This window comes from Falco biarmicus, chromosome 3, assembly GCF_023638135.1.
Source record: "Falco biarmicus isolate bFalBia1 chromosome 3, bFalBia1.pri, whole genome shotgun sequence".
NCBI lineage: Eukaryota > Metazoa > Chordata > Aves > Falconiformes > Falconidae > Falco > Falco biarmicus.
In genome coordinates this window covers 1351781-1640138 of record NC_079290.1, presented here as the reverse complement: position 1 = coordinate 1640138, position 288358 = coordinate 1351781, and the positions used below count along the sequence as shown (strand labels likewise).

General features: G+C 44.0%; 1 protein-coding gene and 1 long non-coding RNA gene across 3 annotated transcripts; one reads left to right on the top strand and one right to left on the bottom strand.

Moving 5' to 3' along the window:
• Positions 1–105567: 105567 nt before the first annotated feature.
• Positions 105568–173365, bottom strand: LOC130145591 (uncharacterized). 2 transcript variants are annotated; one of them, XR_008820615.1, is made up of 5 exons: positions 171915–173365; positions 158865–159419; positions 112748–122038; positions 108762–108818; positions 105568–107464 (listed from the first exon to the last, which is right to left on the bottom strand). It is a non-coding gene; the product is annotated as an uncharacterized LOC130145591 (long non-coding RNA). The 2 variants fall into 2 exon arrangements; XR_008820616.1 differs by lacking the exon at positions 105568–107464 and adding an exon at positions 108180–108275.
• Positions 171693–252302, top strand: ST3GAL1 (ST3 beta-galactoside alpha-2,3-sialyltransferase 1). The gene is made up of 7 exons (XM_056330573.1): positions 171693–171870; positions 225901–226730; positions 235739–235935; positions 239088–239267; positions 245435–245480; positions 248007–248126; positions 249917–252302. The coding sequence occupies exons 2-7, from the start codon at positions 226419–226421 to the stop codon at positions 250088–250090; spliced, it is 1029 nt and encodes a 342-aa protein (XP_056186548.1). The 5' UTR covers positions 171693–171870; positions 225901–226418; the 3' UTR covers positions 250091–252302.
• The last annotated feature ends 36056 nt before the right edge of the window (positions 252303–288358 follow it).

Below are 288358 nucleotides of genomic sequence, written 5' to 3'. Positions count from 1 at the left end.
AAAGGTCTATATCAGTGCAAGGGAAAATTTCCCCTATATTCTTGTATGTACATAAATTTCTTTGTTTTGTCCTCTTACATTCATTTTCAGAAAGACGTGGAAATAATTAATAGGCAATTGCATTACCTAGGAAAGATATTCTACTGTTGGATACATTTATGGAAATGAGGGACAATTAATTTATCATCAGCTTTACGCTAGCAATAAAAAATATTTATTTGTCTGGAAAGATTTGCATAAACTTTGATAGCTGATTAATAATAAGAGCTGTTTGCATAAGCTTTGATATCTGATTAATAAGTTGTTAATACAAAAAAAGAGAGCAAATGTTCTGATTAGTTTTTACCACTGCAAACCTACCAGAGTTCTGCTGTTATGAATGTATGCATACTGGAATTATGCCAGAAAAAGAGATACCAGAGTGTGGCCCAAAAGATGACTTTAGGAAAGGAAAGGTCACTGTCAACTCTAATTTTATGCCCAGTGTGATGAATTACTGGCACGAACAACAACCATTTAACCTTCTAGCTTTCATTGCAAGGCACAAACATTAATGGATTTCTCTTAACCCCTGTGTGAGGAAGGTCAGCATTATCCCAGTTTTAAAGATGAGGAATTATGCAGAGAAAAGCAAATGCAAGGATTTTTATGCCTCTGAACCTTACTCTGGCTGCTAAATTAGAGTGAATTTGGTTCCCATGCCTCAGACCTGTGTTATATGGTTGTGATCTACAACTTACCCCCCTTTGCAGGAGGTCACAGAGAACTGGGGCATGGGCTCTATGGAGATCACAGAATCATAGGACAGTTTGGGTTGGAAGGGACCTTAAAAACCATCTAGTTCCCACCCCCCTGCCATGGGCAGGGACACCTCCCACCAGACCAGGTTGCTCCCAGCCCCGTCCAACCTGGCCTTGAGCACTGCCAGGGATGGGGCACCCACAGCTGCTCTGGGCAACTAAGCTGGAGATGCTGGCTCCATTGTGTTGTGAAGTTGAAGCTAATTTCCTACAGGGGTGAGGATACTGAGAGGCCTTAATCCTTCCTCAGCTTCCTCATTGCTGCCATCCCAGCTGGGTGCCATCCCATTTGTTTGTGGGAACTGCTGTCTCTGTCCTGCAGCCTGTGCTCACTTGTCCCTCTGAATCAGCAGCACTGTTGCGTGGGTCGGAGAGCAGCAACAGGTCTGAGTCACAGAAACCTGGGGAAGGATGGATGGCCTTGTACACGAGATCCGTGTTCGGTTCTGCTTATCCAAATGTTGGGCAAGTTGCTTAATTATCTTTGATCACCTGTGTAAAATGAAGTAGTAAATCTTTCTATTGCCCTTGGTCTTGTACGCATAATTAGGAGTTTCTCTGACAACAGGGCTTTATCTAACACTTCTCAACAACATCTTAATAATAGTAGAGCTTTGAGACTGCTTTTCATTCCAGTTTTCCATTCAGCCCGTAAGAAATGTACATAGACATGAGATATTTAAATCCTGGTTTGCAGTCTGAAGGCACCCCTTTGCCTTTGGATGCTGGAGTGCTTTAAGCTCTGCCTTTGTTTGGGGATCAGCTCACCTGCAATAGAGCAGCCACATCACATTTCTTTAGGTATAGAAACTGCATAAGAAGGAAGTAGAAAAGCAGCCTGGAAGAAAAGATCTTGTGTGCACTAGACAATTTCTTACCTCTAAAAGTTTTATAGTTATGAAATCAACACTCTTAAGTCTATGAAAGACTGACCATGTGTCATCACGGAAGTTTTCTTGTATCTTGATTATTCTTATTTGAGGGTTACCATTATATGGTGGAGAACCTCTGTCTCTGTCCTGAAGACTGTGACAAGACAATTACTGTATTGATATCATCAACAAAGGCAGACCATCCAGGTTGCATGAAGGAAAATGCAGCTTTGATGTTTCCTAGACAGAAAAGGCCTTTCCAGATTAACAGGATCTCACAAAATCCCCATTACAGATCTAGACAACTGGCTCTGGCATTCACAGTCTTGCAGTCAGTAAAGATCACCTTTGAGCTCTTCTGGATTGAAAATCTACTTGTCTTTGGTGAAGGATTTGGGCATTTCTGCCTTCCTTCTTTCTTACCCGTAGTCCGTGTGAGCATGAAGGTTACAAATCCTGTTTTGGTGACTGGCTCACTGTTCTGCAGCTGAGTGAGCCCACCCCCAAAGCGGGACCTTTAGTCCTACTCCTGGTACCAGGGTCTGGACATCGACTTGAACATTTTATCACACATTACCTTTATTTACTTAAGTTAACTCGGAGGAAGGTGATCCTGAACTAGTTTATCAGGAAAATTTCCTTTGTAGGAGGATGTCAGTGCCAACTCCTAGTGTAGGTCACCCTCTGGATAGCTCCATGGATAGCCAGGATCTCTCACAGAGGTAGGAACTCACTCAGCTATGCCCATAATCCAAGACCTTCCAGACTCGGTTTCCTTGCAACTGCAACTGCACTTCCCACCCCCAAGCAGAGCAGCCAGCACAGAAATAATCATGCTTCAGTGTCAGTGAATTTGAACATAGTTACCTAGCTCAGGCAGAACGTCTCTTAAAAAGGCCAGAAGAATTGAGCCAGAGAAATAAAGACCAGTCAGGCTAGCTTGAATTTCTACAAAAAATATTGAAACAGATAATCAAGCTACTGGCAAGTACTTGGAATTTAAAGCAATGCTGTGACTATACAGAAAAGGTTTGCATTTAGAGTAGTATTTTAAATAAACTGCAGTCACACACAGGTCAGCGTTAGCACTAAATATCTCTGGAGACTGCTTTGCCATCCAAAACTAAACCCAGACTAAAGCCCCAAATTCTCAGAGCAATTACCTTCATTTTAGCTTTTTCCAAGTATAAAACTCCTAACACATTGAATTCATTCTAGAAATACTTAGATGAAACATGTAAAGCTCAGAGGAAAACAGCTCTTTCAAATACTGAAGTAGAAATCAAGTGGAAGTTGCCAACTCGTTTCAAGAGAGCAAATATCTACTTAATGAATCCCAACAACAGAGCTGTACCTCTTGCTCCCACCCGTAACACATATGGTTTTGTTGTTTATGAGATCGTACAGTATGTAGAATTACTGGTAGTACACAGTTTAAGCTTCAGTGTCTGAATGCACATTTCAGTGTAACCCAGGACCTGCTTATCATCTGCTCCTGCCATTTTATCAGTGTTGAAACACATTTGTTTGAAGACTTCAGAATGTGCGTGGAAGTGGGCTAGTAAAAACGTCAGTCTGACTTCACCCAAATAAGGCAACACATGGCGTTTCGTCTAGGAAGAAAATACTGTATTGTTTCTGGTAAGAAAGTTTTTAGGTTTAAAGTTACTTACGTGGCTTGGCAGAAAGACCCATCTGACAGGTAATGCTGTGATGAAGGTCTGACATGTCCTAAATCCTGCTGTCTGCTGCATCAGCGAAATGGGGGAATGTGTATTAAACCACAGCTTTGCAATTTATGTGATGACAAAGAAAGCCAATGATTCATTGTCCTATGATTGTCTATCAGAATTAAGAGTATTGAAAGCCTTGGAAATGAAAAGAATGTCTCCAGACTTGTCAGAAGGCAAGGGCAGCTCCCTGAATACTCAAAGACATTTATACAACAGTAAATAAACAGGACCAGGTCTCAGGTTCAAGAACTAATCCATGATTATTTGTGCTTTTTACTTGCTAACATGCTCTCTAGGCTATATTTGCTCTGGGTCAACCAACAATGACTGGAATGGTATGAAAAACAGTATGTACCACGGACCATTCCCAGCAGGCAGACTGGTTACAGCCACCCTGTTTTTGTGGGGAAGGTTATTCATAGCAGAAGGTTCTAGCTTGTTTTATTTAGTAGTACAAGTGCCTCAACAGCCAAGAGATTGGGTAAAACCTGGGACTGCCTTGCAAACACTTTTCAGCATCACAGCGCATCTCTATATAGCGGGGAAAGTGTGGTTTTTTGCCATATTATTTTATCTGTCTCCCATTTCATAATGAAGATGCTTTCAGGATGGCTTGAATCAGTAATTTAGATTACTTCATTCATTTGCAACAGCTAAGGTTTCATAACGAAAAATAATTACATGAGTTCAATTCCTTTGTTAGTTGATTCATCTGAGCCTAGTTCTGCAGATAACAGGGAAAGATACTGACCCTTTGTACCAGTTCTTTCTTCGTTTCACAGTTCACCGATTTTCATAAATATCAGAAAGAACAAAAATATTAAGGAGTGCTCAGTAATTTCTGAAGTATCCATGCTGAAAATCCATAGGTGATTATTACCATCAGCAACGTCTCCTATAGAAGCTGACACGGATAGTCTTTAAAATGCCTTGATGGAAGAAACCTTTTCAACAGAAGCCTGAAACTCACTGATACTTATTCAGACATATTTGTCAGTGGAAAATGTCTGGTTTTTTCCAATCTATCGCTGTACTGTTTTATTACCCTGAAAATATGAACATTATTAACTAAGATCATGCCTGTTCCATAAATGAAAATAAAGTCTATCTTACAGTGAGACTGAATGTAAATAATATTGAAAGACCAAGTACACAACAATAAGAGGTAGAGGAGGTGGAGCCAGACCCTTTCGTAGAGGTGCTAAGGGAAAGATGAGGCAGTGGTTGCAGTTTGCCCCTAGAGAAATTCTGAGTTGACATGAGGAAAAAAAAAATTCCAAATGAGCATGGTTGAACACCGGAATGTTACCCTGAGAAACACTGGTTACAGCATATGTCTCCTTGGAGATATTTAAAACTTGACTGGGGAAGGTCCAGTGAAACCTAATGTACTTTTGGAGTTAGCACCAGTCTGCATAGAGTAGTAGGTCAGATGAGCTCCCAAAATTCTCTCCAACAAAATTTTTTCAATGATTTTCGATCCAGATATCCAACAATGCATTCATTTCAAGCTGTGATTAGAACAAACTATATAAAAAGTCAGTGTGGCAATTCTCCATAAAGGAAACCAGTACATATTACAGCAGTCTGAGAGCTCTACTTGTATCGCTGATGTGCTAGGGACTGTCCAGGTGTACCAAAGGATAGCCTGTGCTCCAAACAGCTTGTAAGGTTTTGCTCATTCTGTTTTGCTAATATAGTCACTTAAACACTGATTTTTAGTTGGATGTGGGGACATACCATGTAAATGTCTTCATCTCGGTGAGTAACTATAGACTTTACTTACAGTGTGGGCAGAGCTGATGGCTGGAGCTAAAAAAGTTGAATGGGGACTGATCTCATTCTGTGGTGGAAACATTATTCCCAGGTGAATCACATTCTAAACTTCACTAGCTGCAGTGACTAGAGTGCTGCTGACTATACTGGGAGGGTTCATGTGGACAAATACATTCTAAACACATAATGTTGAGATGTATCTTGTCCAAAGCACTTGATAAAGGAGTTTAACATCACTGTGACCAACTTGTACCCTACAAGTAGGGAACACGGAGCTCAAGATGGTGGTGCGGCTCTCTCAGATCACACGCAAACCATGTGAGAGCAGAACTCGGGACTTTCAACATTCAGTCACACCCTCCCATAGATTGCACAGCTGAGTAATACCAGAACTACAAGAGAAACAAGCCAAGTTGTTTAGTCTGGAGAGGAGGATGTTCAGGGGGGACGTTATTGCTTTCCCCACCTACCTGAAAAGAGGTTGCAGGCAGGTGGGGTCTGACTCTTCTCCCGCATAACAAGGGATAGGACAAGAGGAAACAGCCTCAGGTTGCACCAGGGGAGGTTTAGGTTGGATATTAGGAAAAATTTCTTTGCTGAAGGGGTGGTCATGAATTGGAACAAGCTGCCCAGAGAGGTATTTAAAAACCACATAGATGTGATGCCTAGAGACACGATTTAGTGGTGGACTTGGCAGTTAACAGTTGGGCTTGATGATTTAAAGGTCTTTTACAACCTAAATAATTCTATGATATATTACTTGCCAGAGTAACTTAGAGACACTACCATTTCTTTTTTAAAATGAGTTATATAAACCCAAAAATTTCTGTTTAGTGTTAAAATTGTATTTTAGTATTACAATTGTAGAAGTAAGGAAAAAACTCAGTAAAACTCAAAGTGCAAGAAAAACCCATTCCTGAGATCTTTGATACCCAGCATCTCTACTTACTCTATTGAAAAGTCCATTTTAAAATTTTATGCTAATGAGGTTCATACTGGCCATCGCAACATTTGTGTGCAATGTATATGTCAAAACACCATGGACTAGAATAGGCTGGAAATACACAGAATAGCCCACTGCCACACTGCCAGCTTTGACAAAAAACATCTTTCAAGTCATAGCTGCTTCTAGATTCAACAACATTGACCTGAGCGTTACCCAAACCCTGGCCTGTCAGGCCCAGCTATAATGAGGTTAGCATCCACTTTGTTCCCAAGCTCCTCAGTAAATGATGTTAAAAACGGATGGCTTGTTCTGCTTTCCTTTGCTGCTCTGTAGGTGTCAAAGTCTTTGATCAGCTCCACTGGCATGAGTAGGATTTACTTGTATCATAAAACTAATGAGCTTTTATTTACACGGAGGCAACACAGCAGCAATACTAAAAAATTCATAGTTTCAACATATGTTAACTCAGTATTGAGATTGCAAGGCTTCTTGGAGAGCAGATCTAACCCTCAGGACCCAAGCTTCCACAACCTGCTTAAATCAAACTCTAACTTTGGCAAAAAGCTTCCTTTTTGGTCTACTCTGCAGAGGAGAGTAGTTATTTTTTCATCTGAATAACACAAGCTGGGTTTGGGTCTTAAATCAATGCAAATTCCTTGGCAGGTTGTATCTGGGTCTACATTTCTCATCAAAACTTCTGTCTAGAAATACAAGGAAGGAAAATGAAAGCTACATGAATCCAGGCAAAACCAAATGAAACTGGAAGGAAACTACTGCCTATTAAGCTTCAGGTCCATCTGATCATCACTGCAAGCACTTTTTTCTGCTTGTCTCTGTGGTGGGCTAATTTTGGCTGGATGCCAGATGCCCACCAAGCCGCTTTATCACTCCCCCTCCTGAACTGGTCAGGGGAGAGAAAATATAATGAAAGGCTCATGGGTCAAGATAAGGACAAGGAAATCACTCAGCAATTACAATCATGGGCAAAACAGATTCCACTTGGGGAAACTGGAGACCTGAGAGACCATCTTTCTCTGGGGACAGAAGAAACATTAAACATTTGTTCTACAGATTGGTACCTAAGACCACAGAAGGTTATTTTACTTCCTTCAGGTTATTAACAACACAAATCACTTCTCTCTATCATGGGTTCCTTTGCATGTAGAGGCATTAATTGACTTGAGATCTGCCTACAGACCAGAGCAAGAGTTACGATAGTGACAAGTTGAAGAGGTAAGTAAGAGAAATATGAGCACCAGAGTATATCAAATCCTTGTGTCCCGCAGAGCATGAAGCACTGACTTTGTTATGAAAAGAAACTCTTACAACCCTGGGTAGTGTTATGAGACTCCAAGGTGGCAGAGCCTGAATATCCAGGTCTTAAAGATGTCCACCAAAACCGGGGTTAAGTGTGTATTTATTTGCTTTGTTGAATAATTCTGTAAGGCAGTGATGCTGTTATTAATGATCAAGGAAATGATGTATCTAGGGATATAATCACAGAACTCTAAATCCTGCTTGGGTATATAACAGAGGTAATGGAGAGATAATTCACAAAGATTAGAAACAGATGAAAATGAAGCTTAGAACTGATTGGAGAATGTTGTCTCCCCCTCATGTCTGCTAATCCCTCTACCTAAAACAATTAAAATTTTCACTTTTTAAATTTTGTTTATATATATCCCCAAAATCTTTAGGATTTGGATGCTTGCCCAAAAGTGAATATTCTACAAAACCCAGATGTTTTCCGTGCACGTTAATCATTAATATTTAGTTTTATTTTTTTTTCAATGTTGGTAAAATAGTCAAAAGCATGAAATGCTCTATTTTTCTGTAAGCGAAGAGTAATACTTGGAATGGCAAAACAAATGCAAAGGTCAGTCGGCAACTAAGGGTATATTACTTGAATTGACGTGCCTGTTCTGCTCTTTGCTGAAAGAAAGCTGTACAGGGTTCCATTGCACTGTCCAAACTTTCCCAAACTACCAAAACAGAGGTAAACAAGAGTATTAGCTTGATGATTTTTGTCCATAAACTGCAGCACAGGTACTGAAGTTCCCATTGAACAAAACAAAACAAAACAACAACAACAAAAAAATCAGTGAGAACTACAAATGGATGGGAAAGCCCATTTAGAAGGAATTAGGAGCTCAATTTTGTGTGTGATCCTGGAGGGAATGAATAATGAGGAACATGACTAGCAATAAGTATGTGATTGTAGTGAGGAAAGAGGAATTATACACAGTGAGGCAAGAAAGGCATACATAGGATCAATGGGAATCCATTAGAAAAGTTTATGCTGGTTTCAAGGGAATCTTCCTGACAGCCAGACCTATTAATCTATTATGGAGCTCCCAAATAAAGCTCTGGTTCTCAAGTCTTTCCCAACTCTGATAGATGTTTCCTGGGAATGCTCTTCTCTTGTATGGGAGTGAAGGACACCTTAAATTTCTTTTCCCTGGTTAGTTGCTGCACAGTGGCCAAAATTGTCGTGATATTTAAGCCTAAGTCATGAGGGCAGCATTTTACACCCCTTTTATCATTCCAGAAGGGCTACTTAACCAGAAATTATTTCAACTCAAGATCTCATAACCAACTTCAGATGTAAAATAGGTGCTTTCTGTATTATATGGGACAGTTACATTTAGCTTGAGTTAAGACTGTACTCTTGTTGGGGAACTCTAATTTAAAAAGAATCACAATTTAAAAGAGAGAAAGAGGGAAAAAAAATCTTTGCAGTGCTTTGATTTCACTTGCTGTCTGCCCCATGACAGTAACAAATTAAGCAGTTAAAACCCTACAGCTAATGTATTTAAATCAACTGAAATGGCAAAGAATAATCTCATAGGCTTCAGCTCAGCCCTGCAAGAGTCCCGTTGTCTCACAAGAGGTCCCAGCCCACGCTCAGCTTGAAGGTTGCCTTCGGTGCTCCTCCTGCCCCAGAACTGTCTCGGGCAGCTCTGTTCCTTTTGTGACCAAATGCCTAATGGTTCTTTTCCCTATACGTGAAATGAGGATAATTTATCATTATCTCACTAAAGGCTTTCAAAGACTTTATGCCCAATATTGGCTTTGACTGAAAGCTTATGAGTTCGTAAGATTCGTATTGGCACAATCATGTATCTTCCCTCTTAAAGTCAAATATTTTCCCATAAATATTTTGAAGCCTGTCAAGTCTAACTAGATTTTAGAAATTAAACTAAAGGGTGAAGCATTTAGAAAATGTCTATTTTAACAATTTTGATTGCCATATTTTAATTCTGACATTTTAAAGTTTCTGAAATGAAACTTGTTAAATTTTGCTCTATACTTTTGGTTTAAGATTAAAAAGGAATATTGAATAGCTTGCAAAGAAGTGTTCCATAATTAGGGGTGCGGGAGGCTCAGGCAGTAAAACCGAAAAACCAACAACTGAACTTCTATTTCAGGTAAAAAGACACATAGGAATCATTGGAGATCCCAGCTTCTTCCCAGCTCTTGGGTTTAAGACATGATATTTTCACAGAAAGGCTTCAGTATGTAAACTCTAGGAAAGACACAAAAGAGGCTATGTCTGAGACTCGTCCGTTTGACATATTTGCCTGCTCCAGTTTACTTTGTGTTAATTACTGTCAGAGGATGTCACACTGATTTTCGCAGGTGCAAGTAGTTACCCGTTTTGTACAAAATCCCAAAGTATCATTATTGCTTTTCCAACTTTTCAGATAATGGCTTTTACCTTGGTAGAAGCAGAAGCTAGATATGAATAATCAAGCATTGCTTGCCTTTCCCAACTCCAACCCACTGCCACGCAACCTTGCTCACAGTGCTTGGATTTGCTTGGTTTTCTGGGACTAGGGAAGGTAGAAAGTAAATGAAGAAGGATTACATATTGGTAGTGATCAAATCACTAGTGCACCTTGAGAAGTACAGCCCATGAGTCTGGAGAATTCTGGGAGAAATCTGGCCAAAAGTTCTTCAGAAATAAGCAGAGGGAGGAAAAAGTGCTTCAAAGTCCAGAACCTAGCCTGCTGGACCACACAGCTCTTCCTCAACCTCGTTCCCTTCCCACCATGCACCATCCTGAAACGGTTTTGAGCAAAGAGTGCATAAAATAAACTGGGTTCTTTTTAGGGGCACCTATGGAGACAGAGGAGCTACCACTGCCTTATTCTCCTGTGTTGGTACTACATGCTGACCATGACCAACTGCAGCACAGGACTTCATAAACCCTTAAACAAGTTGCAACTGTCTGCACCTCTCCAGTCCTGAGATCGGAACCTGTTGTGGACAGGAACCACCTAATCCTTGTCCACCCTTGTTTTTGGCAAGAACAGAGAAATCCCCAGGGAACAGTAACAGTTAGATAACACCATGGGCTACACAAGCCACCATCACATCTCCACCTCTTACAGAGGGCATTGCTGCAGAAGGGACGGTAAGTGGATCTGAGACATGTCTGCCCCTAACATATTGGAAGATTGAGATGAGTTGGCAGAGATACAGGGTGTCTTTTAGTCAGAACATGCAGTGCATTTTCTTTCTTGTCAGCAAAATCTCATTATCTTCACCCAAGAAAAACTCCCAATGAACTGCTTAAGGAAGGACTGCATGAAAAGTTAGTTAAGGATTGCACAATAAGTCCCTGAATAATGTTCTGCACAAAGAGAAAATGGAGATTACTCTTTTCCCCTGGTGAGCAGAGGAGGAAGACTTCTTAGCTAGGTGAGGATTTTCTAGTTTTTTCATTTAAAGAAATAGCTTAAGTTAAAGATGGGGTTATTGCACTGCCAATTACATTAAATTTAGAAGGGGTCTGTAAATTGCTTTTGTGGTGTTTTCAGACCAGTCGGTGGCTGTGTTGGCTGACTAAGTTGTTAGTGAATGATCTGGCACACTGTTAATCACCATGCACTTGCATTGCCAGCTTTGGCAAGATATTTTGCTTCCTTAAGGAATTTCCCATTCTGCAAACCAGAGTTTAATACCAACCAAACACCATCCATCAAGACTAAAGTCTGCCTTACACAGCATGAATTACATTATTACATTCATTTCCAGTGATAAGTCTCCTGCATGTCTTGGCTGTTTTTACCATACACTCGGTTTAGGAAAGCAAAGCCAATTCTTCAGAATGAGTTTTCAATTTATATGCTCAAATAGTTTAGATTCCATTCCAGCAATACATAACCCATTGGTACCATGCTCTGTATCTTGCTTGGGCTGCTTGGATGTTAAGACAATAACCACTTGTGTATTGTCATCAGTACTTAGCAGACTGAGGACAATTTTAGAATTAAAATTACTCTCCAGAGGTTTTGCATTTGGTGAAGTTGAGGATGGCATCAAGACAAACCCTGGAGCAACAGAAAATAAAATACTGTACACTTTTTCTTAGTATGTTCTAGAGAAAATGAAAGCTTTTGTAGTCTTTTCAGTCTGACCCGAGTCAATGCAGCACACTGCTTATTAGAAATGCCAACTGTAGTGCAGTTACTACCATCACCTAAGGTCTCATTAGAGCCTAACTCAGAATTTGAAGGAACAGCTGAATTTATGTGCAACCCAAATATATTTTAGCGATGATGACTCCTGATACAAAATTGAATGACAGGCTTCCAGCACTACAGCGTGCAGCACAGCGGCAATGTAAAAATATTTCAAACACAATAGTGCCCTGCAGAGCGGGGACTGAAGAGGTCTGTAACATGCACACATTCACGACCCGGAGTCATGGGTCTACTAAAAGTATCATCTTTCAGAGATCTGAAAATGAGATTTTTTGCCACTTGCAGTCATTTCAAAGTTGTCAACAGACAAGTTATTGATCCTTGTACTGAGAAAAAACTCAATACAAGTTGCTCTGATACTTAAATTCATATTGATGTATCAATTCTATGCACCGTTCATACTCACTTTTTGTCATAATATACCTATACAGCTGGTAAAATAGAGTTTAGGGATAGCTCCTTGAGACAAAGGAAACCTGGACGTTCTTTCAAATGCAAAACGCAGTGTTCTGAAATGGATTTAATTTAAATTGGAATGAAAATAAAGGCAAGCAAAAAAGTCAGATTTCCTATGCGGCAAAGAAAAAAAGTACATGCCGACAATTTCTTCTGGAATCCAGTACTCTAGTTAACAGTGAACTATGTGTTCAATTTCAAACTAACAGTCTGAACGTTTTCAGTACAAGTCAGATATCCTTCTGGGTTTTTTGTTTCAAACCCAAAAATCACCCCCACCACCCCCGCATTATCACACTCATTGTTACGGTCATTCAATCTGGATGTATTTCAGAACACAGAAATGGCAAAGCCATTCCCTCTTTGGGTTGTAAAAGGTGGAAGCAGCAAACAATTCTTCCTTCTCCTTGGAGATCTTTGGTTTTGATGCCAACATTTTACAGTGACGGCAGGACACAGCTCTGGACCTCCCTATGACACCCCCAGCTCTTAGACCCTTCTGTTGAAAGCCTGTTACTCAGGGAGCAGCGGAGGTAGATGTAGTGGAGTAGTGGATATAGGCCCCTTTTTAGTGGAACCCCCTACTAGTGGGGTAGTAGTGGAAGCAGATGGTTAGTCCTCTTTCCTGGTAATTTTTGGAGAGTACCTCTATATGCATGTGCAAGGTTTTTTTAAAATCTGTCTTCAGAGATAAATATATGGCCTTTGGTACTCAGATCAGAATTTGAGACCTTTCAGGGATGCCAGGCAAATGTTTAAGCTTTTAAATTGTTATTAAATAGTGATGTATCATAGGGTACAGTGAAAGAAGAACAGTGTTGAAGAAATAGATCTGGGTATCCAGATACTACTGTTTTGCTTCTGCCAGAGACCTCACACATGAACTTTACCCAACATTACTCTTCCTGTCCCTCTGAAAATCTGACAAAGATCTGGGGAGACTTCATCAGGAGATACTTGTACAATTCAAGATAGCTGTAGAAATTTCTGACGGGTCAGTTTCATACTGGGAACAGTTTGATTTGAAAGCCCCACTGTATACTTTGGCATTGTGTTGACTTTTCGTGTTGCCCATTTTTCTGCCAGCTGGCTGATCGGGAACTCCAGTGTCCTCTCACCTGCCATTCCAGCAGTGAGCTGCCAAGCTCCCCAGAACACCCTACAGATCAAGGCCAAGAAGTCAGGAATGGAGGGAGAGGAGCACTATCTTCCAGTTGCCCATAAATGGGGTGATTACAGAAGTTCCATGCTGCAGACAATTCTCTAATTTTTCCTGCCCATTCTGAAGCAATTTAATGCCTTTCAAACCAGCTAATACAGAGAGAACACACAAACAAACAAAAATCAAACACCAAAACCAGACCTGTTGAAGGGCATGCATGTTGGCTAATAAAAGCTACTCCCTCTCCTACTAAACTTTTCTCATTCACATTCATAAACCTTCCCAACTGGAGACTCACCACTCCTATTTCCATGTTCTGACAAGTGGAAACACAGCTAAATAAGAATGTACAGTAGTGCACGGTACAAAATCAGGTTCATAAGCAGCACCCATCATCAGCATGGGTTTGATTTTTCTGGAGGGAAAAAAAAAGTCTTCTTCTTCCTCCTCTAAAAATAAATGGTTTCCTAATGCTAACAAAGAATCTTGCAAACCGACAACTCCAGCAACACAGAAGTGTCACCAGGTGACTGAGAACTCAGCTCAATAATCTGCAAAAGCAGTAATTTTTTATATGCACCAACTATTGCTATTGTGAGCTGAAGTTTCAAGCTGAAATGGAATTTCTTTTGTGATGTAGCCACAAATTTCATTTTCAAAAAACAGCTAAGATAACTACACAGGGCCTTGCTAGTATACTACATCACAGTGATAATTATTAGCTATTACTTGGAGATAGTTTTAGTGGAAAATAAATTAAATCAAGTATACACCAAATTTCTTCAAGGAATGTATATTCAAGTGTCTTTTTACCACCATTAAACTTGACTCCTCTGTTTGTTCATCTTCAACCTTGTCTTTTAATGAAGACTATAAAACAGAAATATAATTGAGCCGATGGCAGGAGGAAAACTGCCCTTTAACAATTTTAATAGCTTCTAAGCAAAACCATATAGTGATAACCAGCCACCTGGACACCCCAGGGCTTAATGTATAGCTGTGGTAATGGTATTCCATCAGCAGCACATTGTGACACACTCCTGAATCCCATGATAACTGCTGCATAGACATGAGCTTTTAAAGCTCCAGCTTAGCAGAGTGCTTAAAAAATTCCTTATTCTTAAGCACTATATTTAATAAAACTGCTTAGATGCTTAAAATTGCACAGATAATTCCCATACTAAGTCATGAACTTATGTACTGTAGTTAAACGTGGCTCTGAGCCCTAGGCCTTCAGGAAACATGCTCAGAACACAAGATGGGTTGTTTCTTTTCATCCATCTGTATACCAGGCGACTCCTGAAACCAGAGTGCCCAGGCTGTCCTTAGGAAAGTCACCTTCTGGTGGACTGAGCTTAGCTTCATCCAGCAAAACCAGGCATGAAGGCTTGACCTGTCCCTGGGCTGCTGAATGCCCTTGGAGTGTGGTTACTCTTTCTGGCTCATATAGAAAACACAAATGAGGTGGTGGAGGTTAGGACTGGCTGTGGTTGAAAGCAAGCTTGAGCTTCCTATGACCAGTATTTCCTCACTCTTTAATTGACCTAATATTTGAAGTGCCCTACCAGCACTCACATTTGAAAAAGTTAACCTGCATTTCTTTGGTATATTTAGACAACATAAAGCATCCAGACCTTGTTTCTAATGAGTGCAATCACAGGAAAGTTCAGAATGGCAGGGATATCTAGAGGCCATCTGTTCTAGTCCCCTGCTCAAAACAGGTCCGGTTACATGGGATGCTCAGGGCTCCATCTATCTGTGCCTTGCTTGTCTCCAAGGCTGAAGATACTACAGCCTCTCCAGATCTCCGCTTCAATATTTGACCAGCCTTACGATGAAAAACTTTTTCCTTATATCTAATCAAAGTTTTCCATATACCAACTTGTATCTTTTGCCTCTTGACTTATTTCCACGAACCTTCAAGAAAAGTCTTGATTTCTCTTTTCTATAAACCCTATCAAGTAATGGAGGACAGAAGTTCCTCTACACATCCTTAGGTTTCATGCCAACCTAAATAAGTTAATTACCATCTTCTTGTACATCATATGCTCTGGCTCCTCAGCTAGACTTTTTAGAGTTTGTTGATATATGTATGTATAAACTGGAAGTCTAAAACCAAACATAGTTTTCCAGAAGTGTCCCAGAAACCAAATAATCACTTCCCTGGACATCTTTGTTCTTGCTAAAACAGCCCAGCATGTTATTTGCCCTCCATTGTCACAGCACTTCCAAAACCAGCCGGCTGCAACAAGACTTTTACCATCACACCCCTGGTTAACTTCAGTAAGCAGTTTCCACACCTTGCCCCAGCACAGGTTTCTAAGGCTCATCTACTGTTGGTGGTGTTTCCTTCAGCCTCTTCAGGCCAGTCCCTCTGCTTCTTGCCTCTGCTGCATCCTTCTCCTGGTCTCTCCTACCTGTGGGGCACTCTCGCACTCTCACACTCTCACACTCTCACACTCTCACACTCTCACACTCTCACACTCTCACACTCTCACACTCTCACACTCTCACACTCTCACACTCTCTCCTCCCTCTGCTTCCTCCAGGTCTCTCTTCAACAGCTGCTCCTCTTCCATCCCCCTTAGAGCTATTTAACTACTTAGCAGGAGCCAGCCACAGCTGCACCTTATCCACATCAGCCAACCCACCGCCCCTGAAGCCAGCCCACAGCTGGATATTACCAATGTTAATTAACCCGGCTTCATTTCTCTACAATTTCCCTACACCCCATGACCCAAGGACACATTATTCACTTCTGTTCAACTTATCATCTGCTAGGACATCAAGGTCCTTTTCTGTTGCTTAGGCATTTGTCCCTTAGCCTGTACTTGTTCACAGGGTTATTCTATCCCCTGTGCAGGACCTTGTATTTGACTTTGTTACATTTCTTGGGTTCCTGTCAGCCATTTCTTCAGCTTGTCAAGATCCACATGAGTGACAGCCCTACCCTCCACCATGTCAAACATTCTCCTTAGTTTGGTTTCATCTACACACATGTGAAGGGTATATTCTGTCCTGTCATCCAGCTCACTGATGAAAATGCTAATTGTTATTGGTTCCAGCACTGACCCCTGATCATATGCCAGTGCTAAAGTTCTCAATTGGGAGAATATCTGGAATGTTTAAAAATGTGTATTACAGTGAAAATGTTAAAATAGAGTAGACCAGGCCAGACTAGACTAGATTACAATACAATAGAATATTTCAGTTGGAAGGGACCTACGATGATCATCTAGTCCAACTGTCTGACCACTTCAGGGCTGACCAAAACACAAAGCATGTTATTAAGGGCTTTGTCCAAATGCCTTTTCAACACTGACAGGCTTGTTAGTTCTCCTTTGAGAGAACAGAGATATGTAACTGTTAGCACCAGGCAATTTACATTATTTTATTCTGTACTGGCAAATCCAGCCTTAAAAAGACTCTAAATACCATATTCCTGCTCTAAAACTCTGCTCCTTGTTATTTCAACATCAGATTTACTTATTTAAATTAGAAAGATACATTTTTTCTAGTTAGTCAAGCATAGCCACTACAGCTAAAACTGAAGCTGTGTTTGAGCCTTGTTTGTATCGCGCCATCAAAAAATTTACAAAGCCTAAAAAACTTGAGTTTGAACTCTCCCTAGGCCTGAAGACTAAGCTCTTTTCCAGCCATGAGGAAGTCAGTTATGGCTGTCAAAGTCTGAGAGAAAGAGAATCTGGATGAGTTGACAAGATGGTTTGCTCATAAACAGCATGTGGCCTGACCTCTAGAAGCCCTGATTTCATTTCCCACTATTCCAGAGGAAAATTTGAAGAATATGTCATCAAGCATAAAATAATTGATTATACTGAAGGGCACTTCACTGACATAGTGTTGTGTTCATGTAGCTACACAGATTTTAAAGACCTAGACCTTTATGGGCCACGGGCCTTACTGGATGCACCACAGGTTTGTGCTCTCTGTTCCTTTGTACAGCAGCATCTCTGCCCTACAGCGGGTGGATGTAGTGAGGCTTTGTTCAGTGGAGCTTGAAGGGTTCTCACGTACTACATCCTGGGAGCTGTGTGCCTATCGAAGACAAATACATCAACTCATCTGCTGTACTAAGATACATGCCCAGACGTGTAACTTCACATGGTTAAAAGCAGAGTTGTAATTGCCATCATACCTAAATTCAGCAGCAGAGGCTTATGCTGGAGAAACCTGAATTAGCAGTCTAGAACCCCACTGGTGTCGAAGGGAGCTAGTCTATATAGCTGGTGGAGCTCAGGCTGCTAGTCATGAGATTGGATGTATCCAAAGATAAACTGAATGCCTGGATAAAGCCTGGAAAAATGCAAGGATAAAATAAATAAATAAACAACTCTGTTCACTGGGCCTTCTCCATTGCTGAAGAGAAGACCACGACAGCACGCTTGGGTGCTACCATCAATCCATAAGCAGCCAGACCACCTCCAGCCCCAGAAGCTAGCCCAGAGTGGCTATGAACACTCCCTCTATACTCATTCAAGAGACACAGGCACCTCTACAGGACAGTGCAGCTCAGCTGCTCTAAGTGCCCGTGTTACATATGCCTGTATATCATCCCCTCCCTGCGCTGACTATACTCTTATCTTTTCGGATGTTTAGTTACAAGAGATGAATCCTGCCCAGACTTTGCCAGTGTGATAAATGGGCAAAGACAGTCCTGCTTCTCTGTCAGGTCTTTGCCACAGTAACAGAGGGGATTTATTTCTGGAAACAGGTGCCTAGCGTTAATTTTCACATATATGTCTGCATTTCTGAGGTGCTAATAACTTGCTGGCATCGTAACTTAGCAAAGCTTGGCACATGAAGATGTCTCACTCTGTTTATTCAGGGCTCTTTACCTGTAATGATATTCTGTGCTGATTATTTAAAAGGTGCTGGTTAATAAACAGAGCCACGTTTATGCTTAAGAGACTGAAGAAGAAGCTTTCTCTTTCACAATGTTAAGCATAATTTGCCCAATTTTACCTCCTTGATAAGGAAGCCCATCAATTTCAGCTAGAAAAGACCTAAGAGTGAAATCTATTTTGTGCTAGAGATAACAGCATTACAAACAACTATAGTGTTTCAGGATTCTCCATTCCCTGTTGTTTTTGCACTCCTTTGCAATCCTTACGATATCTGCAAGGGTTGCTCTGATATTTTATTTATTTATTTATTTTTGGTAACTAGGCATTATACAAACATCGTCTGTTAAGTAGAGAGAAACTGCACACAGGAACAGTTGGCCATTTCTTACTATCTGCATGAGCTAGGTGAAAATACACATAAGCAGACTCCCTCACAATGTGTCAGGCACCGGGTTTTGTTTGAGTGTAATTGCTCCCCTGATTGCCATGCACACAGCCTCGGCAGCAATTGCAGGTTTGCAAAACCATCATCTTCTCCTGCCGTTCACAGAAGTTAAATAAGGATGTGAAACTACCTCTGTCGCTCCAGTTCCCAGACCTTTTTCTGTCCCTCTAGCCAACAATAATCCAACCTTACCTTGATCTCAGGTGAGTGATACTTTATTATCCCTCTTAAAAGCAAGACGACTCAATTGGTTAATTTTTATTGTCTATTACACCTTGCCTTTCAGTTCTGCCACCATTTTATTCAGAAAATGAACATAGATTTAATATATTTCTAGAAAGATAAAGATGGAATGTAAATTATTTAACATTGATCTGTGATGCAGCAAATATGCATATTTTAAAGATCTTGTCACAAGTTACATTTCCAGTTAGTTTGGTCAAATTTACCTAAGCTCAATTCCACAAATTTATTTTACCTTCAAAATTAATTTAATACATTGCTAAGTATCTATCCTGGACTACTCATATCTTTTCTACCCATTAAGCTGCCAACAGAAAAGTAATTGCAAACCCCAAACAACGCTTTATATCTCCCATCTCACCCTACTTTTACTCTGAGTCAGCAAAAAGAATTTGAAAATAAATCAAAGGCTTCCCACTTCCTTGTGGCAAGACACATCACATTACATTAGAGCCATCTTTCAAACTCTCCTACTAACTGGGACAAGAACATTAAAATAAACCCAATTCAAAATTCCAGTCTTGGCAAGGCAATAAAAGGGCATACCTTGGTATTTTAACTTTATATTTTGTCATGGCTTTCAAATGCACTTTAGTGGATAACTTATTTGTGACAAAAAACCAGTTTCTTAGGTATGGAAAAATGTTTCCACATCATATTAAATTATCTGGACAACAATTAGTAGTTTGACCTTTGTAAAATACCATCACTGCAGAACTGAAACAATACCTCCTCAACTGCTGCCATTTTTTGATGCTCCACCATTTTTTGTTGCTCCACAATTCCTGCGCTGTCATGGCTGAGTGAACATATAACAGAACACCAGGGAGGGAGAAAAAAGCTTTAGACCTTGTCTCCAAATTATGTGATGAAGAGATGCTCTGCTAATACACAGCCCTCCTCTTTATCTTCCCCCTGAAATGGGGAGTTGCAATCTAATGTCATACTTGCTTTTTCTTTCCTCCAAGGCAGGGGTATCAAAATCTCATTGACAGAAGTCACCTGTATGAACTGACATGAAAAAGCAATGAAAATGTCATATATTTTTGCATTGAAATGTGTCCACAATTTTTGCCCAGCTCTGATACGAAACCAGTACTCGAATGTACGTTGCTTTGCATCCTAACTACAAAGCTGCAACCTGCACAAGTCTGATAACAGCTCATAGCTAATGCTGAAACGTTTTTCCAGGTTGCAAGCAATTCCCTTAAAGAAGGAAATTGAAGAGCAGCCATTAGCACCAATAACATTGCCTTCCATCCAGTCCATGGCTTGGCACACACTGGGGCTGCTTGAAGAGGGATCCCACGTTTCTGTGTGGAAAGTAAGACTGATTGTGTGAAATCAACAGCATTCCACTGGGATACAAGTCAAACCCTTTGCAACAGCAGTAATCAGCCACGTTGATTGTTTTTCTCTTAAACCAAAGTTCACCCTCTTTTATTCATTCCCTTTACTCTTACAGAAAAAGGCTTTAAGCTCACGAGAGCCAAGGCCTTCCCTACTGGAACACTCTTTCTTGTCCAAATAGTAAGCTGTCAGACTGAGCCTCTATGAGCTTTCCTCCCACTTCTGTCTCTCCAGAGACTTGCTAAGACTTTCTTTGCAGCTGAAATTAAACTAGCTACCCTGTAATTTTATATGTATCTTGTCACCAGCAGTCTAAGTAATGAAGACACCTGCTGGTTGCTCACCACCCAGGTATCAGAGAGATCTCTCCTGGCATCGATTTTAATTAGCTCGTTGCAATGCCTTTTGCCTTCTCATCCTCCTTTCATCAGGAAACCTTCACCCATATTCCTTTCAGAATCACACTTTTCAGATCTGGAATTGTGCTGAGCTGCAGCTGACTCAAAATTGGACCTCTTGTGTTCAGAAACTCCACTACTGAAGGCAGAGCAATAGAGCAATTGCCCTCTCTAATGCCCTACTTATTTTCATGGAGTATAAGTGGTTCACATACTTTGTGAATCATCTAAACTCTGTAGAATCTACATTAAAAATATCTGACCTCATTAAACATGAAATATTTCAGCCTCTGACACTGAACAGTCAAAATGCATTACTGGATGAGCAGAAGCGTGAACTGCAGCTATCCATCAAAACCATTTTCATCATGCACCGTGTATTTATAACAGCCTTTTTCCTAACAGTAGACAAGATGTGGTGCATTTGATCACATGTAGGCCAGTTCCATTCTTTCTGGAAGGAAAGAACATTAGTGGGAAAAGAAACTTTAAGAATATACAAAAAAGCTATTATCACCATGAGCCGACAGGTACAGCAAAAGGAACACGTGCACCGCAGTGAGAGAGTACCTGCAAGAGGGTACGTGATGTGCAGCACCACCACCAGTAGCCAAATGCCTGTGAAGCCTTCATGGCTTGTTAACAACAGGGATTTGAACTGTGTGGGGCTGTGCTTTAGAAAGGATTGGGAAGAGGGAAGACCCATCTGCTGCCTCTTACTTTGCTGCTCAAGGCTCATATTCTGAGGCACTAGACAGAGCAGGGACGCCTGTACTGCCAATCAAAAAAGGGGACAAGGAAAGATTTCAAGCACTGAGCCCTGGCTACCCACACTTAACATAATGGTTTGGGACTATTACAGCTAGCTCTGCTATGATAAATCTTTTTTTTTTTTTTTTTTTTTTTTCCAAAGGATGCTATTTCTAGCTTGCAGCAGCCTGTGCTGTTTAGCAATTGCTCACCTCCAGGATTAGGCTCATACCCTCTTCAGAGACCTGCCCTGAATGTGCTCCCCCAAAGGTCTCTTGGCCCTGCTTGGAACAAGCAAGGAATACGTCCTGAAAGAGCAGCTCCAGGAAGGCTCTCTGGAGGTGGTTATTTCTTGGCTTTAATTGAATAACACAGGCTGTCAAATAAAAAATACGTTATCAAGAAGAATAAGGTAGTTAAAATCTATTCCAGAGGCTGAGGACTGGGGATGCAAAAAACATGAACAGGGAAAATTTGAACACTTCACTGTGTATCTGCAAGCAACGGGTGCCGAAGCAAGGAAAGAAAAGCACTTAGAAGCTGCTTTATGTAGCTGCTCTGGGCATTTAATAGTTTCCAGTTACCTCAGTTAGAGATGGAGAAATATGAACATGCATTACATTTTTGAGGAGTACAGCACTCCCTATAAAAATGAGATTTATGAGTACAGTGTTTTCTGCAGAGTGGGAAAAGGGGAGGGAGCAGAGCAGGCTCTGTGAGTGATCCCACGCTGAGGAGCCAGTCCCGGTGTTTCTGTTGGCTAACTGAGAGGAGAGCAGGTCTTTCTCTGGCTCTGGTGCAAAATCTTCAGGCCACAGCTGCACATTACGGGGATCTCTTGGCCACACTGGTAATAAGATTTATTTCCTGTCAGCAGAAACAATTGCATTGGCTCAGTGGCTGGGGCAAAACCTGTGGTAAGTTCAGCTGGAGACAGGGATGTGGGGAGCTCCTTACCTGGCTTGTGGCTGTAGTTCCACCCTGAGAAAGGGAGAGAGCTGGAGAGACGGGCTGCATCAGTCCCTGGGGGAGCTGATGAAAAGCATTTCGGATTTGCCGCATGAAGGAACTCGCTCATTCCCATCTTCCATTTCTGAAGCTGTAATAGAGATGGGAATTGGAGCCTGTTTTCCTCCAGCCTCGTGCCAGTGACCTGCTTAGAAGAGGAACAGCTTTGTCACTGAGGGGACGAGCAGAGAAGCCTGCTTCAACTGCAGCCAGTGAAGTAGAAAAGTCAGCCTCCCCTCAACCTTCAGCCTTGTAGAATTTGATGCATACTCTTTTCCAATTTTTTTTTTTCCCAGAGGGTCTAAAAAGCAAAAATAAGTACTTAAACTAAAAAGGAGAAACCAGAATAAAATAACAAACAGAAATCACTATTTTTGTCTCTTAAAAGTAAAACAAAAAACCCTCTCTGTTTAGGAAAAACCCTAGAAGAGAAAACGTTTTGCAAATTATACCAGTGAAGGATTTTTGCTAGGAAGCTGTTTCAGTGAAAGATGGGCTTCAGCAATTCTCTCAGAGAACTGAGAGGTGGATTGAGACCTCCCAGAACAAATGCAATTGATTGAATGGGTAGAAGCACATGAAACAAAGCTGTTAAGCAGAAATGCCATCCATTTGCTTACAGAAATTCAGACATGTCCAGGTATGATGGTCTGGCAGCTGTCAATTTAGAACTGAGGTCACCTTTTTCCAGATACTCACCTCCTCCACCCTTGCACTGGAGATGGATGTCTCCTCATGGGGTATGACTGTACCTGTAGCCACTCCATTGCCCATTTCTGTCAGAAATCATCAGGGTTAACAAAAATCTGAACAAACCCAATCCAAACCAAACAAGATACATTAGTTTTAGATGTTTGCTAAGCTTCTTCCTTTTGGCAGGATTGTCCGAGGAAAGGTGAGGTGTTCATTCACACCTGTGATGAGGTTGCGACTTATATGGTGGGTCAAGAAGGAGCAGCAGAAGGTGGCAACACTTCAGCTTGACCAACCTCCAGTAGCAAGTGGTCCTTCTTCAAGGTGGTGCTGAGCCTAAGGGGAAGTTTCTTTTTTTTTTTTTTTTTTTAACCTGGATATTAATATAACATGTAGCAGACAGCTTGCTCCCTCCTTTGGTCTGTGCTAGAAACAATTCACCCCCCTGTGCTCAATCTGATCCTTTCAGCAGACTTACACATTAACCCACCTCCCTCCCCTAAGGACAGTTTAATCCTATAAAGCATCATGGTATATCACCACAACAATAACTCCATCCTCCTTGTCACCTGTGAGCAAGTGAATCTTTACCCATCCTTTACCACCCAGTTATCTCCAACTCCTCTAAGGCCTTTTAATTTGGGAAAAGAACTTCTAGGACAGCAGTAACAATTCAACTCTTACTCTAGGCCATTAAACCCTCTTAATAGCTATGCTGCTTTTTGAGGAGTATCGTGTTATCTACCTTGATCGAATAGCTAGGAGGCCAAGCCATGCATTAGGTGCTGTACAGAGATAGAAGCAAATTCCACTCTGCATCAGCTAACCCAGTGTAAAACAAGAGGTATTGGATGGATGCAGATGGACCACAGGGGATGCAGAAATAACAAGATGGTACTGGTCAGCACGACAGTGAGTGGCAGGCCTCTAGTAACCAAAATACCAGATTCATTGGAAGAAGAGAGTGTATTTCTGCCCTTCAATCTGTCAGCCATACAAGTCATTCATCATATTCCAGATCATGATCTTAACTTACAAGACTTATTAATTCCAAGCTGCAATGTGCTGTTCCATATTAGTAACTGCTCCCAGAATTTCTTACCTTACTAATTAAGCCCTGAGATTCTTAAATTCTGTAAGCCATGCACTGCGTTTATATTACAGGACATAGGATTTTAATTGAGCAGCCAGTTCATTATTGCTCATGCTCAGACTGTGGGATAATGAGTTATTACTGCTTGTCTCAGGTGATTTCTGAGCTAGGAGGCAGCAGGAAGAGAGCTGTCGTGCATAGCTGATGGCATTGCCTCACCATGGCAGCATTTAGGAGATGTTGTCATAAGGAGAATCCCAAGCCTTTAGGATAGAAAGCAAAAGGAAAATCCAAGGAGAGAGCACAAGCAGCCTGAAGTTATTATTTTGTCTTAGTAGTAGAAATAATTAAGTTCACACTTTTGTTGGCAGAGCACTAGACAATAGATCAGTCATCATTTCTCCCAAGCAATTGTATTTTACCCATGAAACAGAAGAAACATCATCATCTCATGGACAAAAATCAGATACATCTTTTCAGTTTTGGATGTACTTGCTGAGCTGTTACATTCTTCTATTTTCCTCTACAGCCTAGAAACGGGCAAATCCCATTGACCAACAACTGATTCTACCCCTTCTGGTGTTTTTTTGTGCTTCAGAAATTCAGTCTGAGGTCATAGGACAGATACCCCTAAGACATATCTTGTTCTTAAGTATGTTTGCAATTCAGTCCTTTTCTGTAATCGTTGCTAGGAAATGCTAATTCCAATCCCCCATGAACTGTTTTGTGACTTACGTGAATATGAGTCATTAGACAAAAACGTATGTAGGTATTGACCATTATAGTATCAGAACGCCTTGTGGATACTTCTCACACTTTATTCTGCTTCTCAGAAGGTTTTGAAGTGTTATACCTTATTTTAAAGGGAGACAGGGATAGGGGTTGGGATGGGACTCTGTGTTATAGGCTACACAACATTAGGAAATGAGCTCTTACTTCCTTGTCTCCTGGAGCAGGGCCTTCCTCTCTAAAGTATTATTTTCTCAACTTTGAACCCCTTATTCAGGTTTAAAAGACAACCAACTGCAGCTCTCCCCCCCATCACATTCCATATCTTTTAATACAATGTTATATATCGATAGTAACAAAGATAACGATGCAGTATCTGTGTGTGTTCTGACTGACATTACTTGAAGGAGGGCTGGAGGATGGGAGAAAAACAATTTCGTTGCTCTAGACTATAGTAGGATTTTCAGTGCCCTGCCACAGTCCCTTCACGCTGTCTTTCACAAAACCCACCGGAGACAGTGCAACGTCATCTATGAAAACGTATCTGAGACCATCCCTCTCTACCTTAAAATGTTGATTCTTCTAGGGTGTCCTTTCCTGAAGTCAGCTACCCCAAGGCTGGTCCCTTCACCCCAAGGCTGGTCCCTTCACCCCGAGGCTGGTCCCTTCACCCGCTCATAGTCCGTATCCACACTGCCAGGATTTAACTTTAGCCAGTGTTCACTGAGCCTCATGCGGGGGTGTTTAGGTTATAAGGGTGTTTTGTGGCTTTTCAGTTCAAAGGGCCCAAAGTAACATGAGAGTCGTGGCACTGAGGGTCAGAAGTGCTGTATTGTCCCAGAGCAAGGCTGAGAGGATATGAGAGGCCTCAGGGCATGATGAAACACAAGTGCAGAGGGAGGAAAACTGTGCACACTTGTCAAGAGTAGTCATCCTGGGAGTGAACTACCCCATACCTGCCTTTCTCCTCAGGCAAAGCTAGTCGGTTCTCTGCAGAGGACAGTCTATAAGCCAGCTAGGAAAGTCCATAAAACAGCTAACACATTGTCATGGTCAAGAAACTGAGGCATGAGAAAAAACATATAACTAACACATTTGGCACTACTGATGTCCTTAGATCCTTAGATGCTTTGCTCCACTCGAGCTGTACGAAAATAAATTCCACCACAAAGCTAAGACATGGTACCCTGGGGATTAACGCAGAACAAAGCCACGGGTTTACTCATGCCTGATCTTGATATAATAAGCTTGAATTGTGGTCTGTAATCCTGGCTTCTAAACTAGTTCCCACTTTAAAAACCAAGGCAAAATATATTCACTTTTAAACAATATTTTAACCTCTGTTGCTAAGGAGAGCATTGCTTTTCATGTAGTAAGAAGTAGCATTAAATACACTTGTGAAACTCTAAAAGAAGAGTCTGTGAGGAGCTTCTGTATTTATTTTGAAATAGTTTGTGTTCAGTAGGTCATAGGGCTGATAGCCCTGCCTGACCTATCTTCTATTTGATTAAATAAGACAGCACCTTCCACTGAAGGTAATAGAACACATCTAGCCCTTCTTTTTTAGCTAAATCATAATCTCTTGTGAGGTGTGAAGCCCTCCAATATTGCCACCACACAGTGACAGTTTGGGAATAAAGCTATTATAAGATTTCAACAACTCCAGTACTTGTTGAGAGACCCTTCTCAGAGCTACAAGTAGTATCTCTAAGAGATTCTTAATTACTCTCAGATCTTGGATCAACAAAAAGTGTCCAGTGTGCACGAGGTAAAACTGACCTAAGAAAATTAGTATAAAAGCTGAACTTCCATTTAACCTAGCGACTATAATTTATCACTTCTAGCAAAATTAGACCTACTATACCCAAACAAACAAAGGCTGTAGATTATAGTCTAAAATAAACAGCTAATTTTATAAAATAGCACAGGCTGTAAACAGTGGGCAAAGTAGATGGACAGTGGAAAATAAGACAGAGAGTAAGGAAATGATCATAAAAATGTCGATATCCCAGATATAGGCACTGCTCAAAGCCAATCAGCAGCAGTAATCATGGCTGACAGAAAATAATTACTCTGGAATCACTGAAATAGAGAGGGGTGATTGACTGCTGTTATGGGCTTTGTCCCTGATTGCTCTGCCTACTACTAGCAAGGAAACAATTATTAAAAAATAACCATTTCTACAAGTGATAGACAATTGGCAACACTAAAACCCCTCACCAAATTCCCATATCCTCAATCCTTTCAAAATTCTGACAAAACAGATGTTATCTACAGCATTACCCAAAAAGCCAGCAATTTCTGCCTATTTCAAACAAATACGTGTTATACAATTTACTGAAATTAATCTGCATGTGCAGATTAAATTGGGGCTGTAGATCTGTGAGTATGACTTTTTCCTCAGTAAGAAAAAAAAAAAAAAAAAGAAATCATGTCAGGAAGATAGACCCACTGTAAGAAAAGAACTAGTGATAGCTGCATAAAGGGCCCTGCAGGGTTATCACGTTTACCAAATTTAAAAGGCTGGCACTCACAAAAATGCGAAATCCCCTTTTATGAAAACCCAATCTAGATATGTCTATGGAGTTCGAAAACAGAAGATAGCATTTGTTAAGCCTGATTTCTTACTTCTTTGGAAAACATCCTGAGGCTTCCTGGGCTGGTGTTTGAAATGGCAGCTTTCAAAATACTAAACATTTATAACATAGCAACAAACAAGGAATTTGACATCAACTAACCACACAGCTCCCTGAATTTTGGTCTGCCATTTCACTCACTTTTTATAAAATCAGCACAGTAGACCATTTTCCTGCTTTTCTAGGGTAAGTTAATTTCCTTTACCAAAGGCTCCTTGTTCTCTGCTACCACACACAAAGACGTACAAACTGGTGACTCTCCTTGCTCCCCTGTTCTGGGAATACCTTTCTTTGCCTCCGTTCTCTGCCTGCCAGCAGTGCTGTGTGTTTCCTTCATTCTTTCCATACTGGAGGCTCTGTGGAGAATGATCTATCCCATTAAAGTGTCTTTAAGCAGGCTGAATGTAATTACCTGAACTGGAATGTATCCAGGACTCTGGATTTAACAGCCATTAAAAATCTTGTTAAACATTTGTCATACCTTCTTAAATTGCCACACGCAGTGACAGCTTGGCACCTGAAAGATGGTAGTGCAGAACAGCACGGCCTTTACACTGCTGTATTTGCTCCTCGCAGTGAAGAAGTAAATGTCCCAGTCATGGGGACAATGTGATGGATGGTCCATCGAGAGGCTTTGCAATTCTCATATACTTTGCACCCAAACAACTAAAGAATGGCTAAATTAAGCCTTGGCAAGCCTTTAAGTTTGGTAACTAGTTGTTAATTTCAGCACAGGAAGACCAGGAATGTGACTTGTCAAAAGTCATAGAGCACATTTAAAGCAGAGCAGGGAATGGAAATGTCCTGAAGAGAAATGTCTCCTGCACAGGGATCTCTCATCACCAGGGTTCCCATGCCCAAGGCTCTACAAACACTTTAAACACAGAAATAAGCTGGTAAGGGGTCCCATGGCCCGGACATACACTACGGTGTGAATGCAAAATTTGTGCTTGCATGACACCACTCCTGAATCAATTAATTATGGTAAAGACACTCACAGCAAGGAAAACTCATTGTCAAAATCTCCTACTTCTCACACCCTCTTCTCACCTCCTGCCATATTTGGGGGTTCTTTTTGAAAAATCTCTGGTATTTCCAGGGTGCTTTTCATGAGTGAGGAATGCAGAATGGCTGCTCACGGATAAATGGCCCATGTATGGCCGGGCATTGCGGGCCGATTGCTACGGCGTGAGCTCTGACTCCTTGATAGATTGTGGCAGTGGAGAGAGTTCAAGCTGACCTTTCAATGCAGTGTTGTGTGGGGATATCTGAAGAAGAGGAACTGTTGGGGAAAAAGCTGTTCGTTGTGGAAATGTTGATATACGACTGGTTTTGTTTGCAAATTAACTTGCAGATGACCCCACCATCTCTTCCTGCACAGCTGGTGCAACACATGCTGCAAAGGGAATCGACCTGCTATTCTTAGAGTGTAAGCTATTCAATTAAAGTACTTACAAATGGTTTCATGACTGTAGCTTATTACCAGCAGACAGTTTCTGCTTTATAGACTCATTTTTAATATGCATTTATATTAAAATGAGGTGTTGTAGCATGATCCAGTTTTCATTACAAGTTCAGATCTTAAAAAGAAGTGGATAATAAATTCCATGTTAAACCTCATAGCTACTTATGCCATGCACCAAGTGCTAATGGGGAAAACAATGCACTGTGACAAATAAAAGAAAGTGACTTCATTCTAAGAAAGCAACTTATCTCTAGACTTGCATTCTTTATGTTCTGAGCCTATGATAAGCATTAGTGAACGTAGCACTCATACTGATTCTTCAAATACTTGATGCCAGTGGTATTTGCTTGCACAGCTGTATTTGTTAATCCACTGAAGTCCTGTGTAATGGAATTCTTGATTACTCTTAGCCACAAGAAGCTTCTCATGTGACCTTCTTCAAGACTGGCTGCCTTTACCATCTGGCTGAAAGAAATTAGGTTGAGAGTCATACTCCCTTCCTAGTTAGTCTGTTACAAACTTAACCTTGAAAAAGCCCATCTTTCCTCCAGGAATGAAAGAAACACAAACCGAGCTTTGTCGCTTAAAGCATGTTGGACCCTTGATTTACTTCTGAGCCTATTAGAGGTCAAGTGCATGTGCTCATCCTGGTCCATATTCTCTAAAAGGAGCTTTTGTAAGAAAGGTACAACAATCTTTACCTTCTCAAAAAAAACCAACCAAAACCAAACACCTAAAAAACACCAAAACCGAACTTGACAGCTTTTCAAACAAAAACAATCAATCAAACAAGCAAACCCAAATCCCTTCACCTGAAGAATGGAGTATGGCATAGAGGTGAAAGAGAAAGATCTGTTTTAGGAAAGTACTAGGAAGACGTGTCCAGCTTAGATAAACAGAAGAATGAGATCTGCAACATGTGGAAGAAGTATGAAGAGACCACCCTAGGATGATATAAAGCAGCCTCAAATACCATCTTCTCTCTATATAAGCTATAAGGAAAGCTTTAAAAGTCAGTATTTTCTGTACTTTTTTCATTCACTTCATCATCCCAAACTAGTTTAAGCTAATTGTACTCCCCTTATAGTCAGTTGAAAGGCAGGATCATTTATCCCAAGCTAAAAGAGGAAAGTAAAATATATCACCTTCTGTAAATCAGTCTCCGTTACCTACTGAGGGACCCCTGACAAGTATGTCAGATAGAGCGTCTGCACTGTAGACCACCAAAGTGAGCCAAAACCTGCTCCACCTTAATTAACAGAATGGCCTGATAGCTAGTGGGTACCTTTCAAAAAAGGTGCTATTACCAAGGGACCAACCTCAACCTGATGCTCTGGGAGAGCAAGAACTAATGTAGAGACTGGACTGTCCAAGACCTGGGTTCAACTAGTTGGTTCTCAGTGATCCCACAGAAAAGCTCCACATTAACCATGACGTGTAGTTAGATATATGAAATGCAGTTATTTATAGTCTATCACAGTCTTTTTGCATCAGAGAGAATTAGCCTGGTGAACTCTTAAGCCATGACGGGTGCAATTTCTGGTTTCACCTTGTTTCAGTTCCATCAGAGTCTGTATTAAACATATTTTGATAAACTACCTGATTACAGTGGGAACAGATGAACACAAACTATTTCTGGATATCTTGCATACCCCTATAGGATTGTTTGCAAAAGTCGTGGATAATTTTAAAATCAGATGTCCATCTCTACTTCCTCACCCCACCCCTGCATTTAGTCACAATAAAAATGATTGGGTTCAAACCTGATGAAGTGTTGCACTTCACCTCTGTAAAACTTTTGCTCCAAATTCATTACTGTTGTAAGAAAGGTGTATATATAAGCAAAATTGGTGAGGATGGTAGTGAAAGCAAAGCCTGGAGGCATGACATTTCCTACCATGAAGCCTCCAACCACCTACAGTTTCAATAATAATTTTGTTCATGCAGTGATTGAATCAAGATATCCCTTTAACTTAATCATCTAAGCCCAAGATAAATTAGTGCAGATAGAATTAGAATAATAGATACAGTAGAAACAAACAAACAAACAAAAAAACCCCCAAATTAAAAGAACTGAAATATTCTAGTTTAATGCTGCCACCTAGTAATGCCCAGAGCTCATCCCAAATGGGCTCAAGTGATACAATGGAGTGGGAAACATGACATGATGGACTGCAGACCTAGGGTCAGTCTGGCATCTGGTTTAATACAGATAGCTGTATTTAAGGCCATCTTGGTATATCCACGCTGCACAGGTGAAGGGGTTTCACTCGGACTCAAAAAGTGAAAAAGAATTATGGCAATGGGTTTGGTTTAGTATTGTATGTATTGACATATATGTGTGTGACAGGGGAAAACCAAAAGAGGATGACTGAGAGGAACAGTGAAACTGCTGTTAGAGACGTCCTTGTAGGACTACAGCAAGAAAAAAAATGAGATAGAAATTTTAGTTAAAGGGCTCACTAGCAAGTGGTATGTGAGTGTTAAGACAGCTATGGTGGGATTGGTCTGAAGTTAGGGAGAGGGCTTTGGTGTGAGACCTTTGTAAATAATTAAGAGTTCATTAGCACTAATTTCCATTATCAGTTGTTCTTCCAGTAGGATATAACTTACTGTCCTCTACATTTTGACTAATTTCCTGTCTTGAAAAAGATAACTGTTCACCAGCTCTGTAAACCAATTGAGATCAGGTGGGTACCAAGACAGGAGAAAACAACACTTGTGATGCTTTTCTATTCACTGTAAATCAGCAAGATAGTTTCTTCTTATCTGGCCTGTTTCTGTCTCCTCAAAAACGTAGACTTACTTTGATTTTCTTTTCCATTGTGCTCATTGATCAATTTTCTCCACTGCCCATTTCATACATTAATCACCTTGAGAGCTGGAACATTGTTCTCCTTTAGACCCCCAACAGCTCCAATGCCTTTCTTTCCCATTCCCCTGTACTAACTAATCCCAGGTTTACTTTCACCTGACTGCTAAGATGCAGCTGATATGTTTCAGACCAAATCTCTTGCAAGCTCTGCAAGGCCCCCTCATAACATTTTTTTTTTTTTTTCCTAAAGATGTTACATACCTTTTTGCTTTGGTAAGCAAGTCAGAGAAGGATTTACTTCTTTGGCTTGCCTTGCATTTCTCTATCATCTAGGAAACATAATTTCCCTTTTTGTTCTTTTTCACAGCTGTAGTGAATTTATTGGTGGTCAGCACCTCGGGACAAGCTCTGCCACAGAGTAGATCACCTCAGTGTTGATGGCCACTGTTGTTGTTATGACACAATCAACTAACTGAGATCCCTGATGTGCCTTCACATCAATAAGAACAGGATCCAGACTGTTCCTGTGACTGGCTCATGCGATGTCTCACTTATTTCAAAGCTGGTGCAAGCTGTCAGCTGGAGGAACTTTCTCTGTCTACACTATCAGTAGGTCCTTGTACGCCTAGTCTTGGAAGACCCATCTCAGCCAACCTGAGTCAGCTGAAGGGTAAAATACCCATACGGAATCTATCACAGCTCTGTACTTAACACAGGGCATGCACAGACTGGCTTTGAAATGCATTGCTTGCCTTTGCAGATTTGTGGGTGCTGGTGTAAAATGTTAAACAAGATTAGCTGGCATATATTGAATTTCCTAAAGAAACCCAGACAGCTTTCTCTTATGTGATGTTTCTCCTAACTGGAGTAATCACTGGCATTGGGCTCGAGCAGGCAAGCACTGAGTTGGGATGGGCTGCTCAGACCTGTGTGTTTTTATAACCCACCTCTGTATTTTTGAGACTAATTCCACCCCAGTCAGGATGGTGGAAGAATGTCCTTCTGTCCTCACCTTCACTGCAAGTTCTCCTGCTGCAGATGTGGGTGAGCCTCCTGTTGCTTTCCAGGAATTCTTATCCAAGAGTCTGTTCTTTTAAATACTCAGATACAAATTGCTCCAAGCTGTTGATTTATAAAAGTGTCTGCCTTTAGTACCTCATCTTTTTTCTCCTCCACAACTACTGCTGGAACAGAAGTAAACACTAGTTAAAAACATCAATTGATTTTCATGTCAAGGTGTAAGTCTCTTGGCAGCAGTAGTCTGAGAGAGAAAAGAAATAACAAGATTCATACATTTGTGCTACGTGAAAAACCACAAACTGTTTCTCTCCATAAAATGATGGCTTGAATTTGTTAATGTATTTTCTGCCAAAAAAATAAATGTATGGTTAATAAGGTGTGAGTCTTACACCCCTGGCTACCAGACTGGGTGAAGATGCTGCATGCTCAAATATATTGCTGTGTGTCAAAGTATTATCTTAAAAGATCTAGCAGAAATGGGTGCTCTGTAGTGCTACAAGCACAACAAAAATATAGTAAAAAAACATGGGTCATAGGAGTGTAACAAGAGAAGGGTTAGAAAGAGATAAAACATACAGAAACATGAAGTGTCTTGCTTCGTGTGAACCTGGGATCCTACATCTCTCCATGTCCCTTGGAAGACCCTACTTACCAGAGAACACAGCCCTCTGCAACAGCAGTCAAGTATAAAGGTCTCATTCTAAACTTCTGAGCCTGTCATTTCCTCCCCAAAACTCCCAAGCTGAAAGCATTTCTAATGATATAAAGTTCCTAACAGAGAGCTCTGTTCCAGACTGTCTGCCTGATGAGCCATTGCAAAGCCCTTTGTCTGCTGTTCGTAAGAAGTCTGAAACCTTCATTTCTGTTCACACCAATTAGCACTTGTTTCCTGGAGTCACAGAGCTGAGACCAAGTCCCAAGTGAATAATGACAGCCCGTGTCATGAAAGCAGGCACTGAGCATGTCAGCTGAGCCTCAGACAGTCTGAAGAAGAAACACACCTCAGCAGCGAAGTGTGTTAGTTTGGGGTTCATCTTTTTTACACTCTGCTCTTACATATGGCATGTGTCTTCACAAATGAGTCAAGCTGATGGAGTTCCTGGGTGCTGACATACATTACTTCTAAGCCTACTTGAAAGAAATTAAGGGCCCTTCACTTCCAGCATGGTTGTCACATTCGGCTCACGCTACACACTGAAGCACAAGGAGAACCCAACCTTGGGAGATTTGTACCCCAGGCCTTGTACTGGTCTGTGTTTTAGCATCCTTACAGCCCATTTCAATTTTACCTGTGCCAGATGCAGACCAGTGCTATCTGAGACAGTTCTGGGAGTTGTCTTTGGGACTCCACAGGACAGAAGCAAGCAGTGGCTGCTTTGGAGAGGGCTTGAATTCTGTCTTTGTTGGCGTCCTCTGTCTTATTAAGCAGCTCCATGTGGAGAACAAGGCTAGGTGTTCTTGTTTTGCTGTGCCCTCCAACAATGCAAACTTTCTTCACCATAAGCCTGGTGGATCCAAAGAGTCATCGCAGAATCTAGGATGGGAATTAGTCTCTATTGCCACCATATGAACTTCAGGCTGAGCTGAAGAAATTTCCATTGGCTTCAGTTGCTCTTGCACTGCTGAAGCCATGGCTGTGTTCAAGTGTCGATGCCTTTGCTTCTGACTACAGTGTTTTGACTGTGGTTCCTACTTACATTTGCTGCCCATGGCTGTATTATTTTAAATTGGAGTGAGTCCATCATTCCCCACCACTCTTGCTGCGGCTTTTTAAAGAAGAAGCAGAGGCAGGAAGAAGGCTCACATGCTGTTGAGCCGAACTCAGCTGAACTGGCCTGAAATCAATTTGCTTGCAACACAGTTTGACATTTCCACAAAACAGTGGCAAATAACTATCATTTCTTTTTTATTGTGCTAAGAATGGGAATACAGAGACCAGAAAATGGCATCTTCATTGCACCTGGAGAGCTGGGACAGTGGGAAGGAGGGAATTCATAAGTTGATTTTGATTTCACATTTAAATGCCACTTTTTTTCCCACTAGGGTTGCTGAATGTCTTTAATTAAAGAACTGTGTTTTTAATTTACATCTTGGCTTTCTGAAAAATAACTAGTTTGACAAGTGAAAGAAGCATGGTCTAGTCACGGGTCTCAGCAGGCTGTGTGTCAGTAACTATCTCCAGGATAACATTTTTGTTTCTGTAAGATAGACCTCTTCTTTTGTTACACAACTTTCTTCTTAGTTATACATAATGACTGCAGTTTTATGTAATGACAACACTTATACATAATGACTGCATGGGCCATGAGAGCTTAACTTCTACTGTATTGGTCTTTTAGCTTTCAATTGTGTAATATTTAAGGAAAGAGAAGACAATATATGCACCAGCAAAGACCTAGCATTAAGGTATGACTTTACTCTTAAATAAAAAATATAGTGTGAATCTGTTGGAAGAATGGGAATGAAATTGTCTCCAAATTACTTTACAACGCCAGACTTCAAGCAGTGGGAGACGCTTGCCAAGCACATAAGTTGTCCTTGCTGTGTGAGAGACGCTAGATCCTGGGTACAGAGTGGAGACCCCCAGCTCCAGGGGTTGCCCAGCTTGCATCCACTTGCGTGAGTCAGCTCTCTTAGGAAAAACACCTTTAGCTTTATAGTTGAAGCAGAGTGGACAGCTTAGAAAAACAAGTGTTGTGCTAAAAGCTGTAAGGGTGAAATTCTTGCCTGTCAGGAAAGCTGATGGTCCAGACACATGCAGGTCAGGAAGTCTCTTCTGCCCAGGAGCTGCTGACACGTGCTCCTAGACTGAATGGACATTCATTTTTATGTGAATGTCTTTTTTTTTTCATGAACAAAATTTCTTTTTTGTTCATGAAAAAAATTTTCATGAACAAAAATGTTCAATTTTAGAGGTCAGTGGATGACATTCCTCTCCTTAGATGGGGTTAACAGCTCTTCAAGGGCCAAGGGGACATAAAGGAAGTAGTTAGGTAGCTCACTGCTTCTGCAGTACTGTGTCTGTGGTCCTTTTTATGTGTGTTGCCCATAGATTTTTATTTTATTGGAATGATTTTGCAGTTCCCCAGAAAGTTCAGAGAAGACAGTGCACATTCAGGGAAGCAGGAGAGGATGAGAAAATGGATGGCACTACTAGCATCAAGGAAAGTGGATCCCAGCTTTTGAAGTTCCGAAAAGCCCTGCAAGAGGTGGGAAGGGTTGTCTATCAAGCCCTTAAAAATTACAGGAAAATATAGTGTGTTGCCAAGGATAGACCAATTTCTCAAGTATGTTCTTTCTGGAGGTGTATACAGCCATTGGTTAATGAGAGAAGACACAACATGCTACCTGTCTGGCCTCATTAGAGGGGCGTGTCTGGCTTAGATCCCAACAAAAGCTATTATGACCATCTGTGAGGAATGTGTCTTACAGCTCTGAAGAGCAGATAACTCTGAAAATGTGATAGCTCAGTTCCATGGTTTCTCACCCTTCGGGCAGCTGAGGCCCTGGAGCAGGAAGATAAGCTTATAAACCAGGGTCCCAGAAGCATGAGGAAATGTGGGGAAGGAAAATGTGCCTTTTATTCTACATGGTGTTCCCCTCAGAAACACTTCCTTATTTCTTGAGTACAGCTAAGTCTGTTCTGCTTATTTTGATCTGCTTTGACCAGTACTTCCACTGAGACATACAGTCTGAGCAGCTTTCTGGAGAGGCCTTACCCACCCCAGCAACAAGCTGGATGAACAAATGCTTGGCTGATTTTTTCCTCAGTCCCACTGTGAGGACATACTGCATTTATTTAATAAGAAGATGTACTTTTTCTCCCTCCGTTTTGCCTTCCGATTTACCAGCACGGCCATTTCCTGACCCTGGCACCAAATGGTAATCTCTCCTTTGGAATGCAGTGCACCTGGTGTTCGAAGGTCCAGGACGTGGGTCAGGATTCCCCCAAGGACCGTCTGACTCCATCAGGCAGGTCTGTGCTCTCTCTGTGGGTACAGCTGCTTTGGATCAGGGCTGGTGAAGATCCTGCTGGTACAGAACAGTGTGAAGAAAGCTCCTCACAACTTCTTTTGAGCCTTCACGGTGTTATCTAAAGACCTTCAGGAACTCCACTAAGGTGACGTAAATTGAGTTAATTATGCATATTAATCACGCTTATTAATGTACTGACTAATGAGGGTATACAATCCTCCTTTTTACCAAGCATTAGCCAAAACACACAAGAGCTTGCTGACTAAATAGACGGAGTATGTGGGAGGGAGGGCACAAAAGTTTGGGGTACTGAAAAGATCTACCTGCAAAAATTGTTTATTTGTTGGCACAGATTTCCACCACTCTTCATTCACATCTGATTCCTACCAGCAAAATCCAGACTTCTGTTGTCGAAACAAAACTGCCTCTGAGGACAGAGAAGTCCTTTGCCATTAGCTTATCACCTGTGCGCCAGTGTGCGTGTTGCACGATTCGTACCGCAATTACTGTACCGTTTCAGTGCTCCTCTTCCCGTGGCTAGGGCTATTCCAAGCAGGCACACAGAGATCTCTCCCGTACAGGCACTGACGGGAAGCCAGACTCTCCTTCCCGGCTGCCCGCTGCCCACTATCCTTAAAACTGACAACAAGGTTTGAAATTCCTCATTCTACTGTGCTCCTTTGCAAAAAAAGGCAGCAGCCTACAAGAAATACAGTGAAAATTCTCCCTAGATCAGCAGTGTAAACTCATTCTCTGACCAGTTCCTTCTGAAACCAACTTCAGTGTAGTTCTGGAACTAATTGACTCCAGATCCCTTGTGAGTCCAGATCACATTTGGGTCCCTGTGCTCTACATCCAACATTATTTCAACAAGTTTTGCTTTTTTTAGACAACCCCATGTGTTCTTATACCACACCTTAGGGCTCACGACACCTGTCATGACTTTTTCATCACAAAAATAGTATCCTGATGGGCTTCAGAACAGAAGTTTGAACTCCAGAAGTCTTCAAATTGAGTCTCAGTAATGCCAGAGGGTCAGAGGAGCACCATACAGGGCTCAAAGGCGAGGCAGGGCCAACTGTTGTGTGGTGCCACCATAGCCAAACCACCTCAGCACTCCTAGCCCTGGCCAGTGCGGACTATTAAGCACCATTTGGGGCCAAGCTTTGGGACCAAGGATAAGACTAGGAGAGACTAAGAGATATGAAACTCGGATATAGTCACAACCTTTGAAGAGAGGCCCATTAAACTGAATGGAGGTTTTTCAGCGACTGAGACCTCTTCAATATTTAGAAGAACCAGATGAAGAGCAAAACAATGAAGAAAGGGACTTCATTAAGGAGAAGCTTAGGTACATATGTTAATGCTTGACATTTTCCTTTATGAGGTTTAGAGCCTTTATGTTTGTCCTTATCACCATTTTCTAAGGCAAGTGTTTGCATATGGTTAAAGCATAGAGAAAAAACCCAAGCCAAACAAAACAAAAAACTACCCAAGAAGTTTCCAACAACCTTTCAGAAGGAATTTTAATTTGAAAATATTTCCTGCTTAAACGAGAAAAAACAGGAATTAATCTAGGAGCCATCTTCTTTTGGCAGCAGGCTAAATCATTGGCTCCCAGAATGCTAATATCCTCAAAAAAAATTATATATATATATATATATATAAAAATAAATATATAAAAAGGAAGAGTTCATTGCTACAGCTAAAAAGAATATAAGGAAGTGGATACTTAAGTATGAAAATTAAGGGAACAGGAAATGTTAAATAACCTTTGTGAGTAATCTACTGACTGGCTGATTTTGCAGTGAAAAGTTGGAAACCAGGAGTGTAGCGAGCACATGGCGACGTGCAGGCAACAGAGGTTTGTTTCTCAATCGTGCCCTTCCATGTGGTGGACAGGAGACCCATTGGGACTGACAATTTTGTGCTTTGGTTGAGATTCACCATATGGAGGGAAAGGCTCTTTCCCCTTTACTAATATCAGCTAGTAGGATATGAACTCCTGTACCATATGAATCAATCCTCATTTCCATCACATTCAGACAGGAAATATGTCTGCCACTGAGTGAGAACAATGGGAAAAAGCAAGTGCTGTAGGATGAAAAAGGAGGAGGCTGGAGGAGGGAAGGAGAAATGGTGCTTTGCTTTGGCCTGTGAAGTCCCAGGGACATTCCTGTTAGGTCTGCCAGAATCTTTTGTTGCTCCATCGATGAACGTCCTTTGCTCCTCTGAGAGGGTCTGGTTAGCATTAGCTACAGTACACTTCTGGATGCCTTCCCAGATATTTCTATGAAGACAAGGCTTTTTTCTGTCTTGCACTTCCCTTCTGCTCTGATAAACCTTTCCATGCCACTCCAGGATTAACTCTGCTGGCTCACTGCTGTGAACAGTCAGATGACATACAGGCTGGGGTGATCCCAGACTTTTTTGGGAGTATGCTTTGTTTGTTGCCCTCAGCAGTGATGCAGAAGCAACACCACCTGGTTCAAGTGTAGCAATATTTGCGCTATTCTGGCTGTCAAACCCCAGGTTACCAAGTATTTCGCTCTCATTATGCAGTATGTGGTATGCAGAGCTATTACCTCTTGATCTCTGTCAGCTTATACAGCACCAGTGCTCCACCATATCTTCATTACGCCATTCTGCCACCAATCCACCCGCTTTTTGAGTAGTGCTGTAGTCCCCCTGGTTCAGGTTCATAACTGGCATGCAAAACCACATCGGCAGAAACTTTTCCTCTGCATCAAAGATGAGACTAATTTCACTGGTAAGGTTACAAAATAGTTAAGTGACAGTAGACTATGATAAATTGGAAATGGCAGAAGGTGGAATGGGGAATTTTTCTTCCCAGGTCTTTCTTTCTCAATGGACTGTGCTGTCCAGTGGGCACTATCAACATCCCAGGAAAAGGCATCTTTCCAGGTGTCTCAGAGACCCTGGACATCTTTTGACTCCTCTCTCCCAGCTCTTCCAGGTGCAGTTACCCACACAATGGTTTCAGGAGGGTCCCACCTCCTCTACAGTCAGACTGTCTCTACCTTGCCCACCCACAAAGCTCCATTTGATACAGAATTGACCATTGGATTAACGTCAGTTGCGGCAGACAGCCCAGCACATCTCAGGAAGCTCCTGAGGCCTGAACCAAAAGGTTATAATCCCCCACTCCTCACTACCTGCGCTAAGCAGTACTTAGTCCCTTGTACCGTGCATCACACCATCTTCTTGCCGATACCGTTTTCTACTGTGTGCCTGTCAAGAGCTTTCCAACTGATCAGTTACTACGTAGGGACATTAAGTGTGGTGGAAAATTCAGATAGTTATCAGGAACATGTGTTTGGTTCATGCTATGTAATCCAAAAGACTATGTTGAAATATTTCCTGTTCTCCTCTTTGTATTGCAACAGGAGTTACGTACAGCTCTTATTTAGTCCTTTGATGGCACAGAGAAACCCTGCTGGCTAGTCTAGTATTTACCTGCATTTCTGTCATTGCAGGATGCCTATCTTCTTCTCTTCCATGATAATTTGTTCAGATACAGAAAATTCCTTGCTTTGGTTTCCTGCAAAAGCCCCTGCTGGTCACCTGCTTCACACCCACCAGCATGCTGAAGGATCCTCCTTCCTGCCTCTGACCTCACGCCACTTGTTTCACTGTGTGCCACTGTTTCCATCATGGAGCCTGCTATGAGTGTACATTGCCGATACATCTGAGCTTGGATACCCCACACTGTACTGGATTTATCAGCACTTGTTTCAAGCCTATACCTCTTGGGCAGTCCCAGAATCAGCAGACCATGAGATGCCAACATTTGTGCATCAACCTAACAAATCGTTATATCCAAACTTCATGTGATACAGAGCCAACAGTGGTCTATCACACTAGGTTATGTGGATTTTATTCTTGCTAACTGACACTTATACTTGACTAATGGTGGGGGATTCTGATCAGAATTGAGAAACTGACTTGAAGTCTACAGGGAAGGAGACAGAGCATCCTCCCAGTCGCTTGCAGCACCCTAGCAGAAGCTGCCCCGTAGATTCACTGTGCAGTGGTTAATCATGTGAGTAACTGTGAGCAGGAGCGGGGATCTGACCTGACCACATTTTTTTTCTGGTTGATTCCAGTGTAAGAGTCTGGCTGTGCAAAATTCAGTATAGAATTAAGACTAATAACCCACCTCCATTGACTCCTGATGATGTTATGATTTTGTACTGAACTTCCTTTTTTCTTTCTCCTATTCCCTGTTCCATGTATGCCACCTTCTTACTCTTCAGCTGAATGTATATGCAAAAGAAAGAAGTCCTGACACAGACCTGAAAAGACCAGCCGTGACCATGCCAAGCAATCCACAGACACAAATTTAGATTTGGAGAGTTTTCTACATCCAGTTGGAAAAGAAAACTTTGGGTCTCTGTTGGGACGATGCGGAGGACTTTACTGCTTGGAATGCAAATTGGCACACAAAACACAGAGACCTGGTTCCTATGTTTTGTTTAGCTTCAGTTGTCTGAAACCTTTGCTTTACCAGTTTGGTCTTCACCCATCACAGGATATTCCTACAATGGGAAAGAGCATGTCTGAGGCCTTTTCCATCTGCGAGAAGGCTCTGAAGTAACTGGTTACAGCAGTTGCACTTTAACTGTATAAAACAGCTAACTTTTATGACATTTACAATAATGTGAGTTTATTCATCTCCATGTTTCAGGCTGCCTAGACTATGATTTTATTTCCTAAAGGATTCTGTTAAATAACTTGCGAAACATTTCCCAGAGGCAACAGAGAAAGGAATAAAATAGCAACAGCTAGCCTTCAAATAGCCCAGCAAACCGCCAATAGTACAGCATCTGGTCTACAGACGATAATCAGCAATGACACGGAAAACTTTTATGTGTAGCCACCTTTTTATTTAAGTTATAGCTGAGTTTCTACAGTTTACCTCAACTTATACAATGATTTAATCATTCTTTTGATCTCTGGGAACTCTGGTAAAAGTTTCTTACATTTAATTTCTAGTTCTAACTTTTGAATTTTTAAATCAATAATGCTTTGTTCAATGAGAAACTTCTAAATGCAGGCATAACTGTAAACTTGGGAATAGCCTAATTGACTTCAAAGGAACTAAAAGGTGCTTAAGCACCTTGCTGAATTAATAACTAATTGCATTTTAACTTCAGGAATAAACTTAGTTTCATTTGCAAGTTCAGTATAATTTATTCAAACTTCCAATTATAGATGGAATGTTCAGAGCTGTATGAATAAACACAGTGGCATATCTGAAACTCCAAATTAAAGCTTGCATGAGGAAAAGAAAACTAGCTTCAGATATACAGGAAGAAGCTAGTCTAATACAATTTCAAAAGCTCATCTACAAAATTGATGTTCCTGCCTTTATTCTTGCAAGCTGAAAGATTATAAGGATTGACAGTATAAAATTACAAAGACAGGAGGAATGAATGAACTACTGGAAAGGAATGAAGGGTCTATTCAAAAGACAGATCCTTTTGCTTTTCCTGCTGACAAGGTTTCTGTTACTTCTCATATACAGAAAATGCTGTAAAAAAATTTCTTATGCAATATTATGTACAGAAGAAACAACAAAAAAGTTTTGATGGTACTTGAACAGGTTTAAACAAGTCTTGCAGTGTGCTATGAACAGAAAATACATTTGTTAACTGAGGGAGAGAACAAGACTTTTTTTCTTTACCAGACCCAGATAAAATGTAACCGGTTTGCTGGACTGGTTAGATGATATCCTCTCCTCCCTCCTTGCTCCCAAGGACAATGGAAACTTTCTTCCAGTGCAAAAGTTTTTTGCCTGATATCTTTGTGAAATGTTTGTTATCTTGAAAATACATTGGAAAAGGAAAGTTTAATAGAAAAATTTAAAGTACGATGTTGTAATAGGATTGTGCTGTTAATTCAGACATGTGAATGCTTAAGGAATTGACCTGGAATTGTCTCTTTAAATAAGCATTTGCTGAACCACGTCTTTTGTTTGCAAAAGAAATCCTCATCACAAATCATCCTTGCGTACTTATTTTGCAAAAGAAGCATTAAAACATGGAAGATAATTCAGCTAATTTCAACTGGTGCATGATCACAGGGCAGTAAGGGCTGGGCTAATTCAATCATTTTAATGAGTTTATATCCAAGATCAGTATGGTTTATAAGAAAGCGTAAAGCTGAGTTTCTAACCACTAAAATCCAACACATTATTTATCGTTGTTGCAAATATACCACATCCTTCCTGTGCTGTTGCAGTCACCTGCTGTCTGAATGCAGTTATCTAAATCATGTGTTATTATGATATATGGTGCACTAAACTGGAAGAAGATTTTCCACATAAATCAAAATAGCTGGAGGTTTGCAAGTTAGCCTAATTTACATCAGGGTCCTGACCTGCAAGAAATAAAATGATAAAACCGTCTCTTCAGCTTTTTCAATTATTTCAAATGTTGCCGTAAGCAACTGGAGAAAATTACTTTTCCATTACTGAAGACAAAGCATGCGGGCTGCTGAGTGGGGGTGGCAGGAGGCATTTGGAGAAGGGGCAAAAGTCATTTACAGCATCACTGTGTCCTATCTTGGTATCCTGCAAAGGGCAGATAAGAAAGGCCTATGGGGCATCTCCTGTCTCTGAGGGATCTCCTTGCGAAGTCTCTTCTCTTGTGCAGTAACTAACTCACCTTCTGCAGAAAACATCATTACAGATGTTACTTTTCTGCAGAATAGGAACCCAGCATTTTTTTTTTTGTCAGATAAGATAGGTTGCTGCCAGCTGAATAAAAGGAAGGTCTGTTATCGGGTTGCATTGACAGAGCTGACGTTCTGTGTGCTGTAGCAACTTCTCTTTCCTGCTCAGGGGCCGGTGCATTACAGTATGAGACTTAACAAACAAGTGATCTAGTTATAGTATTTATAGGGCTGCCAATAATTCAGGTTTCTAATGCAGGAACTTGAATCACTGATTTCTAAGGAAGGAAAATCCCTAAGGTGCTGTGGACGGGACACTGAGGCTCAGAGAATGAATCAGCCTGCATGTCTGCAGCACTGCCTTCAGCTCTCTGAGTCACACTGAAGCATCTACATGTTAGGAGGCACGGAGCATGCTGGGCTGCGGGAAAGTTTCATGTTTTAACATGCCCTGCCATGTCTTGCATTCCTGCTGTCCTGGCTGGACCTGGCTGGAGGGCTCCATGGCTCCTGTCTGCCCTGTTTCCTTCTTGGTACAAGCAGGACATGAATTTAAACAAATCCCGGGTTCACCCCAAGATGGAGCAACAGGGCTGCAGGGACATGTCCCAGAATGACTAAACTGGGTTCCTGGGCGGGAAGCAGATAGTGATGGAAGTCTGAATCAGCAGCAAGTGCTTAACACATAGCAATCCGGGAGCCCAGATATTGCCTGAGGACCTGGGCCTGACTGGTGGGCACACAGGAAAAGTCTCAGGAAAGCAAGGACTGGCAGACCAGCCTTCTGAATTGGACACCAGCACCCGTCCTGAGCAAACACCCTTTTCCCTTTCCAACAGGGCTCCCAGCTCTCCCATGTAATTCCTGTGAGATCCCAGCGGACCTGGGCAAATGGCGAAAGAGCTACATTAAGGATGAAACCCCATGCATGATAATAAAGGATTTGCAAAAAGTGGCATGGGGATAAACCCAGGCAGTGTTACCCGAGTCCTTCTGTCTGAGGATGTACTTTTGCAAGGCTTCTTAGGAGCTCTGGGCTTGAACGCTACCCTGTTTCCCCTAATCATCTTTAATCTCTTAAATATTAGCCTGCACTACCCAGACTGGGTCCTTCCTGAGCCCCTAGAAATGGTATGTCAAACGGCTACATTTCAGGCTTGTTGCATGAACAGCATTGGTGATTTTTCTATCATAAAATGAGCTGTTAAAACCTGATACTGAGGCCTGAACATAGAAGTTACAGGCTGCTTTGAGGTATTGGGGACTTTGGCCTCTCTTAAAAGCTCCAGAGAGAACCGAATAAGCACCAGACATCTTCAGTACACTGAAGAATAGAAAGATGCTCAGCAATGAGACCAAATGTCAAATAACCCACGCAACTCCACAACTCATCAATTTGGGAGCCCACTGGAAAACAGTATCTCCTTGGGGGAGTTAATTTAAAAAAAAAAAAAAAACCAACCAACAAAACAAAACAATTTTGCTTTTTTGTTTTTATCCACAACTAGCTTTCATTAAATATCTAAAAAATAGGTTTGGGACAAGTTTTATTTTCTGAAAATGTCTTTCCATGAATCAACAGAGATATTTAGAGGGGAACAAAAGTGTTCTGCAAACATCCTTTGGAAACAAAGCTGTGCAGTGTGTTTTATCTGTTTCTTTTAAAAGAATGGAATGAAAAGTGTGGACAGATTTTTAACCCAGTTCAGGACTGTGACACCCTGATGAAGCAGTATTCAATAGCGTGTTACGGATAAGTGGAAGAATTCGGTTTCTGAGGCTTCTTATTCTTAACACTAAATTCCATTTCACAAGGCATATGCACATGCATCTCTAAAGTATTACCCGAAAAATCCTCTTAACACTTAAAACAGCTTTCATCTCTGCTTTCTGCAAGGGCTAATCCATACCTACAGAAACAAGGGACCTTTTGTTCAGCTCCAGTCTAGCACATTTTTTATTAAATTTTTCCTCTGTAGAAGCATAACAGAGTAAGGGATAATGTGGACCCAGAGAAGCAAATACAAAGGCAGGCTTAACCTGAATGTGTGAATCTCAATTCTAAGGAGGAATGGATTGGCACGAGGATATTTTCCACCTGTAGTTGATATAGATCTTTATATGATAATTTGTTTGTGGCTCTTAATTACTTTCTTTGGCTGGCCCTAGAACAACAATGACAGAATAAATTGAATCCAGAGTAATAGTGCTAAGTCACATCTGTATTAGTAAATTGAATATTTCCAGGACCGGTCTCTGGTACCAAGGTGAGCTAGCATTGATTAGCGCCACCCTGGGCTCTTGGTCTCCTCACACCTTTAGAGCAAGGTGTCTGCACTCACAGCATCTCCTGGGAGCAGTTTCCAGCCCCACTAACCACCACCTGCACCACAATTTGTGTCAATGTCACTTAACACCTGTGCCTGAGAAAGGTGCTGAGAACAAAGTCCTCTTTGTGCGTGCATGACACAGGCTTATTGTGCAAAGTGGGGCACATCGCTTGTGGACTGCTTCTTTCCTTCCCACTGCTGTTTCTTGGTGGAATGTGTCTTTGAATGATTCCTTGCAGGAATCATGGCTCCTGTACTGTTAGGGATAAAGACAGTCACGTAAGCTTGAGGAAAGAGTGTGGGGGCCATTGGTATTCAGATTGAAATACTTCAAGGCCATATGCCCACCAAGGATTTTTGGTGCATGTTTCCTCTTCATTTCAATGCCCTTCCAGGCAAAAGGGGATTTTCAACAGCTCATTTAACAGTATGTATAATCACTGGTGAGTTGCACACTGCCCCATCTGTGCCAGCCCAGAGAGCATAAGGGCTGGGATAGCCCCGAGCTACAGAGCCCAGCTCACAGTACCACCTCATTCATCTCATTCCTAAGCTTCTGGTTCATACACCTGTCCTGCCAGCCAACTCAGTGGCTTGCACACATGTGCCTACTAAAACCAGAATAAACTGGTCACCTCAAGCTCATTATAACATTGCTTCATATATTTGGCTTTTTCTTATTATGGCTGATTTCTGGTTTAGATCCAGAATTTGCTTGGTGTGGGGTCAGCGGTCAATGTTGACAGACCAGATAGCATCTTCCCCAGAAGAGGTATGTGTGGAAGTTGGTGACTGCTGCTCTTTTATTCAGCTTCAAAAACTTCATGGAATACTTCATCCACCTCATTCCTGGGTGTCCTTTTCCTTCTCTGAAATAACAGCTTGAATGTTACCTGCTTGGGCATTGCTCTTCATTCCTTTTATACATGCTACCTCGCATAGTGATGTCTTGAGTCCAATCATGTTTCTTGCTGCAGCTGCAAGATAAATAATACTTATATTTTACTCTTTCAAGCTTTATCTTTTGATATTTGTGACAGACTTTATATTCAGCCCTGGTTTTAACATGTCAACATTTTAAAATTAATAAAACTTTGGCGATGGAATGGCTTTGTGTGTATCCTGTGTGTCACAGTCACCCAGATAAAAATAAATAATTTGTATTAAAACTTAACTGTGACTTAAATATGTCTGGGACAAAGGCTGCCTCAGGAGTAAAGTATGTATTCATTCCATACAGTGACAGCAGGAGAGAGAAGGTGCTAGTTATTTTACCAGAAACAAGTCAAATAATGCTCTAAGACTCTGCCCCCTTCCACAGGGGCACTGGTCATTCTTTCCATTCAAGCCATTCCCTGATGGCTTTGACCTTCTGAAGTGTCTCCTTTTACAGCTCTTTTTCCCTTTTGCCTGCTGGAGAAATATTGGAGTAAAGTCTGACCTCAGTGGTTCATCAAAAGGCCACAAAATGATTAGGTCTCTTTATGAAGAACTGAAGATGAGGACACTGACTCATGTCTCTGTCCCAGTCAGTTGGTTGTGGTTCTTCTCCTGCTTGCTCTGTGGCTAAGTTCAGCGGCAAACTTTGGTCCAGCACTTACTCACATGCATGTCTCCAAAATCCCACATGCATGTGAGTGTGCTCACGTACATATACACAATTATTCCCCTGCTTGCTGGTTCACTGTTCCCTTCTTCAGGCTAATGTTGCTGCAAAAGTAAAAATTGCAAACTAGAGCATCAGAAAACTTTCCTATTGTTTAGACCCTGGCAAATGGTGGATGAGCTCATATTGCAGTTGCAAAGGTGAGGGGCAAGGTAAGGCTTGCTAAACTTGTTGAATGCAGTTTCAACAGCCACTCTTACCTCCTTTGTTGTAAGATGAATGAATTAAGAAGAAGGAAAGCCAGGCCGTTAGTCTCCTCTTTCTTACAGAGTTATTTTCCAAATTTCTGACTGTTTAAACCATCTTTAGTTTTAGTGCTATATACATTATATTTGTCCAAATATGAAAAGAGGAATGAGCTGAATTATCAGAAATACAGTGGAGTGCTAACACAGAGAATATAGGAATGGAGGACACAGATTAAAAAAACCACACAACTTCAGCAAAGGCTGATACCCATGCCAGACTGCAGCCCACTTCAAGGTTCTGCCCAAGTTAATATTGCAGAAATTACAGTGCCCCGAGGCCTTAAGCAATAAGCACATCCTGGCTTCAAAAGGAGACTTGAAACACTCCAAAAAGAGAGTGGTTCACTTAAAAAATGTGGTTTGAAAAACCTAATTCTCCATACGTTAGGGACAACACTTGGAAGGCCCTAAGCTTTTGGCCAGCCATCTAATAAGCTACAGGTCTGGAGGAAGGGGGAGGGTAAAGTGTGGGTGCAGCACCATAGAGGGTGGCTGGTTATGTCTGGGAATTTACAGCCCTTGCATTTTGGATGTCTTTCCCTTCAACCACCGTAGTATAATGTGATTCATCACTGGGAAGCTGCGTGACAGTTCAGTGATAGAAATTTTGAAAAGGGAGATCTGAAAAGCTTCATTAAAGAAATGACAGGGATGGGGGGTAGGGAGGTTCCTAAGAAAACTTTGCAAGAGATTTTGCTTTCTAATGTAAGTCTCTATTAAATTAAATGAGCATGAACTTTGCACAGAAATGAGGCATTATGTCCCATGAGATTTCATCTACCTGTCATTACAGTCAATGAAAAACTTCCATTAATCAAAAAAGAGAAATATTTTCACCTAATCACTGAAGGAACTGAGAACCCATCATCCTTTTCAAGTTTGGCTTAATTCATATGCTTTTCTTTTCATCAGTCTTTCCATTACCTGTATGCCTCATCGATGCAAGGGAAACTGTTTCTGTAGAAGCACTGGCAAAAATTAAAGGTTTCCAGCTTGCTGGAAATATTAGGTTTCAAGATTAAATTTCAACGCAATTCTCACTATTGTGTTTTTCCCATTCTCTGCATAACTAACTCAGGCACTGAGGATCTACTTTGCAGAAATGCCCAGTATGTCTGGTCGTACTTTAAGTCAATAGCAAGCTGTGCTTCAAGCACGGGAGTTATATGACTGGTGGTGTTCAGAAAAGCAAGGATGCAGTACTTCATAAGGGATGTCCAGAATGAATGTATATGCCAGATTTTAATCTGAGTTCTCTACCTTTGAATAGAGGTGTTGAGAAAACAGATACTTTTTTGTTTGTATGTGTGGGTGTGTGGGTGAGCAAGTGTAGTGGTGAATGCCACAGAAGAGCAAAAAGTATATTTGGACATATGATCACTAACCAAAAATGTGGGGGGAAGAATTTTTTGTTAATTCATTCAATGCTTTACAAAGACACTGAAGACCTTTGCTCCAAATTACAAATAGTATGGTAATTTGTCATTGAGGACTGTGTTCACATGTGTACAAATGAGGAGGATGAATGAAAAGTGAAGAGGAAAATTAAACCTGAACAGTCCCTAAATTGAGTGCTGTACTTGCAGTCTTAATGTTTATTTAGTGTGCATTTTGGCATGTAGAAGTTCTTGAGTGCTAAACCAATGGCATCAAAATGTAGCTTTGTATCTAGACTACAAGGCATTTGTCAGTATTTCCCTCCCTCCCAAAACTTAATAGAAAAGGTGAGTCACACGAAATTGCATAAGAAAAGCTGTATAGAAAATATATTGCTCATGTAAAATTTCATTTTCTCCGATATTGGGCAAGTCACTGAGTTCTGCATCTATCTTTGTGTTGGTCTGTATTGAGCTGTGTATATGTGTCATGAACAACATGCTGGCACTGCTCAGGAAACCTCCAGAAGGCAAAAGCTGTTACAAAATGAATTAAAACATTTTAGACAGTGTAGGAACAGACCGCCATCTCAAATACTGCTATAACATGCAAAATTACAGTACTGTTTGTATGGCAGCTTGAACAATGAAGCCTCAGTCTTGCAATCATAATAGAAAGGATGAATGGTTCGTTTCCAACAGGAAAGCTTTGCAATTGCACTCACTTTCTGAGGAAAAGGTGGGGGAGCAGACAGACATGTTCCTACAAGGCACTCATAAGCCTCACAATCCACAATCCATTGCTGAAGGTGCTTGGACTCTCCCAGAACCAGGCCTGGGTTCACAGCTCCCCCAAGGGAAATTGCATCACTCCTTGGCTGTCTCTTTTGTATCTACAGGCTTTTCAATGTGAATATTGTAAAGTTTGGTGCTTTTTTCCCCCCTCCTTTTCTGAGGCTATTCCAAACCTGTTCTGTGCAGTTATTCTGTGCTATTCTGAATCAGAAATACTCAGCTCAGCAGTTGGGAGCATGTTTGGCACTTGTATAGAATTATGTCATGTATTCCTTTCAAGTAAAACCACAGGAATGTAGGCGTGAAGATGATAGCAGAAAAAAAGCTGACCAGGAGCTGTTATTAGGCTATAACTTGCCAGGCTGCCGTAGAAGAAACACATCACATTGACTCTTTGGGGGTATCACCTTTCAACCTCCCACCCTCTCCTGAAGCACTTGTACTAATAGACATTAGCTTGTGGAGATGAGTGAAACAGCTAACGTCCCCCTGTGCCTTGCCCGAGCTTCCCAACGCACTCCAAAGTCAAGGTCTGTAGCTATTGGCAAAAATATTTTAAATTTCCTTCCTGCACTAGGTTTTAAAATGGAATTTAAATTTGAGGAGATGTAAAGGCACCTACTGCTAAAGGGTATGATGAATACAGAGATTTTTCTGTGACTGATAATGGTCTTTTTCTAGCTCTCACACTCTTGTCTTCGGAGGATGAGGAATTTGCAGCTGAAGCCCTAGCCAGCATATATTTGGGATGACCAATGGAGTAAAAGCTGGTTCAGAACTACTTTGCACTAGTGAAATGTGGGCAGGAAGGTCCTTTGAAAGGCTGCAAGGAGTGACTTCGCTCAAGGAAAGCCAAACAACATATTTTTTTAAGTTATTTACTTCATTAATACTAATGCTATGGTAATGTATTAGAAAGATCTCAAAACAAGAAGATGCTTATGTCTTTGAGTCCTCTCTCCTATTCCAGCAGGAATTTCCAGGTGAAGGTCCAGGCAGGAAACCAAACTGGAAGACCTTAGTTTTGTCTCCAAAATTATAGGTTGTCAAAAATTGGTCTTTAAATATTTCCAGTTAGACTAGCTTGCAGTCATACTTATAGCACCGTGGAGTAACAGCTATCCTCGTAAGAGCATATGCATAGTCATTCCTCCGAAGGGTCAGCCTAATCCCATACCTACTGACACCTGTGGCAAACAGTGCAAAAACAGATGCCCAGGGAAAAAAGAAAACAGAGCAAGCATGTATAAGTTCTCCCAAATGCTCTCCCAGCCTTTGACTATTTCAGGGAGTCTAAGCCTGATGTGCTTTGTCTACTCATAGTCTTGAAAGGATCTCATCCTTGTCCTGCCTCCCCTTAAACCTATCTAAACTCTTTGAATTTGCACAGTACTTTAACTATGAATTGCACAGGTCTATCACCCATTGTCAATAAAATGTACCTGCTTGTTTTGAACAGCTCTAAATGTCATTTAATGATCCTTAATTCTTCAAATGGAAATCTATATGAACTTGCCTTATCAACAAGGTGCATTTTCATCAGATTCCCAACTGTCACCATAAGCTGAAACTACTTATTAGCGCCGTAATGTGACTGTGTCCTGATGTCATGCTCTGTCAGTCTATGTTATGAGCCATTTTCCTCACTGTGCTGATTTATCACACTTACCTTAGAGCAGGAGAAGGAGGAGAGAAATCGTGTCCTCTTGTCACAGGATCACGTGTTTCACTGAGTAATGTGTGTGGAGGACAGGGAGAATTGATCTCCCCCTCTTTTTTCACTGTTCTGTTTAAAAGCAGCCTACTTTAGTCAGTAGGGGAAATCTGAGAGTTTCTTACCATGAAAGTGACTCCAAAGCAGTCTGGGTTGTGGTTGAACAGCCTCCCACACACTAATAAGCAGCAAATCAAAGCCAACAAGCAAAACTTTTCCCTAAAAATGTAGTATCACAACAAAGAAGCTATGATGCTTCCAGACACAGGGCTGTGGAGCTGGACCAGACCAGAGGTGCCCTTAGCCCAGCATATGGAGAGTCTAACGTTACTGGGAGAAAACTAGCAGATAGGTGTGAGATTATCTGTTCTCCTCCACTAGTTGCAGTTTTGATTCCAATCTCCGTTTGTTAAAGAGTTAACTCCATCCCTGCCACATGCACTGTGATATCCCATTGGAAAACATTATTTGCCTGAACTGCTCTGCCTTTCAATGTCCTGGGTATCTGTAAAAGTCTAATTCCCTTTTACTCCTTGCTGAGTTACCACTCCGGGAACCTACTTCTGCCACTCTGAATAAAAAACTACAAGTTTTTGGGGTTTGGTATGTGTTTGCTTTGTTCAATGTTCCCCTGCTCTTGTGCTTTACAACAGGCAAACCCCAGAAGCTATTCATTTACTTTGTCCAGGCCTTCTGCTGGCTTCGATTCCCACCCAGCACACTACGCATGCATCAACAGGAGCATCCCCAGCTGTGTGGCTGCCTCAGCTCCCTCACTGCCCTGCCCTGCCCCGCCCAAGCACAAGAAAACCAGAAAGCAGCGGACCACTAGGAAGGGAAATGCGAAGAAATCTCTTTTCCTTGCTCTGAAATGCTCCATGCCATTGGGTGGGGGAGCTGAAAAGAAGAGAGACCTTTCTGCTTGCCACCTTCCTCCTGAGTGCCACCTCAGCCACCAGGAGACAGACCAGCAATGTGGCCGTTAGGCAGCTGGAGCGACTTGACAGGCTGGAGAGGAGCAGTTCCAAATCTGACTGCTTCTGAAGGTGCAACGTGTTGAAGGAAATGAAGCAGGGTGGGAAGGAGATGAAAGGCCATCCCAGGCTCTCCAAGCTGTCTGACAGCACCATGCCCCTCCCATCAGCGGGGCTGGCTGCAGTCTCCATCACTGTTTGGCTTTATTGCAGGAGAAATGGCGGCTTCCAGCTCACCTGGAAGCATGTGTTTGGTGTGGGCATGCCCAGAAGCACTCTTACACTGGCAACCTACAGAAGGTCCAATCAGACCCCTAAGAGCTGCAATCTTCAGTGGCTGTGTTTGTACACGGTCCTGCAGCGAGCCTGTGCCCAGGCAGCGGGGCTGGGGGCGGCCTCTGCGGGGGTCCCAGCCGGCCCCAGCGCCCCCCCGCAGGGCACAGCTGAGCCCCTCAGCCAAGCCGGGGGCGCCGGGGAGGGGGGCAACAGGTTTCCGCAAGGGCCACAGGCGGCCCAGGCAGAGGAGGAGGCAGCCGAGGGGGGAGCAGCAGCAGAGGCAGCCCCAGGCCGCAGCAGGAGGAGGGCAGGAGGTGCCGCAGGCCCGGAGCAGGGCTCCCCTGCAGCCCTGGCGAGCCCCCGCCGGGGCAGAGCCCCAGCCTGCAGCCCGGGGAGGGCCCCAGGCCGCAGCTGGGGGCTCTTTCCTGCAGGAGCTGCGGCCCTGGAGAGCCCCGGCGGGAGCAGGGGGTCCCTGAAGGGCTGCAGCCCGGGGCAGGGCCCGCGCTGGAGCAGGGAGACGGGGCAGGAGGCAGGAGCGGGGCTGAGGGGCTCACACGGGCCGGCACACGGCCCAGGCCCGCCCCGGCCCGGGGGACAGGGGCCGGGAGCCCGGGGGGCAGCTGCGAGCAGGGAACAAGGTGTGGGAGAAGGTGTGGCTTGTTGGTGTGTTTTTTCCCTCTCACTGTCAGGATCTATTTTAATTGGCAATTAATTTAATCTCCCCAAGTCAAATCTGGTTTCTGTGTCATGGTAATTGGTGAGTGATCTCCCCATCTTTATCTTGACCCATGTAATTTCTCATCCTATTTTCTCCCCCTGTCCTATGTAGGCAGAGTTAATAAGCAGCTGAGTGGGAGTCTGGCCCTTCCCCAGCACAAGTCTGTAGGTTTTAGTGCGCTTTTCCAAAGGCTGTGGAAGATAATGCCACACAAAAGGACCCCTCCATCGGAGGGCTTTGCACAGTTTAGGAAAGTCATAGTTGTGCTGCTGATGCCTGTAGAGTTACATTTGATTGACACCAATATGAACTGAAAACCATTCCTCTCATTTTGTCTTGTGTCAGGCAGCACACAAATACAAAATGAAAATAAAATGACCCGATTGCTAACAGACTGAGGCTGTGGCAGCAACGGCTTAGAACAGGTTTACTGAAGAGTGTTTTCAGTCTGAAGATAATTGGGTGATGGGCCAGATCAGTAATTTCTAAAGAACTGGCAAATGACAGGCTGTGAAAAAGGAGTATTTTGGGGTATAATTGCTAAAAGTAAACAAGGAGAAGCTAGTTTTCCCTAGGTAGGTATTTCCTTCTAATTTATTTCTCTTTTCTTTACGTATCCATGTGGTGTGATCAAATATTTTCAGCACAGGCATCCTGCAATGCCGGATCATTTCCTGTCACCCTTTTTGATACAGTTAGCTAAAACAGTATGGTGTCCCGTGTTTTTTCGGTTAGGAAAAACTGCTGACAGAGACAAATACCTTTTTAATGGAACCTCTTTTATTTACAGAAACATGGCACAATTTCAGTGACTGATGTTTTTCCCGAAGTTCTCCCCAACGCTCCCCACCTTCCCAACGTTGTCTCTGAGTCCCATAGTTTATTCTTTCTAAACCTGATATTTTTCTTCTGGCTGTTCCCCCCACTTGTATCATCTTTTGGCTTCTCAAAGACCCCAAAACTGTACTGCAAAATAGAGAATTGATCCTCATTGTTCGTGCATGCTTTACAAGTATCTTTGCTTGGGCCAAGGCTTTATGCCTGTGCTTGAAGTAAAACTGCTGTCACTGCTGCTAACTAGCTCCATAAAGAAGCCTTATGAAATCTTAAAAGTCCTTGAAAGAGCAGCAGTGGTTATACCTAATCTGCAGCATTATTCTTTTTTGCCCTTTTTTTTTTTTAACATAGTCTTAAGGTGCACACATGATGCATCAGAACATAATTAACTTACTATTCCTCTTAGCACTTAGAATATGTTGCAAGTGGCTGGCCTAGATCCAAGTGCTTCAGTGATACTATTTGTCTACCCAGGAGCATCTTGAAAGTTTGATTGCAATCAATGGTTTCATAGAAATGGTTCTTACCTTGTTAATGGTTGTCTTGTTCAGCATTCACACAGATCCCAGGGGCCTGCCCATGGTCCTCGTCACTCAGTACCTGACTGCTGTCTGCTGTGTTCAGGACAGATAGGTTTTCTTAACTACCCCCCTACAGAAAAGAAAAAAAAAGAAAAAAAATAACAATTTATCAACAGTAACAAGAAGTGTCAAATGCATTCAAAGTCAGTAGCTTAGTAATTGTACAAGTTCATGGATAGACTGTGCATCCTGTGGATGCTGAAGCTGACTGAGGTTCTAAAGGAAATTAGACAAAGGCTATAGGACACAAAGACATGCCTCCAGAAGTCTCTTCCCTGCAGTTCACTAGAAGATTGGAGAATACCTCATATATTTGCTCTTTTCTTTACTCTGCACTTAGCATCTACTACCAGCCATTGCCATGGGAGACTATTGGGATAGATGGACCTTTATTTGGAAGTAGTATGGTGATTTTTGATATTTAGGTAATGTGAACTAACATGCCTGACCCTATAGCTACAGCAGTCACTAAAAAGGGCTGCTGCAAAACTCAAGAATTGTTGTGCAGTCAACTGTTTGATGGACAGTAAAATGTCATCCTGAAAGCAACAGACAGGTAAAGAAAGACGTGCACACACAGAGTGTGGCTTGCCATGGAGCCATCACTGGAATGAAAAAGCTAAGGATGCTGGCATTAGAGAGTGTCTGTAATCCAAACTTCTCCCAGGATTGCAGTTTGCAAATGACACATCTGTAGCTGGGGGAAAAAACCTCAAACATCCCCCAAACTATGGCTGTATTTGTAAGGAGTTGTTTTCCAGCCTGCTTTTGGTAATGGCAAAAAAAATTTGGTTTCTGGTCAGTTTTAACCAAAGCTTCTATCTTGGAAATAAATGAAACTTTTTTTCATCCTTCTTCATTCCAGCTGTATTGACATTCATTTTGTTGGCACTCCCAGCACATGACTGAGATGTTGTAAGGACACCCTACCCTGCCAATACCTCCTGAGAGGTGTCCCTGGATGAGTTTAGCTTTGTGCCGACTGTCTAGGGATCTCCAAATGAGAGCCTCAGATTAACTTTATCATGTTCTCACATCCCAGAAGGATTTGTACTCAATGTTTTTCAGAAACCTCTGCAGAGTAGCACTTTCATACTAGTAGTTCACCTCCTAACGTTCCTATGAAATTTTATCTCTTTAAAACTTCCCTTTAATCTCTGTGCCCATCCTTCCTCAGGGGAGCTAGTGTATTAGTCAGGGTTTCATGTTTGCTGTGATTGACCTGTAACTTTGTCATGCTAATTACAATCCCAGGTGAGTCACATCTGACATGAAGAACTTGCAGTAGCCACCATTGTTCTGGGGTTCTCCTCATCTCCTCAGAGGCTTTGCTGTCTACTGTTTTTCCACAGCTCGAAATTTCCCTCAGAAAATCTCAGAACCTGTTTTAAGTGCCATGAACATGTTATATTTTCCTGTGAAACACATTAGGTGCATAGCACAGTCCAACTCAAAATGTCTCCCAAAAGGTCTACATAGTGTTCACAAATGTATGCTCTGTTTTTCTTATGGAACCTGCCAGAACTCTCTGCTGCATCAAATGTAGAAAAATATTTTCCAGCCTTGTGCCCTGGAATTTCTCCCCGCTTAGCAGGCAGAAAGTGATTCCTTGTTATAAATGTGTATAGTTCTTTGGGGTCTGTACTGATGGGATGTTTTGCACTTGTTTGCCTGGAGAGGCTTTCAAATGACCACTGAGCTACCAGCCTTGCTGATTTTATTTTTTTCAGCTGTTGTGAGCTCTGCAGCAATAAACCAACTAAGCTCCTTTGCCAGTCCCTGCTTTAGGACAAGAACTGTGACAGTTTAACAGGTGGAATGGTTGTGATCTTTCAGTTCAGTCCTGTACTCTGTCAACAGCTTTCTTATCCCAAGGATGTTTCTTCTGTGCCGTTGGTTCCTTGCCCTTCCAGAGGATGTAACAAAGAACTTCAAATGTTTCTTGCCTATGTGATTTCTATAGACTCCCTTAATGGGAAATGAGTTTTCTATTGTATAACCTAAGCTTAACCCATTTACTTGCTACAGGGGTTTTTTGTCCTGTTTGTCCTAATAACATTACTGTTGCCTGACCTCACTTTAGGTTGTGTATTCAAGTTATAATTACTGTCACTTACTTTCTGATGTGAAACACCTCCACTTTCCCCACTCCTCTATAGTTTCATGCTGAGTTACATCCAAGTTCAACTATCAAAATCAGCAATCTGCTCCAATCATCGACTGTGAGAAACAAGCCTAACCTTGTAAACTCTATAGAGAAGGGAAATCACAGAAGGTTCATGCATATGAGGACAGAGGAGGGAAATCCCAGCAGATTTGTCGCCTCTTTTCCTGTATCTTTATCAAAGCAATAAATAAATAGATTATATTCATGTCAGTTATGTGTCAGCTTTTGGTGCCATACTGAATGGATGATGGGACCATATCAGAAGTACCTAGGGAGAGGTGAATCTGACCTCAGCAACAGTAGTAACTAACGGGGTAAGAAAAGTGGATACGACAAAGGAAACAAAAGACACTATCATGACTGTGCTCCTGTACAGAGACTGTTGGTACCCTGTGTACCATAAGTCCTCCTTCAAACAATAATACCAAGAAATGGCTTTGAAGGGACAAGCACATGGCAAGTAGAGCTAAGAGGGAGCAAAGATAACATCCAAGTGATGAGAAAAGTTGAGATGTTGTGCAGAGATGGTTTTAAGGCATCAACCCATGGAGTCAGATTTGAAGCAGCAAGCAAAGCTGAAACACGTGTAGATTGTTTTGAAGTAGTGTGCAGAGGTGAGAAAGTGAACAGGCAAGTTTAGGTGTTGAGCAGAGCCGGAAAAGCTTAGGCTGGCGGTACGGAAAGCAGTAGTTTTGTTGAATGGTTCCTGTGAAGGCATATCGCTATCCAACATCAGAGCAGTGTCCATTCCTCTGGGATAGCCAGAGGGTACCAGGGAATCCTGGGATCAGTATATTCTCTATACCAGAAGATGGACCTCCTGCAGAATTTGAGCTCATATGACCGTGGGTAAACAAGTACGAGTGAAGGATAACAAGGAAAACACCAGCATCTATTTAAATATTACACTTAAATATTGCACCTCTATTTAATTTTTTATTAATTTATTTATTTATTATTATATATATATTTAAATATGCACTTCCTCCTGAGCCCTGGCAGTCTGAGGGAAGGGCTGGGATCAGACCCTTGCCGAGACATCCTGCAGGTGGCTTCTTACATATGCTGCACATGCTGACATAGCCTTCCCAAGCTTATTTTATTCTGTCCCCTAAAACAAAGTTGTTTCAAGTGTCTGGGCTCCCTATTTCTCCCTCCAGGTCCTGAAGACATGCATGTGTTACTGTTTACTTTTCCTCTTTTTCCTCTGAAGGAACTCAACAGTTTTGTGATCAAGAGCACCTGACAGCTGGGTCACATTCAGATCATGTCCTGTTTGACAGGACCATACTGCTCGTGCAGGCAGAACGACTATCTGCTCACATTTTCTCCAGTTGTACTCTACATTTTCAGTGAGTTTTATGTTTCAGGAGGCATTTGATTGCCCCATTCTTTCCACTCTAGATATTTTCCTACTTGTACCAACCATGTGTTCTCTCTTAAATCACTCAGAGCCAAATAGGTCTGCTGTTCCCAAGGTCTGCTTCATGCCTTCTCTAACTGATCATCTGTCTCGGTGCAATAACTGATCTCAGCTAACTGATCCCAGAGTACCTATGATACCAGTTGCCCAGCATGTGGGCAGCTTAATGTATTTTAGGCTGAAGAATCTTCCTAACAAATACTTCTTGGAGTCTCATTCTGTGGGACTGCACAGCTTTTCCAGCTGGTGCCCAATTTCCTCTGCAGTCAGGCCAAGAGGAAGGTAGTTTTCAGATGCATTAAGAGCTTTCAGTTGTACCTGCATCTGTCTTCCTGCAGAATGTCCTGCTAATGCTTCTTTTTATTCCTACGCCTGCTTGGGTTTCTTCAAAGGAAGTGAAGTCAGTTAATAAACCTGAGTGTTTATTTGGTCTGTTTTCAATCATGATGAAATTTACAGATGCACACAGGAATGCTGAAGGCTAGCAGAAGTGCACAAAGAAAATTCACTGCTAAGTTTATGTGGTAACATAGCAGGGTAAGCTGCACCCATCCTGTTCCATCATTTTTCCCCTCTGTATTATTTTAGGAAACTAAGTAATGCAGCTGCTATGAAAAGGCTTTGGGATTGGAACTGGAAAACAGGACAGCAGTCATTGATAATTTGTTTATTCTGGGATGTGAAACAACCTGAAAGGCACTGCCTGATAGTTACCTACTGCCTTTTTATCTGTGGTTAATGCCTGTGTGAGACAAGGATCAAGTTTTTCTCACAGAACTTTCTTCTGCCTCTAATTTATGAAAAGCAGTGGCTTTTAATGCTATTCGTGTTAATGGGCTGAACACCTCCATTGCAAGGACGAATGAAAGTACTGTACCCCAAAGCTGAGCCAAACACTGTAAACTTTTGAGTCATATCTGGTTATCCATGGCTAAAAGAACATCGGAGACAATGTCACCTCCCAAAGAAGAGGAAGACATGAGAACTGTGTGAAAATGCCTGTAGGACATAACTTTGTAGTCCAACTGCAGGAAGACTTATTTGATAGACAGAGGGTAGTGTCAGTGTCAAAATGTCCAGAGTTGCTGACTTCACTTATTAACGGGGGAATAGGGTGTCAAAGTATCTACTGATTACCAAGTAGCCAGTACCAACTGAATAAAGGCATCCAAAGAGAAAAAGATTGTTAGGAAGATTGCCTGCTAGCAAAATATTAGCACAAAGGTGGCAAAGGTTGAACTACACAACTTTTCCAGTAAGGTATTGAAACTGGTTTGCTTGGGTTCAAAAGGCTAAGGACTAAACAATCACTAAATGGTAAGCATTTGCTAAAGGTGTCTCTTAACCATTTGCAAAGGCCAGATAGGTGGTGTTTGAAACTAGTGAATGCAAGGTGTCACCTTGTGTTGAGTACCATGCGATGCAACAAACAGCTCTGCAGGCGTTGCCTCAATGTTTTTCAAGCGTCTCAAAAAACACTTGTTAAATTCCAGACATGTTACCCCATTTTAGAGCTAAGTAGAAGAACTCATGTTTCTGGCCAGCCATGGGTGTGACTTTTGTTGCTCACCAGTCCCATACTGATTCTTGTTTCTTCTCCTTACACAAACTTCCTTCCCTTACTTTCTCTCCTGACCGGTCTGCCCATCCATACTTCAACTTACGTAGTGGGATCAGCCCTCCTCAAGAACCAGTGAGCCTCTGTGCAATGGCTGCTGGTGTTTGAGCCTCCCTGAGTCTTTCTGTCTGGAGGTGAGGAGGCAGAGCAGACCTTTTGTCCAAATGCCACTCTGCTGGCCGGGAGTGAGGTCATCACATGGGTGGAAATGTGTCTGGGATGTGGGCAGCTGAAAATCTGTTATTTAAGGTGTTCTGCACATGAGCAATGGGAGAGTTAGGCAGAGGTCGAACAAACATTTACAAGATCTTTAACTTTCCAGTGATTCCAGTGTGCAGTTAGGAACTTAGAGAGGTCCCATAGCCAGGCTGCTGGGCCAGGTCACAACTTTAACTAGTCACCATCACACAATAAATATTCACAGTCCCTGCATAACTCCTTGTGCTTCTTATGGAGGGAAGTGTCTCCAGTGCCATGTGGGACAAAAATCTTCTTTTCAAGTTGTTGAAATTATAAAATACATAATGTAATTCTAGTTTTCACATTTGAAGGCAGAATAACAGCCACATCTAGGTACCTGTGGAAACTTCAGCCATACTTACACTATTAAACTACATAGGATGCACCGCTGAAAATCTGGTTTGGGCTAGGTAATTGCTAGGTTGCTCTCTGGCACAGCTTCCACTCCTCTCCTAGGCAAAGCCTGGACACAGCTTGGGAGACAGCAGGAGCTGGGACTGTTCCCAAAAAGCAGGTTGAATGCAGCCATCCTCTTCTGGAAAGTAAGAGCTACTGTTCTGACAGGAGATTTACCATGTCTCTTGCTTCAATCTCTTTTGCACTGTTTACTAGCAAAAAATGAAATCTCAGGGGGGCATTGAGAAGCTGGAGAGAAGACCAAACTTCTAACACATGCAATTTGATTTTGCTTTCAGTGCTTCTGCTCATGAGAGGAAGAATCCTGGAAAACAGATGTTTCCATCTGCTTGAGATCAGTCTCAGAAAGCTGTTATAAGTAGGTCATTATTATTACTACTCTTTCGGGAAGGTCTCTGTTTATTCAGGGTGACTTCCTCCTTCATTGTGGTATTTATGTTACTGGATATTTAGGGTATTTATGTTATGCCTTGCTTTTAAACCAAAGTGAGAAGGAAGAATAAGCTTTTTCAGTATCTGTGTAAATGTCCTGAACAAAGTGCTTAAACATGAAAATGCACTATGTCAATGAATGTGATGTGAAAACACTGCTTGAATTAAGTCCAGAAATCCTCTCACAGCTGTGTAACCTTTTTTCTTTAATGGGAATAAAGGAAGTAAAAGGGGTACATAGGGGAGAGAAGATAGTACTAGGGAAATAGTAAATAATACACGAGGAATTTTTCTTTAGCCTTAAAGAAGAGGAAATATTGCTGAAAAACTGAGTCACCTGTGAGAATAAGGGGGGGGCTGTACTGCAGAAGGGAAAGAAAAAACGGTTAGTGAATTCTTGAAAGCTTTTGAGGCCAAATGGTGCTGCCTGACACAATTGTTTTCCCTGAGACCTGCAGTAGTTGCCATGGCTGGAAAAAGACCCAGATTCCTAGAGTTCCACATTCTTGGCATCAGCAGTATCATTTATGAGTGCTTTTGTCAAAACCATGTCTACATCATATCTTCTCTTTTTCTGCTGTATTGCTGTTGCCACTCTAGTTCAAAGAGTATTGGCATGTGCTGTTGCAGGACTTTTCAGTGAATGTATGAGAGCAACTAATTTTATCCTCTCAAAGACAACGGCACCTTTCCTGATACTAGGACAGAAACTATAAATACCTGCTGAATAAGCTGTCTGATATCTTAGTGCTCCAAAATCTGCTTTGTTCATTGCCAAGATTATCTGAGGTCCTGTAAGAAGCAGGTCATCATAAAATTGGTCCTAATAACAATACAGAGACCTTGATCCAAGTTAGTGTCTGGAGTTCTGACTCCTCAGTATCCTGCAAAGTAAATTTCTGAGATGTTCTGAAATCAGGTTACTTCAACTTCACATCCCTCGCCCTAGGTAATTAGATTCTGATAACTGTAAGAAGAGTTGCAGTCCATATGCTGCCTCTACAATATTCTTGAGTGCGGTTTTATTATTCCTTATTAAACAAGAAACATTTTACTTTAAAACAGTACTGTAGTTAGACCACAAAATTACTGAAACTACAACAAGGAAAGTTCATCGAGTCATGGCATTCAGATACAGATCTAGCAAACAATGCCTACAGCTATGTGCACAAGGTATTGGCAGTAACAGCTAATGTTTTTTGCAGTTGCACCAATAGCAAGGACTATTATTTTCCTCTTACAGATCAGGTAAAGAGGGTTTTGATGTTTTACTCAAAACCATAGTCATGGGAGGGACAAGATGAAGCATTGAGCCTAACTTTGCTGGTCAAGGCGGTCAAGGTAAACCCGATCTCAAGAAAGGTATTCTCAGATTTTCTGTTTTATAGCAAGATGAAAATGCAGATCTAGCTAAACAGCACCTCCTCTTCCACTGTGTTGGTGAATATGTCTCCTTTTCTCAAGTACATGGAAAAAAGATTCCAAGTAACAGTTTTGTAAGTCCCTGTTCTGTTGTTTCAGATCCATAACTGTGTCTGGAAATTGGCATGACTGGGAACTTTTTTCCCTCCTTGTTTGTGCTCATTTAAGCAATTTTTAAAAATACCATCTTGAAAGATAAGTTGCAAATTTTAGTTACGCTTGCCTGTTTGATTAGCCCTCTTAAATGCAGAAATGTCTTATTTAAATAGAATGTAATTCTGCCTTCTGCCCATTTACTGAGTTCACTGTTCTCAGTTCTTCCTAAAGAATTCTTTGTACTCTTCTGAGAAGAGGTTTTTGCCAGCTCGCTTCTAAATCTTTAATAAAGTTGTACTAAATATATTCAAATGGCCTTTCCACCTAAACCCATTAGCTTGTCTACTGTAACACATTTTTGAATACAGAAATGAGGATAGGACTGAAGCTGATCAGTCAGTGCTTAGAAAATAGACATTACAGCCTGCTGGCTTTTTCATCATTTTACAGTCTAAAGGTGAAGACCTACTAAAAAGCAACAAGAGGCAAAAACAGCAACATTTTTTTTTATTTGTAGCCATCTGCCTATCTCCCTGATTGTACCTTCATATAACATTCCTTATCTAAACATGGAAGGAAGGCAAAGCTCCCCTCTGGGGAGAAGGGAAAATGATGGGCAGAGACCAAGGACTGTCTTTGAAAAATGCCTCCAGGCATTTCATTCTAAATAGTCTTTTCCTGCCTAATGGCTTGTAGTGAGCCGTGTTTGTTGGTGCAGTTCACCTTGAACACCTAGTGGTGATTCAGGCATAGTAAAGATGAAATCTTCCCTGCTGTGCGACAGCATGGCTCTCTGCTGGCTTCAGACGTGGCAGAACAGCCTATGCAGACGAGATCTTATTGCAAGACCTCCTGTTGCTACTTGACACAGAAGAGAATTTTGTGATTTCTTTCCCTGAGCAGTTCCTTGATGTTTATACAGTAAGTCTGAAAGACACAGGAAAGCTTGGCTGAGTGGGCATGGGATGTACGTGCTACCAAAGATCACTTGATTACTGATAGAACAGGATAAAAATGTGTTAATACGCCATTATTTTTACTCATGATTTAACTCTGTAGTCCTAATGATGCAATTACTTGCAATTTTATGTGTTTAGACATCTGTATCAAAATATGGTATCATCTGCTTACCTCATACAAGCAGTTCTAACGATAACTTAGACCAAACAAAACAGCTGTGAAGGAAGTTTGCTTTTCATCTACTTTTCTGATTTCTGCTGTCATTCTGTGCCAGGAGGTGGTGCCACAGCGCAGGAACCACTTTAGGTATGGTCTGACATGCACACCTTGCAAGATTAAGAGGTTAGGACATGGTTTTGCCTTCTTCCAAAGTGTATTCAGGATCTTAGCAGAAACCTGACACAATTCAAATATTCCAGAAGAGAAAGCAAATACTTGTTTACCCTTTCATTTTTATTCCCTTCACACTAATGTTTCATTTTTAGTCGGAGATTTTATCAGAGGATCACCATCTTTCTTCTATACAAGGAAATCTCCCCCATCTCTCCATCATAAACTGACTTTGTATGGACATGAGAGATCTGTGACACAATCCATCTCCCTTGCTTTTTCTCCCTCCTTTGCTACTTCCCTACTTACAGCTCTTTCTTTTTTCCTAAAACAGATAGAAAAGGCTTAAGTAATCTGAAGCAAGTTATGAACCAGCATGATCCCTGCTTTACAACCGATCTCCTAAACAATTTCTATTGTTCTTTCCTTATTTGCCTGGGTCAACACTACTTACAGGAGAAGCATGGAGCTCCACAAAGCACAAAGAAGTGTGCAAGTCAAAGACTAAAAGACATTTCGCGTTCTCAGTGCTTGATAACACCATGAGATGTTTGCAACACAAAATGGTCGTTTTTCTGCAGAGATCCTGCAGCTGCACGTAGTTGTGAGCAGAGAGCATGACTCCTCAGTAAAACTCCAAAGAATTCCTTCCTGAAAGATATGCTGCTCTTTCTAAGTCACACAAGAATGGTTATGCCACTATTTCGAACAACTGTAGCTTGAGTGTGCTTTACAGGATCATTTGCCACTAAGGCAAGTGGATATTAGTGTATTCCTGGATCTAGAGATGTGGCTTTAACCACCATCTCTTTTTAATGTTTTGAAGTCATACTTTCAAATGAGTCAGTTTTCAAACCAATTCCCTTTTTTCTTCAGTATCTTAATTATGAACTTGATTTACCCTTGTTGCTATCATCATTCTGTGGCATGGCAACTTGTTGGCTCTGGGTTTCTTCCAAATATGTGTTTCCTCTGTCCCATTTCCCTCGTGTCAGGCTCACTCATGGACATTCACGCTCTTCCCAGGTCTTCCTAGCATCTAGACTGTGCATTGCATTTCACAACATGCTTTCTGTTTGGGGCCACTCTTAAGTAGTACTTCATCCATTGCCTTGAGTCTGTAGCTCGCACATTTAGCTAGCCTAACTGTTGCATTTTCCCATCAGGTTTTGAGGTCTTTGCTGCTAGACTCAGACCTGCTCAGCTCTGCACATGACCCTTTCACACATTTGTTTTCTATAAACTATCTTAAAACTAAGCCTTACTGGTATAAAAAGTCTAGTCAGAGAAATTCCATTACTCCTCGGGTTGAGGACTGCCTCCATCTCAGGCTGCCTCTGAGGTCTGATGGAAAGATTGCTTATTCCCTATCAACAGGTTACAGTCTTGCATGCACTGCACATCCCTCCCTTGTCAGTGGGGTACAGCCTCCTTTTTTCTGGAAAGGAGGACAGCTGTGGACTGGTTTTACTGTCTGTAACACACTATCTTTGCTGGTTTGCCTGGAGAGACTCAAAGTTCTATCTATGGCAGTATAACACGTCCAGAAAAAGTTCCTGGCATGGAGACCAGCAAACACAGAACAACCCATGCTTGTACCACCGAACTCTTGTAGCCTTGCGCTAGGGTGGCCATATCCAAACTGCCTACTGGGGTAGTCCTGGCAAGTGCTAACTTCCAAACTGCGCCTGGAAGTTATTCAGTAGAGTACCAGGCTGCTTGGGCCAAAGCCACACCAGACAACAGTCTGTCAATTTAACAACGTAGACAAACATGTCCCAGTGTTCAAGAACATTCCCTGATACTGCTGAATTTAGTAATAGAGCCTGAAAAGTCCAGTAGGACCTTGCAGTTTTAAAACCTCTTATCTTAATCCTGCCTTAAAGTGTTTGTGGAGTCTTTTCAGGATCTCTTGCTTGGCAGTTTTATAGGCCAATATTCTCATCTGGAATTTACTTGCCTCGATAATACAAAGGTCATCGGTTACAATCTTTGTTTTGGGAAGTCCAGGAGGCAGCTGTTGGTTTGATCACGTAGCAACACAGGGCCCTATCCTCCTTATCATACACCTCCAGTAGCACCTGCCTCTTTGGGCATACACCAGTGAAACGCTGACGTTCAGCAGAGCGTGCTGACAAAACTGGGTTTGTTCTTAGAACCTGGTAAAGTCTACTAACTGTATTAGTGCTGCTGTCTACAACCAGCTTTAAGCCGATTCAGTTTTCCTTACCCGCTGTTTTCTTATGCCACGGTGCTACCTTTTGCCTTTGTGATCATGACAGCTCCTTTTTCATGGACACCAGCAGATCAAATGGATCCAGCCATTTTGCCAGGCTCAGATAGCACTTATTCTAACTCAAACTTGTCCTGTAGATGCCCATTGCTTTGAAAAATGTGTTTATAGACAGACTGAGCCTGCCATTCTGCCCCTGAGAATATTTCTGTTGTCATGCTCCCTGGCGTCCCACAGTAGTTAACAATTCTGCATGTCAACTAGCATAAGTGACAAGCTACAACATGTCTTGTTTCCTGGGCTTTTTTTTTTTTTTTTTTTACAATCTGCATTTTCCCTTTGGCTTTTGGCTGTGATCCTCAGGCTTTGGCCATGGGTTTGCAATAGAATTTTGTTCTTTATTATGACTGATCCACAGGGATCAGGTTGGTTTGGATACTCATGTGCCAGGAGAAGGGCTGGCATCCTTCAGCAGCGTCTGTGTGCTCAGAATGGGCTATAATCACGACACTGATCTTTTCCTGTTCTCTAGAAGTCTCCTTATCTTTACAACCAGTCTATAAGATCCTCTGGTTTTCCTTCCTGGGCTACTTGGGTGCTGGGATATAAAAGACATTTATATGATGATGCATTGTTCCATGTGGTGAGGCTTCATTCCACTCTGAATAGATAAGACTGGGTGTCAAAACCAGTTAAACTATGTTAGTGCAGTACTCTACTAAGGACAACTAGTCCTGCTGAGAACAATACTGCACCCAGCGTTCCCACAGCCTCTATCACCCTGCATGGATGCCTGGAATCTCTCTTCTGCCTTTCACCGTGCCATTGTTAATGTACTCACTAGACCATCCTCAGTCAATTTGCTTGTAATGTATGTCCCACTGCTTTAGTCTGGTACTTGAATTCTTATTTTGCACAATGTCTGTACTGGTGTTGATGCCTTTCTCACAGATGCCTATTGTACTTACTATTTGCTGGCATGTTTCTAGGAGTTAGATCTGCTCTGATCTGCTAGAATTAGAAGTTTCACTAGCAGACCCGTATCTACGTCAGTATCTTTGCTCTTTAACACAAGCATCTATTCCTTTTGCTAATTGGTTTCTTTCCAAACACACACACGCACACACACACACACCAGCCCCAGTATCTCCCAATAGCTCTGCTCCACCTGCATCCACAGTATTTATCATGCCAGTATCTTGGACATTATTCCTGTCTCACTTATGTCTCTCCATTTTTTTCTTTGGTAGAGATAAAAAAGCATTAGATCTATTTTCTTTCCTTTGTTCTCCACGATCATGATTGTAGACTCTCCATCTTTATTACCACATGTGTGAGGAGTTTCAGTATGGAAATGGATGAATCCTGGTGATCGGGATCCTTTCATGGTATCTGTTTGCTGCATTTTTAGGTGGTGCTGTGCTACCTTGTTAACTGTAATTGCTTTATGACATGCATGACCTTTCACATTACAGATGGTATACTAGAAGACAATGCCTCCCTTAATCTGCCAGTGGTTGTGCATGATGTAGTGCCAGGCATTCATGGTATCTGGCATCTCAATCGTTAGGGAAAAGACAAGGAGCTCAATACGTAGCTGCTTCAATTTCAGCATAAGTGAATTAACAAGAGTAAGGTGTAAACCCCTAGCACATGATAGATGTATGGCGTTGTTTAGTAGAGTCCCATTCTTTACAAGAGGAACATATATACGTCCATGTACATCAGACCTCTGATTCTGGATGGTTGAAAATGGTTACAAATGCTGACTGTACCAAATCCTCCTCTCAAATGCCCTGTGCACCCAGTACTTCCCCTTGCATCTATGAAAGCTACTCATGAGCCAACTGTTTCTGAAAATCAGACTTTATTTTGGTGCCCGTCAGTGGATTTTATAAGCTTGCTTCTTAGCATCATTTCTTCTGCTCAGTGATGTATGCAGAAGTCCTATGGGGCAGCTGGGCTGTCAGGTTCCGTTTCTGCCACGGCAGTTTATAATTAAGTGCATTTTCATGCAGATCATTTTTCTTTGGGCACAATCTGTTTCAGGCATAATAGCTCCTCAGAAATCAAATGCTCCCAAATCCATGTAGCAATTAGAGTGACTGGTCATCTGGCACTTCATGGAGTTCATAAAGACACAGGGCAACTGTATCTGAATTCCCCACAAGCAAATTGGATATGCAGGGTTTTCATCTATGGTATTTGTTAAACTCTGAGATGCAAAATGTAGTGAAAGCAGCAACTGGTTGTCAGCAATTTGAAAACCAAATCGTGTGTTTCAATGTGCAAAACACAAATAATAAAGAAGGCAGTTTTAACTTGAACTTCATATTTCTTTGAGAAGTGCAAGACACAGTGCGAATTGACTGGTCAGGCCATGGTTGTGGCACAGGTGGAAGCAGTAAGTGGGTAGGAGTGTGTGAATAAGGATTATGAAGGATTAATGACAGGTTAAGGAAACAAGTGTGTGTGGGAAGGTTCAGGGGTGGGAACATGAAAAACAAGTAAACGTGGTGGAAAACTGCCATTTTGTGCTGAGTAAAGCGAGTAATGGTGGAGTACAAGATGGATCTTGAATCTGACTGCATCACAGACTAAGTTTTGCAAGGTGATGAAAGCAAGAATGCAGAAGACAAACTTGCCCAGCAAATAAGGGAGGAGTTGTAGTAATACACTCTGAGATGCGTAGTGGTGCATAGCAATTCCCTCCACTCCTCTTGACTCCTTTCTGCTATGTGAAGAGAAGTTTATTCCCCCAGTGCAGATTCTAGAGAACTTGAAAAAGGCAGTTTCACGACAACACCTTCTCCTTGTGAGTTCTGGTAGAGGGCACATATTCTGGTAGTTTAAGAGGCAGAATGTATATAGTAAATGCATATTATGGAAATTGCCCAAGCTTGTAACTGGACATACAGAGGCAAGTTGCCAGAGGTAACTCTATGTATTTCTTCTGTCCCTTGAACACCCTAGAGCCTTGCAGGAGCATAAAGAGATGGAGATATCTTGCAGAACAAAAGGGAGTGACACATGTGACAAGGTGTTTCCTGGAAAGGTTTCTTCAGTGGCATCTTGACTTGACATCTCACTGTGATGTGGACAATTCAGGAGGAAGCTCCTTTTGAAAACTGTTTCATTTTTAGTGGAGAGGAAGGCAGCAAAGATCCAGTGTTTCAGATGAGAGTTAAGTAGGACACAAGTGCGTTGAAGCACTTCATCCTCTGCCTGCTCTGTGCACATTCAATTAGAGTGACAGAGCTCTAATTACAGCCCCTCTTTCCAGCTGCCGCAGCTGCAGTGAGGCAGGTGCTGGTTATGCAAAGGCTCCCCAGGGGTCAGAAAAGTAGGTTTGGTGTAGCTGAAACCCAACAAAGCAGGTAGTGGACAGCACTGAGCATCTAGAAGTTAGGCAGGTTGTTTATATTCATAATATGGGTTCCCTCCACCATCAACACAGAGAAAAAGAACCACAGGGGACAAGTCTGCTGAATTGCTTCTCTTGCTAATTACAGAAGAAAATGAGGCAATTGGTTTACATAAGGTGCCTGCTTTACAGGTGGCTGAAGACAGGTGAGATAAAGCCCCAGGTCTTGTCAAGATCCTGAATATTTACCTTCAGAGACCAAAATTGCATGGGAGCATTTAGACAAGGATCAGGCACTGACCTTTCAAGGTAGCAATGAAATGAGTTTGACCCTTTTGGTGCTCTGTGCTCCATAGAATAAAAATGCCCAATACTTCCCCTGCTTGTCTGAGTAAACAACCGTCCCAGTAGTGCCTGGTCTTTTCGTTATTTCGATCTATAGCATGGGTGCCTTTGCATTAAGACTCTGATTGATAAGGCACACATGAACAACACTCAGCTGCTATTTCAAACAGGACAGAGTTTGCTCCTGAGCTTTCTGCAAATGCATCTGACTAGAGTGAGTTACAGAAACAGACAGATTTACAGCCACCAGCTGACCACTTGTCTTCCTTCAGTCTGGTGATGAATTGCTTGAACATGAACGTATGGAGAGACTCATAAGATATATCACACTAGGATATCTTTTACCCTGGCTACACTTTGCCCTCATTGAGCATTCTTTTTACTTCTGGAAATAATGATACAGGTGTCTTGAAGAAAAAGCAACAACTCCTTCCCCCATACTAAAGTATTAAAAATTCTCCAGTTACTTTGCAATGCTCTACAAGAAAAAAAAGGATGAATTCCTGTTTGTGGAGTGACTAGATGTTTGGGAAAAGTACCTCATGTATCAAACAGTCAATATTACAGTTTGTGAAAGTAAGGACTGTGCATCTGTCAGATCTCAAACCCTGTCACCCCCAGATTACAAGGTAGATTTGTCCTTAGAATCATGATTCATTTAGTGAAATTTAGAGTAGACCTGCTGGGATTTCTTTTTGGCAGAATCCTGGTCCTTATCCCCATCTGTACTTCCAAAATTTCTTTCAAAATTGTTCCAGTTTAAGTGGATTCAACGAGGTGTTGCCCATGGAAAATCAGTAAAGCCATTCCCTAATCCAATGCAAGGATTGTCTCTACCTCAGGAGATGTGGCTGTAGGAGGGATGCACAGCCAGACTAGGACACATCTGGCTGGACCAGGTTGCAATACTCACTAACATTCAAGGTGCCTCCAGGTATCCAGCCACACTAAGATTTTTCACACTCCCACCTTGGTTGGGTGCAGATTCAGTGGATCATGAGGTTGTTAACAGCTGGTCTTGCAGGAACTTCTGACAAAGTTGTAGTTATACTGACCTTTTAGATCACAGAAGTATTTGCTCCCATCTGCTAGGCTTGCATCACTGCAGTGCGAGCTTCCATTTTAACGTGGATTAAGCCCCATGTGGTACCCAGCTACACAGGGGCACCAGTTAAAACAAAATAGATTGCTGCGGGGTCACTGTTCTTTCCTTTTAATCTCAATAAACTAACTGTTAATCCAGGGCTACAATACTGGAATTGCCTCAAGATAAAGGACTAAACTCTAAAGGAAATTATTCACAGGCAACACCCTCAACCACAACTCTCTTTACTGAGCAGAGAGAGTTTTCATGCCGTATAATATTTTCTAGATTATGAAAAATTTAATTCACTTCAGTCACATTATGTATGAAAGAATCAGGGGGTTTTTTTCCAATGAAATGTCCTCCAACAGTTAGTGTTCTAGATGACTTAATCTAAATTGAAATAATAATATTTACAAGAGGCTTTCTTTTGGTTTAAATTCACACTTCCACTAAATGATTATAGTTTCAGTTTCTGAGTCCTCGTTTTATTTTTCGGAGTGTTGGGGGGGTTATTTTACTTTTTTTCAGTGCAGTGAAGCTAAATTTTAAAAAAAAGTGCTATAGTAATTTAAAGGTCTCTATTCAGAGACTTTTCGCTCTACCTGAAAAACCCTGAAAGTCTCCAGCTAACATTGACTAACTGGATCCAAGCTGCTGCCATGAATTCTGCAATGGATGTGGCCATACAGGGATTTTCAGCAAGTGTCTGCAACCGCTTGAATTCAAATTTTTTTTTTATTTTTACTGCAATTCAGCACCAGGGAAGCACAAGGCAGATGAGACACTGGGGAAAAGGTGTGGGGAGAAGGCTCTTCTTGAGTTTTGCCAAGGCCCTTCAGCAACAGCTTCCCTTCCTCCCTCCCTGTTATCTAATCCCTTTGGAATGTAGCAATTCTCACACAGCTCCTATCTGGTAAATTAATGGGATTTTCAGAAAGGAGGAAAAAGGAAGGGAAAAAAACCCCAAAACCTGTCTGATCCAGTATGAGAAAAGAAATTCCACTTTCTATATAGTATTGCAGCATATCTGCTTAGTAGTTAGTCTGGTTATGATGTAGCAGCTCTTTTCCTCTAAATATTTATTTCAACCAGATTAACTATACCCATGTATGGGTACAGCTCTTCTGGAATGAAAGCCTTGATTTTGTTCAGCCTAAGCCTCCCTGGTATTGACAAATTAACTAGTAACTGGTGTAAACTATATCTCCAGTGGAACATGTGCTTCACTGACCACAACAAAAAAAGCACCAACAATGGTTTTCTGGTGTAGGCAGAAGGTTTTAGATTTCTCTTCTGCTACAGCAAAGAACTTGAAGCTTTTTCTGTAAGACATTTTATCCTCCCTATTTTGAAGTTTTTAGTCAAATCTTGATCTGATTTTTAGCTGAGCCCTGATAACTGTTCACAAACCAACAGCAGCCTTTCCTAAGAACTACCTGAGCAATCATTTACCCTGCTCTGTTTCTACGACAGAGTATCCCTGATGCATCCCCTTTTTCTCCCACCAGGTCCCCCATTGCCAAGAGGGCTTTGACTTCAGATCCTGCCCTCCAGCATGTGTCCCCAGCTCTCATTTCCCCCTGAGAAAATCCACTTCCCACGTGTGAGCAAACCCACTGAGACCCGTCCCTTAGCCCTAGACTGAAGCTCTCAGCCTTTTCAGAGGCAACATAAGTTTTCCTTAGCCTCAACTCTGGCTGCATGCCTGACATTCCCTACATCCTAATGTAGTGCTGATAGCTGGGTATGTAGGGAAAGAGAGGGAACTGGAATGAATAGGCATTTTCTCCCCCAGAATACAAGGAACACTAAGGAAGAGCACTTGAGAGTGCTTCATTGAATGGACTGATCTGGCAGCAAGAGATAAAATGGGAATGGAGTCAGGCAAACAGTCCCAACATCTGCAAAGAGCCTTGTGGTTCCGCCTCTGTCTCTGACAGGGACCTGCAGACTCTTTTGTATGCTGGCAATGCTTTTGCAGTATGTCATGACAGTTAAACGTTCTTGAACTGAGAGCACAAATTACACACACACACATGCTTCACCTTCGCTGATCTCCCTGCAACAGCACCACCGAGAAAAGTAGATAGGAAGCTCCATTTTGTTGCCCCAGGACATGAATAAATGTCATTGATTTCAATGGGAGTTATTTGTATCCTGCAGCGAGAGACTACCACCCTGGTATCACTGCCACTCTGGCTCTTGGTAGCTGGATCTCTGCAGTAATAGCAGGGCTAATCTTGCTGCCAGTTTTCTTTCTGTTTTTCGTTGTTTTTCTTTTCTGTTTTTCTTTTCTGTTGTTTCGTGCTCTGCTTTTATTGAACCAGCCACTGGTTATTAGGAAGAAACTTTCCCTCTGGCCTGTTATTCCATTATTGTTTATTATGAGGTTTTTTGCACTTCATCTGACACATTTGGTGCCAGTATCTGTCAGAAATGAGGCCCTGGACCAGAGGGACTTCAGGGGTTCAGGATGCTCTGAGAGCTCAGAGCTGCAGAATGGGGAATGCTGCAGATGCAAAAGCAAGAGCAGTACAATATGCACGTTCAGCAGCATGCGGTACCATTCCTGCATTCTGCACATCCTCATTGCTGCAGCTGACAGAGGGGATCTACATTTCCCTCTGTGATCCCGCAGCCATAGAGTTTTCCAGCCATTTCCACTTCAGAGGGCTGCCTTCCCAGCTCTCTTTTCATTGATGTCCCAGCATGCAGGCATGTGCTAATCAGTTTTAGCAGGCTCATCATTTGATTGACTTCAAAGCTGGGAACCCAGTTGCTGCCTCTCTTAAAAGATAAGAAAGACCAGCAGGACAAGGGTTGTTTTGCCTGCCTGTAGTTTGTACTTGTCCTTTGTGGGTAGGTCAGAGATGAAAGTTGATCTGTTTCGTGTAACATTTGTCTGATTTCTTTCAGTCACTGTTGGATTAGCTTCTCACATCTTTGTCCAGAAAATGTTTTTTCATCACCTTGTAACAAAACCTCCTTCCCTGGTATCACACATTTGTATTGAAGAAGTGTTGCCTTTCCTTTTTGAGTGTCTAAGTCTGAACAATAACACTGATCTGCCATGGAATTTACTCTTTCCAAAGGGAAGCAGAATAAGAAGGTCCTGTACAAAAAGTACAGTCGTCAGAACAGTCTCCACAGCCAAAACCTCCTGTGCAACAGGCTCTTTCCATGGCAACATCTTGCAGATGGTTGAATTTCAGCAGTTATCTGTGCTGACACTTTCATTATTCTGCACTGGAAGAACAGAATTCTTAGACATTAAATGATCTTAAATATGAACACAAGTAATAACCTGAACAACTCAGAAATGGAAAATTTAAACAACTTTCTTTTTACCTATCATGAACTCAGAGGTGTGAGTTTTCCAAGGTGCAGTGAATTTTTTTATAGCAAGTAATTTATTCTAGGACTATTTTCCTCCCTTCCTCTTCATGAACCAATGACAATTATCTCTTATTTATTTATTTATTCTTCATGTGCTAGATACATACCTTCACCCCTTTGGTTTTGGTGTACAAGCCATTTTGCACATAACTTTTTGCAAGTCTTTTGCAGAAGTCCGAGGTTTCTGTGTTTCAGGGAATCCTCTGACACGGGGGACACTCTCTTTGATGACTTTTGATGGAATGACTACTGTTACTAACTCAGCCAGCTGGAACTGTGGTCAGAAAACTGGTTCCTATCTTCTTCTAACCAAGGCATTCTGTCCACACCAACATGACTTCCAGCAGCTGAGCTAGGACTAGTCTTGGCATGGGTTCAAACATCATAGTTTTGCTTCCTGACTTTCTTGTCATGCACTTGAGGCCTCCAAGTGATAGATGCTGTTCCTGTTCTTGTATCTCTTTCACTTTTGGGATTTTCAAAGGGAAACAACCAACTTAAACTATTTTTTTTCCCAAACAGCAGGCAGAAGAAATGGAAAATTATAAAAATGTCCTTTGAAAAACAGATTTGCCTAGCATGGAGTAACGCTGTATGCACACACTGCCCATGTCTGTGCTGGAAAGGGAAAGGTGACTAAAGATTAAGCAAAAGAGTGGAAAACAAATTCAAATGAATCTCAGAGTTGCATAGGCATGAAGAAATGCATAAGCCTTTTTGGGGTTGGTGACTCACATGGGTGAAGCTTAATTTCTGGGTGGGGATACAGAGGAATTACACTACTTTTTTCCTCCCAGTATGGTGCTAGTATTCATAGTCCCAAGTGATCCTGAAAAATAAAGAGCTGAGAGAGAAAGAGACCCCACTTTTTCTCTAGAATGAGGGGGAAAAAAAAGTTTTCCTGCTATATATTTTCTTCTCTCCACCCCCTCCCCTCACTTCATGCTATCAGCATCACCATTCATGCCTATATCCCCTCTTTTGAGGAACTTGCTTTGTGTCAGACTGCTATGATTAAAGGTTTCTTTAGCTTAACAGCCTGGCTCATTAACAATTTTTAAGATTTGAGTCATACGGTTTGCTCAGTGACATCTCTCTTCCCCTTGGCTCCCCTTCTCCCACGCTTCGTTTAAAGGTTTCTCGATGTCGGTCCGCCGGATGTTTCCAATCCAGAGCACAGGACAGACATTGTGTGAATTACATACGTTGAACACTGAAGTTCAAGAGAGCTATGACATACGCTGAATGGCTGGTGTTCAGGGGTTATTTGACAGGAAACATCTTGATGAAGGACCTCTCCTTTCCGCCAGCCTGCTATTTTGTGTCTGCTCTTGGGGATGAAGAGCAACCCCAGCCCAGACAGGGCCCCTCTGTCCGACCACTGAACCAAACTCCTCACTTGTTTCCAGTTGCTTTGACTAGACAAGAAACAGCAGAGCTAATGGGCAGAAGGGGATATTAATTTGCATTTGAATACAGCCCAACACAGTTACTCAATGTTACTGCTGGGTAATGGGAAAATTAAGCTAAAAGGGAGTTAGCATATGGAAAAGAAATGTAGCTGATGCTGAGAAGACAGACTGCAGTTGCAGTGAATTAGCAGCCACAGCTGTTATGTGGGATGCCTTACCGCTCTCAGGGCAAGTAGAGTTGAAAAAGTAAATATTCCCTTTTACACACGTTGTTATGCAGTGTGGAATAGCTGGCAAATGAAATCAACCAATCTGAAAAAAAAAAAAAAAGGTGGGGGTGGGGGGACGTGATGTAGCTGCGATAGTAAAAGTCTAGTGATGAAAAAGCCATGCAAGGGGAGGTATCCTGCCCTCCTTAGAGAAGCAATAAAACCCATAGAAATGTTTCCTTCCATTTGCAGTGGGCCACCACTGTTTTCCGGGAGTGAGTGTGGCTAATCACAGCAGCTCTCCCTGAGTCAGACAGAGCCGGGAGCCAGACCTTTATACATGTTGCAGTTGTGTTATTGTAGCTGAGAGCAATACGTGGTTACTTGTCTCTGAGCTATTGCTTTCCTTTATTCCCCCTTTTCTCAAAGTCTTAGTTTCCTTTCCTGGCCAAGGATGTGACCGGAGTGACCCCATGAGCTACTTCTTGTCCCAGGAAAATCAGGGGGTGGGTTGACATGGGAAGGGTTCACACAAGCAGCTTGCTTGCTACTCTAACATTTCATTTAGCCCTGCTTTGGTCTGTAGCATTCACTGCCATGCTCTCGCTGGGGCATGGACACGCTACAGAGTAATGTGGAAAGGCACAATGTTCTCCCCCTATTTTCTTTCAATTCTTTTTGTGCTTTTTTAGTCAGTGAAGAGATACCCTCTTGAATAAACTCTAATCTTACACAATCCCACACAGACATGCTCACCCTTTTTCTTACAGTACAAACTCTAGTCAGTGTTGCTTTTTCAAACTGGCTAAAATTTGCATTAATAAGCCAAACTTTTTTAATGGTACTAAGACCCCAAAGTGTTCAATGTAGTGCTCAACTAAAACTTTAGAGTACTTGTTGAATTTTGTCACATGTTCCAGAGAAATTAACAGTTATGGAGATGTTTGAATATTATTTTTTTTCCAAAGCAATGCCTAGGATTTAGGTACATATCTATCAGCAGTACTGTGTGTGGTTAAATACGTTGCATGGCTTTGAACCTCTCAGGTGTGACTTTAAAGGGATATTGTCTGTGCTTCTTACTGGTTATATCAGATGAACCCTACTTCAGTCCTTTGTTAGCTTTGCTGATCTCAATTAGAAATAATTCAAGTTTTTATCTGGTTCACATTTAGTAGCTTTGTTTAGCTCAGTTTTTACATTTGTTTTGTTTTTGTGTTTGGTTGATGGGGTTTTGTTTGTTTGGTTTTTGGTTGGTTTTTTTTGTGTTGGGTTTTTTTTTGTTTGTTTGGGTTTTTTTGGGTTTTTTGTTTTTTAACAGAATATTTGCTTCTGAAGCTTGTTCCATGCTGCTGTTCACCCAGCATTATTATTACCAATTTTTTTCTGGGGGTTCACTACCTCCCTCATAAATCATTACATTCCTATTTAGCAAATTTAATAACAGGATCTGGTTTCAATCCTCCCTACACAGAAAAGCCACTTCAGCTTTTCATTCGGACGAGGAACTTGATGGAATGCGCCTGGTGCTTGGAGCAGCTCCCAGCCCTCAAAGCAGCTCCTTGCTGGGGCCAGCCATGCTGCCCGGGGCTGTACACTGCAAGGATGTGGGCCTTCCTCACCTCTGCTGTTGGAGAAAGAAAGGGAAAGAAGGAAGAAAAAAGGCAAAACCCCCCCAACTACTTTCACTATGCTAAAGAAAGGAAGAAAGCATTCAGGTACCAAGGTGAAAAATCCTGAAAATTCTGAAACTATCAAAAGTTGCTAAAGGGATGGATTTTGAATAATTACAGTATGTGCATTAAAACATGTTTATGTACAAAGCCAGCACAGTCACATTATCTGGACTTTTGAGCCTGCCTATATACTTCCAGAGAGGAAGATATTCCAATATGTCCATATCATCTTATGGACACAGAGCAGCAAAAAGACTGGGAGCAGTTCACATCTCCATCATGAACTGCAGGTAGGTATGAGGACATGTTACACTGAAGTGAGGAAGAGGAAAAATTCAGCAATGAAGCTAGTCCTCAGTGAACACCTCTCCCATTTCAGGTACCCAGCCATCATTCATTGCAGTGCATCACCATTCATGCATTAGGGCAAGTGCAGGCTTACAGGCATTTATTAAGGCATAGCTGAAATACATCCAATAATTTTCTTACCCCATAATAATAATATTTTCAGGTAGGCATTCCTCTAAAGCTAGTTGATATCTAGATATAAGTATGTACATAGGCTTTGGGCTTACTGTAACACACCTTGATCTGACCCATTCAGTGCTTGGCCTTGACTTCCTCTGACACTAGCACAGAAGCTCCTTGGTAGCTCACGAGGTCCCTAGTGCCATGCCAGCTGAACATCTCACCTTCTTGGACCTGTTTTTCCCCCCGGGAGTTAGGGAAGAGGTATCCTCCCAGTTTCTCCCAGAACCCTGTCTTTCCCCTCTCTTATCAAGCCTTACCTGGGCTAGAAAAGGTACGGTATGAGACCACTCATTTTCCCAGTCCCATTTTCAGCTATGTGTGACCACCTTCACAACACCCTGCAACACAGCTCACCAGTGCTGACAGTCTCCCTCTGGCACTCTCAGTTTGGGCAGAGGTTTGATTCAAAATCCATTACAGCCCATTAAAGATCCTCTTTGATTTCAAAGCACTTTGCGTTTAGGCTTCTTTCCCATCTAACAGGAATCCCTTCCAAATCAGCTCCAAGGCACATCGGTTGAATGCTGTGCAAAGGGTTTTCTAGTGCCAGTTTGAGCTCTGTGGGTATTAAAGAGCACAACATAATACTTGACTTTCAGTCAGTCACATTCTGCCAGCACTTGCATTTTGAAGTAGAAGAGAGGGGAAAGGGGAGATAATCTCTCATGTAAATGTATGAAGCGTGCACCATTAGAACATAAGGACACCATAATACTATCTTATTAAAATTATCATTGTAATGAAAATGGATTATTTACTTTGTAACCCATAATGCTTTCCCAGAAAGTAGTTTCTGGATATAATTTTCAGTTTTCTTTGAACCAGATGCATCCCTGACCGCAGTTGTTCTTATAGCTCACAGATGTTGCCACTTCCAGGCCTCCACAGCAGAAGGGAATATCAGGAAGAGCAAGAGGGATAAAAACAGGCTTCTGAGCTGGTCAGAATCACAGGTCTGGTGTCCATAGGCAGGACAAGAGCTCACCTGCATGTGCAGATGTTTGGCTTGCCAGGAACTTACTGACTTCTCCATCCTGTGCCACTGCAGATGACATAGAGGAGCAGAAAGTAGGAAGCCCCTGACCTGGCAGGTTTTCCCATTGTACATCAACATCATACAGCTGCCCTTCAAGGTCCAGTTATATCCAGCAATTAAGAGAGTTGTTGGGGTTAACAAGGAAGAATGGCTTTATATATCACACTTAAAACTCTTTCTTGTGGCTTTGGTCTTTCTTAGAGTCTGGATACAAACAACTAGGAAGCCCACCTGGCTTGGGTGCATTAGGAGCTGATGAATAACCTTCTGAAAGCTCAGCTTGTATGTGGACAACACAAAGACCAAATCGCAAGCAAAGTCTTCTCATCCCCTGACATACAGGCAGCTCTGTAATCACAGCCTGGGTGACACTACTGTGCCAGGCAAATCAGAATCACAGAATCATTTAGGTTGGAAAAGAACTTTGAGATCATCAAGTCCAACCATTAACCCAGGACTTCCAAGTCCACCACTAAACCAAGTCCCTAAGCATTGCATCTACACATCTTTTAAATACCTTCAGGGATTATGATTCAACTACTTCCCCGGGCAGCCTGTTCCAATGTTTGACCACCCTTTCAGTGAAGAATCTTTTCTTAATATCCAGTCTAAACCTCCCATGGTACAACTTGAGGCCTTTTCCTTGCTATTTCCTCTTGTCCTATTGCTTGTTATCTGGGAGAAGAGACTTACCCCCAGCTGCCTACAACCTCCTTTCAGGTAGCTGCAGAGAGCAATAAAATCCCCTCTGAGTCCTCTCCGGACTGAACAGCCCCAGTTCCCTCAGCCTCTCCTCATAAGACTTGTTCTCTAGACCCTTCACCGGATTCGATGCTCTGCTCTGGACATATTCCAACACCTTTACATCCCTCTTGAAGTGGGAGGCCCAAAACCGAACACAGTATTCGAGCTGCAGCCTCACCAGCACTGAGTACAGGACAATCACTGCCCCTGTCCTGCTGGCCACACAATTTCACATGCAAGCCATGACACTGTCAGCCTCCTTGGCCACCTGGGCACACTGCTGGCTCATGTTCAGCCGGCTGTCAACCAGCACACCCAGGTTCTTTTCCTCAAGGCAGATTTCCAGCTGCTCTACCCACTACATGCCTCTACTGTTGCATGGGGTTGTTGTGACCCAAGTGCAGGACCTGGCACTGAGCCTTGTTGAACCTCATACAGTTGGCCTTGGCCCACCAATACAGCCTGTCCAGGTCCCCCTGCGGAGCCTTCCTATGCTCAAGCACATAAACACTCCTGCCCAACTTGGTATCTACAAATGCTCTGAGAGTGCACTTGATCTCCTTATTCAGATAATCAATAAAGACATTAACCAGGACTGGCCCCAGTACTGAGCCCTGGGGCACACCACTTGTGACCGGCCACCAGCTGGATGTAACTCCATCCACCACCCCTCTTTGGGCTCGGCCATCCAGCCAGGTTTTAACCCAGCACAGAGCACACCCATCCGAGCCATGAGCTGCCAGTGTCTCCAGGAGATGCTGTGGGAGATGGTGTCAAAGGCTTTACTGAGGTCCAGGTCGGCAACATCCACAGCCTTTCCCTCATCCACTAGGCAGGTCACCTTGCTGTAGAAGGAGATCAAGTTCATCAAGCAGGACCTGCCTTTCATAAACCCATACTGGACGGGCCCGATGCCCATGTTGTCTGCATGTGCCATGTGACGGAGCTCAGGATGATCTGCTCCATAACCTCCCCAGCACCAAGGTCAGGCTGACAGGCCTGTAGTTCCCCAGATCCTCCTTCCTGCCCTTCTTGCAGATGGGCATCACATTGCCTGACCTCCAGTCTTCTGGGACCACTCCAGTTAGCCGGGACTGCTGATAAATGATGGAGAGCAGCTTGGCAAGCTCCTCCACCAGCTCCCTCAGTACCCTCGGGTGCACCCCATCTGCTCCATAGACTTGAGCACATCTAAGTGGAGCACCAGGTCACTGTTTCCTCCTGGGCTGTGGGAACTTCATTCTGCTCTTCCACATCCCTGTCTTCCAGCTCAGGGGGCTGAGTACCCTGAAGATAACTGGTCTTACTATTAAAGACTGAGGCAAGGAAAGCATTGAGTACCTCAGCCTTTTCCTCATCCTTCGTGGCAGCGTTCCCCACCGCATCCAATAAAGGATGCAGACTGTCCTTGGCCCTCCTTTTGTTTCTAATGCATTTGTAAAAAACATTTTTTGTTATCTTTTATGGCAGTGGCCACCCTGAGTTCTGTCTGGGCTTTCGCCTGTCTCATCTTCACCCCGCCCAACCTTGTGACATCCTTATAGTCCCCCAGAGTTGCCTGCCCCTTCTTCCAAAGGTGGTAAACTCTCCTTTTTCCCTGAGTTCCACCCAAAGCTCTGTTCAGACAGGCGTCTTCTTCCCAACTGGCTCATCTTTCATCACATGGGGATGGCCTGCTGTTCTGGTTTAACCCCAGCCAGTAACTAAGTACTTAACTCTATCCCAGCTGAAACCGGGACACCTGCTCCTGCACCATTAGCTACCTTCCTGAGGAATTTCCAGCCTTCCTGGATCCCTTGGCCCTTCAGAACTATCTCCTGAGGGAATCTGTCAACCAGGCACTTAAAGGGGCCAAAGTCTGCCCTCTGGAAGTCCAAGGTAGCTGTTCTGCTGACCCCCCTCCTTACTTCTCTGAGAATCAAAAACTCTATCATCTCATGGTTGCTATGCCCAAGAGGGCCTCCAACCACCACATCACCCACCAGCCCTTCCCTGTTTGTAAGCAGCGGGTCCAGCGGGGCACCTCCCCTGGCTGGTCACTGGCCAGCTGTGTTGGGAAGGTCCCTTCCACACACTCCAGGAACCTGCCAGCCTGTTTCCTCTCTGCTGTGTTGTATTTCCAGCGGACATTCAGTAGGTCCAACTGCCCCATGAGAACAAGGCTAGTGATCTTGAGACTTCTGTCAGCTGCTTGTAAAATGCTTCATCTGCCTCTTCATCCTGGCTGGGTGGTCTAGAACAGACTCCCACCAGGATATCTGCCTTGCTGGCCTTCCCCTGATTCTTGCCCATAAACACTCAACCCAGCTGTCACCATCATTCAGCTCCAGGCAGTCAAAGCACTCCCTGACACACAGGGCTACCCCACTGCTTCTCCTTCCTCGCCTGTCCCTCCTGAAGTTTGTAGCCATCGATTGCAGCACTCCAGCCATGAGTTATCCCAGTATGTTTTCCATGATGGCAACAATGTCACAGCCTTCCTGCTCCATGATGGCTTCCAGCTCCTCCTGTTTGTTGCCTGTGCTTCAGGCATTGGCACAGATACATTTCAATGGTGCTATTGATCTCGCCTCCACCCCTGGCGTGCTGCCCCCAGGCTCATCTTTAATAAGCTTTGGTTTATTTCCTCCCCCCTTCCAATCTAGTTTAAAGCTCTGTCAATGAGCCCTGCTAACTCCTGACCTAGGATCCTTTTTCCACTTTCGGGCAGGTGAACCCCACCAGATGCCAGCAGGCCTGCTGCCACGTAAACTGACCCATGATAAAATCCCTGAAATTTAACCAGCGACAGCAGGCCCGGAGCCAGATATTGATCTGTATGACCTTCCAATTACACGCCCCATCATTCCCTGAAACTGGCAGGATGGAAGAAAACACTACTTGTGCTCCTGATCCCTCAGCCAGTCACCCCAAGGCCCAAGGCCCTGCGGTCTCTATTTATTCCTTTCAGACTTCTTGTCATCTGGACTTCGTCATTGCCCACTTGGAAGACCAGTAATGAGCAGCAATCAGAGGGCCATACCAGGCAAGGGAATTTTCTAGTAACATCCCTTACGCGGTCCCCAGGGAGGCAGCAGACTTCCCTAGAACCTCAGAGATTTTTTTCCTAAGTGCCCTAGAAAAGAACAAGATAAAGGAGAAAGTGACAGGAGTTCAGGAAGGAAATTCATCTTTCAAGACCCTCCTAAACCCAAGGGAGCTGCATCTACGTCTTTCCATGACTGCAGGCTGAAGCAACACAAGGGAAGACAACTGTGCAAATCTGCTTCTTGTATTTCAAAGCACACACGTGGACACATTTCACATGCGGTCCCCAACGGGGCTGACGCTGCGGCACGGGTACCGTTAGCAGAAGAGCTGTCGTCCATCAGTAGCAGATTCCTGCCAGCTGGCAGCAGCTTTCTTTACCACCAGGAGGGCCAGGGAGGGCACTGCTATTATTGCCAGCTCTGGACTGGGTATCAACTGCCTGTCTTACTCTTCCCAGTGCAGCTTACACCGCATTACTCAGACACTGTCAAGCCTGCACAGAGCCCAACAGCCAGATGAAGCACTGCATGAACTCGTTAGGTGGCAGAGCACAGAGCTGCAACCTCGTACTCCCTCAAAGGCTGGAAGTGAGCACCCACTGCCTAGCTTTGTGTGCAAAGCCTGATTTGCCTATGAATATTTCAGCGATCTGAACAGCTGTGTTCAATCATATCTGACTGTGATGTGAACTCCTGAGTACACAGCAATGATCTGTGCAATTTCATCATCCAGTAATTGGCAGCCATACTGTCTAAGGGGCTCTGAGCTCCTGACCAGTACTGGCACTTTCCTGAGCTCAGTTCCCTGGACCACAGAAAACTCCCTGAAGTGTTGTGGTTTAACCCCAGTAGGCAGCTCAGCCCCCCACAGCAGATCACTCTCTCCCCTTTGCCCCTGATGGGATGGGAGAGAGAATCAGAAGACTAAAGGTGAGAAAACTCATGGGTTGAAATAAAGTTTAATAGGAAAAGCAAAAGCTGCACACATAAGCAAAGAAAAATAAGGAATTATTTCACTACTTCCCACGGGCAGGCAGGTGCTCAGCCATCCCCAGGAAAGCAGGGCTCCGTCATGCATAATGGTTACTTGGGAAGACGAATGCCTTCACTGTGAACATCACTCCCTTTCTCCTTCACCCCCACAACTTTTATATGCTGAGCAGAATGTGATACGGTATGGAATATCCCTTGGGTCGGTTGGGGTCAGCTGTCCCAGCTGCGTCCCCTCCAAACTTCTTGTGCCCCTCCCCCCCCCCCCCCCCCCCCCCCCCGGCCTACTCACTGGTGGGGGGCAGGGGTGAGAAGCAGAAAAGATCTTGATGATGTGCAAGCGCTGTTCAGCTGTGGTGGTTTGACCCTGGCTGATTGCCAGATGCCCATGAAAACTGCTCTGTCACTCCCCTCCTCAGCCAGACAGGGGAGAGAAAACATAACAACAGGCTCGTGGGTCATGATAAGGGCAAGGAGATCACTCAGCACTTCCTGTCACGGGCAAAACAGACTCGACTTGGGGAAAATTAGTTTAATTGATTACTATTCAAATCAGAAAAACACTTTCCCCCCACCCCTCCCTTATTCTTGGGCTTAATTCCTAATTTCTCCACATCATCATCCCCCCCACCCTGCCCCGAGCGGCCAGGGGGATGGGAATGGGGCTGCGGTCAGTTCATCACATGTTGTCTCTGCCATTCCTTCCTCCTCACACTCTTCCCCTGCTCCATCGTGGGGTCCCTGCCACAGGAGACAGCTCCCCATGAACTTCTCTAGTACGAGTCCTTCCCGCAGGCTGCAGTTCTTCAGGCGCAGCCCGCTCCAGTGTGGGTCCCCCGCGGGGCCACAGGCCCTGCCCGGAGCTGCCCCGGCGCCGCTGCCCGCGGGTCACAGCCCCCTGCGGGCACCCCCTGCCCCGGGGGGGGCCCTGCCCGGGCTGCGGGGGGGGAGCTGCTCCCCCGGGGGCTCCGCGGGCCGGGGGCGCCGCGGGCTGGGGGGGAATCTCTGCTCCGGGCCGGGAGCGGCTCCGGCCCCTCCGGCGCTGCCCGGGGGCTGCAGGGCCGCGGCTCCCACGCATCTCGCTCCTCTCTCTCTGGCACAGGTTTTTTTTCTTTTTCTTTTTAACATGCTATGCCAGAGGCACTACCAATGTCACCGATGGCCTCGGCCTTGGACAGCAGCAGGCCCACCTTGGAGCCAGCTGGCATTGGCTCCATTGGACATGAGGGAAGCTTCTGGTGTCTGCTCACAGAAACCACCCCGGTAGACCATCCACTACCAAAACCTCTCCATGCAAACCCACTACACCAGCAATAACTGAAACATCCCTATGTTGTCACCACTGCTTTGATCACAGATCTAAACCAGCACCATACAAGCTATTATGAAGGTAATCAACTTGATCCCGGACAAACCCAGTACACTCATGTACAAGAACTGGGCATCAAAAACAGGCCAAGGCTGAGGCAACAGAGGGAGAGTCAGTTTCACCAGGTTATTCCAGCTACAAAGATTATAAAAGACCATTGGAAAGATTACACTATATTTTGGCCCAGGCAAGGTCAGCCCTCCACTGGTCGTTTGTCACCAGCTGTGCTGGGGCACTAAGTCCCCCCTGTCCTGCCTCGCAAAGCCCCAGCCATTCTGTGAGTATGGCAATAAAAGGGGACGTAAACCAACAGCCACATTCTGACTTTTCCAGTAAATTGAGCATGAATCTTAAGTCACAAGAAAGCTTTTAGATTAGGCTGACAATATAATAAAAACTTTAATGGAATTGTGTTATTTAAAGGTGAAAGCAATTTATGAGACAAAAGAAGAATTGGAGGAAAATCTTCTTCCCATGAAGATGACCCCAGCTGCTGCCTACTCATGGCCACATATCCCTTCCACCTTCTCTTTACGCTGCGGCTGTATCCAGGCTTGCACTAGCTCAGCAAAGCCTTTGGCACAGCTGCTGCCCTTGCTGCTCTGACAGGTGATCCAGCATTTAGTTTTTCTGCAGTTAAGATGACGCCAGAAATTGCCTATTGTCCTTTCATAGCTTTATGAAGCCCTTGCAGGATGCTTGTAGCCATATGAATCTCAGCTCAGTGGCATGCTTACAACCTCACTTGAGATTGCAAGCCTGCCCCAGCTCCTGCTGCACATGTCTGTGTGTGAGTCCTGACAGGACATAGAGGCAGGCTGGTGATAAAATGTGCCTTTGTACTGACATGCCTTTTCTCTTCTTCCAGGGGGTAAAACTAATTGCATTTGGGCCTCTCCTCTGTACACCTCCGTGCAATCTGTTGCACAGAGACAGGATGGATGGGGAGCTTTCAAAGGGGTGCTCTTCCTCACTTCTTTTCACTTGCAGTGAAGAGGTCTACAAATCCTGCCACGAGCACAGCTCTTGCACTTCAGCTCTTCCTGTGCTGCCTACTGGAAGGCAGTAGGAGCAAGCACTTAAACAAGGTACATGCTGCTACCAGGGTTTGAGGCTTGTTTTCCTTAAAAATTTGAGCCCATGTTAAAAATAGAGGTTCTTTTAGACTATGTGGTGCCCATGTATTTGATGTGTGGAACATGTCCTGATATGAACCCAGTGGCTATTCAAACCTGAAAAGGTTTTGTTCGTTGTGTTTATTTGAGAGAGCTACAAGAGCCTCTCCCCGTATCCTGCCTGCATGGCTTGCTGCCCTTCCTGAGAGCTCATTAGACAATTGAATTGCACATAGGACCTGACCAGAAGCCCACTGGAGCTGGCGAATGATTTTCCATTGATCCAAGCCCTTGAACTGCAGTGATACAGGTGAAGAAAACTGTGGAGAGTTTCTACTTTCAACCTATTATGGCAATATTTGAATTTCCCTGCTTTGCCTCCTTTTTTTTCTTTTATCTTTTTTGGACATTGAATGATCTGGTTCAGACAGATTTCCCCTCTATAACTCTGCTTGCATTTATAAATGCAGTTGCTAGTAGGGGGAAGATCAGCTACAGGCAGAAATCAAGGCAAACCAGCAGTAAATGGAGCTTTCTTTAACACACCAGCAGCTAGGATAGAGGGAGTGAACCACAAACTATTACAAGAATAATCACAGTATTAAAACAATAACAACAAGAAATCATAATGTATTATGGCTTTGCAATTAAATAGCATCCTTTATCTGGCTAGCTCCCTGTGCTTTATGAACTTCAGTCAATTAAATCTTCCTCACACACATGATGTGTAGAAGGCAGTAATCTTCAGCAAGAGTTTCAAATGACTGCATTAGCTGGGAGTGTAAACCACAGTGGCCTTCCCCAGGAAATCAGCACTTTTCTTTGGAAAATTCGTGTTTGCTACATCTGCTCTGGAGAAGCGCATTTGAACAGAAGAGTAGCTGAGTAAATGAAAGCTTAATCTACCTGAGTTTAGACAGGACAGTTTAGGGCAAAAGAACTTGAATTTCTTAAAAAGCAGCTGTTAAAGCCTGAAAAAAATCATAGCTGGAAAAGAAGGAAAAGCAAGGGTTACATGGATGCTGCATTAACTGCAACATCATCTTTCTTTTCTGCCTTCTGCTCTTCCCCTTGCCTGATTTGCTGAACCAGTGACAAGTGAGTTCTCAGTCTGGAAACAAACTTTCTTTAAAAGAGGAATAAAAAGTGTGGGTGTCTCCTATGCACAACTTACAACAGCAATACCAGCAATAGACTGGGAAATGAATGCTCCTTTAGGTGTATGCCAGCTGTCGAGCTTACACTAAACAATGTTCTTAATTAGTGGTAATGAGTTGGCAAACTCCTGAAAATTTGTAAACAATTATTTTTGATAATTATGATCACTTAAAGACAATAACATAATACAAATGATGACTAACAAGGACAATGCAAATGTCAGTTAGAAAATGTGGCTCTAATCATCCCAACTTGCCTTAAAGCACAAATCACAGCAAGTGCATTTTTTGTTCAAAGGGAAAAAAAGCTAGGGAAAGGCAGACAGCTCTATGCTGGGAAAATAAAGAGCAGAGCTATTCTGCTTCCTTTGCTGGATACTGAAAGGGCGACACAGAAATTAATGAGGAAATGCCATGAAATATCACACAAAGGCACCATCCCCATGGTGTTGCACTTGGTGACCAGAAATCACCTGCTTATTCAGAGAAGCCCTGTGCTGGGGGAGGCAGGTGAGTGGTCTGTGCATCCGTGTCACCACTTGCAGTGACATCCAGTTACCTTGATGAGGGTGGCTAGTGCCATTTTATACACCTCAGGTTATTCCACTTAATTTTCAGCTGTCTTTTTTACACTTGCTCAACTATCCCAGATAGTTACGCAGGACTGGCAGATATGACATAGGACCCGTGGAAAGGCTGTGCCCTCCTGGAGGGCCAGCTGGAAGGCAGGTGGGTTATGTGAGGGAGCAAAAGTACATCAGATGCCTGTGTTTAGACATCTGAACCAGGAGAATTTCAGCTGCTATGAGCTTTGTGCTGGTTTTACAACGTGACACTTTGACTGGCTCAGTATGGACCTTTCCCACCAAACAGTCTCTGAAAGTCACCAAACAGGGAGGTATAAAGCAAGAACAGAGTTCTGAGCTCAAAAGTGGGTTGTATATTCAGGCAGTAGTGTGTCACAGCTGCCTGGTGATCATCTTCTTAGGAAAGGGAAGAATTGTACTGGCATTTGGAATAAAATGGTTTTCTCTGTGGAGGGTGTACACTCCAGATCAGGAAACAAGTGAGCAAGTTCAAGGGAGCTTGTGGCACAGAGCAGGGCCCTCAAAAAGTAGCATCTCTGGGCCTGTAAAACTTGAGTTTCTGTGTGGGTGATGACAGTGAAGGCAGGAGAGATCTCAAGGTTCAAGACTAAATTCAGTGATAAAAGTCCTTTTGAGGTCTCTCTTCAACTTTTCTTGCATTGTTGGCACCATTGAAGATTAGAATTTTTTAGATCATTTTGATAGCTTTTATTTTGGGATATATATGTTTTTTGCCCCTGCCTTGAAGGACGCTGTAGAAAACTATTCCCCTGGAGCACAAAGTAAGCATTATACAAACACTGTTAAATGGAAGAGATGAACCTGCAAAGTGAAGGAAGGAGATGTTTCCCATCCATCATAGTGACACTGCTGAAGGCCAGAGATGAAGGTTTGATTTTGTCTACTCTGACAGCACTCATTCAGCCAGTGGATCTCTGCCACATTGCAGCAAGCTCTGAAAGCTATCTGGCAGCATATGTATGACTTACAGATACACAGACACAAGCAAACATGACTAAAAGAATATCAGCATAATCTAGAAAGCAAGGGGCAAAGAGGGATGTGAATTATTCTCCCCTTAGAATATGGGTGCTTGAAACTGTCACTTGTGCAGCACCAAACAACTCAGAAAGCAGGGTCTGTGCGCAGCATACAAATCTTGTTTTGCATATCATATCTTGGTAGGTTCAAGGTGGATTTTACCAGGGACTAAGGATGTCATACCTCTCCCAGTGTGTGTGTCTGTAGGGTTATAGGGCTGGACCCGGGTCATGTGGCAGACACTATCCTCTCTCCTGGCCCCAGGTTAAGTGGTTTCCCTGCTTCCATCCATACCTAAGCATCAGTTTGTTTACAACTACTAAGGATTAAAATCAGTATTCTGCACCCCCAAAAACATTTGAGTTTTCAAAAAATATCACAAGATAAAAAGAAAGTCACTTTCTTGGTACCCTACCTTTTATACTTTTTAATCCTTTTTACCATGATATGACTGAGTACTTCTATCATTGACCACAGCATAATGTAGTTTTAAATACATTAGCTTAGGTACTAATGGCAGTCTGGCTGCAACAGCTTGGATTTTGCACTGGCAGAAAATCCTGTTTGAAGAGCCTGGCAAATTAGGTCAGGCTCTGACCTCTGTGCTGGCAAACGCAGACTGCTTCCACACCAGCCTGGACAGCTGAAGGACAGCTCTAACTTCAGCTGACCTCAAGTCACCACCAGGCTGACAGGGTAGGTGTACAGCTTCAGGCTGAAAAGTCATTTTTTAACTTATATGAAAATATTTTTACATGGTGGGTAACCCCTCTCCAGATGTCCCACAGAAAACAGCAGGTATATTACTGTGTTTAATGACAACAAGACCTCTGGGAATGGCAGACAATTTATATTACACAGAGGCTGAGACGGTTGGAGGTTCAGTACTTCCCACGTAGCTGTCTGCTTCGGTTGCAGATCAGTGCTCAAATTCCACTCACTGACAGCTCATGCAGATTCTGCAACGAGAGCGGGGGACAAATCAGTCATGAGCTCCTTCTCTGGGGCATCTTTGCATCCTGTCCTCATATGCCTGTATACGTTATCCCTGTTTACAGGCCACGTTTACATCGCTGAGCTACGTGCAGAGATATCCAAGCTCACCACACCGAAGCTATTACTGGAGCAGGACACTTAAAATAATCACTTCAGCAGATCTCTACCCAAACAAATTATGAGCTCCAGAATGCTTGGTGGTTATACCGCTTCCCACATCACAGCTAGACTCTGCATGGTGCTGCATGGCACTGTGTAGATCTCCCAGACCTGTGGATGCTGTCTCAGGGCTCTTCTCATTGGACTTTTTTGTGCATCTTCATGCAAAGTGTAGGATATGATCCCCTGGGAGCCTAATAGAATCACAGAATTGTTTAGGTTGGAAAAGACCTTTAAGACCATCGAGTCAACCATAAAATAACTTGCAAGAAACTACTAAGTCAGGAGGGAACATGTTGATCCAGAAAGAGCTTTGCACAATGGCTGCTCACACCCAGACCAGGCTGGAGGTGCTCAGGGATCACTACACTTCTCTCATGCTGACAGTGAGATTTTTCTTGTGCATTCATTTAGGTTGGTAACTGGCACATGTGTATTCAAATTACTGTTTCAGCTCGTCACAGAAAACTACCAGGTTCTAGTGTGTTATGACATACCTGTGCTTTCCAAAACCTACAGGACAATATCTAAAATATCCCTAAAGCAAGGAGATATCGTCAAGAAGTTGTCCCCTTTTCACACTAGCCAGTGGCTAGCCAGTGTAGCTAGCTGTGTAGCTAATACCTTTCATATGGGAATGTAAAGATAAATAGGTTGAATGCCTTTTAAGGCATTTGGCTAGCTGGAAAATCTCCCCAGCTTGCACAGTACCCAAAGCAGGGCAGGGACTGAAGCACACATTTTGGCTCTACGCATTTGCTACAGGCTGAGAGTGAAGGAATTATTAAACAGCTAGTAATATTCTGGCTGCAAAGATTTATCTGAGGCCCATTCCTGCCCCTAGAATGTCCCTGCAGCTCTGTTGCAGTTTTTGTCATTGCCTAAGTGTAACTGAGTGTGGGAGTAGGACCTCCAAGCCCTTTTTTCAGTTTTTCAAATTTTTGTTTAAGCTTCTGCTGCCGCAAACCATCATGCACTGGTGAAAGACAAAATGAGCAACTCTGAAATGCAATTTAAATGGGTTTGGAACCAAAAAGACAAGGAAAAGTAGAGTGAAAAAACTTGAATATGCCTGGTAGAAATGCCTATCTTTTTCAGAACTGCACTTAGTAATTTTAGCATTATTATAACAGAATGCAATGTCATAATATGGGCATTGTTGTGAATCGTATATGGGTTCATTAAAAGTGACAGAAAGTATGGCTTGTGCTGCCTCTTAAACAAATAAGAAATTTAACTGCCTCAATAACATTTTGAAATTCGATATAAGACCAAAGTCCCATATCTTGTATTAATAAATTACTAGCTCCTAAAGCAGGCCTGCATCGCCTGTTGTGCAATTAGTGACACATACAGTGCCTGTGACGTATTTGGTGCATAGAAAAGAGAACTGGTTTGTATGATATATGATGTATGATGACTGGGTAATGATTCTGAGTAATGGTCTGTTTGTACATCTGAACAAAGCAAAGAAAGCAATTAGCCCTTCCCATGAGCCCTCCATCAGCGATGGGCTATGATGCTTCTTTAGCTTGCTTAAGATAGAGAAGTGGAGATGAGGAAAGGAGTTCCTGGAAAAAAAAGACAGAATGGTGGAAAGGAAGGAGAGCAGAGCAAGTTGTTCCTGACACCCAGGCTGGGTGAGTTGGGTGCAATGTCCTGTCCACTGCCTTTTCTGTTTCAGTGGAACCTCTTTCCCATCCAGGTTAATCACTTGACATCTTGCCTGTCCCCTAGTGCCTTCCCTGGCTCCTTGGCAATCAGCATGTCTGATCCATGTGTCTCACCCTAGGCAATCTCATTCCTGCATTTCTTTCTCCCTACTGGCCCTTGCTCATGCCCTGGGTCATAGATATTTTGTGGAAAAAAGCAGCTCAATGTTGAGGAGCTACCACTTTCTTCCCCTCCTTCCCCCCCACAAAATACTCAAAAGAAAAGAAAAGAACAAGAAAAAGAAAAGAAGAAGTTGAATCATTAAAGAAAAAATAGGTAAACAAGATCAAAGAACATTGTTATGGTAAAACACAGATCCACCATGCATGTCTGAGCAGACTGCAAAACTTTGCTAGGAAGTGAAAAATGTTCAAGGGGAAGGAAAATGTGATTTGAGGAAATGGACATCAGCTAAGGAGATTAGTGCTAATCGAGCTGCAAGTAAAGAAGAAACAGTTAAGAGGGAACTATGACAGATCTATGCAATCACAAGTCCCAGTGAGTCGGTGATGAGAGAAAAATTATTCCCAGTCCCTGCCAGTCAACAACTAGAGGCTTTCAAATAAACCAGCTGGCAGATCCAGACCAAAGCAAATCAAAGTAGGATGCTTCTTCAGACAACATACTGATCTGTGGTACTCTCTATTCCTGCCATCTCCGTGCCTAACTTTACTTTTTAATTCTCCCTTACAGTCCACACAATATTATTTGCTCTTTCAACTTCATCTCCCTGCAGAGCTCAGAAATCCTCTCTAAAATATTTTCCTCATGCGCATACATTTGGGCTCCCAGTATCACCACTGTAGCTAGCTGGGATTGATATTTGCTTTTAATTTTCTACAAACTGGCATTAGTGTATAAGGTAGTATCCGAGAAATATCTCCTTTTCATCCTGAGAGCCATGTACACTTTTTATGACAGCTAGAGTCCACAAGTTGTTTCTTTCCCTATACATTGCAAATGCAGAAGGTACTGACCTGCAGAGAGCAGCTGACACAAGATTCATGCCAGATTTTCCCTTCTGCTCAGCTTGGGATGGAAGTTGTAGACCAGTCAACTCTAAGTTTACTTCTGAATTGAGCATCTCTGTCAGAAGGTGCCCGACTAGCATTCAAGAAATTCAAGTATGTTATCTGTCCTCTTGCCCCGTTGTCTCTGAGTATATCTGTAACTTTTTCGGGGTCACCGGGACATCATCACAGCCCATAAATTCTGCAAAAGTGCTTATGTCCCTTGATGTACAAAGGACCGACACCGCAGAAACTCCAGAGGCAGTTTCTTCTCCTGGAAGCAAAGAGGAGAGGGTGCAGATAGTGAGACTGGCATGAGAATGTACTAGAGGCATTTGCAGATTTTCACACTCTTCTTACTCAAAACAGCATGAAAAACAACCTTCTTTAATCTTTAGTAAAGAGCAAGCGGGCTGAGGACTTCACAGGGAAATGCAAAATGCTGAAGGATATCATGGAAATAAATGATACATTTGACCTCAGGTCAAACAGAAGAGAGAGAGAGAGAGAATGAGCTTCGGATAAGAAAGCTGGTAGGGGGGAGTGTAAAATATGAGAGGAAAACGCAGGGACAGGGTAGAAACAAACAATAAAAATACATTCTTTGTTCTTCAGCTTTAATTTCTGAATGGCTGCTTGAACTTGTCTATGAAGGAAGTTGTGTGTGGTTTAGGTTTGGAGGGGTTTTGTTGTGTTTTTGTCTGTTTCAAGGAGTAAAGCAACTCCTGTAAAGTGATAGGCAAGCAGCGATTTTTTGAGCATATGTGATACTTATTGGAAGAAGAGGGGGAATTCCTTGGGTTTACATACAATAAACAGTATGTTACGTAAAGCTGCTGTAGATTACAAAAATTCATCGTAATCTCACTGGAAAAATGGCCAGGCGGCTCCTTCAGATGCTTTAACATCTGTGCATACAGTGTTTTAAAGTTTTACCTTTTGTCAGTCAAAACATCATTTCTGCAACTCAATTCTGAGATCATCCCAATTAATTTTCCTGCCTTTTTGGCAGCATGATATCTATTAACTTTTATTCAAAGGAATAGGAAGACTGAAAAAAAATATTCGTAAGAAATCATGAATCATCAGGTTGACTCTTTGATTTCCCTACCTCTTACAGTAAAAGAATTAGTTACTACAAAATCTGCCTGCAAGAACCGTACATCTTTTGCCAGATCTTGACATCTCGTTGGGTTGCTGTAGGGTAAACAGCTGGACATGGCATGCATGCAGGTCCTGGATGACGCAGTTGGGTCAGGCCAGGGGTGGACCTGGCAGTCGCTATGGTTAGGAATGAGCTTGTTAAGAGATGATGAATCTGTTCCTGCTGAGGGCTGGGCAGGAACTGGGAGTTCCCCTCTCACACAGACACCAGGTTCTGCTGACAGGAGCGCTGTCTACATATTGCTTCTGAGAAAGCTTCTATGGCCTTCCACAAAGCTTATGTGAGCATCTTTAACCTCTAATTTGAGAAAGAAAACATGATCCACCCAGTGCCCTTGCCGGCCGTGCCTGCCACAAGTGTGTCCTTCACGACCCTCACCTTGCTCAAAGAACTAGCTACTTCAGTGCGAAATTACTGGGCAAAAATGCCTGATAATCAGTTTTGCAACGCTTCAGTGAGATGACTCTAATGGTCCCTCCTGGCCTTTGTGTTTGTGATCCTTTAAACATTTACCCCTGCAGTCATGGGCAAACAGGTGTGGTAGAGACAGAGTTAGAAACCAGGAGATCCTGCATTCCATTCGGTTCACAGACCATTAGGTCCTTTTCTCACTGTCTGTTTACATAACAGAAGAACCATATTTAATCCAGTTTTCAGATTGGAAAGAGAAAGTCACTCTGGAGTCTTTCAGCAGTTTGTTTATCCTTTTAGCTTTGTCCAGCTTTTTATGCTCAAGCCTATTAGGTGATTCTAGTGAACCAAAGGCCAAGATCCTTATCTCAGAAAATTGAGTATTTCTCTTGCTCCTTTTTTCATTTTCAACAACAATTTAAGGGAAAGATGCCCCCTTATTTCAGCCCGTCACCTGTTGAACCATCAGCCGATATCCCGCCTGTGTGTGGGAGGCTTTTTAAAAATACTAGACTGATCTAGTGATTTATATTGTGATCCTTTGCAGGAAGAAAATGCACTAAGGTCACAAAGTGAGGAACTGAAATCAAAAGTGCGTGATAATAGATTGAGCAAATGGCACCCTAGATGATGGAAAACTGCAGGCAGGAGGAAGAGAAATATCAGGACTGTGTGAAGTGTGCCAATTTAAGTTCTCATCATTTTGATAGATCAAAACCCGTGAGATGTTATTTGAGGTAGGTTTGCTTTCTCAGAGGTTTCACTGAAGCCATAGCATCAGGCAGATCCTAGCACCTCATGCACAGCTGAAAAGAGAAGACAAATGATTGGTGGACTTGCCAGCTGCATCTAAGTACTGGTGAGACTTACCAAGCATTTTTGGCTAATCCTAGGATGCCTCCTTACTTGCACTTAGCTATTTCCTGGAGCTCAGTAGCTTCCAGTGGTTCTTTCTTCCAAAGGCTTCAGATGACAAGCAGCAGCTTCACTCACCCACCTGAAGGCACCTGCTTCAGATTGACCATTCCTTCAGGCACAGCATTTCTATCTACTACACTTCAGTAACACAGAGTTTGGCAATGCTCCTCCAGGCTCTGCCCATGGGTGGGTACCACAAGGCCAGAGAAGGGCCACCTTTGAGGAAAATAAACAAATAGTGCAGCTTTAACCTCAGGGTTTCTGCTTGACTTAATATGAAGTCTTTGAAAATTAACTTCTTTTCTTTAAAATTCTTCTTCAAGATGTTCAGAGGGTGTGGACCTGGCATGTACCTTGCAAACTGGGAAATCTTCAACATTCTTGCGGTGTATAGGTAAGTACCCAAAATGCCTGGATGTACTCTACACACTCCATCTGCCAGAAGGGTCCTTGCAGAAGCAATTTCACTCTTCAGAGCAGCAAACTGGGTTCAGTCACGGGCAGCACTGGAAAAGCAGAGTTATTCTGAGGAGGGAAACACATTTACTGAGTGCCTGCCAATGCCAGCCTCTACTGGGTTTTGCACAAACCAGGGCTGATGTGACTTCAAAGACCAAAAAATGCCCTGAGGTGTAACGCATTTATCAGGTGTTTCAGTGGGTAAGTTTCTTCTCTCTCAACTCTTTGGAGTTTTCCTGGCATAAGATGATAATAGAACAAACCCCACCTTGCCTGTGCATGCTCAGTTAAGATCAGCTGAATTAATTTCTCTTAATTAAGACAGTTATTACTTTGCCAGTTGCCTCTGTATTTTTACATCCTGCAAACCTCAACTGCAACACGTAGTGCGTTTCTGAGCATACAAAGAAATATCAGCTGAAGTTTGCTGTTAAAAATAGGTATAAAATCTCTGTGGAAATAGGTCTTTTAATTTTCCACACCAGTTTCTCCAACCTTATTGTTGGTAAATCTTGAGGGAATTACTTGTCTTCATTATCAGCTTCTTCAAAAGGGAAGTTTTAGTCATTTCCACTGTCATTCATCGTTGGTTAATCTTATGGTAAGAAAATCAACAAAGTTCAAGCTCAGCCTGAGGCCAATCCAGAGTAGCACTTAACAGTGTGATGTCTCCTACTGACTCCTAGAAAGGCCGCTTGAATATTCCAGTTTGCACTCATGCTTAAGTGCTTTGCTGCTGGGGAGTTTCTGATCTTTTGATCTGAAAATGTGACCTCAGGAATGTATCCCAGATGGGTGCCAATTTGGTTCCTGGGCAGGCAGGAGAAAGGAAAGAGGTGCATCATCTCAAGGTGGTTGTTGGCAGTCAGCTACAGAGGTCCAGACACCTCTGAGAGGTGATTGCTGTGAAATGCATCAGTGACATCAGGAGATGGGACTGCCCCAGCTCTATACCCTGCCTCCCTGCCGGCCACTGCAGCAGAGATGGCAGAGACTTAGGTGCCCCACTGCAAAGTCCCAAATAGCTTTACAAAGCTGGTGTCACCAGAACAATAAGATGATGTAAAGCTAAGGAGGTACAGACACACAGTCTCTTTCCATGATCCTCCTATGCGGAAGGGCAGAGAGCACCACGTCCGGGCAGAGCTTTGTAGCTGTTTGCAAAGGTGCAAGGGTGCCAGAGTCCTTCAGCAGACGCTGTTGTCAGCATGAGTTGTGAAGGGGCGCTCAGGGGCTGCCGCACAGACCCGCCTGGCATCTCTGTGACTTGGGGGCATCCGTGCATTTCTGTTACATAACCAAAGCTTTTTTTATGCAACTGCTCCTCCAGCACTGCCCTGCTATATCCGATTATTACGGAGGATGAACAACATTGTTACTTTTAACAGCTGGATCAAGGCTCGATGGGCTTAAAAGGATATTCAGAAGCAGCTGCTTCTGTATGGCTTTCAAGTCAGCGGTGACCAATGCAGAAGTTGTTTGCCTCTGTTTTGGAGACTGCTTTTCCATGGTATTTGTGTTACCTTGCAGTTTTAAATGGGAGGCTGAGTCCTTTTTCCATAAATGTTGTAAATGACTTGTTGCCATTCATCCAGACAACGCAGCAACAGCTTTCATGAGGTTCCTTTCCATCCCATCAGGAAACATAAATATCAATGGTTCTGGAAGGAAATATCTCAATCTGCAGCATATTTTTCACATAGGACATCTATCCCTAAGCACCTGTTGGCAATAACAGTTCATACATTGTGCAATATTAACACTTATTTGCCCAGTTTTACTTCATTTATTTAACACCCAATTTACTCTTGATTTCCAAGGGCTGACAGCACTGTTACGTTAAGAGAAGTAAGGGAATGAGACTATTCCAACAGTGTCATTCCTGATGTTCTGTGCTTCAACAATGCTAAGCATACTGTAAGCCATTACAGTACATAGCTTGAACAGAAAAGGTCTGGGCATCTGAGGAAAGATAAAAAGGGGGGGAAATAGTAGTGGTTTGTTCCCCTCCTCCCCAGACATAAGCAGGATTGTCATCATAGGTTCATTAATCAACTTCCTGTGTTCCCTCCACAAAACGAGTCAGCTGAACCTTCTTTTTTGATCTGATCCAGATGCACAAAACTCAGACCCAGACCCTGATCTTCCTAAAGGTTTAAGCGCTGGGATAGTGGTTTGTTTCACTCCTAAGGCAGGTGTAGGTTCTGGCTGAGTGTCCCATTCCTTGGAGGTACACAGTGTTGAGGAAGAGTAGGCTGTCTCTCTTCTCTGAGATCCTGCTACATCGGCAGGAACAAGGCAGGAAGGATCTTATTTTTGTAGATCAGTATTTTCAAGCATTCTAAGTCTGAAACTATTTGAATTTATTCAACAGCTTATTTATAGCCTTACATGCCTGAATTCCCTTGATTTTCTGTACCTTCTCAGACCAGCAGTGGCTATCTGACAAGTACTGGACAGTAAGAGCATCCTATGGGTCTTTACGGTTCACCGAGCACCTCGAAGCATTTCCCATTGTGTTTCTGTTAAAGGTGGGATTCCTCTTACACAACTTGAATCAACCAAAAGTCAACTGAGTGGAGTAAGCCAAGTCTAACTTTCCTTATTGTCGGTGACAAGGAAACATACTTTTAATCAGAGGGTGATTTCTTCTGCCTCAAATATCTATTTTAGTATGGGGCAGCTGATCAAATACGTGGTTCATTGTAGTCATCATATCCAGCTGACAAAGACTAGATAAAAATTTAATTCTTAATAGCTGACGACAACTAAAATCAACTTTACGTGGACAATTAAAACAGATTCAATGGCTTTAAACAAATAGAAAAATGCATAAAAGTCAAATTTTCTTCTGGGTTGCATGTTGGATTGGATTGAAATGCAGTACACCAGGAGAGCTGAAAGATCATCAGGAAGCAAAGCATGATTCTTTGATAGTCAGTGTAACCTGACAGTGCAATTTAATCACACAGTTCCATGTTAGTCAGGGTGTACAGCACTGTAGTAGGAAGACTACTACTGATGTGAATGGAGAACGCACAGGGACGAGTAGGTGTGGAGGCACCGGCAGGAGCATGGCTCTCAGAATGGGCAGTGTTAAGGGCACACAGATTAGCAGGTCATCAAGACACCAGCACATCTACCTCTGGCTTCACAAGACACCCAGACCTGGAGATGAAGAATGGTGGTGGCCTGGTGATTCACAGAGGTGAGACAGGATGAAGACACTGATCACTACCAGACCCAAAAAGGTACAAAAATGAACACTGGAAACCTACGTATTGTGAATAAAACTCAGGAGACCCAAGAAAGGCTTGACAGTTGGTGTTACTTGTCCTTCATGGCATTGCAAAAGGACCTGGATCTAATATTTCAACACAAATGATGTGATGCGTGGCTGCTGGACTGATGTCGGATCACCACAAACATGCAGCTGCTCATGAGTATGAGACTTGAAAGCATGAATCAGGAAAAAACATTTTTTCCCCTCGAGTTTGTATTTTAAGAAAAATCACCTTTCCCTGCTGTAAGGTCATGGATATTGCCATGCCTGTATGTGGCATGGATATCACCCCCACTTGTCGAGAAAATGATGTAATAGTGTTCATGTGTATGTAGACAGCATGCAAGCTGTCAGTTTAGAGCAAGAGATATTTTTTAGCCGAAGCAACAAGTACTCCCTGTTCCTGTGAACTGTAAGATATTAGTGGAAGACAACTGTTTAGACAATTATTTCTTTCTCCTCTCTCTTGATTTCTTTAAGTGTGTGTGTGTGTGTGTGTGTGTGTGTGTGTGTGTGTTGGAAAGGTTTTAGAGGACTGTTTGTCCTATCTCAGAAATAAAGATACAATGTCTGGAAATGAATGATACAAGCTATTATTAAGGGAGATATATTCATACATTTCAGCACAGTTAGATGATGAAGTTAATTCAATCTTGTAATCACAGATAGCTATTGTTTCGGGAACAGTAACATCTAAAAGATCTGCTCCGTATCATCTTGATGTTTACAAATAAACATTGAAGTGGAATTTAAGTTCTGGCTAAAATGACATTAGAAGAGTCACCTCCTGTGGTGCAGTGAATACACTGGAGTGATCATCAGCAAATTGTTTCTCTTTTGGCAGTTTTGCACAAATAAGTAGTTGCAAAGTAATACTGAACCCTATTAGTATATTTCAGAGTCTTTCATTGTACGATATTATCTTCCTCAAATGGCAAAAACTTTGGAATCACATGTCTAAAATACTAAAATTATCTTTAAAATAATGACATTTCATTCAGGACTTGCCAAAATATGTTTTTAATCCAAACATTACACCCTGTCATACTTTGTTTGCCTTTGTGGAATATAGAGATGATACTATGAAAAGTGCCAGTATTCAGAATAACTGTTTTTATTCAGCTGGCATCCTCTGCCCTTTCCTCTAGCCTGCATATATATTTGCTTGGAAAAACCCCCACAAAGCTAGATCCTGATGCATAGTATTTTCATGGCTTCAAATATGGACACCAGTTAATACTAGCTGAAGAGCCATCCTTGGATAGGGTCTCTTTGATGCATGAGACATGCGTTGATGCATTGATGATGCATCGAGACATGGAGAGGTAAAGCAGTTAGCCCAACAGCTTGGGGGCTGATCTGCCAATGAACTGACTGTGGAGTATGACGTGGAGATTTATAAGCTTGTTTAATTTATATGTTTGCTTAGCAATGACGTGCTTGATGTTGTTGTCTGAAACTTTATGGAGTGCCAAGTATTTCAGATTAGTACAATAAAAACTAAATTAAAAATAAACAGATTTTGCCTGCTGTGGCTGCTTACCCCAATGCTGCATCCTGGAAAAGCTGCGAAGAAGCACTGCAAGAACAGTCACTCCTAGTATGCATTTTAAATAAGAAACCTCCTATATACCTATTTTTCATTTCATGTTACACCTAGCTATGAAATACAATGCACGAGGGAGTCACAGAACAGCCTGCAAAACATCTGTGATTTGGTGACATAAACATAATTTATTTTTATTCTGCTAGACAGTGAAGCCTAAGGACATGACTAGTCATAAAATACGATTTCCTAAGAGAAGAAACCTAAGTGTACAACTGCTTGAATTTGGTGTGTAAAGTGCTTGCAGAATGCAATGCTTCCATAATATTACAATGTAAAGAAGGTCAAGGTCAATGCCAGCAGATGTTAATGTTTTCTTCTAGAGAAACAGACATCCCAGATGGCAAAGACCCTAAAAGGAACTGAAAGAGCAAGCGGTTGTCAGTGAGTGTTATTTCACTAAAGATAGAAATACTAACGAGTTGGGCAAGTGGTTGGCCCTTTTTTGTGGAGCTGTACTCTATATTCTAAGAACCCTGGTATTATTTTCAAGATTTATTTTGGGTGGGTTTTTTGTGAGGGCTGGAAACTTGCTGGTACTGCTTAGACTTGCAATCATGAGCAATTGACAGAAAGATGATGCTTGGGAAAACTGGAAGGCATGTGGATCAATAGCAACATAAGCTTCCTCTTAGTCCTGACAGCAAATTGTCTAGTCTCCATTCATTCCAGCATCCTGCAATGACACAGATTACATCTGTCCCAAAGGGATTTAGCTGTATAGGTGCTATTGGTTTCAAGGAATTACATACTCAAATGGCTTTGAGGATCTGGACTGTTCTGAACATTTAGCAACTTCTAAATGAGACCTTGTATTCATGACATTTAAATTTCATTAGTATTCACACAAGTAACCTCTTGTCTATAGCATTATGCAGGAAGATTTTAAAGACTGCCATCAAACATTTTCAGCATAGATCAGCTGCACTCCTGGTTAAAATCAAGTGGCATAAGTGACGCCTTTTGTTTGAGCTAAATCAGAAGAGTAAATATAGTCACTGTTTGCATGGAATGAACTAGAGCATTGGGGTGCCAGCCCACGGCACTGGCAAGCCTCTCTGAACAGCAAAATCCAAGATGAGGATGCCAGAAGTTCCTCGAGGGGCTGACCTTGGCACCTGCTGGCTTTGGCTGTCTGAACACGTGGGAGAGGGAGGAAAGAACCACCACAAGCCTCGCAGGTAATGAAATACGAAGTGGAGATGCTCTTCTGGGGCAGGGGAGAGTGACCTGAGAGCCAGAACTGCTCCTGGGCATCGGGTTCCCTGGGAAGGTAGGCTTTGGCTTCTGAAAAAAGAAAACTGACTCTCTCTGCTGACTTCTACTCTGTTCAGGATACCAGCAAGATGCTGATCTATTCACGTTGTCTCGCTAGGTTCTATGCTTAACCAGCATATAGCGGAAATTTCCTCCAGGACAAATTTCGGAGTGGGAACTTAACAGAGCTGCGCTGGTGACTTCCCTCAGTCTTTAACCTGAGAAAACCTCAGGCTACTCTTTTCAGGCTTCCACTGACTCCAGCTTAACATCGCTCTGTTTCCTGCATCACAAAAGCTGAAGTGGTGATATTTCTCTGTCTCAGAGCTGTGACTACTTTATTAATGTTTTGGAGACACAGGTACTATGGTAACGAGCGCTACAGTCAGCGCCTAAAGAGGAATTTACATCGCCAGAGATGCTGTCTTTGAACAGCTTGACACATCTGTTCACGCACAGCAATCTGATTCTCCATCAGCTCACAGGAAAACTCAGCTGAGTTGCAGCCGGATCAAACAATGCAGCTGTGTCAGGATTTCGGAGGTAATGTAAGACAGAGCCATCTAAAATGCAAGTGAGAACGAGAAAACAGCCAGAGGTTCCATGAGGGAGCAAGATTTATCAGGAGTCTGAAGCTATGTATTCTGAGCAAATCACTAGGAAAAGCAAAACTTGCGTATAGCCCACAAGCAGAAATAAAGGCTCACTCCAAACCAAGAAGAGTAACGCCCTCCTCATCCCGGCACTCTTTAAGGTATTTCGAAATATCGTTGACTTCTGGTGATTCTATTTTCCCAATTAAAAAAAAAAAACACCAAAGCAAACAAAAAACCAAAACACACACTTGCCTACTTTCAGACATCATTAAGTATGCCAGGAAGAAATCATAAAATCAAATTAAATTTTGAATAAGCTGTCTGAAGCTAGCAACACTGCCTCGAGTTGAATGTAACTGCTGAAATCTCTTTGCTTCACATAGCCATAAAACTACATTGTTTTCTTTTTTAGTAAGTTCCACTGACTTTAACTCATATATTTTCTAGATGAAAATAAAAGATTTCAAGACTATGACAGAATATTCTTTGATTCAACTCCAGCAATGACAGCAAAAAATAGAGATAAAAAAATAAAGTGAACAAAGCCATAGTAGCTGAAAAAGAGATAAAGAGCAAAGATATTAAAAGAATAAAACAGACCAAGAAAAAAAAAAGAAAGAAGAGAAAAAAGAGGAAAACAGAGGGAGGAGACAGAAGATCTTTTAAAGATTAAAAGAACCAGAAAGGCAATTAACGAAATGCTTTTAGGCAAGAAGCAAAATCCATGACTTATCATTAGGCAAAAAGAACAAGTACTCTAAGCTACTGTTTTGCTGTTAGGAAAAAACACTAGGAAATTATGAATGTAATGAGATCTGACAGATGATTTTTAAATTAAAAACCTGATATAAAAATATGGAGGGAAAGGTTCTTATTTCAAATATTTACACTAAAGAAATCTATTTCACAGAAAAGCAACTGTTCACGTATGGAGAATTAGAAATATAGAGACAACGTGTTAACAAAAATCAGAACCAGAAAATTAAACTGAGATGGAAAAGGAAGCAGAACCACATGATTAACTTGACCTTCCAGATTTTTGCAGTGGTAGTGTGTGGACAACATGGTAATGTGGCTTTCATTACGTGTAGTCCCAGTGGATAATAGCTTTGTGGGGTGAGGATGCATGTTGTGGTATGCTCAGCTGGTGCTCTTCCTGTGCAGCCTCTTAGGTTTAATAGCTAGTAACGATGGGAAATTTTCATTTTGAATAATCAAAGAGGACCCTAGGAAAACCTCTGATGAAGTCTTAATATGTAATCGGGAGTCACTGACAGTAAAGGTAATTTCATAAATACACTTAAAATTTATCAAATACCAGTATTTTTAAATCCTGTAATTGTTTTACTGACATCCTCAGTAAAATCAAAATGTATCAGTCTGGTGAGCAGTAAAATTTAAATGTTTAGAATGTAAAGTGGTCTAACGGGCTTTCCTTCTCCCACCAGCTGGATTTAGCAACAGAAAGGATATAAATTTATATAAAACATTATTTAAGATATATGGAATATCTTGGCACCACTTTAGTATACACAGGACACATCATCTGAGGTTTCTGGCTGCTTTTGAGTTTGTTGACTATCCTAGAAAAGCATGTATGGATAGTCTCATATTCACCTGGACTGAAGAAATGTGTTCAACAAAGGAATCTAAACTGGGCATGGAGCTGCCCTGTGTTCCTTCTCTAGACAATGGAAAGAAGGTGGCATTGCCTAAAGGCAATTCAGCAGTCTGAAGATCTCAATTGTCCTTTGGAGATGTTTGTCCCTTTTTGTTCACCAGAGTGGTAGCTTGGAACAACAGTACCAAAAAAAGGATGGATAAATCTGAGCTTTGAGCAAGAAGAGGCAAGCTCCTTCTCTGTGATTCCTGCAAAGCCCGTGTGGTCTCTGAACATTGGATCACATCAAACAGGAAGCCTGACGTATCTTGAATGAGTTGGCAATCAACCTTTGTGTGCATAACTTTCTAGCAGACATGTAACAGTAGTAGTGCTCAAGATAAATAATGACATATCTGTGGGTGCAGTGCCCTGAGGGGGGCTATAAACTGACCTAAGGGCAACTTCTAATTGGGATGAACCTATTCGTCCCTTGTCTTGAAACAAGGACTCTGTTTTTCTTTGATGAGGGGCCCTCATGCTCTTAACATTCTTTAATTAAACAATAGCCCTTACTGTTGAGGGGTTTACTATGTCATAATTTGGCCATGGTATAAACTGGAATACTTAATCCAGCACAGTCAATTGTTTCATTCTACAGCCCCAAAACAAAGGCTAGATTGTGGTCAGGATAAAAAGAATCAGACATATCTGTATTTGAACTACTCCGTGCCCCATGTAAGCCAACAGAAGATATGTACTCAACATTTTTGAAATCTGGGACAGAGTAGGACAGAAAGTTGACATTTTGTGTTCCCCTTGCTCCCTGTTTCTTCGTTTCATTTGCTGCTCCTTATGTTTTGGCATAAGAAAATATGGTGAATCAGCACCCCTGCCTAGGCCCTCAAAAAGGAGCTTGTTCCCCCTGACAAAGAAAATAAATTCTGTCTGGACATATTCCAGGAATTTCAAATTAATGTTGGAATTCCAATTAACATTTCCAGATGTAGATATGGGATCTGAATAAGCATATGTACACGTTGCTTTTCATTGTACATGACGGGAAATGTCACTAACAGCCTGGATCATAGGAAGGTGGACAAAATCTGGGTTTCAGCCCACTGCAGCATATTAGATCTGACAACAAGTTAGATTTATCCTCAGAGCAATCCTGTGAGTTACAGGAATGCTGTCATCCCTGGTTTACAGTTGAAGATGAGAGAGTACAGCATAGGCTAAGTGAAGGATCGGGAAGTTAATTTGAAGACTAATTATCAATGGTTTAGTGTCAAACTGAAAGGAGGTGTTGGATTGGGTGCTGCAAGAAGCCATCTGGTCCTGTTAAATGCTCTCTTTAATGACTCGGATGAAGAAATATAGAATGTCCTCATTGAATTAACAGGTCATGTAAAACTGGAAAATGTTTGCAAACATTTTGGAGACTAGGATGAGGATTCAGAAAGATCTGAGAAAATGGATAGGATGTGCTGTAAAAGAATAAAGCATAATTCTGTAAAGTTGAGAGCCAAGTCCCATATTTAGACAGGTGTAATCATTCCACAAGATGCAAGCTGGTTAGGCAGCAGCCCTTCATAAGCACTCCCACTTGAGATCAGTAACTGTACTTTTTGAGCACAACAGCCCTTAGCCTAAATGGAAATTCCTCTCCTGGGAATTAAAAATCACTGTGAAACCCATTGGTCCTTATCCTACATTCAATGATGATTTCTTCAGAACTATCTGTTCTGAAATCCTCCATGCAAAGTAGACCTCATTTTGCCAGTCATTTCTCATTTTTTCATAGCCGTTCCTGCCTTTCACCCCTCATTTCTTCCCCCGGCTTCTAACGAAAAATTACAGCAATAAAGTAAAACCAATATATATGATTTTTCTTTGATGTTTTCAAAGGTGAAACAAGAGTATGTATTTTCAAGTGACACTCCACTGTGACTAAAAGATTTGTCATCTGGTGGGAGTGCCAATTAGAGGCAATTATCATTAAGATTTACCTGCCAATGTATTCCATCTCCCAAAAAAAGATTACATTTGTTTACTTCGGGAATCTCATGGTTTATGGATTTACAGATACTGGAAATAAGTGTAAGATGTGGCAGCTGACTGCTCAGGATGGCACTAGCAGTATCACTCGCTTGCCTTTGTCACTGATACCTTTGTACAGGACTGTACAGACTACAAAGCCTTCCAGCAGCTCTCAAAAATGAAAATGGGAGGAAAGCAGTACTGAGAAAAGCAAACTATCTGAATATCTGAGACGAGAGAGTAGGTTCCCATGGAGATTCCATGCCCAAGTTCCATCAGTATTAATCAGAAGTAGTATCTGTGAAGCAACAAAGACCAACCACAAAAAGTTCAGTAGGTTCAACTGAAGGGAAGAAAATAGGTGGTCACAAAGCGTGGCTCACATTCATCAATATTTATGCATGGATGTCTCCATATGTTAAAAGGAGGACTACAGCATTACCGCCAACTCCTACCTTTTTTGTGTTGTCCTGGATGGTTTCCGTCCCATGTTGCTGTGGAAATGAGGCTAACCAAGCACACAGAGATAAAAAGTTCCCTGCAAGGAGATTGCAAGGCTTTGCTGCTACTTACAGAGGTAAATAAGCAAGGGTAAGAACACAGAGGCTGTGTATTTTGCTTAACTTGCCATGATGGCACTTCATTTTTAGGTGTCTTCGACCTCATGGGCGTGACTCCATTAGACACACGGGCTGTCATTGTAGGTCAGAAAAAGTCAAACATCTTAGAGTGGAATCCACAAAATCTAGCTAGAAGGCTGCCAGAGCTATCCAGGAGGGTATGATCGTATGTGTCACAGCTCTCCAAATCCACGTGTTTAACCTGGGGCTTCAGGGACGGATTCTTAGGGACCAACATTGCCAAGAAATGTCCGCAGCCACTCTGCACATTTTTCCTAAAATAGGACAAATTACAGATCATATTCTTTTACCCAATAGCTCTCTGATTACAAAACTCATCCATGAGACTGAAAACCTAGGTTCAATACCAACAGGCTAATTGGACATTCATTGGTCTGCAGAAGGTGGAGGGATAAGAAACGGAATCGATAGTGTTCTGTTCTAGAAGGTAGTCTGGACCCAGTCTCTCCTTTGCATCCCTGTTATGTTGATTGATCTACTAATCATTAGACTGTGGATGTCTTGGTAACATTTGCATGCATTAGATATGAGATTCATCTAAGTGTGGATGTTTAAAATAACAGTAGGAACCTAGATACCCCAAGCACCCATTAGAGTTAAAAGAAAACACAACAGTAGATCTTAGGTGCCACCTCATCTTGGTGGATGCATAAACCAGATTCATTAAATCACATCCTGAAAATTCTTATTTCTCCCCATTAACTGATGATGAGCCTAATGAGCTTTGATGGATGTATTTATATGGGTACCCACAATCTCTCTAAGGTATCACAGTTTTTGTTATAGACCCATAGTTTCAAAAGATAAATATTCTAGAGAAGTGATGTCAGATTCATAGAGATCACAACTTTCTCAAGTCCTTTTTTTTGTTCTCCCACACAAGAAGGTATTTTTATAAGAAATTGATTGTATGAATTTGACTGTTTCTGAAGAAATAATTCACAGTTTTATGCTTGGAGACAGTCTCATCAAGCTCCTTTATTGCTTATTCACAATAACACAGTAGGAGACTTTTCCCATGCAAAGACCTCAGTGCAATCTACACCATTAAAATATGTAAGTGTCCTATGGAAGAAGAAAATAGTAATACGTTAATATTAAAGGCATGTGAAACAACAAACAATTGTAAGATTTAAACAGGGTCATTAAATCAGCTATGAATGAGGAGGCAGGCGTAGGCAGGAGCTAGGAATCTCTGCCTCTTATGACCTGAAAACTTCCTCCTGTTGCTCAGGTGGTGAATAAAATGGGGGCTTATTTATAATAACTGGGTTCTTTTAGAAGTTCTGTGAATCAGGAACACCAAGGCTATTCCTCAGCCAACATTACCATATTTCTTTTTGTTACGAAAATTCTACCCACATTCTTCAGAAGCAGGGCAACTTGTTCGGAAGTGTTTGCATCACCATGGAGTGCTTGGCAGCTGTCAGCGCTTTGGAAGCACCTCAGCAATGTGTATTTGGGAGCACTTTCAACCACAAATTTTCTCTTTCATGTACACTCCTGCCATTTGATGCATACTGGAACATCAAAAGATATGAAAGAACTCACCCAAAGATGCTGCTGTTCACTTCAATTTTTCCTTTTCATTGAATCCCAGGAGGGCAACTTGAAGAGAATATATGGAGGTGGCAGGTTATTAAATCTTATCATCTTTTAAACCGTTTTTCCTCTCTTTTGCAATTTGAAAATCCTGTCATAAAGCCAGTATTAAAACCAATCAATCTGATTTCCTGAAGGGTGCTACATTAATTATTCAGACACAGCTCCTTGCAGAACTGGCGAGGTCAGACAGCAACAAGTGCAAGAGGAAAAGGAACTAAATATGTCCAGGTAATCTGCAGAAAGAGAGATCTGTTGTGTTTCTTGAGGCAAAGAAAACATGATGTCTCCAATAAGAAAGGTGGGACATTAACCCTACAAATGCCTTCTCTGCCCTAGGTACAGGTTTTCTGATGGGCTTTGTTGCTTGAAACCTTACTGTCCTTTGGGAGGCGACACATGTAATACAAGTCAGATTCCTCAATGCTCCAGCTTTCTGTACAAGGCCTATTCAAAGTAATTTGATACATACCATCAGCTCTAATAGCCAGAGAAGTCTAGGTCTCATTATCCTATAAGTGCTCTTTGCCTTTTCTACCTCTTTTTATGATGCTTCTTTCTAAAGCACCTCAAATAGTCTATGAATTAAACAAACTCATCTTATTAGAAGAGTCTCCAGGGTGCCCTCAGTACTTGAGCTTCTAACTTCAGACCCTGGACACAATCAATGAATGAATCAATAATAATCGATGTACAGAGCATTTCAGCAGAATTAATGGCTGGCTGGGAGGCGCTGATGGGCAGAAATTAAGTCAAGGACCATTAATCCCAGCTGGTCATTTGTCTCTAGGCAGTGCTTTGTGCCAAGGTCATTACTGCTATTCTAAGAAAAAAATAAAAGAAAGCTGACGTCGGCACATGGATATTTTTAACCTGGCTGGTGCGGTCAGTTGTTTTGTATGACTCTTTCTATGAAATGTGAGCCACCTTCCATCAGGCACTTCCGTTCCACAAAGTGTCATGGCACCGTTTTCTCCATCTAATGAATCAATAGGTGTTTTCAACCGCCTACAGGTTACTTGGGGTTGTTCTAGGATTCATGGAGCCTGGCAGACCATGGTCTTCTGCAGTGAGGATTTACTTACACCCTCTCCCCACAGACACTCAGTTGTGGCTGGGATGATGAAGGGGAAATGTGCATTTCTACCAAGGTGCAATGAATTGTGGCAGCCACATCTTGTGTCTACTGGGTCCTCAGAAAATCCTAGCAGTTAAGGCGGAAAGGGATCACAGAAGTGAAAGGACTTATAAAAATCTTCTTGGATAAGGTCCAGCATGTTCATCTAACCACACACCTACACACACACAGAGCTGGGTTCACATTAGAATTATAAACTTTCTCAAAGCATCCTACAAATTACTAACCCATAAGCTATGGCAACTGTTCTGCATCTTCAAAGCATTTTAAGAGCCAACACTGAGGTGGAGCCAGGTCCATATTGGTTGATCAGCTGTGTTAGCTACTAGAAAGCTCTCAGAGCCAGCTTGGTAAACCCAACTGCTGCACCCCAGAACACGTTGTTCTTCCAAGCACAGAGTATTCCTGTGTACCTGATGTATCCTGATATTCTGAGCCTGTTCCTTCTCCCTCTGTGCTTGCAGATTGTGTCAACGGTGATAAAACATCACCAACAATGAACGGACAATCCAAGTAAGGTTCCTTCACATCAGGATCCAGCTGATTCTTTTTTTGCAAGACACATATAGTATGGATGGTAATACACTGCTCTTGGTAGTCTGCTATGAAGAAGGAGCTAGACAGTCCTAATAGTGCTGGAGAAAATATAATGTAGCAGAGGCCTGGAGGGTGCCTTGTGTTACTATAAATGCACTTAAGTGCAACTCACAACTCGGCTTGAAATTTCTCCCCATTTTCAGTGATTTTGGGGATTTTATATAATTCAAACAGGAAACATCAAATTGGAGTGCCTCTCCATTCTATGCAAAAAACATTCAGCTAATAATGATGAAGTCTGAGCCTCCTCATGTGCAGCATAATGCCCTAATTGGACTAATTTTCCTGTCTAAATGCAAACATGAAAGCTCTAAAAATGTTTTGAGTGGAGATGGAGTTTTGAAGAGGAAGATACCAGAAGAAAATAGTGAGATTCTTCTGAGACAGCAGGTGAAAAGAGCTTCAGTTCTGCTTTCTGAAAATTGGGTAAAAGTTTACCAGATGTGTTACTGGTTTTCTGGAGATTTTGGAAAACTTGTATCCCAGGGGACACAGTCCAGGCTTGTAACAAAAGGAAGAGCAGACGGCATTTGGATCAAGAGACAATATGAACATTCCCATAAGGGGGAGGAATTTCCCTTGGTCTCATTTGGCCAGAAGAAGAAAAAAGCACATGAAGCTTGCATTCAGCGCAAACATAATGTCAATAACAAGACAGATTCTTTTGAGTGCAAACACTACAACAATAATTGCCTGGGTTGTGTCAGTCACAAAATTCATCTACAGAATGGAGCTCCTCAGCATAGATGTATGCTGTGTGAAGTAGTGGTCACTTTTTTGCATGCTTTTACTCTGCCTCTCTATGCTGTTATCGGATGTAATCCAGTTTTTGCTTAAAAAAAACCCCAACAACACAAACAACACCATCTGAACAAACCAGTTCCTGTTCCCTTTCTGCAGGTCTTTTATGATTTATAGATATTGCCTATATCCCTCTTCGGGACTGTCGTAGGACAGGTGGGAGACTATATACATGGATATTTTTGCACGTATCATCTCAAACAATTTTTTTGTTGAAACATTAACAAGGCAAGTTAACTGTGTGTTGCAAGAGAAACTGATCAGGTGCTATTTTAATGCTTGAAAGAATTAATGGTTAGCAAATGAAGCGGTTTTCTGTGCACAGTTTGTGTCATATTGTTTAATGAAACTAAGGGAAAAAATGAATGACTTAATGACTCAAAATCCTGAAGAAATCATGCAGAAGTAGTTGGAAATCTCCTGGAGACTATGGGCTGGAAAATGTAGCCTCTACCTTGTGCTACAGAAAAGAAGCAAAACTCAAGAAGAGCAATGACAAGCTTGTGCTGTCCTAATTATCTTCACTAATAACGGAATCGTTCTAGCCTACAGCTACAGCCTTGCTATAAGATGCTCCTGGTGTGATTTCAGAGTTGGTGTTGACACCACTGAATGAGCAGATTGCTACCTCACCCAGTACAGGCGCATATTAAAGTACAAAAGCGTGTCTCTGCAATGTTCCCCTGGGTTTTCTCACAGCTTCACTTCTAGTGTTTAAGCCCAAGGTCTATGTATAGACAGGCATATTCAATTAGATGTGGTCTTTTCTGGGGGCTTTCTGGAGTGCAAGCTGCACTGCAGGTCCCTTTCTTGTTAGTCCCATCAGCTCGCACAAACCCAGCAGATATTGCAAGCGGTGTGCTGTTTCAGAGGAAAATCAGCGTGTTTTCCAGAGATACGTATCTGAAGTCAAAGCCGGAGAGTGCGGAGAAGCTAAATGAGAAAGGAGTACCCAAGAAAGAGGCAGGAGGGTGACTCTGCGGCTGCCATTCGAGTCTCAATGGAGAAGACTGTGACAGTGCAGTTATTAACCCCAGGCTGTACCTGCATGGCTGGGCTGTGTGCTGCGATGCAGACTGACTTTTCTTTCATACCAATTAAAATGGCAGGCTGCTCCGCTGCCGTCTCTTGTCACTGTACTTTAACCCAGTGCTCAGATAAGCCTGTGGCCCGTGATGGGAGCAACGCCCATGCCCCAGCCTCCCCCTCACCACTGCGCTGGCTCCTGGGAGCGGGGTGGTCCTCACCAGGCGGTGGAGGGTGGGAGAAGCAGTGGCAAAGGTTCAAGCTAGAGCAGATGAGATGGGAGCAGGGCTTGCTAGCGAGGAACGGAAAGCTGAAACTGCCAGTCCAGCGGTCCAAAACTCATTGAAAACATTACCCCACAACAATCTCTTACCTCACAAATATTTGAGATTGCTTCCCATGCAGGCAGATCAGAGACCTTTCATGTTCTTTCTGATGAGAGAGGAACTCTGTACCTGGTTGAATAAACTGTGTTTGCTCAGAGAGAAAGAAAAGAGACTTTAAAATCCAAAGCAGTAATTAAATATGCAGCTATTCTGAGAATATTCATACTGATAAATTTTATTGACATTTCCTTTCTGCTTTTTCCAGCAGCAACAAATTATTAATATCCTATTGTTTCAATAATGAGCTCTTGACAGACACAGCATATCTCTTTTTCCTGTGCTGGTTTAGCCCTGAATCAGTTTTCACCAGTAACAAACAGATCATTTTGCTTTAGCATCACTGACGATGACAGAAAGAGCAGCACAACACGAGAAGATCATTAAATGCACGGCAAGGCTCTTCTGAAATCAAGAAATAGAAGGCATCAGTGCCGGTTTGCCACCTACAGCCTCAGTCACTGGAAAGTGCTGATCTGGGTAAACTGCAGAAGCAGTAACTGAAATCCTGACCAAAACCACAAATGAGATAAAAAGCAGCTTCCTAAATCCTTCCACTGCTGCTCCAGGTACTTGGGAACATGCAAACAAGAACTTCCTGGGTCTACTGCCTGCACAGAACTTTGGTACTTGAGCTGTTCTGCAAATACCTATTTACCTTGTCTCACGAATAATTACAGGCTTGCTTACTCCTTTGCTTTAGTGGCTTTTGTTGTTTGTTTGTTTGTTTAATTTTTCTAGAAACAGATCCTGTTGAACATTTAGTAAAGGGCTCTAGAAATCTGGACAACTACTATATCATATTGCTCAGCCTCCCTCCAGTTTACCACTGATTCAATGTCCTTAGGATGCACTAGGTCAATTGATGGGGTTTTAGGAAAAACAGAGTAAAAAATACTTTTGTTCTGGAAAATGCCTCATTGCTGAGCTAGAAAATGAAAGGAAATGATTTCATAATGTTTTTTAATACAAAAAGATAGAAAATAAAAACGTTCCAAAGAAAAATACAAAATTCAGTTGTTTGGTTTTACAAAAAAGCATAAAAGGGTTGAAATGGCTTTTTTGTTTGTTTGTTTTGAAACATTTCATTTTATAGTGAAGCATGATTTGCAGGGAGAAGTAATATCTTTTATTAGATAGGATGATGGAAAAAATAGAGTGTCATAGGCATGAAGTCCTCCCTTTTCTTTAGAAATGATAATATAAAGTGAAAGAAACATTATGCCAAAATCTGAACACATTGTTTCTATTTTTTGTAAACAAGACGTTCAAATCAACTGAATACTCCTTTTTAACCCCAAATTGTACCTTGCTGGGTCCTTTGGAATGGAAAATAGTTTTACCTGGAAAAAGCATTTCCAATTCAGCCATCCAAGCCCATTAAGGGTGAAAAAATTTCTTTTCTGACGGACACCAGATCTGGATCTCAATGGAGCCCTCTGCCCAACCACCAACCCGTCTGCCAGCAGAGCAGCCTCTTTGTGCTTCATTAAGATGTTGGTCTTATCACACTCAAATGATCCAACTGTAGCAGAAAAGTGCAGCCCAATGAGAGTATTAACAGAGTGGCTGTGCCCTTCTGGAGGTGGGTGGCCGGTGTGATATACATATCTTGGCACAACCTGCACAGCAACACCTGATGAGGTTGGCCACATTACTGCTTCCTCCACTCTGCCCTGGGGCAGTGCTCCCCTCAGCTGCTTGGGGATGTTTACACTGTCCTTCAACCAGTCCCTAAATAATTACCTACACAAGTGAAAAAGAAGACAAGCAAATAAAATAGGAGGCTGTGAAGGTTTCCATCTGCCTCTGCCCCAGGCCACCGGGCATGCTGCACACAGGGCAGCTGAGACCTGCTCCTCCTGTTGCTGTCTGCTGGGAACAGCTCGTCTTGCAAGGGCTTGGAGCTATCTGGGAGGTGGCACCCATACCACACAGAAATACAACGTCCTTTGTGCTTAATCCATCATTGTGCCTGGCCTTGAAGAGAAGTGGGATGTTGAGCTGGTTTGCACAAGGCAATACAGTGTTTTCTTGGACAAATGTCTGTATTGTGTGCATTGTTTTGGGGGTTTTTTTTGGACATAAAAATCCCAAGGAGGAACTTATTGCTCATTTGCACTATATCTAAATGACAACCTCCTTCGAGAAAAAAGCAAATAAAGGAAGGCTATCTCTCTGTGTACTGGAGATTTGCAACTAGACATCAGTACTCAGCTACTTCAAAGCTGCGTTCATTGATGCTTATTTCCTCTCTAGTCCAGGTTTTTTAGGGCACCCTGGGAACAGCTGAGGCACTAGAATGTCAGGAGCTACGCTAGTGCTAAGTGGCTTGCTGGCCATGCTGTCCTCCATGCCCACTCTCCAGAGGGGAGACATTTTTGCTCTTCTCTGTATCTTTACTTTGTCCCATGCTCTTCTGGTGCCACGGGAGCCAAAAAGTGTAACAGCACAAACTTGTCCTGACATGAGACCCTGCGGTCTGGAGGCAAATCGAAACTGTCTTTGCTCCATAACTAATTGGGTCCTGTGAATGGTCCATCTCCTACTTACTGTGTTTCTTCCATGTACTTCGAAAGTTTCCCCAGTGTAGGCCAGCATCAAAAGTATGGCAGAAGTAACTACTAGCTTTAAAGTGATGTACATTTTGGATATCAACAATGCAACATTCAAACTATGTGCAGGCTTTGGATGACACCTGCCTGCCCATACCTTTCCTCCCAGAAGCAGATGACAAAATATTGTATGCAAAATGCACAACGAGGGCACTGCCAAGGATCCTGCTCCCATGGGTGTTGTGGGCCTTCTTATTAGCCAAGAAAGAAAATTGCTGAGAACAAGACTTCAGTAGCTAAGCCTGTTGTAGTGCTAATGGATATATCTGTAAACACAACGGTACAGTATACCCTGTCATGCAAAGATGCCATTATGTTTTTATGTAGTCTGTAATGTTACTTCCATGTAAAAACTTGACTGAAAACGATTTCTGGCTGCCCTTTCTGCTCAGAGGAAGCCATGAATACCCTACCTTGCCCCACAGTATGTAACCATAGCCAGAGAGCAGGCAGCTACAAATGTGTTTGCCCTCATTTTGAGGTCTCTGTGGTTCATGCCATGTAAAGCAACATGACAAACCCACCAGCCATGGAGATAAGAAGCATGTGTTGTTTGACCAACCTAGGGGTTTAGGGAAGGAAAGAATCGTTGAATCACAGAATCATTTAGGTTGGAAAAGACCTTGGAGATCATCAAATCCAACCATTAACCCAGGACAGCCCAGTCCATCACTAAACCATGTCCCTAAACACCACACCTACACATTTTTTAAATACCTCCAGGGATGGGAGTAGCAGTGATGAGGACATGGGAAGAGAAGAGACACAGATGAAGCAAAGACTGTTTCTATGGAGAAGAGATAACAAGTGTGCTTGAAAAAGAAGCAGGCACATAGGAGGAAAGGAAATTGTAGCACAGCTTTGATTAATTGAAGCCTTAATAGTCCATTCATTGATTTACACTTGAGACCCTACTCTTGGCTTTGCCATATGGCAATAATATGAAGGAAGACAGATGCTACAACTTTGGGTGCTAATATTCCTACTGCTGCGTGGAGATCTGTAGCTTCTTGTTCTCTGAGACAACTGGTGAGGGTAAGAGTCAGCAGTTTCTTCTGGACCAGACCCAGCCCACTAAAGGGCACAGCCATAAAATGTCTCTATTCCCCTTCCAAGCTCCAAATCAGGAGACACTAGGGACAACACAGGTGCAAGATACCCTCTCATCCATAACACATCAGTCAATAAGTAACCTAAGGTAGCTGTTACATGATGGAGAGCAAAATATTGTAGAATATGCTTTACTGGAGAAGACCACACTTTTAATATGTTGGTTCTGTTTCTGTTTACTTAAAAGAATAAAACCTCAGGATAATGGGGGCTGCTTGCCTGTAGAGAGTATTTTGTGCCTAATTAATTTTATGTACAGACACGAGCTGCTTTATCCAGTAGATTAAGTATCAGTTCCAATGTAACATTTCTTGCTTGTAGTTCGGGGCACAGGGCACTATTTTATTAGCCATTTTAGATTGCTTGTTGGATTTTTTATACTTCAATAGAACTGGCATATTTGCTGTTTTCCTCTTCTCTCATAGCTGAACTTACAACAAAGTTTTCAAACAAAAACCCTGGAAGTGTCACTGTGCTCCCAAAGACATACAAAAGAGATGAACACAGTCAGACCTGCCAGCAGCAGTTGTTGGGTTTTTTTTCAATGGTCAGTCCCCCAGCTAGAATTCTTGCTGCGTGACAAACTCACAAGCGACATCTCTCAGGACCAAGGCGCAGCCCAGAGAAACATTGCTAAGCCACTGATGTAGGTGTCATTTGACTGGTACCCAGAGACTGGCTCATGTCTCCTCCAAGAAGTACCATAGGAGAGGTGGAACAAGAAATGAATGGTTTGCACCTTGCCCTTGAAGGGGGACTGATGGTTACCTGGGTGGGACCGTACAAGACAGCATCAGACAAAAATGTTTTCCTCCTGTGACCATCCTACCGATTCTGTGCCAATACCTTTGTGATAGACCAAACCCTGCCACACGCTAAAAGGAATGAATAGCTTGATGACAGCTTTTTCTTAAACTCCAATCTATAGAGAAAAAATCTGTATAAGGAAAACCTTATGTCCGACATCACACAGAGCAGGAGCAGAAGAGTCCAAAAGGGCTGAGACCCGTAGGAGACCTTGTATTCAAGCTCAGTAACAACCCCCTCAAAGCCACACTCAAACTGCTCTACAAGCTGATCAAGGAAAGAGCTTTGACATGTAGAGCTTAAGGGCTTGGGCTGAAACTGAGCTTCAACCGCTCATCTCTCAATTGTGGGTGACAGGATAGTTTAAGGAGCAATGTAAGCCTGAATATGCAGATACTTTATGATATAGACATAACCTAAGAAAACCAGAAGAGCAGCAGAACTCCCACTGTGAACAAATTGTCGGCTCTGTATATGCCAGAATATGACTTCCAGCTTGGATATAATAACCAGTTTTCATGAGTAGCACTCATTATATTGTGTCCATTACAGAAATGCAGCTACGTGACAGTGTCATAGGCTATAACATTCTCACTCAGAAGAGTTTCCATTTTCTTCTAAGACACATCTCCCTTTTGCAAGCTTATTTTGTGCATTTACTGCTCATTTTTATTTGATGGGGTGGGATGTGGGTTTTTTTTGTTGTTTTGCTCCTAAAGCAAGAAAGGAAATGTGCACAAAAAAATCTGTACTGGTTTGGGAGGCACAGCAGGGCAGGTACTCAGCTAGTGTAAATCAGTATGATAAAAAACAGCTGAGGACTTTTAACCGGAGTTATAAATTTTCTGGGTCAAAGTTTTGTCAATGACCAAAACTATCTCCCAGAAATGGCCTGGCTGGCCCTCTGTTGACACAACGTAAGATATTGTGAGGTCAGCAAGACCATTTGGTTTGTTGTATGATGACTTAAGTAAGGTTTTCTCAGTTATTCACTCAACTCTTCTTCCTCAATACTAAGTGAGAGATAACTCAAGGAGCACAAGTATCTGACTAAGGAGTAGGAGAAACACCGGTGGTTTTGTGTAGTAATTCCTGAACAGCATAGGCAGATCCAGGCAGAGTCTGGCAGTTTATCAGCTGCGATGGCATTTTATCTGGTCCAACATGTCCAGGAAGCCATAAAGCTACCTACACATGTTGCTAGGCCTGTCCTAAGACAACCTACAGATCTCTATCATATAGAAAGCTACTTCTGAAGAAGTCATCCTCAGCACCCTATATTCAATGGGGGGATGTGTAGTTAGTAGAGACAAGGGGAACAGGATGCAACTCATCTAATCTTGCAGCACCCAAAAACCACTGAGAGGAACAGCCTCCCCCCAGTGCCTAGTTCCTTCATATTAGCCATAAAGGAAGTGGAGAGCAACAGACTCCAATAGTTTTGGTGTCCCCACAAAGATCTGAGACCTGACAGACACTTTTCCTAGGGAGATGCTAGCCTGGGTGAGCTCACAGCCTGCGTTTGTTCACAGAGGTGTGGGGAAAGGCACCAAAGCCACACAAGAATCTGCTCCCAGAGAAACAAGAAGAACAGGTTTCCACTCCAGGTGCAGTAGCTGTTGTCTTTCGGATCCTGCAGATCAAAGTATTTTATCAGACAAGGGGAAAAGGACACAAAAGGTGCCAGGAGAAGTTCCTTCTGAGTATGAGGAAGAACTTTTTTATCTTGAGGGTGGCAGAGCCCTGGCACAGGCTGCCCAGAGAGGCTGTGGGGTCTCCTGCTCTGGAGACATTCAAACCCACCTGGATGTGGCTCTGTGCAGCCTGCTCTGGGAGAGCCTGCTCAAGCAGGGGTTGGGCTAGGTGATCTCCAGAGATCCCTTCCAACCCTGACCATTCTGTGATTCTGTGCTTTTGTGATACATCATACACTGAGCACGAAGTGCACTTTTGAGGACTCTGTTTAGAATATCAATGTTTTCCACGCAGCCAGGAAAGTTTGTCTGAGGTCGTCTTGAGCACGCACTTGTGAAATTTAAGGCAGAGTTTACACCAAGCCGTGTCTTGAACATCACTGGAGGGAACTGGTGTTTCTCGCAGCCTTCATAGGGACAGAAACTGGTTTAAATCAGAAAAAGGCTGATTTCCCCAGGCCAGTTCAGTGTGACGTCACCTGCATTCCCTGCTCAACCTATCTTCTCTGTGTGGCTGTACTGGGTCCGGCTGGGGTGGAGTTAAATTTCCCCATAGCTTTCCCCTTCTTTTGTGCTATGCTTTCCATTTGTACGTAGCATGGTGTTGGTAACACACCAGTGTTTTGGCTGGTGCTAAGCAGTGCTCGCACAGCATCCAGGCTTTCTTTCAAATCCCCCCCAAAAGGCCAGTAGGTTGGGCAAGAGATTGAGCAGGGACACAGCCAGAACAGCTGACCCAAGCTGACCAAAAGGATATTGCATATGATATGATGTCATGCTCAGCAATAAAGGCTGGTGGAGGCGGGTACACACACATATGTTATTAAGGCATTTGTCTTTTGAAGTAACCACTACACACATTAAGGTCTACTTCCCCAAAAGTGGCTAGACTTTGCCTGGTGATGGGAAGTAGAGAATAATTATTTTTTATTTCTCTTGACCTGTGAGGTTTTCATCTTATTTTCTCTCCTGCTGGAGAAGGGGGAGTGAGAGAGCCGTTGGGTGGCCACCTGGCAGCCAGCCAAGGTCAACCCACCACAGTGGCTGACACAGGAGATGGTGTCAATTACATGTGAACTCTACACAAAAAAAAAGCATGTAAAACCCAGAGTGAGGTGGCCAGTGGCAAATAAACCCAGCAAAGAATCCAAAAATCACTACAAAGGAAGAAGGGAAGACGAGGGAAAGCAGGATCACTTCTAACTCATTGGAGGTAAACCCGTTAATGGAGACTTCATGGTCAGGCGTAATTGGGGTGCTGCAAACAGGCACGCTAACAGATGCATCACATTGCTGTCTTCTCTTTGCCAGGAGGAGAGCCCTCCTCTGCCTGCTGGGTGGTCTCAGTGGCCTCCCTCTGCCTGGCTTGAAGGAGTTAGTCCCAGATCAGATTTGTCTGCTCTGCCTCTTGCTAATGACCCTTGCCAAAGGATCCCTGCAACAACTGTACAAAATCTGAGGGGTGAGGCAAAGACAATAGAAACTATCTTACACTGCCAGTTCTCTCTTTCAGTCCCAGTTTCCAGATAAACACTTCTTTGCCTGTCTCTCCCTTCATTTAAAGCCTACTTTCACCAATGCAATTGGGTTTGCCTGATTAAGCTCTGTGTGTGTCTGTGTGATCCATATCAATAATCTCTGAACCTGCTGGCCCAAGGTACTGGCAGATGTCAGAGCTTCGAATTTCTACCACTTTATGAAAACAAATTAACCCTGTCAATCCTTCCAGTGAGAAACAATTGGCATGACGCTAACCTCTAGTGTGCAAATGTTTCACAGTGCTTTGCTAGGGTTTTTATTCCCCTGAAGCCATCTCTCTCTGTTTGCAGCTTGATCAGGTAGGTTGGTTGTTTTGTTGGGGTTTTTTTGCTCAACGAGCTAAGGACTTGCTTGTGCAAATAACCCTGTGAAAACATTGAAAAACTTCCACGATGGCAACTTCCTGGAGGAAGGATACACCAAAGATACCCCATGCTCCTTAAAGGTGATGCCAGGGTGGCAGAGGTTCATATTATCATTTTTGGCTGGTCTAGCCATCTTCCTTCAAACAGAAGCATTTTATTTACAGATTAGGTGAGATCACAGACCTTTAGCATATGCCATTAGATTCATAGTTAGTTGATACAGGACGAAGCTAAAAAACATTGTCAAATTTCCTGGGCTGTATTTACCCTGCCTTTCCCACCATGGTTGCTGCAGCAGTACCTGCCCTAGTAAAAGAGCATCAGTAGGAGATTTGCTAATAAGTTCTAGTGCCCAGGAGAGGTGTGGGAGGATGTGCTTGCTGTAGATATCTCCTGTCTCCAGGGGGAAACATACCAAATATATTTCAGAAAAGGTCTTTCCACGCATTAATTAGAGCAACACTGAGTCACCCATCTCACTACACTGGTGATAGAGATCAGCAAACACTTCCTCCACAAGATTTTACATCTTCCAGGGGCTGCAGGTAACAGCACAAAGAGATCTACGTATCACCTCTTTTAACTGAGAGCTTGTGTGGACTGTTTTCTGATGTCTCTAAATGTTTGCTAGCAGCTTGTGCAGGGTTTAACTGGGAGTCTGGATCCTCTTCCCTACACCAAGAACAGAGCTTTGGGAGGTGGAAGCTTGATATCCTCCCCATCTGGCTTGATGGCACAAGGGTCCCAGTGTGGTGGGTTGGCTGACTGGTGATGCCCAGTACCTGCAGATTATTTCAAGCCAGTGACACAGGCAAGGACTCCTGCTCTGCTCCCTGGCCATCCTCGTCTAGCACCTTTCTTTGTGTTCCATATAGCATAAAGTAGCAGATGAAGGCTGAATACAGCATTTCTGTGCAGTAGAAACTGTTCTGGACAGAAGGAAAAAATGACAAACAAAGCCCACCAACAATAACAGCAACAACAAGCCATCAGCACTGTTTATGGGACAGTGTTTTTCTAGAACCAAATTCTAGGAGAGGTCAAATGGTAGTTCTGTGGGTCTCAGACCTTCCTTGTGAAAATTGAACCCACCAAATCCTCCACGTTGGGCAGAGGGTGAGAGTACTGCTTCCTCATACCTCCTCTTGCTCCTGGAAAGAGAGCAAAGTAAGTAGATTCACCATCCCTTCTTTAATCCTAGTCTGTGTGCAGTTCCCTTAGCTGAAATGTTCATGACAGTTTTGCTGTCCTCTTGTGACAGCTGTGAGACTGTAAAACAGCTTTTCCTGGTGAAACATCAAAATGGCTTGGAAAAACTGATGTTTTTAAATGGAAAAAAAATCATTTGACCATTTGCATCAGAAGTTTCTTGAATAGCTCTAGCAAACAAGAAGCTAGAGTCAGTGATTTCAATTGCAACAAAACCTGTATTTTTTTAAAACGAGATTTCAAGCCTCTTAACTTACAGAATATGTAATGTCCTACTATGCAGAAACTGAGGACCATGTCATAGTTCATTTGAGATTTGGCTTAAGATTTTAGGAATCATGAAGTGGGGCAGTGTAACAAGAGAGTATTTGCATAATGGGCAATACTGTGCACTAGACTCACAGAGAAATGGCTGCACGTGCGTGTCCCTCCTTTTTTTTTTTTTATATCTTTTTATAAGTCAAAGCACAAGCTAGAGAGCCTAACATACATTTCAGAGCATCACAAAACTCCCTTTGGCAGACAACTTCTTCACACTGAAGAAAAAGCACTTTGCCAGGTTCAAAAATTAATTAAAAATGCCTCATGCGACTCTAGAAATCACACACTGAACCCCTGTGATACATTTATAATGAAAAAAACCCTTCTGAAATTCATTAAAATTTACAGATTTATACCTTCCAAATAATTCAAAGCAACAGCTCCAGAACCAGAAATGATCTAATCTCCCAATCTGATAATTATGTGGAACGACATAAATAAGGCATTTGACATGAAGTAAATACTATTATTTTACACCCCACCACCACCCCCCCCAAAAAAAAAAAAAAGCACTAGTAATTAGGAAGATTGAAAGGGAATATGTCATTTGCTATAAATCAAAAATGACAGTTCACAAATAATTCAGTGTTTCCATTATTATACTTCATGGGTTTTGTAGGGCACACAGTATTGCTTGCTACCAAACAGTTCCACCAAAAAGGCAGTTGTTTGGGAGAGCAGGTATGGAGTTTCTATATCTATATGGTACAGCATGACAGCAGCTATTTAAAAACAATGTGATCCAAATTGACTGTATTTTTTGATGGATGTCTTCAGAGACCTTGGAGGGACCTGGTTGTTAAGGATTCACCATGCTCGGCGCTCTCTCAAGTGCTTCTGATACAAGAAGTTTTATACGCAGAATTACTAATGATGCTTTGAAGATGTGGGATAGAAAAGTGCATATTAATGCTTAAAAGGGCTCTGGTTTTGTCTGCCATTGTTGGTTCCTTCTAGAGAAATATCCATTTCTTACCCAGAAAATCATGTCGTGTTTTTGTCATCATTCATGTTCTTTGAAAAAGTTAAGCACTTGGATCTTAACGTCCTTGAGGGTTAGGGCATCCTTTAAAAATTTAGATCCCGGATTAGTCTGTTCAACCATGGGAGTAATGAACATCAACAGGCATGAAAAGCCCCATTGAGCTGCAGAGGGATTCGTTCCATGAAACCCTGCTGCCCAGCACAAGGAAAAGATACACAAACTAGACCACAGGGGAAGACAAATATTTTTAAAACCTGGCCAAGATGTCAAGATTTGAGAGTTACATACTGGCTGTGAGTGACTTACTGGTATCACAGTCAATACAGTAACGGTCTGGCTTGTCAAACAGAGTTTTGCAGCATCTGTCAAGGTTGAACCTACACATTCCTGGGTGAAGCAGGGGAAAAAAATGGGGTTAAATATTTTATTTCCTCTGTCTGGCTGTTCTGCAACAGGCTGTCTCATTCTTGCTGCCCATGCAGTTTTATCCAGCAATCTTACACTTTAGTTAAATACTGGCAATCCAAGTGGAGAATCACAAATTCTTGGGAATACTTGTCTACATGTGTGGGTTTTCTCTTCCTTTCATGTGTATTCTTCTTTTAAAAAATGTTAATAATATCCAGTCAAAGCCATATCTTAAATATAACTTCATACCTGTCATTGTTATTGCTAAGGAAGTCGAGGTTTTGTAGCAATTTTAGATGTCCTGTGTAGAAGGTGACCCATTTGGCATTTAATCTAAAATAAAAATTATTATGAGTTGTGGGGGTGAGATAGTGGGAAACAGATACATATACACACTGTCTTGTAGCATGTCTATGGGTTGGAGTGGAGGAACATCCTGACCTCACTGATGTCATTGGGGCCAGAGAATTGAAAATGTAAGGGAGAAAAAAAAAAAAAAGAAAAAGAAAAAAAGAAAGAAAAAAGAAGAATAAAAAGAAGCACTTCCCTTCTCAGAGGTAGGGGAAATGAAGCTTTTAGGTGAAATTCCACCTTTCCCTGTAGCAGATGCAGCCTCACTGAAGATCGTGCGACTGTGCACAGCATGCATTAGGAGCAAAATGTGCCATTGAGTTGGTGCAGTGGAAACCAAGGCAGCAAGGAGAGGTAACAGCAGAGGTGAGAGAAGGAAACACAGAATCCTCTCCTTAAGTAACAACTTCTAAAGATTCTTTAAAATGGTAACGCCACAAAAAACCACCCTAACTGTTCCAAAACAGGGCAAAAAAGCAAGAGTCAGCTTGTTCCGCAAGGAGGCTGCAGAACCGTTTCCGAGAAGGCAAAGCTGTTGGCTTTGGCTGGTCCACGAGTGTGAAGCAGCTGCCCAGCACGGGCAGGGCTGCCAGCCCCCGGGCACAAGCAAAGCCCACGCACCCTACCCAGCCTGCGCAGCTGCCCCCACTCCCACCCAGGGTGCTGGCATTAGGAGGGGGGCTGCAGCCTTCCCTCCAGCCTCACAGTAAGCCCCAAGCAGTGTCCAGCCTTCCCCCACGGCAAGCAGCAGGTATATAAATTTCAGAGATCTCAGCTGGATCTGCTTTGTATTTATGCCAGCTGGAGATCATTTCTCCATATCTCATAAAGAAGCTTCCTGATCCAGAAATATCCAAGTATATAACTGCTTGAAATCCAACTCCCCCAGTTGAAATATAGCATTTTAAAAAACATTTCCTTTATCTGGAGACCTCTGTGGGCTTTGAAAACACACCATGGTTTTAAAATATTTCTTTCGATGGTTAGTATTTTTTACTGAAACAAAAGTCGATTTTCACAAAACCACAAGTGTCTGTGGTCGCTCAAGCTTGCTAATACTTTCCACAAACATCTCAGATAGTAGTTAAAGGAAAGGAATTTGTTTTAAATCCTGGAACCTGGAGGAGCTGCTGGGATTTTTTTTACATTTTTCCATTAATCGCTTGGAAAAAGAAAAAGCTCACGCTCTTTTAGTGTATTTCTGAAAGACTGCATCTGCCTACAAAGTGATAACAGAGTCATAGTTGTGGAAAATTCAGGGCAAACTGACACTTAGACAAAATCTAATCAGCTCAAAAGGTCACATCCTGGAGTCAGATAATAGCCAAATATATTGTTTAGTGTCACCTGATCAAGACAATGGATGAATGCTTGTTGCTTTGCTGATAAACAAATGTTATTTCTGGTATGTAATCATGCTATGATAAAGCCAAAATCTCCACGTAGGATGGGGTGGCCAGTGCAACAAGGGATGCTGACACAGCCCAGCCCTGCTGAGCAGGGGCTGAGAAGCTGGCAGGAGAGTGAGCACCTGGCACTGATGGAGTGGTGTCAGAGGAGACTCCCATGGTGGTTTCACCCAAGAGCTTCTCCTTTGCCCTAAGGTGGGAGCTGGGAAATGCACTTCCCCAAGTAGAAGGGCTCACCACAGGTGACTGACTCCGCACTGCAAATCCTGGGAATCCTGTGATGCTCTGTCACTTCAGCTGGAGCATTAGCCTAGAAATTCAAGCAAATTATGGAAGTTTTCTGCACAAGGCAGGGACCAGAGGTCTGAGAGACATTTCCCTGAAAGAAGCTAGGCTATATGCAAAAGCTGCTGGGGCATGCTGGCTTGCTCAGAGCAGATGTTCATAATGCTCACAGCATTACCAGTCTGCAAGCTTTTCTTGAAGCATCATGTGGGCTTTATGACATTTTTACTTTCTGTTCTTCCTTCCTGGAAAACTGAGCTTTAAAAGCCTCTTTTGTTGAAACCAGCTGCCCTGCCTTGTCACTGCAGGCATTTTTGAGATAGACCAGCATGTGATCTCCGGGCAGATGTGAAGGTCCCACATTGATGCTCATTACTACCACGGCTGAGCTGCATCTGCCTGCACCAAAATCCTGCACTCTGTTGTCTCCAGCACACCAAAAGGCCCACCATAGGTGGGGCAGAGAAGGGCCTGATTATACCTTGTAGCAGCATCTCTGGGCTGGTCGAGAGGTTGTTTTACCTCACAGGCATTTGTGATTCCTGTTGTAGAAAGTTGCTACTGTCTTCACTGTGCATGCCATCAATTTTCGTCTTGTTTCTAGCAGGGAGCTTCACACTGTCAGCCCAGCGCTGCTGAGCAGACTGAGCTGGGCACACTGCAGTGACCGCTGCAAACTGGGTGAATCAGCAAAGAAGCCAAGGTCTGAGTGGTCATGGAAACAGAATTGCTCCATCGTCCCTGAAGCACGGAGGTGTCCCTCAAAGGCATGGACATGAGGAAGACAGTCTCTGTCTCTGGGAATCTCAGGCTGTTACCTTTTTAGAAAGGCACTTTTTTTTTAATTTTATTTTATTTTCCTTTAGTAAAAGAAAAACTACAGAGCAGCACATGCATCTCTACAGTCTGAATCACAGAAGCGCAGAATGGTTGAGGTTGCACAGGACTTCAGGGGTTCATCCTTTTCAACCCCCCAGCTCAGAGAGGGCCACCTAGGGCCAGTTGCCCAGGACCATGTCCAGACGGTTTTGGAATATCTCCAAGGAGGGAAACTCCATTACCTCCCTGGGCAACCTGTGCCAGCACTCAGTCAGCCTCACAGTAAAAAAGTGTTTTCTGATGTTCAGAGGGAACCTCCTGTGTTTCAGTTTGTGCCCATCACCTCTGGTCCTGTCACTGGGCACCACTGAGGAGAGCCTGGCTCCATCCTCATTGCACCCTCCCTTCAGGTATTTATATACATTGATAAGATCTCCCTAAGCCTTCCTTTCTCCAGGATGAACAGTCCCAATGCTCTCACCCTTTCCCCATGTGAGAAATACTCCATTGCCTTAATGATCTTCTCCCCAATACCTCCACATCTCTCTTGCACTTGGAGAACACAGCACTGAACACAGCACTCCAGATGTGTCTCAGCAGTGCTGAGTAGAAAAGAAGGATCAACTCCTTCGACCTGCTGGCAGTGCTCTGCTTAATGCAGCCCAGGATACTGTTAACCCTCTGCTGTAAGCGCACATCTGGCTCATGCCAGACTTGGTGCCGACCAGGACCGCCATGTACTGCAAAAGTGTTTTCCAGCTGTGATTTCCATGGTGATTTCCACCATGCACTGGTGCATGGCATTGTTCTTCACCAGATGCAAGAATCTGTGCTTCCTTTTGTAGAACTGGGGCTGTTCAGTCAGGAAAGGAGGATTATCTGGGAGGACCTTATCGCTCTCTACAGCTACCTGACAGGAGGCTGTAGGCAGGTGTGGGTCAGTCTCTTCTCCCAGATAACAAGCAATAGGACAGGAGGAAACAACCTCAAGTTGCGCCAGGGAAGGTTTAATTTGGATAACTACAAAAAATTTCTTCACTGAAATGGTGGTCAAGCATTGGAATAGGCTGCCCAGGGATGTGGTGATATCACCATCCCTGGAGGTGTTTAAAAAAAGTGTAGATGTGATGCATGGGGACATGGTTTAGTGGTGGACTTGGCAGTCCTGGGTTAACAGTTGGACTTGCTGATCTCAATGTCTTTTCCAACCTAAACGATTCTATGATTCTAATAAGTAATCCCATCTTTTAGCACTAAGCACATTTAAATGCTTTTCAAATAGAGAAGAAACTCAACAGGAAACAAAGTGAATTGCCAAAATACAGGGGCAAGTGGGGCATCCATCACGGGGGACATCCCTACTGCAGAACTGCTTAATGGGAAAGCAAGGAGCTAGAGGAAGAGGGAGGACTATTTCCCTGACCCTATGCTGCCTGGGTCCTATCCTGTCTGCTGGGTCATGGCTGCAGCCAGACCACATGCTCATGATAAATGACATGGGGCTTGCCCAGTGCCCAAAGACTCAAACATAATGCAAGCTGTTGAACAGCCTTCCGCTGTGTGCTGGGGTTTGTAGAGGGGCAGCTGCAGCCAGGCACGCAGCCAGAACCGCAGGGGTGCAGAGCATGTGTGCCTCTGTGTGCGGGAGGTGTGAGCAGTTGGAATAAAACAGGGAGAGCCATGACTTCTGTCATGGCTATTTCTGCTCGGGACAGTCCCCCTTGTAGCTGATCCTGGGTGAGTTGCAATAGTACCGCTTTCCTAACAGAAAATGCATTGCCTTTCCAATTAAAAAATTCCAAAAGCGGTCATCAGTTGAATAAATTCCCAATTTTGAAAGCATTTTTAATAGGAGAAAAATTAAAACATATTTCAGTTTTCTAGCCCTTATTAATTTTGTGTTGATGGATTAGATGAATTTGTATATTATTGTGCTGTGTACACGTTACAGCAATATTACAGTAATCTGGGCTACCAGCCCTTTGCTTTATGTTCTTTAAAGTCCTGCATCTTCTGGGAGTAGAGCTGTCATTTTAGTCCAGTCCAGAACATTTCCAGTTTGTCTCCGTACATCCTCTGGGAATGTTAAGTGGGGTCTAGGGAGAGGGAGGAGAAAGAGCACAGAGCCAGGTCTAAATATAAGACGTTCGGTTTTCTTTAACTGTGAACTTTTACACAGTAAATGATGTCTCCTGAGTCTGGTTTGGTTTATATTGGGCACATACATTGTCAGTAAGAGTAACTCTGAGAGAGTTTTCCACAGGGAACTCCTCTGGCTTTATTAAGACTAAAAGAAATTATATCTATGCTTAATTGGCTGCAGTCTTGGCATAACCTTTTGAGAAGAGCGGGGGTTGCTCCTGCTTTCCAATAGCAGGGCATCCCCAGCGACGCTGCTGCCACATGTCCCCTACCTGTAGATGTGCATTGGAAAATGAGGAAAAGAGTTTTTCAGTGTCAAGTTAGGCTATGAAACAGTTGAAAGCTGAAGACTGAGGAGGCTTTTGGAGAACATCCTATGTCTTGGTCCATAGGTCTGAAGGGCTAAAAAGGTCTAAAACTCTTGCTGAATAGGCAGATGTGGCTCAGCTGGGAAGGCAGAGGGCCCAGGGATGGTCTGAGAGACACGACACAACTGTAATTTCATCAGTTACTCCCCCAGTCGAATAAATGCATCTCCTCATTGACTTTCCATCTTGGTCTCCTTCAAAGACTTTTCCCCAGAGCCCCTTGCTTCTGCATGCCCACCCAGAAAAGGCCTCACTAAGAAAACACCTATTTCCTAGGACACCCACTGCTCAGGAAGGCTCTTTGCTACACCCATGGCCCAAGACTTCTACTGCAATGTGCCCCTTTAAGCTAAGTGTCTTCCCTGAGAGACGGGTGGACTGAAACTCTCTTCAGATGTCCCCTTTTACTCCTGATGATGGAGGGGTGAAAGGAAGTAGGTTGCTCCCACCCACAATTTACAGGGCAATGGTCCAAGAGCCAACAGGCTAAGGAACTCTGAAGCTATAGATCAGACAAGGAGAACTGCAGTAGTTAAATAGATACCTCTGCTGACAGCTTAAATGACCCAGAGAGTCAAGTCTCTAGAGGCAATTGAAGCGTCTGCTGTCACAAGTGAAAGCATCTAAGTCTTAAGATGTCTCTTACATCAAACTCTGATCTCTGGTCCTGCATGGAGAGGTCAGCCGTGCTTCAAGCCACTAGAGAAGCCACATCAGCAGAAAGTGCTCTGCGCCAGGGGAGTCTGGGAACATTAAACAAGAAAAGAAGCAGCGATGGGGATTGTGCAGGAGACAAAGTTGATAAAGAGTGATGGAAAATCAAAGAATAAGTAAGGCGAGGGAGGGAGTAGGACAGCAAACCAGGGCGAGAGACAAAAGGCAGACTGAGAGAAAATGAGAGGAGACTGAGAGAAAAGAGAAACTGGGGCAGGAGAGAGGGGTAAGGAAATGAAATGGGGAAAGAGTTTGAAGAAAGCAGCATGAAACAGTGCTGCGTAAAGAAGAGAGGGAGAAAAGAGCAGAACACGGTGGACCAGAGAGGAAAACAAACAGGACTTTCAGAACAGCAAATGTATCCATAGAAATAAGATGTAAGTGGAAGGGGGCATGGACCCTCCCAGCTGACCAAGCTGAATTTGTGTAAAGATATGCCCTTCCCAGGAACAGTCCATCAGCAAGTAGATAGCTGGGACCAAATCATCAAGTGTGCTTCTCTTGTGCTACAGGAGAGACACTGCCTGTCCCAGGAACAAAGAATCACTGCCTGAGAGCACATTGCCCCTCATATTTCTAACGAAAAACAAGGATGTGAGAGGGAAGGAGAGAAAGAAATTAAAGACCCCTTCTCCCTCAGCAGGAACTTACAGACAGCTTTTCCTCGCAGGCTTGGTTTCCTAGAAGGTCTTATACCCAGCTGGGGTTGTAGTGGCAGCAGAATGAACAAAGCTGGTTGACACCCATTGTTATTCTGTGTCAGGAATGGTTTAAGGTCTTGCAATCATCTTAATCAACACAGCTGGGAGGTGAATTACTTCAGGGTGAACTTCCTTGCTACCTTCAGTAGTTTGAGTGTTAGGAAGACCCTGCCTTCCCTATGACTGATGCTATTCCTGTTCCTTCTTCCTGTGCACACACGTTTGTCATCTTCTTGCCCTTCCCCTTTCTTTGCAGTCCAAGTCAGAAAGCTGAAGTAGAGACCTCTCTGCTTTTGGTGGCACTTCTCCCCATCCTGCGATGCCCATGTAAAAATGTCTTCCCCAAGCCTGTTTCACTCTGCACGGACAAATCTCACACGTCAGCCAAGCATGCCACCCATCCATCTCCACTTCCTGGTGGCTTTATGCCTTTATGGTCCTTCTCCCTTTAAATTTTGCGACCAGGTACAGGAACCAAGTCATGACTGGTACCCTTCAGCTTGGAGTCCAAAGCTTGGCAGATTTCTCTGTCCTCTTCCCTGTGCTGCTCAGCACTGTCGCTTGAGGCAGAGCAGATCGCTGAGGCTGAAGTCAAGAAACATCCTCCACTGTTAATTATTTGGTTAGTACCGTCCAATACCAAGACATAAAGCAGTGATGGCTACTCACTGCTTCACTCAGGAAGAGTCTCCATATCAATTCTTTTTGAGGCAATCTAAAAAAACCTAGTCTTTTCCATCCTGAGTTCATTTCCTTCACTCCAAGGCTGCAGTAGCAGCAAGAGACACACGAGCTAAGCACACAACCAGTACTGCATCTTTTTCCCAGCAAAAGTAATCCCTCAGCTCTATTATCCTCTTTCATACTGCATCACTGTAGCCTAGAAATCCACCTGGCTGACTGTCCATCCACAGATACCACCCAACAGAGTATATTCTATAGAAAATATGTCAGCCTGTCATTTTGGTCTAGTTGAGGAAGCAATTAAAAGTTGGATGACAGCTGTAACGAAGAGCACTGCCCGAACCTCTGCCTGCAAACGAGGCTGAGAAGGAACATGCCCTAGGAGGAACAGGGTTTCTCCCAGGCCTGGTACAGTAAATGTAGGATGCATAAACATTGCAGAGCAATATAGCCTTTGGTCCCAAATGCTTTTATCTAGAAAGACGCCAAAGTAATGCTGCTGTGAAGAAGGAGGTAATTAAAGGAAGAAGAGTGGGACAATAGTGAGCTGCTGCTTTCCAAGTCACTGCCCCAGTCAGTTAAAACAGGAAAGCAGAACTTCCTACCTGCACAAACACCTTGCCCGTTAAGTTTCAGCTCTTTGACCCTCCTCTCTTATTTGCTGAATCTAGTTGCAGACATTGACAATTTCTCAGCCTTTTTTTTTTTTTGTCACCATCTGTAATAATTATCCAGGGTACCAGGTCCATCTGGAAAAAACGTATCTAGTGTAATACTTACTATAATAGTTAAACGCAATTATCTTCACTATTGCTATCTTTCTTTCTTTGAAGGGATTGATGTGTAAAACTTTTCGAGATTTAAGTTTACAATCAGCTTAGATTCAGGTGCTTCAATCTAAAAAGTCTTAAAGAACTGGAAAGGTATGTCTGAATTACATTGCAGATGCTGTCCTGCCATCTCTCTGCAAATACAATTATGAGGAAAGTTTACACATGGAGCGCAATCCGTAGCATCCTTGATGTACAATGGCACTAGAAATTAAATTAAATTAAATCTCAAAAGAAGTAACTCAGGAACTAGCCATTATTTTCTTTGGGAAACAAACAAACAGAACAAACAAAACCAAAAACATCCACACCAAAAATTGACACGCACCCCTGCCCCTCCCCCGTTTTATTGAAAAGACTACAGACCCTAAATAGAATTCTTTGTCAAGCTGCAGGTTCAGACTCATTGGGTAGCAGAAACCAGTGAGTCCAGCTTGCTGCAGCCCACACCACTAGACTCATTTTCTAGGTGAGGACACGGGAGTACATGTCAGTTTTGTAGTGCTTTGGGAATGCACACAGGAGACTTTTCATTACCCAAGCCCCAAAAGGAGATATAATTGGTTTCAGAAGTTACATGCAATAAATCCTTCTGCTTGGTTATTAGTTAACCAGCAGTTTTGTTTCTAATACTTTGCAGTGCCTCCAGTGCCACCTCTGTGTGTTTTTGCAATGGAAGTCCAAGTTCTGTGTGTTGGACTGTTGGGGAACTGGTAGCCCTGCAAATACAGGTATAAAAAGTGTAATGTCTCATCCTGAGGCCAGAAGACAGTGGTCAGGGGAGGTCAGAAAAAGCCCTGCACCTTGCTTCTATACTGTGAACTGTATAGATGGCAAGGCAAAGGTGTTTCTTATTTTGGGAAGGCATGTGAGTAGGCAGTGTTAGAAACATCCAGGTATAGGAGGAATGGCTGGTTGTTCTGTTTTGTTAGCATTTCTATTGATTATCAAAATAGGTCTGTAAAACAATTCACATTTGCGTCTCCCATTCTTTTCCTCTGCCATTCGTTTTTAATCATTTCCATACAGAAAATGTCCATGCATTACTGTAGACTGCAAAGGGTCTCAGTCGTGGGACTTTTAATGGCTTAGGCTGTGAACAGGGGGCTTGCCCGTGGATAGCACATTCAGGAGAGCAATCCGTCCCTCATCATATATTGTACAGACACAGTCTTCTAATCAGCTTCAAACTTTAGTTGCATAACTGTTAGGACATTTAACGTGGGCAGCAGATGGTGGTGCTGTGGCACCGCAGTTCAGATGAGCTTCTCAGAGACGTTTTGTTAACATGCTGTGAGGATGGTCCATCTCAATAGGAAAATTGTCGTCCTTGTATACATTTTCAGGACCCGAATAAAAGCACCTGGTTTAATCATGTCTCACACTTGACGTCTTCATCTGCATCCCTGCAACTGCCATCCATCGATCCAACAATGCATTAGTTTCAACCTCATCACAGGGTTAATAGATCACATTGTCTGCGTCTGGATAGAGAGTGAAAACCCATGGAGCTGTGTCAAGTTCCATTCCCTTGAATCTGTCCCAAGGGACATGCCTGTCATAGCATGTCAGCACCAGCTGTTGGAGAGCGCTGGGCAATGGAAGGAAGATAGGGAGAAAGAGAGGAGAGAAAGAACAAAAGAAATAAAATGGATGGAGGGAGGGAGGGAGGGGAGGGGAGGGGAGGGGAGGGGAGGGGAGGGGAGGGGAGGGGAGGGGAGAGGAGAGGGAGAGGAGAGGAGAGGAGAGGAGAGGAGAGGAGAGGAGAGGAGAGGAGAGGAGAGGAGAGAGAGGAGAGGAGAGGAGAGGAGAGGAGAGGAGAGGAGAGGAGAGGAGAGGAGAGGAGAGGGAGGAGAGGAGAGAGAGGAGAGGAGAGGAGAGGAGAGGAGAGGAGAGGAGAGGAGAGGAGAGTGAGGAGAGGAGAGGAGAGGAGAGGAGAGGAGAGGAAGGACAGACCTGTCAGATTTCTGTCAGATTTGTGATTTATGCCATGGAGTCCTAGGGCACCCACAGAGCACTGTGCACCACCTTGGACCATAAATACCATAGTGCCTCACAGACACTGGTTGCATCTCCAAGCCCCAGGTTCATATTATCTTGGCAAGGTTGTACTGTAAAGCCTGAAAGCACACCCTGATCCCTCCTGAGGACATGCTGAACCCCAGATGAACGAACAACAACATTATAGGATATCAGGTTTCCCAAATGGGGTGAGTGAAGAACACACCAGTCATGCTTTCCTGCTCTTTTGGTAAGGGGTAGGCAGAGCCACACTCCCACAGAACAAAACCATAGACAGCAATCATGGGCAATCTTCAGGTGAAGAAAGCACGGCTTTTCATGGGCTAAGCATAAGCATTTCCCTGTGATGAACAGTTCTCACCATCATCATACACCAGTAGGGAATCCCCTTGGGGATCAGCTGTGAGCAGCACACAATTAGTCAACAAGGAAATCCTTCACCCCAACAGTGGTTTAGTGAAAGGTTGTTTGTTTGGTTTTTTTTTTTTTAAATGCAATGAAACATGAAGGTTACATTCAAGAATGATTTCCCAAAAGCTGATTCCACAAAGGTTTTGAGTATTCTGTGTAACTAAATCACTTCTTATTTGTAAACCTTCTGCTATGCTTATAGCACACACTTGCCAGATTTCGACTAAAAGGTGGCTTATATTTTATTAGAAGTTATGACAGGGCAGGCAAAAATTGGATTTTGAAACTTACAGTGTGTTACAGCCTTGGATGGTTTAAAAAACACTGGAAGACAAATGGATGATACGTGCCTACCACTGCACACCAATCACGGCAACCCAGCTTTGGGAAAGGGTCTCGCTGCCCTCACTTCCTTCCCTGCAGCCCCCCTTCCCCGAGTGCTGCACAGCCCCTGTGTGTGGTAAGAGCCACCCCCAGGGGTAAGGGCAGCAAGAATTTTACTTCCCAGAAAACCTAATTTATGGCTGCCAGTGGTGCTTTTTCACTAGCGAATCTTCTGCCTAACTTATGTTGGAAAGGAAAGAAACTGGCAGCTTCCTGTGCTGCTAGACACATCTTTGAAAGAGGGAAGGGCAGGGAAGGGCAGGGAAGGGCAGGGAAGGGCAGGGAAGGAAGGGAAGGGAAGGGAAGGGAAGGGAAGGGAAGGGCAGGGAAGGGAAGGGAAGGGAAGGGAAGGGAAGGGAAGGGGAAGGGAAGGGAAGGGAAGGAAGGGAAGGGAAGGGAAGGGAAGGGCAGGGCAGGGCAGGGCAGGGCAGGGAAGGGAAGGGAAGGGAAGGGAAGGGAAGGGAAGGGAAGGGAAGGGAAGGGAAGGGAAGGGAAGGGAAGGGAAGGGAAGGAAGGGCAGGGCAGGGCAGGAAGGGAAAGGGCAGGGCAGGGCAGGGCAGGGCAGGGAAGGGAAGGGAAGGGAAGGGAAGGGAAGGGAAGGGAAGGGCAGGGCAGGGAAGGGAAGGGAAGGAAGGGAAGGGAAGGGAAGGGAAGGGAAGGGAAGGGAAGGGAAGGGCAGGGAAGGGCAGGGAAGGGCAGGGAAGGGAAGGGAAGGGAAGGGAAGGGAAGGGAAGGGAAGGGAAGGGAAGGGAAGGGAAGGGAAGGGAAGGGAAGGGAAGGCAGGGAAGGGAAAGGGAAGGGAAGGAAGGGAAGGGAAAGGGCAGGGAAGGGAAGGGAAGGGCAGGGAAGGGAAGGGAAGGGCAGGGAAGGGAAGGGAAGGGAAGGGGAAGGGAGGGAAGGGAAGGGAAGGGAAGGGAAGGAAGGGAAGGGAAGGGAAGGGAAGGGAAGGGCAGGGCAGGGCTGGGAAGGGCAGGGAAGGGCAGGGAAGGGCAGGGAAGGGCAGGGAAGGGCAGGGAAGGGCAGGGAAGGGAAGGGAAGGGAAGGGAAGGGAAGGGAAGGGAAGGGGAAGGGAAGGAAGGGAAGGGAAGGGAAGGGAAGGGAAGGGAAGGGAAGGAAGGGAAGGGAAGGGAAGGGAAGGGAAGGGAAGGGAAGGGAAGGGAAGGGAAGGGAAGGGCAGGGAAGGGAAGGGCAGGGAAGGGCAGGGAAGGGCAGGGAAGGGCAGGGAAGGGCAGGGAAGGGAAGGGAAGGGAAGGGGGATGGGAAGGGAAGGGAAGGAAGGGAAGGGAAGGGAAGGGAAGGGAAGGGAAGGGAAGGGAAGGGAAGGGAAGGGAAGGGAAGGGAAGGGAAGAAAACTCTGAGGAAGTTTTGTCTTCAAGGAAGGTATGTTAGGGAAATAGTCTCTCCAAATAAGAAACGAGAGACCTTATTTGCATAAGGTGAGGGACATGTCTTCTTTCATTGCTCATCTGTGTGTGGTCTCAGTCTCATTTGCTGCCCATTGAGCATTGTGTTCAATTTTAGAAGAGCCATACAGCAGCAGTCACATATCAAATGCTGCTTTTCCTTTGGTCCTTGATGCATATAGTTTGGATTTGCTTGCCGTATGTGACTGAAATCACCTAAATGTCATCTGCTGCTTCACAGTGAAGGGGGGTGGAAAGACAGCCTTCAGGCACACTTATGTCAACAAACAGGCGAAGGCAGAAGAACACGCGGCTTCCATGCAGGGTTCTCACACCACTCCTGGTAGTGCAGCTTTACAATACATTTGGAAGCGAGCTGGAGATGAGACAGAATGATCCTGACAGGATCCACCTTCAGCCCAAAGAGGAGACTCCTGCGGAAGGTCTGATAACCTAGTCTCTGAGCTAGTAACGAGACTTGCTGCAGCCTTGCCTGCAGCATACCGAATGCGCGTTAACAACGGCAAAGGCTCACAACGGCCCAAATGAGACCCAGTGGCTATCTTGTTCAGCTATATCAACTGACTTGTTCAGACCAAACTTAAGCCACCTCAAACATCCGGTGGAAAGAGGGGAGGGGAAGAGGCTAAAATGGATCTTCTTTTGGTAATGGAGTTAAAAAACCAGACCCTAAGGGTTGAGTCAAGCCCCAGGCAGAGGAGTTTTCTATGGACAGCTGTCAAATCCCAGTCCTTTTTTCACATCCACAGCAGTGAAGTGCTACCATCTGCACCCTGCACCACACCGGCAGGCATTGCTGGCAGCATATGCCCCCAGCACCTGAACCAAGCAGATCTGCAGGAAGGCGACTTTTAAGCTTCTGTCTAATGAACCGTAACAGCAGAATGCTCCATTTTCTTCAGCCATAATCCAATTTCCACATAGAGAATAATCCACTCTGCCTTCAGACAGGAACTTTATCCATCAAGGAGGAGAGAGAGAAGCAGATTATCGCCTTATTGAATGAAGCAACCTATTGCTCCCTAAAGAAGCCCTCATCCATGTATTTCTCTAGCTGTTGGCTGCAAGCAGAGAACGGCTCTTTGTCACTGCTGCTGTCCTTTAATGCATGTTTATATTCCCCCTCCACTGTGATGCCATGGTCACTTCTTTCCCCGCCACCTTTCTATCTAATCTTACTGTGAGGAAAGGAGCTTGATCAAAAACCCCTGAAATGGATTCTGGCTCCTCACTCAAGAGAATTCAGGAAGTTACTTCAACTAGTTTTGCTCAAGACAATTAGCAGAATTTTGTTTACGTATTGGCTAAGATCCTCTGAAACTCCCTGGCCACCTGAGGTTCAAGATTAAATGAGTCAGAGCTCACAATTTACAAGTTTATTTTATTTTCTAGGATTGTGTTGAACACCTGCTGTTCTTGTGGTGCAGACAGTGAGAACCCCAGATTGCTGTGTGTCCTGGAGGTTATCTACTGATGTTGTATTGAATTTGTACTGGGCACCACTCCATTACTTGTATTATTACACATGCACTCCTATTTATATACCCTTCCTCCGCATAGCAGGATACATCACTAGGATGTGGAGCTTGATCCAGGATTTTCTCCTTCAAGGAATGACAATGGTTTACATCTGCCAAATCGTCTCCAAGAGGCTTTGCTACAACTGCTATAACAATTAAGACAAGGGGCTGCACTGCAGAAAATTGTCTTCTTGGAAACAAATGCAGACACATTTCTAGGGTCTATTTTAAGGTGTCCAGGGAGAACTACACCCAGGCTAGTTCAGGCGTTGTTTCTAGTGACCTGGATTTATACCATGGGTTTAAAACCTATTATGTTCCTTCCCTTTGTATATAGTGTGAATGCAAGAAACAGGTCGCTGAACTTTGATTCAAACAGATCATAAAACAGCTTAAACTCGGTTTGGGGAGCTTCGGTATAAAAGTCTGTCGCACATTTTTTCAGGTTCTTGCACTAATACTCAACTACATCCCTGGGAACAGAAGTCCACTGTATTATTTTCAGCTAATCTATGTCTTTTGAAAAAAGGGAAGTACTCATAGACTTGGTTTGGGTTCTGTTGGTGCCTAGTATGAAATCTACTAATACTGAAATAAGACAAAACTTATAGACAAGACAGCTGGAGACACACTGAATTATGAAAAGATAGAAAGACATGAGCTATGTGTATATATGCATAAATTTATATATATATATACATATTTCTTTTCCACAATAATAATTATTTTAGTATCAAAACATTAATTTGATTAGCATCAATTCCCTTGTATTATAGGGCAGGCTGAGACAAAGATCTGGGGAAGGAAATGGCGAAGGCGATGCACATGGAAAATAAGGAGGTCATTGGTGAATCCAGCACAGTTTCACTAAAGGCAAATTGCACCTGACAAATTTGGTGGCCTTCTATAACAGGATTACAGCATTGACAGATGAGGAAAGAGTGACTGATGTCATCTGCCTGGACCTGTGCAAAGCTTTTAACACTGTTCTGCATGACTTCCTTGTCTCTAAACTGGAGAGATGTGAATTTGACAGATGGACCACTCAGTGGATAAAGAATTGGCTGGATGGTCACACTCAAAGAGTTGTGGTAAACAGCCTGATGTCCACGTGGAGACCAGTGATGCGTTATATTCCTCAGGGGCCCATATGGGAACCAGTGCTGTTCAACATCTTTGCTGGTGACATGGACACTGGGATCAAGTGCAACCTCAACAAGTCTGCAGAGGACACCAAGTTGAGTTGTACGATCAATACCCTGGAGGGAAGGGATGCCATCCAGAGGGATCTTGACAAGTCTGAGAGGTGGAACCGGCTTGAACATCATGAAGCTCAACAAGGCCAAGTGCAAGGTTCTGCATGCTGGTCAGGTCAACCCCCAGTACCAATACAGACTGGGTGGAGAATGGATTGACAGCAGCTCTGGGAAGAAGAACTTGGGGGTTTTGGTGGACAAAAAGCTCAATATGGCCTGACAATGTCCACTTGCAGCCCAGAAAGCCAACCACATCCTGGGCTGCATCAAAAGTGTGGCCAGGAGGTCAAAGGTGGTCATTCTCCCCCTCTACTCTGCTTTCATGACACCCCACCTAGAGCACTGCATTTAGCTCTGGACTCTCCATCATAATAAGGAGATGAATATGTGGGAATGAGTCCAGAGAAAGACCATGAAGTTGATCAGTGGGCTGGAGCCCCTCTCCTGTGAAGACAGGCTGAGAGAGCTGGGGTTGTTCAGCCTGGAGAAGGGAAGGCTCCGGGGAGACCTTAGAGCAGCTCCCAGTACCTGAAGGGGGCACATAAGAAAGATGGTGACAGACTTTTCAGTAAGGCCTGCAGCAATAGGAAAAGGGGTAATGATTTTAAACTAAAAAAGGATAGACTGAGACTAGATACTGGGAAGAAATTCTTAACTATGAGGATGGCGAGACACTGGACCAGGTTGCCTGGAGAAGCTGTGGATGCCCCATCCCTGGCAGTGTTCAAGGCCAGGCTGGACAGGGCTTGGAGCAACCTGGTCTGGTGGAAGGTGTCCCTGCCCACAGCAGGGGGGGTGGAATTAGGTGATCTTTAAGGTCCCTTCCAACCCATTCTGTGATTCTATGATTCAAAGAGTAGAGATTTAAGTTACGTGCTGGTGGACATGGAAAGAGTCAGTAGCAATCACCTATTTCATCATGCCAACAGAAAGATCATCTTGACCATGAAGCTAATCTAGTGTGCAGTTTATCTTAGTAAAATTACACTATGGTTGTGGTAACCTAACCCTGTCCTGGTCCAGTGCTGCTAAGTACGAGCAGTGTAGCACACCAACCTAAATAATAAGTAAGAAAGCTCCTCCTCAGTCCATATGCTTTTTTTCACATAGGAACCTGGTCCATGAAGAGTCAGCTGGGCCCAAAGCGGCAGTGGAAGCAACCCTCCAAGAGGTGCAAGCAAAAGATTAGATTTAATTGAACATTTTGCTTTGTAAAGATCACACAGATGGAGAAGCCTGATTTTAAAGATAGTTAAAGGTCATGCACTGCTTAGGAAGAAGTGAAATTTGTCCATTCTGCTAACTCTAAAAATAAACTCTTAAGAATGTAATAAAATTGGACTTAGGACTGGAGGCATTTTGATTATTTTGAAATGCTTAAGCATGATCCATGTGGGACACATGTACATAACCAAGGAAACAGAGATTTTATATAGTGATTAAAATATGGGCAATAAGACTGTAAGTCTGCAAGACAGAAACCACATTACTGTCCCAAGTCCCCCTATAAATGAGGACAATGATTTCATTGCCCCTGATGTAAGAGCTCTCAGCACAGAGCAACAGCAGTGGGTGCATATGATCAAATCACTGAAACTGGTAAGGATTAGGGCCTGGTCTATTGACTTCAGAGGTCTTAAGAAAAACACTCATTAGCTTATATATGATATTGTTTTTTCTAATTAAAAACCCTGGTAGATAAGACTTTGGGCAGTGACAGAACTCAGTCTTCCACCTGTAAAGGAATATACCTCCCCATATGTACATCAGTTTCAATCAGTCTTAACTGGGAACGTGAGCCCTTCTAAAAAACTGACTCAGGAGCACTGGTTTCTCTGAAATGGGTAATGACCATGAAAGAATTCAGAGCTCACAAAATTAAAGTAGCTCTTTTTCTGAAAAAAAAAAAAAAAAAAAAAAAAAAAAGAGTACTTACAGAGATGCTGCAACTTGCAAGCATCATTTTAGCCATGTGTGCATGGAGTGACCATATGGATTTCTCCATTTCTCATGCCTACTCATCGTGTTTGCTTCTTTCTGAGCCTGAGGACATTTGCCCGAGGCACCAATGACACAGGACTTGGTGGAAGAGTTGCCTGAGCCACCAGCGCAGGTGTCACATGAATGCCACCTACCTCTTGTAGGTGATGGAAGAATGCCACCTACCTCTTGTAGGTGATGGAAGAGTAGATCTTAAAACAACTCTCCTGTCATGATAAAATACCAAGCAGTCATCATGTGAGGTACAATGCTCCCTTGAAGGTTATGAATTTAATGTGATATTTTGAGAAGACCACCTGCTACAGAGAAGTGTTAGATATATCATCAGAACAAACTTACACCCTAAGGGAGACTCATCGATGCCAGTTGTTTGACGAAAGAATAGCTTAATGCAACAATAAATACTTCAAGGCCTTTTAATACACCAGCATGAAATGATGCCTCATCCTGCAATACTCCAAGCAAATGCCAAACCATTCTGATCCCCTGTGGACTCCAGAGCAAGCTGAGAGTCTCAATTGCCTTGAGGAACTTAATGCACATGAGAAAAGTCATCAGTGTGAGGATGGACATGTGCTCATTGCGGGGGCTTTGGTCATCAAATAACCAAATTTTATTTCTCAGATGCAAAAGAACTTTTCCTACATACACAGGATTTATCCTCATCATGATTTGAAACCCAGGAAGCAAATGCCAGTGAGATAAACTGGGAAGTCATGTCTTTCAGTAGGGCTTGCACACATCACTGTAGGGAGAAGGGTGATATGTGGAGTGTTATATAACTGCCTACAGACCTCAAATATACTTCTTTTTCACCATATTTTATTTTTACTTGAACTATACAATCCAAGGAGTCACTTCACCATGCATGGAAGTAGAGTGGTATAAATCAGCCTGTTTCAGGAGCAAGCCTGATGTGGAACGATGTTTGAGACTTGGGCAATAGAAAAGTTGGCATCCCAAAGCAATTGCAAATACTTACAAACTATCCAAGGAAGAAATTATACATGGGTAAGTCAAACCATCCCCACAGCTTGCCGTATAGCAGCAAAACTTAATTGGAAGTCTTTCTGTGCAGAGATTCAGTCCAGAGAGCCCAGGCTGCTTCACTGGAAACATCTGGCATTTGAAAAGAAACCTGCAGTAACCCAAGGCAGGGCTCTGAGCCCAGCGGGTCTTCTCTGTGTCCGTGTGATCCTGAACACACAAAGCTCCCTTTCACTGCAGTTGATCTGTGTTGTGAACCTGACAAGAACTTCAGTCTGGTGGAAAACAAAAGATTGGATGGCTTCCAGGTTTAGAAACCATGGTTTTAATCCAGGATGGAGCCAAGCACACTGAAAGAAAACCCTAAAAAATTATAACCAACAGGAAATTCTGATCATCAGTTGGCTGTATGTATCAGCTCCTCAGGATCATAAGCCAGACCCTTGCATGTAATGTAACAATGCTAGTCATCATCTGCGAAATAATTAGCACAGACAGGATTTATGTGTTTTGCTTGTTTATGGGGACTTGTATTTTGTGACAAGGATTAGGTTCTTTTAAGAGCTCTCAGACTTCTAAAGTAGCAAATTCAGAACTGAATGTGATTTTATTCAAGGCTGGAAGTTCTTTACATGATGGAATTGTTTTAGGGTCTGTGTCTGTCTGGTTTAATACAAATGATTCCCTTTGTTTTGTTCCTTTCAATGCAGTTTTTAAGCCCAGAAGTGCAATTGGTTCCAAGGAAATCAGGGGAACTCCTCAGTTTGTTTGTCAGTTGCCAGAACCCCGGCAAACACACAAAAGAAACCTAGAACAGAGAAGTGAGATGCGTTGCCATCTTCACCACTCATTAGTGCTGCTTTGGGGTGGGAATAACATCTCACTTGTTCTGCTGTTCTCGAGCAAAGTGTGAGCTGGAGCAATTAATTACCTGAAGAAAGATCTTCTTGTAAAGTAGGACCACCTCCTTGCTAACAGTTTCCCACAAATATCTTCTCCTGGGCCCATTGTTCTGGAGTGTAAGTTGCATACCAGCACAATGACTGGCAACCTATTTGCACAGGACTGCTTACTTTTCCCTCTATTTTCCCACATGTGTTCCTTCCTAAACTAGTTAGATCCCTCCCTTTCCCTGACTTTGGTTCCTTCCCTAACCTATCCCATATTAGGTCTTCTGCAATCCCCAGATGCTCTTCCCCTGCATCTCTCAATGTGTCCCATACCAGGCAGTGATTCCCCTCTGACCCCTGAGGTGAGCTGGGGAGATGTTCCTCTTTCCCCTGTTTCCCCTGGGGAAGATGCCACCTCCAGCCCACGAGGCTGAGGGTCTCCTGGGATAGTCCCAACCCAGTGCAGGGGCTTGTGTCTCTGACTGGGATAGTGTGGCTCCCCTGCTTGCACTTGTGCCTCTCAGTTCCCTGTGTGTGTGGAGATGAGCCTTTAATCACACAGCCTCGTACAGTTCTTCTGAAATATTTCACATCAGATGAAGGAAGATTCCAAGAACAAGTCCCTGGAGCTGTCCTACTGCTTGTTGGGGTCTGCATTTTGTGTTGTAACCTTGCTGTACAGCTTTGAGTAAGACACTTACTGGGTGTACACCATCATACACTGGGTGAGTAGAGAAGCGTGGTGACGTTGTGCACTTTTCTTATGGTTGTGAGATATTGCCAAAGACTTGGTTGAGAAAAGGCTTAAAGAAGGGAACAGAGAGTTCTGTGTTCTTCCAGGCTGTGTTAGAAATTAAAAGGAAAGAGAGAGGCAGGACTGTCCTGGGAGGATACTGTCTGGGGGCTTGAGTTCAGTTAGAGAGTACTCGGAAATCTTGGTCATATGGAAATGATCTGTGGTGTCTGCATCATGGAATAAGTCTCCAGGGGGGCATGGAACAGAAGACCAGAATCTTGGACTAGCTACCATGTGCTACCACACACCCTTTATCCCATACTGCACAACTTTCAATACCAGCCCTGGTGCCCTGGAGTACTGTAGTGTGTCTGTCTTCCTCATTTGGGGTGTTAAACACAAATATTGATGTTTCTTTCATCTTCTCCCTTGAGGCCAAGGCACTACTACACTTGCTGAATTCATCACTGTGTACAAACTATATTTGTATGACAGCAAATCTATATAATTTTCCTGTGCCCGTTTACTCTGTTGTTCAGCTAGCAAGAAAAGGAAGCCTGTCAGGTTCTTGCCAAAAGGCACAGTAGTTGCCTCTTTCTCACGGTTCAGCACGGATCCTTTGCCCTATATGAAGCCAGACACCAGAGCAAGAGCTTCCTCAGGATTCTTTTCTCCCCCCCAGCCCCGCACCCCCCCCCTCCCCCCCCCCCCCCCCCCCCCCCCCAAAGATGCAAAAAAAGATCTGGATTCTAACAAGATGTTGGGGTTTTTTTCTCCTCAAGTACTTCATCTCTAATCTCCAATAATCAACCTGGTCCCCCTCTATATTCCATCTTTTCATAATCCATAAGTATATATAAGCCAGGCAAGTTAAAAGAAAGGAAAAGAAAGATAAAGCCCAAGCACAGCTAGTAACTTATACATAGGGGAGGGAGGATCTTGCTCTATCTGTGCCTTGCAGCTATGAGATGATGGTAGAACAGCGCTGTGAAGGCAGACTTTCAGCAGCCTAATGGAGTGTTTGTAGGGGGCCAGAAATAAAGTAGTGACAGAATAGCAATGTGAGATTGATAGCTCTAGATTGAAAACAGGACTAGGGGATCTCAGATTAGAGACTGAACACACTTCTGTTCCTAGGAAATTCATTAATTCCTAGAAGACTTCCTAATTTTCTTAGGTTTTGGTCACATTGGTCTTTGCATACCATGATTGTAGTCATTGGAGGGATAGGGCTTGGTCTTGTAAATTGAGTACAACCAGGAAGGAATAAAGATAATGCAGTCTATAGAACTGAGTTTGCTAGAAAATGGAATATCCATGGAAATGTATTTGTTGCAGCAATCTTTCATGAAACTGTTAACTTGCACAGTACCTTTGAGTTTGGAAACCACAGGAGGTCCCAGGGCTCTCTACTGTACTGGTAGGTACTAAGATCTTTAATCAAGCATCAGTTCCCAAGCAGTCACAAAACTTTGTCTTGAATTTTAGGATCACTATCAAGTCTGTTGTAAAAGTTTGGGAAACTTGAGAGTTCCAAGCTGACATGGGATTTTCATACCTTCTGTGCTCTCTGAGGTGGATGGAGGAATCTGGAGGTTAAGAGACAAGATTCCAATACTAGGAGCCCTGGGAAAAAAACTTACCCAGTAGGTGTCCTTGTATAAGAGACATTACTTCTTCCCGTGTTGCCTGACATCTTGCTGAGCCCTCCAGAAGCTCAGAAGCCCAATGTCCCCAGGCAACCTGGGAGGATGGACTTCCTAAGGGTCACAAACAAACCTGACTGAAACTCACATGCCGATCAGATCTGACCGGCTGACCACTGAAGAGCCCCGCTTTCCAGCCTGTCCCCTGCCAGAGCTTTTGAATGTAAAATTTGGTAATTCAGTTTCAGCCGGCAGTATTTTTGACTGTCCTTACATCCATTTTACTTTTGTTGAGTCATTCCTGATATCGTGATTGGGGAATAATCAACAGCAAAATCTCATTAGGCTGGAGTTGATTAAACTGAGCATTAGCCTGGTAGTATTTATTATGCAGCATAACATTGCTGAACCCTTATACTGGTTTGCTAAAGCCATCCTGTGCATAGATTGGAGATATCTGAAACAGTTTATTTTCATTAAAATTTAGTATTCATACCTTTACTATTTTTCTAGTACCACTTTGTGGTATGCTGGCAGGACAATAAATGTCTGTTTGTGGAGAGAAAAGCAACAGATGTGACCCAGCAGGCTGCTGATCCCTTTTTCTGCTCCTTGTTATCTTCCCTGTGTTCCACAGCTCAGCAAAGGAGTCCCACACAGACAAGATGGAGCAGAATTTTACTGATGGCCAAATCTCTTCTTACACAAAGATGACGAGTCAGAGAGAGCTTTTAAAAGCCATTTTTTTCAGTGTGAGTTTAGTATCTAAGCATCCTGAAAAATTTTGCCCCAAGTATTATTCAAGCTGGTGTGAAAAATGAGTCTCAGTGAACTCAAGCATTAACTTTGGTTTGTTGCAGCATGTAAGGTGATAGTGTAGTCTTTAAATGCCAAAATAATTTTGAAAGAAACAATACCCCAGTCCCCATGCCTCATCTCTGCTCACAGTGTCCTTATTACTTCTGGGTTTCTGATTCTGCTCATTGTCATGACTTATTTTGTCATGACTTTTTTCTCCATTCACCTCACAGCAGCAACACTTGTAAGAAGGATGGCAGGAAGCATGTTTGCAAGAGAAGCAACGTAATTCTGTAAAGCTGCGCTTGAACGCTGTTGTCAGATAAGACCAAATGAAAGTGTGGAGGCTGAATGGATTATCAGGCTCCTCCCTAAAACTGTAATGATTTGTGTAAAAATTAAAAAAGTGTGCAAGTATGTTTTTGGTTTGTTCCCCCCCCCCCCCCCCCCCAGTTCAGGATAAAGTACTTCAGCTTGGTTTTACCATTACAGTGACCAAGCTATGCAGAACCACCATGGAAGGTCACCCCATCCACTCCCTCTTCTACCCTCTCCTTATAACTGTTACATGACAAAAAGCTCATCTCCACACACACAAAGGAGCCCAGAGGCAGGTGGGAAGTGGGGGAGCCCCAACACCCCAGCCAGAGACGTGAGCCCCTGCCCCGGCACCTGCCAGGACTGTCCAAGAGGAGTTTTGGGTCCGTGGGCAATTGCCCTGTGGGGCAATGCCAGCAGCTCTCTGGGTCTCCTCAGTGACCGAGGAGGGTCCCTGACTGGAGTACTGGACACTGGGGTATAGGGGAAAAGCAACTTTGAATTGCCCAAGGCTTATTAAGGGATAGTTAGGGGAGTAACCAAAGTCAGGGAAATGAAAGCATTAGCCAGGACTGAGGAGGAACAAGCATGGGAAAACAGAGAGATGAGGGGATAAAGTGGCTGGTCAAGTGTAAATGAGTTGCTGGACAGTACGCTTGCCTGGCCGTGTCTAGTGCCTCATGGATTCTATCTGTTCTGTTTTCTCATCGAACCCCATTTTAAACCTTATTTAAATGCTCTTTTCCTGGATGAGAGGCTCTCTGTGTGCATGAGGGAGCAGGGGGGCTCGGGGTGCGGCAGCTGCGGTGGGACCAGCAGCTGTTGGGTCCATGTGTCTGTGGTGCAGCAGCCAGAGGGGGTGTGGGTGTAGGAGTGAGCCGGTGGTCACTTCTGAAGATTGAGCTGGACCAGCCAGCAAGTAGGTGACGTGGCCTGGGGGAAGGGGGTGAGTGAGTCTCTGGGGATAAGACCAAAGGAGACTTGGAGAGACCAGGGGAGTCCTAGACAGCTTTCTGTGTGGGTGAGATGGTCTGTAATAGCAATCGAACTGGGGTGGTGACCTCGGGCACTTGTATGTCCAAGTGCCAGTAACTGGGGAGACTGGGAGCCAGGGCAGCTACTGGGCAGATGGAGTGCCTGAGCCCAGCTGCTGGGAGGATCCATCTATATATGTGTGTGTATATACATATTCCCACTAATCGATTGTTGTCCTGCTCAGAGAGGAGCAGGATGAAGCCATCAGTGCTTTCTGTGTCTGAGTTCTCTGTGTAACCCGGGTGGCCAGCCGTTTATGTACGTGTACAGGTGGTGTAGGCGCGCTGTGTGTGTGTGCCTGCCGGGAATACACACTCAGCCTGGCTACTGGTGGGACCTGGGGCATGGAGCTGCCCCAGCCTCACGTCTCTTGGGCTGCTGGATCCAGCCTCCCCTAAAGCAACTGTCACCACCGGCATGACACCACCTCTAGGTACAGGTGGGAGCTGCTTGCCATCTCTAGCAGCCCAGCCCCACTGCCCCAGCAGAAAAGGCCAAGGAAATAAGGGAAGGGAAAACACAGCTGTAAAACCCAGGCTGCAGTAGCAGCTGCATCTCTCAGTCATGACTCTGTCTGATCTGTGGGTTTCATAGCCCAGATCTTCCCTTCCTTCCTCCTCCGTCTGCATCCTAGAAAGTTCCTGTCTTCATAAATGGAAACGTGTAATTACTCTTCAAATCTAGCCAAAGCTTTACTCCCTCCCTCCCTCCTGCCTCCTGAAACCTAATCTGTGATCAAATCCACCCACCAAAGTCAGATGTCTTTCCAGGGATGAACTTTCACACAATATTGGAAGCAATTTTCTAGTTCTGTGGTTGGTGAGAATAAAAAATTAATGTGGCTTGTTCCATGTAGAAGCATCAGTCACACATTGTGTGTGCACTAGATTCACAGGGTCATAGAAATTAGAGATGGGAAAGCCCAGGGGAGAGAACTGCTCCAGCTAAGGAGCCGTGCAAAATTGTTCTCTGCATTGCATTACAGTGAGGAAGAGCTTTGGGCATTCCTGAACTGTCATGTCATCCTTGTTTTCTTGTCACCTTCTTCCTGAAACGTAGGTGCAGGCATTGTCTTTCCCAGAGGAAGCAGCTTATTAATTTTAATGAGCAAGCAAGATGTGTGCTGTTGAGGAACAAGCTCAAATCAAAAAATTGTTAATACATAATCGAACACGGGCCTTCCACAGTGACATCTAAAGAGCCATGTCCTTATTTTTGGTTAAAACCTGCACTGAGCTGTCTTAAGATCCATCAGCATTCCTGTCTGAGGATCTGACCCAGGTTAGATATATTTGATTCAATTCTTAAGCTATTATATACTCTTTCATTACAGATCTAGTCTTAATGCCAATCAAATGATATTGGAAAAGCTCCAAATGGCTTCAGCTGAGAAGGACTGGGCCCCATTCAGACCATGTTCGTAAGGTCAGTGTCCGTTCTTAGGTATAAATCTAGCAAAGTGTCACTGAAATCAATTGAGGTATAGCTGATTTATAATGATGACATTAGGAGCAGCAATCAACTCACTGCAATAATCTGCCTGTGGCCTCAAGTCAGCCCAGAGCTCCTGAGATGCTCACACAGGTGTTGAAATCAATGCACAACAAGACCTATTGTCTAGTTACCTTCTGACTCATTTGAGTTCTTTTTGATTTAATTTTCAAACAAAACAGCATTGGCTGTACTGATCCTGAGGTGGAACAAGATGATGTGATTGAAGTGTCACGTTTGCTGTAAAATAATTGCCGTATGCTTGCCTAGCCCCATACAAATGGCCAGCAGCAGGAAGAAAGTGTCTTCCTTCACTTTGCCTTCCCACCTGAGGGTCAGCCAAAACACCCCCTACTTCTGCACGAAAATGAAGAGTTTCCCTGTGGCATGGCTGTGCTGTTCCCACCGTCCCACACTTGTATTTGGTCCCTGCAGAGATGCTGGCAGCACTCTCAGATGTTCCCTCAGATGATGCCTCTTCCAGGCTTCCCAGCACAAGGTGTGACTTTGCTGCTCACCTTGTTCCTGTCCTGGATTTACCCCCCTCTTTCGTGGAATTAAAAGTTCAGCAAAGGGGCAGCCCCACGTAAGGATTTAGAGGGTTCCTAAGCTGCTGCTGCAACAAATCTTTCACTCCCACTCCAGGTAGTGGAGTGCTGGACATAAGAGTAAGTCCATGAGCAGCCAGAAAAAAACCCATATTCATTAGCAGTGACTTGCTGATGATGCGGTTTCTCTGTCAAAACCTGTGACCTGAATTATCACTGCCTGTGCTGCTGGAGGGCTTGTTGGAAAATGTATAGCTTGGCAGGGAAAAGAAATCAGACTGATGGGCAGAGCATTTATTATAATAAAAGAAAAAAAACAACCTCCCCACTTCCTTGTATTGCACATAAGCAAAGAGGACATGATCCTTAATGACGGATCGGGCTGCAGAGTGCAGCTGCTCCATGGGTACCACAGGCCAGGGATGCTGCAAACTGCCTTCATGCCCTCTTCACCTAAAGCCCCCCAAAATGCATTTCCTGACTTGCTGTTATTCGGATCCAGCTCTAGTTTCCAATCAGCTGGAAAAAAACCCAAACAAACAACCGAAGAAGTGTCATGACTGAGAGTTGTCCTCAGACCATCTCCCATTTTTTGCGATCAGCTTCCAATGAAGTTCTGCAGAGGTTTAAGGCTGCCTGGAGTCCTCACCCAGATGATGTTCCTCAGTCACTGCCAAAATATCAGGGGTTGAGGAACTTCTAGAGCAGCTGTGAGCATGACAGCCTGTGTCCTGCCCCACATCTGCAAGTATGCCTTGCCAGGAGGACAGTTAACAGTCTCAGCCACACAATCCCTTTGGTTGTCTGGAGGACAGACTTGGGTGATCTATCAGTCCCATGGTATAAAAGCCATTAAAATCTGAACCAGAGAGCGTCTTCACAATCAACAGCATGTTTATCACTGATGCCAATTCTTCCATTTATCACCTTCTTCTTTCTTGTTAATGCTTTTCTTCCTTCTGACACCAAACTTCCTAGATTAGTCAGACTCTGCTTTTCATAACACTTCTGCAAACCCCTGACTAAAGGGGAAGTCAACATGCTGCCAGACACCGTTGCATTTTGGCTGTTAGAGTGGACAAGCAGCCACATGCTTGCCTGCTCCCCTCCGAGCAGGGCTACCTTAAAGGGTTCTTGGATGAATCAGAATTTTGTACCTGTGTTTGCCCCTGGTGAGGATGTTAATTTTTTTTTTTTTTAGAAAGGAGTGTCTTTGGCTTTTGGCAACAGCAACAAAAAGAGGATCCCAGCCCATCTTAGTTAGCTTCTTGTTTTCCCCATAATGAACAACTCATCTTCTCCTTTTAACTATGTAAGAGCTGCTAAGCAAACCCCACCAATGAGAAGAGGAATACCAAAACCTGCTAAATTCTTCTAGCACAACCACAGTTTCTGAAAATCTCTCCAGTACTGTAGAGGCTTTTTCATGCGTCTGATGGGTCCTATGCACCTCAATGCAGTGCTGTGCAGATATACCCAGGCCATATCTGAACGTGCCAGCTCATATAGTCAAAGCAGACTAACCATGCTGATGAAGTCTTCCAACCAGGCAATTAGCCCTCCTGAAAAGAAGGATAAACCAGACAGGAAAGCCTGCCTGTCTCATTCAGAACCATTACAGTTTCTTTATGTGCTATTGCACTGCTCTGTGTAGATACCCTTTGATTTACAAGCTTCATTTATTTCACTGAAATTAATGCAACAGCATGCAGTTACTATGGTGATGTGGGCTTCCTAACTGTCTTAAGCAATATCCATACTCGTGTGTGAGCTGGTTCTTTCTGTGCCTGAAGTTTCCTGGCTCCTGCCTACAACCAGACTGCAAGCCAACACGTAAGCACGGCTGGATGATCAGGGAATGTGAACGGAGCTTGAACAGAGACATTTGCTCTCCCGTAGCTACGGAATCCTTTGGGTGTCTACAGACCTGTATGCTCCGTGTACATACAGGGGACAAGCACAAATGACCTGTGACCTTCATGAAGAAAGCAGCGACACAACCCGTGTCTCCCAGCCTCACTGCTTGTGCACCAGTGTACGCTGCTTTTATTTTGCCAGGCTCCTCTCTTAAACACAGGAGACAAGGGTACTTCTGAGGTATTCTCTTGACTGCAAAAGTCAGGGCTTCCAAGTAGGTGGAATTCACTCAGTGACAAGATCCTCAAAGTTTCTGAAATACCTTGGATGCTGGAACATACTATCTCCAGGGCTTCAGGGGATTTAACAAGCACACAATACTCGCATCGGTCTTCTGCATAAAGGGCTCAACTTGTAATTACCATAAGCAAGTAGAGAACTTCCAAGAGCTTTAACGATTTGTCTGTGGCTAGGAAAAGGGTGAAGTTAATCAAAACCATGATTTGCTGTGCGTTACCCACTCAGCTGTTGATGGTGTCTGGCTTTACCTTGCTGCTTGTGCATAATCTCTCAAGCCTCAGATACCTGAACATTGCCATGGCGATTTTATCTCGCTTAGCCTTTTCCTCAGAAATAAATCTTTGTGTTCACTGATGGCTCAGTCAGCAGATTTGCTTGTGTGGTGCAGCTCACTGTGGCATACAAAGTGGTACTGTAGCATATTATGAAAAAGAATAAAGTTGCCTTGATATACTATACCAAGGACAGTGTCCCTGCCAGGGTAGCACAGAAATGTTGACTCTGTTCAGAGATTAGAGACTATCTGTAGAGCTTTCTGTGGACAGGAATGTGTTTCTTCACATCAGGCTGCCTGTAGAAGCACCCTGTCATTACCCAAACGGCTCTGTCTGCAGCAGCATGATGCCCAGAGAAGAGAGGTGGGGGCTATCACATGGTTGCTGATAAGCGTAGCTCTGGGTAATGGCAGTGGTGATGGGGAGATGTTGAGTCTTCCCAGCAGATCTGCTTCTGACTTACCTGCTGCTTGGAGCACTGATCATTGTCAGACCAATAGAGAAAACTTTCAAAAAGTGTTTGTAGATGCAGAAATTTTGCTAAAATTGAGGGAAAGAAAAGAAAAAAAGAGAAAAAAAAAAAGGGAGACTAGAGGCATAATGGAAGATGGATGTCTAAGCAGTTGGGGATCTTAAAAAACCTACTCTCCTTCTGCATTTGTGGGTATTAAGTAACTTTGAAAACCACAGCTGAGATTTATGGATGTATTTGAGGACTTTATCTATGAAGGGTTATATCTTTGAATGTTCTTCCAATTCCCGATGAGTCTGAAGCTTTTCAGGTGCTCCGTGAAACCTGGCACAGAGAGTGGAGGAGGTTGTGAGCTGCAGAGGGAGTTCTTCATGGAGAACCATGAGGGTGACAAAGAGCTCATCCATGGTTATGGGAAGGAAGAGGAATGAGTGGCTCAAGCTGTTTCAAAGGTGTTTGCAGGAGATGGGACAGGAGTAAGAAAGTGGAAAGCCTCTGAAGAGGGGAGGCTTCAGCACATCAAGTTCTCTAGCAACACCAAGCCAACAACTGTTAGACAAATTCACAGAGTGTTTTAACCACTCTAAAGAAGTGCAGTGATCATGCAACAAGAAGCCTGCTGGGACGTGCTCTGATGTTTCTGAGCTTTCAGGTCTGTCACACCTCTGCATTTTGAAGTGAACTGTCTTCCATGGAACCTCCTCTTGCACAGGACAGAACAGACCCAGCTAGCTAACATGCTGTGCTCCCTCACACAGGCTTTCATCTTACTCGTCTTTTTTTTGTTTTTCTTCCAATGAAAGAATTTATTTTAATACTATTTAAGATGACGGAATCTGGTGGCTGTTACTGTGCACTGTAAACCTGCTGCCCTCCCGGCACAGCACAGCCGTCCCAAACTCGTGGCAGTAAAAGAAACTCAGAAGAAGATGGAAATGAGATCTGAGCTACACTAAGAGGCAGTCATTTTAAAAAAGCTCGTTGGGCAGTACAGGTGTCACCTACCATTAAAACAGGAAAGGCATTTGCTCTTTTCTTTAGCACACAGAAGGGATTTTTGTGTCACTGAAATGTAATACAGGTACCTGCCCAGTACAGGACGTACTTACCTGCTCCCAGCACTGCAGATCAGGAGTTACAGCCGTATTTAACTGCTTAGGCAAAGAAAAAGAAAAAAAAAATGTTCCCCAAAATAAATAAGAAGCAGAAGACTGGACCTCCAGGCAAAAAAACCCCACCCTGTGTAACCACACAATGCCTGTATGTCCACATAGTCTCTGTGAGGTGCACAGTCGGCAGTTCACGTCAGTAATACAGCAAACCAGGTACCTGTGACTCTTCACGTACACTGGCCAATCCAAGCCACCCACAACACAGAAGAAACAAAGTGAGGGCTTGGTTATTCAAAACACTTCATAGTCAAGAAAGCCTGAACTTAAATGGACATGCTCATTTTTGAGGTGCAGGAACTAGGCTACAGCTAGAAGGCAAAGTATTTAAAACCCAGTTCCAAGCAGTCCTGAAGCTTTCTCAAGGCTGATAGGACTGTGACACTTGAGAAACCAAGGAAGTCTGAGGAGCCCTGAGTCATCAAAAGCTTAGGTGGTAGCAACAAGCTTTATGTAAGGCAAAAAGAAGAGCAATAGTGGTAGTAAGGCCAGCAGGAGCCATCACGGTCATCTCTGCTGAAGTCCTGCATAACGCACACCAGTGTTTCACCTGTGCTCCCCACATCAAGCCATGAGTCTTTAGGATGTCGCAGAACCAGCCTAAACTTTAAGCCATGCGTAAAGATGTCAAGTGGTGGATAACACCCCACTGCCCTTAAGAAGGAGATATAAGACGGTGGACTTGGCTTTGGACTGGAAAACCTCTCAACCCACTGATGTCATGTCCTAACTAGGACTAACCACCTCTTGGCACAAAAACTGGCCTGGTTCCTGTCTCAAAGGGGAGATGGTAGACCTTGTTCAGAATTATGCTGTTAGTTGATGTCTCTTAACCAAGAGAAAAGACTTCTAGTATGCAATGCACCCCAGCCCCATGAAGTTAGTCCTCCTTGAGGAGGATGTTCTATAGCAGAGGAGGGAGCAGTCTCCAATCATCAGCCTTGGGAAGAGGTGGCAGCTAATGGCATCCTACCACAGCTACTAGTTGCTGAGTGTTTGTGTGAGTCGCTGTCCGTATGACAGGTGGAAAAAAAATGTTCTTGGTGACTACTTTGACCTTTTGGTGAGCCTTTGTTCTCCTTTTTCTGAAGAATTTCCAAGTCTCACCAGGGCAAGATGGACTGCTATAACCAACGCTGAAAGACGTTCAAGTGCTGAGCATGGGTTAGGGTCCAGCCTCCACCCCAAAGGTAGGTCTAGCTAGCAGCATACCTCCCTGATTTGTCCTACTTCCTCATTAGCCTTGTTGTGATAAACTTTCACCTTATTTATGTTGTAAATATGTTTAGAAACACTTTCCAACAGTGGCCCTCACTGAGTGTGGTGGAGCTGGGGTTGTACATAGGAAGTATAAGGCACGCTGTGCCTCCAAAGCCTACACCCATACGGAGCGGTGTGAGAAGGATGGGGGTTAAGGTGAATTCAAGAGCTCTGAGGCAAAATCTGGTTTGGCTGGCAGGATGTGTGAGGCACTCAGAGCTCTTCACTTTGTCTGATGTGGTTTCTGCTTCTCGAGCATCTGAAGTCTCTCCTTAGACTCTTGACGTGCTGCGGTCCGCAGGCACAGAGCACTGCCTGCACCACACCAGCTCTCTGCAGCACTGCGCAGGGCTACCAGTCAGCCCATATGGTATCAAACCAGTAGCAGGGGCTGGGGATCAGCCTTCACTGGGGCTTTGGGATGGGGAGGAAGCTTTGCTGTGTGTTGGTTTTTCTCTTGGGTTTAATGTAGCGGAATGCACTCAAGAGATTCTTGCTGGTTTTCACAATAATGCCAAATTCAAAATGTGTGAACAAGGTCATTCCAAAATTTCCAAATCAATGTTAAAATAAGTCTGCATTCAGTACTGTAATAAATGTTGGAAAGTTTTGATTTGTCTTCTGCTTTCTGAACCTCCAGGGCACATTCGATACATGTTCTTATCAAAATTAGAAACAGCATATATGAATAAAAATACAATTAATGAACATTTACATTATATATAAATGTTACTATATAAATACAAAAAATGAAATACATAAATATTAATATAAGCCATCAAAGATAGAAATACGGTTTCTCAAAATTATGATATATTCCCCTGTACCGTTTTTTGCTGGGGTAGTGTTGATGTTCTTCATAGTGGCTCATAGGGTGCTGTGTTTTGGATTTATGACCAAACCAGTGCTGATAACACAGGGATGTTTTTGCTATTGCCACGCAGTGTCATAGAGGCAGGACCTTTTCTGCTCCTCACCAGCGACTAGGCTGGGGGTGCACAAGCAGTTGGGAGGGGGCACAGCCAGGGCAGTTGATCCCAGCTGACCAAAGGGATATTCCATACCATACAGTGTCGTGCTCAGTATATAAAGCTGGAGGAAAAAGGAGGAAGGGCAGGACGTTCAGAGTTACGGCCTTTGTCTTGCCAAGTAAAGAGTGATGGAGTCGTGTCTTCCTGGGGATGGCTGAGCACCTGCCTGCTGATGGAAGTAGTGACTGAGCGCCTTATTTTGCTTTGCTTGTGAGCGCATCTTTTGCTTTACCTATTAAACTGTCTTTACCTCAACCCACGAGTTTTCTCACTTTCACCCTTCTGATTCTCTCCCCGATCCCGCTGTGAGGGGCTGAGCTGCCTACTGAGGTTAAACCACAACACCCCCAAATCAGCTATTTCCAGAAATGGAGGATTTCAGTGAAACATAGATGAGAAGCCCAAGACAGACAGCAGTCCTATGCACCGTTTGCTCAAATAGTGGCAGTGATTTTTCTCCCCTTCCGATTTTGTTATAGCTGAAGAGGTAGCACAGAGCAGTTCTAAAATTGCCACACAAATATTGCATGTTACATCAGTAGTTTCTGTGCTGGTTATTCAGAAACAACAGTTCAGCATCTAGAGCTGAGCATTAAAAAGTAAAAGCTATTTCCACAAGTCCAGGCATACCTTGTGTATGCAATGACATCCGCAAATGCAGTGTCAGAGTTAAAATTTGAACTCCATAGTCTTTAATTTGCAGCATCACACTCAGCCTCTGCATATGCTACCTTGGGAGATGAAGATCCATCTGAAAAAGTCTATAAATTTGAAAAATAACTCTCATAAAAACTAATGTGATTTATGTAAGCACATTAAGGGGAAGATACCCTGAACAGTTGGTTTAAGTGCTTAGACTTCCTAAACTTAATATTTCCATATGGTTACATTGTAATTTTAGATTTTTAGTAGCTTTGTATCCTTCTTTCTTAAATTTGAGAAACAAATCAAGGTATGGGCACAAAGAAATTAAGGAACAAAGATGCCTGCAATGAGTGTTTGATTGTTCCCACATGAAGCAATGACTCTTTCTACATATTCCTCTAATCCTCTAGGAAACATTATTTCAATTGTCACAGGGTTGTTTGTGTGATGTTGTGAACAGATGATTATAAAAATCTTCTGATATAAGTAGCAGAAAAATAAGGGCAGAAATGAACACCCTACATGCTTTGTTTAAAATGCAGGATTATATTAGCTAAGTAAAGATTAGTTTCAAAATACCAGACAGGGTTTGAATTCCTACTGAATTATTTCATGCCTCGAACACTTTCACGTTTATCCCACAAGATTTTTACTTTTTCCTAGTCTTTACTACCCCTGTGACGAACCACTACTAAAAATACTTGTTTTATCTGTGGCTCTCAAACTGGCTTATGTGCCAGTTTTTAACTAAAGGTACCAAACGTTTTCAAAATTATTATTTAAACCAGCACAACCCATTGTGTGAACCTTCTCAAATCAATGGAAGCCCACATCATATTGATTTACCACAAACTGATTCCTACCAACTAAAACTAAATGGATACAAATCACTTCCAGAGCAATGCGGAAGGAGCTGCGGGGTGGGGGGGGGTGGGGGGGGGTGGGGGTGGGGGTTGTGGTCTCACCTGTATTCTTGGGTCGCTGACCACAACAACATGCAGCAAAATTTAACAAGAAAAATCAATTCTTTGGAGGAATCTCTTTGCCATGATTCATTCTTGCTATCCCAAAAAGAAAGCTATGGTATGAGCACATGAGAAGGCAACGCCATCAACAGCCAGTACAATCTGCCTTCATTATCTCTGTTGGACCAGTTTATAGTTAAACATGAGGTTGATGTGAGATGATACAGCATGCGTAGGCTGACACTTAGCTCTCTAACATGGCTATACCTCTGTGGGAACACAGCCACAGGTAAGAAAAAATGGCAACGCTTGTCCAAGTGCTGTCCATTTTCCTTGAAGTGTCTGCAATCAGGGCAAGTAACCGTGGCCGAGTGAAGAAGACAGGGATGGAGAGAGAGTGGGCAAGACAGAGGGCAGAGAGGGACAGCTGAGGACAGGGCACGCCTGAGCTGTTCCTGCAGTTTGTGGTAGAAGATGCCCAAAGGGAACAGCAGGACTCTGATGGGAAAACCCCTCATTTCTCCCAGTCAGAAAGACATGCAAGTTCCTACTCAGCAACGCCTACCGCCCGGGCGAGTAAGCAATATATAAATATATTATAGTGATCATATTTATAATATAAGAGCATTACAACCATCCATTCTTAAAACAGAGATGAGGTTTTGGGCAAAAGAGAGGATTTTCATTACACCTCTTTCCTTCAGATCTAATAAACCACTCTGGAGTGATGGTTTACACACTTACACTTAAACACGCTTTTGTATAAATTAAAAGGTACCTGCCCAGATACAGGACTCCTTTGTCTTATGTTATAGAGACTGTGTAATTCTTAGCTTCTCTTCTACAAGTGTCAGAGGGGGGAAAAAAAAGAAAAAAAAAAAGCCATCAAGAATGGATTCATTGCTCTCTGCTTTATAACTCAACAGATGTAAGTATTTATTTAAAAATAAAACATCTGGCAGCTGTCCGGCTGGGCTAGTGGCTGAGCCTGGTATGATTAGATACAGCTGAATAGATAAGGCTGGAAACCAAGCTGGGTGGAAGGAGCTGAAGTCTGTGATGCTTCAGGGATTGTTAGTATCAGAAAAATGGAAAACAGATACGTTACAAAAATATCAAGATTAATAGTTACATAGTCTGGTCTTTTTCCAGGGAGATCATAATTATTAAGGTGTTTCTCATCGGTGCCACATGCATCTCATTAAAGTACGTTCAGTAGACATATGGACAACATAAATAACTGAAAGCCAGCTGTATCTCCCTAACCAGTTCTCCAGTGAACTGTCCCACTCTGCACTCCCAGCACTTACCAGTGAGGCCTCCTTGTACGTGGGCACGAATGCCATGCGTCTGCTGGAGATGCTGCAAGGTCCTATCAGTGTGATGCACAGACGAGAAAGCCAAGAAAATGATTCAAAACTGTGAAAATGACTTAATTGAAGAGTCAGATTCATCTTGCCTAAATGCAGAGGTCTATAATGCAGGCAGTGACATGAGAGGTAGTCAGCACAGGCTTCCTTGATTGTTGCTAGAGAGAAATAGGAATGCTGTGAGGGACATTTATCTGGTCTGGTTTAAACATCCACTTTAGAATGAAATGAACTTCACCCTGGAAGGGCTCATTTTTCTGTGCTGACTCCAAAGGGATGGTGACTTGTGCTATATAGCCATCTGTAGGGTAGAAGTTCACATCTGGCCAGATATATCCCACGTGAGAGACTGAAAAAGCTCAATCTAGTTAATTCACCAGAAGCAGACCACAAGGCTAACTTGATTGTAGCATGGAGGACCTTCAAATGAAGACAATTCTGTTTCCAGTGGACATTGTTATCCAGCAGAGAGAAACAAGGATTAGCAGCTGTAGACTGAAGCCAGACACATGCAAAGAAAATACAAAGTGAGGTTTTATGTACAATGAGTGAGACAAATCATTGTCAAACAGTAGCAAGAGAAGAGGTGGCTTTTTGGTCTCAAAAAGCCTCTGATGTCTTTCTGAAATACCTGTCCAGACCAACGCTCCTTGTTGCACTTAATAAGGGTTAACAGAATAAACCCCTGTGGACTGTGTTGCTTGAAATCAGATCAGATGACTTGTCCAGAACTTTTGGCTAATCCCTGTCTTAAATTTATTTTAAAGCTTGCATACTTTTCTATACCTAAAATTCCACTGACTCCTCTGTATGTTCTGCAGGGGGAACATTCAGCACGTTATTTTGTTTGCTAAAGAAAAGCTAATTTTTTTTTTTTTAAATATTACTATATTCTACACAGTCATGGAAATGATCAGAAGGATTTGATCTGCAAAGGTAGGAAAAATAGGACAAGTCTTCAGAGCTGCTGCCCCTAGAAGCAACAGTTCTTCAGTCTTGTACCTCTTTCAAGTGGCAAACGGAGATTGGAGGGATTGAGACTGTTCCACCCCTTTCAAGTGGTACCAGTGTCCAAAACCTAGTTTCTGAGATAAAAATAAATATTTTCCCTGAGCCCTGCATTTCAGGCTCAATTCAGATCTTAGAGAATTCACTAGAATATGTTCTACTGCCTCATGGGAACTGCTGCCAACCAGCTCTTCTGACTCCTTTGTGGAGCAGAGTTAATGCATCATGGGGGCAGCTGGAGGTGATGCACACACTGTGCCCTGTCCTCATGTTTTCATATGTATAGTTTCCTGCTTTGCTTATTTCCCTTGGTATAAAACAAGAAATAGTTTTGCAGGAAGCTGCATCTCTCTTCTTAGTGTTCAGAGAGAGAAGAGCATCCCATAAGGATGGTATCTCAGCTCCTGATGCAACTGATTTTCAGGGAGGAGTCGCCGGAGTATAGGCCAGCTGCAGTAGGAAATGTGTGTTTGTACTAAATAGGTCCTTGACTTGATGGCGACTGTGCTAGGAATGATGACAGCGTAAATGACACAGATATCATCCAAGGAAGACAACACATAGGCTTCAATATAGTACAAAGAAGGGAAGTAGAACAACAGAGAAACGGTATATTATGTGCATTAGGATGGGTGTATTTCCAAAGTAAAGAGAGGCAACGTATATCACACAGGGTATACCATGGGAAAAAAGGGAATGTAACAGCCCAGTGTTTTATTTCTTAGACAACTGTATATTTTCAGCTCCTATTCTTCAACCTATGTTCCTATGATGTATACTTTGCATAGGGTTAATACTTGGATAGAACTTTTAATGATGTGAGTGGCAGAAGAAAGGAAAGACATAATGAGTGTCTTACAAAATAAAAGGTGAAGGTAGATCCCTGGATGATACAAATCATCATAGATCTATGGAAGGTACCAAAAAGCTGATTTATACTAGCTGAGGATGGAGCCCTCATGTCTGAAGTTATTGATAGATCAAGTTTCAATGCTCAGGCACACCACGTGGGAGACTTCTTAACCAGAGAAAAATGTCCTCTTGAAGAAACAGTAGAAGACTGGGGCAACTGCAAAGGCATCGCAACCTTGTAAGTATTCATGAAACTTACTTTGAAATGCATTCTATTTAATTAACAGTGATGCAACTAGAATGTCAGCCTGTATCACAGCCATTTTTTTCCCCTCCCGTATCTTGATCAAAACTTATTTTGACTTCTCAAACTGCTCAAAGTACAATGTAAGGAAAAAGATAAAAGTATATTTGATGACACAAACTAGCAGTAACAGAGGAAATAGAACACTAGCTTATGTTACACTGTGGAAACACTACTGTGCTGTACCAGCTAGCTTCTTGGTTTGGGTGGGTTTTTTGGGTTTTTTTGTGTTTTTTTTCCAATGAAAAATCCTTCCTCTGCCCAAAAGTAAACCTTTAGAAACTGCATATTGGAACAATTTATCTGTGGGAAACTTCAACACTGCATAACATGTGACTGTTTGTGTGAACATATTAATAATACCAGATCTCAACAGCACTTCCCATGACAAGCAGGTCCCTATTTTCAGCCTTCTTTGGGCTGATCATAACCTCAGTGCTCTTGCAAGGGCAAACCAGGCATCCCTTTGCCCATCAGAGACGTTAGGAATGGGTCATGGAGGGATGGCCTTTGCTAGAGCCAGCAGAACCTCTGTCAGGCTGTTTAATGTCTTTGTTTCTTACTCCTTTAAGCACAATATGAGCGGTGCCACTTGCCAGTGATGTATAGCTTTGAGCATATGCAACATCAAGATGCATTTCCTTACATAAGGAGGTGTAGGTCTCATTCATTAAGGTAGGTTGTTTTCTCGTACAGGAAGCCATATAAAATGTTCCCCGGGAATATATCAAAGCCCATATGTAAACTTCAGAGAATTTGTTATCCCTTCTCCACTGGAGGTTGGTTTTCTTGCATCTTTTTGGGTTTTTGTATGATAGTTAGCAACATTATTTTAATTTACAGCCTGAATACATCCACCTGCAGCTGATACTCATTCCTCCTTTGGCTGCTATACATTCCCCTCTTCCCTTACATTCGCTTCCAAATCAATTGGCAGCAATTGGATTCCCCCTCAGCTTTCATTTTGCAAAGCTGAGCAAATCTTATTTGCCCATTTCATGGCCTCATCCTGCTGGCAGCTGAGAGTCATCTTGTACACCACAGTCGTTCCACCCTTTCATTGGAAGCAAGTAAAAAGCTCTTATCTCAAGGCAGATGGTTTTATTGATTGCTAAGGGTGAGGTTCACCTCACTTACCTTGGTCTAAAACACACCTTGACAATTTCCTCAAATTTGCTGACTGCTTTTGAGCTCTGAAGCAGGTAACGCTGCAGCCCAGGTAACTCTTCCCCTCCTCATCCTCAGTGGTGGGCTTATCTTTTGGCTTGACTTGGATGACAAGATACCCTTCTGCCTGTGTGATAGCACAGATAAAAGCTATGCAGCATTTTAAAATACACTGGATGTGCACCCTGCTCCATGGCTAGGAGAGAAACTCATTTCTGCACCCTGGCTCACGCAGAGACTTACAGATCCATTGAGCAGCTGCAGTGGTGAGGATGAGTACCTCAACACCAGGCAAAACCAGTACGTCCAACAAGATGGCAGGAGATAGGGAAAAGTGCAAGGTTCCCGTATCTTCTTAAGAAGATATTTTGAATCCACACTTGCATAAAGCACCAAAAGCTCTATCTGTAACTCCTAATAGTTCATGCACAGCACACATGGACTTTGGACCACCAGACTTGTTCTACCCTTAGTTTGCCAATTGTCTGTGCAGAATCGTTTCACCTGATTCATCAAAGACCAGGTAAATACAATCTACTACATTAATCTTTTCCTGATAATTACTTCTTGTCTCATATAAACTTACAGAATCACAGAATGGTCAGGACTGGAAGGGACCTCTGGAGATCATCTAGTCCAACCCCTGCTAACCCTCTTAGAACAGGTTGCAAAGAATAACCTCCAGGTGGGTTTAAACGTCTCCAGAGCAGGAGACCCCACAGCCTCTCTGGGCAGCCTGTGCCAGGGCTCTGCCACCCTCAAGATAAAGAAGTTCTTCCTCATAGTCAGATGGAACTTCTTATGTTGCAGCTTGTGCTCACTGCCCTTTGTCCTGTCACTGGGCACCACTGGAAGGATCCTGGCCCCGTCCTCTTCACACTCACCCTCAAGATACTTGTAGACATTGATAAGATCCCCCCTCAGTCTCCTCTGGGCTAAACAGCCCCAGCTCTCTCAGCCTTTCCTCAGAAGGGAGATGCTCCAGCCCCCTCACCATCTTTGCAGCCCACTGCTGGACCCTCTCCAGTAGCTCCCTGTCTCTCTTGAACTGGGGAGCCCAGCACTGGGCACAGCACTCCAGATGCGGCCTCACCAGGGCAGAGAAGAGGGGGAGGATCACCTCCCTCAGCCTGCTGGCCACGCTCCTCCTGATGCACCCCAGGGTCCCACTGGCCTTCTTGGCCCCACGGGCACACTGCTGGCCCATGGGCAACCTGCTGCCCCCCAGAACTCCCAGGTCCCTCTCTGCAGAGCTGCCCCCCAGCAGGTCACCCCAGGCTGTACTGGTGCGCGGGGCTGTCCCTCCCCAGGGGCAGGACCCTACACTGGCCTGTGTTGAACTTCACTGGGTTCCTCTCTGCCCAACTGTCCAGCCTGGCCAGGTCTCGCAGAATGGCGGCGCAGCCTCCTGGGGTACCGACCGCTCCTCCCAGTTTTGTATCACCAGCAAACCTGCTGAGGGTGCCTCTGTCCCTTCCTCCAGGTCACTGGTGAGTAAGCTGGGCAGGACTGGAGCCAGCACTGACCCCTGGGGAACGCCGCTGGCTACAGGCCTCTAACTAGACCGCACCGCTGATCACAACCCTCTGAGCTCCCTCATTCAGCCAGTTCTCAACCCACCTCACTGTCCCCTCATCTAGTCCATGCTCCCTGAGCATCCTGTGAGGATGTTATGGGAGACAGTGTCACAAGCCTTGCTGAGGTCAAACAGACGACACCCATCCCTTTCCCCTCGTCCAGCCAGCCAGTCATTCCATCATAAAAGGCTATCAGGTTGGTCAGGCATGGTTTCCCCTTGGTGAATCCATGTTGACTACTCCTGATAATCTTTCCCTGCACATGCTTACAGACGACCTCCAGCTGTTCCACCACCTTTCCAGGGATGCAGGTTGTGGCTGACTGGCCTGTACTTTCCTGGGTCCTCCTTCTTGCCCTTTTGAAGACTGGAGTGACAGTGGCTTTCCTCCAGTCCTCAGGCACCTCTCCTGTCCTCCATGAATTTTCAAAGATGATGGAGAATGGCTTAGAAATAACATCTGCCAGCTCTTTCAGCAACTGGGGGTGCATCCCATTGGGACCTATGGATTTGTGGGTGTCAAGTCTGTTTAAATGATCTCTAATGAGATCCTCCTCAACAAATTAATCTTGTTTGATCTCTTTCTGGTAAACAGAGGTTTGCCTTTTATTCCATTTTGTATTTATCTCCAGATGTTAAATTAATTTTTCTTTCTACATTTACTCTAAGAAATCACACTGTATAAAGCTTAGATCAATTGTTCTCTGGTTTTCTAAATAATTTTTCCCCAATTTCGTAGATGTAGGTTATGTTCTGAATGTCGCACCTATCTGGTTTACAGAAAGACCATTTTCAAGTCTTTGAAATCTTTTCTCTAGCTCTTGTCTCTAATCGTTAAAGAAACTCAACTTTGCTCTTCTGCAACCAGGTAACTGTATTTGTAGTTCTGCTTTTGTTTAACTTACCATGCAACTTCAGTGGAAAAAAATCATGATCAGTTACTCCAAAGCCATCTTTGATGACAAACTCTAACTACTGATTTGCTAATACCACATCTAAAACAGCGTTACAGCTGCCTTAGTGCTGCTTTAGTGAAGAACTCTGCTAGCTTTTGCACACTGAAATAATGTGATCTAAGTATTTTCCAGTCTACATCTGGGACATTTATTTCTAGACTTTTTTTTTTTTTTTTTTTTTTTTTAGTAACATTTCAGATATTCTGTCCTACACAAAGCTCCAAGCTGTGGGCTAACAGCAGATCATCAGCACTACCCCAGCAAACCGCTCACTGTCCCTCCCTGGAATGGTTTTGCTCACACTATATATCCCTGCCCAGCCCGTCCCACCAGCTTGATGTGACTGCTAAATGTTATTTTAACCTACACGTCCAGCAAGAAAAAAACTTTTCTGCCTTTTCTACCCTGTCTAGCATGTTATGTTATGTTATGTTATGTTATGTTATGTTATGTTATGTTATGTTATGTTATGTTATGTTATGTTATGTTATGTTATGTTATGTTATGTTATGTTATGTTATGTTATGGAAATGCCTTTCCGTAGTAAATTAAGCTATGTGACTAACAGCTGCCAGGTGTCGGTCATTGTTGTACTCATAATTTTCCCAGGGGATGACTTCCACATGCAATCAGTGTTTGGTTGTGTTAGTGTGTTTGACTTAATGCAGCATGTACAGCCCTTGGTATGTGTGCCTTGTCCTTTGAGAAAAAACATTTATCTTGAAAACTGCACGGTTGCACAGCTTGTGCGCTTCTGTGACATTCAAGAGAGATGAAACGGTTAGCTGGTGCTGATCAGACAAGCACATAAGCCTGACTTTGAAAAGGTTCTTCTGCGTTACTATATTTATTTTGTTTGAGCCACAGAAAAATGCATACTTGTCAAAATGTTTCTTTAGCAGGCTTTACTTGCCATTCTTCTTGTGGGCTAGAAACTCAAACACAAGCCTAGTAGACATTTCAACCTAATCAATGTTTATTTTCTTAGTCTAAGTCTAATTTCACCTTCCAGTTTATTTCTGCCTATCCTGGGCTATAGCTGAAATGAAATAAAATGAAATGATGCTAAAAAATTAATGTTAATACACATGTTTTCAAGCCTTTGGTCCGGAAAAGCTGAGGATTTTCAGCTGAAGCAGCTGGGGATAAATGGAACCTAAGACACCATGGGATCAAAATGCATGAAGGTAAATCAGATTAATTTTTCCACAGTTGATGCCTAAACTGACAAGAAGGGTCGTTTATGTTGGGGAGATTAAACATGCTACATGTGTATGAAACACCTAAAAAGTGCACCAGACCTGTCTCTCTTTACCATATAGTCACTTACCTTTATCCTTTTTTTTTATGTTTTATGTGTTTATGCCATTCACTTGTTCTGCAGTAATTTATTGATGGCCAATGAATGTTCCTACATGAATTTAACTTCCTGAGAGACATACTGTGTTTTTTTCTATTTTAATATCCTCACAGTGTTTTATTCTTATTTAACGTTTATTATTTCTCTCAGGCTTTATATTGTCCTTATAGCAAAACCTGCATTTATCTAAGAGCATAAAAGCAAAGAAGTATTTCATAGCTCGGATTATTTTTTATGTGAGTTTGCTTGAGCTCCAGATTTGCTGAATATATCTGCAAATCAAGGTTTTGGTGTTTACTGTGTGGTTTTATGTGCTGCAATACTGAAAGGTTTTTCTGACTTTCTCAGGTATTTATTGAGAGCAGGTTGTGCCATATCACAACCTTCACCCACAGCTGGTGCTCCCATATACAGCACTAATGAGTTCTAGAAGGTAAAAGCATGTCTCTGTGTAATAATTTGGCCTCAGAAGAAATCCTGCTCTGATGTCAAAGCTCTCTCAGATGCAGTCCTGCACTTAGGTGCTGCAAAGCAGGTGCTGAGAGCACCGGCCATATGGCAGTGCCACTGAGATCTTGCAGCTCTTCATCATTTGAACTCCAAGAGCAAGCAGGGAAGGATGTTGGATGCTTTTTTGTTTCTTTTCTCTTTGCTTTTAAAGCATGTCAATGCTGGAGTCTGATTCTGTGAAGTATGGAGGCTAAGGAAATGATCTAAAAGCCCGTTTTAAAACTGAGCTCTTACCAGTTGCCTTTGGTAGACTTTGGACCAGGGGAGACTATCACAGTTCTGCGACACCTGTCAGCAGTGCAGGGTGTTGTTTGCAAAAAAAAAAAAAAAAACAAACCAAAAAAACCCAAAAATACAAACAAAAAAAAGCAAGCCAAGACAACCAAACCAGACAAGAACTATCTATTAATTACAGCAAAGTCCATTACCATCAGATAGAATTATAAAGTTTGTTCTCACTCTGTTTAATGTGCTGCTGCAGCAAGTTATAATATAATAATGGCAGCGCCTCTTACATGTTCAAATAGAGACCTTCTCCTACCTCTTCAGTGGAGACAAAATACATGTAGATGAGCTGTCTCTCTTCTTACCAGTGAGAATAAACAGAGTCCATTTGTGGCCAATGTTCTTAATTTCACCTTTATAAAGTTTCCTTGGAAGTGTCTAATCTCACAACTAACCATGCCAATCAATAGGTGTGTCTCTGTATAACACGTAATAAACAAGAATGTCTAGCTGCAGAAAAATAAATAGGTTTACTGGTAGATCACTTTGCCTGATAAAGGGATCCACCTACATGGAACTTGGTCCTCGACTGGGGACATAGCTGCAAAGGTCAGTAATCACTCCCACTATGTTAATTGGGACAGAAATTATCCAGTGACATTTTGGCTTGTGCAAAAAGCGATCCCCTTTGACAGAACTAGTGGGGGAAGCTGGGGCTGGGGCATTAGCTGGCCACCCTCCTGGATGCTTTCCTCCTTTCTCCCATTGGGAGCACGGTGGGGTGGTAGCACTTAGCACATCTTTTAGAGCAAGCCAACCATTTCTCAATGACAATTTATTTACACAGGCAAGGAGAAATAGCTTCTTGGCAACCGTGTACACACCAAATGCTGATTTTCTATTTTAACTTGTTCTTCTTGGCCTTGACACAATGGCAATTGGCTTGTTTGAAAGATGACAGATTACCTACTAAAGGGAGAGCAAATGAGGGGAGAGCAAATGCAAGCTGTAATCTGCACTCTCCCAGTGTGGTGCCTAACCTGACATCTTGCTGAAATACTTGAAATTGGTTTTGGGCCCAAAGAGCTTTTAACATAATCAAAACAATGTATTTTTAATTGCAAATCTGGAATAACTATAAAATAGAAATGAAAAGCTGGACAATCTAGAATAGCAAGGAAGAGTGTGGAAACCAGTCTCTAAGGCTGGTGCCTCCTCCCTTTGCTGTCACAAGGACTTAGGAAGGGGCAAGAAATTAAATCCCTGTAAGGTGAATCACTGGGTTTTTACCAGCAGTTAGCATCGCCTATTAAAACTGGCAAGAGTAACTGAGCTGGGCGTTTCTAGCACTACATTGTTCAGGAAGTTAAAAGGAAGTTTGCAAAAAACCACTCCAGTCAACCTTCAAAAAGTAGCCCATAGGCAACATGTCTCACACCTCCTCCAGCCTGGGTACAGCTGTTTTGCAGCTTTAGGTTAAACAGATTACAGCCCCTTTCTCTGTACCTTGGGATGAGGCTTTCTGAGATGGCAGAGCCTTAGTTCTGCCCGCATCTGGTTTAGAGGGAGAGGTGGTGAAATTGCTTCATTTCTCCTCTTTTCTGATCAGTTCTGGTGATAATGATTTCCTTGTTATGGCTTGTAGACACCAGCACACCCCTGTGTTGATGCATAAATGGGCTTGAATCTGAGTCTTAAATAAAAAAGTGTTTTGGTTCCAGCACAGCATGTTTGTAATACCTACCGAGAAGATTAAAAAAAAAATAAAAATCACTCTACATGGCCTGTAAAACATATGTTAAAGATTCTGCATCATAGACCAGGTTTAAATTATTAATTTTTAATTCTTTCAGCCTTGAAGGGCCTTTAAACATTGACTACTGAGAAACAATCCTGTCACTGAGGGAACAGCTGTAAAGTAAAACACTGGCTACTTAAAAATATAGAGAAAAATGCTTTATGTAGACATAGTTTCTGAATTGTAAAATACTGATAAAGGGCTGGATCCCCACTTGGTGAAAGCTCATACGGCTCCTTTGATGTCTGCATAGCTAACCGCTATCATCAGTTGAAAGTCCTGGCCCAGAGTTTAGAAAAGATGTCGTTTCTCTACATAAGACAAGTGAGATTTGCATGGTTAGTTCAAACTACTTCATATTTGCTGAGCTGTTGAGGAAATGCCGTCTGTGAAACAAATCCTGGATTCTTTCCCAAAAACAGCTAAATTACACTTGCTAGGGAAATACTACTGTAGAAAGGGGAGGGGATCCACCCCCCAGGTCGGACCCTGCTGTAACTGCTATGGCATTATTGGAGAGCACTTGCTGCCTGCACACTCACTGGGGGGCACTGGTGAAGCTGGGAGCATCCAAAGTAGTTAGCTGAGTGTAGCACTGATATAAAAAAGAGAAATAGCTTCCACACTTGCTGTTTGAGGAGGATTTGGTCTTGTTCTCTGCTGTTGGCTAGCAGACACCTGAGGAACTTCTCCATGCTCTACCCATACCACTGTGTCCTGCCTCCTCGAGGCACCCCAGGGGCAAGCACCCTCCTTGTCTTGTCCTCCTTGCAACTGGTAACCGAGGCTGGTGTGGCACCGTATTTTACCCCTTGTGTACTCCAGAGAAACGGTGCAGAAATAGGACTGAAAATGCAGATAAAACTTCATATTATCCCCTGCTCCCTTTCTTCATTCATAAAATCATAGATTGATTTGGGTTGGAAGGGATCATCCAGTTCCCACCCCCCTGCCACGGGCAGGGACACCTCCCGCCAGACCAGGTTGCTCCCAGCCCCGTCCAGCCTGGCCTTGAGCACTGCCAGGGATGGGGCACCCACAGCTTCCATGGGCAGCCTGGGCCAGTGTCATTCAATTAACTATCCTTAATACGGACATTCTTGACTGCAGGGTGCTTTCCTTGATACAACCTGTAGCCACACCGGTAAAACTTCATCTACCGTATGATGAGAAATCGCCTGTTTTACTGGAATCATTCTTTTTCTCTGTTAAACTCATGGACAGACCAGGTGTGGTACAGCAGGTAGTGAAATGCAGAGTGCTCAGGCTCTTCCTTCCCCAGACCCTGTTGCTTTCATAGGATATTCTTCAGAGCCCTTATCCCCCTCTCTCTCCCTCCATCACCTCAAAAATGCTTGGGAGAGGTCTCCAAATCTGATGCACAGCCTTTTGGCTGGTGAGCTGCGCCCCAGCGATTTTTTCATAAACAGACCCACTCACCTACCCTCATCAGGAAGAAAATAAAGCAGCAAATTCAACTAATTTGCCTGAAGGTATGAGAGTTACCAAGTCAAGAGGGTTACAGAAAGTGTCACAGGTTGGAACTCCTCCAGGGCCCTATCCCACCTGTAGCAAAGTAGCAAGCAGCTCTTGGGGGAAAAAGCAGTGAAGAGCTATTTAATACACTGTTTCCCCCACACAGCAATTCCTTCGTTGATACATTCCTGGTAAAAGAACACTAGTTTTAGTCTTCTGTCATTCCTTTAGATTAAATCCCTTCCAAGCCCTGTTTATGAGGCAGATCATACTATGTTGCTCTGCAGTAACCAGGGCCAGGATTCAGTGGTGGGGTGAGCCCCTGGAAGGTTTTGTACCGCCTTATGCTCCCAAGCAGAAAGCTCAGCCTGTCACAGGTACTCACACCCGACCGCAAATATCTGCGCAGCGCAGTACACGATGTGACACCGGTCTAAATTCACACTTAAGCTTTTACTAATATAACTCTATGGAAACAAGCTCCGTGATGATTGATGACTTGCAGCTCCTACGTAGCATATTACAGCTTCCAGTGGAAGTTATGTTGTGCTGGATGTAATAAAGCAACAACGTGGGCAGTTTCAGTAAGTAGATTAATAACCTATAAACTCATCCTCTTCACAAAGGGAATTATGCACCGGCTATCCAGCACTAAGGAACACTTTTTCAGAGCTCAGGAATACATCCTCCCTGCTGACATGTGCTGCGGTTGTTCGCTGTGCATTTTATGCTGCCTACAAGGGGTGTGTGGGGGTGGGAGGGTGTGGGGTGGAGGGCGTTGGGGTGGCCGGAGAGGAGACCAGAGAGATCATTTGGTTCTTTGGAGGTGCTGTAACCTCCCCACTTGTCTTGGCTCCAGTCTTTACACAGGGACACTAAAAAAGCCAACATTTTGTTGTTAAATAGTTTTAGCAGCCACTTTTTCAGTTGAATGTCTCTGTCTGGGGGATTCTTTAATGATGCTGTATTCTTTTTAATTCTACAGTGTTTTACAGTCACCTTAAAAACGTCTGGTGCTGAACCGAGAGAAGGCATTATTTACTCTGTGCTATTTTATTTTACTGTTATTAATGATACAGCGTGCGTTTTCTCCTCCGAGAAGCACGGGATTCCTTTCCACCTCCCCTGCTGTGACCACCGTCGGGCTCCACGCAGCCCATTTCAGACAGCGGCGTTTCAGGGAGGGGGGACAACACCGGTTCCCGGGGCGGTGGCCCTCCGGGCCGGCCGCGGTGCCCGCAGGGGTTTCCCCCGGGGCCGCTCGGGGGGCAGCCTGCCCCCTGCACCCCCCCCCCGGCCGCGGGCGGCCGCAGCCCCGACGGGCGCAGCCCCGCTCAGTGGCCTAGAGGGGGCGGGGCGGGGGCGCCCCGGTACCGCCCGCCCCGGTACCGCCCGCCCCGGTACCGCCCGCCCCGGTACCGCCCGCCCCGGTACCGCCCGCCCCGGTACCGCCCGCCCCGGTACCGCCCTGCCCGGCTCCGAGGAGGAGCCGGCGGGAGCCCCCGGCGCCGTCCACGTGGCTGGGGGCGCGCTATATGAGCGGGCAGGAAGCCCTGCCGGGGAGGGAAGGGGAGGGACGGGGCGCCTGGAGAGGCTCCGCGGGCAGCGCCGCCACACAGCGAGGCAGCGGCAGCGGCGGCGGCAGCAGCAGCAGCAGCGATCGCCCTTCCCCGGCCATGGGGCTCGCCGGCCCGCCGGCCCCCCGCGTCCCACCGTGAGTACCGCGCCCCCCCCCCCGCCGCCCTCCTCCCCGCTTACCTGCGAGCTCTCCCTCTCCCTCCCGCTGCAAAAGGCGCGGCGGGAGCCTCCCCCTCCCTTCCAGCTCCTCGTTCGTCTCTGAAGTTGTTATTTTTCTAATTAGTCTTGTTTAGAAGCTGGGGGCGGCCCCGGCGGACCTGGCAGCATCCTCCGGCGGATGCCCCGACAGTCTGGCCCGGGGCGGCTTCGCCCCACGCAGCCGGGATTTCCCCGGCGGGGGCGGGCGGCGGAGGGGAGGCTGCGGGTGCCGAGGCGGCTCCGGGGCCAGGCGCACCTCCGGGCGCTGCCCCTGCCGCCTCCCGCTCGGGGGGACCCCCTCGGGCTGCCCCCGGCATCCCCCAGACCTGCCGGCAGGGCCGCTCGGCTACAGGGTGGGCAGCAGCCCGGGGGTCCAGCCTGGCGGAGTCCCGCACCCTGGTGGTTTTTCATTTTTATTTTTATTACCCTCCCACCCCCGGGTAGGCTGTGCGGCGAGAGGGGAGAGCCGGTGTCGCTCCGTTAGAAGAGGGGAAAAAAGGCAAACAGCTGCCTTCGGTATCCACTCACACCTATCTGCTTGCACAATTAATTTCCAGTGGAGTATAAATGACTCATCTGAGGTCAGCAGTTTGGTTGTTAGGTGTGTTTTTATTGCACTTGATATATTCGTCTTCATAGGAAACATACATCCGAGGTCCTTCCTGTAATTGTATTTAGTCTGGCGTAAATGAAAACAAACCCTTAAAAACATGCCTTGATGCCTATCTTTTCCTCTGAAACACACGAGATTTTTGAACTCTTTTTTTTTTGTAATGGTTGGGCTTGTATGTATCCAATACATTGAAATAGCTCGTTCATGTAATTGTAAGCCTGAATTATATATTTGCCTGCTGGGCACACATGTTAAAGGAAAAACCTCCCTAATTATGGATCTTTCAGAGAGATTGGAAGGGTGACAAAGCCCTTGTAATCTTTTGGGTCAATTTTCATAAGCTCCAAAAGCTCCCTTTGAAAAGGAAATTAAATTTCAGTGTGGAAAAGGGACAGGAAATTCAAGGATATAAGAAAAGAAACTTCCTATTGTAGTTTGAGCCTGTCCTCAGGACTTCATTTAAGTTAAAGTGCGGAGTTGCCTTTAACCGGAGTCTTCCTGCCTCTTGGCCGTTGGGAAGACGCTCAATTAGCAGCACACTCCTGTATATTGTTTAGGGGCTTTAGCTGGAGGGGCGGCTCTGTGTGAAGCATCTGCTTGGAAATATTTGGATTGCTGTGCCCGTCAGTGTCCCGCGACACCCGTGCCAGCCAGTGCCTTCTGCAGCTGCTGTGTTCACCCCTCCTCAATTTTTCCAGTCTGCCCCGGGGCTGGCGGGGCTTTGCCCCCTGGAATGCCTTGGGAGAGCTGCTCCCAGGGTGGAAGCTGCACTTGAGGCCCTTTCTGGGCGTATCTGAGAATTTGACAGTTTTTCATCTGTTTGAACACCTATTCGGGTGGGGATTGGGGTGGGGGTGGGGGTAGGAGGGAAAGGTTGGATGTGAATAAAAAAGCTGGCTTTGTGTATTAGTTAAAGGCACTTGTTTTTCTTTGATTATCTTGGAAATAACAAAACCCCACCGCAGGTCCATGGTGAACTCTGTTTCACTCTGTTCCTCTGCCAGTTTCTCACTTCATTTACTCAATTTTTGTGCTGCTGTAGGGTAACGTTGCAGCAGCAGCAGCAGGTTTAAACCCTGTACCTCAACAAAGTCCCGGTCTATGGTCTTTAAAGCTACCTCTGGATTTTTAAAGTACACTTCTGCCTAAGATAAGTTTATTTTACCTTTCTGCTAGTAGCATGTGAGAGCATAGTCTCTGAATGAGAGAAAGATAACAATCCAATTCGTTATTTTTTGGCTTGCTCACCTGGTGCACAGCCTGATCGTGCAGTGGAGACGGCAAGTTGCCCTGTTTCTACAAATTTTTCACACATCCCAGCCAGAAAGGAACTTGTGGCCTTGTTTGCAGTTTTTCTCCCAAACTTGACAATATTAATAACGGTGATGGCATCTCAGTTGTGGAAGGTAGCTTTTAAAACTAAACATAATTTGATATAAGACTTTGTATCTGCTAATCAATTTGCTTTTCTGTTTATGTAAACGGAGCAATTTGAGGGGAAATTGGGGACGTACAGAAGGCAGTTCCATCTTCTAGGTTATAACAACATCTTTTATGCCAAGTGCATTGCAAATGCTGCTGTTAAATGAAATTCGTAATATGTTTTTATTAGGAGCTTTTTAGAAGTATTTTCAAAAGCATGGTGAAGCAGAAATGTGCTTTTAAAAGCAAAGGAAGTAAGAGCGAGTCCAGCTCCATAGCGTTTCTAGTTCAGTTAATCCCACCACTTGGTGGAGCTTTTCATGGCACTGGCTGAGGGAACTGAACAACGATGTATTTTTTGTCTTGTTTCAATACTGTCAGACGCTACAAGTAGAGTTTCTTTAACTTTTTTCTTATACCAGGCTTAATTAATTTTCTATATCTTCTATGTATTCTATACTTTGCTGAAGTAGGCATAGGGTTATTGGTGCTTTATCTGAAACAGCGCGCCCCTGTAGCTAGATGGACTTGAACTGGTGAAATAGGAGAAAAAATTTCTTCCTGTCCTTGTCTTTCCCTTGCAGACCACTTTTTTCTTTTTCTTCCCGCCCCGCCCCCCCCCCCCCCCCCCCCCCCCCCCCCGGCCCCAAAGGCAATGTGATGCTGGCATAGAACATGACTGTAGTCTGGGCACATCCGGAAGCTATTTGATTTCACCTAGGAACGTTTAAGTGGAAGAATTATTTTTAATAGCCAGCCTCTCTTCCAAGATACTCTGATGAAACCTTTCAGTGCTAGCCAGCTTAGCTTTGTACTAATAACTTTGATATAAATATCACTATAGAATATTTGCCAAACAGCCTGTGTACAGTCAGGCTTGCAAGAGGAAGAGAAGCAACTGCATTTTTAACTAATCTGAGATTACTGATATAGGTTAAAACATGACTGTAAATTCCACTGAATAAAGCAAAGTGTGGCAGGGGTTCCTTTTCCCCTCTCAGGTATGTAGTCCTGCCTAACTGCATCAAAGCCTGTCTGTCAAGTTTATGCTATGCCTAAGAATTGCTAAGTGAAAATCCGTGTTATGTCAGAGGTATGCAAGTTAAAAATAACTTAAGGGCTATCTGTCAGCTTACAACTCGTTGTAATTCCACTCCAGCGAGAAAGTTCCTCATCCCATACAGATGTGTTTTCTGAGCACTGCAACTAATGCAAGAGTTGCAGACTGGCAAATTGCTTTTGTAAATGTTGATATTACTCTTAATTGCTGTATTGCCTGTGTCTGCAGACAGACAGAGGCTTTGGCCAGCCTAGGAATGTGGTAGTTCCCGTCTGCCTCTTGAGTTCTGGCAGGTATGGTGCACCTGGTCCCACTGGTGAGATGGATAAATGCCTTTGTGGCCCATCCAGAGCATGTCTGCATCCCCCTCTGGGCTAGCATGGTGTTTGAAGGTTCATTCAGCTCATCGCCCAGTAGGTATCTGCTCTGTATCGCCCAACAGGTACCTGCTCCAGGGAGCTGTGAATCACGCACCAGGCTTCAGGCATCTTTGCTTCTTAGCCATAGTCACTTAGTGCCATTTGAATTGCTCTGAACTATCTGTCCTGGCCTTCTGGAGCTGTTCCAGAAAGATGTGACTCTTCGATGGTTTGTGTCATATTTGAGACCTCAGGAAGGTGGCTTTGATGTCCAGTGCATCTCCAGTAACATCTGAAACCTGTTTGGCAACTGAATTGATCCTGTGGGAGCTGGATTTGGTTTCTGGGCATTAACCTTTAAGTTATGAAATAGATGTTCAATGTAAGTGGCCTCTATTTAGGAATTAAGTTTGCCAGAGAAGAGTTGTCTCCTACCTCACATCACTTCTTGTTCTGGTAAGGGCTCTGGCCCACCCTAGCACTCATTAACAGCAATCACAGAAGAATTACCATCACCCTCCTGGTGGCGTTTCCCACTCTTACCCCAGCCTCCTCTTTCCACTGGTGCCGGGTGTCCCATGCTCTATTTTGTAAGTAGCAAACTCAAGTCACTTTGTGGAAAATGTCCTATAAGGCTTTGAAAAGCCCCTGTTAAGTTGGGCTGCGCAACACCCACAGCTGTGAAATGGCTGTGGATTGTGGCAGATGGGGGGGTCTGGGGTGACAGGGAGCTCTTTTAAAAATAAAACTCCCAATAACACTGGTAGAAGCTTGCTCTGAAGTGTGAGTTAAGATTAGGGATGTCATCAGTTGTAAAGGCTGTAGCAATTGTTAAAGTGCAATTCTGGGAGGGGAAGGAGGGTAGGTAGCAATTCGTTCCTGGCTCTGCTGTGCTTTGAAGTGCTCTTGATTAAGTTGCTTCATCTGGACTGCCGTGTGCATCCTTCCTCCGGGAGAAGATGACTTGTGTCCTGCATATGAGACACCAAAGCCTTTGGGCAGAGAAGGGGTGTACAATTTCAGGAAAGCTGTAAACCTCATAAAACCACAGCTGTTTGTCGGACAATGGCGAGGTATCACGGAGTGCAAAAGAGGCACAGCGTAAATGGTTGTGCCCTGTGTCTGTGTTGCTTGCTCTGAGGACATCATTTCCATAGAGCCTTTGGGTTTTGTACTAGCTTTTCCATTTCTTTGGAAGTCCTTTCTCCCAGCAGGAGTTTCTGATGCAGGCTCAGCCCTCTGTAGCTTTCTGCCCCCAAGGGTTTCAGTGAAGGAGGACTGAGTGGCTGTGGTCGGAGCCCCAGGGTCCAAACATGACCTTCCCCACCTTGCTGGTGCCTGACACGGGACTGCTGCTGGCATGGAGGTGACCACGCATACTCTGGGAATGCCCAAACTCTGAGCCAGATCAGTCCTTGTTCGACCCTTTGGAAGATCATTCTGCAGAGCAAAAACTGGCACAGTGAAGCTGAGGTACTAAATTGATGCAGTTTTAAAATGTCTCTGGACTAGATAATTGCTGCTGACATTTTCCAAGGATCGGTGGACTTCTTTTTTTTTTTTTGGCTGTGGTACACCAACACAAAACAAAGGTTGTTCCTTTTAAAGGACACTACAATATTTCTGGAGGCTGGATCTTCAATCAATGACTTAATCTTACTTATCTGAAATGCTGTGTGTGCTGACACATCACAGTGCTGTACCAGCTCGACAAAGAAATCTAATTCTATCAAATCTGCCAGCTCAGTTAATATGACCCTGCCGGGGAAGCATAAGGCATCACTTCCATTTTTTTTTTTTGTTAGGTAGGAATTGGGTTCCCTATCTCCAGCTGAAATCCAGTGTACCTACATGTGGACAGATTTGGATATATTTTATTTTTTTTATTAAGGTACCTGCTTACACCCTGGCACGCAAAACTGTAGATTAAATCAGAAGATATCATCTGAATATTTGGGTTGAAACATACCAGTTTGAGTCCTACAAGCAGTCCTTTGGGATTAATCTTGAAGCAGAGACCTGTGTTACTTCCTCCTGAGACTTCTACAAAGTCATATGTAAAGAATATGATATATGGCTACCTGCAATTTGAATCGGAGCTGACCTTACAATATTTGTCTCTTTTATGACATCTTACAGTGCATACGAAGCTTTCAGGGTGTGATAAGGGCATCCATGCATAGATCTTAAATTCCTTCAGTCTGATGGGATATAGCGATGCCTTTTACATGACCTGCCCTTGCGTAGGTATACAGGCTGCAGCCTGCATTAGTGCAAGACTTTAGCGGCTAACACTATTGCTTCATGCACCTAATGCTTTCTCTTACTAGAACTTGATTTAAATCAGTTTGTGCAGATGATCTGACTTAGATTTTCCAGTGACAAAACTCAGAAAAATATTGGTTTACATTGAGTCAAAGCAAGCCTCAAATAAACAAGGCAGGTCAAGATAACTATGGTTTTGATCAAGTGAAACATTCTTGCTTTTTACTTTACTTAATCTTAATTCCAGGTCCATTTCAAATTCTCAGGTAGCCAAAGTTAATCATTTTGAAAGGGCCAAGAAGAAAGATTGCCTTCAGAAATGTCAGAATGATTCCTCTGAATTTGATGTGACCTGCAGCGACACAGTGCTGGCCAATAGCAATACTGATATTACACCTGAATTTGGTTTTTGTTTCTTGCTTCTTTGAAACTATTTTTGCATAAATGCAAAATGACTTAAAAGTCATTATTCTTCAGAAGGTTCACCCAGCTTTTCAAGGGCAATTCTGTGCATTTCAAGTAAAGAAAGGATCTCTCCTGCTTCTTGGTCTAGCGCTTATTGGAAGAACTAGGAATCTTCCTTCTTGATCCCTCTCTTCTCATCCCCCACTCCCACATCCTCTGCTTTTCCCCTTCAGTTAAAATTCGTTCTTGTTGAGAAGTGATGACTGTACGATCAGGTCTCCTGTGGCTTCACTGCATCTTACAAACAGATCTGCTGCTCTTCTCAAACAGCTGGCTTAATTTTTACATTTCAGGGTGAATTTTTAGGCTAGAATTAACTTTTGCTTGCCCTGTATCCCTTTAACAAAAGTTCAGCATCAAACTTCAAATGCTAATGCTGAGGGCTACCTAATATCTTGAGGCGTTCGAGCAATAGCAGTGGTGGAAACACAAAGCAGGTAGATCCTAAGTTTGCAGACAGGACATGGAGGCACAGCTGCCGAACTGTATGAGAATGCCATAACCTTTGCAATGAAGTTATGCAAGTTATGATGAAGTTACCTCTCATGATCTGGAGATTGTGCTCTAATGGCAACACAGAAATGCAAGGAAAAATTGCATTGGTCTTTCTAAAAGGTCAGTAGTTAAGCAGACTCTTGCAAAAACTTCTCTTGTCTAGGAAGGCAATATTCAAATGTAAACTGGCTCTTATAAAATATCATATGGAAATCAAAGTCCTCTTTTATGGCACTAAGAGGAGGAAAACAGTTTGGAAGGGTAGAGTGGAGATGCTTTATAAATTTGGCGAAGGGCAGCTCCTTTCTTTTGGGCTGCCAGAAATGCCTAGGGTGTGGCTTACCCACCTAATGGGGACTCTAATGGATCCATGGGGAGGAGGTGCAGCTGTGGGGCCAGAGGATGCAGCTTTGCTTCAGGATCTCACTGCCAGGTGAAAAACTTCCCTCTGCTGACGTTATTCTGATGGCTGCAGCATGGTGATGTGAGGTGCTCATAGAAATACAAACTGTGTGAGACACTGAGAGTTTCTTCAGAGCTTCAGGATGAGTTTTCCAAGTTGCATCTTCATTTCTGACCTTCCTGAGTAGACACCAAAATGTCCTTCAGTCCTGCTGTTCTGGTACCCTTCTGTGGGTTTTGTCCCTCCTTTGCATGTGTTTTTCCTCTCATTAGTCTGTTTCCACATCTGCTCCTGGGTACAGAACAGACTATTTCCACAGCTCCCACCACCCCCATTCCTCTGCTGTGCTTCATCATCTGTGTGCCAAGGTTGGAGTGAACCAAGGCTGGAGAGCTGGTGAGATGCAAACTTTACATCTGAGGACAAGCACAGTGGTGGTGGGAGGACAGACTTGTGGCTAAGAACCTGCGGTGGTCTTGGAGGGCTAAGCCCCCTCCCATCTCAGCTCCTCTGCTCCAGTCTCACCAGCTGTAAATGGCAGTGTTTCAGTTTCCTGGAGGTGTTCAGCCTGGAAAATGCATAGAGACTCCAGTAAAGGTATATAAACATTATCCTTTTGATCAACAGCTTGATTTTGAGTTGGGACTCTAACAGGAAATCTTCAACCACATAAACAGAAGAGCTTTAGAGATGGGATGCTGGCTTTAGCAATTTACTGTCTGCCACTCCGAGTAGTGCAGTCATCAGAGATGTGCAAAAGCACTGCCAATGCGACAAAAATCACCTAAACTTCTTCTTTGTCTGCTACAACGAGGTTATCACCATAGTGCTGAAAGATCATGCAGTTTGGTCCTTTTTCCATGTGGCTGTTGGTGTGCTGCTTTTGCTTGCCTGGTTCCTGAGACCTTATAGAGGAACATAAAGTGTCATTGACTCACTGTGGCTGTCAGAGCAGATTTTCTGTGAATATCGCAAAAATATGCAAAAATAGATATGCAGAATTAAAAACTGCTTCAGACCAGAAATGATAGAGCAAAAGCCTGTATCATGGCAGCAGAATGTGTGAAACGGCAGCAGCTACCCAGCTCTGTGATAAAACTGGGAATGATGGAGCATCGCCATCCTGCCATCTCAAATGGCCACTGCATTAGCCTGCTAGGGCAGCAAGATGTATGTGCAGTCTGGGAGACAACCTAATAAAGAAAACGCATTAAAAAGCATACTGATTACAGAAAAGCTTTGCTCTAGACCACCAGGTTGGGTTTGACAGGACCTGTTTAACTATACGCATAGTTGTGCGCAATATTCAGGTGTTTCTTGGCCACTTTTGAGAAACTGGAAATGTTTCATTCACCTGTACAATACGTGCACTGTACAGTACTTGAGGATGTTGGAGAACTGTGATGCATATTCCAGACTAAGGAAAAATAGTGACTTAGGTCACTTACAAGTGGGAATTTCACTCAAATTACAGGAAATAACTGAGACACCTACTTCTATTTTTCCCAATGGTCCTTTAAAATCATGGAAATTTTCAGAAAAACCCCACTATATGTATGCATATATATATAGGTCCTTGAACAGTTGCTGTGATTTCACAGAATCATAGAATGGTTTGGGTTGGAAAAGGGACCTTAAAGACCATCTAGTTCCAACCCCCTGCCATGGGCAGGGACACCTTCCACCAGCCCAGGCTGCTCCCAGCCCCGTCCAGCCTGGCCTTGAGCACTGCCAGGGATGGGGCACCCACAGCTGCTCTGGGCAGCCTGGTGCAGTGTCTTACCACCTTCACAGTAAAGAATTTCTTGCTAATATCTAATCTAAATCTACCTTCTTTCAGTTTAAAACCATTTCCCTTGTCCTATCACTACAGGCCTTATTAAAAAGTCTGTCCCCATCTTTCTTATAAGACCTCTTTAAGTACTGAAAGGCAATATGTTCTCCCCAGAGCCTTCTATTCTCCAGGCTGAACAACCCCAACTCTCTCAGCCTAGGAGAGGTGCTCCAGCCCTCTTGATCATCTTTGTGGCCCTCCTGTGGACTCATTCCCACAGATTAATTTCCTTTTTATGCTGGGGGCTCCAGAGCTGAACGCAGTGCTCCAGGTGGGGTCTCATGAGAGCAGAAGAGAGGGGGAGTATCGCCTCCCTTCTTCTGATGCAGCCTAGGATACAGTTGGCTTTCTGGGCTGCACATACACATTGCCAGGTCATGTTGAGCTTCTCGTCAACCAACACCTCCAAGTCCTGCTTAGGGCTGCTCTCAATCCCTTCTCTGTGCAGCCTGTTTGGGATTCTGCTTGAGATTGCCCTGACCAAGGTGTGGTACTTTGCACTTGGCCTTGTTGAACTTCAGGAGGTTCATGTGGGTTCCACCTCTCAGACCTGTCAAAGTTCCTCTGGATGGCATCACTTCCAGGGTGTCAACTGCACCATACAGCTTGGTGTCCTCTGTGAACTTGCAGAGGGTGCACTCGATCCCGTCTTGCCAACACTGACGTTAAACAGCACCAGTCCCAACAGCAGCCCCTGGGGAGTGCCCCTCAGCACCGGTCTCCACTTGGACATCAAGCTGTTGACTGCAACTCCTTGAGTGCAACCATATAGCCAATTCCTTATCCACCGAGTGGTCAGTCTGTCAAATCCATGCCTCTCCAGTTTAGAGCCAAGGCTGTCACTTGAGGCAGTGCCAAATGCGTTGCACAACTCCAGGCAGATGATGTCAGTTGCCCTTCCCTCACCCATCAGTGCCGTAATCCTGTTGTAGAAGGCCATCGGATTTGTTAGGTGTTGTTTGACATAAGGCTCACAATTCATACAGTTAAATTACACCAAAAAGATTTGGGTGTAAACGCCCAGTTAAGACACTGATTTTGTGTTCTACCTGGGCTTCTACAAAAGCACTGTAACTCTGCTGCGTAAAACGGCCAATGCTTCAAACAGAAATAAGCCTCAAGCAGCTGCGTAAGTGGTTGTAAGGCCAAAGAGCAAGGAGGCAGGAGATGGATGCTGGCTGTTAAAAAAATACAAGATTGTTGAAAAACACAAGGTGATACAGTAACTGCTGAAGTGGCTACAACGTTTGGGAGTAGTAATGAAACAGAAGAGTTTAGATTAAGTTGCCTCCCTGCAAGGCGGGACTCTCGTGTCAATACTAACTTGAGTGTAAGCATTGGCAGAGGATGTTGCTGTGTAATTGCAATTAATTTGGGGATTTTTTACAGTAGGGGAAAAACTGGAGGTTTGGATGGAGAAGAATTGATAGGTTAGGATGAGCGTCCCTGCTTATTCAGAGGGGGATGTCTCTGTTTCACAGAGCATGAGGGAAGGGGCTGTTTGTTTCTCCCTCTGCTGCATTCTGACCCACTGCGGGCATAGGAGAGGGGCTCAGTTGTTGTGCTTCATTTCTGCTGGCTTAAAAGGAGGACACATTTTCTTTACCTGTAAAAGCTCTGGACAAAGAATGCTAGATAAAGCTAAAATTTTACCAGATTAAGCCAGAAGCGCTCAGGTCGGTTGCTGCCTCTATTGTTTCTTGGAGAAGAGCTTTCCCCACCCCAGTTTAGACAGTAGCCCTTTTCCCCTGTGACTTAAACTACCCAAGTCCTGTCTGTGGGGACTGTCACCACAGTAACTGACAAATAATCCTAAGATATCCTCCCCATTTAAAGTTATTCTTTTTGAAAAAGGTCAGTTGTCCTATGGGAACAAGTCTGGCCAAGAGTTAGATGTTAGCGCAGCAGAAAGCGGTCCTTAGATCCTCCTCAGGCAAGCTGTCGGGGACCCACACATCCAACTTCTCCTCTTTTGTGCGTGTGTGAATTCTTAAAGAAGCTTTGCTGAAGATGTCATTTCCCTGATTTATTTTACCACATAGGAACTTAGAGGCTCTTTGTATTTTATGGAAAACAAACAAACAAACAACCCAGCACAGCTTCATTTTGGAAAATGGTATTTCGTCAAGGTGTAACACTCCTCTGAGGTTGTTCTCAGAGCTGCTAACCATACTTTTCGGTTTGGAAAATAATGAGTCTGCCTGTTGTCTGCCAGTAAAAATTGTACACTTTCACTGTCTTGCTTGGAAATTTACTGGCTGTGATGCACAGATGCAGAAGATATTGGGGTGCGTCCTCGGTGAGGAGCTTCTCATGGAACAGACTGGAGGTAGAACAAGAAGACCCCAAGGCAACCTGCTGCACTTCCTATGGGACTTTCAGGCTTGCTTGGCAGAGGTGCACACACTGAGGGTGGGATTACTAGGGTGGTGTGTAACCTTTCCCACTCTTGGAAGAAATTGACTGACTTTGCAAGATAGCTTTTCCACAGGGTGAAACTGGGTGCCATTGAAACAGGTGCCGCCTGCTCCTGCACTGCTGGCATCCTCCTCACTTAAATAGTGAAACGTGGCATTCTGCCATCGTGCCTGAGGGTCAAGCTGAGGGTAAAACCAGGCAATACTTGCTCATTTTGAAGAGTATCTCCTTCACAGATCCCTCACCTCTACAAAGGGAACTGTTTCAAATTTGTTAAAGCCTGGGTGCCTTTTTTACTTTTGTATCTAATCAGGTTTCATTTGATAAGTGTAGCTTGTAGAGATGGAAATTCTGTTATTAGGGCACTGACACTTTTCTGAATATTAAAAGCCTTCTTGCTTTTATAGCTGTCAAAATCAATCTTTCAGCTCTCCCCTTCCAGCTGCCATGCTCTCTTGGGAGCTGATTGCTGCTCCTGAGCAGGTATGTGGCAGCCTCACTTCGGCTGGCACGAACACTGTTGACTTTCAAGCACGTTAAGGTGTTTCCATATCTCAGACCAAGTGCTGTGTTTTCTTTTTAATCCTGTATTCCATCAGCAACAAATGCTGCACGACGGTTTCACCTTTCTCCGAAAGAGAATACAGTTGTGCGCAGTAACCTTGAGTATAGACTTATCATATCTAATGAGCTCATTAGGGCTTCATCTGCTCATTACCTGGGGACCGTTGAAGGCAAGACCAAAATATCTTACAGAGACAGAGTGGGTAGCATGCTTCCTTTTGAGTCAGCACAGGGATGTTGCTCAGCATGTGTGTGTGAATTGATTGCTGAAGGTGTCATCTGCTTAATGAGACTTACAAAGCTTGTGACTTCCCATAATCTTTAAAGCACTTGTACGAACCGGCTTGTCAGTGGTAGTTTCCTTACCCAAAGCCAACAGGACTCTTCACTCTGGATCTCAGAGTACTTAGAGCCATCAGTCATTACTGCCCAAGGGTGCAGCTGAAGGTAAAGAAAGTTTTCTTTCTTACCAAGTTACCCTCCGCTTCTCAAAGGACATAGGTGTGGCAACCCCATTTATAGCTCCTATTGAATTTCAACGTCCTGTCCAAATTCACTGGGCTGTGAGATTGTCCCAAGACTTGTTTTCTTCCTCAAAGGCCATGAGATAAGGGATCATGGTCAACAGTACATGGTAAAACATTTCAAAGCTGATGAGTGTTCTCTAAGGCATGCAGCAGGAACCTGCACAGTGACTTGAGTGCGGGGAGAGTTAAATTTTTAATTTTTTTCAGGAGGTGCGAACAAAGCAACACAACTGGCATCTAGAATTAAAGGTGGCTTTCAGGCTGCTTGGTAGGGTGTTTTGGGAGACATAAATGATACAAACATCATGACAGAGAGACTGAACTACTCCGCATCAATGAGAATAGTATTTATGCAGGCTTATGCTATCCTTCTCAGTGGGTAGCTTCCTGGTTCCCCATCACTTTTGAAATTTGTATCTTAATCTAAATAGGATGGAGACTTACACCTTAGCCTCTTTCACTAGGATTCTCTACATGCACACTCAGTGTGGTATGTGAGCAGGGATGTACCACAAGGACGATGAATGGCAGAAGTTATATCTTTTTGATATAGTTGTACGGTGATGCACAGTTTCATCAAGGTGGTGACTTGGCTTTTGATCTTATCTAAAAATAAGCAAGGTACTCACTGCCGTGTTTGACTTTTTGCTGCTTGACCTTTCAAAGGAGATGGTGGCAGGGGAAGGACACAAATGACTTTCAGATGATGTTGCATTTGTTCATAACAATGCTGGAATTCTTGTTAAGATGCTTCCTAAGGATGTTACATGCATCTGGCAAAAGCTCTGTGTATGTTTTCCTTTGATATAGACCCAGAACCAGATGCTGCAAATCAAAGTAATGAAATGTGCTAGTTACTTGTAAAAGATGGTTATTGTGGTTCATTTCATGGTTCGGGGGTCAGGAGGGCTCTTTATACACAACTTTGCTCTGCCTGTGTAATTTGAAGTTTTGGGGGTTTTATTGTTTGGTTTTTTAAATTTTTTAATTGCAAGGCCTATTTAATAACTCCGTAGGCAAAACTCTTTTGCAATGACAAATGTCTTCTGTTGGGTGTTATCAGCAGCACTTGCTTTGCTCCTCAGCTCAGAGTGCTTTAGATAGAATGGGAGAGGGGCAGACTGAAGGAGAACCGCTTTGTACTTAGCAGAATTAGAATAAGCCCAGCAAGCACATGGTTTGTGCTTAATTCCAAAAGCCTGAATCTGATCTTGCTCCTATAATCTCTAAAGGGATTATTCCTGATTTACATCATGCTGAATGAAATCAGAATCTGGCCCAGAAAGCCTATTTGTACTTCAGACATTGTCTCAAGGCAGCTGACCTGCAAATATGAAAAAGCAGCTTGGCTTCCCGCAAGTTAATTGTTTAAATTTGTCAAGCTAAGTGGACTATAGGTTGTTTAGCAGGGTTTATTTTAAACTAAAGACTCTTTATCCAGGAAACTGTATTGCAAAATCTCAGGCTAGAATCCGTTTACCTCTATTGGACTAATAAGAGATGGTAATCAGAGAACCCTCTTTGGTACAACACAGTACTCTATATTTGCATAGTACCTTTAGTCTGGGGATATTAAATAACTTCTTCATTGCGATTCTGGAAGTTATTCAGCCAGACAAGTCTCTTTAATGACTTACAGTGTCTCTGGTTGCTAGCCATGAAGTAAAAATAAGCTACTACACTAGGTCTCTGGTCATGAATGGCATGAAGAGGTCTGCAACCTAGAATGGGGTGAAGCTGTTAACTGAAAAAATTGGGTTTCTGGAATAAAGGCTATGGAATACTTATCTGCTGTGAAGAAAATTGATCTTTATTTTAGTACAAGTTCAGTTGGTGTTTGCTGAGACAAGTACCAAAGAAGGCAAATGTATGGTTTTGGGGTGGGCAAGCAAAGGTTGTCTTTAGATCATCATGGCAAACTCCTTTACAGCCCCAAACCGATACACTTTTTGTTTACATTTTGGTTGTCTACATGCTCATTTTTAAAGCTGTGTTTATTGTTGTTGTCTGTACTGTGATAAAAGAAAAGCTGAATACACCTTTTCATAGGGCTGCTCTAAAGGAAACTGTTACATTATTATACACCCATGCATATTCTTAAATGAACAAGTCACATTTGTCATTGCTGCAAAACACAGTTCTGGTGTAGTGACACACTTGCACAGTGTTTGAATTACCTGAATGCAGCCGTATGTCAGGGAGCGAGATGGGTGGCCTCACATGATGGCCTGCCTTTTTCTCTTTGAAAATTTTATCCTTGAATTCTGTCATCAGCTTTGATTTCCCAGTAACTGCCTCTTTGCCATGACTATTTGAGATGCTCCAAGCTTTAAACTACAGTAGTGCTATATAGCAATCAGGGTTGTTAATATTTATAAATGCTAAAAGCGTGGGAGACGTGAGTGACTGAATCAAATGTTTTAATTGCTTTTTTGGGGAAGAGATGGTAAATGGCTGGCTCAGCAGACTAGCAAGGTGTATTCACAAAGGGAAATGACAAGGCACGTACAACAAATGATGAACATACGAGGGAGGTTATTTAGATGACTGTGGAGGGTCCTGTTTTTCTGGACCATAGGATACCTACAGCCCGTAATTCACCCAGTGTAGTGAAAAATCACTGAATTCTGGGACACTTGTCAAAAAGGAAGATTTTGCTCACACTGGTTCAGTTATCTCATACAAACATCTGCTCCTGCCACCTTTTCCTGGCTGAAAGTATGGCTATGACGTTAAATATATTGAATGAAATTTGAGATGCACAGCTGTTTGAATGGAGAATACCTTTACTTTTCTTTACAATGAGTAAGGAAGTCTGCTGCTTCATCGAAGGCATACTTTAGCTTTATTGCTAGTTGCTCCAAGTTGTTAGCCATGACTAATGTAGGCCCTGCCTGTCTATCAGCAGAGACTGGAGGAGCGAATGACTGTATTCCTGGAGAAAAGACTTCATTGATTTAAACTGAAATAGCTGGAGAGTGATGCTCTGAGGAGTCTGCATTAAAAACAAAAAACCCACTTGGCTTTGTGTCTATAGTTTGTATAAAGAAGCCAGAAAACTGTGTAGCGAGCTCTCTGTATTTTTCTGTTTTCCACAAAAATACATCATCATCATCATCTTCGCAGGTCTTCACCTCTCTGCTTTTCCACATTCACCTGACATAAACCAGCAGTAGAGCCACCTAAGTAAATGTGCGATTTAGTGGGGGTATGAAACATCCTGGTTAACCCTGCACCACTCAGCAAAGCTCTCCCCTCCTGCGTCCTCTCCCCTGCAGCAATATGTGCATCAACCTGGGTTCGCTTCAGCAAAAAGGAGTGATGCTGGAGCTTCCTTTGCAGCTTTTGCCGTTTGATTGAATCAAACTGCTCTAAAAATTCTCTCCATCTGTATCCCCAGTGTAGGGTGAGCGTATTTTTTCCCCTATTCATCTCTGTTCTCATCTGGTCCCACTAAGGCGATTGCCACAGCAGATGTAGAGGTAGAGAAATGTCCAAATACACCACATGCCAGATATAAACTATCCTGCCTTACGGAACTGGTTAATGCTGTTTAGCTGACATTTCTGTTATGCAGGAAAAAAGCTGCATATTATTGGCCAAGCACTTCATAATCTTCTGGTATTTCTAAAATGGATGCCAGCACTTGGAAATATTGAGTAATTTTTAATTGAAGGGATATGATCAGTAGGTGATTAGTTTATGAAGTGCCTTGAATGTATGCTGTGTTGTAGAGACAAGCCATCTGGAGCAAGCCTGTGGTTTAGCTTCTGTAATGAGTACCCACGGACTGCAATGCCAGAATGACCAGCTTTATTACGTCAATGAAGATCTTGAGTAATTCAGTTCATTTTCACAGACCTAAATGAACTAACACGGCAACACAATTTGGCCCAAACTTTTAGTTTAATGCACTTAATTATTATACCAGGATCATCAATGCATTTTCTGGTATCCTTAATATAACCAGCCACTGCAAATCAAACTATTGCCTTCCTTCCTATGCAGCTTTTACCAAATTTGCCAGGTTTTTACCCCATTCTGCCTGGATGAGCAGTGTTGTTTCCTTACGTGTTTCTTGTATTTGCTGCTCCTCTAATCTGCAAGCATAGTCCTTTGCCTCTGATCGTGGGTGGGCTGGCAGGATCGAAGAATCAGAATCATAGAATGGTCTGCCATAGAAGGGACCTTTAAAGGTCATCTGGTCCAAGCCCCCTGCAGTTAGCAGGGACATCTTCAACTAGATCAGCTTGCTCAAAGCCCCATCCAGCCTGATCCTGGATGTTTTAAGAGGTGGGGAATCTATCACCTCTCTGGGCAATCTGTTGAAGTAATACTGTCTCACTGCTGGGGGTTACTGGGCAGAAGAGTCACATCATAAATCTGTCTCTGTTACAAAGCCCATAGCTTGCATTGCTGCAGGGTACCTGGGTGGCACTTTCACTGGGTACCTGCAGCAGTGGTGTCTGTGTTGCCAGTCTTGTAGCTGCTGGAATTAATTACTCTAAAATGAAGATTGATTTGCAGTATCAGACCAAAATTAATCCTCCCTCTTCCTGAAATTATCATTACACAGTCTTTTTGCTGAAGTCCAATCCATCATGGTGATGTACAGTGTTAAAACTTGAATCCAAAGTGCTGCCTTGTATCCGGTGTATCGAGGGGTGTAGGCAGGAGTGAGGAAGTGACTAAAAGTGGCTGAAAGATTAAAAAAAAATCCTTGAGAATGCTTTGATCTGAAGTTGAATATCTGTGCTTTTAGGAGGGCACAGTCTCTGCATGTTACTAGATGTATTCTATTTGATGTGCTAAGATCAAGGTGTCCCAGCCTTTAACTGCTCATCGGGGCATCTTATCTATATTTTCCCTCTTAATTTTTCCCTTGTGCTTAAGAATTGTTTTTCCCTCTTGTTCTGGGAAACATTCTTATGCAAAGCCAAATCTCCTGCAACTCAAGCAAGCTGTTTGTAGTACAACAAGAGCAAAGAGGTGCAGGAGTTTTGGCTTTGTATAAAAACACATCACCTATTTTCTTTTCCTTCCCCCCCCCCCCTTCTCCAAACTTGTTATAAAGCGAGTGGTACTTCAATGAAGCATTTCATGGAGGGGAAAAAAATGGCAACTGCTATGTCCTGTAGATTGTTCCCAGAGCCCTGTCAGAAAGATTATTTACAGATTAAAACCCTTACTGTTTCCTGTGTCATTGCAAAGCAAATAATGAGCAGGACTTGAAAAACTGGTATCTCCCAGTTTGGAGTACCAGCGCCTCTCAGAACATCAAGCAACTGTGCCAGCACTTTTTCATGGTACCAGATGACTAAATTTCATAGCAGATTCTCCCCCAATTTAATGCTGCTAATGACTTGTATGTGAACAAGGCAAAATGGAAGCAGAAGTTTAAAATCTCAGCTTTCGTATTTGAACTTAAACAAGTCTGTACAGGAAGAGTCTGTTGGGAAGGGAAGCATCAATTTAAAATTGCCAAGTTTTTCAGGTTTTATTGTGATTTCCCCAAAGCCATGCAATCCACGGCAGACCCAGGAATAAATTGCAGGAATCAGGTTCTTGCTGTAAGCACGGACAGACAGCACGCTCTGAACGCTGGCACGTGAAGAGCAAGCTAGCAGTATGTCTCTTGCAGCAATAGGTGAGTCACTTGGGTAATTCTTTTTTAAACAGCAGAATTGGATTCATGCTTTGAGCAGCCTCACACAGTCAGAGAGGAATAAACGTCTGGTTAAAACCTTGTGTTTCATGTCATTACCACCTTCTTCCTTCTTCCCCTGCAGTAACAATGTGTCAGTCGATAACAATGGGAAGGGGAGCTGTGCTACATGGAGGAATAATAAACGCTAGCAAGGTCTACATTGCGAAGTCCCAAACTACAACAAGAAAAATGGGAGTACCTCTCTTGCCTTCTGATATACAAGAAAGAAAAATAGAGGCAGGTTTAGATGAAGCATTCGGGCAAGCTGAGCACAGCTTGTCCCTACACAAGGTACCTCTTGGAGCAGGTGAGGAGAGAGAGAGAGATACACAACTATCTATCAACCCATCCGTGATCAAGGGAAAACACTCCTGGCTGACTGAAATCTGTATTTTTGAAATGTCCAGAACATGTCTGTAACACATCCTTCTGATAGAAGTCTGAATCACCAGCCCCGAACTGCACTTTCCAACAACAGCTGGTAACACTTGTCCCCTCTACCTGCAGCACTGCTATAGCCACTACTTTGAAAAGATGGCTTTCAGTGACAATACTGATCTGAGATTATTCTTAACTAGTGTATAATCACAGGCTGAGCACTGGTCACTTAGAGTTTCAGGGAAACAAGATAAACATTTATCTTTGTTCCAACAAAAGTCCATGATACGGTCTGTGATTCCAGCCTTTGAAAGGGTCCTGTTCATAGAGATTAGGTAAACAGAGAGACTGCTCATTTTTATCATGAGCAAAAGGGGATAGACTTTGTATAGAACAGTGCATTGAAGGCAGGATTTCATTTCCATCTCTGCTGTAGAAGAGCTGGGAACTCTACTTCGGTGTGGTTTTGCCGGCTATAAACCATAGCTGATACTTTGCACCTCCTTCACATCTTGTCTAGTTTTAATTAATATTTCTTCTCTCCTTTTTTAAAAAGTGCTGTCACACTAAACGTTTTTGGAACGCAGCTGGATGGGTCTGCACAGTATACTGGAGTACTGGCATTCCTTAGGCATCTGCCCTTGGAGAGCTGAAATGCAGATGGCTTATTCCATGGGGATGTCACAGATGCTCTAAGTAATGAAGATTTACATGAAACCTTTGAATGTTTGGTATAAGGAGACTCTGGTAGGATAAATAACATTATGCGCTCTTTTTTCTCTCTCTTTAAGCATTCTCTGTGTCCCATGTTGTACAAATATGGTTGTTGAGATCTTAAAATGTGCCAAAGTAATATTCCTAGAGTACTGGTTTGGATGGGGAAAGGGTAGTTTGATGCTTACTTGATCCTAAATATACTTATAAAATAAAGGTATCTTCCTTTTGCTGGACAGGTCGTTTATGATGCCTGAGCTCTCAGTATATGAGAATCTTAACTAAACGGTTTTGGTTTTGTAAGCTACAACCTCGTAACCCTTACTATACTAGACGAGAAGATTGACTGTGCCTCATTTTCTGTGAGGCTGCCCAGAGCAGCTGTGGGTGCCCCATCCCTGGCAGGGCTGAAGGCCAGGCTGGACGGGGCTGGGAGCAGCCTGGGCTGGTGGAAGGTGTCCCTGCCCATGGCAGCGGGGTGGGAACTAGATGGTCTTTAAGGTCCCTTCCAACGCAAACCATTCTGTGATTCTGTGATTAATAGCTCTTGATAGGTAGTAGACATGGTTGCAAATGACGGGATGTGGTTGGCAGTGTGTTGAGAGTAGGTGTCCCCCAGCAGGATTTGGTGGCCTTGCTTGTCAAAGAGGTGTAATATCCTTGCAGTAGGTATCAAAGTGGGATTCTGCTGGCTGCCTGCCTGTAAAAGCAGAGGTGAAATCCAGCCATGATGACCCTTGAGTGGTGAAGGGTGCATGGGTACGGGAATGAATCCGTTCAGATGCACATTAGCGCCCCACAGACCACATTTTGGAGGGCTGCCAGGCACAGAGCAGCTGCAAAGGTGTCAGCCTTTCAAACAGAAAACTTTGGTGGGTGGAGGAATTACTGCTGCCCAGGCAACTCTGTAGTCTCAGGTGCTGTACGGACTGCAACTACTCTGGTACCTACTCAGAGATGTTATACTCTCATGCTTCACTTGACATGCAGTGGTGGAGAGTGGAGGGAGACGCTACTACAACAGCTGTATCTTCTTCTCTAGCAAGATGAAATGTGGAACAGTGTTACTTCTGTCTCCTCTTGGTCACAGCACTGGGAAGGCAGATGGAGATGTGGCAATTGTACCCGTGCTGGGGAGGGTGGGTTCAGGTTTGCAGGGCTTCCCAGTGGTGGTCGCTCCAGTACCTTTTGTTCCGAGGCACGTCTGTATTCTTCACTTCTGTGGCTTTTCAAGCAAGGAAGCGCTGAGAGTGCTGACCTTCTGGGTGTCCTGGGCTGGCGGTGAGGGCAGAAAGGCTAAGGGAAAGCCATCGGAGTCAGTGCTCAGAGCAGCCAAGAAAACAGGAAAAAAGCCTGGCTTTTGGGGTTCATTTCTTTAGGAAGTACACTGCGAAGCAAAACCATGTGGGATGGCTAAGATATGAAAAAAAACCATGCTGGTGTTTGGTGACAAGCCCTGCCTGTCAGTGCTGGGGGTAGGGCTTGGTTTCTACATCTCTCTCCAGGACTTGCACACATGTGGCTTTCATAGGCAAGACTCCCACTCCCTCTGTCCCCTCTCACTGCTGCTGGCTGCCAGAGCAGAATTGATACTGGGAATAACATGCTGCTGCGACTCCATAATTTAAAAATGACCTTGTAAAGGGGAGTATGTTCTCCAGCATTGCCAAGGGAATTGGAGCTTCATTTTCTTCTAAGAATACTCCAGTTTCTTTTAATTGTAAGAAAACTGTTCCCCTTGTGAAATGAAAGGGAATACATGGAGGACAGGCATGGGGAGGCGGGAGTGTTTTTCTGTGCTGGGAATTTGCTTAGGGTGCAGGAGATCACTGTGGGATGCATCCAGCCGAGTGCAAGCATCTACAAGGCATGCACTGCTGTCAGAGCTGGTTATCTATTCTCCTTGTATAGGCTGGTAAGCGAAATAGGTACTTTAGCATGTGATAAGTCTCATTTTAGAAAAAGCATTAGAAAAAATAGGCTCTGGAGGTCGGACTTCATCCTTGTTGACAATTAAAGAAGCCCTGATGGCTTTCTCAGGTCTTGAGGTGTAATGTTAGATCAGATGGGTCCTGTCCCAGCATGGCTAGGAGTGAGATCCCATTAATCTCCGGGGAGGTTACCTTTACTAGGGATGCAAGTGCCAGAGAGCAGAGGCTGGGACGTCTAAACCAAGGCAGCTAATACTGGCTTTGTGATTTTTCTTCCGCTGTGGAGAGTTGAAACCCTAAGGCTGTGTCCATCAGGTAAAGCTGGTGGGAGGCTTTCAGAGGCCAAACACTACTGAGTTGTCTGCATCCTACTGAATGTAAGTGAGAGCTGTTCCCATGTGCTTCTTTTATACCATTAAAAATAATATTTGTTTCATTTGTTTCTATTGAAAAAACATGCAGCACATAAGTGTTGTCCATTGTAGATGAGTGTGAAAGAAATTAAGAAGCTTATTTATGGTCCAAAATTGACAGGATCTGTTCCTCTTTCTGTAGGAAGGAAAAAAAATATTACTGGTCTGATTGACTCAGAGCTGCCCTGCAGACCCCTGGACCCACGTTCTTTTTCATAAAAGCTTACTACATATAAACAAAGAGTCAAAACCCAAATAATCAACCATTCTAAGATGCACGGCTTAGCTGAAAACTAACCCAGCTGGTGTCTTCCCTTTGCATATACCCCCTGTACCTTCTCGTAGATGAGAGGTCCAGACTGACCTGATCCCAGGCACCTGCACGTGCAGTAAGTGGATCCCTTTCACAAAGTGTCTGTTTTCCACATGAGAAAACAACTTCCTCAAGTATTCAGTACTTGGCCTTGTCCCCCTTGAAAGGATGCTGTGAGCCCTCTGCCACAGGGCAAATGTTAGATTTTTTTTTTTCTGAAATAAAAGAATAGCAACATTTAAGTTCCAGTGAGGCACTGCTGCTTTGTCAAAGTCTAGTTGACCCTGAAACGCCACTGTGCTACAGTTTTGAGTAAGCCAGAAAAGCAGGATTTCTGGTACGCCAGATGTTGTATCTTGTGCTTTGAGCTGTGTGGCTATCTCCAAAAGGCTGAGGAGGAAGTGGCTTTTGCTGTCTTAAAGAGCCTTTCACGACTTTCTGGTGGTCTTTTGAAGCACCAATTGCTGGCGATAACCTGGGGATTGGAGTTTCTCCTGCACAAATCTCCTGCAACTAATCAGTTGTCATTTCTGTGGCAATTTCCCTTTGTCCACACTGTTTAGATGCTTCTGTCAGATGTAGGAAAGGATTCATGAGTTCTTTTTTTCACTAGGATAGCTGTGCTGTGTATGCAAGACACAGCTGATACTGTAACACATTTGCCTTTAATTTGATAGCCCATTGCTCTTACACGTGTCCACTGTCATTGCAAAAAAAAGTGCTTTTGTTGGTTTTTCCCAGGAAGGCATGAGGGCACACAGAAGTGAAATTTCTTTAGTACAGAAACTTAATTTCTTTCCTCTGCTAATAACTAAATAAGTAAAAGAATAAAGCTAAAAATATTGGTCATTCTCTAGAGAAGTAAAAGGACTACTGCCTTGCAAATGCCACTGTGGGATGTGAAAATATGATTCTCGTTCAGAAGATTTTGGATTGTAATTCTGCATCGCACCTCTGCTGCTCGGTGCACCGCTCTGTGTCTCTCTGTGTGTTCAACTCATAATGTTTTGGGTGTTTGTGACTAGTTGGACGGCTATAGCCTTAGATGTGATCTAAAATCCTCTGAGACAGTGACATACTTGGAGGCAAGGAAAGATGTTGCTAAAGAGCACATGATGTAACTGGAAAGACTGACCACAGAAAGCCCAATTGTCTGTTAGAGGCACTATTTTCTTAATTACCCAATTTTGGACATTCACGGAACTATGTAAAAAAACCTAAACAAATAGCTACTAAGTTGCGGACAGTTCTTTTGAGGTCTAAAATGACTTTCAAAATACAGATGCTTCCAGAAAAGCAAACCAACCAACATTTACTGTATGACATTTTAGCAGGCTGGGTTGTTTTGTTGTTTGGTTTGTTTGTTTGGGTTTTTTAATTTTAATTTTGATAGCTTTTAAATCAAATATTGCCTTTCAGGTTACTGTGAATGCTAAGTCTACTTCACAGTGATGCTTTGCTTATTTGCAAGGTTTGTGCTGAACCGCTCATGAATATCTGGTGTCGTACAGTCCCCCAAATTGCTATCTGCCTGCGTGCAGCTTTGCATTGGGGTGCCTCTCTGGTGCTCTGGCTGCTGCTGTTTCTCAACGCCAGACCTCAGGGAGTGACAACCTCTCAGCACAAAGCTGCTGCCCTGTAGTTCTGCTTTTGCATTGTCATATTCCACATTTTCTTAACCTTTTTTTTCCCTTTTGACTGGCTGCTGCTGGCCATGCTGAACCTGTGTTCCTGATACGTATCTTTCACTACCCTGAAATGTCATGCACAGGAAGCATCTGGCTGTTCCCCTGCTGCACGGGGCATTCTTTCAGTGGATTATCTCGGTTACATTCTGCTTCATTCTGGCACAAAGCCCTGAAAAAGTCATTTGACTAACTCAAGCTCTCTGCAGATACAGATCACCCATCTCTTGCTGCTTTTGAGCCGCAAGTGATTCCTGCTGTGTCCACTTGCTCGGAGCTGTCTGTCTTGGTGACGTGGGCATTTGTCAGGTTTGCTTTTCCCCCTTGTCATAGCTTTATCATGCATATCCCCTAGAAAAGGAACCACAGGTTGCTACGAGAAGGTGAATCAAGAAATGCTCAACTTCAGAAGGTGAAGTATGGGATGGGATTTTTTTTTAATATCTACTGTAAGTATTCATGGGGTGTGTGTGGCTCTGTGTGTGTGGCTCTCAAGGCTCTGCATTTGCAGGTTTTCCACTGAGAGAAAAGGGAAGTTAGCTTTGGGTTTGCAGGTGTGAGATAGAACAAGTGTCTGTGGCTTCCTTCCTATTTTACACTGCCGTTTTGGTTTGGGTTTTTTTTTTCTCCGTTTGATGCAACTGCTCTGCACAGGCTTGGCAGGTGCTCAGCACTCTGCACTTTCTTTTGTTGAGTCAACAATAAATCCAGCCAGAGGACAACAGCTTGATGGTCTATAGTAATCATCTAGCCAAGCTCCTGCTAAAATATCCTAATTCCTCCAACCTGTGTAGCTCCTGGGTTTGCCTCCTTTCATCCCAAATGTGACATTTGTGTGTGTGTGGTGGGCTGTTGGAGGGTCCTTGTTATGTGTTCAGGGCCAGGTTGGACGGCGTTTTGATCAACCTGGTCTAGTGGAAGGTGTCCCTGCCCATGGCAGGTGGGTTGAAACTAGATGATCTGTAAGGTCCCTTCCAACCCAAACTGTTCTGGAATTCTATGATTCTATGCCATGAGTAGGGCAGGTGATGTTGGTGCAGCAAGAAGTGGCTGGGACCCCTGGGATTCCCACATCCCTGGTAAAGTGCCTATCTAACATGGCCCCTTCAGGAAAATCAGGAGAACCTTCAACTGGAATGTAGTACCTTTTCCCAGGGTGAAAAATAATCTAATCAGTTCCAGACAAATGGGTTTCACTTCCACATTTGAGCTGCAGGTTTTACACTTGTGGATTATTGCTGTGTTGATAAGATTAATGATGTTGTCATGGTTATTGTAATGGTGTTTCACCAAAACACCTCCTTTTCAGGTTGGGTTGAAATGTGGGAATGTCTCACTTCACATTTTGAATTGTTTTCTAATTTTCCTATTAGCAGGAGAGCTTTAGCTTTGAGGTGTGATTCCCAGTGCTAAGACCAGAAGGTCTATTCAAAGAATTCAAATCTTCATGATTTCTGAGGCCCAGCCGGAGTGTATTTAATGGTTGGGACTGCTGATGTGCGCCAAACCCCTCACAGTATGCCTCCAAGGAACAAAAGCCTGAGAGACATACTCATTCTTTACTCTGTACGCTCATACATTATAAAGCTTAATGCTTGCTTGAAGCCTGGGTGATAGGGACTCCATTAATGCTGTGTTTGGCTCTTAATCATTATGATAATTTATTATCTATCATCTCTAAAAGGTAGATTAAGTCCAAGCATGACAAAACCTCCTACTGGGTTGCTGCTGAGATCTTCCCAATAAAACCAGTGTTGGGTTTATTTATTTTTTTTTTAAGCAAAGCTCTTATTTACCTATTACCAAACCATGCAATTACTTAAGGACATTATTTTTCTGTTCAGTGATTAAATAACCTCGAAGTCGTATCGGTGAGGTCACCTGGATACCCGCAAATGAGGTCTCCTAGCTTAGCAGAGTTTACTAATTACTGCTGATGTGGTGCCCTGTGAGCAGCAATCATTAGCAAGATGCTGTTTGGCTGCTGGGAGGTTCCAGCCCGGATGCACAGCACGCTGGTGGCTGTGCTGTTCTCAGCATCACAGAAATTCTGAAGTGATAACCCTGCCATCAGCACGGGTGAGCATAAGCAGAGCGGACATTCTGACGGAGGCCAGGCAGTGCTGTTTAGTTCACGGCACGGTCTTTTCAAACTGCAAGAATTTTATTTTCCCATTTGGGGCCCCTAGGCTTGACTTTCAAAATGAGAACCATATTCTCCGCTTTTTGGTCCAGCAGAAAACCAGCTTGTTTTTTCCTGCTGAAGCTCTCCTAGTGCTGCAAAGGTGTAAAAAAGAAATCTGGTTCTGGCTCAAGCCTGAAATTTAATGTTTTGCATTTGCCAGATCGGCTCTTTTGGTCACAGGCTGTGGCTCTACCGGGAAGATGCCACTGTATTAGCACGTGCTGCCAAATGCAGATCTGCTCCTCGTGTGCGGCTGCTCTTGCTGCCTACAACTGTTTCAACTCCCTTTGTGTGAGATGTCTGTCTTCCAAGTGAGTAAACCACAGATGTGACTTCCCGCATGATTACCAACTTTTATGGAAAGCTTATGGCTCCCTGCAAGGGCTCCTCCTCCGCTCCCACTGTGCTGCTGCTTTTCTGAAGGCAAATTGAACAGACCTATTCCTATCTGACTGAAGCAACTGAGTTACTTAAACAGATTCACCTGACTTAGGCTTATCAATTTCTTTAACGAGGTATCCTCTGCAACTTCTGCTTGGCTTTCCGCCATCCTTCTCATTAAAAAAGTTATTCTGGAATCTCTTTGTTCCAGATGGAGTCATTGCCAGCTAGTTGGCTGGGTATATGCCTGACCCTTAGCCCCTAATAATGCTTTAATTTTCATTTTTAAATCTAGCAAAAGCACTGAGAAATTACCTTGCTTATAAACGTATCATTTGGAGAGCATTTTAACTCTACCCGAGGAGCAGCAGTGGAGAGGGTGCTTCTTACCTCTGGCTCCATGGAAATAATCTTGCAGAAAAGACTTTCAAGATTAAGATGCTGCTTCTTGCAGCCTGGGTGAGATGCCTTCTCATGATCACGTCTTAAAATGACAACAGTGACAGATTCTGCCCAGGCTGGATTATAACCACCTCCCACTGCAACTTCTTTATGAAGTCAAACTTTCAGGATCAAACAGTGGGTGTCTGTGAAGGGCTTACCCAAAGTGTAGGGAAAAAATCATTACAGATGCATAGAGAAACTGGTGGGTTTCTCTGGGATGAATATGCACCAAAAACGGCTGAATTAATCCAGATTTACTGGGATAGAACTGCACTTTGCCCTGGAGCATCTCTTCATGGCCCTGTCTTTCTTGATGCTGATGTCCATCGCCTAAAGTTACATTGGCTAATGTTAGAGGGTTGGTTTGTTGTTTTTTTTCCTTCAGCCACTAAGTATCATTTATATATCGTACGTCAGTCACAGCCAGGTCCTCCACAGGACTTTCTGTGCATGAAGTCATGTCTTTTTGAAGGCCTTATTTAAGGTCACAAGGAGGCTACCTTTCTTGTGCTCCAGAGCCTTCACCTTGAACTTTCACCCCAAAGTATCTCCCAAGCTCTTGCTCCCCCTGCAATAAAAGAAACCCAACAAGCATACTAGCTATCTTCCTTCAGGGCAGAGATTATTAATCCTGCAGGTGAGATCCTGAGCAGAGCACTCAGCAGGGGGAATGGAGGATGTCCCTCAGTCTCCTTCTCAACAAAACTGATGCTTGTGGGTGACTTTTCTGCAAAAACCTGTCTTGTTCATGTGTCTTAGGCACACTACATACGATGTGGAAATCCCAAGAAAGCGCAGGCCTGATGTTTGGGTGCCTGTTGTGCACAGACAAGAGATGGATGGCAAATACTCCTGCCAAGATGCAAGGTGCAGGGACATCACCCCAGGTGTACCTGTGGGCACATTACTACTGCTAATACTACTAGGTACCTCTGGCCACATTACTACTACTACTACTGCTATTTTTTAAGACCCTACAGAGTTTAGATGCCAGTGTGGGAAGCGGGCTGCTAACCAGAAGGGGTTAGATGTGCAAGTTTGCACTTCGGCATCCTTTTTAGTCTCTTGTTGTCTTTCTGACCCTTTCCTGGAGCAGAGTCTTATCAGAGCTGACCAGGTTTAGCAGGGACTGATCTCCCCTTTGGCTTGGGGGTGCTTCTCACATACCATTAGTGGGGTCAGGTTCCCAACTCCAGTGAGGTGTTGGTTTGCTCTTTTATCCTGGCTGAAATAAAAACAATTTAATACAAAGTTGCTGCAGAAGAAAAACCTTCTGCTCGGGCAAATAAAGCACCTCTGCTTCTGCCCCTCCTGCTTCACACATCCAGCCCAGGCGCTGACAGTATTTTCATCTCAAATGCATGGTTAGAAGAGCAGGGCAGGGAAACCCAAGGTAAATCTTCCATAATAGATATCTTCTATATAGACACACATCTTAATCCCGGGCAGAGAGAGGAGGAGGAGGAGTGTGTGTGGCTCTGGGCCCGGGGAATAGGGCGGGATGCAGGGAAGCAGAGGCAATCCCACTGCACTCGTGAGGACTCAGCATTACAGATCCCAGCAGCGTGTTCCAGCCTCCTGGCTGCGGAGCAGAGATTGCTTTTGTATGTCACCATATTTATTACTGACCGCTGTTGGATTTTTATAAACCTGATTCAGCAGAGCATTTACATCTGCGTTATTTGAGTGAGTGGGAAACCCACTCTGTCTTTATAAAGTTAGATGTGTGCTTAAGTGTCTTGCTGAGCTGGGATTAATTTAGAGAAAATAAACCACTGCTTCCTGGCTTGGATAGCAAGCAGTCTGGGCCCAGCATTTGCAACCTGATTAGATTTAGGCTGTTTCAGTTCCGACTGTCTAACTTGAGATACCTCAGCACACAAGTTTATCAAAAAATATAAACACCCGTGAGAAAAGTAGATCTTTAAATACACTGAATCACATTCAACAGCCCAAACACTGATGTACAGAGTGTTCTCCAATGTGTGTGGTCCAAACAGCTGGATAATGGATGTAAAGCTGTCCAAAGGGCCGTGTATATTGGATTTGCAGACAGTATTATTGAATTGTGGTCAAACTGACCACAGATAGACCCGTTCTGACTCAAATAATCAGGTAGCAGTCTGTGTGGGAGCCACAAGAGTTGGAGAAGGTGTTTCTTGTGTCTTTGTGTGTGCCTGGTGGGCCTAACCCTGCGTTCCTGTGCTAGGCTCTGAGAAATTGCCCATTAAAATCAAAGAGGTTTTTGAGTGAATAAGGAGTTCAGACTGTATCGCTGTGGATTTTAGTTCCTTCCATTCATTCTCCTTTGATTATCAGTACAACGCTTTATTTTTGCACAGTGTAATATTTTATTAAAGGCGCATTTGTAGCTAATAACATTTATGAAGAGGCAGCTTTGACTGAAACTGCATCTGAATGTCACTTAAATAATGAATGGGAATGCCATATATTCATTAAAATTTGAACAATGATAACTGTATGTCTGTTAGAGTCCCCTTTTTGATGGATATGGCCAGCAGCCATTAAAGTACAGTGGGAATTCTTGTTTGCAGGCTCACAATGGCTGATAATAACACTCTTGATAAGTATTTGCAGCCCAAGACACTGAATTTACGAAAGGGATGTATCACAGCTAGCAGAGGCTCTGAAAACTGAAATGTTACAATCATTCAGCTCTACTTTTTTTCTTTTTTTTTTTTTCCTCATGTATGTAAAGAAAGGATTTTACTTCCCCATTAGTCTGTAGAGTTGGTTGTCTGCTGAGTCCTATGAGAAGCTACTCACTTTTTGAATTTAAAACATTAGCCAGTATCCCCACTGGTTTAAAGAAAAAAAATAAATCTACTTTTCATCCTATTTTTAACCCAGAGGGTTTGTAGAATTTAGAAATGGAAGTGATCTGCTGGGTCATCTAGTCCATTTTCTACACCCCTCCACTCTTTCTTCAAAGCCTTCATGTTTCTGGGCTTTTTAATGTTTACAGATGCATTGCTGCTGCTGCTGTTTCTCCAGCTCAGTGATGTGTGGATGTTATTGAATTCTAACACGGAGACTCACACGGCACTTTGAAGTTGGAGGAAAATATGGAAAAATCCTCTTAATAGCATCTATCCCAGAAAGTGACTCTGCTTAGCTTACAGTAAATATGAGGTACTTAAAAAAATTTATTAACTACAGAGTCATGTAACACTTTGCTTAGACCTACAAAGGTGACTCAACAGAGGCAGTGTAGTGCAATGTCTTAAGATGACTGGCAGATTTATAGTCTTCATTTTGACCTGGAAAAATTCATTTAATAGAGCTTTTCATTTCTACCCTTGTTCATTCTGCAGGGCAAGGTTTATCTGAGCAAAAAATGCTTACTAAACATCAGTAGAAAACCTCCCGTGGCAGGACCCCGAGCTTTATCACTCAAGCCTGGTCAAATAAAAAATAATAACTTGGTCTTCTGAAGAGCTAGATCTTTGAAAGAATCTTGTAGGGTTGGGTTTTTGACTGGCACAAAGTGCTGGAGTTCTTCTGAAGGATTTAGCAAGCTCTTTGAGTTTAGTTTTTCTTCTGTCATCAAGGATATAGTCTGCTGACTTCAGTGATTCTTTTCGCCATTCCTGTGTTCAGTTCCGATCTGGCAGCGGGAGCTGGAAGGCTCACATCCTTGTGCATTAAACAGGATGCAGTGCCTACTGGAAGGCTCACATCCTTGTGCATTAAACAGGATGCAGTGCCTAATTATTATCTTGATTAAATTTTGTGATTAAGTGGTCTGTAATTGTCTGTAGGCTCAGAGTTTCCAAGGTATTACTCAGAGCTGCATTGACTGATCATCTGGTCAGGGTTGAGGTGGCACTGCGTTGATTAAATCTTACTTTAAGGGGAAATGGCACACATGTCTGCATGCGCTTAAGCTCTGTGGAATTTCATTAGATTTCTCGTTGCTGAGCACTATGTGAAGGTCTATCAAGTGCTAGATAGGTAATAAATGTCGAGAAAGTGTCTATAGAGGGATAAATGTGTGAAATATATTAATGACTCCTTGTTTAATTTCAGAAGACAGAAAAATACCAGATTCCTGATAAATTTCCAAAGTATGTACAAAAAAGAGAGAAAACTAATATATGATAGCATCATAACTTCCCCTTGATGCCTAAAGCTACGGCATTTTTAAAGCTTGGGAAGAAGCAATTTTAGGGGTGATTAAATGGAAATGTCTGTCTTTGTCCTCTCAGAATGAACCATCCATGCATTTCAAAGTTTACTCCTTTAATATGCTGTGGCATAGTGATAAATAATAACAATACCAAAGCAATGCTCCTTTTAACAAAGAAAAGGCAGTCTGGTAGTCAAATGTTGTTTCTCAGGCTCAGTGCAACTTGGCCTTACAGACTTGCATATCACCCAGCAATAACTGTGGAGATGAAATCCACTTGGATAAAAGGTACAGAGCAATGCAACTTGACAGGCTGAGTCCTAAAGGGCAGCAGTCTTGGATCCAATAGTCTCTCTCATTTTGAATAATTGCTGTGCAACACGGAATCAAACATTTATTGCTGAGTACAGGCGCATTTGCTCTCCCTGGTGACCCTCTATAAGCAAATGTGCAATACAATTTTATTACCAGGAATGCATTTCACGCAAACTGTTTGCTTTACAGAATTAAATAAACCCGGACAAAGGACAGTCAATAGTATTGTTTTGCCTTCTTGCATTTAAATGCTGTCTCCTAGACAGTTCAATAAAAAGCCAGAAGAGAGGACAGTTCTGTCTAAATGATTAACATAGAGAAATTCACCATTGAGGAAAAGCTTACAAGAGCATCAAAATCAAGGCGTTACTTCTCTGCAGACAAAGCATTCAGACAATTGCTTTCATCTGAGTAGACCATTGCGATTGATGGCTAGTGGGAATTAGGTTGGCTGGAGAAATCTTAGCCAAAAAAAATTTTGTTTCCAAACTGGAACAGCTGAGCAGTGGCAAAGCTTTGATTTTGCTGCCAATGCAGCATTTGAAGAGTGAAACCATATTTGTGGCTGTGGCTGAAAGAGCTTCTGAGAGACATTTGAACCCATGCCATGAATTTATGAAATAGAAACATTTTTCAGTGTGCAGGAAAAGGACATCTTGGAGCAGCACTTGCCTGGGGAGGGGCTGTGACCAGTTTTGCCCTTGGGCAGAGCCTGGGATGAGACCTGTATCTTTTCAGTGCAATTAAAAATAAAGGCATCTGGTGCCTGGCTTGTCATGATTGACAGCACTTTGCACTGTTGTGGAGGGACATTAAGAGCCACTTAATTTGCCAACTAGTGCCTTATTTGTTGGGCTAATGTCTTTGTGCAGGACAAAACTAGACTAAGCAGAGTCAGAAAGGTTAATGTGTTTGGTCTTTTTATTTCTATCAATCAGCTTTATGAGCACAAGAGGGCTAAGGTGTCCCAAGGCACAGAGCAGGGGCTTTGTTGTCTTCATAAAAACTTGAGAACTCCACTCAGAGATACAAATACAGCACAACACCTTAAACTCTAAAATCTTGTACTTGTTCGTATTCAGATGCACGCTGGTGGTGTTCTTTCCCACTCACACACACACCCACACACCCCCCCCGCCCGATGATATGCTTTGTACAATGACGAGGTTAAGGCGAAGGGAGGCACTATAGAATATATATTGGATGTGATTGATAGCACTGCATGGAAGCCAAAGTAAATTCTGAAATGCTGATTGAACATTCCAAAACCAGCAAATGGGCTCTTCAAGAGACTTGAACTAGGGAATATAAACACTGGATGACAGGCACATCGGGACAGGCTATCCAGACTATACCACCAGTCTATCCAGTTACTGAGAGCCAGCACAGAACAGCAGAGAGAACCCATCAAAGCACTGCAGGAAGTCCTCAGCTGTCAATGGTGCAGGGATGAGATGTCCTGGGGCCCAAACCTAGTCAGGGTATTCTGGGGTGTTCATCCTCCGCATAGCCCAGGATCAAGTCTCCAGCTCCACAGAGCAGAGCCTGCACAAAGTGCAGGATGTTGTGGACCATTTTCTGAGAGTCTAGCCCTAGCTTTGGAGCAACAAGTTTTGTCATGAGCAAAGAAAGGTGGGAGGAGATGTGTCATCTCAGCACTCCTGAGAGTGTGATCTGGCAGAGGAGCCCTCTCTACCAAAATTTCCTTTGTAATCATTTGTGACATAAATAAACTGCAAGCATCACACACAGCCAAATTAAATGGAAGCTACGGCAAAGCTGTTCAGGGGTACTATAACAAGGGGACTTCTAAGTCAAGGGGACTTTCTCCTTCAAAAAGTTCTGTAATTGTGACCCAGTTGTGATCCAGACTTTTGAGATGAAATTTTTGGCAAGTGAATTTGATCTAAAAAAATCCTCTTATTTGCTCAAAAGCTCCTGCTTCTTGCCAACTCAGTAATGTGCTGTTGGGACAGGTAGAAAGGGCTGCTTTCCAAAAATAACCAGATATTATGCAATAAGCTTAGTTATGTTAATAACTGAAAGATGGATATACTATTTATTATCTGCTTTCTAATCCAAGTAGGCTGTCATATTGATGATTACTGATTTTTTTTATTTTTCCTCTTAAAAAGGAAAATGTGTGGGGAAGGGCAGAGCTAGGTGTTTACTGTTCTACTTTTGATTCTACATTGCAGCTTGGTAATTGATAAAAGATCCTGGCACACGTTGCTAGAAGTTTTTCTGTTGGCTTTGTGCTTTGAACCAGGTCTGACAAGTCACATCAGGAGTCCGTCACAGGACCCGTGCTCTAAGATCCTTCTTGCAGGATCTGCTTCTGGAGTTCTTATTGCAGTGACTGGAGAAGATCTGGATAGAAAGCTTTTTGTCCTGATTCTGTTTAATATTGGAGCTGTCCTGCATCTCATGTCCAATGTTTGTAAATAGGAGCAATCTTAATATTACTCCTGGATTTTTGAGAAAGGGACTTTGGATAAAACAGCTGGTGGAGATAATTTCTAAGACTCAGCTGCCTTTGTGTGAACTTAGTGCAGGCTGAAAATACACCGGTAAGTCCAACCATTAAAAAAAAATATCTGTTTGTTGTCAGCCAATGTATCTTTCCCTTGCACTCTGGGTTATTCACACTGCATCTCCTTAGGCACTTAATTTTGATGTCGAAATTAGGAGCCCAGTAAATGAGAAGGCAAGTGTAGTGGGTTTGTGTAGCAAGGTTTTGGGAGCGGGGGGGGCTACACGGGTGGCTTCTGTGAGAAGATGTCCCCATGTCCGATAGAGCCAGTTCCAGCCAGCTCTTAGGTGGACCCACTGGGGACCATGCTCCATCACACCTAATTGACTTACATTATCCTCAGCAGGAGCACCACTGTCTGCATAAGAACTGGTGAGTAATATCGCACTAAGCACCAGATTCATGTCTCTGCAACCCCAGTGATCTAAAGGAGGATTGCGCAAATGTGAGTAGGTGCACAGGGCTTCTCTGCCCCAGAGAAAGGCAGTACGTGACATTTGAGCTTGTATGCCTACATAGGGATACATAGTTAGAATACAAAAAAAATAAAAACCTGGAGTTGATAATATGTACCCCTGTCACACTCAGAAATGCTCTTGAATAAGGTGGGTGACAATTGCACAGTGTCTCCTAGATGCAGGTGGAGGTAGCAGATACTGGTGGTGGCTGCTGCCAGGCAAAACGGCTCCTGCTGCCAGGACCCTGCCTGGGAGCCTGCAGCTCCTTTGCAGGCATCGCTGCGGGTCACTGAATCGCAGCCAGCAAGCCAGCTGGTAGCACTCTCTCTGTCTGCAGTTTACTTTATCCCATAAAGAGGTTCAAAAGCTCCACCCCCATACCCCACCCCCCCAGCCCCTTGCTTTTTAACAGATGGCATTGAAGGACTTTTGCCTTTTCTTCCCCAGTCTTTTTTAGGCTCTCCCTGCCTCTCCTCATGTCACGGGTGATGCCCCAGACAGCTGAGTTCTGTACCAGCAAGCTTTTTTCCTTCCCATCTATTACATGGCTTGCTTAATAACCCTTTCCTGCCGCAGGCACGAAGCCCTTACCCCACCTCGAGTGGCTGCTGGAGACATCAGGGGTGGGGTACGTAAAGACCCTGGGAGCAGCAATCCCTGCCTCCCCGCTCGGTTGCTGTGATGCTGCCTTTGCCAAGCAGCACGGCAATTCGGACTAAATTACCGAAGCAAAAACCAGCTGAAGTGGCACAGTGTTACCCTCTTCAGAGACTGCCTGCTCTCACCTGGTATCTCACAGCTAATCATATTGACAGAAGCCATTGTTTATTTTCCTCCATCCTTGTCTCCTTGTTTTATGGTAAATTAGAGCAGGCAGGCAAGCCATCCATCAGCCTATAAATGCTGCCGAGTATTTTGGCTTTGTGCTAAATGATTGTGCATTTTATTGCTATTTACACATTCATTTTCCTAGACAATAAAACACAAGCTGCAGTCCGCAATACTTTTTATATTTCATATCTGTATCATGGCAGCCACACAGGCTTCAGCAGCAGCAAGCAGCCTACTGCTGTAAATTCACTCTCTTATTTCAGTAGGTCTAACATTTATTTATAATTAATGCCAGGGACCTTGCACAGTAATACCAATTATTGATTATTTTTTATTTATTTATTTTTAAGAAAAAGAAATTACTTTTATTCTTATTACTGCCATAGCAACACAATGAAGTTGCAGTGAGTAATCTTGTCCAGAACAGTGGAAGAAAAGGCTCTCAAAAGCTGAGTTGGTGGTAAAGTTATAAAAAGCAGCATGTGACCCCTTAACAGTAGGGTTCATATAGATGGGGATTATCGGGGGGGGGGGCAGGGGGCAACAACTCACATTAGCTGCTCGGTTGGTGTGAGTGAAGGCGGGTGGGAATAGGAAAGCTCTGCAGCAGGAGCCATTGTAGCCACTGCAAAATGAGCGCCTTTGGAAGAGGCAATAAGGCTTAATGTCCCAACACAGCTGGAGACAGGGGTGCAGAGGGTGTCCGGTGAATCCCCAAACTCCCATCATCGAAGATGGAGGAGTGACCGCTGTGACTGCAGGTTGTGCGCTGCCAGCAGTGCCAATGGGATGCAGCACTCCCGTACCATGAACATCAGCGCAACTCTGCTTGAGTGGCCACAAACACATGTACAAGGATGTGAATCAGACAAAAGAAGCCTCTAACAATACATTTTTGTACTTTGAATCTCCTGTTACCTGCTTGGTGTTAAGATAGCTACCCATGCATTTGCAAACTAAATTGCCCTTATCAGTAGCTCTTGTATAGCTTGTGCTTCTTTTTCAGTCTGACTGTGGCCCATTATGCCAGGAAATTTGCAGAAGGCGGCATCAGACTTGGCAAAGAGTGATGGGAACAGCAGCCAACTCAATCTTAAACTAATTTTTACCCCTGCCAGGGACGGCTGCCTAACAAGTGCTCAGAGGACCCAGGCTGAAATACAGCCCTAAAAAAGCTACAGGTCGGAGGCGTGAAGGGGGCTGCAGAGGGTGAAGTAACATTTCTGTTACTGTTCCAGCTTCCTGCTCCTAATGATTTACCTTCAAAATGTTGAGCAGCAGTGGGCAAGAGAAGGAGTGGAGTCAGGAGCAGAGATGAGAGCCAGGGGTGGATATTACATTTCTGCCTCAAGCTCTGGAAGAATGAGAATAAGATGGATGTCTGCAGGCTCATTCACCCCTTGCCCACCTGTAAAGTAGAGCTGGCAGCAGCATGTGTTGTGTATGGTGGTATTTGGAGGGATTACAGAAAAAAGGCTTGTGGTGAAGAGTTGTCACGGGAGTTGAATAAGCAACTTGTTTTGTGCCACCTTCCCCTCCGAGGGTTTGGCCCCAGGTTAATCCTCCCAGAACAAATCAGCCTCAGTGGGTTGGGAAACAAAAACAGAGATAAGAAGCCCTTTTCTGTGACACCTTTCTAATGTGCTGCAAAAGTGGTAGCGAAGCCGCCTCAGCTTCGTGCAATGTCTGTGGATGAGTGTGGGAAGAGATGCTGTTGGACCAAAGCTGGACGTTGTTGAAAACAGGGGTGTATTGGGGCCTTCTCAGTTTAGGAAAGACCAATCCTGAGGGATTCTACTTTGGCTTCTTGGGGGTGTTGAGTGGCTAAAATTGTGGAAACCAGTTAGGGGTGGATGATCAGCATATCTGGAAATTCAGCCCCCATACGTCTCAAGTGAGTACCCCAAATGAAAGCAGTGAATGCTTTGGCCATCCATTACTTGTTTGTCATCACGCAGCCACAAACGCCGCCTGGATTTCGTCACTTCAAATCTGGCATTGCCAGGAGGGTTTTTTATTGTTGTTTTTGTCTAGGGCTAGTAGGGGGTTTCTTTTTCTTTCTTTTTCCCCCCTTGCTTATCAGGAAGCAGCTCTGTTTTCATTTCTTAATTACCTCGGTATTTCCACAGTCATTTAAAGATGTATGGCCAACTTGAAGTAAGGTGAAACACCTGTCAAACCAAGGGCTTTATGCATCAAGGCTAGATAGCCTGAAGACAGGAGAGCATGCACATGCCACGTGTGCTCTCATAAAGCCATATTGTCTGGGCTTGGGGCAGGTATCGCCTGCAGGAATCTCACCTGCATGCAGGGGAACATTGTTGATGGGCATCTGGGCAGCAAAGGGGCTTTATTCCTCCCCAATAGCACTGGTGGGACTGCAAAAACTTCATTCCCGCTGTGTGCTGTGATGCCATGAAGCCTGGTCACCAAACATGCAGCTCACCTCCATGGTTTTTGCAAAGCTGTTTTTGAAAGCAAATCCCATTTTTATCCTGCCTGTGTTAAGTTGAGCTGTAAATCATGTTTCATCCCATGGATGCTACGCAGCCCCAGCCCTGCCTTGCAGAAGATGAGTTGGGGAGCATACCGGTAACACCCTAGGGTCTGTAGCAATAGGACAAGGCATAATGGTTTTATTAGGGCTGGACGGGGCTTGGAGCAACCTGGTCTAGTGGAAGATGACCCTGTCCATGGCAGGGGGTTGGACCTAGATGATCTTTAAGTCCTTTCCAACCCAAACCATTCTGTTATTCTAATACAAGCCATGGGGCAGAAGATGGGCAATGCCTCTTTTGTTTCAGTCCTGACTGTAGAGGAGTGTTTTTATCACCCTGGGAGGCTGGTTTGGTTCAGACCAGCAGAAATTTGGACAGCAGATACATCCTTGCCTGCCCCCCACCCGCTTTGCACACAGCAGTGTGACCCATATAAGTGTTAATTCCAGGTGTAAATCCTGTCAGCAGGGCAGTAAACCTGCTCCCAGCTAATCCGGGCAAATCCTCTTTTCTTGTACCTTCTCCTCTTTCCACCACTCACTTGAGGTAAAAAGGTGAGGATGAAGGAAAGTTACAGAGCACGCTTTAATCATTTTGGTATGTGTCTGAGAGCAAAACCAGTTTCCCCCAGGTACAGCGTAGTCCTTGCTGTCCCTATAGGCTATGTGCGTATGGCTGTGTGCAGTCTGCTCCTCCCCGCTGGGCCACCTAGCCAGCAGCATCCCAGGACTTTTCCGACCATTCACAGCATAGTGTCACGTCCTGTAAGTGAGGGATGGGGTCACAGGCTGAAGCTGTTTCCCAGGCCTCCTATATCTGGAAGCAGGGGGACATTCTTCCTGGGGTCATTTAGTCTGCAGAAAAGGAGGTTCAGGGGAGACCTTATCACTCTCTACAGCTACCTGACAGGGGGTTGCAGGCAGGCGGGGATTGGTATCTTCTCCCAGATAACAAGCAATAGGACAAGAGGAAACGGCCTTGTGTTGCCCCAGGGGATGTTTAGATTGGATATTAGGAAAAATTTCTTCACTGAAAGGGTGGTCAAGCACTGGAACAGGCCGCCTGGGGAGGTGGTGGAGTCACCATCCCTGGAGGCATTTAAAATTAGACATCTAGACATGGCTCAGGGACATGGTTTACTGGTGAACTTCTCAGTGTTAAGTTTACGTTTGGACTTCATGATATTAAAGGTCTTTTCCAACTTAAATGATTCTGTCATTCCATGAATCTATAATTCTTGCTCCCCTGCATCACTGTGCAAGCCAGGGTGCATGTGGATGCTTGCAGATGCTACAGGGTGATGCTCTGAGGTGTTCCTAAAGAGTCTGTGTTTGATTCAGGGCTGAAAGGTTGGCAGTGTAGTGCTTCATCTGGAGGCTGGGCTTGTTTCAAATTCTTTCCTTAAGACTGTTAATCAGATGGGAGGTTGGGGAAGGGCATTTTTGCCATTGGCTGAGCCAGGGGTGCTCTTCTACTCCTAAGAAATTGCTCAGAGAGGCAGGAGAATTTTGTCTGTTGGCTGTTTTCAGAAGGAGTTACACAAACCTCTATTAAAATAGCTATGTGTAACTGCTTGGTGCTGCCTTTGCACCGGACGAAACCTCTCAGCACCTCACCCAACTGAGCCGCCCACGAGTCTATGAATGAATGTCCAGAATTAAAGCCAAACTGTTTCAGTTTCAAGTGTCAGCCAGGAGCTGCACTTCACTGAGTGGCTGCAAGGGGTAAGCAGTCCTCTCCTCGGCTGCCGTTCTGGCTGTTAGCTCCGTGAGCAGGAATGACTACGTATATTTGTAAAATTCAGGCAAGATCTTTTTGCCGCCATATGCCATGTGCTGTCACTGTGAGCCCCGTTGCCATCTGTCTCCCACACTTTCCTCACTGATTCTCCTACAAATCAGCAATGCACCAAATCTGCCGTGCACATAAATCAGAGCAGGGTCAATGAAATTCAGAAGTAAGAAATACAGGAGGCTGTATAATGAGAACCGTTTCCATCAGCTGCAGGTTTGGAAACATCTCTGCAGCAGCAATGATGGTCCCAGGAAACATTGTCTTTTAAACAAAGATCTAGGAGCGATCCAGCTATCTGTTGAGGCACAGGATCCCCTGGCAGCCACTGTCTTTTCCTGAGGATGGGAATACCCCAGCAACAACCACCACCACAAACTGGATCCCTTGTATCGGAGTGTGGCAGTTCTTCTGGGGCTGGGGACTCTTGTCCCCTCTTAGAGCAACTTAAAAACAAGGATGCCCTTCCTCTGATGCTGCATCTCCTCCATAGAAGTCATAGGTCAGTTCTTCTCTGGGAACATTTAAGCTCTATTTGTAATGACTTCCCTTTGAATGCAGTCATTATTTTTCAGCATTCACTTTTTTTTTGTTTTGAGCAAGAGACACGTAATAAAACAGATTAAAAACTCATCTTACTCTGTTGAAAACCAAGCCAAGCAGAACAGTGTATTTTCTAGAGTTTCCTGATATACAGTTCCCAGCAAATCCCTGAGAGGTTTTAATTAAAGGTGAAATAACTTTTCTTTTTCTTTTGCTTAATAAAAGCAAACCACATAAAAATCCTGTAGCTCCCACTTGCAAAGCAAGTTTTTTGACACAAATTGGTGGCTCATTTTTAAAAAAAACTCAAAGCCCTAGGGCTCTGCTGCCTGTGGTCCTTGGGGACCATTAGTTTTTAACACTGTGCCCATTAAAACTTGCCAGGAGCTTTATGACATTTTTGTAAGCCCTTTTTGAAAAGTTACTGTGAAACTTTTCATCAGAGTGAGAACGGGATCCCACATTCATTGCAATACTAACAGGCATAAAAGCTTGCAAAAAAATGAAAAAGCTTCCCTGTCCCATCGAAAACGAGGGGACGTTTTAGATGGGGAAAGGATATTGCAACGAATGTGGGATCCTGTTCTCAGTGTTTGAACGGGATATGTGATCTTAAACCTGAAGACAGGATTTAGCTTTAGATGTTGCTTCTTTGTGGAGTTTGTGCCGAGATAGCGCTGATATAGTTATGGTCACTTAACAAGAGTGACCCCGGGGCTGAAGCTGGGGTTTCTGACCAGCACCAAACCAGCCCATGTAGGACTGATGTTTATCTTTCGTTGATGCAGGTGAAAAAGTTCTTGGTTTTCTAATGTACCACCAGCTGGGCAGATGTTGGAAATTATTGTTGGGGAAAAGTAAGCAGCAGGGGCTTCCCTGTCCTGGTTTGATAATCGGACCCCAAGGACAGAGATATTCCCTCTTTCACTCTTTGTTATAGGTAAAAGAGTAAATCCAGGCTGGTGTTTCCGGTCTTCCAAGCTGGCCTGCTACGGCTTGGTTTCTAGGTAGGATGTGGTTGGAAGCACTGCAGAGGGCAAGACCAAAGCAATATTGAATTGATTACCACTTTCTTGTGTGTTAAAATTTCTGCTTTTACAAAATCAATGGATGATAGTATGATGTTATTTTAGAACGGAAAATTTTAATGCTAAATAAATTAAATCTTCCTTTGCTAATTATTTCTGTGTGGAGAAGTGATACTTTGAATTTCTCTGTGAACGAGAAAGCCCTTAAAAATTCAAGGATGCCTGGCTACCTTAGCAGTCTCCCTTTTTATGTTTTAACCATCTAAGTGAGACAAGTGGAAAAGATGCCATAGTTTTATACACGTCTCTGTGCGTTTCTCCAGTATTCAATTATCAGCATCCACACAATTCAGTATTAACATTTTTAATGCACTTCAGGATGCCCAGTCGAGCAGCTGTATGTGCAGCTCTGATGTATGCAAATCCATTTTGCATGCAGCTCTTGACACTTTTTCATATTCGGGATTATGGGAAGCCTTTTCTGTGCCACTCTGATGTATGCTAATCTTTGTTTCTCTAAAAACACTTCAAAAGTCCGGGCAAAAAGAGAGAATTTCTTCTTCACTGAAATCCTGTGGTTTTTCTGTACTCAGTCTACCACATAGTCCAAAGCAAAGTTTCCACCGATGGAGCACCAAAGATGCTCCGTATTGCCTGCTCTGGGCAGCTACTTCTACCCATCAAGTATTAGAGACAGCCTAAGATGTGGCAGTCCTCTGCATAAAAGGCAGTCTGAATCATTCATTTCTTTCTTGAATGTCAGCACTGTTGTAGATGTAGGGCAAAAGCTGTATCAGGAACGTCACCATATGCACAGAGGCTGGATGTTGCCTGAGCTGGGAGCAAGAGCACACAGTGCATTTAACATATAAATGATCAATCAATTAAAGTAGCTGCCTAATGGCTTTGTAATTCTGGCTTGTAATGCAGTGTATTAATTATCAAATGTGTTACTTGTATCTGTGATATATTTTTAACGTATTATTTATTGACTCCTTATAAACTTACTGTGGCTGCCAAACTCTCAGAAGTGTGCACAGTAAATGGCAAACTCAGAGTATTATTTTGTACTTGCCATAGCTTGCACTGACTGCCAGGTCCAAACTATGCACTGATGCTAAAACACCTCTGAATTTAATTGTGGACAGTTTGACATCTTCGTAGCACCATAAAGACTAAACGTAAATCCCAGGTTAATGAAGGAGAAAATCCCTGCAGTGTCATTGAACCTTCTCCAGAGTGAATTCAGTCTGTCTGATGAATAACTGTTTAACGCAAAGCCATATCAGTTGGTGTCATAGATTGTAAGAGCAATGCTGTTGGTTTAGCAAGAAGCCCATCCGTGTGAACATGAGTTAACAACTCCACAGTGCCAACAACTGCTTGGTGTTGCTTCAGGGCAGGAATCCCAGTGAACATAGTCAGAGATGCTCATATGGGCACAGAAACATGTTTCCTAGATTTTAGGGATTATCGACAATACCATCATTATTCACATTATCATCTCATCTTTCTCTGCATTCAGAATTATATGCCATGAGGGTCCCTGCAGTGTGATAATCACTCTCTTAATATCAGAAATCAGGGTTCCTCACAACTTGAAATTCTTTCAAGTCTGTTACACACAAACAACTGTATTTATAGTCACATTTCCCTACAGTTTTAAGCAAGAAATAGATCGGTGAATATTTTTGAGCTGGATACTTGTGGACAGTCTAGCAAAACACTTGCTGTCAATGTGATCGAGTTCCACCTTGTATTGGGTTTGTGTGGCAACAGTTTGGTAGTGGGGGGCTACAAGGGTGGCTTCTGTGAGAAGCTGCCAGAAGCTTCCCTCATGTCCAATGGAGCCAATGCCAGCTGGCTCCAAGGTGGACCCACCACTGGCCAAGAACTGTGGTTTAACCCAGCAGGCAGCCACTTGCTTACTTCTCCCCAGTGGGATGGTGGCGAGAACTGGAAAAAACATGAAACTTGTGGGCTGAGATAAAGACATTTTAATGGGACAGCAAAGGAAGGGAAAATGATAATAAAGATAAAAGAATATACGAAACAAGTGATGCACAATGTAATTGCTCGCCGCCCATTGACCAATGCCCAGACAGTCCCCGAGCAGTGGGCTGCCACCCCCCAGCCCAGAGACGGGCAGGAGCCGAGCTGCGCCCGGGGAGAAGGGAGCGCTGCGGAAGGTGCTTTGAGGGTCGGGTTTATTTCTCACTGGCCCGCTCTGACTTTCCCCGGGGCAGACCTGGGTTGTGCCTGTGACGGTCACTGGGGAGCGATCTCTCCCTGCCCCCACCCCGACCCACGGGCCTGTCGTTACATTCTCTGCCCCCTGCCCGGCTGAGGAGGGCAGGGACAGAGCGGGCAGGGGGGCACCTGCCCTCCGGCATGGGCCAGCCCGCCACACAACTTTAGTTCAGAGTATCTAATAATCTGAAATAATCCTATATCCTCACCTGTAATCCTATAAATCTGAAACTAACGTGTGTACAGAATTTGATTCTACAATGCTTTTAGCTTGCCCTTGTTTCTACTACTACTGTTGCCATCATTAATTTGTCTTTCTGTATTTGGATTACCTACAAGTAGCTCTCTGTACTGCCTCTGGGGAATTAGCAAGACTTTAAAAAAATACAGTCTAATGTAAAAGTAAAACCAAAAAGAAGAGGTGTTTTTTCTTTGGGTTTTTTTTTTCACTTCTCCTAGCAGGAGGGAAATACATTTATTATTTTTATTATATTTATTATTTTTATTATTTTGAACTTCTAAAGGTTTTGCTTTCCTTTAATTACCATAAGTTACACATTTTCTAGAAGTTATTTTGCAAAAGAGAAACTAGAATTTTTCATTTAAAATGTCAAAGATCCATCTTTTTTGAAAGTCTCTTGAAACAGAAAATCAAGATGGAAAATAATTTTATCCACAGAAAGATTCAATGTTGACAAACTGATAAGAAAAAAAAAAAAGAGAGAGAGAAAAGAAAGGAATATAAACTGCTTGAAGAACTCCTTGCCATCTCCAGCTCTAGGGTTGTCCTATAGTGAACTATTTAAAGATTCTGCCAGGTGCAAACACACGTAGGTGTCCTGGAAATCCCTTTGGTAGCTCCATTTTCCCAAGGAGAGCTTTGATCCCAGCCTACAAATCACCTAATGGCATGGGAAGGATGTGAGCGTACAAGGACACTCCGTCCACCATTGACTCTCTGCCATCAAAGATTGTCAATAGGAATGAAACAGCAATTTTTGTCCGGTTGTGTCTGCTCGGATGTTTTAAAGAACTTTTTGAAGCAGAGCAAATCACAGAGATAGAGTGAATACATTTTAGTGAGTGAGTGAATTTTGGTTTAGGATTTTCACTGTAGAATTATTGTTTCCATTGCCCCAACTTTGAGCACTCGGTGTGCCAGCACATATAAAGACAATACAAGAAGTCCCATCCCAACCCATCAGTGCATATTGGCCCACCACAGAAAAGCTCTCATAGTCCAGCAGGTTAAACCTGTGTGTCTATCCAGCTTTGCAAACCACAGGATGAGGAATGAAAATAATATTTTTTAACAGCTTGTAGCGATATATTTGCTATTTAAAACATCGTTGGGTCTGTGGGGAAGGAAGTAGATATATGAAAGAAAATGAACTACCACCAGGGAAGCAGAGGTGCCATCTCTTGATTAGCATGTATGCAAAGAGGTAGGGATCCTCCAAAAGTACTTTCTAGTAAAAGAGGGGCTGTGGAAGACATTACTACTAGTAGCTTGCTTTTCCACTGTTGGTTTACAGCACATTGCTGGTGAGACCTGGCAGCCTCCAGCTTCCCAGCCCTGGTCACTACTGTTCACAGCTTTTTTCTGGAAATGCTCTCATTCTGGTGCTCCTGTTTTGTCCTGAAAATACGTGATCTCGGGGTTGAGCCAAAGGAATGGGCCATAAACAGGTCAGCAGCGGAGCTGCCCATTACGTTTGAATTAATTTCCCTTTTCACTGGCCTCTCCCAGTTTACCCCATGAAGAAGACACTGAGGGGCCAGTTTGCAAGGGCTGGTTGCTTCATGGTCTGCAGATGTGGCTGAGCAGTCCCTTGGCACTGTATTAACCTGGAAAAGTTAAGTCTAAGCTTAGTTTCGGTATATTATCAGTGCGCTTTTTCAGCAAACCTGTCATGATATTAAGCCTGACCGCAGTAACAAAGGGCTATTATAAAAACAGTGACTTATTTACATTACAGCTCCCTTTGGAAATAAATTGACCATGAGTTTATATACAATCACAATTATCCACGTGTTTCCCAGTGATAAGGGGTACCCAGGTAAATGTCATACCTGCCTAGCTGGTGCCACCAAGGGAGGGAACCGGGCTTCCCACAGCCTTGCCCTTCACCCCAAACCCAATATCACTTCTCCTTCAAGGCTGAAGATCAAGTGCTATGTGAAGAGATGGCAGTAGAGGACACAGCTTTTATAAAAAATATGTCTATTTGATTGGGATCCTGGAATGAATTTGCAGCATCAGCATTTTTTATTCAGAGAATCACAGAATAGTTTGGGTTGGAAGGGACCTTTAAAGGTCATCTAGTCCAACCCCCTTCAATGAGCAAGGGCATCTTCAACTAGATCAGGTTGCGCAGAGCCCCATCCAACCTGACCTTGAATGTTTCCAGGGATGGGACGTCTACCATATCTCCAGGCAACCTATTCCAGTGTTTCACCACCCTTATCATAACAAATTTCTTCCTAGTCTAAATCTACCCTCTTTTGGTCTCAAGCTGTTACCTCTTGTCTTATTGCAATAGGCCCTGCTAAAAAGTTTGTCCTCATCTTTCTTATAAGCCCCCTTTAAGTACTGAAATTCACAATAAAGTCTCCCTGAAGCCTTCTCTTCTCCACGCTGAACAACTCCAACTCTCTCAGCCTGTCCTCATGGTGGGAGTGTTCCATCCCTCTGATCATCTTCATGGCCTCCTCTGGACTCACTCCAACAGGTCCATGTCTTTCCTGTGCTGAGGACCCCAGAGCTGGAAGCAGTACTCAAGGGGGGGTCTCACAAGAGCAATGTAGAGGTGGAAGAATCACCTCCCTTGACCTGCTGCCCATGCTTCTTTTGGTGCAGCCCAGGACACAGTTGGCTTTCTGGGCTGCCAGTGCACATTGTTGGGCCATGTCAAGCTTCTCGTTAACCAGCACCCCCAAGTCCTTCTCAGCAGGGCTGCTCTCAATCCCTTCATCCTCCAGACTGTATTGATACTGGGGGTTGCCCCAACCCAGGTCCAGAATCTTGCACTTGGCCTCGTTGAACCTCATGAGGTTTGCACAGGCCCACTTCTCAAGCTTGTCCAGGTCCCTCTGGAAGGCATCCCATCCCTCAGGCATGTCGATCTCACCACTCAGCTTGGTGCCATCTGAAAATTTGCTGAGGGTACATTCGATCCCATTTGAAGATACTAAACAGTGCTGGTCCCAGTACAGACCCCTGAGGGACACCACTTGTCATTGATCTCCATCTGGATGATTCATCCAGGAGAGCTTTGGGATCAACCAGGAAAGCAAAGACTTAGGCTCAGGTTGTCAGTTTTTCCTGGGCAGTTCTTCATTTAGAGCGTGATGCAAGCTTCACTGGTTAGAGCAAACTTTGTTTCAGACCCATTTCTGGCTGCACTGGCTCCCCAGGAATGGAGAGAAGTCATTCTGTAGACCCAGAGGAGAGGTTGTCCATGCTCAGTTCCTAAGACGGCTTCTGCCATAGACATGGTGGGTAGGCAAAGGCAGAGATTTTGGAGCTAGATCATCTTTCATGGCATTTCCAGCTCCATTCAAAGCAAAATGTCCCACTTGACTTGAAGACATGAGTAGGAACTGTAGCCTGTGGAGGACAGCACAATTAACCCTGGATATTAACACTGCAATTTCTACAGGCAAAACACGCCTCGCAGGAATTCACTCGGTATGCAAGGGAGAAGGTGGTGAAGGACAAAATGTCCTCACCCTGGTGGGAGGATGCAGAGATGGCAGCTCTCCACACCCAAAGGTACCGGCAGACTTTCCCTTTCCGAGCCAGAGCCCCCAGCCCTTTCCTCAAGCATTGCAAGAGAGTTTTCATTTCCAGACCGCTCAGCAACATGCCTGATAAAGCCTGCCAAGATAAAGATTTATTTTGAGGCAACAGAATGCAAATTCCCCACCCAAGTTTCCTGTTAGTCTTATACACATCTTGCACAAAAAGCTGTTTGCTTACCCTGGCTGCGCAGACCTGTTATGCACGTAGGCAGGGCAGGCTGTGTTAGAGTACCAAGGAGATCTCCTATCTAACTGTCCAGCCTGAGCCTGCCAGCAAACCTGCTTACTGATAAGACACAAGCAGGTAATGATTTCTTTTCAGATCACTGACACCTAAAATGCCATGCAGTTACACTCCATAAACCACCTCCAATTTTTCTTCTATTTACTGTGATGGATGAAACACTGCCCGGTAGCTGGCTCCAAATTCAACAAGCATGGAGGAGCTGCTACTCTTTCTCATGGCTTAAATGGTCCTGAATGGATTTGTTTTCTAGGCACTGTTGATATGATTAGTTGGAGTTGCTTGGGGTGAACATTTTAATAAATCCAAGAGTTATATACCAACTGGCTCACCCAACTTCGATGCTGCGACCCTGTTTGACAGTGGCAATCAAACAGATTTATGCCTTCCAGCATGGTCAGGGATGGGGCAGAAGAGTTACAGATCATTTTCTCTCTGACTAAATGGCAGGTGAGACTTGGCTGCTTTTCCATGGCTGTGGGCACATGGGACAGTAGCACCTCTGTCATCCCTGTGAGGGTGTAATGATGGACAGAAAGGAGCCAGTTAGCTGTGAGAAACAAAGCACAGGCTGATTTTAATCATTTATGGATGAAAAGGGAAATTCATACAGCAGCTCATGCTTTTCCAGAATTGCATCCTGTATTGGCTTTTGGTGTCTGAGAAGGACAGGGCTCACCTTGGCCTGCCAGTGCCACGTTGCTAGCGGCATGTGAGAAGTCACACCACGAACGAGCTGAAGTCACAGAGGCTGTGCTGGGGCACAGGCAATGCCCCCCTCATGTCTTCAGCCCTCATCTGGCCTTTGATGTTTGGTGACACAGGTCTCCCAGTCTCTGGTTAAGGGAGATTCACATTTCTGCCCCATGTTTAACTGTTAGGCTGCCAGGCTGCACAGTCTATCTCATCCAGCAAAAGCCTCACGCTAAGGGGTCTCTGGCAAGGGGTCTCTGGCAAGGGGTCAGACCAATGGAGTGTTTCTTCTAAATGTCAGCCAGCTCCAGGCAATGCAAGGCAGCCAGCGATGAGCCGGGGCGGGGCAGACAAGCCTGTGGTTTGGAGTGAAACAGTCCCCTCCGTTGTTCCTCTCCAGGCCTAAGCACAGACCTGGGGTGGAATTTTATGTGTATTTTTCCAGGGACAGGCTTTTTGCTGCCCCAGGATGACATCTTCCAAGACTGCTCTGGACCTTTGTGGGTACAGTAAAGCAAGATTTAACCTTCTGTCATCTCCCAGGCCAGGGCTTTGAGACCAAGGGCTGCTCGAGTAGTTACTCATGACGAGTGCAGATGGGAAGGAAGTCCCAAAACAGCAGGAAGGATGCTTGAGGACATACTGTTCGTGTTGCCAAAAGATGTTATAACAATATAGCTGTCAGTGGCTTAGCTGGGAAACAAATTCATCTTTGGAGGTTTTACAGAGCGGGGATCTGAGCTGTGCTTCTGAAAATGGGCACTTGCAGTTCTGCTGCCGAGAGCTTTCTAGCACAGCAGTCTCTTGAAGTTGAATTGCAGCAAATCACTACTCCTTGAAATGTAGTTTCCAGCTGGAAAATACTGTGGGTCATAGAAGAGTTGTATGATGGCCACCATCAGTTATAAGAGAGCTGCAGCAGGTCACATTGTCCTTTCCCAGCTTCTGTTGGGGCAGGTGTGTAGGTTTTGAGTCTAAAGGACTTTGGGAGCTTTGAACTGTTCAAGCAATGAAGGGGAAGCTGGAAATACCTCTGTACAGGGATGCTGTTCCCTGTTACCTTTGTGCTGTTCTGCCTGACATGCTGTGTCTGGAAAATGCTGGCAACTTCAAACTAGAGAAGTGTGTTTCACACCAGGGTTTTAATGTCAGTTACAGACCAGAAGGCAAAAGCTGGATCCTGAACCATCAGCATCTAACATGAGCTACCAAAGATCTCCTCAATGTGGTGCTGGCACTAAGTACTTCTTCGCTAAGTAAAGTAGGCACCAAAAAGGGGTCAAACACTACCTTAGTGTAGTGGGACATTTACAACTTGGGGATGATGAGAAGTGGTGCAGTAATTTTTTTCTCAATGTTTTTTCGTTATTATTTTCTACATGCTTTTTGTTTAAGATGCATCTTTTAAAGAAAATCAAGAAATGAAGCATTCTGCTAATATTGTGAGGCCAACCACATGGATCTAGTGCAACCCCCAAACACTCTTGCCCTGCACTCCATAACTTGTCTCATGCCTCCAGGCAGCAAGTCCCCTCCGTCCCAAAGTCCCAAAGGTGTTCTGGTGTTGACTCGTCTTGGGTGGGTTTCATGCCTGGGGCTGAGGTTGTCCTGGACCAGCCCTGGGAGGGATGCAGATACAGTGGCCCCTCTTCTGAGTCCTTATTTCAGGTTCCCACCTGCCTTTGTACCCCTGTGCTCCTCTGGGCTGGTGCTCCTTTCATGGGCTGATGGTTCATGGGATGGGCCTGGCAGCCTTCGGGGGCAGGGTGTTATCTGGGATCTCCTCCTACCTTTGTCTCTCTGTGCTCCTTTGTGGGTGTGCAGATGAGCTTCTATCACATAACCTAACAAGTGCACTGGGAATACATTACATTTGTAGGTGGATTTGTAAAAAAAAAATTTCCTGAAGGTGTTAAGAATTTTATCCATGTCTGTTAATTGCCAAACTGGCAAGGGACCAGGGACATTCTTCAGATTGTGAGTTTACAATACAAAAAAAGATCTACACTGGGGAAAAAAAATTAAAGCAAAGGAAAAATAAACCCCCTCTTTATGTGCCTTCTTTCTAAAACGTGAGAAGACAATGAAGAAAAACAATTGCAATGGATTGATTCCAGTTTATTTTATGATGTAAAACGTAGACAAAGGATTAAGCTTTGCTCTCCTTTATGACCGTTTAATCTCACTAGACTCACCGCTATGCCAAGGAGAGAGCTTGGAGGAGCCTGCCCCTTCTTCTGAACCTGCCCCTCTGTGCTCTTGCCTGGGACACATCATTTCACGTTTTCCCTGCATTGCATGTCACTGCGTGTTGGCAACATAAATGTTATCCCAGGGTGTACAGGGGTGTCTTACATGAGAACAAGGGTATACGTAGGAAGGGGGAGGAGGTGGGAAGGTAGTAGGAGAAATCCAGACTGCAAATAAGACCTTAAGCACCCAATCACTTAAGGTAGCTTAACCTGCAGTTTGCACGAGCTGAGCTGGGATAGCTGCCCACAGGCGCAGCCCCGCTGTACTTAAACTCTGTTTAACTCTCAGGGACAAGAGCTGGGCACAGAATTTAAATGCCAGTACCTGAAGTCCCCAGAAATTGTTTCTGTGTCTGAGGCCAAAATAGCCTGTTCACGGATGTACTCATACCAAGGTCACACCAAGGTGTGTTGATAAGGACCGTGGCTGGTACTACGCTACTTACTTGTAATGGCTTAAATTAACTATCACAAATATTGTCAGGAGGTAAAACATTCCCAACAGCTGAGGTTGGCAGCCCTGTGTGGGTTCCCATACCAGCTGCTGCTTCAGCATCACCCCGGCCCTTCCTGCTTCCTGGCACCTTGGCAAATCCTATGGAAACCCTTTTGTGAAGATTTATGAATGTATATGAGCAGAGAGAGACACAGGGACGATCTAAGATGGGGTGCAAGATGCTGGGAAGGGTGAAAGTACTGATGTCTGGGTTGGATCTAATGTGTTATGCTTTAACCGCAGCCAGCAACTATGCCCCATACAGCCGCTTGCTTACTCCCTCAGTATCAGGATGGGTGAGAGAACTGGGGGGAAAGAAAGTAAAATTCATGGCTTGAGATAAAGACAGTTTAGTAGGTAAAGCAAAAGCCATGCACACAAGCAAAGCAAAGCAAGGAATTCATTCACCGCTTCCCAGGTGGCCAGGTGCTCAGCCATCCCGGGGAAAGCAGGGCTCCATCACACGCAATGGTTGCTTGGGAAGGCAAATGCCATTTTACTCTGAACGTCCCCACCTTCCTTCTTCTCCCCCCAGCTTTACGTGCTGAGCATGATGTTATATGGTCTGGGATATCCCTTGGGACAGTTGGGGTCACCTGTCCCAGCTGTGTCCCCTCCCAGCTTCTTGTGCCCCCACACTGGCTTGCTGTCAGGGTGGGGTGAGGAGCAGAGAAGGTCTCGCTGCTGCGTAAGCTACTCAGTGGTAGGGAAAACATCCCTGTGTTATCAACACTGTTTCCAGCATAAATCCGAAATATTGCCCCTTACCAGCTACTATGAAGAAAATTAACTCTATCTCAGCCAAAACCAGCACACAAGTGTTTTAAGAAAGGGAAAAAATGGTCCTGGGCCAAGTCACAGTGAACTCAAAAGCATTTTCCATTCATTTCAGCCTTCCTTTTCCTCAGGCCCTAAATCACATTTATAGTCCCCAGAGCCTTTCTGCCATGGGTTGGTGGGTTGGTTGGTTGGTTGGTTTGTTTGTTTGTCGCCGCCGCCCCCCCCCCCCCCCCCCCGAGTATCCATAGGAAACATGAGCATTCATAGGAAACTATAAGGAGCGAGAATTAAAATAGGGTAGCCAGTGTTTACTTTCACACTGGAAAAGGGCCTTGGGAGTTCCTCTGCTTTCTTACCTTACCATCACATGCTATAAAAGACAGGATGATTAGGAGTTTGGATACAGTGCAGCCCATAAACACTGGTTTGGTTTTTCTTTTTCAGATTCTAAATATAAGTTTAACCTTAGCTCAGTTACAAAACAACAGCAAAACAAACAAACAAAAAAAAGTAGAGGGAAAAAAACCCTGGTGAAATGGATGTTTGTTTTGGAGTCCAGAACTGTTTCTTTTATGATCAATACTCCATTTTATAGGCTTTTCCAAGAAAGGCTGGATAATGCCCGTCCCTCCTCCACTTAAAAAAAATAACAGAAGAGCAGGATCTGTATATACAAATACTGAATTGGGCCAGCATTAACAGCAGTAGGGGTTCGACCCACCAGCATCACAGCTCTTGAATTATCCACTCCATAAATGGACAATCAATCTGCCTGTGGGATTTGGCATATTTTGGGGGGCTTAGAGGCTGTGGTTTTGTTTAGACAAGCAACTACATCCAGGCTAGTAAAGCAAATGCACTTGGGGCCACTCTCTGGCACAGAAGCCAGCTGGATGGACCGAGCATGGGGGCTGCACTCTTAAGCTCCATTTCTAAGTCTCCAAGGCACAGCGGCAGCATCCCCACTGCCTTTTGGGTTGTGATTCCTAAATTATACCCAGGAACAGTTTGAAGGATTTCTAGTTAGTCCCCAAAACTTTTCTCTAAAAAATTCAAGGTAGTGAAGGATTGTTCCCTGGTGCTGTTTAATTGACTGGTGCAGGCATGCCTGAGCAGCTAGGGTTAATAAAGCCTTTTGTTATCCAGCCTGACCCACTTGTCAGCCCTTGAGCTCTTGTAAATGCATTTGTAGGGGCCAGACTTAAAATAAATCTCGAGGCATTTGGCAAACAGCAGCTAACTGAAGGGCACACACTGCCTTTCACGTGCTGCAGATGAGAAACCTGAAGCAGAGCAAAAGGTTAAGAGCACGGCCTGAAGCTCCGGCCTGTGGGTTTGGTTTTGTGGGACACGGTAAATATTTATGTGCCGCCTCTAAAAACCAGGCCTGTGCTGTCTCCCAGACACCATGTCAACCCTCTTGGAAAAGCGGCTTGGCCTCGGGCAGCTCCTTGTGGATCCCCCGGAGAAAAGCCAGAAGCAAAGCTGGGGATGCTGTTCCCAGCCCAGAGCTGTGGCCAGCAGATGCGCTTCCCCCATGTCTCAATAAATATTGGGTTGGGGTGATGAAATGAGGGGGATCCTGCATCAGTGTGATGCACAGAATGGGTTAAAATTATGGGGTTTACTTTAAAGTTTTATTTAAAAGTTTATTTATTTAAAAGTTGCAGTTTTGCTCTATGTTTGCTGGCCTGAATCCTGTAGCTGAGTGGTGAATGAGACTTCTCTTCTTGGAAATTTGCTTATTCGTAAATTGCGCATATTCTGACACAGTTCCTTCTCTGACTTTTTTTTTCTTTTTTTATCCCTTTTTTTCAAATCAAAAGAGTGTTTAACCTATGGCACTTTTGGGGCACTTTGCAAATATCCAAAATTTTAAAACCCACACATGTTTTTCTTCCCACAAAACAACAGCATTGTGGGAGGAAGGGATCAATTTTTTTGACTTTTAAAAACTCGTTTAAATCACTGCTGCCAAGCAGGGGACACCAGGAGGGGAACGGAGAGCAGCTCTGGGTCCCTCTGTATCCCCTGACTCACTGAGGCAAAGCGGCTCCCTGCCTCTGCCTGGCTGGGGGTCTCATGGGAACCCTCGGAGATCACAGGCTGCCCTCACCTCCCTTCCTTGGCAGGAAAAATAGCAATGGTCCACGTGAAACAATGGTCATTTATACTTTGATTTCCCCTGTTTGTCCCAGGACGTGTAAGCTGTTCTTGCTTGGCTTTTTCTGAATCATGAGTCCAGCCCCAATCCTTAAGAAATTAAGCTGGCTGGGGGGAGGAAGAGAAAGGATCTGATTCCTTTTCCTCCCTGTCCTGCTCCTCTCTCCTTTGCCGACTGCTTTTTGTTCAGCTGCTCTGAGTTATGAATACTTCACTGTGTATCTTGTGTCTACCAAGGTCATCCTAAGGGAAGGAGGTGAGTAATTGCCATTCAAATGGCTACAAACTGTAATTCAAATAATGCCAGAGCACAGAGGCTGATTCAAGACAAAGGGTCTCATGTCCACAGGTTGATGCTCTGCCCTTTTGGAAATTTCACCCTGAAACTTCTCAGTATGCAAATACCACAGCAGAAATTGTAGCTGTTGCTGATGTGTCGAGGGTTCTGAGCTGGTCAGAAGTTTCGTGATGGGCAGAGAAAAGTAGAGAAATGAGGCAGGGAGGAATGCAAAAGAAATTTCTGACAATAATTTTTCTTTTTTTGTGTGTGTGTATGTCTCCAGGTTGCAAACTGCTCTCCATGGCTTAAATGGACATCAAAGCATATCTCTTTGCTGGAATGTACACCCCTGGATGATCTGATCCTTCGAGAACTAACTTCCAAGAAAAAAAAAAAACCAGCACTCCCCTCTTCTTTCTACAGTTTGCTTACTTTAATTTACACACAGAAAACCTACATTTCAAAGCTGATATTGCTCCCCTGTAAATCATCTAGTACGTGGAAGGACAAAGGTCTGTCTTCGTTGAACCCCCATTGGGAGAAGTTAGCAGCAGGTCACAAAGAGCTGGAAGAGACTTTGGAAGCACTGTGAGAAGGTGAAATACCCAGCTTTGCTTTTTTTAAGCCCATTTGGGGGAAATGAAGATTATTCCTTTGTGGATGGGGGTAGTGCAGTCGGTATGTTCAGCCTAAGCCCGGGTTGGTAACTGGCAGGCACCTGCAGCACCCTTCGCTTTTTGCCTTACACTGAATCCTACATCATACTTGGTCAGCTGCACCGGCAGAAACCGAGTGAGAAAGATGGTTGTTGTACGGAGGAGGAACGTGAAAATGTTTACCTTTGCCTTTTTGCTCATCACACTAACGTCATTTCTGCTGAACTACACAAACCAGGTGACCACAACCACCTGGGATCTCAGACATGTCATCATGCAGTTTTCAGAGCAAGTCCAAAAACTCTTCAAATACCCCAGGAGACCATGCAGCTGTCACACGTGTGTTTCTGAGCTGGGATGCTCCCTCTGGTTTGATCAGAGATTTAATTCAACTATGCAACCTTTCCTGACCTCACAAAATGCCTTGATCCCAGAAGACAGCTACAGGTGGTGGCTGGTAAGTGGGATGTGTGGATACGGCCCAGCATTCGTGCGAGGGTTGCAGTGTCAGGCTTCGAGTCATGCCAAGCAGATAGCGAGAGACAGTTCCTGCCAAAAGCACTTGCCATCTCAGTTGACAGAGCAGGCAGAGGTGGAAGAAAGCGGGTGTTTGTGCTGCTGTTTAGCTTGCAGGCACTTCGGGTGCACGTTCACTTGCTCCAAGCCAGAAAAGTCCCTGGCAGAGTTAGGCAGTGAATCCAGGATTTGGACATGTGAATGTTGCCTTTTTCTCCCTTCTCTTCAAAATATTAGACTTTGTAAACCAGCTTGTTTTGCTTCAGATGGTTAAAAACGGCTTTTGCCATCCATCAAGGCAGCAGAGCAAACTCGCAGCAGAGCAAACTCGTTGGGAAGTGTGTAATTCCCCTGGGGCTCTTCCTATCACAAGACATGTAAATAATTAGCAGGATTCAATGGAAAATGATTAATTCCATGTGTATGAATACAGTCTCTGTAGTGACTGATGTTGTTTAATGGTAAAGTGCATGGGTGGCCGCGGGTCACTGGGGAGGAGCAGTCCCCGCGTATCCTCAAGCAGGGTGGTCCAATGAGCCCTATCCAAGCATCATGAAAGCTAGTAGATACCTTGCTTGGAAAGCATAGGAAGGAAGGTGTATCCTGATGTTTTGTGTAATCAAAGCCCCTTTTATGTTCTGTTGAAACAAGACATTGATTAAATGAGTTGCTCATGGTTTGTCCAGCCGAGCTGCTAAAGCGCAGCTTCTGGCTGCAGCAACACTAGTCAAATTGCAGTTTCATTGTGGCTTGCTTTTCCCTCTTCAGAAAAAATAGTCTCCCTGTGCCTTTCTTGGAACGCACAACAGCCTGCAACTTGGTGTCCTGCTGTGAGCACAACCTCTGATGTTGAATTTGGGGCTTTCAGCCCTTCCCTGGTGCCCTGGCAGGCCCCTCTGGCAGGCACCCACTTTCACAGTGGGGGCATTTATGTTTTGGAGGAGGTGTCAAGTGCTGTGGAAATGAGACTGTATCTGATTTATCACTTCTGCTGGCTGTTGCATTTACTGGTGAAAAAGAGATGCCACTGAACTCCAGTTCTTTAACTGTTGCATAAATTATATCCTCACCTTACAGCGAAACCTTCCTTTTTGCTATGTGCCCCACAGACTCCAGGCATTGGATCCTTTCACCTGCCCCTTGACCGTGACTCAGATTTCCCATCCATTGCTTGTGGGTTTTTTTGCAGCCCCCAGACACTTTTCCTTCTGGTCCATACATTTCCTAGCTGGGCTTTGCTGGAGCCATGAGAAGGGAAGACAGCAAGCTCAGGTTGTAGTTCCCCTTGCCCTGGGGTGAGGTTTCACCAGGGAGCTGATCAAACAACCAGCAGTTTTCAGAGGGGGGGGTACCCCAAATTGAACTCAGTAGTTGAGAGGATGAGGTTGTTCATGGACACCAGGAGCATTAAGGCTGGTTGTAAAGTACCTCCTGAGTGCCTCTGAATACAGAAACCAGGAGCACTCAGCACCTCAAGAAGGTGATGGGGAGAAGGTGGGATGATCAATCCTAAATCCTGCCGTCGGTGCTGGGGCTGTGCTCCTGCAGCACCCAGGCTGAGGAGGAGTCCTGCAAGACACAGCTGGGTGGACTGCGTGCCTCTGCTAAGGGGGCTGTGCCCCCAAGGCCTTGCACATCACCCTGAGCAAAGCTGTACTGCGTTCTGTGCTCTGACCCCAGTCTGATTTCAACATCAGGTTTGAATGCATTCTCCCTTAAAAAAAAAATAAATAAAAAGGAAGCAAAAGCTTGAGACTCTCAGTACAAAAGTTTGAACTTCTGATTCTCCTTGGCCCCCCCCCTTCCCCAAATAAAAGCTGTCCATTAATTTTCAGGGCTGTCTAACCCTATTGTTAGGTTTTCATTCATTTTTTGGAATTCAGGTCAAGTTCAAAGGGAATACACCACTTCAGAACATATAATGAAAGCAGGTTTTTTTCTGGGATGGTAAAAATAAATCTTCTAAGATTTCAATACTCTTTTTTTCTGCCAGAAGTTATCTTCAACCAGAATATGTGAAATATTTTGGTGTCCTCCAAAACTGCACTGTGTATTGGAAATCAGTTACTTACTGAAAATACTTGCCCTAAGCTATGGTAGATGGAGAAGGTGTCCTGACTCTTCTGAAAGATGCTTTTGGGTAAACCCAAGCGTGACATGGCCTCGGCTCCTCATTGCAACCTATTTCCTATATACATGTTGCTTTCTGAGGCAGTCGGTGTAATTGCTGTGCATCCTGACCACACTGCCTTTTCACTGTTCATTTTTAGGCTCGCCTTCAAAGTGGTTCTGAGATTTCAGCCAGTCTTAAAGAAAGCATGGTTCATGGCCATGTTTTACCATAGCTTGCTTTGCCAACTCAACAATTTGTGACTTTTTACTATATTTGTACTTAAAAAGATGAGGTATGAGGAGACATGAGATCACTTGAAATTTGTTTCAGGGGAGAAATGACTGTGCATTTCTCTCAGGAACTGACAGAAGCGTGGTGGTTTCGTTATGCTGTAACTGATACGATGGTGGCTGCACTGGAGCTATTTATTATGAGGCTGATTTTCGTGTCACGGGGAGACCCATGTGATGGGCTTAGACTAAACGCAGGCAGAGCCCTTGCCAGAAAACTGTCTGCCTACCAGGCTGTCTGCCCTCCCTTCCCATGAACTCTGTATATGTGTACATGTATTTGTCATGTACATATGTGTATATGTATTTGCTGTGTATGTGAATAAGTATTATTCATGCAAATAGTCCTTTAGCATTAGTATCCCTCCGCTTCTAGGAAAGCAAGGACTGGTTTCAGAGCCTAATGACCAGTATTTGAGATGCAGTGATCTTTGGGGCTAAAGGCTGGGGTGGTTTCGCTTGCTTACAGCTCTTCACATGGCTACCAGGTCACTTTGTGGTTCATTTGGAGAATATATGGCTTAAGCTCTTCCAGCTTGGTAGGATGTGCTTTTTTGGAAGGAAATATTCCTGGCTGCTGTGAATAAAATCGTGGTGTCTGTACTGGAGTTAGCAGTACTACCTGTACAGGTGGGAAAGAGCAGGGAAGAGCAGGTCAGTGCCACCGTCCCTGCAGCAGCTCATCTTGCTGCACAAGGCAGGGCTGCTTCTGGAGGAGGCACCTGAACATCTACGTGGCTGTTTCTGTGTTCACAGAAACAAGGGGGCTGTTGTCAGGGCTGTTAATTTGCTTTTCATTTGCTTAAATCTACCCAGCTGATAGACTGTCCCTTGGTTACTTTAGTTGGGTAACAAAGAATGGCCTGAATTATGCTCCTGGGTACACCCCTGCAACTGCTTGGTGCATTTTGTGACTGGAAGTTGGAGTCCTCCTCTCTCAGAGGTGATGTGGGCATTGACAATACTCCAGACTGTACTGTAACCAGCTCGTTAGAAATTTCTTCCTTTCCTCCTCCCTCCCTCTCTTCTACTCTCCCTGTCTCTGTCTGTTCATCTGCCTTCCCACATCTTGCACTCAGGGGCTGTGAAGAGTCTTAGTGTTTTGGAACTTGGGACCTTATGTTACATGATGCATTTCCTTCTGTTTATATTTTCTTTCCCACCTCCATCAGCTGGCTCACCTGCAAGTTTTTCATTGTTGTTCCATGACTCAAATGCTGTGGGCATTTCCACTAAATTTAGTAACTTATCTATAAGGAAACAGAGCAAGAATTCTATGCTGTAACACAGCATAGTATTTATTTATAGTTTTCTTGGTTTATTCTCGGGGGGGGGGGCAGGGTGGGGTAGTATTGTTTTTGGTGGTCAGAAAGTATTAAAAATATGAGATCAGAAGCTGCTATTCTAGATCTAAATTAAGGTTGTTGAGGTTGATGGACTAAAGCTGTGATAAGTAACATCAGGCTCAGAGTTCCCAGGCAAACTTATCTGTAGCACATTGTTCATAAACTACCACATTAGAACAATTTTTATCTTGAGTCTTATGATGGTGTTGAGGGGTTTGCTTTCTTTTTCTTTTTTGGAAGAAAGCTCAGCTCTTGGGGCCATGTGATTAGCCTATCTAAACAAAAATGTTAGCTTTTAGCTGTTATGTTTGTAGGAAAAAATGTAATATGTGGCTGAAAGATTTGTTAACCAGACAGCGCACAAAAGGGCATCCCCAACACATGCACTAAGGAAGCTGTGGAAGCTGCACTTATTTTTAAGACAGCAGCAGAGCTACTTGGCACCCGAGTCATGCATTTTGAATGCTCTTTGTAGAAAATATGCCCAAATACTTTGATCATCAGAAATATTTTTTTTATAACTGGGATGCTGCCTGTGATGCTTTGAAAGCAATACGAAGGGCTGAGCTCACTGAAGGTAGCGTGTAGCTACCAGATAGATGCAGAAGTTGGTACTAGACTCAGTCCAGGTCCCAGTCCCCAGTCCCACTGCCTGCTACATGCCCAGTCCCACCTGGTGTTCTACTGCTTGGGTGCAAGCATGACATTTAGATCAGCCTTGGACACACTGGGAGAACTTGACCCTGGGCTGCTTCATCCCCCTGGCAGCCCCTGTCTACGTCCAGCTGGGCTGCAGCTCCAGGGTCTCCAACAGTGAGGACAGATGGATCTGAAGGTGGTCCAAGATCATGGGTCCCTCTAAGCACTGCAATGTGCTCTGCCAAGCTGCAAGCATCCTGCAGCCAGAAGCAAATGCACACAGAGCTGGTGGAGCAGGGTCTTTGCTCCTTAGAGCAGCATGGAGGTGACCCATACCAGCCATGGAAGTCAGAAATCATACAATTTGGCATACACCTATTATTGTGGTTTTTTACATAATATAGGCACACTACATTCATATTTGTGAATGCAAATTTTTTGACAGACACAAATCGCTAAACAAAGCCCAAACTCTTGAAAGCCCCTATATTCTTCCCCTTATTCCCTTTGAAGCGTAGTAATTGCAGGACATTAAATATAACAATAATAATGCCATATTTTCCAGACTGAGGAGGCATTTTTTAAATTGATGATTTCCTTTTAACCTCTCCTTCAGCCTGCAAAATGAAGATTACCTGGATTTGCCCCACCAGAGTGTTGCTAGGATTAATCTCTGTACAATGTCTTATAGCTGGGAAGCACTGTGTGAGTATTAATGCCTCCGAACTGCTGCAGCGAGACAATTAGCTGTGCAAAAGAGATTCTCATGGGGCTTTATTCCCTCTTTATCTTTTAAAAACAGTTAAAAAAAAATTAGAAAACCCACAAAACCAGTATGGCTACACCAGCTTCCCCAGGCTGCCTGTCTGTGTGCTCGCAGGGTTGCCCCAGCAATGTTGGCTGCTGCCAGACCCACAGCTATACCTGCCTTTCTACACTATTTCCATCCGTGCTCCATCTGCATCCACATCACACCAATGATTACAGGTTAAGCAGAATATTTTCTACCTGCTAATAAGTTGGGATTTTGAAGGTGTATTTAAGACACTGCCATGGATGCAGGATGCACAGGCATCAGGACAGCTTTCCTTTGAGGCTCTCCTGGTTGTAGCTGTGTCCTCACCGCTCCAAGCTACTAGCCTTGAGCAGCCTTGGCTGAATTCACATCCTCCGTTTGCATCCCCTTAGCTAAATTTTGGGTATCGCTTCTTGGTCATCGTTGACAATGTGATGGTACCAGAGAGCCCAGGGAAGCCTTCCAAGAAGTGTACAGAAGCAGCAAAGAATGGAGGTATGCACAGAGTGATGAAGGAAGCAGCAACAGACTCCAAGAAAGTCATTCATGGGTAAAGAAAGGGTGTGCATAAACTTTGAGGTTTGGTGGGGTATTTTTCCTTGCCTTTTTTTAAATAAGAGATGCAAAACCAGCTAGCAAGCTTATATATGTGAAGTGGGGCGTTTCTAAGGCTAGAGGAACAGGGTAGTTGGTCTTCCCTGTGAAGATGGGTAGGAAACTTCTCAATCTGGACTCCCAATTACAGGTTTTAACAACCTCCGGTGAAAATATGACTCTCAAGTGCCAGCCAAATATTTTATGGAAAGGAGCTGGAGTGTTAAGCAATCTAGTGATATTTTGGATGTAGACACAAGGTGGGTTAGGATTCTTTTGGGGTTTGGCGAAGAGGTTAAACTGCATCTTTAGAGATAGCTGTTGCTTGCACAGACTTCTGATAAAAGCAGCCACTTCACTCAGGACACAGAGGTCAGGTATTTTAGTGTATTTAAGCCCACTTCTAGCAGCTATTTCCATACAGATATCGCTGGCACACATCTACAGCACCTGGAGGGAGGATGCTGTCCCCGCAGAGCCACGTGGTACTGCTACGGCTCTGCCTTGCACAGCACGGACAGACTTTCACCCAGAGCTTTTGATGATTTATAAGAAAGGCCAGACTGCTGGGCTCGTTAAAAAAAAACAACAAAACAAACAACAAAAACAAAAAAACCAAAACCGAACACATTACTCAAAAAAAAGGACAAAAATTTGGTGTGGGAAAGGAACTATAATCGCTTGTAATTGCAACGCTATTAAAACGGTCTTTTTCAAGAAGTCAAGTAAACATTGTGCAATAAGAAACTGGCTGCACATTGAGTCTGAACTTTTAAAAGCTGTATCTGCCTTGGAGTTAACCAGCTTCATTGCCTACTCTCTTTTGCTGAAATGTCAGACTAACCACTGCTGGTTGAAGATTAGGCCTGAAAAGTGTGGCTGGATCAGATAATCACTGAGGAAAATAAAACAAGAGCACTTTTAATGAGTTAAGGATAGATGTCTTAATGTATGGATGTTCAGCACACAGTCCCCTAAGGTCATCATCTTATCTGAGGTCACTGAGGGGTTCTCTAACTGCTGCGGAAGTTTCGTACAGCCGAGGGATCGCAGCGTGATGGTGTCCTGCCTTCAGGCTGGTGCTGGTGCCCATGTTTTGGCCTTGTTGCAGTAGTTACTCTAGAGGAACAGCAGCGTAACAGAAGGAAAAGGCAGATCCCTGCCTGCGTAAACGGAGGTGCCTATCCACAATAATGTTTCTTACCATTTTAATGCATCAAACAGAAGTCGGCACTCCAGGTCCTTTCCTTTCCTGATGCTATCATTCTGGCTGAAAAGGCAATTTAACTCTAAAGGGGGCTAAGGTACTTAGAATTTTTCTGAAAATATCCTTCTTCATCTGAATTTTCTCAGGCAAAATCAGTTCAAGAATTGGGGCTTTGCTTTTTTCCACCAGAATAAATGTTCTTAAATATGTTTTGCTGCATGTTTGGTGGTTTTCCCTTTCATTTCTTAAAGACAGTTAAAGTCAGCTCACCTTTACAGAAAGAGATCATATATATAGGTTGGATTCATAAAGAATACATGAGAATTTAGATATGTGAACATGTGTTTGTAGCATCACATGCAAATTTAGAAGAAAACCTTTTTCACTTAAGTAATTGAGCCATCCACTGAATACTGACATACGTGGTAATAATGACAGTGCTTGTCTGGGCATCCTAATCACCTGGCATCCTGATCACCTTGTGCAGTCCATCTATAAGTGTATAGGCTAGCAACGATTAGCAGGCAGATCAAGTCTATGTATGCAACATTTCTTTGTCTGCTCTGTTTCAAGTTCTTGGCCCCAATGTTGTCGCTCTGAGCTCGACAGACCTGTTCAGTTTAGTTCAAATAAGGTTGCTTTACATAGTTCTGCAAAGAGACAGCATGAAATTTAAACAAAAATTACGGTGATACATCTGTTTGTGTATGTGTGTGACAGAGAGAGAGAAGGATTAACAGGTCCTGGTGCAGTCAAGGGGAATGCACCAGAAACTAAAGTCAAATTACCCCAGGGCATTGCTGGGAGTGGTGTGAAACGTGTTTCTCCTCTCTCCCTCCCTGTCTTCCCTTGCCCTGGGCTGGCAGAACAAGGGCAGAGCCTTTTGGCAGATTTTAGGAGACATTCTCCCTTTGTGAGCTTGCAAGCCAGTGGCACCACAAGGGTGGGCAATGGTTTTTGTGAGCCTGCCAACACTCCCAGCCTCTTTAGTAGCCCTCAGAGACAAGAGTTCCAGAAAGGGAGTGTCTGACTGTCACCTGCCCTGCACCTTGCTTGTACCTTCCCAATTCCAGCCATTGTTTCCACCATGCACCACAGAGTTGCTACAAAAGAGTTTCCCTCCATGGCAACAGACACAATGACCAAGGTCCGGGTGGTTTTCTTCATCCTGGAGACTTTTTTAGATGATCCAACCCTCAGGGCTAATTCTACTTTACTGTATTTTCCTATTGCTGTAGAAGCTGATTCTTCCACAGTCCAAAACTGCAGCAATAAGATCTCCCACTTCTGGCATATGCAAAAATTTGTGGAAAGGATGTCAGCCACTTCTGTGCTCCATCAGGTTCCCTGAGACTCTTCTCTCCTTCCTAGGAGGGTTAAAATAAATGTTATGCATGTTCTAACAGTAGATACTTACCATGAGGCTGGTGAGGCACTGGCCCAGGCTGCCCAGAGCAGCTGTGGGTGCCCCATCCCTGGCAGTGCTCAAGGCCAGGCTGGACGGGGCTGGGAGCAGCCTGGGCTGGGGGGAGGGGGCCCTGCCCATGGCAGGGGGGTGGGAACTAGGTGTTCTTTAAGGTCCCTTCCAACCCAAACCATTCTATGAATCTATGATGTCTGGCCCACGGTGGGATTAGGTTTATAGACACCAGAGGAATATTTATTCTGCTAAGGTCAGCCTTGGGGAAAACTCATGATCTGTTCCATCATGGCTAGAGAGAGACTGGAGGGGTGTGGGAATCCAAGGAGAAGGAGAGGAACCAAATTAAGAAAATTAATGGGAAGAGATTTTCCACTTTTTTTTTTAAGTTCACATTTCTGCTCCCAATGTGTAACACATACTGCAGGAGACAGTGTCTGCAGGTAGATGCAAGAATGGTTTTTGAGAAGACATTTGAAGCTACATCTTACTCATGGAAAATCTAACTATATTGGTAACTTGGCGTGATTACTCTCCCTAACAGAAATTGCAAGGAGAGAAAACTCCGAAGAATATTAATGAAACGCTCAAGGAATTGTTTGAGATCATTCCGGGGGATGGGGATCCACTGCAGGAGCAAGGCACTTACACATGCAGACGATGTGCTGTCGTGGGCAACTCTGGCAACCTTCTGCAATCTCAGTATGGCCAAGATATTGATTCCCATGACTTTGTGCTCAGGTGAGTAGCCATCACCTTGGCTCCAGATGTCTCTGTTGTTTGAGATTCACTGGTATTACTGGGGACAAGTAAGCAAACAAGATTGCAGGGGCTATCTTGTGAAATCTGGTACTTAGTTCAAATCTAAGTGCTAGGGCTGCAAGCTATGTGTGTTGGAGATACGAACTTATGTTTTAGCTTGGAAAAAAGCATTAATAGGTTTTGATACCATAGCTTGTTTTGCACTATCCATACTTGCCTGTGTTAAAAAATATACCTGAAAAAACCTGCGGTTTCGAGTAAAAGTTATTTCTGCAGCTAGTACTACAAGTGTTCTTTTACTTAATTGACTGTATCAGATTTTACGTTATGGCACTGGTTCATTCTTAAGCAATGGTAGGATGGGAAAGCCAAAGTCACTTTGCAATAGACAGGATGCAATTGGTGGGCTACAACTACTTTGTTAAGGGTCCCATTACCTCTTCCTTTCAAGACAATGAAGGCTGGCTCTTTTGTCCCACTGAAACGCAATCAGGAACTAGCTAATCACCCAGAGGGCAGCCAAGATACCTGGGCTGACTAAATTCATCTCCAATGCATTGTCCAGCTTTCACACCGCAGGCGCCAGTACAGCATAATCTGGGGAGCAACTCAGTGCAGGTCAGGCAGCCTGGAAGGGAGGGTTTGCTTTTGAAAACGCCACGTGTGGGATTATACTCTCAGAATTAACATAACCTTTAGTAGGAAGCTGTGCACTGAAGTCAAGAGTGAATCAGACGATCAACGCTATCTGAAGGTGTTAAGTCACCTTAGGCCACTTGGCTTCCTATGTGGGTTGGACATGCTGTAGAGTCTTCAGATGGCATCTAAATGCTCATGATGAATCACTTCAGGAGTTGCTTCCTTCAGCTGTGTGCCTTGCTTTCTTCCAAAAGTACCTCCCCAAAGGCAGAGGCAGCCAGCTTGGTCTTCAGACCCATGAAGGAAAGGGAAGAGCCCTTGACGTTAGTCCTGCAAGTTGCATATGTGAGGCAGCTGAGGTGCATTCACGCTTAACTCCGTGCCCCTCACTATGGAGATAGCCCCATTGCCGAGTGGACTTTATTATCTTGCCTGGCTTATGTTTCCAGATTCATGCAGAAAAGGCTTTGCTAGACTCACAAGCTATTTTATGGAGTACTAACTGAAGAGTAACGCACTCAGACGTGTGCTTCTGCTCTGAGACCTTGCCCTTCCCATAGCTGCGCATCCCTGGCAAGGGAAAATCTCTCTCTGACTTGGAACTCCACCTTCCATTCTTGGATTTATATTTTAGCAATATCAAGCCAGATTTGAAGGGGTGGCACAAGGTTTTAGGATTCACTGTGGAAATTTGTGCACAGAAGGTGACCCCTCTGTGCATTAATCCAACAAACAAAATCTCTGGTGACCTAATATTCACTTCCACATGCTCTGGCAATACAGCCATTTCTTCTAAATACCATGTTTCAGCCCACTTTCATTTGTTTAACTGTCTACTTTCATGACAGAAGGAAATTTCTGCTCAGTCCTTCCTGCTGAGACTGGGTGTGAACTCTGCCTTCTGCCATGTCATGCAGCCAGCCCTACCGTGGATTGTGGGGAAGGTACATAGACCTGGCGGCAGGTTGTGAGTAAGATAACTAAGATACCATCCTTGGCTTTATCCTGAAGGAAAGAAAAACCCATAGTTTATACCTTAGACTGACTCATCTCAAAATAAAACATAGCAAGTTTCTAGTATTTCTACTAGCTTTACTAGTATTTCTACACAGTACAGCGTGGGTCACTGGCAGGGAAGAGGATAACTCAGTAACAAGTCCACCAGGCTTGTGAGTAACAACTGTTCTACTGACACTAATAACTCCCTTTGAGGGAGTTAGAAGCAACTTAATTAATTCACCTGGGGGAGCACTGCAATACCACAGCCTGGCATAGACTTGATAAACAGATTTTATCTCACCCCATTATCAGTGACCAGGGCAGCAAGTTGTCTGGCAATGTATGATGCTCCTCATCACCTTGTCAGCTACATCCTTTCTTGTCCTCCCTTGCGCTGCTGCCAGAAGCTGAGCTAATGTGTCTGCAGAAGACTCCATTGGGCTGCAGAGAAACCTCATTCTGCCTAGAGCCTGCTTGGGGGTTTCTCCATGGTGTTGCACAGCATCATGGATTCATGCAAGGTCAGCCAGAGCCACTTTGTAGATCTCTAACCTGCAATACACTGTACCACAGAAACATGCAAATCTCTCCCAGCAGGGAGCTAATGCACCAGGGAAGGAGCTGCTGATGTGTCCCCAGATCTGCTTTCAGAAGTGAACACAAGTGCAGAGGCATTTCTGCAGTCCTGAGTTCAAAAACCCCCACCCTGCTCCCCGGTATGCCCAACAGAAGGTAGCCCTGTTTGGCCAATATATTTTGACCGAGCCCTGGTGGGCCCTGGGCAGCTCTTCATGCACTGACCCCAGGGTTACCTAAAGCACACTATGCATGCGTGCAGTCACCCTAAGCAGGCGTACCGAAGTTGGAGGACATACTTCAAAGTAAGGTTTGAGTAAGTGTCAGCAGCAGGTCCTGGATTTGTCTCTGTGGCTTTGGTGACTTTTCATGGGAGGACCGTACGAAATATTTGCTGCTTCTCATCACGCATAACATGGTTTGTTACCTTGATCCGCAATGTCCAAATATACTTGTACACACAGGGGAGAATGAAACTGCAAGAAGTCAAGCTGATGGACTTCAGAGCAATGTTTTTCTTACCTACTGGAGGCTGCAGCATTAGGATGAAGGGAGATGTGTCCTCAAGGACCCACCACTCTTTTGACCAGCTCTCCATTGACTATAAAGGGAACACAGGGATGTGCTCAGAGATGCACCTGCTTGGTAGATATTCCCATTCAGTCCAAGGAATCCCACGCTATCTCAGCTTTCATTTAGTGTTAATTTATCCGTATGGGTGATGGTTATTTCAGCCTACTTAAGGACCCCTGCACCCTGTCCAGGCTGTCTGAAGAGCCTGCATAGAGCAATCTCCTCAGACATAGCAGCATTTTCCTGTCACCTTAAGCAAAAGATCTGGGGAAGACTCACATGTGTTTGTGCCTACCTAATTCCTTTCCTGCTTCACTCTCTCACGTCTTACTTTTGGGCTGCAGAATGAACCGTGCTCCCACCGCTGGCTATGAATCAGATGTCGGGAGCAAGACCACTCACCACTTCGTTTACCCCGAGAGCTACAAAGAGCTGGCAGAAAATGTGAGCATGATCTTGATCCCCTTCAAAACACTGGACCTACGCTGGGTTGTCACCGCTCTCACCACAGGCACCATCAACTTGTGAGTAAGGACCCGCTGAAGGGTCGGGAGCTCCTGCATCTCATGTTGCTGTAGGAGATAAAAGCCTTCGCTGGGCAAATTCCTGCTGCTGATAAGGCCTAGGGGAGCTTCATAGACCCTTTCAGGTCAGAGTTCAGCCCTGAACACTTGCTTTCCAGGAAAAGTTTGATGATATAGTGAAGTCTTTGAGGTGAAGATTGAGATCCAGCTCTTCACAGGTCTCAGAGAAATGAAAAAGGGAGGTTTTGCTGCTGAAGGCAGCCAGTTTGAGCAGCAGCTTCCTGGGCTTTGGGGTTCAGTGTGTCATTTTGGGCTTCTGCTCATCCTTCTTCTCTCTAGTCCCTTGGGAGTACAGTGAGTGCAGCCAGCATGTCCATACCTAGATGCACCCCTCAGAAAGCCATCTGCTCAATCAGGCATTTGGTGGGTTATTCATATATCATGGTCCTAGACACGTGGATTATTCCACCTGGGACACTTGGGTGGCCGAGTGGTCCTCCAACATACATTACACAGCTTGCAGAAGAGGACAAGGAGGCAGAGAGGGATGTGCAGGTTGCTCATGCAATGCAGTGAGAGCAGAAGCACATCACAGCACTTAGTCCCCCATCCACAGCAACATCCCCTGGACACATTGATCAGGAATTTGGTCTGTCTTCCCTGGTGGAATGTGATCGAGATCTGTGCAGAGGAGATGCTATTGTTTTATGTGTCACCTGTGTGCCTTAGCCTTAAATTCATGTCTTCTACCTGGCAATAATGTGCCATGCTGGTATTTAGTCTCCATTCCTTCTTTATGAGTGTTTCAGAAGTAAATGTTGCCCTGCTTAATGCATCTATAGCAGCACTAGGATTAGAAATGTGGACAAAACGCATGTTCCTGCTTGATGCCTGCTAGCAAATTCTCTCCCTTCCTGTAAGCTGGCTTTTCCTAATCCAGAAGAATGAAATACGTGACATTTGTACTGTGTGTGAGGTTATCTGCTGGATGTAAATCCACAGCCTTGTGGGATTGCTTGGGGACACCCTGCCACACATAGACAGCGAGAGCAGATCACATGACTTTATTCCAGAGAGAACTATTTCAAGACATTCAACTTTTTTCCCAATTTCAGAGTCTCAAAAAATTAAAATCTTGGAGAAGTATGACCCTGTTGACTGGGTGTAAGACCCACTCTGCATTTTTAGGGAATATTTTTTGACAGGATAACAAATGGCGTTTTATTTCTTTTTTCTTTTCTCTCTTTGCAAATGCATTTTAGAGTCTTTTCATTTCTTATTAAGATTCTCCTAACTTGTAACAAATGTGGTTTAGTCTTTTTTTAACTTTTTTTGCCACCAGCACTTAATATATACAGTTATAAGTTGTCTTTAAAAAAAATCATCTTCAGGACACTCTTGTACCTGGAAAAAATCAGCCCACTTAGAAAACTGGCTAAAAATAATCACCTTTTTCGCAAGGCTTTTTTTTTTTTTCTTTTAGAAGTTGTTTTGATAAAAAAGGTTGAGAACCTCTGCCCTTCAGCTTGGATTCAAGTCCTATGAGAAGCAATGGAAAGCTCCCAGCTGCCTTCAATGGACTTTGAATGAAGCCCCTTGCGGCATCTTTGTTATATCTGTGCCTGTGCTCGGAAAAGGAGCCCACAAAGGACCAGTTACTGCCACCATCACCCATCTGTGTTTGTATCGCTGTCACTGCTCTGCATCCAGATTGCAAAGCGGTTCACTATTTTTTGGCGAGTATTTACCTTCAGAAGTGCCAGCAAGTGGGCTGCAGTGGTAAAGTTCATAGAATCATAGAACAGTTTGGATTGGAAGGGACCTTAAAGATCATCTCATTCCAACCCTCCTGCCATGGGCAGGGACATCTTCCACCAGACCAGGTTGCTCCAAGCCCCGTCCAACCTGGCCTTGAACACTTCCAGGGATGGGGCACCCACAGCTGCTCTGGGCAGCCTGGTCCAGTGTCTCACCACCCTCATAGTGAAGAATTTCTTCCTTATATCTAATCTAAATCTGTCCTCTTTCCATTTAAAGCCTTTCCCCCTTGTCCTACCACCATGTGCCCTTGTAAAGTCCCCCTGCAGCTTTCTTGTAGCCCCCTTTAGGTACTGGGAGCTGCTCTAAGGTCTCCCCGGAGCCTTCCCTTCTCCAGGCTGAACAACCCCAGCTCTCTCAGCCTGTCTTCACAGGAGAGGGGCTCCAGCCCTCTGATCACCTTCGTGGCCCTTCTCTGGACTCATTCCAACAGGTCCATCTCCTCCTTATGCTGTGGACCCCAGAGCTGAGCACAGTGTTCCAGGTGGGGTCTCATGAGAGCAGAGGGGGAGTTATCCTTCTAACCTGCTGGTCACACTTTTGATGCAGCCCAGGACATGGTTGGCTTTCTGGGCCACAGGGGCACATTGCCAGGCCATGTTGAGCTTCTTGTCAACCAATACGCCCAAGTCCTTCTCCTCAGGGCTGCTCTCAACCCATTCTCTGCCAGTTGGACATCAAGCCATTGACTGCAATAATTTCAGAGTGACCATCCAGCCAATTTCTTATCCACAAAGTGGTCCACCTGTCAAATCCATGTCTCTCCAATGTAGACACAAGTGTGGGTGAAAAAAAAGCCAAACTATTGCAAATTAGTATTAACTAGTTTTCTTGGGCCCCTCTTCCCTCCAGGGCTTTATCCCATGATACTCTACCAAGTAGATCCCTGAAGAAGCCGAAGTCTGATCTCCCGAAGTCCAGGGTAGCGAGCTTGCTGTGCGCCCTCCTCACTTCCCTAAGGATCTTGAACTCCACCATTTCACAGTGACTGCAGCCAAGGCTGTCCTGGAGTTTCACATTCCCCACCAACCCTTCCTTGTTGGTGAGAACAAGATCCAGCATGGCACCTCTCCTCGTTGGCTCCTCTATTACTTGGAGAAGGAAGTTACCATCAATGCATTCCAGAAACTTCCTGGATTGCTTATGCCCTTCTGTGTTGTCCCTTCAACAAATACCAGGCTGGTTGAAATTTGGGGAAAGTGTCTTCCTCCTGCAGGTCCTTGCCATTGCAAGCTTCCATTCTTCTGCATTACTGCCCCCTCTCCCTTCTGTGCCATGGGGGAGGTTTGGGCTGTTTGGGTCCACTGCACTCGGAACCAGCTATCTAGCTCCTTCTCAGCCTTCCCTGATGTTACTCAGCCTTCTCACCACCTCCTGCAGCTCAGCTACCTGCTGCAGGACATCCTCCATGTAGGCACACCTTTTTCAGGTAGGTCTGCCCCAGGAGAAAGGTCCAGGCACTTCCTGTGGTCTGAGGTCTGCACTGCAAGTTGGGTGAGCCCTCAGCCTATCAGGAACATGTAACTGGTTGATTACAAGGCAATCACAGCACATGAAAAGAAAAATATCTTCACTTAATAAAGTACAGGATATATTATCTATTTATGATTAGTTTGTATACACGGGCTTGGTAAACATCTGGTATAAATTAGTGTGTAAGTATTTAACCACATGGAAGAAATACCAATATTTTAAGATTTTTGCCATACTGAAAGCAGGGAAATTACATAATTGATAAGCTGGTACCTGCTGGAATAATAAAACTGGAACATCATAAGCACAGAAATCACAACAATATATGTAATATGATAGTGGAATAAACCTATAAGCACACATTAAACACTCACTGTCAGATACAGTGTTTAAGGAAATTGTTGACTGTGTATTTGTAAAGGGGAGAAGACATGAAATAAAAATAAAACCCATCAGAAATATGGTATTTTAGAAGAGAAGAAATACTTACCTGCTTACCCTGACCTGCATGGCCACCATGCCCTGTGCACAGGCTGCACAGTACCAATTGAGGTTAGATTAAGAAGAATCTAAGTGCACTCATAGTTAAAAAGATAAGCAGCCTGTATTGTTTAGATTTTTACACAGGACTCAAAACTTGTGAATTATTCATGTTCTTCTCCCAGAAGTATTATAATTCAAACCATTTTAATGGTTTAAAACAAAAGCCACACTGCAGATGTCCTTAATATTAGATTGAATTGATAAGTGAATGATTGTCTCAAACATCCAGTTTGACTGATGGATGTCCCATTTCAAAGTGGCTCTCTAAGACTGAGCATTATCCCAGAAAAGCCAAGAAAAGCCTTCTGGGATAGAAAACCTTCAGGCCCTTGTCAGTCATATATTTAGCCTAGTTGCCTTAACTTGCCTTCTGCAAGTGTTTTAGGAATCTCCATAATGAAAAAAGCTCTATGTACCTCTGCTTGGTTTGGGAAAAAGCAATTTTTGTTTTTCTTAAAATGTTTCATATCTTCCACCTTGCTCAAGGCTACAGTAAATACACCGTACGAGGTGGCCAGTAATGATGACAGGCTTCACTAGAGCCCTGCAAAGTGGCTCATAGAAGATGTTTTCCAAATTACATGTATTCCACCTGTAGCCACCTTCATCATAGGCTTCACTCTGTCCCGCTCCTGTGTGGTACTTACTGGCTCCCTTGCTGCTATGCAGCCCAGGTTTTACATGACTATAACAGCATAGGTCTCCATTTGGTCTTAATCAGCGTGCCAATACTTTCCATGTGGTTATATGAAATTCTGCAGCCAAGTGGCAGCAGGGCTTGGATATTGCTTCCGAAAAAATGAGATGTCCCATGATTAAAATGACTAACGTGTCATCTGACAAGAACTACAGTAGACTCCTGGTTGGATCAGAGCTGTCTGCAAATACTGTCTTGAACATTGCATACTGTTGTCTTTGGTCTTCTACTGTACCTAGCTATCCTGTCTTGTTTCCTCCACATCACCTTTTTGGAAAGTGTTGGCTATTTCTTATATAATAATGAGGAAATTTTACTAGCAAAGAAGCCCTTTTTTGTCTTCATAACCACAAAAAGGACATGGGATCACATGGGATCACAAAGCCTACTTCTGCTGACTTAGCTGATCAAGGTCAGGTGTGGGAAGCAGATCCAAGTGCAGATTTGCTGACAGCAGATTAAGAAGTCTGCATGGGTGCCCTTTTCCCCATTAACACCTTGTCTCACCTCTCAGGAGGTCTGGAGCCCACCAGACACCTCTCCCACTGCATCCAGCCCAGAGCAGGTATCACAGGTCAGGGATGCCCAGAAGTACATACGGAGATGAGGACATTGCCAGGTCATCACTGGTTTGGGAAGACTGAGACTAATGTTTCAAAGTGCTGATGATCCATGGTTCAAAAAGAAACAAAGCCTTAATGACAGGAACCTTATTGTTAACAAAAATCAAGTGAAAACATTTAGATTGAGGTAATGGAAGGCTTTGGCGATTTACCACAACCATCTAAAAGTTTGCAGGGTATATTTTGGGATATGTTCCAATTATGAGGCCAGTTCACCAGAATTTTTTCACTTGAAACAAACCCAGGGAGATATTTTTTTTACAGCACTCATGATGATCTGTGCAATGCCAGCAATCACTATGCATGAGACATGGGGAAGAAAAGATTTTTTTGTTTTCAAGACATGACTCGTGATTTTGACCCAGTCATAAGGTATGACATGGAAGTTTTATGCTGGGAACTGTAGGAAGCCTTCAGCATCCCCCTGGGGAGGAGGGGAATGGCTTGCTGCTGAGGAGCTGTGTATTGGGAATGCCCAAGTTACACACAAGCACAGAACTTATGAACTCTGCTACCACCTACCCTGAAAATCATGCAGTAGCTACGAGTATTAGGAGGGGAAAAGTCTCACCCTGTTGGGAGAAGGTTTTTCTGCCATGAAGTTAAACAGAAAGCCCTTCCTGCCGTCAAAGTGCAAAGACTGCAACAGTCATGATCCAAGGATTAGAAGTCATAGGCTCCACGTAATATTGACTCTGCTGTCAATATTGTCAACTACATCTGTTGTGTCCTATTGTCAGTAATTAACTTGTAAAATTTTAGAATCTCACGGCTTCCTATGAACTTGCTTCAATGACAGCTAGGTTTTCATGCTGTATTACTTAATTGCAGCCTCATTTTCCAAAAACTACTTGCATTTATTACTTTCCAATAATTTGAATTTATTACTGTAGATGAAAAATATTATTTCTTTCTTTGGAAATACGTGAAAATGTTAATATCTTGGGCTTTTATTAATTTTCGTGGTTTTTGTTTAGTTGTTGGTTTTGTGGTGTTTTTTTTCCTTTTAACAGCACGTATGTTCCAGTTCCACGGAAAATCAAAGTCAAAAAAGAAAAGGTGAGTAATGCTGGTTTCTGAATTTGTTCTGCTAATCCACTTCTAGGTCTTTTGCGTTCTTTGTGAGACTGCAAGTATCCAAGGAACCCCTTGACATTCATAAAAACTGCAACCAAAATACACATACTGTACAAGGCTCAGCTAAGCTGAAGGTTTAGCTCCTGTGTGCCATTCAGGCCATAGATCAACCACTAGATAACTGAGGTTAGAAAGAGCCTGCTCCTGTGACCATGCCATTGCATTACCGCTGTTCTGAAGGTTGCGTTTCTTCCTCTGGTACTGCTCAGGGAGATTTAAGGGTGCACTGTTGGCCAGGTGCTCTCCCTCCACAGCAATTGCTCTCTTCCCACCCACTGCAGTCATTGGTATGTAATAACACCTTGAGCTGTGGAGAGCCTCTGGAGTTTTTTTTTTTTCATTTGACTATTTGAACACCAAAGGTGTTTCTCACTCCTGCATCAGTTCCTTGTAATAAGGAGCTAAGTGAACTCTGAACAAATAAAGCTGTGTGTTTTCAAGTCAGTGAAGAATTCACGATGGTGTCAGTGGCTCGTGGGGAAGGCTGTTAGCCCACAGCTGTAATAAATATCTGTACCCAATTAAACATGCTTGGAGACTGGGCTCAGGCCAAGTTCATGCTGGTTTTGTCCCAGGTGTATTAATGCTCTCCTGGGCAATGTTCAAGCAAGGTTTGGGGGATAGCACAGTCCAGGGAACAGACCCTGTGTTGCACAGGGACAGAACTGAGCAATGCGGACAGGATCTGTGCCATGCCACTTGCCTCAAGTCTAACGAGACACGTCTGACACATTTTATTTCATAGTGTGGATGTGTAGAAAGCAATAGTCAGGGGACTTCACTTCTCTGAAAACACTGAGGAAGCATGGACAAACCTGGTGCCCACCCTAGAGTGATCAGAAGAGAGTCCATCCCACGCACACAGACTCATTGCCCAAGCCTGCTGCAGTTTAATAGATTCCCTACTGCTGGAGGCAGGATTTTCCACGGGGCAGAAGGGTCATTCCCGTGTTGGACCTGTAGCCACCATGCAAAAACTTTTGTTGCTGTAGCTGCATGGTTTGAGGACTTAACCAAGGCAGGCTACGTAGGGAGAGGAAAATTATTTCCTCTTCCACAGATCTACCAGCAAAATAAAAGTCTTATTCTCTCAGCCTTTCGAGAGGCTCATTTTCAAAGGAGCTGAGGCTCCTAATGTCTCAGGGGCCGGTAAAAAATGGCCTTAGCCCCAGAGTATTAAAATTACAGATTCAAGCACATGCCTTCATCCCGGAGGCCAGGTTTTGCCTAAGGCTTCAGGTGAGACCTTTAACCAGCGTCGGTTTATATCCCTGTGCTTCAAACCATGGAACTCTAGGGGGCATGAAATAATCACTTGGCTCATCCCTGCCTGTGGTGAGGAACACAATAACCTCTGCAAACCCTTGTGAGAAGCAGTAGGGCAGGTTGTTAAAAAACTTATGTCACAGTTGAGTAGCACCAGCCCAGGGTACGACCGGCGTGATGCAGCAGCTTCCCCAGCAGGTCAATGAGAAGCTTGTATTGCTTCCCACACCATGCAATGCCCAACACCCTGTGAGACGTGATTACACGCCGATACAATAGCAGCAATTAACCTCTGGCTTTGTAAAAAGGAAAATCCCTGCAGCTAACCAGATAGCACTGGAACACTGTCACTCTAATTACAAACGCAGCATGGAGGGAAAAGCCTCTCTTTGCTTCATTCAGGGGAGGGGGCTGAAACCAAGGGCTCCTACCACTCTGGATTTACTGTACACTCAGGCCTGATCTTAAGTGCTCTGACTCCATTAGATTGCCTCTTAATTTCCCCTGGAGATAACCAAGTGAAATTTATGTCTTGTAAAAAAAGCACAGAAAAACAGCATGTTTGAGAAACAGGAGAAATGCAGCTGATGAAACCTGATGGGCTTCCTGACAGCGTACACCTGACCCCTGGTCTCCTTAGACCTGTACCTATAGGCATACCAAACACGGCTGGCGTATTTTGCAGAAGATGCGGTTGCTCCTATGTTCCCATCCAAATTACAGTCGACCTCAATGATCTTAAGGGTCTTTTCCAACCTAAATGATTCTATGATGCTATGAAATCTGGCATGGCATCTTACGCTTGCCTTGCCCAGGCCTCCAGCTCCCCACAGCCTGCTCTCTTAGCAGGACGCCACAGGAAGAGCTGAATGCCTAATTTTCTTCTCACTTGTGCCATTTCATACCCACTGGTTCCAGTAGGAGTCACCTAGGTTTTACGTTGGTGTGAGCAGGTAGGGTATCAAGAGCAATGGAGGATTATGCATGTGTAATTACACATGGGTAACATTCCTGAATGCACTTTAGGTATGGGACTTCATTTTTCCCTTTCACCTGCCCTCAGGGAATAGCTGTTATTCCTTTCTCCCCCCTGCCCCATGCCAGTGTTCTTTAGCGATAACACGCTACCATTGTTTTTTTCCAGGGTATTTCACTAATGAGTCTTTCTCTGATTTTGCTTAGATCCTGGTTTATAATCCAGCTTTTATGAAATATGTCTATGAAAACTGGCTCCAGCATCATGGGAGATACCCCTCCACAGGCCTTCTGTCTTTGGTGTTTGCACTCCACGTATGCGACGAGGTAAAGTCTGGCTGTGGTTACATATATGAATAAAAAATCAGGACATTTCACACAGAAGTGCCAGGAATATGCCCTGGCCTCTCACTCGCCCTTTATTTCCCCCTCTCCACTGTCTCTGCCGTTTGCTTTTCAAATAGGTACAGGCTCCTCAGTCATGCAGATATGCTCAGCTGGCAGTGATGGACTTTTTTCATGTCAGCAAGTGGTAGGGTTTAAGATGCATTCCAGAGGAATACAATTAAACATAAATAGTGGCATTCCACTTGATATCAAAAGACATCTGAATATGGATGGTGTCTGTGCCCGTCTTGTTAGTGGAAGTCCCAGTTAGATTTTGTCTCGCTGTTATGGCACCAAGAGCCCCCTGAGCCTGCCCCCTGCCTCCAGCTGCCAGGTCAGAAAAACATGAATCTCTTGGCCTTGTGTGACACCTGCCTGTACTGAGTACTCAAGGACACTGAAAATGACACTTACATTTGGGCAACTGCATTGAGGTCTTATCTGTCTCATCAGTGGAGCCAAGAGGCCGATTCAGACAGCAAACCTCCTGGCAGGACATCAGGGGAGCTGTTTTCCAGTGTCTGTGCTGCCTGAATTGCCACTGACTGTAATGGATGCTCAGGTACCTCCACTTGGATATCTAAATCTTAAACATAATCCCACCTGAAGAACTTTGATCACCAGCTCTTACATAAGCCGAATTGGGAAATGCAGTATTTTCCAACCCAAGATTGTGGGTTTATACAGTAAATTATGGTAAATGTCTCTGCTCCTGTACTTGAGGAAATTCCCTGGCTTGGGTGATATGAGGGGCACCTAGGTGACTGGGGACTTAGCTAGTTAGTGTAAGGCCAAGTCACTCTACAGAATCCTGCAACCGTGGGACTGTCAGCATGGGGGATAAAAATCATTATGCTGACAAAAGCCCTGGCCTGGACACAGATCTGCTGATGAAAGAGAGCTTTTGTCACCTAGGCCTGTGTTGCTTGGAAAGCTGATGGAAATATTCCTAATTATGCTGGCAGAAACTGTTCCATAGTCAAGGCAGATAGGACGGGCAGGTCTGCTAAGCAGGCAATAAGCAAGGCTCTGACATTGCCAAAAATAATTTTAAACAACTCATATTTCGGTGAGTCCAGGTTTGGGTGACTTAGGGTGCTTGTTTTGTGGGCAATGACCCATTCAAACTCAGCCATATTGCCACTCAGTTTAAATAAATCAACTGTGATGTTTGGGCTTCTACCATCAGAGAAGATAGGCATTGGCATCGATGAACGAGCCTTTGGGAGAGGAAAGGCTGTAGGCATGCACACACGAAGAACATGATATCCATCTGTCTCTGAAAGGACTGCAAATGTCATATATGTGGGGATCGATACGGGTTATCATTTGGAAGACTAGGAGCAAAACCAAATTTTTCCCACTCTCTGTGGCCTTGATCAGCTGAAGAGAGATACTCATCCCAAGCCACTGACCTTCTGAGGTCAAACATCATGCTTAGGGGACAGGAATGTGGTTTTCATATTGCTGAACAAGAATTCACGGATAGAAATTTCTTTTTCAGGTCTGGTGGTGCTCTCAGCATAGCTTAGGATGCAATGTTTCTTGAGCAGGCCTTGGGCTGTTATTCTGCGGTTGCATTATCTCGTGCAGAACAGCTTGGCACACCACCGAGGTCCTCAAGTGCCACTGCTTATAGATAAACTGAGAATCAAGAGAGTTTCTTCAGCATTTTAGATTAAGACCAATTGCTTTCTGGGCCGTAACACTAGTTCACTCTCACTTCCTAGGTGAACGTGTACGGGTTTGGAGCAGACAGCAAAGGACACTGGCATCATTACTGGGAAAACAACGCTTCAGCTGGGGCTTTCCGGAAGACAGGTGTCCACGATGGAGATTTTGAATTCAATGTAACGTTGACTCTTGCCTCCATTGAAAAAATAAATTTTTTCAAGGGCAGATGACCCTGGCCACAGCGAGAAGCGGGGGCTGCAATTTCCAACATGCAGCAGAACAAAGCTCAGTGAGGATGATCTGGGCACCAGCCAGGTTTGAATGCGTGGGTTCGGAGTGTCTCACTGCTGGGAGCTTGGCTGAGGACTGGCTTCCACGCTGCACGTGATTTCCTATCTACCGATAGCTGGGAACTACCAAACAGCTGTGGGAATAAATGAATCTCTTCTTAGGCTCTATGGCTTGATTCTTGAATTACTGATGAAGGACCTGCCTGTTGCAATTAGGGGAAACCTGGGCACAGGAGCTGCTGTTTGTGTCTCCATTCTTTCCTCAAGTAAGGCAGGAGGTCCTTGAAGAAGAGTGAAAACAACTTCTGGTACTTGAGACCCACTAGGGCAGCTGTGAACATCATAGTAAGGATTACCTCAAAGAAATGTATTCACTTCTGCAGTTCTTTTTGAACTGTCTCTTCTGTTTCCTCTATTACTTCTAGTTTCATGCTGTATTAAGGAAAAACAGGATGAAGTTGCCTGGAGTAGTAAATATTTCAAACATCGCCTCATTCTGCATTGATAGTATCTAGAAAATACAGATGAAATCATCTCTGATCATATATTATTTAATATTGCTTCCTATGCAGCCATAATGAGAGAGAAAACAATACTGAAAACTCCAGCAAAAAAATGGCCTTTTCAGCCACTTGTTTGTTTGTCTTGTTTGGTTATATATAATTCTTACTTCTTTCTTTTTTTTTTTTTTTTTGAAAATACTCTGGAATGCTCATTTTTATTTAATCTGTTTAAGGATGGAAAGTGGACTTTTTGCTTTCAGCCGTTTATATGTGCCTTTTATAATTGTGCAACACGTGATTTTTTTTTAAGATGACAAACCCTAAATTAAACTTTTTTATAAAAGGGGGGAAAATTAACCAAAGTTTAGCCTCCGTGTGGTATACTTTTATAGTCAAAACCAATAATAACAGCTCCTATATTGCTTTTGAGCAGACACAAATGAGACTAATTTTTAAAGGTAGCTTTTACCTTTTTTTTTTTTTTTTTTTTTAATGGGAAAATATCCGAAAGATCCAAGGAAACTTTTCTTCTTATTTTTTTACAGATTTAGAAAGTGGTATCTCTTTACAAGGTCCCTATTTGAAATGGAAGAAATATCATGGGTTGGGATATCAGCTAGTAATACAGTAGGAATCTTTTGCCCTGTATCAGCACCTACAAGGAGCCAATCTACGCAAGCTGATCCTACAGTGTAAGCCAGACTTCAAAATTATGTGCCTCTCTGGAGGAATGAGTGAATTAATGTCTGTACTGCTAGGCAGCAAGAGGAGGGAAGTGACAGTGGAAGTTTTATATCCACAGATTTTTTTTCTGGAATCAACATATTTAATCCTCAAGGACAGATAAAGTATGAATCCAAGAAAAAAGTTCAAGTAGTGAAGAATGGAGAACGGTGTTTTTTTCTTCCCGATATCATGAGAACAGGATTAATGGAATATTGACCTGTTTTCAGCTCTGGTAAAGCCAATGGAGTTCTTGCCACAGACTTCAACGGACTTTAGATCAGGCTAGGAAAAAATGGCTCATTTCATTTTTAATTGACCTGAGCTCCCTTTGCTCTGCATGCATGACCCCTCAGTTCAGCTGTATGGACAGGGCAGGATTTTCAAATCATCGTGCTGAGACCTGTTCATGATCCTCATGCCAAGAAGCCCTGCCTGGCGTGGTGGCCAGCAGAACTCACCTGCATGTCACACATTCAATGGGCTTACTGTCTTCAACGTGCCCTTTGTAAAGAATGAAACATTTCTACCTGGACCATATCTGTTTGTTTGTTTGTTTGTTTGTTTGTTTTAAGCATTCCCACCGTTTAAATTGTTGTTAATCGATATGCTTCTGGTGAGATATCACAGTAATACAAGCAAAGCAACTTTAAGAGGAAAAAGACTCCATGGAAGACCCTGATGGTATCTTCGCCCTGTGGCTCGATTTCAGAGATACTTTTTTCATCGTGAGCTTCAAATATTTTAATTTTTTTTTTCTCATAGACAGAAGTCAGTAATTCAGACATACTTCATTGCTGTTCCAGTCATTTTTAGAAAGACTTGGAAGAAAAATCATGGTGGTTTGGTACCCAAATCCCATTGATATTTTTTTTTTAACAACAGGTGGCAGTTTGGGAACACAGAAAGTGGTAAAAAAAAAATCAGCTATCTTCTAGCCTGTGTTGTTCTGAAAGTTTCCTTTAGCTGTCCAAATCTGTCCAAATTAAATTTCCAGTTTTCCCCTGAATATTCTGCCTCTGCCAGCACATATGAAACATCATGGTGCGTACTATTGTGGATAGACTTAGTGTCCTCAGCATGGAAGAAGCTGCAATTCCCATTTAATTTTCTTGCCGACAGCAAGCAGTAACTGTGCCCCACTGACATCTATTTTTCAGAGTATGAGGAGAGCAGAGAGTGGACATCTCCACCTGCAGAATAAGGGATAGTCTGTACCATCACATTTCTATTCCAGAGGAACTTTTTCTAAAGCCCTTTAGGCAACTGACTGTTGTGTTAGATCTTGGTCTCAGTTTCTCTGCAATTTTGCTGCTCTTTCAAATGCCTTCAGAATAAGGAGAAACCAACAGATGATACTGAGAGAAGAATTAATTCCCACTGCCAATGTTGAAGACTGTCTGTGTTCCTGCTAGAAACTTTGTGGGTTTATTTTGTTAAGAAGAACAACAAAGCAAAACATTTAGCAACATGTCAAGGCTTCAAACTCTTGGACTGTATTTGCCACCACTGCAAAGTCTCTGAAGGACTCCTTGGGTGTGTTATGTTTTTTACCAAAGCCAAATCTCCTGAGCACTTTTTTCCTCCTATGACCAGATTTTCTTCCTATTTTGCTTTGACTAAGTGATCAATTATAAATTTAAATTTTTTTCTCTGATGGTGGGGAGTCTCATTCAATCATTCTTTGACATTTTATTTATTAATTTTTCAGTATGATATGAATCAAAATAAATTTTTTATTGCAATCAAATCAAAGGTGTTCCTCTCTGTGCACACTTCTTCTTATCACAATATTTCCATTGTCTCCTAGAACCTCATCTGTCACATAACAGTGTAGTAACACATAATAACACATAAGAGCCTTATTCCAGTTTCCTCCCACCCATCCCTCAGGCTCCAGGCTGCTGGAAAGTTTGTGGGCATCACACTGCTCAGCTTAAGGCAGCTCTAGGCCTCTCTGGAGAAAAGACTTAACCCTTATATGCCTGTGGTCTCCTGACGGATCTATGCTCAATCTAGGTGACACATAAGGGAAATTAAGGCAGACCCAGAAATCAGTGACTTGGGAAGAGATTCAGCTCACCTGTTCTCTGGGACTGTCAGACCTGGCTGCCTTCATAGGAGAGATGCTGAGGATCCACGCCAGGTCCCTATTTTAAGGGCCTAATTCAGCTGCTGTGATCACACAACCACTTCAGCCATGAATTGGCTGAGGCTGTCCCTTAGAAGAACCCCATCTAGGAAATGGACATCTTTGATCAGGTATCACTTCGGCATGCCACAGCATTTCATCTGCATGACCATGGCTTTGCACAGGAAGAAGACTCCTGTGGACCTCATAAGCTGCTCAGTTTCCTTGTGCACCATTTCAGTTCATTGCGTAAGGGAGTGAGTAGGGTAGACGGCCTAGCAGCGATGCAAGCTGCCCGTTGAAATGCAACCACCCTGGCTGCTTAGGGGTAGAAACTCAAGAAGTCATCACTGGGCACCTCAGGAAGCTCCCTCCCATTCAGATATAGGCAATGGTCTGATGGTCATAGTAAGAGCTGCTTACTAGTGGCATCTTCAGAGCACCAAGTTCTTCAGAGCTCTTTCACGCTTTGCTTTTCAACCCAGGCTCTAGACATGCTGCACCAGTAAGATACTAACCACTGTTAATGGATGCAGCCCAGCCAGCAACACGCCTGTTGAAAATGAGTGGGAAGCAGAGGCACAGAACTGTGCAGAGCTATCCTCTCCAGGTCACTTCAGATCCCAAAGCCTGCTTTCTGCCCAGAGTTTCTACAACCAGGCTGCTCACAAGGTTGTTACCAACAGAGAAAGCAGGAGTGCTAACCTGGGATGGCTATCAAACTAGACTGTCACAGTGGCTCTGTACCTTCATACTTGCCACCGTGCACAGAAAATGGGAAGCGTATGCTCCTTTATCATCTTCAGCCATGCAAAATGACACTTGGGAACAGCTTGCTCTTGAAAATAATTTTGCATTTTGTTTCATGTCCACTCAGAAGAAGCACACTGAAATGCAGCTTCCAGATCTGAAATGATCTTGTCAGGAAAGTAATTTGCATAAAATTATAATCTGAAGACCCCCTGAGACCAGTCAGACATGGAGCAGCGACAACATCAACAACCAGACAGATGGACCAACCACAGGAGTTGGACAAAGGACTTTGCTTATAGCATCAAATGAAGAAAGAAAGTACCCACAGGGGAACAATATGGTTTCAGTTCATGGCATGGGTACCTTTGATGGCTCACATTCAGGATAGCAATTAAACTCAACAAATGAAAAGGCAAGAGAGTCCCTTGCCACCTTTAAAAATCTCTGTTTTCACTTGTCTTTCCTACAGACTTTCAGGGAACAGATCTCATTAAATTTTGTTATCTTCAGGCAATGTGAAATAAAATGCAGTTCCCACAGTGAAAAGTTCTCCAAGGTTAGGTACTTTTATGCAGAGGTATATCTCTATGTTTTCAGTTTAATTTTGTCCTATAGGAAATTCACCATGTTGCTTTACTCTTTAGTTTCTAAGGTAACCTTTGGCTGGCAGAATAGAAATATGTCCGTATGGGAATTTGTGTCTGTGACATTAACACTCCTACTAAGACAGGACATTTCCCAGAACAGTTACTTTTTCCACATAATCAGAGACTCCAGAGTCACACAGCAACTACCAACTGCCTCCCCATCCACCCAGACAGTAAATCAGTAACAAAAGCCTCCTGGCCTATGCCACTAATGCTGCATCCTGCAGCACCATGATGTTCCTCCAAGGGTGCCCCAACCAAGCCTCCAAATCAAGTGGTACATCAAGGAGCCCCTTACAGTGGTTTCTCCCCATGTGGATTTTTACGTTCCCCCTCCTTGATTTCCTGGGGCTGGCCCCCAAGAGCTGTCACCATCCAGAGAAGCTGCGCATTGTTCCACCAGCCCAAGCCCATAGTCTGAGGCCAGGTGTTTGGATGGACTGGCCATACTTAAGCTGTGCTTTGAAGCATGCCCAGTTTGCAGCCACGTCATGTGTTCAGCCTGTGCACATGGCTGAGTGGGTTTTGTATAACAGAAAACAGGGGAAAGAGTGATTTCCACTCCTCTTTCTCCTTTGAGTGTTGGAGGATTTTGCGTAAGACATCCTCACGTTCAGATGTCAGAGGGTGGGTATGTGTAAGCAAGTTCCCCAAGACGCTGATGAGGCACCGAGCTTCTGTCTGCAGCAGTGGAGTCACAGGCAGAGTCATGGGAGCAACTTGTGAGCGATGCGTCATCACTGGGGACATCAAAGAATTGGCTGTAGGGAGCTCTGCTGCTAGCTGACAGGTTCTGTCATTTGAGGGTTTGGTTTGAATAGGTGGGTAAAGAAATAGAAATAAACGGAAGTAAAAGTCAAGACAAGCTAAATAAAAATAAAGCTTCTAGAAAACCTGTGGAAAAAAACCTAGCATTTTAACCATTTGTTTGGTCCGCTACAGTTGGTGAGCCAGGAGTGAATTAGGCTGGTGATGGCTTTGGGCAACACATGTTGTGATTGGACCCTGGCCAACAGCCAAGCACCCACCCAGCCACTTGCCCCCTGGGTCCCCTCTGTGGGATGGAGCAAAAGCAAAAGCAAGAAAACTCGTGGGTCAAAATACAGTTTAATTAGTAAAGGAAGAAGAAAAACCAGGCTATGTGAAGGCACCCACCACCTTCCACCAGCAGACCATTGCCCAGCCAGTGTTTGAGCAACTTCCACCTTGGAAGACAATCCCCCATCTCCTTCTCCCTCCATCCCAGTTTATCGCTAAGATTGACACTACATGGGCTGGAATAACCCTCTTGGTGACGGGTCAGATGTCCGGGCTGTGTGCCCTCCCAACCTCCTGCTCACCCCAGCAGAGTCACTAGGGAGGGCAGACCAAGGAACAGAGAAGGCCTTGACACTGTGCAAACACTGTTCACCAACAGCCAGACTCTGGTGTGTTAGCAACCGTGTTTTAGCCACCAAGCCAAAGCAGCACTATACGGGCTGCTTTGAAGAAATTTAACTCCATTCTGGCCAGACTAAAACAGAGACTTAAAGAAGTCTAGGGATTGAAGGGGTGCCAAGACATTTCCTGAAGTCTAAAAGCAGGTAATACCAAAACCACCTGAGATAAATCTTTAGGTCAAATTTACTCTACCTCAGTTACTAGTTGTTTCCAGTTACTCACCCATCCCACAGATAACGCACTGGAATCAGGTGAGGTTACTACTCACCCCTAGCAGAAATGACATGATCCGTACTGAAAAAACAAGGAGCTGTTTCAGAAGTGCAGCCAGGAGCACTGGTGGCAGTTCAATTCTTGTAACTCTAGCAGCTGGAATAATCTTCTAAACCAACAGCAAGGGCGATGAGAAATCCCTGGTTTATGTGGCTATGTCATGGTGTTTGCTTCCCTCCCCGGGTCAGCACAACGCTTCCTTCCCTGAAGGTGTGTGCCATTCCGCCAGCAACGGTCCTCTCTGTGGTGGCTTCTTGGGGGCCAAGGGGACTTTGCTGCCTGTCACCAGTTGCAAGTCTAGCCCACAGCTACATTAGATTTTACAGCTTAGCAAAGAGATCATGCAGACACAAGTAAACGAAGCTGGAACAATGTTTTTATTTCCTATAATAAGCAAAGGAACGGGACACATCAGCATGCACGCAGATTAATGGGTCTCTGAGCAGCGAGATGTGATTAACTCATTTCAGTCAGTGCTGGGGATCTCAGCACCTCATTAGCTTTTTCATTAATGGTTACAACTAATGTCTGATTAGTGTCTTCGGTTTGCCACTAATGAGTTCTCCTTAACGGAGACGGAGTTTTCCACCGGGTGACAGTGAAAGGGAGAGGGAAGGAGCCCTCTAATTACTGTGTTTAGGGGGCACCTCGCCATCACTGTCACTGACCCAGCTGTCCTCCCTGCACCCTTGGAACTGGCCCTGCCGCACTGGCTTAGGCAAACGTGCAATATGCCGAGCGCACGCAGCAAGCCAGATGGGAGAGGCCCCAGTTCTAGTTCCCAAAAAAGCCATCAGCCCAAGCTGCATGACAGCAGGTGGGACAGCCTGGAAGGTACGAGTCCCCTCCCTGAGCTAATGGGTATGAGGGGCAACGAGTGACTGCAGAAGCACAAGGCAGGGACAAGCAACACTGGATAGACACAAAGGAACAGCTGCTTCCGCACGGAGCGCGCAGTGCGTTTGTTTTCTCATACACTTCGGCGGTTTCCCCACTAGGGCGCGCTGTTTCCCCGCGCCCTTGAGTGTCCCGGGGCTGCTGGGGCACACGGCGCTCCGCTGCCAGCAGGTGCCACAGCAGCGGCTCAGAGCTTGTTCCCTGCTGCCACTGCTGTCTTCACAGCTGTAAGGCTCGGGAGTTATTTGCTACATCCATCTATTTTGGCCTCTGGATGAGAGGTAAATGCAGAAGCCCACCAGCCATGAAAGGGATAGGGCAGCACTAGAAGGCGGAAGTCCTGCGAGGCTGCATTCCCACCCCAAGGGTTTGCATCAGTGCTGTTATCCCTGCAGTTTTCCTGTTTTGAAAGAGGATAACAGTCCTAGTCATGTGTGTGCTGTCTTTTGTACCGACCCTTTAAAACGCTCGTTATTGGGGGTGGGGGGTGGGGGGGATGGGATTCAGAGAGAAAGTAAAATTTTTCTTCCTCTAAAACTTCATCCTCTTACCAGAGACAAATATTTGGAACTCCTGGCTTTGTGATAACCCTCAATTTTATTTTTTTTTTTTATTATTTGGGGATGTAAAAGTCTTTAGTTATAGTAGATCAAAATGTCCTTTCTGGACCACAAAGGCAACTCGGTTGTTCCTAACAGGACTTGCATATTATGCTACCAATATAATCAACTTGTGTAATTTTGGATTTACTTGTTCTCAGCTGTAGTAACCAAATGTTAAATGAGGGGCAGATATATTGTCAAAAGCAATCAATGCTGCAAATTAATTAGCTGCGTTCAATGAAAGCAAAACCCCCATCTGGTTGCTGACTGCCAGCAGTGTGTATACCCGTGCCTCAGCTGTGCCCCAGAGCTGAGGCAGAGGGAAGCGTCCCATGGGGGCCAGTGGGGCCCACCTGGCAGAGCACTGGGCAGGGACCCTGGGCTTTTGGCTCCTGCCTTGGGCTCCAGGATGGCTCTGCTGCGTAATCACACCAAGTCCCATCGCCCGTCCACTGTGGGGGAAAGCACACCCATCCCGGCCACGCCTGGGGACAGCTGTGGCTGGGGCACACCGGCATAACCCATCATCCCCCGACATGGGAGCAGAGCTGCCTCCAACCCACCTCGTGGGAGGAGATGCTTGAGCCGAGCCTGAGTAACTGCATGGTGATGCTGCACCCTCTCCTGGGCCTGTGACACTAAGCTCCACTGTTTAAAATTGTGCTATTTGAACAGCTACTGTCTTCAGTCTTAAATTCCCTATCTGAACACTTCATTAGGCCCCTGGGTTTTCAATACTGTGAAATCACAATGTACAGTGAACACTTGTTCCACCTCACCTCTTCTGCTGAACACTTCCATAGTCCACTTATTTCAAGCTGAAGAGTTTTTATTTGTTATTCTTCTTTGCTCGTCTCTGAGATGGGTGTGAGGTCCTTCACCAAGCCCAGTAACTCCCATGTCATTGGCCAGATCCTCACAACTGACCACAAGTGATGCAGGACTGCAGCCCAGGGCAAAATTAACCACCTGGATTGCAGATGCTCTAGCCACTATTGCTTTGCTCAGCTTTCAGTTGTTTTCAGTGGTGTGGTAGCTCATCCTTACTCATAGTCCATGAGTAGCAAGATTCCAGAGCAGCTAGGAAAAGGATGCGCTAAGGTTTGTAATGGGGCTTTTCCTTACTGAGTGTGTACCTGAGAACACTCCTGCCCTGGGACACTCACACTTATGGGCAGCTAGGATGCACTGTGGTGAGCATGCTGACCTGCGTTTCCAAGAGTAAGGCTGAGCTGTTTGCCCAATGCTTCCTTCATGATAACAGAAAGCACAGTAAGGCTCAACTCACCAATTCTAGACATCTCTCCATGAATAACCCACTATTCATTCCTGTGGCTATATCAGCGCTGCTCATACATCATCTCCTGCAGGTGGTCTCACCCACACCACCGAGGATGAATTCTGTCCAGCTGACTGACCATATTTGTGCTGCTTAGCATCTAACCCTTCATCTCTTGTGTGCCCCAAATACTGGCCCTGTGACCTAAAAAATAATTATTACTAAACCATATATATATATATATTCTAAGTAAAAGTATGTGAAATAACATAAGAGTACGGCAGCAGCACAATCAAAGTGGGATTCTTATGACACAAAGCTGAATGTTTATGTTGTGTTCCCAGAGGTGGCATGAAGGCAACACTGGAAAGTGCAAAGTGTGAGCTGGCAGCAGGCACTTGAGAGTAGGCGTGTTTTGGGAGATGTTTATATATGTAGGTATAGACACATAAAAATAGGATATAATAAAATAGGTCAAGTTCCATTCTTGTGACTGAGGGCACAGGTGTACCATGGAGTATACCTGTACAGCTAGGCCTCTGTATCTTAAAAATACTGGATGGCTTCATTTATATTGTCTTTTGGGACCAGCCCTTGGCTCACGCTGTGGCCCAGACTAAGCCTGGGCATTCTCTGAGAGGAGATGAGGAGCCCTGAGCTAAAAGAGTGCCAGGGAACAGATTATGGACTGAACAGTATGGGTGATCCCAGGACACAACTTGGGCCTAGTTAGTCCCTAGCCGGCACGTATACCCTGTGCTTTCTTTGCTGCAATTACAACAAGCAATGTATAAGGATGCTGAGAAGTACTGTCTGGCTTCAATATTACAGAACCACAGAATGGTCAGGGTTAGAAGGGACCTCTGGAGATCATCTAGTCCTCCCCTTGTTAAAGTACGTTCACCTAGAGCAGGCTGCACAGCTATGTCCAGGCAGGTTTTGAATGTCTCCAGAGAAGGAGACTCCACAATGCAGCCTGTTCCAGTGCCCTGTCACCTTCAAGATAAAGAAGTTCTTCCTCATAGTCAGATGGAACTTCTTATGTTGCAGCTTGTGCTCACTGCCCTTTGTCCTGTCACTGGGCACCACTGGAAGGATCCTGGCCCCGTCCTCTTCACACTCGCCCTCAAGATACTTGTAGACATTGATAAGATCCCCCCTCAGTCTCCTCCAGGCTAAACAGGCCCAGCTCTCTCAGCCTTTCCTCAGAAGGGAGATGCTCCAGCCCCCTCACCATCTTTGCAGCCCACTGCTGGACCCTCTCCAGTAGCTCCCTGCCTCTCTTGAACTGGGGAGCCCAGCACTGGGCACAGCACTCCAGATGCGGCCTCACCAGGGCAGAGCAGAGGGGCAGAATCACCTCCCTCAGCCTGCTGGCCATGTTCATCCCCATGCACCCCAGGGTCCCACTGGCCTTCTTGGCCCCACGGGCACACTGCTGGCCCATGGGCAACCTGCTGCCCCCCAGCACTCCCAGGTCCCTCTCTGCAGAGGTGCCCCCCAGCAGGTCACCCCAGGCTGTACTGGTGCGTGGGGCTGTCCCTCCCCAGGGGCAGGACCCTACACTGGCCTGTGTTGAACTTCACTGGGTTCCTCTCTGCCCAACTGTCCAGCCTGGCCAGGTCTCGCAGAATGGCGGCGCAGCCTCCTGGGGTACCGACCGCTCCTCCCAGTTTTGTAGCATCAATACATGTCCTTGCCCTGGTGTTAAGGAGAGGTGAAGATGGCTGAAACAAGCTCATTTCAATAGTATCAAATGACAGTAGAAACAACAACGGCCATGCATTTCAGCTTGGGAGGTTCAGACTGGACATTAGGAAAAATGTCTTTCTCACTAGGAGAGTGAGAAAGTACCGGTCAGTCGAGGGAAGAAATGGGACCTCTGTCCTTGGAGTATGTCAAGACTTGACTAGACAAAGCCATTGCTGATCTGATACAGCACTGGAGATCCCCACTTGGACTAGACACCTTCAAAGAGACCTTTCAGCCAAAGCTTCTAGGCATCGCTGGTGAACTGCGGCTCTGCAGAATTTTTCTGTTATTTTGCAAGTCTGGGGTTATGTCTGGGCAGCGTGCTTCTCTGGGAGTGAAATGTCTTTTTTGAACCAGCTGACATTGCAGAGTTTTGAACAGAAGACAAAGATTTCTTTAAACCTATCAGCAAAGACTCTCTGGCATCCAGCTGTTTTGGGAGAGGCTGTATTTTGCAGGAAGGACAGGAACATTATCGTGCCTACAACAGCAAAGGTTGGCTGGTACAGAACAGCTCTAACTCTTTGTGTTTCAGGTATTTGCTTCCTTTGATAACCATGCTCCTCAGACCCTCCTCTCCTGTGCAATGATACAGAATACCTAAACCAACCCCCTAAACAAACTCATCAGCTCTGCAAACCTGCTTAGTGCAGAGATCAAGGCAGCATGTTATTACTTGGCCATGTTCTCAGTCGACGTAGATCAGCTCCTTGTCCCAGAGGTCAAAGTTACATCAATTTACAGCAGTCAGCAGGATTTTCTATTACATCCCAGAAGAAAAAAAAAAAAAAAAAGAAAAAAAAATGCCATTTTTATCACCACCTGAGCTCACTCTCTGGGAATTTAACTTTCTGGATCTATGGAAATGCCATATAGTATTTATAAATACACCATATTCTGGCATCCTTTCCATTCAACTCTTTGAGCTCATCTTTTGTCAGACTTCTGTCTAGTGCTTAGCACAGGAGGGTCTGGGCCTTGACCAACAATTTTGATCTGTTCAGTAGCCATGAAAAAATATGCCCAGCCAAACCCGTCTACCAGTCAAATATTTTGCTGTACCTCAACAGGTTCCTAAAAATCATATCATTTAATGGCATGCAGCAGGGTCACAAGCTGTCACTAAAATGATAGTGTCATGGTGACTCCTTGTTGCTGTAGCACAAGTGTACCAGTAATGTACTTCAGGAGCTGCACAAACCTGAAACAAAAAATTACTCCTATCCCCAACATACACAGGCTAGGTAAGTATTTTATATGTTCACTGTTTCATGAAGAACAATCAAAAAATGGCATTTATGAGAAGATAATTTGCAAAATTTTCTTACGCTTTATGTATAGGTTTATAGAGAGTGAATCATAGACATACACATGTATTTACAGATCAAATGTCCACCTATCCTTTGGGCTTGAATTTTAATTTTTTTTTTTTACATGTTGTCCCAGTCTTTTCCCCCTTCCAAATTTTCAGGAGTTGTGGAAGAATTCTGAAAGTTGGAGAAAAATAAAAAGCAGCTCTTTTTACAATGTAGCAAAAAGCACTGGAGCAAAGGGAAACTTTTCCTTGGAGAAATTAATGATTTATGAAGTCTCATTCCCTTTTGAAAGAATCCTCACCTGCGGAGGAAGAGTACAGCAACATTGTTTTAAGCATGGGGTTAACAAATTTCACGCTACAATAATTTATCTTTGCTCTGTAGGTCAGTCATTAACCATTATTCAGGCCACATTTCTAAAATTTCCCATGACTGGACTGTGTCATGCTCACAGTTATAAATTTGTAGACCTAAGATGTGCAGATGTGGCTTTCAGGAAGGCCTCATCCTGCAACACTAAGCATGCTGTTGAAAATTCATATCAACAGCTCCACTGACATCAGGCTAAAGCTGCTTATGTGAGGTTGGTCTGATCCTGTGTTGGCCTGAGTTCAGTTCGGGATGTGATCTTTCCATTTTCTTCAGAGGGTTTGGATTAAAACTGCAGGCCATGTCCGTGCCAGCGAACAGAAAATCATGGAGCTTTCCCAGGTGTTGGTGCTATACACACTGCTCACGTCCACCCAGCTCGCTGCGTTTAGACCCATGTACCAGGTGTTGCCTCCTGGGAGTGGGCCCCGAAACCAGGCCAGCAAATGTGCAAACAGCTAAGCAGAAGGGACAATTGTGGGACAGGGTTTCAGTCTGTGCTTTGTTTTATTTATCAGTCTGGGCTCAACCTGAGACAGCTCAAACCCGAATCCCACCAATGTACTCCTGAGCAGTGGGAAAGACCACCCTGTCAGGGGCAGGTAGAGCATCCTCCATCTTCTTTGCCATCACTATCACCGTTCCTCCCCACTGCAGAGCAGATAGATGTTGGCCATCTACGGCTACGTTTGGCTCAGAGACCAGGTTTTGCATTTCTCCTTTACCAGAAAGAGAGATGAAAATCAAAGCCTGTGCATGTTTGCTTTTCTACTAGGTGGTTGGACTGGAACAATGGAAAGTGACTTATGCTGGAAAACAGTTGTAGAAAGAAAAAGATACCGCGAAAGCAGTCCCTACCAAAATGGGAATGGGTAAGGGAAGCGAGTTCACAGTACACAGATTAGTCAAATAGCTTGTCTGGGTTAACATGTTAGTTGAGGTGTGTGTCTCAATGCTGTATTAAAGGATAGAAATGTCATTTCGTGGCTTTATTTACTCTTTTCTATGGAAAAGACTTCTCTTGGAAAATTGTCTGTTTATTTCATAGCACGCTTACCTGTGGTAAAAGAACCCTGAACTGGCCTGGGAAAGGGAGACAGAGAAAGGTCGGGTCTCCTATCCTACCCATGACCTCATCCCCAGTTAAGCCCTTGGCCAATATCAGCCTGACATCAGGAGGAGGTGGTAGGTCCACCATCCCCTCCCCATATCTTCTCTTCCCCATTATCTCTAGTGTGGTCATCTCAGCCTGGCAGACCCTTAGGGTTGCTGCCAGGCTCAAAGGGAAGCAGGCAGCATCCCCAGTGGGAGGTCCCTGCGGAGTCAGCCCTTCGCTCCACCTGATTTTGGGTTGTTACTGACCTTGGCTAGATAGGAGGTAGTGAAGTGAAAGCTGAAAAGCCCCCTGTTCATTCCTCATCCCCGTTCCATGCAGTAGCCTCAGGAAAGGCTCTTGCTCATCAGTTTGTTATTGATCCATGCCACTTACAGCAGTTGTAATTGCAGAGATAGGAGTTGCAATCAAAGCAGTGGGAACAGCATGGTGGTTACCAGAAGAGGTACACCTCCCATGCAGGAGTGGTCCAGAGACCAATATACCTGGCCTCTCATTTCTACTTTGCAAACCATGCCTGGACAGAGGCCATTTGATTTTCCCCCACACCTTCTCACATGGGTGTCCTACTTCATTTCTACTGGCCTGCACAGAACAGAGAGATCCCTGGAACTCCTGAGGACTGACCAAACGCCTGCAAGACACGACTAAGCATCTTTGACAGCCACATAGCATTTGGACAAGAAGACCCTGCTAACACCCAGCAGACCTCACTAGTCCTGAGATAAGCTGGGTAGTCCATGTGTCCTGCTGCTCTGTGCTGGATAAGAAAGATCAGAATCCTAAGGTCCTCCCTTTTAAGAGATAAAGAAGCAGGTTTTAAGTCAGAAGTCTTACTGAACAAAAAAAGAATATTTTTTTCCAGAAGCTGGTTCTACCTGACCACACTGCTGCTTATTTTTTTCCCATTCCCATCCAAGCAGAGCCAGAGCTGGTGCAAGAGAGTGGGACTGCACTGCTGCAGCTATGCAGCAGCAGCCACAGCTCACAAGAAGGTCGAATCTCCTTTCCCTGCCACCCCCTCCCTCCTCCCCACCCCCCCCCCCCCCCCCCCCCCGGTAAATCCACGCCAGTCCTAGCACTGCTCTGGCATGGCTGCCCACGCAGCTATAGGGGCCAACAATAGCTAAACTGGAGTATGGTCACAAAGTTAATTAACAGATTATATTGTCCTGCTTTTGGCACAGAAACCTCTCCAGCTTTTTATGGTCTTCTCCCAGAAGGGTGAACAAGGACGCATGACATATGTATAGCTTCATTTATCCTGTCCGTGACCTGCATTTTGGTCCTGATTCTAGTAACAACTAACGAAATCCCAGTGTGTGCTTGTTCTGGTTTTCCCACCCCTCCCCTCGCTCCCATTTCTGATTTCTGAGATGTCCTGAAAATAATTCTGTTAGCAGGAAAATAAACAGGACATTACTCTTGATGGCTTTCAATTGTATTTTCTCTTTCCCTGATGTCAGCCTCTGGCAGAGGGGGGTAAAGAGGAACTCAGGGCCATCAGAGAAGCTTTTCTGGCACAGAGGAGGAACCTGCACACTGCCAAACTCTTTACTATTGTTCAGCGTGCACCCTGCTGTTTGTTTGGGACCTGGAAAATAAAGCCTTACTGTGAAATTGTTAAAGAAAAAAAATAAAGCTAAGCATAGCAAATGCAGGTCAAGCAGCAGAATGAGCTGGTCTCAGCAAATGGGCATTTTTTGCCTTCTGTGACAGCTGGTGGTGACAAAGGAGAGTTGGTATTTTTTAATGACTGTTGTTGCATTTGGATTAGTAATGAGGGGTATTAGAGACTGAGCAGAAGACAGAACACAAACCAGGCTTGCACCCCGTTCAGGCTCCGTTCACAAGGCAATCTTTTTCCCCAGAGAGACAGGTAGACCTCTCCTTGGCCCAGCCCATCATGGTCTGTCACCTACTCCCAGTCTGATGGGCCCCTGGCTCCCACCAGCACTAGATCCTCTGCTCATCCAGTGAGCCTGTGTCCATCTGTGCTGATGGTGCTGAGCACTTCTGCTCATTCTCTCAAATTCACCTCCTGTGAGTGAAGCAAAGATCAGGGTGTTGCAGGATCAGTTCCTTGCCAGAGCAACTTTGTTTAAGCACAAGCTGTATTAGTTAAAACACAGTTATTAAACTTTGAAAGGACTTCCTCTGCACCACAGGGCAAAGCTGTCCCTCTTCAGGTACATCTTCAGGAGATTCCTCACATCTCTGCGAGAGCTCAGGATGCTCTGGTCGGCTATCACAAGGGAGAATCAGCTTCTGAGGAGGCACAGCTGAACCTCAAATTGCAGTGATTATTGCCACCTCACTTCTCAGTGGTTCCTGCAGATGGCAATCCGAATGTTCTCAGTTTAATCAAGTGACAGGCGGCAGTAACAAGTGACAACATAAAGAATGACAGCGAGGGAGAAATATTGCTTGAGGCAACACTCCAGACTGGATGGAGCTGGGTGGGTGCATGAGGGCAAACAAGCCACTCCAGATGGAAGAAGCCAAAGAAGACATCTGAAATCACCATTTTTTTATTCACAGATGAGCATCAGCCTGTTTTCCATTCTGCCAAGCACGTTGCATTGCTTTCACTATGACTGCTCCTGAAATGTCTAAGTCCCCCCTTTCCTTTCCAGCCCAGATTTTCCCCTGAGACCGTAAGCCTGGCCATAGACTCTCAGACCAAAGGCTCAGCCCCCCCAGCATCCCACCTGTGATGAATGTCTTGGAGCAGATGCTTGAGGAAGAGCACACAGCAAGTCAATTATCCCTGCTCTTCTCTCGCAGCTTCTGGCAGCTGACACACCAAAGAAGAGGTTATATTTCCATCCACCCTGTCCTACATGGATTTCTCTACCTTCTTTTGACTGAGCCGTACTCCAACGTTGCAGGCACTGCAGGCGATCTGAACCCTTCCCCTCGACAGAGGGCAGCGCTGTCCCGGCTGCCGCAGCCCCGCGCCGCGTTGCAAGGGGAGGTAAAGTGCGATACGTGTTACTGAAGGCTGACGCCTTTTTGGCACGGCTCTGTGTTTTGATCTCCTAGTAAACCAACTTAAGAACCGCTGGGGTTACAAAAGGCAGGAGTTAATCAGTAACTCAGATGTTTATCACCTGCATGTTTAACTATTTATTCCTCCCTTGCAATACCTTTTTTTTTTTTTTTTTTTTTTCAACCTTCATTTAATGAGTAACTACTGGGAAGGGGATTAAATACAACTGTTCTCTCAACATATTGGGACTTTTTGGTGGTAAAAAAATGGGACTTTTTGACTGTATCAGTAAGCAACTGTATCCCACATTTGCTGACACATAGAAAAGAAAATTCAGGTGTTTCCAGAGAAAAAAAGCCCCTTCAGTATAGACTCCCACCACCTAGTATGGCATGTTCTCAACTTCAGTGCTGTTCTGCAGCCATGCATCTCCATGTACACCCCGGTATAACTTTATCCCTTCTATGCTCTCTCAACATCTCCTGTTGTGCTTTCCTTCCCACCTGTTCACATAGAACCACAGAAACATTTGGAGCAGAGTGATCTCTGGAGGTTTTGTGGTCCGTTTATCTTCCCTCTGCTCAATACCAGTGCTTCCTTTCACTGGGAGAGGAGCAAGGAGGTGAGCCAATTTTGTTGTAGAGTGACTTGTGAATTAGGTACTTTCTGTAGGGGAGGACTTTGTGTCCCAGTTTTGTCATTGCTAAGTGTGTGAATGTGGGCAAGTCAACAACTCCGCCTGTTCACATGTAACCTGAAGCAATGTGGTCTGTGGGCACTGCAATGGTAAATCAGCTGAGTATGGAGTTTTTGGGTATCTATAAAAGTGTGTTATTATGGCAATATAAAGCATGACTATCTTATGCAATTATTCCCGTGCAAGGGATGTGCTGATCTCTCTGTGCCCCTTTCTACCCTATCACTCTCATTCCTTCTTGTGTTTCAATTCCACCCAAGTCCTCACTGCATTTGATTGCTTTTCTCTGTGTGTGTTCAAAATACAGCTCTTAAAGCAACTGTTAAAAAAGTTCATGGTGTCAAAGCTTTGTGTGTATTCACAATCCACTCTTCTCACTACTGATAATGACACGCCTTACCAGATTTAACTCCTCTTTGCCCAGCAGAAATGCTACCGCTGCTCTCTAACTCACTTCCATCCTCCTGGTTAGTACTGTCTTTGCCCCAGAGCCTCTGCTCACTCGCATCACCTCCAGCAGAGAAGTAGCCTGTGAACGTGGGCTTGAGCACACTCAAAATAAAAGCCAGGGGCATAAAAGTAAATGAGGGCAGCAACGCTTCTCCAGTCTTTACTCCTGCTGATATTGGCTGAGCTTGAAAGACACAGCTGGGTGCCAACAGCCCAGGCAGAGTTTAAAGGAGTGGTACTGGGAAAGGAAGGATGGGTTGATGGACATACTCTTCCTGTAAACTGAAAAAGTCTGACTACAAACAGCCAGAAACAAAAAAATCTAGAACTGCGCAGGACAACTTTTGAGGTTGCTTTTGAAAGAAACACTCTTGACCTGGCAACGGCGTTATTAGCTTCCTAGCATTGATTCTGAAATTCCTCTGTCTCTTTCCAGCCTAAATGAAACACTAATTAAAGCCACCTATTGCAAAAACAGCCCTAGGTTCATAGTACTATTTATTAAGCTGTCTGAAAACCCTTAGCTCCCTAGTGAGACAAGAGAGAGCAATATTTTCATGCTACCAATTTTTTACTAACTCTGTCATTATATGGAGTGAGGCGAAGGAGGCAAAAGGAGTAAGCAAGAGGGAGAGATCTTACCAAAAAAAGGGGTTAGTAATTTTCCATTTGCCATTTGCTGGAGGTAGAGTAGTAATTTAGTCACAGAGAACAGAACCACAAAAATAAGCAGAGGTCCATGCTCTGCAGCATGAACAGAAATCAGCTTCCATAGAACATGTCAAGAAAACCTGTGACCGCAGTGAGAGGCTAATGGTGTTGCACAGATTGGTGTTCCTTAGCATGTCTCCTGTTGAGCACCCAAACACCATACAAAGTTGTTGGTCAGGCTGAAGAGCTTTGGTGTTAGAAAAAATAAGCTTCACATGAAAGCCAAAGTAATCCCTGGATTCATCCCTGGGTGCAAAAAGTTTTCTTCAGCATTTTCCATAAGGCTTCAGGCAATCAAGGGAACCAGCCTTCTGCAGGTACAAAGTGCTTGACTATAAGGTACTGTATTCTCTGCCATGGTGTAAAATGTCCAGGTGTAAAATGCTGTACAGGCTCTCCGAAGTGTTAAACCTTCAAAACTTTGTTACCTCTATCTTCACTTATTTACCTACAGATTTGAATTTTTTTGGGGTAGGAGACAACAGTAAGTGCATGCACATTTCTCTGAAGTGCAGGGTTTTGTATGACACTGACAACACCAGAAAGTTTCTTATATAGCTCAAATTGTTTTCTAATTATATACCCAGATGGCATCTCACTGAACTGAGGCATCCAAGATTGAGTTGGCAATTACTTTATTGTTTGCACATGCCAAAAACCACACCAAAAGGCAAATTTAGTGGTGCAAGGGATTGCCTGCTGCTTTGGGGCTGGCCCTGGAAAACGACGCATGACAAATGCAAGACAGGACCTAAGGCCAACAAGCCCTCCTGAGAGTAAGGTGGGAGACAGCGCACTGACCTGTTTGGGTTGGTCACCTCGTTCCTGCAACAACAGAAGCTGGTTGGCAGCAGAAGCTGAGGCTCTCGGGAAGTCACTGGTGCCTGCCTACACCCCAACACAGACTGCTGGCAGCCCACATTCTAAGCCGCTGCTGCTGCTGCTGTGTTTACTGTGGAGGCTCCTAGATCTGTCTTCCTTGTCCAAGCTAGAGCTAGATTTCTGCAAGAAAATCTACAGAGCACCTGAAGAGAGGGTGATGGTGCACAAGCCACCCTCACAGCACTGCAGACTATTTGCTCCTTGGGGGCTTGGATGGAGAAGGGGCCTCTCCACTTCTGTGCAGGGATCGTGGAGAACGGTTCACTCATTCTCCTTTCCTATAGTAAAACCTGCAGGAGGAAATGAGAGGACCAGAAATGAGGGGAGAATCTGGCCCAAGGGCACAGACCCTCCAGGTACCCAGATCCTTAGTATGTAGCATCAGCCTTCCTGATGGCAGGGAAAGGCCAGTGATTAAACCACGAACATGTTGCCCTGTTCAGTGATTGTCAGCAAGCTGGTAATGACTTCATACATTTCTGTCTACATTCAGGCAACGCTTGTGCAACCAATTCATGTTTTCTGCTTAATTGCTGATATGCCATTATTTCTGGTGGGTACCTTCAGTCCAGTGATTGCAGGTGAGATAAGCACATACAGACTGCAGGCTGCCAGTGGAGGCAGAAGAATGCTTGGATGGCTGCAACAGCCAAGGGTCAAAACAGTACATTCCCTGTGTCTTAGTTTCCCACTAATTTTCCACTAAGTTTTCCCAAATAGATGTCCTTACACTGTGACCTGTTCTTAAATCCTCTGATAAACAGCGTTCATGGCAGAGCCAAGTGTTATGGGCATATATTACCTGAAAACCATGAAAGCTAATTTGCTGTCTTTAGGAAGATTTCCTTCTTAGCTTGCCTTGCCTGAAGACAGGTACTTTTTTATCTGCATTTCAAGAAATGGCATTCTTGAATGGTGGAAATCACATGGAAACAAATCACACCAAGATCTGTAGTTAACAGATATGAGCAGAAGCACCTTTTATGGCCGCAGACCTTAATTCTCAAAAACACTCAAAAAGGGAAGAGGGAGGATAAAAGAGAACAGTTCATCAGAGGCAATGACATGCTCAGAGCTCATGCAGGCTGAAACATGCCAGGCAGCATTGTTCTTTTAGCAGTCAACTCAGAAAGATCACATGACAGGTATGTGTCCCAGGAAAAGGTATCACCCACTCCTGAGATATGATAGACGTGCTTGTAGGGGTGTTTTAGATGGATGTGCTTGCAGGGGTGTGATTTTTGAGAATCAGTTGCTGATTTACCAATGGGATTTTTGTTTGAGTTAAAATTTGACTTTACTAACGCCAGACAGCTCAGCCTGGAACTCACCAAACCTAGCAAGGTTTATCATCTGCTAACCTTCAACTTTGCCTGCTTTTTTCTCCTTGCTTCCTTTCCTGTGCTCCTAATCATTGCTTTATTTCTGGAAAGCTGAAACCAGAGGTGAGGAAAACTGATCAGTCAAGCAAGACATTTCCAGTTCCTGCCAATGCCAGACACAGAACTTCCCAATTGTGCATGTACCCCTACAAGGACTAGGAGTCCAAGAGCAGGGGTCTGGAGATGACTGCTTTTGATAACCACCTGAAGGGAATTTCTAGGTCTAGTTTTCATACTTCCCCCAGATCAGACACTCACCAGATCCAAGACATCCCCGAGCCTCAGTTTGATTTAAGCCAAAGTGGATTCTCAGCAGAAATTCAGCATTACCTTGGCCTTGGACTCCAGGCACACCTGCAAAGGCCTAATATAACACCTCCTGTGCCTGGTGAGGAGCCATCAGATTGCCCTATACCTTCAGTATATTTTTTACCACCATTGCCACTCCAGGAGGTGCACAAGGGGAGTATGCAACACACATATGCACATGCACCAACACATAGGACTTCCATGCTAGGTTTCGGAATTCTGTGTTTCTCCTCATGCATCAGTATGATGAAACCCACAAACTAAGATCCAAAGGCAATAAAGAAGTGGGGACTTCAGCTCATGTCCTCTGTGACAGTTGTCTGAATTCCCAGGTGCCTTTCACCTTTTTTAATATTAGCCCTTTGTCTTGATGAAACAATGTCCATCTCTTCCCCCTTCTACTAAGTCGTTCCCGTGAATCTCTGTAAGTTCCTTCTCTCTCCTGTTTTAAAACTCCCAGTACCTCCCTGAACTCATATGGGAAATATTTCACTCCCCCATCTGCCTTCCAGCACACCAGGAAAGGAAAAGACGTGACCACTTCACACTGCCTCATGTGTGGGTGGAATGAAGTCATCACATTGAACTCACCTTGCTCCTCTAGGCAAGGCCAGACACTCTTTTGCCATCAAGGGTGGCTACGGAGAAAAATCTTGACACATCAGCTTCGTCATACCAGAACCGTGCCTGTAATCTATGTGGTGCACATGTACCGATACTCAACAGCACAGCATGCCACAACTCAGAGCTAAGAGATTAAGAGAGTGAGGTTTATTCAAGACATAAACTCTTCTAAGTGTCTGCTGAAAATCCTGTCCTTGAAGTCTGCAGGCCTGGGGTCAAGAGAGAAAAGAAAATCTGAGCACATAACAAAGGGGAACAGAGGTGATGCCTGCGGCGGGCTGGCCATGCCGGAGGGCAGGTGCCCCCCTGCCCGCTCTGTCCCTGCCCTCCTCAGCCGGGCAGGGGGCAGAGAATGTAACGACAGGCCCGTGGGTCGGGGTGGGGGCAGGGAGAGATCGCTCCCCAGTGACCGTCACAGGCACAACCCAGGTCTGCCCCGGGGAAAGTCAGAGCGGGCCAGTGAGAAATAAACCCGACCCTCAAAGCACCTTCCGCAGCGCTCCCTTCTCCCCGGGCGCAGCTCGGCTCCTGCCCGTCCCTGCCCCCTCCCAGCAGCAGCACAGGGCTACGGGCACTGAGGGCCGCGCTCAGCTTCTCGCTCCTTGTCTCCCCCGCTCCTCGTTCCTCTCTTTCCCTGCCGCAGCGTGTCCCCCCCGCGGGCGCAGCCCCCCCGGCCCAGCCGGCCCCAGCCCCCCCGCCCCCGGGGGCACAGGCCCTGCCCCAGCCCGGCCCCAGCCCGGGCTCCTCCCCGCGGGGCCACAGGCCCTGCCCGGAGCTGCCCCGGCGCCGCTGCCCGCGGGTCACAGCCCCCTGCGGTCACCCCCTGCCCCGGGGGGGGCCCTGCCCGGGCTGCGGGGGGGGAGCTGCTCCCCCGGGGGCTCCGCGGGCCGGGGGCGCCGCGGGCTGGGGGGGAATCTCTGCTCCGGGCCGGGAGCGGCTCCGGCCCCTCCGGCGCTGCCCGGGGGCTGCAGGGCCGCGGCTCCCACATAACCCTACCCATCTCTCCTGCTGGCACAGACACATTTTCCCCCTTGTTACGTATGCTGGCCCGGAGGCGCTACCACCGCCACTGATGGGCTCAGCCTTGGCCCCCGGCAGGTCCATCTGGGAGCAGCTGGAATTTTCCCCATTGGACATGGGGGAAGCTTCTGGCATCTTCTCACAGAAGCCACCCAGGCGGCCCCACTGCTCCCAAACCCTTGCCATGCAAGCCCACTACAATGATCTTCTTAAGAATATGAGTGTGGACCAGGCTATAGGCTTCTTGGCAATATAGGGATTGTACAGGTGCCAGGAGCAAACGGAGTATCACCCTTCACACACAGATGTAGCAGTACCATATCCTCTTTTGCTGCTATTTATAATATATATATAAAAAAATAAATGAAGACAAGCTTGCCTTTGACGGTCTGAACACTCTTGTTATTAGAAGCTACGCTTGGACATGCCCAGGATGTGAATGGGAATTCCCTACTGTGGGTTGACAACAAAGAATTACAGTTGATCACTTGTTAGAAAAACAGTCGAGCAAAACTGGATAAGCGGAGATGCTCTGTTTGGCACCACCTTCAGAGAACAGCAGCCCCTACACAAACAGTGCTTCCTGGTGGGTCATAACTAGGAGGGTCCTGCTTTGGCAGCAGGGAGACTGAGTATGGCAGAGAAGAGGGATCAAGGGATGTCTGAGAGCCTGAGGAATTAGTAACACATTGTAGATTTTATTCTAGAATGAGTAGGACTCTCTGATTTTGGGGTCGATCTGTTGTGATTCCCTGTATTAAGAAAATATCTTCTAGGCTTTTCCAAGTCTGGAATATGCTCTGTCCCCAAACAGAGCATAACAAAATTATTGATGGTCCAGACATGGGGCAAGAGGATGTGTCTGCTCTCACATCCCCAGCTCTGTCTTTTTGTGCTGAAAGGAAAACAGATGTTCTCCAGATGAAAGTTATGTTGTTACCACTCTTGCTACTGGCCTGCACTAAAAATCTCTTTTACTGAGAAACAGAGATCCTGTGTGAGTTGGGGTGGGAAGTCTTGGACTTGTGACCAGACTAGTTGAGTGACTGGATGTTACTGTTATTCAGAAATGACAACATAAAGCTGAACAGCAGTCAGCAGAGCCCAGGCTGAAGCTCAGGTTTCCCCTTTGCTATACAAGAGACCAAACATACAACTATAGCACCAGCCCCACCGAATAACAGCTGAACTCAGTAAAGCCCAGGACAACAAATTGTATTAATTCAGCTATTGGCATAAAACTTTTGTTTTAGCAGCTGATGTCTGAGAAGCTTATCAGTTGCCAAGTGTTTTCCTTTTGTTTCTTTGCTAAAGCCCTGCTGGGCCCAGATCAGCCCAGCTCCCTCACCAGACAAACCCTACCAAAGGCTGTAAATCAGCAGTTGCACTGGAAGCTGGTGTCAGGAGAGTCACTGTTACACAGCAGCCTGTTTTCTTTTAAACATGCAAGTAGTTTCAGTCTAAATTATGCCTGAAAAAGGTTTGTTGGAGAGGAAAAGCATTTAACCGGGTTCTGGAGAGCATTGCTCTGTGTCAGCATTGCCAACACTGCTTCTGGATGCCAGATTTTCCAAGACAGCTGCAGACTTAATACCACCTAGCTCCTCACAAAGTACTTTACATAGTCCTTCTACCCCATCCTCCAAAAGATCTTTTCAAGAGGACAGAGTTAGAAAGATCTTTCAGACAATATCTAGCTGAGGTGCCTTTAATATATTCCATATTTCACTGACATGCATATAAGAAATGTACTCTTCATCTACAGCAGAATTCAGGAATTATTAGAATGCAAAGATCTATATGTGTAGACTGGGATCCTTTAAAGGACCTATGAATATGGAGGAACAGATGCTTCAGGGAATTACCATATGAATCCACAGCATGCACAATACCATACAAAAAACGCTATTTATGATGGTTATGTCATTTTTGTGGAAACAAAACCTGCCGCAAATGGGCTAGAATAGCACCATTCAAATACTTCAGAAACGCAAAGCTTTCCCAGCGTTAGCTGTTAGAAACCTGACCTTTTTGCAATGTAAATACACTCTGGGAGAATAAAAGATATAAAATCTGACCCCAGGTCTCTCAGTCTGCATTGAGAGTCCCAGCTAGGATTAATTAATGTTCTTGTAAATTGAATTTCAGTGACAGAGAAATGTTTAACCTCCAGTGTAAGGAAGGCTGCAAGTTACCTGCGCTAGATGTTCTCTAGCAAATAAATCTACCCTACAGCAGGCTCTCTCACAAGTTTTCTGGCAGCCACGCTTCTTCCCTCTTAAGAGCTCCAACCAAAGAAACTGAAAAGCTGTGTCAGAAGAAGAAATCCTCCTTTCCCACCCTCCTCTGCAGGTTTGCCTTCTGTCCAGGCTCTTTGGAGCCCCCCACACCTCGTTCCTACTCAGCACCAGCAGGCAGGTCCTACCACCCCTTCTAGCCTGAGGCATCCTGCCAAGCCCAGCTGTAACAGAACAAGTCACTTCGGTGGACACTGTGTGGGGCACTAAAAATGATACGATGATATGAAATCCTGGCTTCTTGCCCTCCCTGATAAAACTCCAAGAGACTTCAAGAGCATTTGGTTCTCTGCAGCTAGACAAGAATGCAGTACCTTATCCAGCTTTTTGTGAAATATGTAGAAAGAAGGTAAATTCCTTGAAGACATTTCAAAACCTCCTTTCAGGTCTGTAATCCTCCATCAGACCTTACAGGATTTATTCTCCAAGAGCAATCCTTTGCAATTCAGTGCAATGCTTTCTTCAGGCTCCAGCACCTTGGTCTCCAACCCAGGGACTCTGTCTCAGGTTTTTTCCCATTAAATGCAGGTTGGGCCTCACCTGCTGAGGGCTGGGCTATTCCCCCGCAGGATCCAAAGTGCATTCCCAAAATACTCGTTAGGTGGATCAAACTTATCCTGGGGCTCATTCTGCTTGAATATGTAAAGGATTCCAATGTTATCTGGTACAGGATCTGTAGGGTACTAGCCTATGGTCTCCTCTCATACCTTATCTGGGATTTCCTACTCTTTGAGAGCAGCCAGGAAGATGCTGGTGGTGCCATATTCCTGACAGTAATGCCTCCCTCCATGCCTGCTCCCCATGACTCCCACTGGGGTGGGACGTGTCCACTAGCATAGATCCTCATCCAGCCTACCACAAGCAGTCTACCAAGGTTTATTTTAAGGCTAGTCCCATCCCCACAAGGACATAGCATTCAATATTAATTATTTTTAATGAATAATAAATTATTATTAATGTATTTGTAGCTGATAGGAGGAACATCCTTTTGGGGGGGAATAGTGGGGGAGAGGGGACTGCGTGTGTATGTGTGCACATGCTATGGGAAGTCTGCATATACTCTGCACCTGCAACAGACCTCAGGTATTGTGATTACAGCCTGCTGGTAATCTTCTGAGAAATCTTCATTTTTCATTGGAAAATGCAGATGCAAATAAATTCAAAAGTATCCTAGGGAAGGGTGATTAAAGATTTTGTCATTTAAGACAGAAAGGCTAAAAAAAAAAAGACTTAGATATCACTTTAAATTAAAAATTGTGTTTGCTTTTTCAATGAAAAAATCAGGAATCTAAGTTCCAAATAGCCTTTTATTTCATCATTCAGGGTTGCTTGGTGGAGCTGGGGTGGCTTTGTGCAACACCTGGGCAGGAAGCAGCCCCCAAAGACCAAGAGATCCAGGTTTTGGGAGATCCAGAGACCTTTTCCCCTCCTGAAGTTTGGCCAATGTCTCAGCACTGAGACTTCAGCAGAGACTTTCCAGCCTGGGGTACCTCTGGGTAGAAACTAATGTCAGAAGGGAAAGGAAGACAAGCATTTTGCAGACTGTTAGTGTAGAACAAGCATGAGTGAACAGGAAATTGGAGTGGAGCTGGAGGAGAAGCAGAGACAGGACTGCCACTGGTGTCATGGCAAGGTCCTGTCTTAGCCCTCCCTGCTCTGGGACCAGGACATCTCTGGGCAGGAGCATGAAGATGGAACAACAAAAGGAAACTGTGAGACAAGGAGTGTAAGGGGAGATGACCTTTGTCAGGTTAGCTGACACAGCTGGAGAAGGCAGAAGGTGCTTCTGGCCAGCAAACTCTTCTCCAGGCTGGTATGGTTTACCCGACGGCAGCAAGTAGAAATATAACCTCTTCATGCAGACTTTGCCTCGCTCATATTCAAAGACCTGTATGGATGTCATATCACTTCTGAAATAATTCTCTGACATCTGTAGCCGCACAAACTCTTAAGACCACTTTCCCTAGCTAGCAATGAACACTCCAGCATGGCCACCTGAGAAGTCTTCAGCTGACTTGTTTGCTTCCCACATTCTTTTTTTCATTCTCTATCTATCTATTTATTTATTTATTTTCCTGTTCCTAAACTCTAAAATACACCTGAAAATCAAATGGCAAAGAAGACACACTTCTAAACATAAAGCATCTTCCTGGTCCTGTGCCTTTGTGGGAAATCCTCTGGGTAATCATCTGGGGCTCAGTAGTAACCTGTGCATCTGCCATCAGCGCAAGTGATAATTCCTCTTCTGGAGGAATGCAAAACCTGAAACACAGCTATGGCTGCAGCTTTGCTGTCCTAGCTTTAAGGGTGTTTTTAAGAGGCAATCGAACAATCTGACCAGTAAGCAAAACTTGTGACTTGCTTTCTCCCACTCACACTTACCAGAGCCAGCACAGGGTATAATAATGTTCATTGTTTTGGTTAAAAATAACATGGAGGAAGTAATACTTCCCCTTAACTGAGTCAGCTCAAGGCAGCTTTTTTAAAGAATGGTGAATTGTGTTACAGGACGTTTCAGCCTCTGAGAAATGCAGTGCAAGGTATCAATAAATGTGTGTCTGCTCCCGACAGGCCTCTCAGCGAAGGTCGGCGGCCAGACCAAGCATCTGTCTAAGGTTTCACAGTACTAGTGTCCTCCAGGAAGGTTTTTTTCTGGTCAGATCCTGACAGTTTGGACAGGATGATGGAGCCGCTGGAGGCAACTGTAAATGTCCCAGTAAATGGTGCAGCTGATCAGTTTGGTTGGGTAAATGGTGTGGGCTTTTGACTACAGGCTGGTGTTTGTTTGCATTGTGGCAGGGACACTGACCGATGAGAACCCGGCTTCTGCTCAGACTGGAGTCCACCTGACCTTGCTTCCTTCCTCCTCCGTTCCAAGCTCAGGTTCTGGGGTGACAGGTCCAAGTTGCAGCACCGTCAGCTGACGTGTGGCATTGAAAATCCTTCCTAGTTTTATTTATAATATCTTGTTCATCCCTCTTGGTGTTGCAGTTGCACAACCGTGTGTGTTTCAGCACCGGAGGACATGCTCCCTGCACACAGCTTTATGCAGTAAGCTGGGTGGTTCCTATTATGGCCGCTATTAAAACATAAAGGAGAGATAAAGACATATGTTTCAAAGCGACAAAGGAACAGGATGGCAGATGCACACAAACGGCTGAGTAGTTACAACATATTTCTGGATAAGTATTCTTATCTGAAGTCAAAATTTCATGTTTACATTTTGAACTCCCATAAACATCTGCTGAGCAGAAAGCACAGTACAATAAAGCAGTACTTAACTTTCAGGATGGTGTTGACCAAGCTTTGCCATATCTCCAGGCAAATCACATCAAGTGTGTCCGAGAGCTCCCTTAGCACAGTAATCTATTACAAACGATAATGAGAATTTAATCAATAACTGATTTTCAGGGGGGTTTCAGCAGACATCACAAATCACCGCTGGTCTTTGCTCAAGCACATGACTGCTCTCAATAAACACATGCAAGTGAGTTCAAGTGTGCCAGTAAAGTGTCTCCTGAACAGCAGCAGGAACGGTAGTTTGTGTTCTGGTTGGTATCAAGATGGCAGCTCTAATTTTGGAGATGTGCAAGGTGAAATCAGCAGATGTTGGTCCCAAAAGGAGGAGGCTCAAGTCTGTAAGCATTGATTCCTTCACAGGTTCATTCATGATGTCAGTCAACTCCTCTTCCTTTTGCACAGGTCCTTTGAGTAGTAGCTACAAACACATCTTGTGAAAGAACAGCTTTCCTCCCTTACGTACACATGAAGTACACTTAGGGTCCATCATTTCTTTTGATTGTCAGCATTGATGAAACCCTGGTTGCTTGTTTTCCTTGTGTGGCATTTTTTCTATGACCCACCACTCTCCCCATGGTGCTATTCCAAGCTGTGATCACTGTAAGCAGGTAATGTTCAATCCGTCTCCATTTTCATCATGATGCAGTGGAAGGAGCACCAGGCTGGGGTCAAGGAGGCATGAGGAGCTGCTGGAAGCTGCCTGGAGCTGTAACCATATGTGAAAGCCCCAGTGGCTGCTGCTGCTGCTTGTGAAGATGGGACTTGTGGATTTGCGATGATGAGTGGAGCAACTAGAAAGCAGCAGAGAGATACTGTAGAGCCCTCCCTGCAGACTGCACCCTGGAGCCCTCAGCAGCATGGGAGTTTCTGACCTCTGCCAATAAAAAAAAAAAAAAAAAGTGTGAAAAAAGTGTTCAGTCTTACATTTGTCAAAATAAAAGGAACTTGAGATATAAGCGAACTTTAAGCCCCAAAACAAAAATATTTTTCCATAATGCTGAAGTGTTTTCTTCATTTCTTTACCTCTCATTAAAAAAAACAGGCAAGGTGTTATGTAAAGTACTTGCTGCATCTTGGTGAACATCACATTCCCAAATACTAGCCTCCAGCACCAGGACGCCCGGTTAGCTGGGTAAGATAATTTGCAGTAGTACCTTGCTACTCCATTTCAAATATCTGTTGCATAATTGACTCTTTTGATGGGAGCTTTACTTTGGAAAAGAAAAGCAGTATATACATATATTCTGTTGAGAAGTTGTAACATGTTGCTACTGGCTTTACCTGAGAGGTTTGTCCAAATGGGGAATGTGCTCCATCACACTGATGAACACTCAGAGGTGTTCCCACATATCAAAGTAAGAGGAGTCAGAAAAGAAGGAGTACGGCACTCTGCCCAAAAGCATCCGCCTCCTGCGTTTTCTTAGAGCTACTGTGTTTGGAGCTGTAGATCTGTTTCTTTTCTTCTCCAGACCTATGGGGTTTTTTTCTTCTTTTTTCTGTACAGCAGAGCCAAAAGAACCCATAAGCACCTTTGCCCTGTGCTGCACACATACCAGCCCTGCAGATGGAGGTCCCCATTTCAGTTATCTAAGGCACAGCATGGCCCTCATGGGACTGCCCTGATCCGATTTGCAAACCCATGTGAAAGAGGGTCAGCTCTCGAGTTGCTGGGAGAAAATCAGGGATGTGAACAAGGCTGGTTGCTACTACACAAACCTTTAAGTTTCAGCTAATACTTTTGGCCTTGAAAGGTCACTGGGCATGGCGCTGATATGGCCTTGAGGGCTGGAGAAGAATCCCCCACCGGCTCTCCTGTAGTACAACCACTTTCTGCTGCTATTTTGAATGAGCACTGCCCAAACCGTCACACCACAAATTATGTGACAATTTGTGGTGTTATATGACACTTTTTATGCCATATACATATAACAAAAATAAGAAATTATATGACACAATGTGTCAGACACATTGGGCCAAATCTTGCTCAATTCAAACACTCAGCAAAACTCCTCATGTGAGTAAGAGTTCTCCATCAGCACCGAGGTCATTACTGAAGCTATTTAAACACTTGCCACTCCCTTCCCTCCTTCTCCTCCTCCTGTCCACCTCTCCACTGTCCAAACCAAACAATTTCCCCTTCCCATGCTATATTAAGATCATATGCAGAAAATCCAACACATTATCCTCAGGATTAAGTAGCATTAGCAGAGCATATTAACATGTCGCTGCTATGTTTGCATCAGGGGCATGTTTATTCTCAGCAGGCACTAAATGTTCTCAGCAATTCCCTGCACAGGGAAGGTGGGTAGTACATTTAGAAGCTGTGGAACAGTTTAACTACAGCTATACTGAGGAATTTGCCTCAGGAATGTAAACAGATCCAGGAGGTTTTGCGAGCCAAGGCAATTAATTTAAGAGTTCTCTAGCATGCGTACACATGCATATGCGCACATACCTGCTCACACCCTTCTGCCTGTTCCCCTATGTAAATATACAACAAAAGCAATATTTCTAAGACGCTAATAATAGTAAATGCTCTTGCCACAGAGATGAAAACTTCATAGTTATTTGGGGTGGAGTGGGAGGTCATCCACTGGTCAAACAAGGAGGTATCTATTCATGATGCAATATTAAAGGATGACCTGGGCTTAGCTGCAGTGCATGGGAAGTGTACATAAAATACATCTCTGAGAAGATTAATATGGTTAAATACATTTGCCATAACAAAGAACAGCTTGACTTCAGGAAAGAAAAATCAAAACTATTCTTGTCAGGTATTTATTTATTGGAGCCTTGGGTCATTTTAATCCTTCAGTGCAAATTGTTTGTTCCTCTGTTTTTGTGTAGCTCTTAGACACCCAAATTAAATGTTTTTACATGTCAGTTCTAGCCTTAATCTCTGCCATATTCTCCTTTTAGGCTTGGACTGTTTCAATGATACATTCAGAATGCTGCACCTAAAATTTTTGCATGACCCATTGGCAAAAAAGGATCAAGACATATATACCAGGTAGATGTTCAATAATCCTTGAGCATCACCCAGTTAATCAGTCTACTGATCAGCGTCTGCATATGCACTGAGCTGCCCTGCCCAAGCATTCAGGTACCTACTGCCCCGTGCTCACTCAGTTTTGAAACTATGTTGGGCACCAGCTCAGTCCCCTGAGGGTCCTGCTATGTTTGTTGTGCCTGGCAAGACCTTCATCATGCTCGAAAAATCAGGTCCCTCTCAAAATCAAAGCAGGGCCACTCCTTTTAAAAGGTGATTACTGATGCTCTTGGCGTCCACCTTTTACATACCACTCAATGGTTAAAGCATTTGCCAAAGAAATGAGGGCTTACACTCCCAGCTGAGGTTCGACCTTGGGTGGTTCAAACCATCAAATGCCAAGACAACATGGGATAGTACATCAAGCCAGAGCCTCAGCGTCAATGCCAGGAGCACATCTAACTCCAGTGTGGTCACAGCACTCCAACAGAAGGAATTGTTCAGTGTTGTGGGAAAACGTAGAGACCACCCCTACCAAGAAGGATAGCCCTGATTGTATTTGGTGAGAGACTTGCTGCATTATACGTGCTCTGAGAGTGCCTTGGGGGCTAGGGCTTGCAGGCAAACCTCTGAGGAGCTTCTGGATTCTGATGGGTTTTGGAAGGAGGTCAGCACTGACTTACTCAGCCTGGGCATCTCTGGATAGGCAGCTTGGCCACAGGAGGAGACTCAGGAGTACACATAGCCAGAGCGGGAGGGCTAAAGGATATGGCCCCAGCCATAACACCTGACCCAAAGCAGATAGGCCAGCCCAGCTGGTGGCTTTTGGGATGCCTTCAGTCACCAAGAAGTGCCTGAAAAGTCTGATGAGTTTAAGTACCCTAAAAGTAGACAGACTTTTTGGTTGATTTTGGAGACTTACCTGTTTCTAGCCCACATGGCCTTTATTGGCTAGGGTGGAATTGGATTGGATTGGATTGGATTAGATTGGATTGGATTGGGTTGGGTTGGGTTGGGTTGGGTTAGGTTGGGTTGGGTTGAGTTGGGTTGGGTTGGGTTGGGCTGGATTGGATAGAAACAACAACAAACTCTCAGTTTATTTTATATAAATTGGACTGACACCTAAACAACAGTAGCAGGGAGGCACAGTACTCACTTATGAGGTTCTGCTGTGGGAATGAACTCTCCGGCATCAAAGTCTGTCTCAAATACAGAGACAGGCTTGGGGACGAGTGGCTGGAAAATTGCCCAGTGGAAAAGGACCTGAGCAACAGCCAGTTCAGCTGGTCAACAGGCAGCCGAACATGAGCCAGCAGTGTGCCCAGGTGGCCAAGAAGGCCAACAGCATCCTGGCTTGTATCAGAAACAGTGTGGCCAGCAGGACCAGGGCAGTGATTGTCCCCCTGTGCTTGGCACTGGTGAGGCTGCACCTCAAATCCTGTGTTCAGTTTTGGGGCCCTCACTACAAGAAGGATGTAGAGACACTGGAGCGTGTCCAGAGAAGGCAACGGAGCTGGTGCAGGGTCTGGAGCACAAGTCTTCTGAGGAGCAGCTGAGGGAACTGGGGTTGTTCGATCTGGAGAAAAGGAGGCTCAGGGGGATTTTATCATTCTTTACAGCTACCTGACAGGAAGGTGTAAGCAGCTGAGGGTCAGTCTCTTTTCTTAAGTAACAAGCGATAGAATAAGAGGAAATAGCATCAAGCTGCACCAGCGGAGGTTTAGACTGGATATTGGGAAAAAATTCTTCACCGAAAGGGCTGTCAAGCACTGGAACAGGCTGCCCAGGGAAGTGGTTGAGTCACCATCCCTGGAGGTATTTAGAAGACACGTAGATGTGGCACTGAGGGACATGTTTTAGTGGTGAAGTTTGCAGTCCTGGGTTAACGGTTGGACTTGATGATCTTAAAGGTCTTTGCCAACGGAAATGATTTTGTGATTCTAAATCCAGATTTTCTTCAAGGTGTCTGGGTTATGATATTTTTCAAGTATATTTAGATCAAGGAATTACAATTTCAGGGTATTTACTCTGATGTTTCTCTATTGAAATAAACAATCAAAATACTTTATTGAGTTTATAAGTACTGTTGGGTGTCTTTTTTACAGGGGTGGCCTCTAACAAGAACCTTATCTCAAGCATCTGTGCAAATACCATTGAGAGAAAGTGGGAGGGGAAGGGAATTCTGCAATCCCTGCAAACAGGAGGGACACAAAAATGCTTCTGAAGGACTCCCAGCAGCCTGATTCTAGCCATTTATCTCAATGTCACTGTGTCAGGAGATTTCCCTAACAGACCCCTTCCAGAAGGTACTGCACTGAATTCTTAGCAGCCCTTCACACCTAGGTCCCATGCAGCACTTGGCCTTGCAGCAGCCATGAGTTCAGGTGGGCATGTGAGGTCGATACTTGGAGGCACATGTAGGTGTGAGCTGATGCAACTCCAGCAGCTCCACAGCAGCCTAGTGGAGACTTCTATCCCATGGTCAAAACGCAGAAGCTCATCTACTTTTTTCCTGAGTGGTAGGCAGTATTGCACTTAGAAGAGCAACTGGAACAGGGTGGGGTTTTTTGAGAGTAAAGTTAAGTTTCCACACTGAAACACAAAAAAATCCACACACTTCCCTGCTGCTCAAAGACAAAACACTCCAATTTCTGGCAGCCTCCTTCAGGCAGATTCCGTTTTTTCTTGGCAGTAGCAATACAGGCACAAACAAGTATTAGCATCATCGCTGGGACTTTTTCATATTTTATATAAGAGGTGCTTGATAGCTTTATGAGAAATTTGGAAAACGTGGATAATTGGATCCTGATTTTTAATTGGTACTGAAGTCATGCCTCACAGTCCCGTCCATGGCCTAGGATCTGGCTCTCCCAGTTGCGCCAAAAATGCTGAAGAATGGCATCCATTGGCTGGCACAGTGTGGTTCTTCACCGTGGACATGCAGAGCAGGACCTGGTGGACTCCATTGTTCTCACCATGTGGGATGCTCAAACTTCTCAAGCCAGAGCAGGCAAAGGCTTTCCACACACCTCTTGGAAGTGAGCTGCTAGGTTTCACTGTAAAATCTACTCTCATGAAAGAGGTTCAGATTATCTGTCCCTGTAGTTCATAGAAGGACTCTCAAGGATGGGATTACCTAATTTTGTTTACCTAAACGTGTGATATCTAATGCAAACTACTCTTGTACTCTCCCTCTGTGGTTAGTGGAGAAAATAAACACATGGAAGGACAATTAACTCCTTTTAGACGCTCCTTTAAGGGTGGGATGGGTTATCTTGCATAGGTGCTTCTGCACTGCCTGCAAATGACTGATGTGCCTCTTAGCAGAGATGAATTCCACTTTTAAATCACACAGGACGAGGTCCAAAAAAGAGACCATGCCCGACTACTCTCATTTCTCCCAACTCTGCACTGCAGCTCATCTGTTTTAGCAGTAAATAGGAAAAACATCTGACCCTGTGTCAGTTGTCAACATTACAACTCTCCCACTGCCTCTGCTCCAGGAAGGGCTAAGCCCTTTGTCTTTACATGAAATTTTTCTGAGCGTAGATTTATAGCTGTTATTCATTAAATAGACCCAGCTGGCCAGAGGGCTGCCCCAAACACTTCATTCTTGGTAGTTTTGTACAGGGACGGTTTATACATAGCAAAGCTGTTTATTTAATCTACAGTAAAAGCCTGCCTTCAGGATTGTGCTACCACAAGGTAGGGTGGCTACTGATATTTTTTAAAGCTTAGATGTCCTTTCAATTTATTGATTATAAACACAAGAGGAAACCACAGTCCAAGTGCCAAGAGAAACCCAAAATAATTTTTTGGCATCTGAAGACACCTAGAGCTTCCGGCACTTTATGTTTTCCACCTTGTGTCTGCTGTCCCATTTAAACTTCTCCTCAGAAGGGGCTCACTGTTACTTCAAACCTACACCACTACAGCTTCCTACAGTTTGGCTCTGCCCCTTTCTTGATGTCTACCCCACTTTTTGCTACTTTGTTTTGCTCTTCCCTGCCCTAATATCTTTTCTCTGTTTGCTTTCCTTAAAAAAAGTATGAATCGTCACCTTGAAGTGTCTCTCTCCTTTGGATTGCTTAGACTCAATGCCAGCCTAAAAAGTTGGTCAAACACTGGTGAAATTAATCACATCTGAACTGCCATTGCCTTTTAATCAGAAGCCCACTGATTAGTGTGATCTAGCCTTGTGTCCCTGTTTTGTTCAGAAGAGTTGACCAGAGAGCATTTTAATTAGTAGGCTACAGTGTATTCCCTTGTACAACTGCTCCAATTACGTTTAATCAGTAACACTGTACATGCAATAATTAATGAACATTAAAACAGAGAGAGCTTGACATTGTGATTCATTGGTTTAGTAATCTTTGGTCTGCTATTCGGCTATTTTGGTTTTTTTTCTATCGTCTATGGAGCAAATTCTTTCAGGAAGCTCATTCAGTGTGTCAGGACTCTCAAGTTCTGTTCCAGTGTTACCAGTATTACATTTATTTTAACACCCAAGAGCTCCATTGACCAGCACCCCAAGTCTGTTGTAAAGGTCTTCAGTGGTTGCTGAAGCCAAATGAGCTCATCTGGGGTAGAAGGTGACATGGTGCAATGTGGTTAAGCTGCTGAATGGCTGGAGAAGAGGTGAAGTTTGCCCAGACTGACAATGACGTCAGTTCACCATGGAGAAAACCAGGGACATCGCAGGCTGTGCAAGCACCCAGCCTCCCCAAGAAACAGCATTTTACATTGCCAGTGCACAGCAACCCACAGCAAACACGCCTGAATATGGGCCAGTGACACAATCGTCACATCTCAGCTCAGATGAGGGCCACTTCTCTGGCTGCCATCTGCAAGTGCTGCTCCTGTACTTAAAATGAACCTGTCACTTGACACGAGGCAAAGCAACGGTCCTTAATTTTTCATGCCTATTTGAGAAGCCTCCACATCCTGTGCAAGACACAGTGTTTGCATAAAAAATTGTTTTCTTTCCATCAACAAACTAATTGATGCATGGAAGAGCATGAGGTAAAAGTTGAAGTTTTTCAATGGCATGTCCAAAACATTTTTATCCTGTTTTCAGAAATGGTCTATCAGAGGACAGTTTTATACTTTGAAAGAGGGAAAAGTGTCCAAGGCACCTGAAGTTCACTTTCTCCCCGAAATCTAATATACTACAATTCTTCTTCACCATCAACACTCAGCATGTAGCAGGAAGGTAGAACAGAATAATGGGCTTTTGACACTTTCCAAAGAAAAGCATGAAGTGCAATAGGCTTTTTCCTTCTTTCATTAAAAAGAAAATTTATATCACATTTAGCCAGCAAAAATAATTGCAAATCTGTTGGGAGAACTGTGATAAAAACAAGCATCTCAGATTCCTTGTGGCCTGGCTAAAACAATATTCTTTCCTTAATCTTTATTATAAACAGTATGAGGAGAAAAATCCAAAAGAAACAGAATTATACATTGATGCTTCATGTAACAAATAGATTTGAGTGAGCGCTTCCAAGTCATGAGATTAATGCACAGGAGTTGGTCCTCTGGTCAATGCTGGACACTGTCTGGAATGCTACGGTCCTTCTAGCTATGCTCTGATGACTGAGGTTAAGTTCAGATGTTTAGATCTTTAAAAAACATAAAAGCAAGGAGCTTATAATGCTTCATGTCCTGCTGCATACATCATTTAGTGACTGCTTGAGGCTTGCAATTTCTGTTTCTGATATGGAGAGAAATTGCCTGGAGTCAGCTATTTCTTGGGGCTGTTCTTGTTTATTTTTAATGGAGACACAAACATCTGATCCTCCAAACACAAGCAAACAACAGTCTAATCCCTTGCCCAGGGATCCCCTCGCCCAGCAGCCTCTCTGTAGAGGGAAGCCTACTTTTGAGACACAGCGAGCATCACCAGGCAGGCCTCAGCCAGCAGCATCCTGGCTCCACGGAGCACAGCAAAACACCACGGGAAACTGTCAGCACAGCTTTACATGACATTTCAATATGTTAGCTGAGAGCTACTCCCAGCCTCCAAACCCCTGACTTTTGGCAAGTGAAGGGTTGAAGTGAAGGGCCAGCGTATCTAAGCTGGGGCCAAACCAGACGTGGCTTGCGTCCAAGTGCATCAGTAAACATCCTCATGCTCCCCAGCACTTCCAGGTTAGGGCATATCTAAAATACAGAGATTTGCTGACGTTGCTGTATTGCTCTAGAGTGGGAAAGAATCATTATGTGAACTAAAATGGCGGTATCGCCGACAAAACTCTCCATGGCGAGGCAAGATACACATGCAAGAGGAGCTCATTTCTATATATTTTTTAGCTGAAACAATCTGGGAGGCGATTTGATCAAATGTTTTTGTCAACATGAGCTGTGTCATCACTGGCTAAATGAACCAGTCCATATGTGTTGGCTAGTCTTCCTGCCTTTCTCTTGGAATTTCCAAATATCTCAAAGCATGAGCCTTAAAGTTGCAGCTGTGCATCTTTGCAGTCACCAGTGATGTGGCTTTTTAGGTTGATAGTGGTTATTATTTGGTGCCTAACTAACTGTGCTGTAAGCATATAATATGGCTTTGTTTTTACTCCTCTGGTACAGTGACTGAAATAATATCCGTCGGACACTACATCTCTCATTGACACTAGTATTTTTCCCCATGGTGTCTGAAACCTGAGGTCACCATTTGTTTTCTTTGGATTATTATTATCTCTGTATAGACAATGTATTTTGTACTTATTTATGCCCCCCTTTGATGCTCTGAAGGTA

What these genes read in the sequence shown, in the direction of transcription:
- ST3GAL1 (XM_056330573.1), top strand. Translation starts at nt 226,419, where the DNA reads ATGGTTGTTGTACGGAGGAGGAACGTGAAAATGTTTACCTTTGCCTTT. An exon ending in ACAGCTACAGGTGGTGGCTG is followed by an intron (nt 226,731 to 235,738) that starts GTAAGTGGGATG and finishes TCTCCCTAACAG; the next exon opens with AAATTGCAAGGAGAGAAAAC. An exon ending in ACCACAGGCACCATCAACTT is followed by an intron (nt 239,268 to 245,434) that starts GTGAGTAAGGAC and finishes TCCTTTTAACAG; the next exon opens with CACGTATGTTCCAGTTCCAC.